The following is a 288,358-nucleotide window of genomic DNA, read 5'->3' on the forward strand; positions in this document are numbered from 1 at the left end:
TGGTGGTGGTGATGACGGTGATGGTAATGATGATTATGCTGCTGCTGCTGCTGCTGGTAATGAGCATGGTAGTGGTGGTGATGCTGGTGATGGTGATGATGGTGATAATGGTGATGAAGGTAGCACTAATATTTGCTGAACATTTTTGTGCTACAAATTTTTTGTTCAATATTTATTGAACAGTACCAGGCACTGTTTTAAGAACTTCACAAGTATTAATGCATTTAATTCTCACAAGAATCCTCTGAAGTAGATTCTATTATCCCTATTTTACAGAAAAGAAAACCAAAACACATAGAGGTTAAATAATCTGCTCAGAGTTTTACAGCTACCAAACGAGAGTGGGGCCTTGAATTCAAACCCTGAGTCTCACTGCAGAGCCTACCTCTTCCCCGTCACTCAGTTCACCTCTCAGGGGCCTGGCACCGTGACCTTTGAAACTTTGCTTAATCTGGGATAGCATTTGTTGTTGTTGTTTAGTCGTTAAGTCATATCCAACTCTTTTGTGACCCCGTGGACTATAGCCCACCAGGTTTCTCTATCCATGGGGTTTTACAGGCAAGAATATTGAAGTAGGTTGCCTTTTCCTTCTCCCTGGGACCTTCTCGACTCAGGGATCAAACCTGCATCTCCTGCATTGGCAGGCGAATTCTTTACCAGTGTACCAACTGGGAAGTCTATGGGATATCATAGACTCTTAAAATTTCAAAAATATTTTGGGAGAACTTGTATAAGGTTGCCATTTAATATTTTTGCTAACTGTCATATATTTTTACAGTCATATCATGAAAGAAAGGACCATATTAACACTGCCAGCAAAGTAAGGACACGATCTCAGTTTAAAGGACAGTCCTTTCATTTACTGAAACATACACTGAGTTGTTCATCTGACAAATCTGCCTGGAGTACCTCTTCTGGGTGAGGGGCAGGATTTGAAAAGCTGGCCTAGTTCCCACCCATGTGGAACTTCTGTTGTTCGGGTAGGGGAGTTAGTCATTGTAAAAGTAAACAAAAAAAATTACATAATCCAGCAATTATGAATTTGTTCAGCTCTAGAAGGATGTGAGCACAGCTCAGGGACAGAGAATAAAATGCAAGATGTGCACTGTCAAGGAAGACCTCTTCCAGAAGATGAGGAGACAGCATGGGGGAGGCGGAGTGGCAAATACCAGGCAGAAGGACCAGCAGGTGTTAAGTCTTAGCGCTGGAAAGCGCCTAGAGTGGAAGGAAGGAGAGGGAGCCTTGTGGCTGCTCAGGGTCCATGAGGAGGCTGCAAAGAACAGCCTGGGTCTGGTGTGCCCTCCGAAGTCAGGGGAAGAACTTTGATTCCACTGGGGGCTACAGTGGAAATCACTATTTGCAGGTGTATGGCATGATTTGATTTATATTTCATGGATAACTCGGCCTGCTCCAGGGGAGAAAGTTGAGGAGGGGCCAGGAGGAAAGCTGGGAGCCTGTTCAGGAGGCTTTTGTAGCCATCCAGCCTGAAGAGGCCGGGGCTGGAATAAGGGTAGATGGGGGCCTGGAGGGGGGTCCCATTTAGGTGGGAACAGGAAACAGCCTTCTCATAGGAGGACAGTTCAGGAAGGACCATCTACAAAGGCAAGGCTGTGGAGGGACCACAGGGATGATGCTGGGCTGGTAGGATGGAGCTGTTACTGTGGAGGCCTGAAGGACCAGGGAGAGGGGGAAGTTACTGGAACCCTGAAAGAGGGGCTGCCTTGAAGGAAGCAGTGGCCGTCAGGGGAAGGTCAAGCCAAGCCAGTGTCTGACTCTCTCCCTCGCAGGCAGGGAGATGGGGAATTAATCCACTGACCTCCCTCCACCTCCTGTGATCTCCTGTGGGGCCTCCCACTGGCTGTGAGCCAGACTGCAGAGGCTGCCCATTGATGCAGTCCTCCACGTCAGCCCATGGGCCGAGAGCAGAGAAGGTGGAGGGCAGATCTGGTGAGAAGCAGGATGTAGCCAGCACCAAGACAACTCCCAGACCTATGTTTGAACAGCCAGGTGGAGGGAAGGCCTTCTCCTGCAGTGGAAAGACTGGGAAAGGCAGTCAGGGAGAGGAGTCAAGGTGTCCTGTCCCCGTGGAGGGCTGAATCCCTCCAGGGCTCTGAGCTCTCCTCTGTTAAAGCGGTCACTGGACTGAATGACCTGGACAGTCCTTCCAGCTGTCTTCTTAGAGGACCCTACAAGGCCTGTCTGAGCGTTTCTCATAGGGAGTCCCTCTGAGTCTCCAGAATCCAGTCCTCCTTGCCCTCTACCCATCACCCAGAGAAAGGTCAGGGAGGACAGTGATGAGGAGTCTGGGCCTGGCTCTCTGTCAGAGCAGAGGAGCATTTGGCAGCAGCCTCACTCGGGAAGCCTCATGTCAAGTCTGTTGCTGTGCGTGGCCATCCTGCTCGTAGAAACCACATCTCTGAGGCTCTGCGTGGTCAATGCAACAAGCCAAGAAAGAGAAAGACTTTTGTCTTTATAGATTATGTGCAAGTCAGCCAAGCCTAACTCAGGCAGAATTCTCTGAGTAAGAGGGAATTAGTGGGAAATCTTCCACCTTTATTTTGCTTTCCAAATGAACAGCCCATGAAATCCATGCAGGTACTGGGTTAGCCAAAAATTTTGTTTGGGTTTTTCCATGACATCTTACATGGGCTTCCCTGGTGGCTCAGTGGTCAAGAATCTGCCTGCATTGTAGGAGACCCAGTTTCAATCCCTGGATTGGGAAGATCCCCTGGAGGAGAGCATGACACCCCACTCCAGTATTCTTGCCTGGAGAATCCCATGGACAGAGGAGCCTGGTGGGCTCGAGTCTGTAGGATCGCAAAGAGTTGGACAAAACTGAAGCGAGGACAGCACAGCATATTCTCTTCCATTATACACACACATTCTCTTCCATTATAGGTTATTACAGGACATTAAGCATTGTTCCCTGTGCTATGTATTAGGTTCTTGTTGGTTATTTATTTTAGATATAGTAGTGTGTATATTTCAATACCAAACTCCTAATTTATCCTTCTCCTGCATCTCCTTTGGTAATCACAAGTTTATTTTCTTTGTGATTCTCTTTCTATTTTGTAAATAAGTTCATTTGTATCCTTTTTTAGATTCCACTTATAAGTAATATTTTATGATATTTGTCTTTCCTTTGTCTGTTTTACTTCACTTAGTATGACAATCTTTAGATCTATTTATGTTGCTGCAAATGGCATTATTTCATTCTTTTTTATGGCCAAGTAATATTCCATTGTATGTATGTCGCTTACTTTCTTTATCCATTCCTCTGTTGATGGGGACATTTAGGTTGCTCCTGGTCTTGGCTGTTGTAAACAGTGCTGCAATGAACATTGGGATGCATATATCTTTTCAAATTATGTTTTTCTTTGGGTATATTTGGCTCCCTTTTAAAAACACAGAGCAGAAGATGAAAATTGCAAATAGGTACTTTGCAGTCTGCTCATTTCAGGGACAAGGGAATTTTAAGGCACCTTAACTACATTTCTGGTTACTTAGCAAGGCAAGAAAGAACAGCTTCCGTGAAGCCAGTGGGAGTCTGCCATACAAATAGTTGTTACAGGCTCAGGAGGTGGTGAATTGAGACAGGGATAGGAGAAGGCAGGGGAGGATGGGAATGGGGTTCTTGACCCCAGCACAAGGCCAATATGAGGTCCCTAGAGCCAGCATCCTGAGAAGCTTCTTTACATTCCAAGGGGTCTTTGTTCCCCTTGGACCCGCAATTTGATCTCTTTGATCCCTGAGTATCCTGACTTTTTAAGCTTCAAAGCTCCAAGATTCCCTGCCTTTGGGGAATTACAACCCACCCCCTTATCATTTTCTCTTCTTTCTTCCTTTCTGAAGGTGATGGGAATTCTGGTAGGATTTTAAGGGGAGTTTATTATCTCTTAGAAAACAAGATAAAGCCTGTGTGAAAAATATATGTCAGTGAACAAATAGAAAACCTACAGTTATCAAATTTCAGTTTGGTGTCTTGGGAAGTTATCTTGTATAGAAGAATGAATGCCTCTGAAATAATAAAAACAGGCACCTGATTGTTAACATATAGGTTTTTGTAGTTCAGATGCAATTTTTGTAACATGACATTAAATGAGACATTTCCTGGCCTGACTAGGGATGTAGTTGTTGGGATCCCCTGTGTTCTCAAGAACATGCTAGGTTGTGGGCAGGCCTCACTGACAGGTGGCCCATGCTGGATCCTGTCAGGCAGAGGGAAATGCTGGAGTCCCCACTGTGAGCTTTGCCTGGCGCTTCTCAAGGGGGAGAAGTGGGGGAATAACCCTTCCATATGCTTTACACTAACAAGAGGGCTCCATAGCCTGTTGCCGTTACAGCAGTGGAGCCGGGTAGGAGTTCCTGGGTGAGCCGGTCTGATGGCCCCTCCAAGTCCTGACGCTCCTAGAAGACTCTGTCAGGGACATACCAATCAGGACTTCCCCCGAAGACAGAGTGAAGAGACAACACTGAGGGGGACCACACATCCATTGAAGGTGGGGCAAAAGTAGCCATTAGCCTGGGATGAAGTGGGCACAAGGGAGGTGGCCAGTAGAGCTGTCCAGAGAAGACCCTACCAGCTCCCCCAGCAAAGCAGCTGAATATGTTTTTGAATGCTCTTCTTGGCCTTCCCTACTCTAGATTCCTCTCTTATTTTCTGTGTCCAACTATTTGTGACCCCATGAACTGTAGCCTGCCAGGCTCCTCTTTCTATGGAATTCTCCAGGCAAGAGTGGGTAGCCAGTCCCTTCTCCAAAATCTCTTTAATTAGAGCTTTAAGAGTGAATCTATTGATGATTTCTGTTACTCAGGATAAGTTTGGCATTTTCCTATGAAGTTAAACAGCTAACAGCACATGACCCAGCAATTTTTCACCTAGGTATTTACTCAAGAGAAATTTATGTTGGCAAAAAGACTGGTACATGGATGTTCATAATAGTTTTATTCACAATAATCCAAAATTTGGAAGTAATCTAAACCCAAACACCCATCAACTAGAGAAATGTATAAGCAACTTACTATACACTCACATGCAGGAATCCAATTCAGTAATAAAAGGAATAAACTGTGGATACAGGCAAGGACAGACATGAGTTTTCTTTTTGTTTAAAGAGCTGATATAAAAGAGTGTATATTGATAACTCTACTTATATGAAATCTTATAATAGTCAAAACTACTCTGTGAGGGGAAAGTGGAAGAATGGTTGTCCTGATGTAGGGTGGGGGAGATAGGACTAGGGGCTCACCAGGAAGGGGTATCAGGGAATTTTCTGGGATTATGGAAACTGCTGTATCTTGATTGCAGACAATAGTTTCCCAAGTATATGCATTTGTCAAAAACATCCAGCTGTTCACTTAAAATATATAGATTGTATTATGTGGAAGTTATACCTCAGTAAAGTTGATTGTTATGAAAGGACCCCATAAGTATAATATAAAAGTTTTCTTTAGAAGTTATTTAGTATATAGAGATTTGCTTGTTGACAGTCTGGCTTCACTGATTTGCCTGGGTTTTGCCATATTAGCAGTTGAGGATTTTGAGCTTCTTGACTTTGAGTCTCGCCTGTCTGTTCACAATATTTTCTATCAACTCATTGAAGGTGTTCTGAAATCATTGATATGACTATTATTTTATTGCTTGAGTTGTCAGATAAAGCACAGATCACTGAAAGCTGGTTATTTCAGCAAGTGAGACTGATGCTGTCCTCTGTGGGATTATGTTCATCATTGGATTCATTATCAAGGGGATTCTGCATTCACTTTTCTGTCGTCCACTAACGTCTGAAGATCTCAGAGATAATTACGGTTAGTTAGCTTCAGTTTCATCAAGCAGCTCTTCCTCACTACTGCATTTTGTTCTCCTGGGAGTGTGCGTGTGTGTGTGTATCTATACACACGCCCACATATACATATACGGTGAACAATAAGATGTATAGACTTTGGAAGGTACACAGTTTTTGCAGCCTTAAATAGTGTTCATTATAAATTAACACAGTGAGCATTTTCTATACTTTAAACATATGCCTGTCATTGTACTGGGCACCTTGGGATGTGCGAAATAAAATCTTAGACTCTAGGTCTAGAAACACCTTGAGGGGCTCTTTGGCTCAGCTCTCATTTTAGATGGGCACAGCATTCTTAGGGTTTCCCCAACAGCTCAGTAGGTAAAGAATCTGCCCACAGGTGACATGGTTTCAATCCCTGGGTTGGGGAGATCCCCTGGAGGAGGAAATGGTGACCTGCTCCAGTATTCTTGCCTGAAAAATCCCACGAACAGAGGAACCTGGTGGGCCACAATCCAAAGGGTCTCAAAGAGTGGGGCATGGCTGAGTGACTAACACACACAAACACACACATGGCATTCTCACCATTTCAGCTGTTATGGATTAGATTATGCCCTCCTCCCAAGTTCGTGTGCTGAAGCCTTAGCCTCTGGGCGACTGTATTTGGATATAGGGCCTTGAAAGAGGTAATTAAGGTCAAATTAGGTCACGAGGGGGCAGGGACTAGTCCAATAGGATTGGTGTTCTTAAGAGGAAGGGACAGCAGGGCTGCAGCCCTCAAAGGAAAGGCCACACGAGGACACAGCAAGAAGGTGGCTGCCTGCAAGCTGAGGAGAGAGGCTTCAGAACAAATCACACCTGCTTGCACCTTGATCTTGGACTTCCAGCTTCCAGACCTGTGAGAAAATGAACACCTGTTGTTTAAGCCACTCAGTCTGTGGTATTTCATTATGATAGCTTGACTATGACTGCAACTGAGGCTGAAAAGCTGGAGTAAATAAACCATCACTTGCCCTTGACTTACTTAATTTAAGTAATAAGGTATCTTGGAGATTTGTTCGGAGTGGTTTGCAGACTTAATGAAAGCACATCAAACTCGTTGGTTTTAACCTACCTTTCTGCTCATTCTTCAAAAGCATAAAAATAACCAACATTGTGTGTACTTAGCCTGTGCAAGGCACTGTTCTAAGCAGTTCATATGTTCAAACTCATTTCATTATTAATTCAGTTATCTATAGATAATATTCTTATTATTTCCAATTTTCAGTTTGAAAACTGGAAGACAGAGAGGTTCCATAGCTTGCCAAGAGTCATACAGCTAGTCAGTGGTGGGGTCAAGGCCCTGTCCCAGGCAATCTGGCTCTTCCCACCTTCCCCTTAACCACTACTCTTCACTACCTCTGCCAATCCCGGGAGAACACCTACAGTCCTGTTCTCTAGTCTTTCCCATGGGGCTGCCTTTCAGGGAAAATAACCTTCTGCCAGTTGCTATAGCGCCTATTGTTTTCCTTTATTCCTAAATTTATACATAAATTAACCTCCTTTAGTAGATTTAAACGTCCTGCAAAAGCAGTTCTAAGGGGGAGGTTTATAGCAATACAAACTTACCTCAAGAAATGAAGAAAAACATTAAATAAACAACCTAACCTTACACCTACAACAACTAGAAAAATAACAAAAAAAAAAAAACAAAGTTAGTAGAAAGAAAGAAATTGTAAAGATAAGAGCAGAAATAAATGAAACAGAAATGCAGGAAACAATAGAAAAGACCAATAAAACTAAAAGCTGATTCTTTGAGAAGATAAACAAAATTGACAGACCACTAGCCAGAATCATCAAGAAAAAAAGGTAGAAGACTCAAATCAATAAAATTATAAGTGAAAATGAAGAAGTTACAACAGATAACACAGAAATACAAAGGATCATAAGAGACTACTATGAGCAACTCTATACCAATAAAATGGACAACCTGGAAGCAATGGACAAGTTTTTAGAAAAGTGCAACCTTCCAAAACTGAACCAAGAAGAAACTGAAATCATGAACAAACAGCAAAATTGAAACCGTGATAAAAAATATTCCAAGAAATGAAAGCCCAGGGCCAGATGGCTTCACAGATGAATTCTATCAAATGTTTAGAGAAGAACTAATACCTATCCTCAAACTCTTCTAAAAAAATTGCAGAGGGAGGAACACTCCCAAACTCATTCTATGAGGCCACTATTATCTGATAGCAAAATCAGACAAAGATATCACAAAAAAGAAAATTACAGGCCAATATCACTGATGAATATAGACGCAAAAATCCTCAACAAAATACTGGTAAACAGAATCCAACAACACATTAAAAGGATCACACACCATCATCAAGTGGAGTTTATCCTTGGGATGCAAAGGTTCTTCAACACGCACAAATCAATGTGATATCCCATATAAACAAATTAAAAGATAAAAACCAAATGATAATCTCAGTAGATGCAGAAAACGGTTTTGCCAAAATTCAACACTGATTCATGATAAAAGCTCTCCAGAAAATGGTCATAGATGGAGCCTACCTCAACATAATAAAGGTCATATATGACAAATCCACAGCAAATATTCTCAATGGTGAAAAACTGAAAGCCATATATGAAAAATCCACAGCAAACATTATTCTCAATGGTGAAAAACTGAAAGCCTTTCCTCTCAGTTCAGGAATAAGACAAGGGTGCCCACTCTCACTGGTACTATTCAACATCATTTTGGAAGTCCTAGCCACAACAGAGAAGAAAAAGAAATAAAATGAATCCATATGGGGAAAGAAGCAGTAAAATTCTCACTGTTTGCAGATGACTTGATACTATACGTAGAAAATCCTAAAGATGCCACCAGAAAATTACTAGAGTTAATCAATGAATTTAGTAAAGTTTCAGGATAAAAAATTAATACACAGAAATCCCTGGCATCCCTATACACTACCAATGAAAAATCTGAAAGAGAAATTAAGGAAACAATCCCATTCACCATTGCAACAAAAAGAATAAAATACCTAGGTATAAACCCAAGGAGACAAAAGACCTGTATACAGAAAACTATAAGACACTAATGAAGGAAATTAAAGACAACACAAACAGACGGAGAGATGTATCATGTTCTTGGATTGGCAGAATCAATATTGTGAAAATGACTATACTACCCAAAGCAATCTACAGTTTCAATGTAATCCCCATCAAATTACCAATGGTATTTTTATAGAATTATAAAACAATAGAATTAAAAACAATTTCACAATCTGTATGGAAACATAAAAGAGCCGAAATAGCCAAAGGAATCTTGAGAAAGAAAAATGGAGTTAGAGGAGTCAACTTTCCTTACTTCAGACTACTACAAAATTACAGTAATCAAGACAGTATGGTACTGGCACAAAGCCAGAAATATAGATCAATGGAGCAGGAATGAAAGTCCAGTGATAAACTCATGCACCTGTGGGCACCTTATCTTTGACAAAGGAGGCAAAAATATGCAATGGAGAAAAGACTGCCTCTTCAGTAAGTAGTGCTGAGAAACCAGACAGCTATATGTAAAAGAATGAAATTAAAACACTTCCTAACACCATATACTGGAGAAGGCAATGGCACCCCACTCCAGTACTCCTGCCTGGAAAATCTCATGGATGGAGGAGCCTGGTGCACTGCAGTCCACGGGGTTGCTAAGAGTTGGACACGATTGAGCGACTTCACTTTCACTTTTCACTTTCATGTATTGGAGAAGGAAATGGCAACCCACTCCAGTGTTCTTGCCTGGAGAATCCCAGGGACGGTGGAGCCTGGTGGGCTGCATAGTCCAATCTATGGGGTCGCATAGAGGCGGACACGACTGAAGCGACTTAGCAGCAGCAGCAACACCATATACAAAGATAAAGTCAAAATTAATTAAAGACCTAAATGTAAGGCCATAAACTATAAAACTCTTAAGAGGAAAACAGACAAAAACAGTCTTTGACATAAATCACAGCAATATCCTCTTCAACCCACCTCCTAGAGTAATGGAAATAAAAACAAAAATAAGAAAGTGGGATTTAATTAAACTGAAAAGCTTTTGCAGAGCAAAGGAAACTATAAACTAGATGAAAAAACAACCCTCAGAATGGGAGAAAATAATTGTAAATGAAACAACTGACAAAGGAGTAATCTCCAAAATATGTAAGCAGCTCATGGAGCTCAATACCATAAAAACAAACAACCCAATCAAAAAGTGGGAGAAGACCAAACAGACATTTCTACAAAGAAGACATACAGATGGCCAACACACATGTGAAAAGATGCTCAACAGCACTCATTATTAAAAAAGTAGAAAGTATTAGTCACTCAGTCATGTCCAACTCTTTGGACACCAGGCTTCTCTGTCCATGGGATTCTCCAGGTAAGAATACTGGAGTGGGTTACCATGAACTTCTCCAGGGGATCTTCCTGACCCATGGATTGAACCCGGGTCTCCCACACTGCAGATGGATTCTTTACCATCTGAGCCACCAGGGAAATCCATTCATTATTAGAGAAATGTGAATCAAAACTACAATGAGCTATTACCTCACTCCGGTCAGAATGGCTATTGTCAAAAAATGTATAAACAATAAATGCTGGAAATGATATAGAAAAAGGGGAAGCCTCTTGTACTGTTGGTGGAAATGCAAATTGATACAGCCACTATGGAGAACAGTATGGAGAGTCCTTAAACAATTAGGAATAAAACTACCATGTGACCCAGCAATCTCACAAACGGGGATATACCCTGAGAAAACCATAACTGAAAAAGACGCATGTACCCCAATGTTCATAGCAGCGCTATTTACAATAGCTAGGGCACAGAAGCAACCCAGATGTATATCAACAGATGAATGAATAAAGAAACTGTGGTACATACATACAATGGAATATTACCCAGCCATAAAAAGGAACTTTCTGCATTTGAGTTGGTTCTAGTGAAGCGCATGAGCATAGAGCCTATTATACAGAATGAAGTAGGTCAGAAAGAGAAAACCAAATTTCATATATAAAAGCATATATATATGAAATCTAGAAAATGGTAGTGATTAACCCATTGGCAGGGCAGGAATAGAGACACAGACATAGAGAATAAACTTTGGATACAACAGGGGAAGGAGAGACTGGGAGGACTTGAGAGAGTAACATTGAAACATATACATTACCATATGTAAAATAGAGAGCTAATGGGAAGTTGCTGTATAACACAAGGAGCTCAACCCAGTGCTCTCTGACAACCTAGAGGGGTGATATGGGGTGGGGGCGGGGGTGGTAGGGAGGAGGATCAAGAGGGAGGGGACATATGTACACTTGTGGCTGACTCATGTTGTGGTATGGCAGAGGCCAACATGATATTGTAAAGCAATTATCCTCAAGTTAAAAATAAAGAAAATTCCCATTGATTACATTATCAGTTATAGCTGTGTAAGGCAGACAGCAGGATGCATTTTGGTTTGGGCATAGGAAGGGGAGTTTTTGAATGCTTTGACTCATTTATACATTCATGTGATGAATGCTTATAGAATGCCTACTCTGTTCCAGGCACTGTGCCAGGTGCTGGGGATGAAATTTGGGAGCTGAGAATCTAGTGTAAGGGAGAGCAAGTAAATTGGAGGGTTGTGCATGAAATTATTTAATTGTAAAGTTGAAAGTAGAGAGTAATAAGGAGACTCTGACCCATCGTAGGTGCTCAGTAATTATTTGTTGAATGAGTGGGGCAATGAATGAATGACCTGATCTAGTGTTGGGAGGCTTCTTTGAAGAAGGGGTGTTTTGGCAAAGGTCTGAGGCATGGGTGGGGTCAGTGGGGTGGGGATTGTGGGGTGGAGAGTGGTATTAGGAGAGCAGCATCTTCCTTCTTGGAGGAGTAGGGACAGTGCTTTTGGACAGCAAGACCCTCAGGTCTTGGACTTTCGACTCACATCTTAAGCAAAGCTTTCTTGTCTTACTGTCACCCATACTCATGTTCTGCTTCTTTTCGAAGCTGTTTAGATGTTGTTTGGGCTGTCTCCTCATTATTTGTTCTCTAAATTTCTTACCTAAAATGTCTATTCCTTAATAATTTGCGTTTTCATAGTTTCTGAGGCCAATTGTCTTTTTCTCCAGAAGGAACACGTTTTCAAATTTATGATGATGGTGCTAGTACAGTATAAAAATTTACTTTATAGGTAGGATTGTTGAATTTTTTCCAGTGGTCATGTATGGATGTGAGAGTTGGACTATAAAGAAAGCTGAGAACCAAAGAATTGAAGCTTTTGAACTGTGGTGTTGGAGAAGACTCTTGAGAGTCCCTTGGACTGCAAGGAGATCCAACCAGTCCATGCTAAAGAAGATCAGTCCTGGGTGTTCATTGGAAGGACTAATGCTGAAGCTGAAGCTCCAGTACTTTGGGTACCTGGTGCAAAGAACTGACTCACTGGAAAAGACCCTGATGCTGGGAAGGCAAAAGGAGAAGGGAGTAACAGAGGATGAGATGGTTAGATAGCGTTACTGACTCAATGGACGTGAGTTTGAGCAAATTCCAGGAGACAGTGGAGGACAAAAGAGCCTGGCATGCCACAGTCCATGGGGTTGCAAAGATTTAGACATGACTTATCAACTGAACAGTGGTAACAACAATATCTCCATTTAACAGATGAGGAAAGTGAGGCCTGGAGAGCTTGGAACTGCATCCAGATCAGACTACTTGTCCAGGCAACTCTAGGATTTGAAATCTAACCTACCACCAAAACCGGAGCTCCCCTTGCTCTTTCTGGGCCTGTCGTATGGTCGTGGTGGATGAGGAAGAGCCACGAGCACGTGTGTTCTAAACCTTGAAGCAATCATTTATTTTTTCCTGTGGATAGTTGGTTAGTTTGGCTGAAATCTGAGTTTATTGCTGCTTTAGGATTGAATATAAACAGTTTGAGACTGCTGGCTCCAGGGGTGGATCTGTTTTCATTGTTTTGTCCTCAGGGGGCTTCAGAGCCAGATGCTTCTTTGCATGAAGGTATCCAAGTGCGGCTGAATGCGTGGTGTCACGGCTGCCATCTCTCCCCCATCAGCAGGGGACCTGTCCCCGTGCGTGCTACAGATATTTGTGTATTTGTGGAGCCCCTACTCTGTGGTGAGCACTTTGCCCTAGGGTACCACATTGTAGAAGTTTAACCTTTCGCTGATGGAGCTTATATTCTAGTGAGAAAAGCAAAAAGTAAGACCAAAGAGGGAAAAAAACATGAAAAATTATGTGAATGGTTGGTGATCACTGCTAAGAGGAAAAAGAAAACCTGGGTAAGGAAGGAGGCCAGCGCAGTTAGAGTTGGCATTAGCCAGGAGGAGATGGGAGGTGAGGCCAGGCAGCTAGCCATGCAGACCCAGGGGACTTAGTGGGCCAGTGGAAGGGCCTTGACGTTGGGTTTATTTTCACTGTTCCTGTGTGTGTGCTAAGCTGCTTCAGTCGTGTCCGACTCTTTGCGACCCTGTGGACTGTAGCCCACCAGGCTCCTCTGTCCTTGGGATTCTCCAGGCAAGAATACTGGAGTGGGCTGCCATGCCCTCCTCCAGGGGATGTTCCGGACCCAAGGATTGAACTCACATCTCTTATGTCTCCTGCATTGGCAAGCAGGTTGTTTACCACTAGCGCCACCTGGGAAGCACCTTCATTGTTCGTAGGCATCGACTTTTTCTCTGAATGAGATGGGAAACCCTTGAAGGCTTTAAGAAAGGGGGAGGGTGAAGGGCAGGGATGGAAGGAGTGGGCTTAGATGGAAGCCTGGCAGTGGTCCGGGGAGAAGTGGCATGGCCTAGATGACAGCAGTGGACACGTGGAAAGTGATGGGTCCTGACCATGCTCCAGGACGGAACTGGTGGGATTTGCCATGCTCTGGGTCTGCCTGTCCTGTGCTATATAGGAGGTAGAATAGAACGAACCCAAGTTAAGTTGTTTACTAAATGGCACCACCATGGCAGGGAGATGGATGAACATGGGTGATCAGGTGAGACTGCACAGTGCAGGATGGGGCTGCCTGGGCCTTCAGCATCTTGGTGTTAACCACACAGAGGACAGGATAGCTTACCATCTCATCTGTACAATGTGCTTTCTCAGTGAAGTGCGTGCTGCAGAGAAGCTACCCTCAGTCTGAGCACAGATGCCAGGTGCAGCTGGAGCAGTGTCAGGGCTAGTCCCTCGGCTTGCGGGAGGGTCTCGAGACATCCGGGCAGGGAGGGCAGGTGGCAAGGGGCTGCTGGGTGGAGACCAGTGAAAAAGTGTTCCAGCTTCTTCCTGTTTGCCAGGGGTCTACAAACTTCAGCCTGTCTGTGGGCCAAATCTGCCTACTGCCTGTGTTTGCTCAGTCCCTCAAGCTAAGAATGGTCCTAAGAGTTGTTTTATTAAAGAAAAAAGACCCTGAAGGAATAGAGTATGCAGCAGAAGTGGCATATGACCCTGCCAAGTCTAAAATATTTCCTATGGGCCCCTCATAGGAAAAGCTTGTTGTAGGCAGATGATGGCTTGGAGAAACTGGGGTCAAGACAGGAATGCCCCATCCATTCCACTTCTTGCAGCTTCTAGGAAGATGGTGTTCCAGGATGCTGGGGGCTCATCTGGTCCAAGAATACCCAATACAGAACAGTGTGCTCCCCAGTGTCTCTGCTGAACACCCCTCTCTAAGAGGGAATCTTCAGTAGCATTTAAAGACTGAATGATTGAGACTTCCCTGGTGGTCCAGTGATTAAAAATCCACCTGGCAATGCAGGGCACACAGGTTTCATCTGTGGTCCGGGAAGATCCCATATACCACGGGGCAACTAAGCACATGTGCCCCAACTTCTGAAGCCTGTGTCCTAGAGACTGTGCTCCACAACAAGAGAAACCACCTCAACGAAAACCCCGAGCCCCTCAATGAGGAGTAGTCCCCAGCTGCAACTAGAGGAAGCCCATGAGCAGCAAGCCATACATCCAAAAATACATACATACATACATACATACATAAAAAGACCGATTAGAAAGACCCATCCTCACTCTCCGTCAGGTTGGCTGTGAGGAATAGAATCTGGGGGGAGATGGTGTTGGAGAAACTCTGCAGGTCATAGTTTGGCCCACTGTGTTTGAAAATACTCAGAGGCTGCCCTTCCTGTCATAGGTCTCCTAGCAGTGATCACCCTTGAGAGAGAGTCTGCCTTTAAGGCAGGACATAGATGGTGAGCCAGGACTTTTAGAGTCTTGTCCAGCTCTTCAAGTGACCTCTGAACGAACCGTAAGACATCAGGAACTCACTGTGCTGCTGACTGTTCAGGGGTGGTTAGTCAGCTGGGGGAAAAGACCAGCCTCCTGCCTCTCAGAGTGCCTTATGGATCAGCTGTGTTCCTCCAATAAATACCCAGCACCCGAGAGGTCAGTCAAAGTCAGAGAGAAACTGATCGAAAGGCTGATTTGGAGCTGAAAAGGCAGTGGGGGAGGGAAAAATTAGGGGACAGGGGCTACTTGTAGAGGGTCCAGACCCAGTGAACCCCACAAGGAGCAGCCAAGCTCGCTGTGACTTCTTGGCAAGTAGCCTGCCATTGGGACCAGCCGTGCTTCAGAGGCCAGGAGGCAGGCCAGGCACTCTGGGTTGGCCCCAGAGCTGCAGATCAGCCTGACCTCTCTGGTGTCCAGCTCAGGATCGAGAAGGGAGGGTCTTTTGCACCTACTACTGCTGAGGCAGTGGCACCAGTGGTTTCTATTTATTTGTTTTTATTGGAGTATAATTGCTTTACAAGGTTACGTTAGTTTCTGTTGTACAGTGAAGTGAATTGGCTCTATGTGTACCTATGTTCCCTCCCTCTGAGCCTCCATCCCAACCTCCCATCCCAGCCCTCTAGGTCATCACAGAGCAAGAACTGATCTTGCTGTGCTATTCAGCAGGTTCTCACTAGCTATCTATTTTACACACGCTTGTGTATATATGTTAATCCTAATCTCCCAGTTTGTCCCACCCTCCCCTTCCCCGCCCCGCGTCCACATATACATTCTCTACGTCCACATCTCCATTCCTGCTCTGCAGGTAGGTTCATCTGTACCATTTTTTTAGCTTCCATGTATTTGTTGTGTTAATATACGATACTTGTTTTTCTCTTTCTGACTTACGTCACTCTGTAGGACGGACTCTAGGTCCATTCACATCTCTACAAATGACCCAATTTCATTCTTTTTCATGGTTGGATGTACCACACCTCCCTTATCCATTCCTCTGCCGATGGACATTTAGTTTGCTTCCATGTCCTGGATATTGTAAATAGTGCTGCAATGAGCATTGGGATACGTGTGTCTTTTTGAATTATGGTTTTCTCAGGGTGTATGCCCACGACCCCCAGCCCTGGGGACTGGCCAGAAAACAAGCTTCTGAAGAGCAGTGGCCTAGATGGAAGGGCTGGGATCTTCATCCCCTCCCCTGACCAAGGCACGTTCCTCCCCCATCCTCCCAGTTCATGGTCCACAGACTTAGGGCATCTGCACCCCATACTCTGAGAACGGTCGGTGTTAGAGGGACTGAAGATTCCTAGACAGTTGGCCTTGTGTCTTCCTCTGATGGTGAACTTTGACTCAGCTGGGTAGTTATCCATCTTCCTGCCTGTTCACAGGCAGCAGGGCTGAGATGCCAGCTGCAGTCACAGCAGGGAGGAGGGCAGGCACAGAGGGGCTCAGATTTTGACTGTCTTTTCTACCACAGAAGCCTTTGTTAGTTGACTTGTCAGCTCCTTCAGACCTGTTTGTGAGCCCAGAGTTCTGTGTTATGTTTTCTCCCACATCCTGAAGTGACGTGTGACAGACAGATATTGTCAGCATCGGCACTCACCATAGTAGAAGCTGCTGCCCCTGCTCATCCACCTCCTTCTTGCCCCAGCTGTAACTTTTCATTTTTAAGACTGTTTTCTCCTAGCAAACATAAGGTTCTACCAACCACTCAAGACGGATTTTCCTCCTGTCTACTTATCCACAAGGGTCTCCCAGGAGGCGCAGTGGTGAAGAATCTGCCTGCAATGCAGGAGATACAGGAACGTGGGATCAATCCCTGGGTCAGGAAGATCCCCTGGAGTAGGAAGCAGCAACCCACTCCAGTATTCTTGCCTGGAAAATTCCATAGACAGGGGAGCTTGGCAGGCTACAGTCCATGGGGTTGCAGTCAGACGACTGACGCGACGGAGCACACGTACAATAATTTACAAACTGGATTCGAGTCTAAAGTTTCCTGGTCATGTCTTACTCTGCTTTAAAATAACTCCCATCTCTCCAGAGTACAATCCAGAAAATGTTCCTGCATCATTTCTAACAGGGAACACAGCACCCAGAGTCGCCCTGTTTTAAAGGCAATTGGAGGAGACAGTGGCAATGCCCAGAGCAGACCATCCCTGCAGTTTGGGGTGTGGCAACTCTGCAGAGCATCCTCTGAGGGCAGGGCCTGGGTGACCGGTGCTGGCTGCACTTCTGTAAGGCCATGGGGTTCTGGGTTCCAGCCCCAGCGTCCCTACTACCACCACCTAAGAGGGCATAGCCAGAGAGCTTTTGGCGGGAGGGTCGCAAGGTGGGTCTGACTCATTGGCTGTGCCTTTGGTCCCAGCAGATCTCTTCTCTGTCGCTGTCCTTCCTACCCTCTTGCCTCCTAATCTTTGTTTAGCTCCAGATGCTGTTATGGCTCTGCACTAAAACCTGGTGTCCAGGAGGGTATGAGCCAGCGCTTTAATTTCCCTGGATACCAAGGAAAAAGTGGATTAAAAAAAAAATAGATCCAAGTGTTTAAATGGAAAAGATACTTGAGCTCACCTCTTGTGGAGTCAAGTCCAGAGATAAGAAAGTTTGTGCACCTATGACACATCCTTTCCCTTCTGCTGTTTAACTGCCCCAGCCTCCAGAGCTGGCAGGAGGCACCCTGCTTTCATTAATCTCTGCAAGACTTCTCTGGGAACCCAGATTAAGTATCTCTGTGAAGGGAATCTACTTATCAAAATACTGATGAATGGTCTGGGTCAAGGGTGAGAGTCAGAGGCAGCCAGCACTGAAGCATAAACCCCTTGGATTAGTGTGAGTTGCTCTATCTTTATGCCTGTTTTAGCTGCTAAAGCAATTTGCAATCTGGATCTGATGCTCCTTTGATAGGTTTTCTTATACGGAGTTTTTCCAGGGATCAGCTGCCACTCAGCTATGTCTGAGAGTAGCTGCTATCAAGACATCTTCTGGGAATTCTTTTCCATCCTGACAGAAGCCGTTGCTCCATCCTGTATATCTGAGCTCTCTTCAAAGTCCTTCTGAGAAGAGAATCAGGTGAGCTGCATAATCACCTGGATATGCTTCAGTGCCTAGTCATGGTTGATCCAGTCCCTTTATCCAGAGGTCACCCATTTGTGGAGTAAGAGATTCAACTCACTGTGAGAAGACCAGCCTGAAGTTAGCCAGAGCCCGCTTCATTGTTCTGTTCTTTGCGGGGGCTTTAGAAATGGTAAGAAGTGATACCACTTTTCTGAGTCTTCATTTTCTTATCTATAAGAATGGTGATAGGGATATTGGCTGGCTGGTTCTCACATCCTCAAAGTCCTTGCAACCATCCAGCTCTCTCTGGATGGTGTCTGCACCCAAGCATGAATCGTTTTTCTCCTCCCCTCCTGGGACGAGCCCTGCTGCAGGCACCTGGACATCACAAACCCAGAGGGAGTTAGGAAGCAATGGAAGAGAACTGTGTGCCCCAATCTTGAGGCCACTAGGGAATTTCAGGAGGAAGAGGTTAAGAGAGCCTGTAGGGGCAGGTGATACTACAAAAGGAGTGATTGTTGGCCTCTTTCCTTGATGGGGCCTCTGTCCTTGGACCTCCTCTTTCCTTGGACCTCTATCCACATTTGGTTCCAGGATGGATGATTTTGGAGTTTTCTGCAGGCAGTAAATCTCATTCATAAATGCTTCCTAGCTTGGATCGATGATCGTCGTGCTTCTTAATCTGAATGTACTGCACATTTCCTGCCACAACCAGCTCTTACAATTATAAATTTTACAGCCATGTGGCACCTAGAGGCTGGCTTCTTAGTTTCAATTTGACAGATGGGGAACTTTGGACCACAGAAGGTTAAATGACTCATCCAAGGTCACATAATCAGTTAATTGGGAGAGCCAGATTTACTGGTATCTAAGGAATGTAAAAAAGACCCTGATGCTGGGAAAGATTGAAGGCAGGAGGAGAAGGGGATGACAGAGGACGAGATGGTTGGATGGCATCACCGACTCAATGGACATGAGTTTGAGCAAGCTCTGGGAGATGGTGAAGAACAGGGAGGGAAGCCCGGCATGCTGCAGTCCACGGGGTTGCAGAGTCAGACATGACTGAGCAACGGAACAACAATGACACGGAATGTACAGTGAAATGTACAGATCAGTTTTGACAAATCCATGCACCTGTGTAATCTACACCCTCAGCAGCAAACTAGAATTAGAATCATTCTGTTGGCCACAAATGCAAGAATACTGAAAGCATGAAGCTAATGGGAATTCAGTTTCCCTTTAGGAAAGCCGCCCTCTCTCTGCTTGTCCTCATTCCCTGAAGTGGCACGTGGCATCATCTCCTTGCCCTTCCTATTTTGTCCCGTTCCCAGGACCTGTATTATTTTCCAAGCAGGAGTTCCAATTTCTACCTGGTTTAGGCAGAGTTGTCTTGGAAACTAGAAATAACAGCAGGTTCCAGGCTGTGCAGTTCGAGTGATGCTCGGCTCCTTCAGAACAGCGTCAGACCAGCCTTCTCTGCTTTTTCTACTGCGCTCAGCTCACCTGCCCTCAGGTCCCTAGAATCATCCCCACGTGGCCTAGTTTGTTTTCAACTCCCCAGCGGCCGTGGATCTGTCCCTTCAGCTTAATTTATAAGGAGGCGGTGGCTGGTAGCTCTAGATGCTGGGTGACATGGGGACGGATGAGTCTGTGTCTGGGAATGTGTGTGACGAGCGGAGGAGGAAAGCCTGTGAAATTAAGCTTCTGCTTGACTCATCTTTGTTTTCCAGGAACTGGAGGAGGTGTGCGTTTCAGACTGTTCACATCCATTCCACCTTAAGCATTGCCCTTTTTTTTGCATTCATTGTTTCCTTCCCTCCCGGTGTCATTCAGAGCGACTGCAGCTGTGAGCACTGCACTTGGGGTTACCTCCCTGAAAGGGAGCTGCTTATCACCCATCTGTATCTGTGGAGTGAGAAAACTTGTCTACGTCAGCAGAGCTGGGGAATCATGAGCCCCCTGGTCCCTAAGGATCTTTATCTGATTCCCTTGCTTGACTCCCCAAACTCAAGTCTCCTGACTTGTCTCAATGCTCTTTTCACAACAAGCTGCCTGTCTTTGTTGAAATCTGTGGTTCTCTGTCCTGTCGAATCTGGAGTTCATCTCCTACTAGACTCCCAGCAGTTCTAAAGAAGAAGACAAGCTTGGAGGGAATGAGGGCTGCACTGGGTCACACAGCAATGTGATGGAGAAAACCATGTGCAGTGGTTTAGGGGGTGGAGGATGAGGTGGTGGTACTGGTGGGAGGGGAAGAGGGAGCCGAGCGGGGAAGGGAAAAGGAAGAAGTGACTCAGTACTTACACACTGAACTGAAAGCATGGGCCTAAGGGTGAAAATATGGCATGTCCTCATCTACTGGAGGCATAGCCTGAACTTTTGTTTCTGATGTAATGTGGGCATCCTTATGCAGAGGCTCCTGGTGGAAGTTTAGGTATTAAATCTATCCTGGGAAAGCATGGGGACCACTGATCTCAGAGGGGTTTGTCAGCAGAAAAGAGGATTAGAAATCTGGATTTCTGCATTTTCTTGGTCCTGTTCTCTATGGCCGATCACTGCTTCTAGTCTGAGAAACTGTCTGGGGAGGCTTGCGGGCAGGGGAGGCAGAAAGAGTGTGCAGAACCCACACTAACTGGTTATTTGTTTGGACAGACAGCTGTTTCATTGACACTGGATAAAACTTCAATCATATTTTTAATTCCCTTGAACAGAAATTACAAAAATCTGTGGCCTCCTGCTTCCGTTTTGCTGCCTGTCTTTTGGATGTTTGGACCTTTTTAAGTTCTTGTAAGACGGCTGTTACTCTCCAGAGCTGAGCCCATCCATGACTTCTTACCTCCTCGGCTGCAACCTGTTTCTTTGCCTTTGACAAGGCCACCTCTACTTCACAGCTACCAAGTTGCAAAATTCACAACTGCCTCTGACTCATCCTTAAGCCATCTTGCCAGACTCTTCTCCCTTAGAGATTTGCTTTGTCGTACCTTTCAGATCTCTTTCTCTCCCATGGTCCAGCTCGATCACTGTGAAAAAATTTCTAGCATACTCCTTACCCTAGCCTGTTCTGCAGCCCCACAGAAAGCTTGAAGCCTTTAAGATTCTCCTCTAAGTGTGTTAATCTGCTATTCACATGTCTCCAACTGCTCCCTACTGCTTACTGGATAAAACCCAGACTTCTCTGTGTGGATTCAGGCCTCTCTGAAATCTGGCCTCCTCCCTCCCTGTGTCTGCCTTGCAGGAACCCTCCTCCAAGGGCCGAGAATGCAGGCAGCTTGTGCCCTGCTCAGCTGCTCTCCCCGTCTGCGCTCTCCCCCACAAACCAGCTCACTTCTTATCAGCTGGCCTGAACTCCACCCCGCCTGCACTCTAAGGTGAAAGCACCCGCTTTCCCAGAAAGGCCAGGCAGCCTCCTCCTGAGTCTGCCAGCTTCCCTCAGGGGTGTTTAGTGGTACCCACTGCTGGGATCTCTTTCTGGCACCTGACTTGCGAGCTACTATTATGAACATCATCTCCCTGGTGAAATCACAAGCCCTTAGAGCAACTTGATTTCTTATCAGCCCCAGTGCTTGGCCCAGTGTAGCACATTCGCCGCCAGATACGGCTTTGGTGGATTAGCATGCACTGCTCAAGCAAGCTACCAAGTGACTCTATCCTCTGCTACAATGTGATCCCAGACTGAGGATGGAGAAGGGTCTTCTTTGGGGTCATCAGCCAGTCTGCCCATCTCTGAGGGTCACATGCACAGCACCCAGCTGCCCCCACCCTGTCCCCCTCCATGGGGTGTGCTAAGTAAGAGGCTGGCAAGAAGCACTCCCCTCCAAGTTTGGGGTTTCACTCATGTTGCCAAGAACCTAGTCCTGGCTTTGCCTCCATCTGATTCCACCTCTCTCCTGGAAGATGGTCTTCTTTTTGCTTTATTTTGGCTGCTGATTTTACTACTCTGCAGCTTTCAGGTCTGCGGGCTTACCATGTGCCCGCAGGAAAATTCGCCAGGGTTTTCACCCCACACATGACTCCTTCCGCAGAGCAGTCATTTAAGAGATGTGAGTGTTCTGCTTCCAACTGCCGTTAGGCCGGTGGGGCCAAAACCAGCAAGAAGCTCCAACTGTGACAGCAGAAATGAGGGAGGTTTTAGAGGAGGAAAGTCCCCTTTGTGAAAATGAAGATGGTCCTCTGAAAACAGTACAGAATTCTGGCTGGAGGAGTCAGATACTTTCAGGCCCATTTCTAATCCAAGAACAGTAGTGCTCTAAGAGCAGACAACTAGCCAATCTGGGTCCAGGTGTCTGCTTACTGCAAACACAGTAGACTCTCCAAGTCTGGTGGATTTTTGGCCAGCTTAGGAGAAAATTGCTGTGTAAATATTAATACCTGTCGGGGGGTGAGATACGGAGGAGGTTATATGTCAAATTATTGTCCCAAAGCCAATGCAGAGCAACAAGGAAAATTATACAGATATGGCTTGAGATAAGCAGGCCACAGCCACACTGTGGAAATCTCGTGTTCCATCACCCGGGACTGTGAAGGTGTGTGTTGTAGCAAGGTTTGGTCTGTGGCCCTCCAAGGTTTCCATCTTGGCAAGAGGGAGAGTTAGGGAGTTTCCCCCGTTGTGGCGTGTCCTCATCTACTCGAGGCATAGCCTCATCACCTGAACTTTTCTTTCTGATGTAATGTGAGCATCTTTATGCAGAGGCTCCTGGTGGAAGTTTAGCTATTAAATCTATCCTGGGAAAACATGGGGACTACTGGTCTCAGAGGGGCCTAGAGTCCAGCTGTTGATTTGCAGGGACTTTTTTCCTATCAGGTTTGGTGACTCCCCTTGCTGGTCTGAACCAGAGTTAAATCTCAGGGTTAAGGGAGGACTGTGGAGCTCACCTAGTTCGACTCTCCACAAGATAAAGAGATGTGAAAGTTCCATAGCATGCAACCACCTGGCTCAGTGTGACTGTTCCCCGTAGCAGGGAATTCACTTTAAGCCGCCTGTTCTGCTGCTGCTAATGACTAGAATGGACTTCCATTGTAGACATTAGCAGGCAGTTCACAAGAGAAGCACCACAAATGGAAACTGTTCCACATCCCTGGTAATTTAAAAAAAGGCAAATTAAAACAATAAAATATCCTTCTTCCCCCCAACAAATTGGCACAGATTTTCTTAAAGTTTAGTACTAAGCATAGATGAAAATTTGAGGAAATGGATCCATACTTGTATTTTGAGGACAATCTGTATAACCTTTGATTTGGCAATGCCATTTCTAGTGCTTTCTCTTGAGGAGAGAAATCCTGTTTATGTTACAAGAGTTTAGCTATAAGGATATTTCTAGTGTGATGTTTATTATAAAACCTGAGAAGTAGTCATGCCTCTAACGAAAGGGGACTGGTTAAGTCAGTGGTGCCACAGTCCAAGAAGTACTTAGGCATTTTGTATCAACTCAGTTTTCATGATACTACTACAAGGTTGGCCTGTTAGGTTTTACAGATAAGGTTTTGCAGATAAAAATAACTGAGCCATGAAGAGGGCAAGTAACTTCAGTGAAATGATATAGATGGCCGATGATGGGGCCAGGATGTACATCCCAGCAGTCTCTCTAGAGCCCACACATTCTTAACCCATATGATCCACTACCTCTCATATCACATATGAAGCAGAAAATACGTCTTAAGTGGTGTGTAGAATATGCTTCTATATTGGTTTCAAATATCATAGACTCACAGAATATACATGACATTATTTTTATAATTAGAAAAAAGTTTAGTTAAAACCAAATCTGCCTTTTGTATTCAGCCAAGGTCTGATATTCTATAGCCTTTTCCCATTTTTCAACTCATTCATTTACTAGATTTCATTGAGCTCTTTCAATTGGCAAAGCATGATGACAGCTGCTATGGATCAGCAGAGTAGAAGACTGGCTGTGCCCAGCTGGTACAGAACTTCCATGCTATGGGGAGATCAATGTTACAGAAGTGAACAGATACCAAAGGCTGCCATTTATTGACGTAAACTGTGTGCTGTGCATGCTTCTGATTAATACTGACGCTTCATATGTTTATTCTTTTCATCTTGTACCTGTGTGTATTAGCCATTCAATCATGTCTGACTCTTAGCAACTCATGGACTGTGGCCCGCCAGGCTCCTCTGTCCATGGAGTTTTTCAGGCAAGAATACTGGAGTGGGTAGCCATTCCCTTCTCTAGAGGCTGTTCCTGACCCAGGGGTTGATTGAGCCCGGGTCTCTTGTATTGCAGGCAGATTCTTGATGGTCTGAGCCTCCAGGGAGGCCTATCTTTTACAGAAGTCCTTTCATAACCCTGAGCAGCATGTGCATTCATCTCTAAGCTCACCCAGTTAGTAGGCACCGTGGCTAGGATTTGTCTCTGGCAGGGACTTTCTACCCTTAGCTTCTAACTTCTCCAGCCTCTCTTACTACAAACTCATTGTAGTCCAGCCACACTGGCCTCCTCTCCTGCCCTAGGACCTTGCACTTGACATTCTCTCTGCCCCGGGCACTTACTCTCCAAGTAGACCTTAGCATGGTGGCCTCCTCATCATGCAACTCGCAGAGACCTTCCTTGAGGTCCCTATATGTCTTTCCTCTCATTCCCATAGTCATTCACTATCGTTTTCTATCACAACAGCTTGTTTTATTTACTTTGTGGCAATTATCACTAGCTGACATTATCTGACATTGTTTCATGGACTGCACTGTAAGCTCCATGGAAAACAGGATCCTTGTCCTTTTTTTTTTTTAATATGAGAGGTCTCATTTTATTTATTTATTAATATTTATTTATCAATGTTATGTATTTAATACAATATATTATGATATAGTACATGGCAACCCACTCTAGTATTTTTGCCTGGGAAATCCTGTGGACAGAGGAGCCTGGTGGGCTATAGTCCATGGGGTCACCAAAAGGGTCAGTCACAACTTAGCAACTAAACAACAACATGGTGTTATTATTGTTCCTGACAGTGTGAGCATGGAGCGTTGCCACGGCAACATATAGAAGGCTACCTAACTTGTTTTGGGGGATTGAATAATTGTGAATACTTACATTTTCATATTAATATTCATGTTAATATTAGTAATGATTGTTTTTAAGTCTTTATTGAATTTGTTAGAGTATTGCTTCTTTTTTATGTTGGTATTTTGGCCATAAGGCATGTGGTATCTTAGCTCCCCAACCAGGGGTTGAATTCACACCCCCTGCATTGGAAGGTGAAGTCTTAACTACTCGACCACTGAGGAAGTCTCAGTAATGATTGTTTCTAAAATTATTCAAGAATACACAAGCTCTTATTACTAGACCATTAAAGCAACATTGTCGCAAAGAGTCGGACAAGACTGAGTGAGTAAACAGCAGCAGAGCAACCTGCGGCCACGGCGCTTATGGTCATTTTCCTAACAGATGGTGGAAGAGTGACCGCCGAGGAGTTCACAGTCGACTAGCCAGAGAGAGTAGTTTCCAAGGAGTTTAAATATAGCTGTTAATGAGTGTGGTTAGATATCCAGGTTGTCCTTGCTTTCTGAGCTGCAAAATTAACCTGAAGAATAGGAAAATAAACATGTCTTCAGACTCTGGTCTCCCAGCTAGAGAGGCAATGGGGCACTGCAGTGGAAGAACGTGGGCTTTGGAGTCTGGCAAACTTGGGTCTCCCTGAATATCAGTTCCTTCCTAGCTCCTCTGTTTAAAGAGAAAGCGCCATGCACTTAGAAAGGACTTTTCCATCCTTCCAAACACCACCAAGAACATACTTTTTTCTTTTTGTACTTGATTAAACTGAGTCATGCTTGAATAGGTTCTTCTTTAAATAATTGAAGTTGACTTCATGTAAGCCACAGCCATCCTTCCTGAGGCTGTATTGACCTTTGATATTTTGCTGGTGATGCTATCAGGCTAACCTTCTTTTCCTTCCTGGGATGAAGTTTGGCTGCTGCGGCAGCTGGCCTTCTGTACGACAAATAACTCCCGTCTTCTGAGCATGGAGGACTGCTGTTGGCTTGAAGCAGAGTAAATAGAGAGAAGCTGGGACCTTGGCTGGGGAACCACCTGTGTCCAGGCAGCAAGGCCCCTTGTGGAGTGGGGGTGGGGGTTGAGTGGCCTGTTTGGAGGAGAGGAGTTGGATCAGGAAGGGGAGGATTGAGTCGGGCAGAACTCAGCAGATTCCTTGGCATGCACTGCAGAAGGATTCCCTGAAGGGCTGCACAGAAAAGAAATGTGCTGTGTGTTTGGCAGGCCAGAAACCACAGAGAAACTGGCAGTGCTTCTGGAGGATTTGGGAGCAGAGAAGCAGCCTCCCTGGGCGGTTATTTATAGAGCCGACAGCAGTAATGATCGGTTAGAAGAAATAAATTATAACTCAGTTGAACCTGAAATAACTTTTCTTTTGCAACCCCAGGCATTCCACCCGGGCAGCTTGCACACCACTCCCTCCTGACAGAGTTCCTGGAGGCTGAGGGTCCACGCCAGGCTCACTCATGGCCACCCCCACCTGAGACTTCAGTGCGGTCCACAGGCGGCAGAGAAGGAGTTTTCTAGCTATAGGCAGAATTCTGGCTGGATGACTCTTTTCTTTCCGCCTTGCTGCCCTCAAATCGCAAAATCTCTTCTTTCTTCTCTTGGCAGAAGGTGGACGTCTCTGGGAGTGTGGAATCTGTGCCATGCCTGAGCCTCCACTTTTGCACACCTTGTACAAGTGAGTGTGTGCACACCAGTTTGTTTGCTGTGTCTGTTTTGGCTGCAGTGAGAGTGTCTTAATGTAGTGCCATCTGAGAACTGGATGCTGACTCTGAGTTCACAGGGTCCAAGTCTCTCATCCCTGCCCCCCCCAACCCCAGTCAGCCAGCAAGACCACCATGATGTTCACACTGACAGCTTGGCACTGGGGTCACCTTGAGCTGCCCAACCTGCCACTTGGCATCTTGACTCTTGGGCATCCATCCTGTTTCCCCTCTCAGCCATCTGCTCCTTCCTTTCTAGTCATTCATTCATTTGCTCATTTGCGTTTCAATCAACAAGCATTTATTGAGCGTCTACAATGTGCCAGGCACTGGCAGTGTGCAGAAAATCTAGAGGCTGCAAATGGGTGGCACTCAAGTCAGCCTGGCCTGCAGATGCATTCATTCGGCTCACAACATGGTGTCTTAAATTTGAATTTACTGCTGACACTAAAAATGTGGTGATTTCACATGAGAATGCTGACACCTTCTCCCTGAAAATCTGAAGTTCTGGCAATATACACCCACACTCCCACATGGTAGTATTTTCAACAAGAGCAGTTACCCCTTAAGATGAGGCAGGTCCCCTCCCCCATTCATCACAGATCCTGAGACTCCCAATTTTCTGGCCCACACCAGGATGAATACCATCCTGGCCCCATAAATGAACTGCATCACCCATTTATGGGATCCGCCTGGCTGCCTGTGCACTTGAATCTGATGTGAACCTTCATCTGAGGGATTTTCTGGTCCCGTGGGGGAGATAGACAGATCCACAAGTAATTTTAGGAGATGAAGAGTGTTACAAGAACTGTGTCCTTTGGGAGAATGTGAAAAGGAAAGATTGTTATTGATGAAAAGAGTCAGGGACTTGATGGGGAAAGTGAGTTTAGACCCTGACTTCGGGCTTCCCTTGTAAAGAATCTGCCCGAAGTACAGGAGACCTGGGTTCAATCCCTGGGTCAGGAAGATCCCCTAGAGGAGGAAATGGCAACCCATTCCAGTGTTCTTGCCTGGAGAATCCCATGGACAGAGCATGGCAGGCTACTGTCCATGGGGTCACAAAGAGTCAGACATGAGTGAGCGACTTTCACTTTGAAAATACCATACGAGTATGCCAAGATATAGCTGTGAAGGGCACCCCTGACACAAGGCTCGGTCTCTATAGCAGCTCAGAGAACGTAGAAGTCCAGTGGGATGCTCCTTAGCCAACCCTGCCTAACCCCAAACCAGAGACCCCAGGACCCTTCACACTGACTAGCAGACATCCCTCCCCCAGCACCTGTCCCAGATAGCTGGGTGGCCTGTGAGCAGGTCCCAACCTGCCCACCAAAATTTGGAGTAGCAGAGTCCTGCTGTTTCTCTCCGCCCCAGACCAGAGCTCAGGGAGGGGAGGGAGAGAAGGAGAGAACAAGGCAGGCCTGTCTCCACCCCCAGGGGCAGTAGATGGCCCTGGGTACAGGCCCAGGAAGTGGACAGACTGAATAAGCCTCCATGGTCCCCTCCCTTTTCTTCTCACCCCTTGAAAGCCAGAGACCTCAACATGTGCATTCCCTTGGTCCTCCCTTGGCACTCCCACATTCATCATCACTTAGAGTAGTCTGGTGTCTCCCCAGGTGGCATCCTCAACCTAGAGTGGGGAGGGGTGGGGGAGACTTGTATCAATAGCTTCGGTATGATTGTCCTTAGAGCGTTCATAAGAGCCTCCCATTCTACTAGCTCTCATCCCTCCACATCCCAGTCCTGACTTTGCCCTGGGCACACTCTTCACCCCATCTTTGCTTTGCTCACCTCCCTCTGCCTGGACCTCCCTTTCTCGCCCTTTTGACTTGTTGAAATCTTTCCTTCTTTAAGCCCCTTGATGTATGATGCCTCCCTGAACATCTCTGATTTGAGATCCACCAGCATCAATCACTTCATAACATTGCCAGAAATAAAAGAATTCACCTGTGATCCAGATGACCCAATCAATGCAGCATTTCAGAGACAAAAGAGAACTCAGCCACTGAAGATGACCCCTTGGCTTTATTCCCCACCCTGTGTGGTTTTCTCCTGGTGATGAACATAGTGGTTCACAGTGAGGGTAATGAATTCTGTGCCTGCAACCAGGTCATGTAGTGCTCCAAGGTGGGAGCTGGCTGTTGTGTGTGTTTTCCTGAAGATGTACTGACTGCTGTGTGACAAATAAGCCCAGTTGTATGTGGTTGGTAGCCAGTTGCCCCATGAATTGAATTCTTGGTAGAAGGGATGAGAAATTACTCTTTGCCTGCAGATTTGTCATTAAGGTAATCACTGGAGGATGAATGATTAATGATTTGGGAGTGACTGGGTCAGAGAAGGTGACACTTGCAATGTGAGGGCACATTGTGACCAAGAACTTCTTTGCCTGCAGTGTGAAAATTTGACCTATATGGGAAAATAATCTAGGAAAAAAGTGGATATACATGTATGTATAACTGATTCAATCTGCTATACACTTGAAACTAACACAACATTGTAAATCAACTACATTCCAATAAATTTTTTTAAAAAAATTGGCTAATGGGAAATTGGTTCATGCAGCACCCAGGTTAATATAGGGTTGGGGAAAGGAAGAAGTGTAGACCCTGCACCACCCCCCATTCCACCCCCCACCAAGGATGTCGAGAAGTCAGTGTGATAAGAGGGAATCTTGGCTACTCTGAAGTCACCATCTATGGGACTCTAGGTTATCCAGAGATTTTTGGCCAGGGATCTCAGACTATTTTCTACCACTTGCCCTGGTTCAGTTCCACTGACGGTTTCCCCAGGCTCCTCTGCGGCTTCCCACAGTGGTCTTCTCCTGGGCCTCCTTCTGGCCACACCATCTGTGGCTGCGATGCTGTGCCAGCACCCCAAGATGGCTACTGTTGGGCCAGGGTTTCCACCCAGCAGCCTGAGACCTGGAGGCGCTGGGGAGAACTATGAGGGGACAGAGCAGGAACCAGTGGACATTCCTGCCCTGATACGTTTCATCAGCTCGGATCCCTCCAGAGACTACCTGGTCTTATTATTGATCAGCGAATTGCAAGTTATAGTGTTTTACTGTTTACAGAGAGTTTCTATTTAGGCTAATTTCCTTGAAACTCACAAGTACCCGTGTCTTGGGTATTTTTAAAATCTATTTATTAAAAAATTTGAAAAAAAAATTGGCCATACCATGCAACATGTGGGATCTTAGTTCACCAACCAGGGATCGAACCTGCACCCCTGCATTGGAAGCACAAAATCTTAACCACTGGACCACAAGAGAAGTCCTGTCGGGTATTTTTACTATTCCTATTTAACAGATGAAGAAACTAATGAAGCTCAGAGATTGAAATGATTTGCTTCTGGCTGGAGCCCAAAGTCCTTGACTCCAATGCATCTCATCCTTCCATTTGCCTCCCAAATCCTGTGCCCAGACAGACTCACCAGCATCCTTTCCATGTGAAGGGGCACCGGCGCTGGGAAGTGATTCAGCACCAGCCCCGATCCCTGGAATTTCCTGTCTTTTTGCTCTTGTCACTGAGGACACCAGCCTAAGGGAACATTTTCTCCCTCCGCATCCTGTTGAAGCACAAGGGGTCCAACTCCTACTGTGCAAAGGGAGAGAAAAGGAAAATCTCAGATTCCAACTTTGGGAACCACTTGGGAAGAAGATGCTCCTAGTGCTTTAGGGTCTTTTGTTCTCTGTGCACTTATTTATTTAACAGATATGTATAAAGAACTGGCTGTGTGCCTGGCACAGTTGCAGGTGCTGGGATCACAGTGGTGAATGAGACAGGCCAAGTCCCCACCCGCTTGGAGCTCACGTGCTAGTGAATGATGAATACAGTGTTTCACACCATGCTGGGGCCTGTAAAGAAAATCGAGAAGGTGATGGGATAGGAAGAGGGGGAGTGAGATCTGCCTGGATTAGTTTTTCAGGAGTGACTCTTGAAGAAGAAACATATAAGCTGAGACTTGGGTGACAGAAGGAGCCTGGCATGAGAAAAGTGGGTCAGGAAGACGGACCAGGAAGGGCAAAGGCCCACGTGGGAGCTCAGAAAGAGATTTTAAGAAAATCATATTCTTCATGGTGTTAGATCACTGTGGTTCAGTAATACAGTGCCTACTGGGAGGAGTTATCCCCAGGCCCTACGCATATAATAAGGAGATTTCTGTGAGAAAACCAGTCTAAGTGCCAGACAGTGGACTCATGGTTGACCTTGGAGACCCAGGAACTGCTTCTGTCATGGGTTTTCCAAGAAATGACCATAGCATGGAATGAGCGCTTTGTTGGGGAGGACAGGAAAAAAAGCCCAAATTCAGCGATTGTAGAAACTCTTGATCCCTGCAGTCCAGGTTTTCTGAGACTCCATGTTTATGATTTGACCTTGTGCTGCGGGGGTTTCAAGTTTGGGTTCTGCTTTCGATTATCTGTGTTTTATTGTTTTTTGGGTGAGTCATTTAATCTCCGTAAACTTAGAACTATTAAATGAAGTGAAGGAGAGAGATGAAATGAACTCTAAGGTACTTCTTTCCCTTTTGCTGCCTTAAAATGAATGCACTGACCAGCAGTAGCTTTCTCTGTCTCAGGCTTTTCGGTGCCTCTGCTTTGAGTGAGGTTAGAGTACTAAGTCTGAGTCATTTGTGATGGTAGTGATTCCTTAACGTAAGCCAGGTGCTACTGTTGACTTCTCTTGGTGTAGACCAGTGGCTCCCAAAATGTAGTCCCTGGAGCAGCGGCCCCTGGGAATTTGTTAGAAATACAGATTCTCAGCCTCCGCTCCAGACCTACTGAATCAGAAACCGTGGGTGTGTCACCCCAACATCTAGATTAAACAAGGCCTCCAGTTGATTCTGATGTATGGTAAAGTCTGGTATAAAGTGTGTATTCTAAGATATGGGGGCTACCAGTGATGGATTCTTACATTTCAGTCATTCTGTTGGCCACAGGAAATGCTTGCATTTCTAAGATGTTTATCCAACTTGGCTTAGCAAACAGTCCTGTGGCTGAAAGGCAGAAGGAAAGCTCATGGCTTTTGCTGGGATTGGGTCCAAGGTCTTCTGTTGGCATTGTGTCCTGTCCACTACTCCAGGCAAGGGCCTGCTAAGAGGAGGGTGTTGGCAAGGGGGCATGCTCATCCTAGAGGAAGCCTTGGCAGAGAGACTGCTGGACCTGCTTCCATGCAGGCTGATTCAAATTGAGCTGGTTGTTGATTACATTAGTGTTCGCATGGTTTTAAAGCATGAAACTGTCCTGCTTGCACCTGTGAAGATCCATGGTGATGAAAGGTCTTGGGTGCAAAGTAAAAAGTAATCTGGTGACCCTATACACTGGATCTAGAATTCTGGTCCCCCCTTAGTCTCCTTGTCTAAATGTTCACTCATAAAACTAGAATGAGGTGACCAGATGGTCCAGATCACCCAGGACTGTCCCATGTTTCCCCTTCCTGTCCTCTCAGTCTGGTGTCTCGGATTTGACCCCGCGTTGCCCACTCCTGCTGGATCTTGTCCTGTCGAGGGACAGTACGTGCTGACGCCCTCCTGAAGAATGGGAAGAGAGGAGATTTTGAAAGCACATATTACAATACTCTGCCAGAGGCCAAGGAAACCGATGCCTGGAGGGATTGCCTCCACACCAAGAGGAGCATCAAGGATACTGGAGTTGGAGGCACACAGGCCCAAGAAGGGCAGAAGTAAGTTTATTTTCCCGGTAGGGCATAGAGGAGGGTTAGTACTAGGTAGGGGTTGGGAGTGGGGCTGGGATGGCCTCTGCTGACCAGAAGGCAAGGCATGGGAGGCAGATGGGCAAAGCAGGAGGTGGCAAGGGCATGGCAAGGAGTGTGATGAGACTTCCAGCCCAAGCTGGCCTTGCCTCTCTCCTCCTGCCTTCTGCCCCTCTCCTTGATCCTCCAGCCTTCTGCCCTTCTTCCCGAATTCTTTCCTCTCTGACCATGTCATTCCATCCTGGGGTCCTTCCTTCCTCCTGCCATCCTGGCAGCCCTGACACTCTTGTTAACCTCTTGCCTGGCTCCCTCCCCAGGCTCCTGCTGTTCCCTGCCCACTGCCCACTCCATCCTCCTCGTCCGTGCCTGTGCACCATTGACATGATGGAAATGGCAGAATGGTAGAGTCCCATCGTGATAAGCACTCTCCCTGTTCACAGATGCCAGCAATGACCAAGGGCCACCCATAACAGTTCCCTGGCTGTCTACCCAGGACCCACCGAATGGAGGTCACATACATGTACTCACCAGCAACCACAAAAGCTGGAACAGGCCAGAGAAGCCGAAGCAGCAGCAGGAGTCCAGTAGCTTTCAGAATAACCCTGAGAAAAGTATCTATTGACTTACAACCAGTTGTGTGGGTGGATAGTACGAGAAGACATCTTCCCTCCACCACTGGGTTCCACCCTACCTGGATGCCCTTCCTTATGGACTTTGATCTCCTGTCTACCTTGAAGCATATGGTTCCTGCTTCAGCCGTGGTAGTTCTGGTTAACCATCTCTATGAGAAAATGTTAATTTTTTCCCGTCCCTCCACATTCTGGATTGAACTGTCTTCTTACCTGCTGCTGCTGCTGCTAAGTCACTTCAGTCGTGTCTGACTCTGTGTGACTCCATAGACGGCAGCCCACCAGGCTCCCCCGTCCCTGGGATTCTCCAGGCAAGAACACTGGAGTGGGTTGCCATTTCCTTCTCCAATGCATGAAAGTGAAAAGTGAAAGTGAAGTCGCTCACTCATGTCTGACTCCTAGTGACCCCATGGACTGCAGCCCACCAGGCTCCATGGGATTTCCAGGCAAGAGTACTGGAGTGGGTTGCTGTTGCCTTCTCCACTTCTTACCTGCAACTGGGTTATTTTAGGCTAGAAGCACCTCTGGACATTCCTGTTTCTCAGAAGTTGCCATGGGCATGTCACAGTTGTTTCATTTGTGAACAGGGGTCCCTTTCTGACAGATACTGCCTGGTCTGGGCAACGTGTCTCCTGCCAGCTCCCTGGTACCTTTCTCCCCTCCCCCACCCTGTCCCAAGGGAGACTCAGTAGTGATCCTGCCACTCCTGGTGAGGACCACATGTGTGGTAGATGTGCATTGACTTGAGGTGTGAGGGCAAGTGTTGTCTGGTGGAACGGATATCTTTGTAAATTTGGAGCTGACTGGAGCAGGCCTTTATCTCTGGGAGAAGGCAGCTTCAGCGAGGCTGGCTCTTATTTCCATGTTCCTCTTAACTCTTACTCTCACCTTTTAGTGTCTTTCTTAACCCAGGGTAGTCGTTCTTTTCTTTTTTCAATTAGAAGTCACTTTGGTTGTTATTTTTCATCTCAGATCACAGCCTAGGGAAGGTCAGTGATGAATAACATATATTAACTCCACAGTATACTCTTCCCAGGGAAGCTTAAATGGTGAAGAGTCTGCTTGCAGGGTGGGAGACGTGGGTTCAATCTTGGGTCGGGAAGATCCCCTGAAGAAGGACATGGCAACCCTCTCCAGTAATCTTGCCCAGTTTATTCCATGGATAGAGGAGCCTGGTGGGCTACCATCCATGGTACCCGCAAAGAGTTGGCCACAACTGAGGGACTAACACTTTGACTCCACAGTATAGCAAGGGAGAAGAGTTGTTAAGTTCAGTTGTACATCTCAGGACAGAACATTTGGAACAATTTGAAAATCCCAAAGGGAAAACATGAAAATTGCACATCATCCACTGGCCTGTTCATGACAGCTGTCCTTTGCAAGTGTGTCCTTTGAGTCTTGCTTGCTTGTGATTGTCCTCACTGGGTGAAACCTCCATGAAGGCATTGTCTGTTCTTCATCTGCACTTCCAGAGACTCTGGCACCATCTTAGAGAGCTTATTCAGAAATCTGTTCTATGTGAAATCCAAATGGGAGGAAACAAAATTAAAGGTAAAGGGATTCATGAATTGAAACAGAGTCTCAATGTTTTATGTATGCAGAGAAATTTGCATTAATTCATATCCTTCTGTTGATGAAAACTTTTTCAAATATTTCATTATGAAAGTAACAATCTCATTTAAGAAAATATGGGAACTAGAGAAAAGGACCACTTTCCACCCTGTCTCACCATCCTAACCCATGGCTGGTGGTGTTTCGGTCAGCTTCACCCAGAAAAATATGTATTAAGATGATACTGAGGATAAGAGTGGAGGAATATGTGAGGTGTTTTTTTTTTTTTTTAATTTTAATTTTTAATTTAACATGTTTAAAAGTTAATTATATTCATGTAGTTTAAAGTTCAAATAGTACTGAAGTATAGAGAATGAAAAGTCTATGCCCCAGCCACCTAGGTTCCTGGAGAGACCCCAGAGTATCAGTTTCTTACATATCCTTCTAGAGTTTTTTCATGCATACAAAACCGTGTGTATGTGTGTGCTCAGTTGCTCAGATATGTCTGACTCTGCGACTTTATGGACTGTAGCCTGCCAGGCTCTTCTGTCCATGGGATTTTCTCAGCAAGGATACTGGAGTGGGTTGCCCTTTACTCCTCCAGGGGGATCTTCCCAACCCCGGGATTAAACCCACATTTCCTGCATTACGGATTCCTTACCACTGAGCCAATGGGAAGTCCATACAAAACCATATATGCATATAAAATATGAATTTCTAATGGAGGACTTGGTAATATCAGTATCTTTACTGACTGTTGTAAGTTTAGTCTAAACTATCCTGTGGCTCTTAGTGGCAGGCCTGAGATACAGCTGGCAAAGAAGAGAAAGGGGTGGACTGGGTTATGTGTGTGTATGTGTATGTGAGTGTGTGTGTGTGTGTGTGTGTGTGAGAGAGAGAGAGAGAGAGAGGGTGTGAGGGGAGTAGGTAGTTGTTGCTAAAGGAGAAAGGGAAGGAACAAGGAGCAGAGGGAAAGAGTAAGCATTCTTTCATTTATTCAACTAGTATTTATTGAGCATCTATTATATGCCAGATACTATTCTAGACCCAGGGGAATCAGGAGTGAACCAAAAGACAAAATTCCTCTTCCTCATGCATATTTATTAAAAATGGAAGGTGGTAGATAATAAATATAATAAATACGTAAATTGTATAGCTGGTTAGAATGTGAAATTACTATGGGAAAAATTAAGTAGGGTTCAGAAGACTGGGAGTATCAGGGAACAATTTAAAAGTGAGTGGTCAGGGTGGGCTTGAGAAGATAGCGTTTGAGTGCAGACTTGAAGGAGGCAAGAGAGTGAGCCCTGTGGATATCCAGGGAAGGAGCACCTGTAGAGGGAAGAGGCAGTGCAAAGGCCCCGAGGCAGAAGAGTGAGTCCTGGCGGTTGTCAGCAGCATGTGCTCCCAGGCTGTTCCTGGAGACCTCTGCCCTGACGCTGGGTTCCCTCAGGTCCTGAAGAAGCAAAGGTCAGGCTGGTGGGTTCTGTCTGCAGTGCTGAGATTATTGTACACTGGATGTTAACTTTTCCTTTATCTAAATTCTGATCCTAATGTTTAATTTTACTCCTTTCATGATAATTCTGTGGTTTGGGTGTTAATTTAGTCCAAATAAAGAAAGAAGGGGAATAGCATCATTGCAGTAGAAAAAGCAAGGTTAAGACTCCCAGGGTCCTGGGTTATATAAACAGATCCTGCCACATAGTTTAAAGCCTTTGGGACACACTTCTCTATCTCTCTGATCCTCGGTTTCCTCATTTAGAAATTGCAGGGGGCATACTTAGATGGCTCTGGGGCTGTCCTCAGACTCTGTAACCAGTTAAGATAGGGAGTGGTGTTGGGTGATGTCTAGTGATACTGCAGGAGGGGCGGTGGGGGCTTCTGCCTGCGGAGGACTCTGTGCACGTGCTAATGTGTGCTGCCACCGATTTTCCATCTTGGACTAGAGGAGCTTAACTTCACCCTTAAAATAGAATATTTCATCTGAGCAAGTCCAGAATCCCTGATGATAACAGGGGAGATACAGCAACGCTGCTAATTGCATTCTCTCCTGGTTTCCTCTGCGCCCTTGAAGGGTTGGTGTTCCCCGCGCCCCTGAGCTGCACTGGTTCTTCGTCTGCAGTGGACGTGACCAGGGCAGGGTCCGGGGCTCCTTCTTTCATTCTTTCTCACCTCAGAGGCCCTCTCCCCATCTCACTCTCATCAGTTTGGATGCTTGGAGTCTTTCGTCTGTGCTGCTGAATTAGGCGGTGGGGAGGAGAGGGAGTGTGTCGTTGACATCACCGTTGTTCTATGTGGAGCAAAATCGCTGTGAATTTCAAAGTGGGAATGTGTGTTAAAGGTTGTGGGGGCAGAGCTAGAGTCTTTAGCAATCTTAAGGAGCAATCTTTCCTCCTCACTTAGGAGGAAAAATGTTTAACATGAATAGGAGCCTTTTCTCTTTCACTCTTAAAATGTGAGTCACCTTGGTTATCGTTCCTTCCTTGCTTATTCCTCAGTGCTTCCTGTGATTTTTCGTGAACTACCCATCTTTATTAGCACCCTTGGCTGCTGTTAAGCAGGGCTTTTTGGAAGAGCGGCTTCCAAAACCGGGTTTCTCTTGTGTGTGTGTGCTGAGTATCTTCGGTTGTGTCCAATTCTTTGTGACCCTATGAACTGTAGCCCACCAGGCTCCTATGTCCATGGGATTCTCTAATTAAGGATATTAGAGTGGGTTGTCATTCCCTCCTCCAGGGGATCTTCCTGACCCAAGGATTGAGCCCGCATTTCTTATTGGCAGGTGGGTTCTTTACTAGTGCCACCTGGATTTTTTTTTTTAATGACGGAGGACCATCTTCCCTCAGCATTGTGTGAGAAATGTACACACCCACGTGCCTTTCATTGAGGATGGATTCTGAGATTGTTTAATTTGTTGAACTTCGGATTTATGCTATTTTCCCAATGCCTGTTTAAGATATGTATGTATGCATGTATGTATACACATACACACATATAAATACAAAAATCCCTCTGTCACTTCTTACATTTCCTGTGATGCCCTTTGTCTCTATCAACTGTCGTGCAGAGAAATGTTATTTGGAATATTCATAGCAAGTCTATCGCTAATTATCACTTTAACAATGTGTTATGGAGTGTATCCATGCAGTCATCTGGAAAGGCACATATGCCATGAAATTTGGGATTTGCTGTGCAGGGCGTGTGCCCACTCTAGTGCCTCACCAGCTCTTTGGTCTGGGAGGAAGTCGAGGTGCTTTGTGAGTGAGAATGGAGTTCTGACTTTGTAGCTGAATGCACGCATCCTTCCTTCCTGTTCTCATAGCAACAATTTCCAGGGTGAATCGTTCTCCAGTGTAAGAAAAGCCTTAACTTTCTCGCCCCTAAGTCCCATTCTGGAGAGCCACAGAGATTGGGTCTGAGGTCACCACGCAGGATCAACGCCAGGCGGACAGATCCCAGCTGTAGTTCCTATTGCAGGTGAAGGAGAGGTTACTGGCCTTAATACCTTCTTGATGCTCTGGCAAGAAGGATGGTGCCAAAATCCCCATCCAGTTAGCAGACCTCAGAAGCAAATGCAAAGGAACGGTACCCTCTCAGGAGAGGACAAGAATGAATGCTCCTCTTTTTTTCTCTCTTTCCTCTTGGGAAGAATGAACTCACGCTGGGTTGCTTCTTCAGGATCCTCAGTGGGTCTGCGCCTTGGGAATCAAGAATTATATGATCATGGGGGCGCACAGAACTCTTCCCACCAAGACTTCCTGATGGAAGTGGATGAAGCCCCAGAGGCTGCCTGCAAACGAGGCTGAGAGTAATGGAGCATAATGGAGCTGAGCTCCTGGTCGAAGAACTCAGTCCTAGTGTGGTCATAAATCAAATGGCCTGTATGAAGGGCCGGTAATGTGACGGTAGGGAGCGATCTGCCAAACCTGGCTCCCTGGGACTCTGTGGATCTTTGTGGGTCCTGCTTTTAACATGAGTGGGCGATTCAGTCTCAGTCTTTTTGGGGGTGTTCTTGGAACGTTTTTAGGGATGTAATTTAGATGGATGTTGAGTTGAATCTGTTATAATGAGATTTTATTGCACTTGGAGCCTGGTTTTGCTAGATGTTACTTTAGAAATAATAACAGTAATTATTGTTTTTGCTGAGTACTTACTGTATGCTGGGCACATTATTCATCAAAATCATTAACAAGCAACATTAATGGAGCAACATTAATGGAACATTAATACAGCAAACTTAGGCACTTTAGATACTTACCTTCCTAGGTATTCCTAGCAGGAAGGTCCCATTGGAATCATCATTTACATGGGAAGAATTTGAGGCACCAAGCATTTGATCAGCTATCCAGAGCAGCAGTGCTAGTAAGCTCCAGGAAGGAAAACAGTGGTTCCAGGCCTGTCTGTTCAGAGTGGAGCCCTTCTTTTCCATTTTAAAGCAGTGGGAAAAAGCGCTCCAGAGAATAGCCACAGGAAGGTAGGGCGAGGGGCAGAAAGAGCCAGGGGTGTTTTCTGGCCCTGTGTGGTCAGAGGGCGATGCTGGATCAGGGCTCAGCTTATCCATGCTGCCTAGCATTGGGCTCTGGGGGCCTTGCACCTATTTACAATGTGTTGTAAAAACTTAGGGCTGGCTGCTTCCTTAAAGGATGAATTCAATAAACCCTGGATTTCTGGATGATTGGTTGCTTTGTGTTTGTTTGGGGTCGTGGAAGAGTTGGGTGGGAGTGTATTTGAGAGCGATAATTTTGGGTGTATTTCAAAAGCAAGCCAAGGCAAACAGAGTCTGCTGCAGCCTTCATCCACAGGCAGGGGACTGCGGCAGGTGGAGGTAGGTGGAAATGCAGGCCAGCTTTGTTGTGGTCCGGCCAGGTCACATCCATTAACCACGCCAACCCCACGCTAATAGGTGGGTGATTCAGCTCCTTCCTGACTTTTATTACCGGACAGAGACTGTAACAGCCCTTTGATTTAGCAAGTTAATAAAGTAAGCTCTCAGGCTCCACTGTTTAACCACCGACTGGATCGCCTGGGGCTTTTTGCTTTCTGGGAACCTTGTGATATTGTTTTAGAATGGAAAAGAGTGAGCATGTGGGATTTGCAGGCTCTACAGGAGTCTCCTGGCTCCTTCATGGGCAGCCCCTGCCAGTCCCACCAGCCCGCGCCCCTCCAGTGCCAGCCTTCCTTACCTTGTGCAGTGACTGGCTGGCTGGCGTGGTTGAGGAAATGTTTGACTCTGTGGGTGTCATGTCTAGTGGTTAATATCTGAAGGAGCCAGTGGTCTGAGATGTCTGGGAAGGAGGGAGAGTTGTATGAGAATGTGGAGGTCTCCAGGGAGAGTCCTGTGTTAGTTTCCTGTGCCTGCTGTAATAAATTACTGCAAACTGGGTGGCTTTAAACAACGAGTTTATTCTCTCACAGTTCTGGAGGCTGAAAGTCCAAGGTCGAGGGTATCAGGAGAAGCAGTCTCTTCCTAGCTTCTGGTGGCTGCAGGCGATGCTTGGCTTTCCTTGTAGATATCCTCCAGGTTCTGCCTCTGTCACCACATGGCCTTCTCCTGCTCTGTGTCACTTCTTATAAATCCTCTTGGATTTGGGCCCCGTTCTAATCCACTGTGACCTCATCTCAACTGGTTACATCTGCAAAGACCCTCTTCCAGAATAAGGTCATAGTTTGGGTGAACATGAATTTAGAGGGGCGCCATTCACCCCAGTCCAAGCCTTTTACGAATGAGTGGTAAAGATGTGGGGACCATGGTGTTGACGGATTCATAGGAGGAAATTTGGAGAAGGCTGAGCTCAGGCAGCACTGTCCAGATGAACTTAGGGTGATGATGGAAATGTTCTATAACTGTCTACTAGAGTAGCCACAATTGAAATAGGCCTAATGCAACTGGGGGACTGGATTTTAAATTGTATTTAATTTAAATTTAATTTAAAATGACAAGTGGCTACCCTAACAGACATGGGCAGTCATTTGCGTCGATGATGATTACCAAGTGTTTACAAAGTTGAACAAGATGGACTGTTACGTCCTTGCCCTCCTGGATTAGGAAAGGATGTCACACAAAGTCTTCGGCAGTGACTATGTCACAAAGTAAGCCATGATACAATTCACGTGGGATCCTCCCACCCCCAGTGGTGCCCATTAGTCGGAGCTGGGTCAGCCCCTCACGGGTATTCACACACACACAGAGAGCATCCCCATCACCTTGCTGTTGAGGTGCTCAGGCTCTGGACCTTGAGATTCCTTAGTTCTACCCCTAGAATGCTCCGGTGGGCAAGTTATTGCCATGCATGTGGCCACAGGTGACCCTACCTTTATCTGCAGAGTCAGAGAGGTTCTCCTGGAAGACTTGGTGCTGAAGCTGAGACCTGTTTCTTCTTCAGAGAACCCTGTGCTTGTTCGCAAGAGCAAGTGCTCAGGATCACACGCCTTTAGAGCTAGAAGCAGTGTTAGTGTTAGGCACTCAGTCGTGTCTAACTCTTTGCAACCCCATGGACTATAGCCTGCTAGGCTCCCCTGTCCATGGAATTCTCCAGGCAAGAATACTGGCATGGGTAGCTGTTCCCTTCTAGGGAATAGAAAGGGCTCTTCCCAACCCAGGGATTGAATTCAGGTCTTCTGTATTGCAGGCAGATTTCTTTACTGTCTCAGCTACCAGGGAAGCCCAGATAGAGAAACTTCTGCAATTATCAGGATGTGGTCTCAAAAGTTCTTAAACCACCAAAGCTTTTTCAAAGGAAAGCTCTCCTGGAGTCTTTTTTTTTTTAAGTAAAGAAATGTTTATTTTGATATTATGAATGATGGAAAAAATTAGAATCCAGCATTACAGACTGAGTTAATAATGTGACATCAACACAATGATACATTATAAGCTATAACTACAGTTTTTCTATAGGAAAATCTAAAATATTTATGATGAAACATTAAATGAAATCACAAAGAAACTTTAAGTATGTATAATATGGATAAAATTATGACAAAATATATATGAGTTTCAAATTATTTGTACTAATGTAATGGATTTTCTTTCCTTTTTAAAAAAATTAATTTATTTTTTTATTGAAGGATAATTGCTTTACAGAATTTTGCTGTTTTCTGTCAAACCTCAACATGAATCAGCCATAGGTATACATGTATCCCCTCCCTTTTGAAACTCTCTCCCATCTCCCTCCCCATCTCACCCCTCTAAGTTGATACAGAGCCCCTGTTTGAGTTTTCTGAGCCATACAGCAAATTCCCCTTGGCTATCTATTTTACATATGGTAATATAAATTTCCATGTTACTCTTTCCATACATCTCACCCTCTCCTCCCCTGTCCCTATGTCCATAAGTCTATTCTTTATGTCTGCTTCTCCATTGGTGCCCTGTAAATAAATTATTCAGTACCATTTTTCTAGACTCCGTATATGTGCGTTAGAATACAATATTTATCTTGCTCTTTCTAACTCACTTCACTCTTCATGATAGGTTCTAGGTTCATCCACCTCGTTAGAACTGACTCAAATGTGTTCCTTTTAATGGCTGAGTAATACAGATGACACCACCCTTATGGCAGAAAGTAAAGAAGAACTAAAGAGCCTCTTGATGAAAGTGAAAGAGGAGAGTGAAAACGTTGGATTAAAGCTCAACATTCAGAAAACTATGATCATGGCATCTGGTCCCATCACTTCATGGCAAATAGATGGGGAAACAGTGGAAACAGTGGCAGACTTTATTTCTGGGGGCTCCAAAATCACTGCAGATGGTGACTGCAGCCATGAAATTAAAAGACGCTTACTCCTTGGAAGGAAAGTTATGACCAACTTAGACAACATATTAAAAAGCAGAGACATTACTTTGCCAACAAAGGTCCATCTAGTCAAGGTTATGGTTTTTCCAGTAGTCATGTATAGATGTGAGAGTTGGACTATAAAGAAAGCTGAGTGCCAAAGAATTGATGCTTTTGAACTGTGGTGTTGGAAAAGACTCTTGAGAGTCCCTTGGACTGCAAGGAGATCCAGCCAGTCCATCCTAAAGGAGATTAGTCCTGAGTGTTCATTGGAAGGACTGATGTTGAAGCTGAAGCTCCAATACTTTGGCCACCTGATGTGAAGAGCTGACTCATTTGAAAAGACCCTGATGCTGGGAATGATTGAAGGCAGGAGGAGAAGGGGACGACAGAGGATGAGGTGGTTGGATGGCATTACCGACTCAATGGACATGAGTTCGGGTAAACTCCGGGAGCTGGCGATGGACAGGGAGGCCTGGCGTACTGCAGTCCATGGGGTCGCAAAAAGTTGGACACGACTGAGCGACTGAACTGAACTGAATATTCCATTGTGTATACATATCACAACTTCTTTATCCATTTATCTGTTGGTGGACATCTAGGTTGCTTCTATGTTCTAGCTATTATAAATAGTGCTGCAGTGAACGGTGGGATACATGTGTTTCTATCAGTTTTAGCTTCCTCAGGTTATATGTTTAGGAGTGGGATTGCTGAGTCATATGGTGGTTTTATTTCTAGTTTTTTAAGGAATCTCCATACCTTTTCCCATAGTAGCTGTATCAATTTACATTCCCACCAACAGTGCAAGAGTGTTCCCTTTTCTCCATATCCTTTCCAGCAATTATTGTTTGTAGACTTTTTGATGAGGGCCATTCTGACCGGTGTGAAGTGATATATCATTGTAGTTTTGATTTGCATTTCTCTACTAATGAGCAGTGTTGAGCATTTTTCATGTGTTTGTTAGCCATCTGTATCTCTTCTTTGGAGAAATGTCTGTTTAGGTCTTTTTCCCACTTTTTGATTGGGTTGTTTGTTTTTCTGGTATTCAGTTGTATGAGACGCTTAAATATTTTAGAAATTAATCCTTTGTCAATTGTTTCATCTGCTATTATTTTCTCCCATTCTGAGGGTTGTCTTTCACCTTGCTTATAGTTTCCTTTGCTGTGCAAAAGCTTTTAAGTTTAATCAGCTCCCACTTGTTTACTTTTGTTTTTATTTCTGTTACTCGAGGAGGTGGGTCATAGAGGATCTTGCTTTGATTTATGTCATGGAGTGTTCTGCCTATGTTTTCCTCTAAGAGCTTTATAGTTTCTGGTCTTACATTTAGGTCTTTAATCCATTTTGAGTTTATCTTTGTGATGGTGTTAGGAAGCGTTCTAATTTCATTCTTTTACATGCAGCTGTCCAGTTTTCCCAGCACCATTTTTTGAAGAGGCTGTCTTTGCCCCATTGTATATTCTTGCCTCCTTTGTAAAAAAATAAGGTACCCATAGGTGCATGGGTTTATTTCTGGGCTTTCTATCTTGTTCTGTTTGTCTGTATTTCTGTTTTTTGTGCCAGTACCATACTGTCTTGATGACTGTAGCTTTGTAGTATAACATGAAGTCCGGAAGGTTGCTTCCTCCAGCTCCATTCTTCTTTCTCAAGACTGATTTGGCTATTAGGGGTCTTTTGTGTTTCCATATGAATTGTGAAATTTTTTGTTCTAGTTCTGTGAAAAATGCCATTGGTAATTTGATAGGGATCACATTAAATCTGTAGATTGCATTTGGTAGTATAGTCATTTTTGTAATATTGATTCTTCCTGCCCAGGAATTGGAATATCTCTCCATCTGTTTATGTCGTCTTTAATTTCTTTTATTAGTGTCTTATAATTTTCTGTATACAGTTTTTTCTTCTCCTTAGGTAAGTTTATTCCTAGATATTTAATTCTTTTTGTTGTAATGGTAAATGGGATTGATTCCTTAATTGCTCTTTCTGATTTTTCATTGTTAGTATATAGAAATGCAAGTGATTTCTGTGTATTGATTTTGTATCCTGCAACTTTGCATAATGTCACTGATTAGCTCTAGTAATTTTCTGATACTATCTTTGGGGTTTTCTATGTACAGAATCATATCATCTGCAAACAGTGAGAACTTTACTTCTTCTTTTCCAGTCTGGATTCCTTTTATTTCTTTTTCTTTTATGATTGCTGTAGCTAGGACTTCCAGAACTGTGTTGAATAATACTGATGAAAGTGGATACCCTTGTCTTGTTCCTGATCTTAGGGGAAAAGCTTTCAGTTTTTCACCACTGAAAATAATGTTTGCTGTAGGCTTATCATATATGGCCTTTACTATGTTGAGGTAGGTTCCTTCTATGCCCATTTTTTGAAGAGTTTTAATCATAAATGGGTGCTGAATTTTGTCAAAGGCTTTTCCTGCATCTATTGAGATGATCATATGATTTTTTATCTTTCAATTTGTTAATATGGTGTATCACATTGATTGATTTGCATATATTGAAGAATACTTGCATCCCTGGAATAAACCCGACTTGATCATGATGTATGAGCTTTTTGATGTGTTGCTGAATTCTGTTTGCTAATATTTTGTTGAGGATTTTTGCATCTATGTTCATCAGTGATATTTGCCTGTAGTTTTCTTTTTTGTGTGTTTTGTTTGTCTGATTTTGGTATCAGGGTGATGGTGGCCCTGTAGAATGAGTTTGGAAGTGTTCCTTCCTTTGCAAATTTTTAAAAGAGTTTTAGAAGGAAAGGCATTAGCTCTTCTCTAAATGTTTGATAGATATCTCCTGTGAAGCCATCTGGTCCTGGGCTTTTGTTTTTTGGGAGATTTTTGATCACAGCTTCAATTTCAGTGCTAGTAATTGAGTTGTTCTTAATTTCTATTTCTTCCTGGTTCAGACTTGGAAGATTGAACTTTTCTAAGAACCTGTCCATTTCTTCCAGGTTATCTATGTTATTGCCATATAGTTGTTCATAATAATCTCTTATAATCCTTTCTATTTCTGCATTGTCTGTTGTAACCTCCCCTTTTTCATTTCTGATTTTGTTGATTTGATTCTTCTCTTTTTCTTGATGAGTCTGGCTAAGGGTTTGTCAATTTTGTTTCTCTTCTCAAAGAATCAGCTTTTAGTTTTATTAGTCTTTACTATTGTTTCTTTCATTTCTTTTAAATTTATTTCTGCTTGGATATTTATGATTTCTTTCCTTCTACTAATTTTGGGTTTTTTTTCTTTCTTCTTTTTCCAGTTGCTTTCGGTGTAAAGTTAGGTTGTCTGTTCAATGTTTTTCTTGTTTCTTGAGGTAGGATTGTATTGCTATAAAATTCCCTCTTAGAACTGCCTTTTGTTACATCCCATAGGTTTTAAGTTGTCTTGTTTTCATTGTCATTTGTTTCTAGAAATTTTTTGATTTCCCTTTTGATTTCTTCAGTAACCTGTTGATTATTTAGAAACATGTTGTTTAATCTCCACGTGTCTGTGTTTCTTACAGTTTTTTTCTTGTAGTTGATATGTAGTCTCATAGCATTGTGGTTGGAGAAGATGCTTGATATGACTTCAGTTTTCTTAAATTTACTGAGGTTTGATTTGTGACCCAAGATGTGGTCTATCCTAGAGAATGTTCCATGTGCACTTGAAAAGAAGATATTCTTCTGCATTTGGATGGAATGTCCTGAAGATATCAATGGGATCCATCTCATCTAATGTATCACTTTTGACTTGTGTTTCCTTATTAATTTTCTGTTTTGATGATCTGTCCATTGGTGTGAGTGAGATGTTAAAGTCTCCTACTATTATTGTGTTACTGTCAGTTTCTCCTTTTATGTCTGTTAGTGTTTGTCTTATGTATTGAGGTGCTTCTGTGTTGGGTGCATAGATATTTGCAATTGTTATGTCTTCCTCTTGGATTGATCCCTTGATCATTATGTAGTGTCCTTCCTTATCTCTTGTAATCTTCTTTATTTTAAGGTCTATTTCGCCTGATATGAGAATTGCTACTCCAGTTTTCTTTTGCTTCCCATTTGCATGGAATATATTTTTCCATCCTCTTACTTTCAGTCTATATGTGTCTTGAGGTCTGAAGTGGGTTTCTTGTAGACAGCATATATATGGGTCTTGTTTTTGTATACATTCAGCCAGTCTGTGTCTTTTGGTTGGAGCATTTAATCCATTTACATTTAAAGTAATTATTGATATATATGTTCCTGTTGCCATTTTCTAAGTGTTTGGGGTTGATTTTATAGATCTTTTTCTTCTGTTGTGTTTGTTGACTATATAAGTCCATTTAAAATTTGTTGTAAAGCTGGTTTGGTGGTGCTTAATTCTCTTAACTTTTGCTTGTCTGAAAAGCTTTTTATTTCTCCATCAATTTTGAATAAGATTCTTGCTGGGTACAGTAATCTTGGTTGTAGATTTTTTCCCTTTCAGTGCTTTAAATATATCCTGCCATTCCCTTCCAGCCTGCACAGTTTCTGCTGAAAGATCATCTGTTAAGCTTATGGGGTTTCCCTTGCATGTTACTTGTTGCTTCTCCTTTGCTGCTTTTAATATTCTTTCTTTGTGTTTAGTCTTTGTTAGTTTGATTAGTATGTGTCTTGGCGCATTTCTCCTTGGGTTTATCCTGTATGGGACTCTTTGTGCCTCTTGGACTTGATTGACTATTTCCTTTCCCGTGTTGGGGAAATTTTCAACTGTAATCGCTTCAAAAAATTTCTCATACCCTTTCTTTTTCTCTTCTTCTGGGATCCTTATAATTCGAACGTTGGTGCGTTTTATATGGTCCCAGAGATCTCTGAGACTGTCCTAAACTCTTTTCATTCTTTTTACTTTATTCTGCTCTTCAGAAGTTATTTCCACCATTTTACCTTCCAGCTCACTGATTCGTTCTGCTTCAGATATTCTGCTATTGATTCCTTCTAGAGTATTTTTAACTCAGTAATTGTGTTGTTTGTCTCTGTCTGCTTATTCTTTAATTCTTCTAGGTCTTTGTTAATTGATCCTTGCATTTCCTCCATTTTGTTTTCAAGGTTTTGATCATCTTTACTATCATTAATCTGAATTCTTTTTCAGGTAATTTTCCTATTTCCTCTATATTTATTTGGACTTCTGTGTTTCTCGTTTGCTCCTTCATTTGTGTAGTATTTCTCTGCCTTTTTTTTTTTTTTAAGTTATTGTGTTTGAGGTCTCCTTTTCCCAGGCTTCAAGGAAAGTTGAATTCTTTTTTCCTTTTGGTTTCTGCCCTCCTAATGTTGGTCCAGTGGTTTGTGTGAGCTTTGTACAGGGTGAGATTTGTGCTGAGACTTTGTTTGTTTGTTTGTTTTCTCTCTGATGGGCAAGGCTGAGTGAGGTGGTACTTCTGTCTGCTGATGATTGGGTTGGTATTTTTGTTTTGTTTGTTGTTTAGATGAGGTGTCCTGCCCAGGGTGCTATTGGTGGTTGGGTGATGCCGGGTCTTGTATTAAAGTGGTTTCCTTTGTGTGAGTTCTCACTATTTGATACTCCCTAGGGTTAGTTCTCTGGCAGTCTAGGGTCTTGGAGTCAGTGCTCCCACTCCAAAGGCTCAGGGTTTGATCTCTGGTCAGGAATGAAGATTCTACAGGTGATTCGTTATGGCATTGAGGGAGAGTAAAACAAATATCCAAAAATAAGAAACCAAAGATGAACCCCAGGCCAATGGCAGTTACAAAATCAGGCAAATAATAATTAAAATAATGGAATATACACATATACATATACGCCCATGAGCAAAGTGAAAACACTCCAACAAAAATAAAGTACAGTAGATTGATCTGGCAAACAAAGGAAACAAAAAATTGTATTTACCAGTTAAGATCAAAACTAACTTAAGCACAAACTGGAAAACAAAACTAAGGCAAGGTGCCAAGTGGGGAAAAGAGCAATGAAAACAAAACTAACAAATATGTTGAGAGGAAAGGAAAGAAAGAAAGAAAGAATAGATAGGGAGAGTTAAATAGAAGTAGATGAAGAAGATTTATATACATTAAAGATTAACTGCAAGGAGAAAAGAACAGTAGGAAAGGCAAACGAAGGGTATAGAAAAAATATAATAGGTTTTAAAAATTAAAAAGAGAAAAAAACAGAAGAAGAAAGAAAAAAGGGGGGTGGAACTCCACAGAACTGCAAAAGCCCAATGTAGATGCAGAGGTTTATAACAATAGAAAGTGTGACTGAATATAGACATGTACATATACACTCCTAAGCAAAATCAAAACAGTCCAGCAAAAATTACGTACAATAGATCGACCTGGCGAACAAAGGAAGCTAAAAATTATATCTACCAGAATAAAACTAATTAAAGCACAAACTGGAAAACAAAACTAAACCAAGGTGCCAATTGGTGAATAACGCAATGAAAATAAAGCTAATGAATATGTTGAGAGGAAAAGAGAGGAAGAAAAGAAAGAAAGAATAGATATGCAGAGTTAAATAGAGGTAGATAAAGGAGATTTATATACGTTAAAGATTAACTGCAAGGAGAAAAGAACAGTAGGAAAGGCACACAAAGGAATAAATGTAGAAAAAATAATAATAGGTTTAAAAAATTAAAAATTAGAATTAAAACAAGAGGAAAACTCCGCAGAACTAACACATAGGATCAGTAATAGAAGGCTGCTTTGGGTTGGTGGGTGAGGGGAGCAGGAGGCCAGAGTTCTTTGTAGGACACTGCCTTGCCCTCCCCTGTGGAGTCTGAAGCACAGGTTGAGGAAACCACTGGTCAAGGCTGGCTTCCCCTGTGGCAGACCAAGAAGTGGAGGTTCAGAAAAGTAGAGAAACTTGACAAGGGCACACAGCAAGTGTGTGTGTGATGAATGTTATTTATCGGTGGATTTCTAATAATCTATTTCTTTCCAAAATCTTGGATACCCTTTTTGAGAGAAGATAATTTAGCCCAGTTTTCAGCTACGGTGTTTAAACTGTAGGAATTGTGCACCAGGACGATCCTTTCTGACTTTAATCCCATAGGAAATGGCGTTTTGTTTAGTTGCTATTTTTATTTTGCAGACTGGCTGAGATTTGTAAGTGTAATTTATAAATTACATACCGCTGTCCCTCCCACCTACCAGGCATTAAATGCCCACTGTGTGCTAGGTAACGGGAAGTTCCTTCCTTATGTCCTTTAATCTCCATGGTTCAAGGAGGTTGGTATTACTGACCCCATTGTGCAGATGAGGAAACTGAGGCTGAAAGGAGTGGAGACAGTATTCAAAGCTCCTGCTTTTTGTACAGAGATATACTATCCACCCAGAAAGATGGAGATACATGTCAAATACCCTGAATACAGTAGAAAGAAGTTGCTTAAAAAAATCAGAGTGCCATTTAAGGGTGAAGATTGGACAGCGTGACTCAGGAGGAAGAGGGGGCCAGACCTGAGGCTGACCACAAGCGGATGCGAGACAGCCAACATCCAGCAGCAATGACGTGGGGTCTGAAAGTGTGGTAAGAACACCAGGAGTGAAATGACAAAATTATAAAAAAGGGGTCTTTGGTGGTTGTCAGAGTCGGAGAGGGCAGTGGTTGTGTTCTGAAAGGGCCACCTGAGTGATTGTGTGGTGACAGAAAGGCTCTGTATTGTGCAGTATTGATGACAATATCCAGACACTGAGATATTATGACTTAGTTTTGCAGGGTGTTGCCACTGGGAGAAACTGGGTGAAGCGGATGTGGGATCTCTTCGTGTTATTTCTTTAAGCTCCCTGTAAATCTACGATGATCTCAACAAGTTTAATTAAAAATGAGTCTACTCAATACTCTGTGATGACATACATGGGGAAAGAATCTAAAAAAGAGTGGGTATATGTATATGTATAAATGATTCACTTTGTTGTACACCTGAAACTAACACAATATTGTAAATCAATTATATGCCAATAAAATTTTTTTTAATGTATATAAATCCTGAAACAAAGAAAGCAAGGAGTTCATGGGGCCATCTGTGTCAAAGGAGCTGAATCCTGATGGCCTTTCATTCCCTGGAAGCAAAACCTGATCATTTTGTTCTTCAGCAATCTGTACCAGAGGCATTAAGGCTTGGTTTGGGTGCTGCAGAGCCAATGGAGCCACCCCTGAGTGGAAGCTGTCATGACCCAGAGAAGTGAATAAGACAGAGTGATGAAGGCCACTCATAACCCCCAGAGGTGGTGAGATGTTTGGTCAATACCAGTAAGGCAGTAACAAACCCTCACTGAGTACCTTCTGAGGCATCAGGCCCTGTTCCAGGGCCGGTGACTCAGCAGTAAGAAAACCAGCATGCCTCTCTGTAATTCTTATATTGTAGAATGGGAGACAGGCACTAAACACAGAAAAAGTGAATCTGGCTTGTCAGCTGCTGACAGGTGCTTTGAGGAAGATGGAAAAGCGAAGTGTGACTAAGTGACTGAGGGGCTGCTTTAGCTAGAGTGGTCAGGGCAGGCTCCTCGGAGGAGGGGACATTTGAGGGAAGACCTGAATGAAGAGGTCAAAGAGATGGGCAAGGGTGAGATCCTGAGGTTCTTGTAGGCTGGGCTAAGGAGTTGGTATTGGGAAGTCCCTGGAAGTTTCTAAGTAGATGAGGGACATGATCTGCCACGTGGGGATGGATTTCAGAGGAGCAAGAGTAGAAAAAAGGAGAACATGCCATGCTACTGGAGTAGTCCAGGCAAGGTGGTGACTGCGTGATAGGGCTTTGGCAGTGGGAATGGAAAGAGGTGTCAGTTTGAGGATAATTTGGAAGTAAGGCCATCAGGGCTTTCCTGGTAGTCTGCACATGGGTGGAGTGGAAATGAAAGAAGCCAGGGTGACCTCCTAGGAGTGTCAGTCACATCCTACCACAGCTCACCCCAGGGATCTGGTCACATTCTTCTGGATCTTACGAGTTGCCATCAGGGCACAGCACAGGAGGAAGGCGAGGATCAGCTGAGACTCAGTAAGTTTGCAGTGGTGTGGGAATCTATGCCACCAGTTTCACTGGTCTTGGTTCTTAGGCTCATTCTTGCTGCAGAGAACAGAGAACACACTCAGATTGTCTTGTTGATGGGGTTAGTTGTAACGACGGTGAAAGATGAACGTGAAGTCGCTCATTCGTGTCCAGCTCTTTGTGACCCCATGGATTGTAGCCTGTCAGGCTCCTCTGTCCATGGGATTTTCTAGGCAAGAGTGCTGGAGTGGATTGCCATTTCCTTCTCCAGGGGATCTTCCCGACTCAGGAATCGAACCTGGGTCTTCCGCCTTGCAGGCAGACACTTTACCGTCTGAGCCACCAGGGAAGCCTCATGATGGTGAGGTTTACTGAAAACATCCTGGCAGCTGCCCCTTGAGCACCAAGGAGAATTACAGCACGTTCCTCATCACCCAGGGCCATCAGCAGCTCTCCAAACCAGTACATCTCTACATGATGGCTCCTGGGACCATCTACTTGGATTGGCTGGTGTACCATAGGGCATGTCTGCAGGGCAGAGGGCTCAGGCAGCTGGAGTCCTTGAATTTCTCCTGAAGGTCATTGTCTATAGCTTCTCCACATATTCTTGGCCTAGTCCTGGGGAGAGGATTATGGTACATGAAACATGGCAGCAGAGATGCCAAGGTCCAGCTATGGCCCTGTGAGGACATGTAGGCACTAGTGTTTGTAGACTCACTGGTTCATGGATTATCCTATATACAAACATCATGCAATCTAGAGAGACAAGTGTCAGGTGGATGAGGAGCAGTTAACATGGCAGGTTAGGTTAAAGCATTTTTGTTGAAAGTATGAGGGACACAAAATCACCTTTTATTTGCATACTCTGTCTCTAGGGACTTGGAATTAACTTTATTATTGGTGCTGCTTCTTAGCGTGGCCCAGGGAGAGTTGTCGTCATCCACCATCCATCAGTCCATTGAGGATGCTTGTTAACATGTACTTTCCCTGGGCCCCGTCTGTGCTTCTGAATTAGAACCACCCCAAGGTAGAGAACTGCTGCCCTAGGGTTACTGCAGAGATCTGCTTCCTTTCTCTCTGTATTTGGCTGACTCTGACTTTAGCATTGATTTTCTCCATCAGCTCTTCTGAAGCTAACCATGAAGGAGCAGAAAGGGTTTTTTTCCCTCTAGTTCTTTAGGAGTACAGTTACCACGGGCTGAACTGTGTACTCCTCAGCTCCCATTGTGACTGTATTGGAAATAGGATCTTTAGGAGGTAATTATGGTTAAATGAGGTCCGAAGGGTGGGGCCCTGATCTGATAGGATTAGCATCCTTGAGAAATACCAGAGAGGTTGCTTTCCCTCTCGCTCACCCCCTGGAGTGCATGCACTGAGGACAGGCTGTGTGAGGACACTGTGAGAAGGTCACCATCTGCTCTCACCAGAAACAAAATTGGCTGGCACCTTGATCTTGGACCTTCCCACATCCAGAACCATGAAAAATTAATTTCTGTTGTTTAAGCCACCTAGTCTGTCATGTTTTGTTATGACAGCCTAAGCAGACTGTGACAATTTATTTTCAAAACAAATTGCTTTCTGTACGAGGGTTCCTCTAATGTCTCTAGATGTCCTTGGAGCTCACACAGGAGATCAGTTATTCTGGTCCCCAAACCATGTGGATCGGATAGCATCAATGCTGTGCTCAGGGTTCTCCAGTATCTCCCATGGTGCTTAGAGTAAAATCCAGAGATCTTACTAGGGAAAGTATAATCCTGCATGTTGCACCAGCTTCACTTCCCAGCCCTTCAACTTTTATCACTGCTTTCTGGTTCCAAGAGCATTCTCAGCTCAGGGCCCTTTGCACTTGCTATTCTCTCTGTCTGGAAGACCTTCTCTGGCCATCCTACTTCAAATAGCATTCCTTAAAACTCTTTATTCTCATGTGTGCATAGTCACTCAGTAGTGTCTGATGCTTTGCAACCCCATGGACTGAAGCCCGCCAGGTTCCTCTGTCCATGGGGATTCTCCAGGCAAGAACACTAGAGTGGGTTGCCATGCCCTCCTCCAGGGGATCTTCCCGACCCAGGGACTGAACCCTGGTTTCCTGCATTGCAAATGGATTCCTTACCATCTGAGCCACAATGTCACTTTATTACCATTATTACCTTCCCTTATTATTTTTTTAGAGCATTCGTCACTACCTGACACTATATAACATCTTTGTCTATCTCTTCTGCTGGAATGTAAGGGCCGTGAAGACGAGGACTAGTGTCTGTTTTGTAGGTTGCACATCCCCACGTAATGCCTGCTCATAGCAGATGATCAGTAAGTACTTAATGGATCGGTGCACGCCCCCAGTAGAATTCTAGCCTGGCTTTGTGAAGGAGCTCCAGCATCATTGTCTCGTGCTGATAAGACTGGAGAACTGTTTCTTCCCCAGAGTTCTGCTGAGTCAGACTCTTCACACTGTTGCTGTCATTGAGCCAGCATTTACTGAGCGCTTGTTGTGCCAGAGAATGAGTACACTAGGTGCTGATGAAAGCTGCATTTCGTTCTCTGTATTTAATAGGTAAATGGGTAAGGGGCAGCCAGACAGAGCCCACAGAACAAAGCAGTGACAAGGCGCCCTGGGAAAGGGGCCAGGGAGCTGTCGGCTCCGAGCAGGGCGGTGGGGGTGTTGGTGAAGAGTCCCCATCTCTGCCGAGAGCTGAGCAAGGAGCAGTTGGTTCTAGGTAGAACAAGAGAGGTTCTGATAATATTAGAAGGCTGACAGGGCTCCCAGATGGCCACCACTCAGCCTGTCCTCAATGGCTTCAGGCTTTTCCGACCCATTTATGAGGAGGGTTAAATGAGGGGACGTGTTATGTAAGGTCCTAGGGCTCAGCTGATAAAGAATCAGCCTGCAATGCAGGAGACCCTGGTTCAATTCCTGGATCCAGAAGATCCCCTGGAGAAGGGATAGGCTACCCACTCCAGTATTCTTGGGCTTCCCTGGTGGCTCAGATGATAAAGAATCTGTCAGCAGTGTGGGAGACCTGGGTTTGATCCCTGGATTGGGAAGAAGATCGCATGAAGAAGGGAATGGCTATCCACTCCAGTATTCTGGCCTGGAGAATACCATGGACAGAGAAGCCTGGTGGGCTACCTTCCATGGGGTTACAAAGAGTTGGCACGACTGAGCAACTTTCACCTTTCACTCCATGTGAGGCCCAGAGGAGCAGGGTCAGCTGGTCTCGTGACCTTCCAGCCTCTTGACCTTTCTTATTCTGTGACTGTGCCGGGCCTGCTGGCCACACCTCTGCCACAGAGGACAGCAGCCCCCTGGGATCAGGGTTCTTTCTGGGTGAGAACGCCGCTTCCCGCTCCTGATGTCATGTCCCCAGCTGGGGCTTGCTGCCCCACTGGTGCGTGCGCTGGAGGCTCCCACGCTGAATGGGTTCGGCAGCGTCTCCTCTGAAGTGGTTTCCTCTGAGGGTTCCTCGGGTCTTGGACTGCTCTCTGCGGCCAGCTTGGGTTTAGTCATTGTCCGTAGGCGCTGGGGGCCCCAGCAGAAGGAGTCATGGGAGCGGAAGCAGCTTTTCACTGCGGCCGCAGGCGAGGCACTGGTCACCATTATGCTTGAAGCCCACCGTGTTTGGGGGAGCCTCTAGAGCCCCGCCCAGCTCCTTCCTGGGCTCCGGGGTCTTACTGCCCTTTTACAGATAGAGAGAGACAGAGGAAAGGACATAGGCTTTGGAGTCATGTGGCCCTGGATTCAAGTCTCATCTCTGCCATTCATCCCTTTGTGCCTTGGACTAAACTCCTTGGCCTCTCCGAGCATCCATTCCCTGCCTCTAAGATAAGGATGGGAATGGCTGCCCACTCCAGTATTCTTGCCTGGAGATTTCCATAGACAGATGAGCCTGGTGAGCTCCAGTCTTTGGGGTCACAAAGTCGGACATGACTGAATGACTTTCACTTTCACACACACACAAAATAAGGATAATGTCATCCTCTCATATTACTTTCTTCCTCCCTTAAGCCGCTGGGCCTCAAATATATTTGGTTAGTGGATGATTGGCCTCAAAACCAGCCTCCCTTGTGGCATTGTCTTGTGTGGGAAGCTGGACTCAGCAACCTCTTCATTTCCTGCCAGGGCCAGAGCTTTATATCAGTGTCGAAGACAAATATTGTGGACAGTGGGGCCATTGGGAGACCCTGATGGACCCCACTTTAAGAACAACTGTTTCAAACATTTGCTCCTTTTAACCTTTTAACTTGTTAAACTCTCACAGTCTGGACGTTGGCTTTTGGGGTCCCTGATAATAAGAAGCCTTTGACTTGGTTTCTCATTGCAGAATACTTAAAGAGTTTATTTTAACCAGATAATTGTTCCATGCCTTCTCCAACCCCTAAAATGAAAAGCCTCGACTTGTATTTGTAGGATCTGTCCCCAGGCCAGAGCCCACCGTTTCGGGTCCTCGTTTGTTCTACGGGACCAAGTGACTTAGACGGCAGAAGTAAAATCTGACTGACTTAGGTGCAGAAGTAAAATCTGGGTCCATTGGGAGAGCTCAGCCAAGCCTCTCAGCTAAAGGAGTAATAGGAGTGAGGGTGTAAACAGCCTTGGTATAGGAACCAGGCAGACCTCAGTTTGAATCCAGGATTCAGCATTTGATAGCATGGATGGTTTGGGGTATAGTCAGTAATGTCTGTTTCCTTATCTGTAAAATGGGCATCAAAGATGGCTGGGGAGATTAAATTAGATAATCTCTTAAAGCGCTTGGCTCTCTGATTGAACACTAATTGCATACTATGTGCCAGGCACTCTGCTGGTGACCCCTCAAGGACCTGTGTCCTAGGGGACTAGAGACTAGCAGACAAGCACATTCCTGCCCCCAGCTTATTCTTATGAGTTTTCTGGTTTATGATGTGCTTACACACACACGCACACACCCTATGCTTTGGGCACCAGGAGCATCTTGGGCTGTGCGTGCAAAGGTGAGTTCATCTCTACATTGTAGGCAACGATTCTGAGTCCCAGAGAGGTGAGGTGCTTCCTGGCTCTGGTCTCATCACCAGGGTTTGCCCGGGCTGGGCCAGCAGCTAGTCTCTGACTTTTGGAAGGAGTTCCTTCTTCTACACCTTTGCTACTCAAAGTCTGGTGGCAGTGGCATGAGGGGCACCTGGAAACAGTTAGGAATGCAGGTCTCAGTCCCCAAATCTTCTGAGTCGGAACCTTCCTTTTGAGAAGATCACTTAGCTGATTCGTGTGCACATAAACGCTTGAGAAAGTTGTCTCTAGGACAGACCCATTACCCCTAGTTGAGAGTCAGGTAGTAGCTTATCCCCAGGCCAGGATTCCCGTCTTTAAAAAAAGAGAATAAGCCTCCTGTGGCTGACAACATTGTTCTGGGGCTAAATGGCAAAGCTCTGGACCAGAGTGTCCAGGTTCAAACCCTGACTCCACTGCTTATAGGCTGTATGACATGGATGACTGTGCTTCAGTCTCTGCAACTCCAGGATGCCTAATAAGAGTCCCTGCCTCAAAATGACTGTTGTTTGCCTTCAAAGAACTAGCCTTTCAGAGCCAGCATCCCTTGAGGGCTTGCTCCAGGCCAGGCGCTACTCCTAGGGCCTCATGTGAGCACAGATTCCCACTGGCTCCCAGGCAGCCTCCTGCACTGCTTTCTTTTTGCCGTTACCTCATAGGACTTGAAAAAGAGACTTCACACTTCTCTCCTGGTGTTTATGGAAAGAGGAAAATAGTTATTTCCTGGTGTTTAATGCTTTGTTGACCCGTATGTTAAGTATATTGTTTAATGCAGGGTCTCCCATGGAAGTTTCTCTAGCACTTATAAAATCATGAAATTGGCATTTGAAAGCACAGGAAATGGCAACCCACTCCAGTGTTCTTGCCTGGAGAATCCCAGGGATGGCAGAGCCTGGTGGGCTGCCGTCTATGGGGTCGCACAGAGTCAGACACAACTGAAGCGATTTAGCAGCAGCAGCAGCAGCAGCAGCAGTCATCGGATATGGTGAAATGCTCTGGGAAGCTCCTTTCCAGCTAAAACATTCTATGATTTCCATGTAGTTTATAGACAGAGTAATTCCAAGTTGCATAATCATATAAAATTATAGCATGCTAGAGCTGCCAGAACCACTAGTGATTACCACATTCGGCCAGCTCATTCTACAGATGAGACTGTTGGGTTTCAGAGAGGTCAAGGCACTTGACTGAAGTCACACACGTGGTTAATGGCAGAAGCAGAGCTAGAGGTAAGGGCTGCTCACTCTCAGCCCAGTGCTTTCCACTGTGAATGTGTATACATCTTCTCATTCATTCATTCATTCACGCAGCAAATATTTATTAAGCATTTATATTGTGCTGGGTATAGTTTAGAAGCTGGGCATGTACTGGTGAGCAGCCTAGCAAGGTTTCTGTCTTCTGGAGCTTACATCTGGCAGGAAAGCAGGGGGAAACACCATGATCAAGTAAGAAAGCAAAGAGTAAGAACAAGGCAGTTTCAGATGTGGTGACTGTAGAGGAGATAAAGTGGGATAATGTGCTAACAATTGATACAGGTGGGGAAGCATTAGACAGGATGTTAGTGAAGTCTTCCTGAGGTGGTGCATCTGAGATGAGCCATGAATAAAGTGAGGCAGTCAGTCGTGAGAGTATGGGGATGAGAAACTTCCTGGAAGAGCCAGCCTGCTCCCACCTCCGAGCTCTTAACCCTGGTACCAGCTGTCACAGGCCATGCTCCCCAGGAAACAGACTTGGAGATGGAGATCTGTGTGCAGAAGGCTTGCTAGGAGGGAGGGAGCAGGGTTAGGCCAAGGGAAAAGTTAGACTGTGATGCAGTTGCAACAAAGGTCACTTCTATACAGTTCGTTCTGGAGCTGAAACGGAACTTCACAGAGTTGGTCCGTGTGGAGGCCAAGGGGCCAGGCTTTGTCCCTGTGCAACTGACCGGTTGTTGGATTCAGGCTGCTCGTGGGGAGGGTTGTGGTGGGTCATTTTAGGTAATGCAGTTCCCTTTAGTAAAGGCAGTTCCTAGGGAGGGATTCAACTGTGAGCTGTCAGCTGGCAACACTCCTGGCATCTGGGAGAATGAGTACCTTTATCTTTAAGGGGCATCTGAGCAGTGTCACAGCCTGTCACTCAGGCGCCAAGACTTACTGCTGGCAAGACTGTCCCACAAACCAAAATAAAGAATCTTTATCTTGGTTTATATCTGCCTTGTCTGAATATTCGTTTCTGTATCTCAACATTGGTGATGTTTACTGACTTCCAACTATGGGGCTGGATACTGAAGGTGCAGAAAGGAATAAGGCACATTTCCCATCCTGGAGTTTATAGGCCTTTGTGGGGAGAAAGAAAAGTAGACAGAGAGAGAGTTAAACAAGTATCTCCATGTAGCTCTTCCAACCAGTGAATTGTACACAAATGCTTCTTCTGTAATAGACACTATAGTCACTTAAAAGTTTAAATCTGTGGGTTCAACAAGAACTTTGCCCAAAGTGTGCCCCATGGGAACATGTTCGCCCTTACTTAACGGGCAGAAGTCATGGGCATTCCATAGACCCGTTTGATTAGCTTCTTTTGGGCAAAGGAAGGAGAAAAGGGAGAGCTATGCTGCCTTAGCTACCTGAATAATGATAATAATTGCAGATATTAGTTGAGTCCTTTACTTTGTCCTTGTGCTCTTCTCAGTGTTGCATACGCATTAACTCTTTCAGTTCTCTCAATATTTCTGCACAACAGATACCATTGTTATTCCATTTTACATGGGAGAAAATTGCAAGAAATTTAGGGATTCTTGAGTCACTTAAAAAAAAATAGGAACATAAAGGCAACATTTTTGAAAGAGGCTAATTAACCAATCTAAAATTATGTGGATCCCTCAAATTTCCTTCTGACTTTTGTCGAATGTATACGAACATGTTTCATAGTTTCTATCTGTATGTGTGAGATTACATGCTGCCCCTTGATATCCTTATTATATGTTGGAATCACATTTTCTCTTTTAATTCTGCATCTCTGAGGATTATTCTGAGAAGCAATAGGACCAATGCTTCCTATGCTCATGGGTTTCTGTTCTGTCTAGTGGCCACTGATCTGGATTTACATCCAGACCGTTTTCAGGACATGGTTAAGCAACAGAGTTAGATGGAGACAGAGAGGGAAGGATTTTTGTAACTCAAGGAAGTTAAGGTGCATGAAAGTAGTTTGAGAATGATAAAACACTCTGTCATTGTGGTATTTTCCTTCTGTCATTATAATCTGAATTTCTGTGTATCGGGTCTCATTCCCATTTATTTAGGTAAAAGCAAAGACTGATTTTTCCTGAAATCATGAGATATCTAAGATATCTTCCCATTTTGTGAAGCGTCACCTCTATTCATGATATAAAGCAGAGGTCACAAAAGTGGATGTGACGTGAACAGACATGTATGTCAAATCAGCGGCCATACAGGATGGGGAGAGGGTAGCCTTCAGAGAGCCTGAAGGGGGGCTGTCCAAGGAGGGGACCAGCAAGCCAGCAACAGGTGAGCTCTGCCTTGTGGGGGTGCTGCATAGTGGTGGCCCCAAATCCAGAGTTTTAATGTAAAATTTTTTTTCTGAGCCAATGAATTCAGACTTTTATAAAAGCCTGTGAATGTCAAATAAAACAGATGCACAGACTGGATTGCCTGGGTGCACTGGACGTACACTCTGGTACTGTGGCTGGGATCCTGGTTGGGGATTAGGAGATTGACCAGGGCACAGGTGCTCAACAAATACCCCTGAAGGAGCCTTAACTGGCACTTTTAGCTCTGAGACCTTGGGCAAGTCATCTATTCTTGATCAGCTTCTACAATGAGGGCTTTGCAAATTTACAAAATTCATGACATTCAAATAGCCATCTAACACCACCAGAGTGGGGAACCCAGCTTGTGTGTTTACAGTCCCAGTGCTAAGCAGTGGTTCCCCAACTTGGCTACACATTAGAATCACGTGGGGAGTAAAAATACTTCAATCACTCTGTGCCCCAGACTTCCTACACCAGAGTCTCTGGGAGTAAGATTTTGGATCTGTATTTCTTTTTTTTTTTAGTCTTCCCAGTTGGTCCAGTGCTGGACAAGGTGGAGGAGAATCACTGCCTTAATTACCTCCCAGAAATGCCTTCAGAGTCTATGGTCCTTTCCTTGGATTCCCCAGGGAAGGCCATTCTATATCTTTTAAGTAATGGTCACGTTTTGGAAATGGTTGAAAGGCAAAAGTCCATCAAATTGGTAAAGCTCTTTGGATTGTTTCAAAATATGAGTTAGGAATTCTTCTAAATAAGGAGAGTCAGTCCCTGTTGTGGTTAAGAATTAGCTCTGATGAAGGCAATTCCTTCCAGAGACCTTTGTGAGCATCTGTGGATTGCAGGCCTGATGGAACATTAATGAGGGGCCTTGAGGAGTCCCCCAGTCCAGTGAGGGGCATGGTCTATGCCCACCCAGTGGGTTCCCTGACCTCCAGAGAAACCTCTGAGCTCCAGAACATGCCAGCTGCCTTTATCAGAGTCCAGAGTGCACTTCAAAAAATTAAAAGCATTCTTTCCTGCTATGTACAGTGGGGTGAGAGGTCTGGGATATAGAGGAATTCCGGGAAGTGGAAAGAGCTTTATGAAAAGGGAGTGTGATCTCAAGGAGGGCATTATGTGGACAGGGTGAGTTTTGGGTAGAGATCGCCCCCGTGCCTTCACTTGCTCCCCCTTCCCATTCTTTCTCACTAGCTTTACAGCCTGGGACTTCTGCCCCTCTTGGGTCTCAGCAGTCTTGCCAGATGGTTGGGTTGGGCCAGGCAGGTTCACCTGTTAGTGAGGACTCCCTCTTCAGAACTGCTGTCTGGATGGAGCTGCCCGGTTTCCCCTGCACTTCCAGTCAACACAACTGCCGAGAGGACCATATAGGCCAGTAGTGTTTCTGAGACACACAAACTGGCTGGACGGGAGTGGCTGAAGAACTGTGGATCTGGAGAATGCTGTTCCTGCGGTTTAGTCACGAAGCCGTGTCTGACTCATTACGGCCCTGTGGACTGTAGCCTGCCAGAGGCTTCTGTCCATGGGATTCTCCAGGCAAGAATACTGGAGTGGTTGCCACTTCCTTCTCCAGGGGATCTTCCCGACCCAGGGGTCTCCTGCATTGCAGGCAGTCTCTTGTATTATACGAGGATTCTCTACTAATTGAACCACAAGGGAAGCCCTGTTCCTGTGGGAATCACTTTCTTTTCTTTTTTTTTTTTTTTTGAGCAGCTCCTGTTATTGCTCTTTTTTTTTTTTTTTTAGTTTTGCCCATTTTAAGCTTTATTTTTCTTTTTATTATTGATTTGTAAGAGTTCTCATTCAGGGACCACTTTTTAAATTTTATTTCAATGTGGTGAGAACATTTAACATGAGGTCTACCCTTTTAACACTTTTTTTGGTGTCCTATAGAGTATTGTTTACTATAGATACAGTGTTCTGTAGCAGATCCCTAGAGCTTACTCATCTTAACTGAAGCTTTGTACCTATTGAACCACAACTCCCTGTAGCCCGCTCCCAGGTTCCTGGCAACCAACATTCCATTCTTTGAATCTGTGAGTTTGACTGCTTTAGATATCCCATATAAGTGGAACATGTAGTGTTTGTCCTTCTGTGACTGGCTTATTGCCCCTTAGCATAATGTCCTCAAGGTCCACCCATGTTGCCACATAGGGGAGGGTTTTCTTTTTTTAAGGCTAACTAGTAGTCCACTGTATGTATATATCACATTGTGCTTATCTATTCATCCACGGATGGACATGTAGGTTCTTTCTGCCTCTTGGCTATTGTGGATAATGCTACAATGAATACGAGTATGTGTATATCTCTTTGAGATCCCATTTTCAATTCTTTAGGATAGATATCCAGAAGTAGGATCACTGGATCATATGATAGTTATATTTTTAATTTTTTTGAGGAAACTACATACTGTTTTCCTTAGCAGCCATACCACTTTGCATTCCCACTGATGGCATGCAGGCTTCTGATTTTACGTGGGTTACTTCTAATTGCTCCACCAACTTCCTCCTCCCTCTTCTGGTGACAGTCTGCCTGTGCTGGGAGAGCTGGAGGGTCATTAGCTAGAATACTCTCTCACTCTTTTGTGAGTACAGTCACAGGGTCAGGCATTACTTGAGGGGCTGCCCATGTATATATTCAATCCATTCATTCATGCAACGACATGTATGGAGCACCTACGAGGTGCCAGTTCCTGTTGCATGACATCCCTGCCTTCTTGTGAGGGAAAACAGCCAATGAAGAAATAAGATAATATATCATCTGTCAGTTGGTGATGGGTGCTGTGGAGATAAATAAAGGTAAAGAGGCCAGTCAGTCCCCCCAACCACCCTCTGATGGGTGCATTATACCCATTTTATAGGTAATGGAACTGAGGCTCTGGGGGGTTAAGCAACATTCTAAGGTCCTGCACCTAATGAGTAACTGAGCCCATACTCAAACCCGGGATTGTCTGACTCTGCAAGAAAGCTGTATGGCCAGGTGTCAGGCCTGGATCTGGGCTTGGAGTGCAGAGATGACAAGGAGGACTCATGCTCTCAAGGAGACTTCAGTCTAGCATGGAGAACAAGCAGAGGGTCATCCAGCTAATTCGCAACTGTGACCATTTCCACTGGGGTTTGCACAGGGAGCTGGCCCCCACGGAGCTGGGGATGGGGGTTGGGGGTAGGATCTGAGCCAGGTGAGGTCTGAGCAGTTTACTGGCTGAACCAGTGCAGAAAGGACTTTCAAGGCAGAGGAAATAGCACCTACAAAGGCAGAGAGGTCAGAGTCATGGCTTTTTAAGAAATTGCAAATAAAAGTTATGGACCTTCTTAAAAGTGCTCTTTGGTATCAGTGTTTGAAGAAGCTCTCCTAGGCCCCTGACTTCCCTCCTGTCCCCTCCCTCTTTTCTCCTCTCTCCTTCCTGGTCCTCTCCACTCTCCCCCTCGTTTTACTCACCTGCCATCCCCCGTGGGCTTCCCAGGTGGCACAGCGGTAAAGAAGCCACCTGCTAGTGCAGGAGGTGTGGACAATGTGGATTCAGTCCCTGGGTTGGGAAGATCCCCCAGAGGAGGAAATGGCAGCCCACTCCAGTATTTTGCTTGGAAAATTCCACAGACAGAGGAGCCTAGCGGGCTACAGTCCATGGTGTCCCAAAGAATCAGACGTGACTGAACGACTGAGCATGCACGCACACACCCATCCCTCTACCCCACACACACTTTCCCCAATAAGCCTTTAGAAAAAGTAGGCCTTGCTGTCATTGTCCAGTGAATTAGAATCAGTGAGGTTTAAGTGCAGCCTTGAAAAGAACCATCCTTATGTTCTGTACTGTGATGTAGTTTTACAGGAATAGTTCAATTACTGGAGTGTTTACTGATCTATTAATCATCCAGACCTGCATGTAGCCTCCAATCACTCTCAGGTCCCTTTTGCAAACAAAGTCCAGTATTCACCCAAAGATGGATAATGGCTGCTCTGCTTGGGTCGGGGAGGGGAGAGCAGGCTCAGGCTAGCCCTTGTGTCACTGTCTCCAGCTCATACCTTCCCAGTGGTGTCTTGGACATCCTATGTGGAACCTGTATGGTACCCTGAAACAATGCAAAAAAAAAAAGCTTATCTAGGATTAGGCAAAAGCGGGAATTCATTTGCAGGTGATGGTAGATTGGTAAAGTTGGCAACAGCAACGAGGAAGAGGTGTCACAAAGCCAGCCAAGAGGGAAAGGCATGGACACTGATTCAGAAGAAAAAAAAAATCCAGTTGTTCTTAGGTTTTAGGTGTTGTCAGTGAGGACATGCAGTGAAGTGCTCCTGGTCAAAAAGCTAGTGGGGGACTTCCCTCGCGGTCCAGTGGTTAAGACCACACTCCCAACGCAGGGAGCCTGGGTTTAATCCCTGGTCATGGAGCTAGATGCCACAACTAAGAGTTTGCATGTGCAACTGAAAAGACCCCATGTGCTGCAATGAAGATTAGAGACCACATGTGGCAACTAAGACCTGTGGTAGCCAAATAAATAATAAAGAAAATACTTTTTAAAAAAGCTGGTGGAAAAGCTGAATGTCCTGTGGACTTTGTCGGAGACAAGAAAGCACTTCTCCATCCATCCGGGCTTATGTCTCTTGCCTATTTCAGGAAGAATTCCCTAATCAGTTGTCAGCAACACCTGAGCTTTGGGGCACCTTCACTGGTGACACTTCTCCTTGCTAAAGTGATACGTATTCACTATAGAATACTTGAAAAGGATACACATGAATACAGAAGAAAAATTTCCCCATTGTCTTACCACCTAGTGACAGCTGCTATTAATGTTTTGGTGCATTTCTTTCTACTGTTTCTGGTGTGTATCCACACATATACTTTTAAATAACTTTTTACTATATATAGTTTTAGATTCTTGTATCACAAACATTTTCCCATGTCACAATCATCTTGAAAATCTGAGTATTAGTGACCGCATGATATCCTATTATTTGGATCCACCATAATTTACTTGGCCATTTCCCCAGTGGTCATTTAAGATGTTCCTTATTTTTTGCCATTCTCAATTATAGTTAATAACAATATCAATGATTAATGTTGTAATGAATTTCCCTCTACATATTTAGGCCAGTCTCATTATTTTATTGGAGTAAATTGCAAGGAGTATATTACTGCATCAAAAGGAAAGTATGACTCCTGCTATTTGTTGCCAAACAGAAAGGTTGTATCAGTTCACACCTCTGAGCTGGGTTTTGAAGGATAAGCCATTTTTGAAGTTACGTTTCCTCCTCTGTAAAATGTAGACAGTGGTATGAACTAGGCAGTGTTTTCTTTGGTGTTGAATGGTTTTGAATGTCACATGAATAGTGAAGTCCCTCTCCTTGTACCCTTCTCCCTTTATCTTCTCTAATGCTCAGCCTAATTATTGTGTGAGATAAATCATAGTGTAATTCCATGTTCCTTAAAAGTCTAGGACATCTCATACCCTTGCACACATACTGAATAAGCGTTGCTACACATCCAAGGCCATGTACTCTGTTTAGAATCTCCTATTTTCTCAAGTCCCTAAATTCCTCATTCATTCTTTCCCAGGGGGAGTGTACCCTCGTTGCTGTGATGGTGACTCCTGGGAAAGCAACTGCAAAAGAGAAATAAAGCTTTTACAAAATATTTATTAATGAATGATAAAATATGCAGATGGCTCACAGACTGGGAAAGAAGGGAAGCAGCCTTATTTGTGAGAGAGAAGGCCTACAGTAAGCCCTATACCAGAGCAAGGAGGGTAACAGTGGCATAGGCCAGCAGGGCGATCGTGTTCAGTTGTACAGGCTGTGCACTGCATGACAAGGGTGAATCATTCACATTACAGTCCATCACTCTTTTAGGGTTTCAGGAAGGTGAAACCGCAATGGGACCAAGGGGTCTCTGGAGGTCACATCAAAAGTAGTGAGATTTAAATGTTATTACATGTCAAGCATTTGAAACAGGGGACACAGAATCTGGTGATCACCAATACATGTTAACTCGAGTTACTGTTCCTCATGTTCATGAGAAGGACTAGCTTGTCACAAACAATATAGACTGGTGCAGAAGGTCTTTTCTAGTTGGTTAGGTGTGAATGGACTTCCCTGGTGGTTAAGTGTCTGCCTACAATGCGGGAGACCTGGGGTCAATCCCTAGGTGGGGAAGATCTCCTGGAGAAGGAAATGGCAACCCGCTTCAGTATTCTTGCCTGAAAAAATTCCTTGGACGGAGGAGCCTGGTAGGTTACAGTCTATGGGGTCGCAAAGAGTTGGACATGATTGAGCGACTTCGCTCAGGTATGAGAGGGTTTTTAATGAAGGTTTGGGGTTGTTGAGGTTAATTGGAAGGTGGGTTGTGTGGATTGCGTGGAAAAATGGCAGGACTGGAGTCTAGGCCACTTATAACATTAGCTGTGTGATCCTGACCTCAACTGAAAAGGGGTGTTACTTTTCCTTTATTGACTATGCCAGAGCCTTTGACTGTGTGGGTCACAACAAACTGGAAAATTCTTCAAGAGATGGGAATACTAGACAACCTTACCTGGCTCCTGAGAAATCTGTATGCACATCAAGTTTTAATTGTTAATTAAAACTGGACATGGAACAATGAACTGGTTCCAAATTGGGAAAGGAATAGGTCAAGGCTATATATTGTCATCCTGCTTATTTAACTTATAATGCACAGTACATCATGCAAAATGTCAGTCTGAATGAAGCCTAAGCTGGAACCAAGATTGCCAGGAGAAATACCAATGACCTCAGATATACAGATACCACCACCCTTATGGCAGAAAGTAAAGAGGATTTGAGGAGCCTCTTGATGAAAGTAAAAGAGGAGAGTGAAAAATCTGGTGTAAAACTCAACATTCAAAAAAGCTAACATCATGGCATCCGATCCCATCACTTCATAGCAAATAGATGGGGAAACAATGGAAACATTGACAGACTATTTTCTTGGGCTCCAAAATCACTGCAGATGGTGAATGCAGCCATGAAATTAAAAGATAGTTCCTCTGCTCCTTGGAAAAAAAAGCTATGGCCACCCTAGACAGCATATTAAAAAGCAGAGACATCACTTTGCTGACAAGGCTTCCATCTAGTCAGGAAACAGGTGATGACCATCTCGATGTTAGAGCCTTCTGAGATAGAAAGAGTGTTGCACTCTGAATGAGAGGCTCTGGGGTGGATTCTTGGTGCTTTCTTGGGCTATTAATAGCGTCTTACTTCCTATGTATTCATTTCCTTACCTATGAAATGGGGATCATAATACTCAAATACTCACCCTACTCATGCCTGATGGGAGCATAAAGCTCAATTGGTATAAACATGCCCCGAATACTGAAAAGTCTTATACAATGGTGGTTTTTACTGAAGATTAAATCTGTCACTAGAGCTCACAAACCAGCTTCTTTGCTTCTGCTGCCTACTTTGAAATAGCAAGTAACCAGACTTTTATGTGCCAAGAGAGAAATAAATGGATTTTAAAAATATTTGGTTTCAGGGCTTTTGAATCACTGACATGAGTGTGTATGCTGATGTCCTAGCGCCCTCTTGGAATGACCAGGACCTAGAAAGAAGCTGTGTGTGTACTTCCCCAGAAGGGAAGACAAAAGCCGCTGTCTCCCCGCCCACTTACATACTCCGTGCTAATTGGGCTTCTTTGTTGCCCTCCCCAAAGGCTGGGAAGGAATGTGCAGCCCAAGCAGAATTCCTCTTCTCTCTGTCCCCCCAAGGTCAGTACTCTGGGATGGCCTGTGCCTAAGAAGAGGGTAGAATGCAGCAGAGGGCAGGGCCAGAAGCAACCAGCCTCCAGCCACACAAGTCCAGGACTCCACCTCCTTCCCTAAACTACAAGTTACCAGGAGAGGCACTGGAGGCAAAAAGGTGATGCTTGAGTCTTGGGACCAGGCATTCTGGGTTCTGATCTGTCACTCATCGGGTGACCTTGGTCAACTTACAGTAGTTAAAACAGGTCTCATTTCTCATCTGTGAGATGTGATACCTGTCTTGTCGGATCCCTGTGAGGAGATTTAAGCCACTGATGCAGTGTTGTAGCCTGCTCAAGCTGACTTAATAAAATACCACAGACTGGGTGGCTTAAACAGCAGACATTTTTTCCCTAAAAATTAGGGAGGCTGAAAGATCTCTTTCACCTCCTCTTCTAGGAATACCACCAGTCCTATTGGATTAGGGCCCCACCCTTCTGACCTGGGTTTCCCTGGTGGCTCAGATGGTAAAGAATCCACCTGCAACATGGAGACCTGGTTTCGATCCCTGAGTTGTGAAGATCTCCTGGAAGAGGGCATGGCAACCCACTCCAGTATTCTTGCCTGGAGAATCCCTGTGGACAGAAGAGCCTGGCGGGCTACAGTTCATGTGTTGCGAAGAGTCTGACACAACTGAACGACTAAGGATGGCACTTCTGACCTCATTTAACCTTAATTACTTCCTAAAGACCCTATCTCCATGTACGGGCCCATTGGGGGTTAGGATTGTTTTTATTTTTTATGAGTTGTGTGTGTGTGTTGGGGGGGGGACCATTTTATTAAGTCTTTATTGAATTTGTTACAATATTGCTTCTGTTTTATGTTTTGTTTTTTTGGCCACAAGGTATGTGGGATCTTGGTTCCCCAACCAGGGATTGAAACTTCACCCCTTGCACTGAAAGATGAAGTCTTAACCACTGGACCACCAGGGAAGTCCCAGTGGTTAGAGTTTTAACACATTGATTTGGGGGACATAAATCAGTCCTTAGCATCAGGGAAAGTGAAACTGGACAAGAGCATCAAAATACGTGAAAATGGCAAAGAAGAGAATATAAATGCTTGAACTAAGGGCAAGTCTCTACTGCATTCTGCAAACATTAGCAGACCTCTTTCAGGCTCAGAGCAGTTGTGGACCAAACGGTAGGAAGATGCTTGGGTTGATGGAGAGCTTTCTCTTCCACAAAAAGCAGTTTTGTGTGATGAGAAGTAAGTGCAGGAAATTTTGAGAAAACCCCACTGTTAGTCCCAAATATGGGGACTCTGGTGGTGTAGCTGAACTGGGAAAAATGCAGAGCAGCCTTCTTGGAGCCCCTCCTCCAGTTAATATTAACATCCTAAGGCCTAGGCCAGGTGAACCTCTAACCACACCATTATTTTCTTTGTCCCGTGCAAAGGACGGGAAGTAATCTCTAAGGAATTAGCAAGAAGTATGAGCAGAAGGCCAGCACTAATTCTAGCTGGCTGTCCACACTTCCTCCCAGCCCCCTGTGTACCCACTGTTCCTCCCATCCAGAAGCCAGTCCTATGAATCTGGACTGGCCTTTTGACTTGCTTTGCTCAATTGGATGCGGTAGAAGTGAGGCCTGGCAACTTCTACCTTTGTTTTCTCAGAACTCAACCACAAGGTGAAGAAATCCAGGCTCTTTTGCTAGAGAGAAAGGGCCTGGAGGAAAAGAAGCCCCATAGAGAGAGAGGCCACGCAGAGGAGAACCCCGGGGCCCACGGTGTGTGGAAAGGGCTCATCAACAGGAAATGCTGCTGCTTGCCCTGCTGCGGCTGCTGCTCAGTTGCTCCATTGTATCCGACTCTTTGCGACCCCATGGACCCCAGCAGGCTCCTCTGTCCGTGGAATTTTACCTGCAAGAAGAATACTGGAGTGGGTTGCCATTTCCTCCTCCAGGGGATTGAACCCACATCTCTTGCTCTCCTGCATTGAAAGCGGATTCTGTACCACTGAGCCACCAGGAAAGGCAATAGGAAATGAGAAACTTAATTCCATCCATCAAGTATGTATGGAGCTCCAAGCACTGTGTGGGGCTCGGGGGATACCAAGAAAAATGATTTGGAGCCAGAGCCTGTCTTCATGAATTGTGTTGATATTAAACATGATTATAGTACCCACTGAGTGTTACTGTGGGAAATGGACAAGGTGCTCTGGAAACACATTGTAGGGAGAGATTGGGGAGATGGTCAAGTCTCCAGGTCAGGGAGCATTTCCTCCCTACCCCGCCCCCTTGAACACCCCTCCTGTCCATTTGTGGTTCATCTTTGTTCCTACCCCCAGCCCTCGGCAACCACTAACCTACTTTCTGGCTCTATAAATCTGCCTATATGGGTATTGTGTTTAAATGGGTGCATACAGTACATGCTGTCTGGGCTGGCTTCTTTTACTTAACATAGCTTGTTTGGGTAATTTCCATTCTAAAAGGATATTTTCACTTGATACAGAGTTCTGAGTTTAATTTTTTTTTTTTTTTTTTTTTTAGTATTTTAAGGATGCTGTTCCATTATCTGGCTGCCATTTCACTTTTTTCTAATGAACAGTTACCTGGAATTTGAAGTGTGACCCTCTGTATGAGATGTGCCATTTTTTCTCTGGCTCCTTTTAAGATTTTCTATCTTTGGTTTTCAGCAGTTGTTCTATGACACAACGAGGCATCATTTTCTTCATATTCTACCTACCTGGAGTTCTGCCTGAGGTTCTTAAGTCTAAAATGTTGTCTTTTACAAAATTTGGGAACGTTTAAGCCAATATTTTTTCAAACTGTTTTTCCCACCCTGATTATTTCACTTCTATCCTTCCTGGACTCCAAATACATATACATAAATCTATTCATATTGTTCCTCTAGCCCCTGAGGCTCTCCTTTTTTGGCATTTCTTTTATTAAACTTTTTTTTAAATTTCAGCTGACCATGGCTGGAATTTTTTAGCTGATATAGTTAACATATAATATTATATTTGTTTTAGGCCTACAAAACAAATGTTGTATGTATACACTGTGAAGTAATTATCACAATAAGTTTAGACAGCAGTTAGTTACAATTTTTTCCCTTGTGTGGAGAACCTTTAAGTCTACTCTCTGCAACTTTCAAATAAACAATAGAGTATTGTTAACTGTAGTCACCAGGCTGTACATTGCATTCTCAGGATTTATTCATCTCATAATTGGAAGTTTGTATTTTTTTGACCACCTTCATTCATTTCATTACCACCACCATCACACCCCCGACCCCCACCCTATGGGAACCAATCGATTCTATCTGTTTGATTTTTTTTTTTAGGTTCCACATATAAGTGATGTCATACAGTATTTGTCTTTCTAAATCTGACTTATTTCCCTTAACATAATGCCTTCCATTTTTATCCATGTTGTGGTGAATGGCAGGATTTCCATCTTTTCTATGACTGAATTATATCCCACTGTATATATTCACCACATTTTCTTTATCCATTCATTCTTTAATGAACACTTAGGTTGCTTCCATGTCCTGGCTATTGTAAATAATGCTGCAATGAACATGGTATACAGATGTCTTTTTAAGACAGTGCTTCCATTGCCTTTGGATAAATACCCAGAAGTAAAAGTGCTGGATCATATGACAGTTTTATTTTTAATTTTTTGAGGGAACTCCATACTGTTTTCCATAGTGGCTGTACCAGTTTGCATCCTCACCAACAGTGCACAGAGTCTGCCTTGTCTCCACATCTTTACCAACACTTGTTATGTCTTAATGTTTTGATAACGGTTTGATTAGCATTTCCCTAATGATTAGTGATGCTGCACACCTTTTCATGCACCTGTTGGCCACTTGTATGTCTTTATTATAGAAATGTCTATTCAGATCCTCTACTTATTTTTAATCAAATTTTTTAGTTTTGCTATTGTGTTATATGACTTCTTTTTATATTTTAGATATTAACCTCTTATCAGATATATGACTTGCAAATATTTTCTTCCACTAAGTAGGTTACCTTTTCACTTTGCTGATGATTTTTTTTCCCCTACAGAAAACAAACAAACAAACAAACAAAACCTTGTTTAGTTTTGCTTCCGTTTTTGGTATCAAATACAAAAAATAATTATGGCCAAGTCTGATGTCAAGGAACTTTCCCACTAAATTTTCTTGGAGTTTTATGGTTTCAAGTCTTATATTCAAGTCTTTAATCCATTTTCATTTGATTTTTGTGTATAATGTAAGAGAGTAGCCCAGATGAATTCTTTTGCACGTAGCTGTCCAGATTTCCCATTGCTGCTGCTGCTGCTAAGTTACTTCAGTGGTGTCTGACTCTGTGCGACCCCATAGACGGCAGCCCACCAGGCTCCCCGGTCCCTGGGATTCTCTAGGCAAGAACACTGGAGTGGGTTGCCATTTCCTTCTCCAACGCAGGAAAGTGAAAAGTGAGAGTGAAGTCGCTCAGTCGTGTCTGACTCTTAGCGACCCCATGGACTGCAGCCCACCAGGCTTCTCCACCCATGGGATTTTCCAGGCAAGAGTTTGTATTAAAGATACTATCCTTTCCCCTAGTGTATATTTTTGGCTCTTGTGTCATAAGTTAATTGACCATATGTACATGAGTTTATTTCTGAGATCCCTAATCAATCTTTGTGTCTGTTTGATTGTTGCATCAGTTTTGATGCCAATACCATACTGTTTTGATTATTATAGCTTTGTAATATAGTTTGAAAGCAGGTAGTATGGTGCCTCCAGCTTTATTGTTTTTTCTAAGACTGCACTGGCTATTCAAAGTCTTCTGTGATTCCATACAGATATTAGGATTATTTTTTCTATTTCTGTGAAAAATGTCACTGGAATTTTGATAAGGATTGTATTGCAGATTGCTTTAGGTAGTATGGATATTAATTCTCCCAATTCATGGGCATGACTATCTTTCCATTTCTTTGAACCTTCATTTTCTTTTATCAGTGTCTTAGAGTTTTCAGGTATTTCTGCTCCTTGGTCAAATTTATTCCTAGATATTTTATTCATTTTTGATGCAATTGTAAGTGGATTGCTCCTTAAATTTTTCTTTCTGATAGTTTGGTAGTAATGTATAAATGCACATCTGATTTTTGTATATTGAATTTTTAATCTTACAACTTTACCAAATTCATTTATCAGTTCACTCTGTTCATTTAAAAAAATCTTTTTCTCTTTATTCTTGAGATTTGAATATTTTCTGTTGATCTATCTTTGAATTCACTGTCTCTTCTGTCATCTCCATAAGCTGCCAAGTTTAGCAATGAATTTTTATTGCAGATATTGGGTTTTACAGTTCTAGAGTTTTCATTTTGTCCTTCTTTTACAGCTCATGTTTCTTCAGTGATGTTTCCTATCTTCTTCGCTGTGATTGCATTTTCTTTTACGTTATCAAATGTACTTATAAAAGCTGCTTTAAAATTCTTGTCTGCTGGTTCCAGCATCTTGCTTATCTTGATGTTGATCTTGTTGATTGCCTTTTCTCTTGAAAATGGATCATTTTTTTTCCCTGCTTTCATATATTAGGTAATTCTGAACAAGTATCAAGAACCCTAGACATTGTTAATGTTTTACAGACTTGGCCCTTCCGTATTCTTCTAAAAATTGTGTCAATTTTATTTGTTTGTTGGGCGGTTTTAGCAGGCAATTAGCTTGGTTGCCTCCAAGCTGAAAACTTAATCTCTTGGGTTGCAGTTTAAATATCCATCTAGTGAATATCTGGCAGAAGAATAGAGCTAACTTAAGTCTTTTTGTGCATAAGAAAATCTTAATTTATTATGAGGCACTTATAAGTCATAGGTCAAATTCATAGACTCAGAAAATACTTTGGTAGATGCCAGGGGCTGGTATGGCAGGATGAGGGTGGGTGGGATGGGGACTTAGAGTTGAATGGGGGCAGAGTTTCAGTTTAGGAATGTGAAAAATTGGGGAGATGGATGATGGTGAGGGCTGCACAACAATGCAACCACTAAAATGTACAGTTAAATATGGTTAAGATAGTATGTCTTATATTATGTGACTTTTACCACAATAAAAAACATTTAAAAAATCTTAAGATAAACAATAAAAAAAAAGGCATTAGGAAATACAACTCAAATAGGATGTTAAATGGAAGTTTTGACAGAGGCACCAAGAAGTAATAATATGCTCCTTTCAAAACAAGGTGCTTGAGCAAGATGCAGAATTTCCAATGGAAATGTTGGTCCCCCACTCCACGACTCTGCGACCCAAGAACAAGACCCAGGATTCACCCAGAGGGTGAGGATTTAGGAGTGGGCATCTTGTGAGATGGCTTTGAAGTCCATCCCCTAAGGATCAATTCAACCTGAGTATCTATGGTGCTGGAATGGGGGTAGGGTGGAGACTTCAACCAGACAACTCAGAGAGCCTGACTTTTTCTCCTGCAGGTGGGAGGCACCTGCTCTGATGTCTGACATTGGGCTGAGACATCAAAGTGGAGTTTGGCGAGGAAGAGAGTGTAGGGGATTGTGTTTGGGAAGTACCTAAGACACTACTACAGGGCTGAGGATGGCTTCCATGGACGAGATATAGATCATGCAGAGAGAGTCGGATGGGAGTCTTAACATTTAAGACCCGCTGGAAAAGACAGAGTGAGATTCTGTGATATGGACCTCTGGAGACCTGGGGGCAGAGGGGTGGGGCAGTCAGAGGGATGGGATGCAGGCCCCACCTCAGGGGACTTGCAGCCAGAGGAACCCAGCTATAACTTCTGCTTGGCTCAGAGAGTGAGTTTCTCGGACCACCTAGTAGCCAAGTAAGACAGTCACTGCCCCTGCTTCTCCCCTCGGCACCCCACTCCTTGTGAGGCTTAGAGCCCTGCTTAATAGGCTAGGGGCAAGAGGGTGAGGGGAAAAAGAGGCTCATCATACTTTCCTTCTCTGATCCCGTATTCCCACCTGTCACAGGCCCTGTTTAGGGAAGGGAGAAATCACCTTTAACCAGCCAATCTGGGGACAGAAGAGCTCTTACTTTGAAATGGAGATTCAAAAGTTCAGTCTTGAAATAAATATGTATTGAGTGCCTATTCTATGCCAGGTATTGCTCAACACTGGGGATTTCTTAGTGAACAAGATACATAAAAATATCTTCCTTCATGGAGCTAACAATTTAATGGATTAATATCTAGGACTAGACATTTTAAAGTTGATATTTTGTGTTGTGATTTAAAGTGACCACAAAACTGTCTGTTACCTAAAACAACATAGAAATTTGAGGGGGTAAGTAAATATAAAATAAACATTTGAATTTTAATGGATGGTTGTTTACCACACGAATACTGCCAAAAGAAAGTATATTATGATCAGAAAACAGTCTGTTGTTAAGGACTTTTAAAAAGAGTTCATGAAGCTATAACAATTCTAAACTTGTTTCTACCTAATAACATAACTTCAGCAAACATAAAGCAAAAATTTGCAGAATGACAAGGAGAAATGAACAGATCCAGTATAATAAAGGGGTATTTAAACATCACTCATAACTCTGTAACTGACAGAGTAAATAGACAAAGAATTTAGTAAGGTTGGTTACAGAATATTTTAACACACATCTGACAAGCTTGGTCTAAAGTAAAGATTGACGTATTATGACCTGTGGGCAAATTTCAGCCCATTGCCTGTTTCTATAAATAAAGTTTTATTGGAAGAAGCCTTGTTCATCTATTTAGTATTGACAACAGCTGCTTTTGTGCTACAATGGCAGCGTCAAATAGCTGTGACAGACAGTATTTGCAAAACTGAAAATATTTACTAGCTGGCCCTTTACTGGACATTTCTTGACCTCTGATAGAAAGCATTTAACAAAATCTTGCCTCTAACAATTGAAGAATACATGTTCTTTTCAAGCATGCATGAACATTTGTAAAAATTGATAAGGTAGCGAATATTGACTAATTAAAAAAAAGTGGCATATATATCTCTAACCACAGGAAAAAAGCCAGTATCGTATAATCTCTGATTACAAAGCAATTAAATCTGATAATGAAAAGATAACCAACCCTGTCAAGTTAGAAATTTTCAAAAATTTTCTAAATAGTAAATCAAAGAAGAAATCAGAATAGAAATTATATATTTAAACTGAATGAGAGTGAAAATGCTATGTTTCAAACTTAAGTGGGAAACGGCTGAAACAATTCTGAGAGGAAAAGGTAGAACTATCATTATTTATATTTGAAAAGAAGAATCCAAGTCCAAAAGTAAGGGAAAGAACACAAGAGCAAACTCAGAGAAAGAGGAAAGGAAATGTTAAAGACTGAATTAGTAAAATAGAAAATAAAGAACCAATAGAAAAGATCCAGTAAATCAGAAAACAAAAGAGAAAGAATCCTTCAGTAAGACAGACCAAGGGGGGAAAAAGACAAGAACAAATAAACACTATCGAGAATGAAACGCTTTGTAGTCAAATGGCTGTGGACTGGATAAACCCGGGAGACAGGCACAATGTATTCTTTTTATTAGTCTCTGTACATTTCTGTATGTTTGAGAGATTTCCTTATACACATGCGCACACATAAAATGTGTAAACAAAGAGAGTGCAAGCTCTGGATTCAAACTGCCCGAGCTTTGAGACCAGTTCTAGAATTTGATAGTGAGTGCCTTGGGGCAAGTTTCTTAAATCCTTTCCATCCCCTCCTGTTTCCTGTCTGTAAAATGGTGATAATCCCAACATCTGCTCACATGCCCTCCTTGAGATGCTGGGCTTTCATGCCAAGGTTTCACTGACATTGATTTTCAAAACTCTTTCTCTAGTCTTAAGCTTGCCCAAGAATCACTTAACCCATCTCCCTCACCTTGAGACAGAATGTTTAAACTACTCTGGAGACTTTAGGAAGTTCTCTTGTTGCGCTAGACCTGACCTGGGAGGAAGGGGAGGGCTTGTCAAGGGAGGTTGTAGAAGGAGAACCAGAGCTGGGAAGTTGCCAAGAGCTTAGCTGCTTAGTTGTGTCCAACTTTTTGTGACCCCATGAACTGTAGCTTGCCAGGCTTCTCTGACCATGGGATTCTGTGGGCAAGAATACTGTGGGTTGCCATGCCCTCCTCCAGGGGATCTTCCTAATCCAAGGATCGAATCCAGGTCTCCCACGTTGCAGGCGAATTCTTTACCATCTGAGCCACCAAGGAAGTCCAAGAACACTGGAGTGGGTAGCCTGTTCCTTCTCCAGGGGAACTTCCTGACCCAGGAATTGGACCGTGGTCTCCTGCATTGCAGGCGGATTCTTTACCAGTTGAGCTACCAGAATAGTCCAGGTAAAGAACCAGTATTTACTAAATCCCCACGGTGCATCAGCTGGTGTGCTAGATGTGAACACCTGCTTCCTCCTATGAAAGGTGATAACTGTTATCTACCACTGGCTGTATTTGTTTTCACTGGCATTACTCATCAAGTTATCTCTGTGCAGCCATGCATCCAGTTAGGGCCTCTAATGACTGTGCGATACTTTAGTGGTGAGCCAGATTCTGCCACAACCTCTTCCTACCCTTTCCCCTAGTCTCAGGAATCTAGATTGCCTTTAATTCCTGGCCACAAGAAACAATACTTGGGAATTTCTTCATAGGTGACCTCTCATGGAACCTCTTACGTGAACATTTCTCTGGGATCGATAGCTGGGGGTGAACCCTCTGGGTCACAAGGAAGATGAACACTGACTTACATGAAGAATTTTCATGTTGTTTTCCAGAATGTCAGCAGGGGACTCGAGCACCTGCAGATATGGGTATCCTCAGGGTGTCCTGCAACCAAGACCCCGCAGATACTGAGGGGCGATATTGCGTTGCCAACAAGTGCTGTAGGGATGGATGTTGTTAGTTGTTATTTGACTAAAAATTTGCCTCTGGGGTTTTTCTGAAGTAAGAGAAATGCTGGACTCCTGTCTCACCAGGTTTGGGTGGCCTGCTTTCACGTACCCACCCCAACTGTACATAAGGAATGTGCTACATAAGACTACACTTTGGATTCAGTGTTGTGATTCCTTTTTCCATATTATCTTTATGTGTGTTCCACGTCTGAACTTTACATGGGAGCCTGGAGCAAAGAAAGACTCAAGATTTTGGAGTCAGGCTGATGGGAGCTCAAATGATGGGTGTGCCACTTTCTATTAAACTTACCAGTTCTGACTCTGCCTCCAAGGCCACCTTGATTAGTTTGGGGTGCTTTGCAGCTTTTTGGGTACTCCAGGAACCAACAGGTGGCTGGTTACATCAATTGTGTGTAGGTTTTATGGTTTAATTCTGAAGATGGTTTTATTCCTTAATTCTGGGTGCACATGCTACGTTTAACTAAGAAGAAACGCCAAGCCTCTTCCCTTGGCCCAGAGTCTTATGTGAATGAGCCTACCTCAGCTTCCACTGCTTTCTCTGAGCTCTCCAAGTCCCATTAACACTGGCCAAGATCATTGCTGCCTCAGGGATTTTGTGCTTACTGTTCCTTCTGCCTACAACTTTCTCTCACCTGATTTTTATAGGGTTTGCTTCGTCTTCATTATCAGTTCAAATGTTATCTCTTGCTGCCCCGCTGGTCACCTGTTTTTATTGTAGCACTTATTACCTGAAATCATCTTATTTATTTATTCACTTGTCTCCTCTGCTAGAATGTAAGTTCTGCCTAAGCAGGGATCTTATCTGTCTTGATCACTATTATATCCCCAGAACAGTGCTGTATACACACTATTTACTCAATAAATGTATAAAATTTGAATGCATGGGAGATGAAGTACATAGACTTGCTATAAGAAGAAGCAACTGTCCATTTGAAAAATATGGAAACTAACTTCTTCGGTGCCTATCAGTATCTGTGGAATTGAAACATAAATATTTGTGGAACTGAAACACATTAATGCTTAATAAAGCTTTTGGTTGAGCGCACCATGGAAAGTGATCATAAATGAGTAATAATTACCAGATTAGCATGCTGTGGGAGGCACTGGGGATTGAGCCTAGCATGTTTTAGGACAACTCTTGATTCTGAAATAGAGTTTGAGAAAGTGTTTCATGCAGGTTATATGAGCTCCGTGGCTGTAATGTGGTGGGAGGCACTGGCCTTAGAGAAGAAGGCCCAAGTTGAAGTTCTGCTTCCGTATCTTCTTAGTTGTATGGCTTTGAGCATTTCCCTTCAGCTTTGGGGGCCTGTATTTTCTCATCTGCGAAATGGGAGCATTCTAATTTGAATTTCTGCCAAATTCAGAATTTGACATCCTGAGAAAAGTGATGGATATGGTGCATGTGAAACAAACATCGAGAGGGAGCAGGGATTGTGATCACATGACCCTGCTCTGGGCAGCTCTGGCCCTGGCAGTGTGAGCTCAGAGGTCATGCCAGGTAAGTGTCTGCTGAGTGCTGGCTGAGGGCATTCTTCTCCACCCTCCGAGGTCCGAAGCCAGCTTTCCACAACTTCATAGACATGACATCTTGGGGCTTGAATTTTATTCATGGCTGAAAAGACAATCCAGGTCAAGAAGGCTCTTGCTGTGTCTTCTGGGGATTTTTCTTAGAACAAGGTTGTCAAGAAATGAAGCGCCCCACCATGGGAGGATGAGCTGAGTGGGGGGTCAGCAGGCAGCTGCCATGGGTTACTGCAGGCAGGCACAGAAGTCCCAAACATCCCTTATGTGGGAAGGCCCAGGTCGCCATCCAAATTGTTAAGGAATCTGGGAGACAGATACTGATGGTTCTTTTCTATTTGTGCCTCTTTTGGGGGACAAAGGTAGGGGCTGACTAGGAAAGACCCCATGTGCAGACCTGCTGCTCTGACCTAGAATTAAAGGGAAGGTGTTAAGTGGCCTGATGTCAGCTTTCCAGTTTTAATATCATCTTCATGTGTGAGAATTACTTGTTGGACATCATGCAGAGTTGGAGGGCACTTGCTGACTTCTGACAGCCATTCCTATTTGATGGCTCTGTAACTCTAAGCCATCTCCTTTCGGCCTAGAAGATACGTTCTTTATGGTCAGCAGCAAAGAAGAGATTTCCATAGCAGTTTCCGTTGACCGTGGTCCTGGGGAGAGAAATAGCACCTCGGTTCATGGCGAGAGGGAGATAGGTGGGAGAGAGCATCTCTGAAGCTCCCTCTGGGTCATCGAGTCTTGCCCGTGGTGCTCGGGAGGAGGAGCAGCTGGCAGTGACTGCCCGGCACACGTGTGAGTCACTGTTTGGGGGCTGCCGTGGCAGTGCTGCTTCTGGGTCACCAGAGAGACAAGATGTGCTTGACATATAGTGGCTGCCCGTGCCGGTAGAGGCTGCATGCCACAAGTTAAGAAAGTGCTAGATGGGGGTCTCAATGACTGGATTCCAGGCCCACTTCTGTCTCTTATTGGCTGTGGGGTCTGGGACCTCAGAGTCCTCATCTCTAGAATAAGGACGTTGGACCAGGACCTGGAGACCCTGAAGGCTTGTGGTTCCTCTAACAGCCTCCGAGGCCCTGCAGAACACGGGCTCATGGGCATGGCCAGGCTGACCCAGGTCCAGAAAACTGCTGCTGGGGACACCTTCCCTCCTCCGCTCCCATCCTAACAGGCTGCATCTGTACTGCAGAGAGCCTTGTTCTGTCTCACCTGTCTGAGGTTGGGGGTGGGGCGGGGCGCGGGGGGTGGTGGGGGCGGGCAGGGATGCTTCTCATTCTCAGATGGGGACCATTGGTTTGCCTTTGCTGAGCTGAGGAACCACAAGTCCTCCCAGCAGCCCTGGTATTTGCTAATTTCCCTTCCTGGGGACACTCATCACTATCACTCCTGAAATGAGGTGTCCAGATGGGAACACAATACAGATGTGACCCAGCTATTACAGAGGGGATGCTCGAAAGCTGCTGAGCAGTGTCTGGAATTGAGACATTTCCCCAGCTGTACTTATCCTCAGATTGTGCCAAATCCAGGGCATCCTATTAGACATCTGCCCATTTCAGGCTGAGACAGTTCTCCGTTTGTTTCTTATGTTTGTAAGTGTGTGTGAAGGCTCCATTTAGAGACAAGGACCGACTCTGGCTCCCCCTGGAGGACAGCTGGCTGCGATTAGGATAGGTAGCCTCACACACTGCCTTGGCCCTGCACTGCTGTCTGTCCTAAGGCAGCAGATATTTTTATGACCTGGGTTGTTTTGTTTATTAAAATATCATCTTGGGGGTTCTTTATACCCTCATAAGGCAGGTTTGACTGAGTATCTATCTCTCTTCTTAAGCAGGTGCCTCTGGGTATTTCTCTTTGTAACTTGGCACTTGGGAGCTTCTCTGGGCCTCTGCTTACCCAGCTTTAAAATAAGGCAATTTGTCTAGCTCTAAATTATATGACACTTGGGGAGTTAGATAGGATCTGCCTTTATAACTACAGTAGCTGCTATTTTTTTGGAGTATTACTTCTATTGCTAGAATTTACTGTGACCCTAAGAAAAAGGAAAAGGCTTCTCTGGTGGCTCAGATGGTAAAGAATTTGCCTGCAATGGAGGAAAACTGGGTTCAATCCCCAGATTGGGAAGACACCCTGGAGAAGGGTATGGCTACCCACTCCAGTATTCTTGCCTGGAAAATCCATGTACAAAGGAGTGTGGAGGGCTACAGTCCATGGGGTCCCAAAGAGTTAGACACGACTGAGCAGCTAACACTAAGAACTCATCCTTTCCCTAACCTTCTACCTGTTTATCACCTCCTGCTGATGCTTTGCCACTTCCCACTCCCCTAACCTGAAGATGCTCTGAGTTCAGCAGGAAGAGCAGCGTAGCACAGTGGTTAAGGACAGTGTCTCTGGAGGGGTCCAGCCTGGATGTATGGTCTGGGTCCATCACTGACCCTCTGGGTGACCTGGGGTGCATCACATAATCTTTCTGTGTCTACTCTATTATCTTTTTTTAAAAAGCGGCGTGGGTGGGGGCTGTGGGTAATGCCAGTGCCTTATACACAAACGCGTGTAAAGTGCTTAGAATAGCGTTCCAAAGATACATTTGTTGTGATTCTGTCCTGGCTGCTTTCTTATGGGGTGAAACGGGAAGTGTAACCCCGGTCACTATCAGACTCTTTTCATCTGGAATATACAACAAACAAACAAGCAAATGAACAGAAAACATGGACCCTCAGGTTGCCAGCGATGCCTGTTCTGAGTGCAAGACCAATACAGGCCGCTGTCCCCACCATCAGGAGAGCCCAGCTGTCTGGTCGGCAGAATGGGCCACAGAGAGCAGGTCAAGACAAGGGTTTAAGAGATGGGGTCACAGTCAGGAGGTTATTCATTATCTGTCTATAAGGCAGTGAACACTAACTGAGGATCCTGAGGACCACTCCGGACAGTGGGGATGAATATGCATCTGGTCATGGAAAGACGCAAACCAGTGGAAGAGATAAATGGAGTGCCCTTTAAGGGCTAAAAGCAGCATCCTAGAAATTTGGAGTTCCCAGAGAGGGGGTGCAAAGTATCTAAGGCCAAGATAATAGAACAGGCAAGATCCAAGACAGTGAAAACTTGGTTAAATCAAAGGTTCAAGGCAATTGTAGGCAAACCCAGGCGCACATGCCACACCGGCCTCCTGGTTTCAAAAAAAGACTCACACTATAAATGGAAGATAAAAAATTAGAAAGTTACTTCTCAAAGTGATAAGAACATACCTTTTATTCCCACTATAAGACACACAGGGCTTCCCTGGTTGCTCAGGTGGTAAAGAATTTGCCTGCAATGCAGGAGACCCCAGTTTGATTCCTGGGTTTGGAAGAGCCACTGGAGAAGGGATAGGCTATACACATGTGGGTGCCCAGTTGTGCCCAACTCTTCATGACCCCATGGACTGTAGCATGCCAGACTCCTCTGTCCATGGAATTTTCCAGGCAAGAATACAGAGTGGTTGCCCTTTCCTCCTCCAGGGGATCTTCCTGACGCAGGGCTCAAACCTGCATCTCTTACGTCTCCTGCATTGGCAGGTGGATTCTTTACCACAGTGCCACCTGGGAAGCCCATGAGACACAAATAGGACAGCAATGAAGCTAAATTTATCTTAAATTGATTCCTTTTTAGAATAATGTAATCATTTAATTGTACTTCACCTTAATGCATTTAGCAGATTCTGTGATTTTTACAAATTGAAAAGGTATGGCAACCCTGGATTGTCAGATGATGGTTAGCATTTTTTAGCAATAGTAATTTTTAATTAAGGTATATACTTTTTTAAGACATAATCTTATTTCACACTCAACAGATTACATAACTCAACAGTGTAAACATAACTTTTATATGTAGCGGGAAAACAAAAGTTCACGTCCCTTGCTTTACTGAAATATTTGCTTTACTTCAGTGATCTATAACCAACCCCACAGTATATTCACAGTGTGCCTGTATAGTGCATAAACTCTGAACAACCACTGTTCACCAGGGCACGGTTTTTAGGGGCCCAGCCAGGAATGAGGGTCAGTACCTTGGAGAGTTCCAAGGGGTTCCAAATAGCTGAGGAAGACAACTTAGTTGAACTTAGTTCAGCGTGAGGCAGAACCCTGCTGTTGGACCACCAAGGTACTGTAGGCATTGATTTGTGAAGGCTGGTGCTTCTCTAGATGGAGACCCCAGAGCCGGGATGATGACAGATGGGGAGCAAGATGGAGTTTGGGCATCTGCCCTCTCCCTTGTTGCAGTCTTCCTGATACCCAGGAGAGATCATTGCCCTGATCCTGGGGTCAGCTGTTAGTTCCTGACACTAGGATGTTTGTGGCATTTTGCTGGCTTCAAGGCGGTTGGTAGCATTTCTCCTCTAATGGAGGTGACTTAGTTATTTGAAATAAGAAATTGAAAGGATTGTTGCTGCCTGAAGGCAGAACCAAAGAACTGGGACAAGCTCAGTGGCAGTTGTGCTGTTTCAGTCTCATGGATATGTGGATTTCTCCAGTGAATCCATTCACTTCTTGTGGGTGGCTGGGGACTATCTGCGAGATGCAGGGTGAAGCTAGGCTTTCGCACATTGTGATTGACTGCTGGCCCTGAACAGTGGACCCCGATTAAGTTTGGTGTAAAGTTGGTTGACTGCAGTTTGGGAAGATGCGCCCACACGCATCTGTTGTGTGTGTGCAGATGGGCGTGCGGTTTGGATATTTTTCTTCTGAAACAAGGCATTAAAATATAATTTATAGGCTCAGTCCACAGCCAGGTGCTGACCCTGGTGAGATGGTGATGTCCACGGATTTTATCCTCACTGCTCCTCCACTTCCTCATCTCAGTTGGTTTCCCCTTCACTTTTCCCTGGGCATTTATTGTCTTCTCTGCACAAGGCTGAGAGGTATGCACCCGTGGTCACCCGTGGCAACCATATGACCTAGATTCTCAGGGACATTGCTGGTTATGGGTACTTTCATTCTGTTCGTTAAAAGTGATTTGCTAAGTGTATAACTGAATGTGATTTCATTTTATGCTTTTATAAAACATAAATGACTTAACAAATCAGGAAAATAACCTTCAGTCAAACCATGCATCCGAATTTTGCATGTAGGAAATATGGTCACCATATGTCTTGAAAATAAGTTTCATCTCCTGGGTCAGTTCAATCCACTGGAGAAATCACCTGTGTTGAGGAGCCTGAAGCTCTACTGGGAAAGAGGGTCATGACTGATTAGTGATGTCTACATCATATGGCTTCTGCTGTTGTCTTGGGAAAGAGGGTCATGATTGATTAGTGATGTCTACGTCATATGGCTTCTGCTGTTGTCTTGGGAAAGAGGGTCATGATTGATTAGTGATGTCTACGTCATATGGCTTCTGCTGTTGTCTTGGGAAAGAGGGTCATGATTGATTAGTGATGTCTACGTCATATGGCTTCTGGTATTGTCTTTGGCACCAGGCATTTGTGTTCCAAGGTCCTCCTGCTCTCAGGCTGTTTCAAGTCTCTCTTGTCAACAGAAAAAAGCTGGCTTAGTCATCAGAGGTGAGGAATTATTACCTTAATGTGTAACCACAGCCAGAGGATGGAAGAGACTCATGTCTCAACTGAGCCTCCAGAGATAGGCTTGGAGAATGGGATACTTTGTAGCTTCTCAGCAGTCATTGTCAAACACATAGCCAGCCCTGGTTCTGAATCCTAAAATGAGTTCTTACCTTGAGACCACTTAGTTGGGAAGCACACAGACTTGGCTGTAGATCTTGAATGTTCCAGGTATGTTGTATGACCCTAAAAAGATTACTTAACTTTTCTGGGGCCTTCTCAGGTGGTGCAGTGGCAAAGAATCTGCCTGCCAATGCAGGAGACACAAGAGATGCATGTTCAATCCCTGGGTCGGGAAGATCCTCTGGAGAAGGAAATGGCACCCCACTCCAGTATTCTTGCCTGGAAAATCCCATGGACAGAGGAGCCTGGCCGGCTACAGTCTATGGGATCGCAAGGAGCCGGACAGGACTGAGCACGCGCGCACACACACCACTTTTCTGGTTTTCAGTTTATTCTTCTCAAAGAAGGAAATAATCTGAGAAGCTCTATACAGTCAACAAAAACAAGACCAGGAGCTGACTGTGGCTCAGATCATGAACTCCTTATTACCAAATTCAGACTTAAATTGAAGAAAGTAGGGAAAACCGCTAGACCCTTTAGGTATGACCTAAATCAAGTCCCTTATGATTATACAGTGGAAGTGAGAAATAGATTTAAGGGCCTAGATCTGATAGATAGAGTGCCTGATGAACTATGGAATGAGGTTCGTGACATTGTACAGGAGACAGGGATCAAGACCATCCCCATGGAAAAGAAATGCAAAAAAGCAAAATGGCTGTCTGGGGGAGCCTTACAAATAGCTGTGAAAAGAAGAGAGGTGAAAAGCCAAGGAGAAAAGGAAAGATACAAGCATCTGAATGCAGAGTTCCAAAGAATAGCAAGAAGAGATAAGAAAGCCTTCTTCAGTGATCAATGCAAAGAAATAGAGGAAAAGAACAGAACGGGAAAGACTAGAGATCTCTTCAAGAAAATTAGAGATACCAAGGGAACATTTCATGTAAAGATGGGCTCGATAAAGGACAGAAATGGTCTGGACCTAACAGAAGCAGAAGATACTAAGAAGAGGTGGCAAGAATACACAGAAGAACTGTACAAAAAAGATCTTCACGACCCAGATAATCATGATGATGTGATCACTAGTCTAGAGCCAGACATCTTGGAATGTGAAGTCAAGTGGGCCTTAGAAAGCATCACTACGAACAAAGCTAGTGGAGGTGATGGAATTCCAGTGGAGCTGTTTCAAATCCTGAAAGATGCTGCTGTGAAAGGGCTGCACTCAATATGCCAGCAAATTTGGAAAACTCAGCAGTGGCCACAGGACTGGAAAAGGTCAGTTTTCATTCCAATTCCAAAGAAAGGCAATGCCAAAGAATGCTCAAACTACCACACAGTTGCACTCATCTCACATGCTAGTAAAGTAATGCTCAAAATTCTCCAAGCCAGGCTTCAGCAATACGTGAACCGTGAACTTCCTGATGTTCAAGCTGGTTTTAGAAAAGGCACAGGAATCAGAGATCAAATTGCCAACATCTGCTGGATCATGGAAAAAGCAAGAGAGTTCCAGAAAAACATCTATTTCTGCCTTATTGAGCTTTAGCCTTTGACTGTGTGGATCACAATAAACTGTGGAAAATTCTGAAAGAGATGGGAATACCAGACCACCTGACCTGCCTCTTGAGAAATCTGTTTGCAGGTCAGGAAGCAACAGTTAGAACTGGACATGGAACAACAGACTGGTTCCAAACAGGAAAAGGAGTACGTCAAGGCTGTATATTGTCACCCTGCTTATTTAACTTCTATGCAGAGTACATCATGAGAAACGCTGGACTGGAAGAAACACAAGCTGGAATCAAGATTGCCGGGAGAAATATCAATCACCTCAGATATGCAGATGACACCACCCTTATGGCAGAAAGTGAAGAGGAGCTAAAAAACCTCTTGATGAAAGCGAAAGAGGAGAGTGAAAAAGTTGGCTTAAAACTCAACATTCAGAAAACAAAGATCATGGCATCCGGTCCCATAACTCCATGGGAAATAGATGGGGAAACAGTAGAAACAGTGTCAGACTTTATTTTCTTGGGCTCCAAAATCACTGCAGACGGTAACTGCAGCCATGAAATTAAAAGATGCTTACTCCTTGGAAGGAAAGTTATGACCAACCTAGATAGTATATTCAAAAGCAGAGACATTACTTTGCCGACTAAGGTCTGTCTAGTCAAGGCTGTGGTTTTTCCTGTGGTAACGTATGGATGTGAGAATTGAACTGTGAAGAAGGCTGAGCGCCGAAGAATTGATGCTTTTGAACTGTGGTGATGGAGAAGACTCTTGAGGGTCCCTTGGACTGCAAGGAGATCCAACCAGTCCATTCTGAAGGAGATCAGCCCTGGGATTTCTTTGGAAGGAATGATGCTAAAGCTGAAGCTCCAGTACTTTGGCCACCTCATGCAAAGAGTTGATTCATTGGAAAAGACTCTGATGCTGGGAGGAATTGAGGGCAGGAGGAGAAGGGGATGACAGAAGATGAGATGGCTGGATGGCATCACGGACTTGATGGACATGAGTCTGAGTGAACTCCGGGAGATGGTGATGGACAGGGAGGCCTGGCGTGCTGCGATTCATGGGGTCACAAAGAGTTGGACACGACTGAGCAACTGAACTGAAGTGATGATCTTATGATTATAAGAATTAAATCATATAACATATTTAAAGCACCTATAGTGGTTCCTGGCACAGAGTAGGTACTCCTTAAATAGGAGCCCTTCTAACAAATTGTAAAAACCCTGGACTATATCATTTGCTCCTGATTGGCTATTTGGATAAACCTATTTTAATTAATGGATGTCACTTGTACTTTGGGCAGTAATTTCATCTCACTGCTACTCCCAAATCTGAAAAATAAATAAAGGAAATGACCTTTACTAAGTGATTTGGAATTTCAGCGGAAGGTTCTATAATTGCTAGTTAACAGGCCCGGGAAACCGGCTTTTGCGCAGTAATTGGAGGTGTGCAGGTTGGGACATTTAATTACGGCCTGGCCTCCTGGAATAGAAACTTTGCCACCATGACAACACCTTTCTGCATCTGCCTGATTAAGTCAACAAATTGTTGGTTCCCAGCCCCAACCAGACAGCGACAAGGGCTTTCTGCTGCTGGAATCTTCAGGTCCGGACATGCCAGTCAAATTCCTTTAGGAAGACCAAGCGCAGTGTCAGGGGAGACAGCCAGGAGGAGGAGGAGGAGACACAGCGCCTGCTGCAGAGGTGCCTGCAGCCTGGGTGGATGAGACTAGCAGAGAAGGACCTGCCGGGGAGAGGGAAGGCAGGGCTGGACTGTGGAGGCAGCAAAGCAGCGTGGTCCACAGAGCTGCCTGCAGGACCCTGCTGGTCAGTTCAAATCCAGCCCCACCACTCACAGGGGCACATGCCTTGGACCTTACTTAGCCTCTTTGGCTCAATTCCTTTTTTTAAAAAAAAAAAAACTCATTTTAATTTATTTGTTCAGCTGCTCCGGGTCTTAGCTGCAGCATGCAGGTGGGGGATGCAGATCTTTAGTTGCAGTATGTGAATTCTTAGTGGCAGCATGTGGGATCTAGTTCCCTCACCAGGGATGGAACCTGACCCCTGCACTGGGAGCTTGAAGTCCTAGCCACTGGACCATCAGGGGAGTCTCAGGGCCCAGTTTTTTTAACCTGTAAAGTGGGGCTAATCATCACACTTACCTCTTTGAGTTACTGTGAGAATTAAACAGGATGGTGTTGATCAAGTGCTGAAGACCATGTCTAGCAGATGGTGTACATATTTGATATTATTATTACTGGAGTTATAGCTCTAATTATCTGAAAACAGAATGACTTCTGGGGTCCAGGTGAGCAGGGAAGACAGCAGGGAATGCTGGAGGCCTCCTCCACCACCTTGCCCTGGGCTGCAGCCCCTACTACTGGACACCTCTGGGCCTTTGCCTCTGCTGTTTGCCCTCTTGATCTCCTAACCTTTTCCCAGGCATGCAGCCTTCAAGACCCAGACCAAACATCAGGACTGTCATGAAATCCTTCGGGTCCTCCGTCTCCCCCCATAGGGCTTGTCGGCCTACCTCCAAGCTCTCTGAGCACCTTTCACCTGTACTGTGAGCCCTTTCACTCCTGCCCCAGTGATCTGGCTCCTCGTGTGTATCCATCAGCCACTACATTGGAGGCAGCAGACCTGGATGTGCATTCTGACTCCCAGCTCGTTAGGGGTGAGACACTGGGCAACCACCTACCCCTTCCCCCCGGTGTCTTTGCAGGTGGGCGCAGCCACCTGGCAGGGTGTGTAGAGACTGTGTCTGAACCATCACTGAGCCTCTTCCCTCCCTCCCTTCTCACCTCGGTCTCCCTGATCTAGCAAGAGCCCACACACGCTGGCTTCTAAGCATCCTTCCTCTGTATCCTGTGGGCTCCTGGGATCCATCTGAAGGTCTCAAGCATGAGGGGTCAACTATCTTTGTATTTTTTTCCCTTCTTCCCCCATTTCACGTCTTCATGCTCTTGTATGTGTGTGCTCAGTCCTCAGTTGTGTCTGACTCTTTGCAGCCCCATGGACTGTAGCTGAATTTCCCAGGCAAGAAAACTGGATCGGGTTGCCATCTCCTATTCCAGGGGATCTTCCTGACCCAGGCATCAAACCCGTGTCTCTTGAGCCTCCTGCTTTGGCAGGCAGATGCTTTACCACTGTGCCACCTGGGAAGCCCTCGTTCTCTAGCACAGGGCTATCAAATAGTGGGGAGGGGTCCCTCAGTGTGAAGCTGAGGAGTGGGGGGAACAGAGGCCAAGCAGCAGGGAGAGAGTCCTGGGAGCCAGGCCCGGACCCTGTGCTTGGCTGAGCCTTGGTCTACAGTTCTGAATGCCCTCTACTTTTAATTTGGAAGCATTTCAATGGGCACGATCCCCCCACATCCGAGAACACAGGGAAGGGACGGGATGAGGGTGGGCGGGGGGCTGGGGGATCCGGTGCATCCGGAGGGAAGGAGGAAACTGAGCCCCAGTAGCCTGAGCTGCTGGCTCAGTGACCAGGTGACCCGGGGCTGACTCATCCTGAGCTCTTGGGGGTGTAGGGGGTGTGGGGGTGGGAGTCGGGTTGAGAGTGGGGGTGGTGAGCATGTCACAGTCTAGATTCTGTCGGGTTGACCTTTCCTGGGAAAAGTAGCAAAGGCACTCAGCTGGGAGTCCCCCACCCCTGGATTCCCCTCGAGATGCTCCTTCCCTCCAGCGTCTGAGTCAGGCCTGAGCCACCCTGCTGGCCCTGTCCCTGCGCCTTCTTCAGAAGGGAAGCCCAGACATGTCCCTTCCTGCTCAGCTTTTACTCAGAACCATGCTGTGACGGAAGCCGCCACCCCTCACTGGCCTTGGCTGTGTGCCAGGTGCAGCGTAAGCATTTCACTTTCTCACCACAACCCTTGGGGGCAGGGGCCCTCCAGCCCCACCTAACGTATGAGGAAACAGAGGTTCACGGAGGTGAACTCACTTGACCAAGTTCTGAAAGGGCCTTGACATAGCGGGGACTCATTCCTGAGTCTGTGGGCCCCCAACACAGTTAATCGCCATGGCACTCTCTCTGAAACTGATGGGGTGGGGCAGTGATGAGGGGAGCAGAGGAAGGGGTGCACCAGGAAGACCATCTGTCCCCCCATGCGGTCAGGTTGGTCACCACGGCTGGGTTTCCTGAGGGGATGGCACCCAAGGCTGTCAGTAAGAACTGGGGAGACCTGAGTGGGGCAGATCAGTCCTGAATTGGAAGGACTGATGCTGAAGCTGAAACTCCAGTCCTTTGGCCACCTGATGCAAAGAGCTGACTCATTTGAAAAGACCCTGATGCTGGGAAGGATTGACGGTGGGAGGAGAAGGGGACGACAGAGGATGAGATGGCTGGATGGCATCACGACTCAATGGGCATGAGTTTGAGTAAACTCCAGGAGCTGGTGATGGACAGGGAGGCCTGGCATGCTGCAGTCCATGGGGTCGCAAAGTGGATGTGACTGAGCGACTGAACTGAACTGAACTGAACTGAGTGGGGCAGATGTGGGAGGTGCAGCTGATCTGGGCTGAGAAACAACTGTGGGGCAGTGAGGAAGCTGGCCCAGAAAGCAGAGGGCAGCGGCCCGAGGCCCCAGAACCTTCAGGAAGGGAGGGAGTGGGCAGGTGCCCAGGCCCTATCTGGTAGGGAGGACAGAGAACTGACATCTATTGAAGATGCCTGCCATGTGCCGAGTTATGTGCTGGGAGCCGGGCACCCAGATCAGGATGTGTTTCAGCCTGAGGAAGCCCCGTGGAGTGGGGGAGGCAGGCGAGGGTCCATAGCATCAGGGCAATACAAGACGCACTGCCGGAGACAGACGTGTATAAGATGGACTGGTAGCGCAGAGGGGTGGTGGGCGTGGGCTGGGAAGGATGTGGGAATGACTAAGAAGAGTTCCTGTTTGAGCTGAATCTTGAATGGCGAGCAGTAGTTCACCAGGCAGCGTGGAGAAGCTGTTGGGAGGTGGGGACAGCACCTGGGCGAAGGCAGGGAGGAGGAGGACAGACGGGCTGGGCCTCTGGAAGCAGCAGCAGAGGGTTAGGGTTAGAGTGAACCCGGTGGGGAATGACCACAGGGTCCATCCCGTGGCTCACGAGTCAGTGGAGTGTGAAGCTGAGGAGTGACTGAGATAAGCCCTTGATATGTATCAGAGAAATGACTCTGGCAGTCAGTCTGGGAGATGGGCAAGTGTGGGGGCTGGGACTGATGGGGAGGCTGGGAGATCCTTTCTTGAGGATGACAGATGGGGAGTCCTGCTAACAGTTACACCTGATGCCCATCCCACCACGTTGAACCTGGGCATGTCAAATGGGGCAGGTGTGCACCCTGGCTCCCTGCTCCTGGGTGCTGACCAAGGAAAAGGTGAAGCTGGGTGGCCCAGGATGCTGCAGATGGAGGCAGGAGGACACAGGCCAGAATGAACTTGTCAAGGGCCTGCTTTGTGCCAGACCCTAGGCTGGGCGCTTTGCCTGCCAGGCAGATGTCTTATGCTCACGCTTAAGATGAAAAGCTGGAGGGTCAGAGAGAGTGAGTAAGCTACCCCCAGGGCACCTGGCTGATGAGCTGGAACTGCACGCTGAGCCCCTCTGACCTTAGAGCTTTTGGACTCTGCCAGGCTTGTGGTTTCCCCCAGCTCTGAGATAGCTGCTGCTCTCAGCAAATAATGATCTCAATTGCATGCCAGATGCTGGGGGTGGGGGTGGGAGGATCTGGGTGAATTAGGCACGGCAGCTGGGTGCACAGAGTCCACAGTTCCACATAGGAGAGGCACTACACACACACACACACACACACACACACACACACACAAGATATAAAATGGCCCAAGGGAAAAACAAACATAACCCTTGGAAGAGACAGTCTCCACTGGGACTTGGAATGCTCCTACAGAGGTGGCTCAGAAACCCTTTTCCTCCCTGTCTACGCACATCTTATGCCGTATTCCGTTTTCTTTTCAACTTTGCTCACTTTAAAACAAGGGAACACAGGGTCTGAAAAGAGGCTCCCCATTCTTGCTTGCATATGCTTTGCCTGGAATCCAGTGATAATTCCCTGCTGTGCTAGCATATCCTCTCTTTGGCCCTGAGAGGCAATACTTTTCTCATTCCCTTGAAAGTGACAGTGTTAGTAGCTCAGTCATGTCCAACTCTGTGACCCCACGGATTGTAGCCTGCCAGCTCCTTTGTCCATGAAATTCTCAGGGCAAGAATACTGGAGTGGGTTGCCATTCCCTCTCTAAGGGATCTTCCCAACCCGAGGATCGAACTTGGGTTCTCTGATATGGCAGGCATATTTTTTACCATCTGAGCCTGAGGCTTAGAGGGAGGGACCTGGACTTGTACAGGTTCACTTGGACCCAGATCCAGGCAGCCTTCTGCGGTTTTGCCTCCCAAGTTGAATGAAAATGCACTAGTCTATGTAGTAGGAATTTTAATTTAAAAGCATCAGACCAATTAGGTTCCCAACTGGAACATTAAATATTTAAAATTCTTTCATAGAGTTTAGTTACAGTCTGGCCACTGTAGAGCTGAGGAGTGAATGGCCTCATGGTTCACGTGCCCCTACTCATCAGGACAGTTGACCTTACTGTCTTCTGGAAGCTTCTTGCAGAATTAGCTCTTGCTTCTGGTTTCATTTTATTCTGTAACCACTTCCCAGAATTTAAAAATGTGTGTGTATGTTTTGAGGGGTGTAGTGAGGATAGGGATACTCGGAAACAGTCAAGCATGTGATTAAATTCTCTAATCTATTTGTTCTAAGCAGCCTATGGGAGGGTAAGCATGAGGGAACCACAATTAAATGTGTGTAAAATTTTCCAGACAGTTGTAAAGAATGGATTTTTATAATCCAAGCCATATTTTAAATGGTTCAAGTGGTGTGGAGGAGTTTGGAGTCCATAGTAAATTATTTAATAATCTAAGGAAATCTAATTTCCTTCCGTCTTTCTCCCTTTTCTCTCTCTCTCTTATTTTCTTTTATGTAAAGTTCTTTTTCATATGTTGGGTCAACTTGGGGAAATGAACTCAAGACAAGGTTAGAACACCGAGGCTTGGTGTCAGTTCTGCCCTCAGTGGCCCCGTCTAAGCATCTTGTCTTGCTGACCCTTGGTTTGTCTTTGCTGACCCTTGCTTGGTTGTAGAATGGGCACAACCTTCCCTATCTGGCAGGTTTGTCTTAGGGAGTAAACAAGCTGATGTATATGGAGCACTGGGTACCAGTTTTGGCAGAGGGTATGTGCTCAGGTTTTACATCCAAGAACCTTCTAATCTGATGGTGGTGAGAATGGGGCAAAGAGGAAGTACAGAGCTGTGGCTGAATGCCAGTCCAGGGAAGTCCACACAGGGACTATGGGGCCCATGGGGAGGGGAGCCCCGCTTTCATGGAGTGGTTAGGGAGAAGTCAGAGTTAGGGACCTTCTAGGTGGGTTTTGCAAAGTAACTAGGAGCTGTTTAACTGGTTATGTATATATCCTCTACCTTATTCCAGTGCTTCCCTGGTGGCTCAGCAGTAAAGAATCTGCCTGTAAAGCAGACGACTCAAGAGACCCAGGTTTGATCCCTGGGTCGGGAAGATCCCCTGGAGGAGGGCATGGCAACCCACTGCAGTATTCTTGCCTGGAGAATCTGATAGACAGAGGAGCCTGGCGGGATACAGTCCATGGGTTCACAAAGAGTCGGACATGACTGAGCGACTGAGCATGCATGCACACACATCTTATTCCGCATAAAGGTTTTAAATGATGTACAGATATTCTACGTGAGAGTAAAATAAGGTAAACGAGGAAATAAGGAGAAAGAACTAAAATAAAACCATGGGGCAGGTTAAGACATGAAACTTGTGGAGGTGATTAACACATTTGTCACTAAGCTTCTTAGCCATGAAAACAGAAAAGGAACATGATCAAGTTGGCAATTGTTAATCACTGTGTTCACAGGATAGAAACAGATCAAGAGCCCAGGATATGCACAGCTTTCCGGAGGCCAAGAACTGAGACACCTTTCCTTCGGGACCGCTGGATAAGGGAACTCTGTGTGATACAAGGTTGTTGTCGTTTAGTCACTAAGTCGTGTCTGACTCTTTGTGACCCCAGGGACTGTGGCCTGCCTCTGTCCATGGGATTCTCCAGGCAAGAATACTGGAGCCCTTCCCTTCTCCGGGGGATCTTCCTGACCCAGGGATTGAACCCAAGTCTCCTGTGTTGGCAGGCAGATTCTTACTGCTGAGCCATCTGGGAAGCCCTGTCCTTAGTGATATCACTGCAGTAATCGAGTCATCATTCCAGTGTGAATGTCTCTGAGGGGGAGTGTATCAGGCAGGGAACAGTGTTCTTGGCAGAGGGAACAGTGTGAGCTCAGCTCCATGGCTTTATGGTTCTTTGGAGGGAATGTCTGCTGGCCAGTTCTCAGCGTGGTTCTCAGATAGGGTGACCCAGTGGGGCCTCCGGGTACCTGTGGAAGAAGTGGGTGGATGGGATTCCATGGGAAACTGCACAGGAAGGGCATTGCTGGAGTGTGGAGACTGCTTGGACAAGACAGGGATCTGGGCTTTTCTGGCCCTGTGGTCTGACCATTTACAATCATATTGGAGACTCGGAAGGCGGGGCCTTGGCGATGGCGCAAGAAGCCTGATTGCCTGGGCTGCCTCCTGGCTTGGGTGCCCAGAGGCTAGCTGCCTTTATAAAGACATTGCAAGACTTTTCTCGGGTGAAATTTAAAAAAAAAAGAAAAAAAAAAAAACACATTCTGCAGGCTGTCAGGAAGCAGTGTGAGAAACCTGAGCTGCCCCACTGTCAGAGCCTCATATTTTGGGGTTTTTGTCTGTTCTATTTTTGAGGCTGGTAAACTGGTTTCCTGTTTGTTGCAAAATGGGTGGTTGTCACTGTCTGTGCCTGGCCTGGAGGGAGGTGGCCTCACCCACTGAGGCCCTTCGTTCTCCCTTGAGCCAGTTACCTTCTGAGCAGGAGCCAAAGAGGAACCCAGGATTGTGGGGGCAAGGGGCCGGGGCACCCTGCCAGCGACTTCCTGGGACACCCAGAGGTTTGAAGTCACCACGCTCAGTTCTGCAGTGCCCCTCTCTGGGAAGACTAGCTCTGTGTTACAAAAAGGGGACAGTTCATTCTCAAGGGTCAAATGAGAGACTCAGAAAGAGCATGAGGGTGGGACTTGGAAGAAAGAGCAGCTATCCCTAGAAGGATCAGGGAAGAAGAGAGAAAACCTAACGTTAATTGTAAGAGGCTGTCATTTCCACAACTCCTCTCTCACTTGTTACATATGATTCCCATTTGTAGATAAGAAGACTGAGACTCAGAAATGTTCTGTTGACTAGAGTCACTTACTCAGGCGCTGGCAGTCTGACCTCCCTTGGGAAGCAAGCTCAATATTCCTCACTGATTCCACCTGCCCCTATCCCTTCTTAGTGAAATTTCAAGGAAAAAAAAAAAAAAACTCATAGAAACTCACATAGCTAGTTAGTAGCAGAATCATAAAGTTAATTCATGATTTCTAGACTACTAGTTTTCTAGACTGCCCAGGCTCCTCTGTTCATGGGATTCTCCAGGCAAGAATACTGGAGTGGATAGCCGCTGTTTCCTTCTCCAGGGAATCTTCCTCACCCAGGGATCAGAGCCAGGTCTCCTGCATTGCAGGCAGATTCTTTACCTGTTGAGCAACCAGGGAATTCCTCTGAAAGTGTAGGTCTGTTTCATTTGCTGGCTATTTTCCTTTTACAGTTTTTTTTTTTTTTTTCCCAACCTCCCTCTTGACTCCTGGGGGCATTATTGTAAAGACGATTGAAATCTATTTTCACAGGTAGATTTTCTCAAGCAACAGATGCTAACAGTTACCACTGATTTCTTGCAGGAATTCTTAAATTCCCAAAGCTAGAACCAGTACCTGGAGGCATTCTCAGATGCTTCTCAAACGCTTAGTTTTCCCGATGAACTCAGCCCAGAGCTGGGCACAGGTTTTCCCGATGAACTCAGCCCAGAGCTGGGCACAGGGTGGGGTAGAGGCAGAGTACAATCCATCATCCAAGAGGGCATTGCCTTGAGGGGTGCTGGAGAGGGAAGAAGGGAGACTAGCTTGGGGGGAAGAATGGCCTGGGGGGTGCTTTTGCTTCCTGACAGGGTCCCCTACTTTTCTGCCTTTTTCCCACTCTCTCTGCCTTGGATAATGTCCTGTCTCTGAGACCGTGTAACTCAGGTTGGGACTTGAACCTAGAGACTTTTAACTTGAGATCACACACCTGGTCTCAGGAAGCTCAGATTCTTGATGATTCATCCCAGAAAGAATTCAGTGAGAGACAAAGGGATAGGCAAGAAGTGGATTTATTTAAAGAGAAGCACACCCCCATCGGGGCTTCCCTGGTAGCTCAGAAGGTAAAGAATCTGCCCGCAACGCAGGAGACCTGGGTTTGATCCTTGAGTTGGGAAGATCCTCTGGAGAAGGGAATGCAACCCACTCCAGTATTCTTGCCTGGCGAATTCCATGGACGGAGGAGATGGGTGGGCTAGAGTCCATGGGGTCACAAAAATTTGAACACGACTAGATGACAAACATTTTCACTTTCACACTCCACAGTCTGAGTGTGGGCCATGTCAGGAGGCAAAAGTGGCACAAGGGTGTGGGGTTGTCAGTTTTTATAGGGCTAGGTAATTTCATAGAGTTCCCTGGTGGCTCAGAGGATAAAGCATCTGCCTGCCATGCGGGAGACCCGGGTTCGATCCCTGGGTTGGGAAGATCCCCTGGAGAAGGAAATGGCTACCCACTCCAATATTCTTGCCTGGGGATTCCCATGGACAGAGGAGCCTGGCGGGCTACAGTCCATGGGGTCGCAAAGAGCTGGACACGACTGAGCGAGTTCACTTTTGAGTGGGAGAAGTATTCCAGCTGTCTGGGGAAGGGACTGGGCCACCGCCCACTTTTTGAGCTGCATTTTCAGCCTTGGAACTGTCTTAGCTCCTGTAGCTGTGTCATGTAGCTTGCAATGTGCTGTTCGTTGTTCAGTCACTAAGCCCTGTCTGACTCTGTGCGACCCCATAAACTGCAGCACACCAGACTTCCTTGTCCTTCACTGTCTCCCAGAGTTTGCTCAGATTCATGTCCATTGAGTTAATGATGCCATCCAACCATCTCATCCTCTGTCGCCCCCTTCTCCTCCTGTCCTCCGTCTTCAAGGGCTTTTCCAAGGAGTCGGCTCTTTGCATCAGATGGCCAAAGCATTGGAGCTTCAGCTTCAGCATCAGTCCTTCCAATGAATATTCAGCACTGATTTCCTTTGGGATTGACTGGTTTCATCTCCTTGCTGTTCCAGGGGACTCTCGCGAGTCTTCTCCAGCATATACTGAGGCTCAAAATCTAGTGGAAGGTGACTCGTCCTACATCTTGGACCTGTTTGGTTCTAATAAGTTTATGTCGTGTCCTCCGGCTCTTTTAAAGGTCATGCCCTGCCACCTTCCCTCCTGTTTTATCTGCATCTCTTCCTGCTGAGTTTTCCCTTCCTTCCATGCTTAGAACAGAGGGAAGATGCCTTGTATCTTCTCTTTCCTCCAAATCCTGCTAAACCTTTGGTTATAATGCCTCTCTTCTGACCTGCCTTCACTGTATTTGCTTTTAAGTTATTTGTGACTTTAACTCCACTTGGCAATTGTAGCTCCTTGCATGTAAAGGTGTTCTAATTAGAGTTTATTCTCTCCACATCATGGTTCAGACCCTGAGAATGTAGAAAAAAGGGAGGCAGGGCAGTTAGGCAGGTAGGTTGTTCATTCCTTCCTTTGCCTCAGGGTAAACTCTTGCTGGAACATTATGGGAGAGGCAGAGACAGACAGCCCCAGGTCAAGCCCTGCTTCCACATCTGGGCCTGTCATCTTTCTGTTTGGGGAGGCAGTCTTGTCATTTGGGTTTCTGATATCTCAATTCTGTGGAGATTTTGTGGAAAAGGCACACCTACCTTGCTTTTGCATCTTCTCTGCATGGTTGGCCACATTTGTGCTCTATCCTTCATCCGGAACCTTCCTTCCATTTTTTTGCTATCTATTGCTGCATAACAAACTACCCAAAAACTTAGTAGCTTGGGCAGTGATTTCTTATTTCTCACAGTTGTGGGTGGGCAGTTCTCCCCTGGGCTTGACGGGGCTCACCCTTGTAGCTGCACTCAGCTCATGGTGGGGCAGGGAGGTCCGAGAGAGCCTCACCCCCATGCTTAGGGTCTCGGGGCTGGCAGTTCTCCTCCATGTGGCCTCTCATCCTCCAGGAGGCCAGATCCAGCTTCTTCGCAGTGTGATGGTCTCAGGGTTCCCAGAGTTGTGAAGGCAAAGCTGCTAGGCTTCTGAAGGCCTAGGCCAAAACTGACACAACAGCACTTCTGCCACATTCTTTGGGTTAAAGCAAAAATCAAGGGTGGCCATATTCAAGGGGAGGGGAAATAGACCCACCGTTTGCTGAAAGGAGCAGCAAAATCACATTGCAAAGGCTCAGGGAGTGTTTAGCAATGATCCGCTGCACCCCACTTTGTTTGCTTTGAAAGGTAAAACCCCTTTTTTGGAAACCTTTGTGAAATGGTTTCTAGGGAAGCATTCTGAATATGGCATGGTCAGGTTCAGGAACTGATGCTGGTCTCTGCCTGCCCCAGAGCTCTGGAAGAGTCTATTTGCATAGTGGAGCTGGGGATGGCTGCTTCTAAGGAACGTGGGCACCTACCCTCGTGATTAACAGGAGCAGCACCTTAGGGCACATCCCCCCCTACTCCCAACCAGCACTGGACAAAGGGCTTTCTCAGGATAAGAGTCACAGTGGGGACCTCGGTCACCACTCAGACCATGCTAAACTTTCCCTGGAGTCCTGTGAGCGTTAATCCCCCCGTGAAAATAGACCTGAATTATTATTATTATTATTTTTTGCCATTTTCAATATCTGTTTCTTGAGCTCAATATATTGTAAAACTCTTCTTCCTGGATATATAAGTTAGTTTTGCTTTTTTGTTTGTTTTTTGTTTTTACATCATAAGCAACAGAAACTAATTCTCACTAACTTGAAAAAAAGGAGTGTATTAAAGTGGAATGGGGTCTCATGGAATTGAAGGGAAGGTGAAGAATTGGGCCAGGAGAGAGCAAGAAGCAAAGCAGAGGACTGATAGGTTCAGTTCAGTCACTCACTCATTTCCAACTCTTTGTGACCCCGTGGACTGCAGTACGCCACGCCTCCCTGTCCATCACCAACTCCCGGAGCTTGCTCAAACTCATGTCCATCGAGTCGGTGATGCCATCCAACCATCTTATCCTCTGTCGTCCCCTTCTCCACCTGCCTTCAATCTTTCCCAGCATCAGGGTCTTTTCCAGTGAGTCAGTTTGGAAATATACATTTACAGTCTGAGGGCATGCTCACAGGGGGCAGGCAGAGAGCTGCTGGAGCATCAGGGCTGGTATGTCTCTATCAGCCTGAGGGACCTGAGGGCATTTCACAGAATAAGCAGCGTCAACCTCAGAGGACAAGCAAGGAAAAGCATTTCAGGCTGGTGGAACAGCATATGCAAAGGCAGTGAACCTTGAAGCAAGGTGATCTTGTCTAGGGACTTGCAGGTGAGTGGCAGGGAAAGTATAGGAGAGAGACAGAGGATGAGCCTGGAATGGGAGGTACTCACCAGACAAGGGAAGGCCTTTAGTGACTATTAAGGAACTGGTATTGTATCCTGTAGGCCAGAGTTTTCCACACTGGGTTTCTGGAACCATAGTGACGGTGACCTGAGAGATGCTAGTAGACGCTCCTTGAAGAAAGGATTCCATGAGCACATAAGGTTGGGAGATCTGCATATTATTATAAGGTTGGGAAATCTGTAGATTATTATGTGTTAATATTTCTCTCTTGGCTTGATCATCAAGATACGAAAGGCTCTGAGAAGTTCTGTAGTAAAAAAACAAAAACGAAAACACAGGAGGAGGCCAACTGAGAGGCTGAAGTGGTGTTCCAGGTGAGAATTGCCAAGTGTTCTCTGTCCACAAGCTAGAAAGGAGGCCTTCTTCCCTCCCTACCTGTTCTATGGGATGGTACAAGAGCAAAACACCTTAATTCTTTTGAAAATGGAAGAGGCAGCAGAGAGGAACTTGGTTGTAAATCCATTCGAAAGGGATGAAGCTCATGTGGAGTGTGAGCCCTCTGAAAAATCGCTATTTTTTTTTTTTAACAAACTCGGTATTTCCAGATTTATTTTCATGACAAGCCTTCAGTTCCCTTTGGCTTCTGCTGAAAATGATGCATTTTCTCCGACTTGCAACCTTTGCTGGTTGAACATCTCTGCGTTCTCGGTTCTAAAAATTAAGAATATTCCCTCTCCTTTTGAGTGGTTCTCTTTCATTTTTTTTTAAATTGAAAAAGGTATAGAAATTAAAATGCTCTTTCTTCCTTCCTCTTGGAAGAAAGGAAGGGAAAATTTCGCAGAAGAACTCATCGAGGGTAGAAAAAGAAATAAGGACTCTCTTTAAGCCAGGACTGCTGGATGGTGACACGTCACCCGAGGGTTGGGTGCTTTGCTGGGTTTGCTCAGAGGCTGCAAACCCTGTGACCCGTGGCCTTCCAGTGCTGACTCAGGAGAGTGATGGCAGCTGAGCTCTGGTTGCAGATGAACAGAGGAGCCTGGCGTTTTAACTGGGGCCTCATGCTGGGCTGGGAGACACCCAGGCATGGACCTTGGGAGTGGGCCCTCCTTGTCCTTAAGAATATTCCTACCAGAGACCTCCACCGTGGGAGTACACTGATAGGATTCCACGTGACGAAGAAAGGGGCTCCTTTGATGAGGACTTTTTGCTATGGTCATCCCTGCTCAAACCCGGAGGAAAAAGGAGAGGAAGACTTTTTTCATCCATTTCACACATAGCATCTGGAAGGCTCAGTAAAAGATAAGAAAGAAAATGGCAGCCAACACCTATTAAATGTCTACTTTATGCCAAGAACTTGCGGCTCGTGTGTGTCTTCATCCACACACACATTCTGTCCTTAGAGTGTCGTTCAGAGTGCAAGCCTCTGAAAAGTTTATTAATATTAATTGTAGGGAAAGTGTGAGAGATGCTATTTGGTTGTTTTTTAAATTGTTTTCTCTTATTGTTTATAAAACATGTTTGTTTTAGGCAATTTAGAATTAACAGGAAGGAAACAGCAAGTGCTGAGACCTGGAAAGAGTATTTCACCTGCCCATGTGAGTAAGTGATGGAGTGTGGATTTGAACCAGAGAGAAGCCACAGCATGTGCCCAAACCCACTCATTCACTCAACTGCCAGTGATTAAGCACTTTCTGTGTATCATAGAAAACATTATCTAATTTAATTTCACAAGAAAAGAATCTGTCAGGAGATGAAATTAATGGAAGGGCTGGGTTTTTTTTTTTAAGCGTAAGTACTTAGTCGTGTCTGACTCTTTGCGACCCCATGGACTGTATAGCCCACCAGGCTTCTCTGTCCATGGGATTTCCCAGGCAAGACCACTGGAGTGGGTTACCACTTCCTACTCCAGGGGATCTTCTTGACTGAGGGATCACGTCTCCTGTGTCTCCCTCATTGGCAGGCAAATTCTTTATCACTGTGCCACCTGGGACATATTTTTAATGTAGAAAGCTGAGTGCTGAAGAATTGATGCTTTCAAACTGTGGTGCTGGAGAAGGCCCTTGAGAGTCCCTTGGACAGCAAGGAAATCAAACCAGTCAATCCTAAAAGAAATCAGTCCTGAATATTCATTGGAAAGACTGATTGAAGAGCCCACTCATTGGAAAAGCCCTTGATGCTGGGAAGGATTAAAGGCAAAAGGAGAAAGGGGCAGCAAAGGATGAGATGGTTAGATGGCATCACCGACTCAATGGACATGAGTTTGAGCAAAGTCTGGGAGATAGTGAAGGACAGTGAAGCCTGGCATAGTGTAGTCCATGGAGTCGCAAAGAATCGGACATGACTTAGTGACTGAACAACAACAAAATACAGAAATAAATAGAGATGTGTGCTTATGCTTGGGTTAGGACACACATTTTTTTTTTCCCTAGCTTTGACTGTTAGTAATGATACTCCAGTTAGAAATGAGCACACTCCAGTAACAGATCCTAGTTTCTGAGTACCATTCCCCAGTGAAAGGAGCCAGAGCTCTTTGGAGAAATGGCTGATTCTGGAGTTGGGCAGGGAAAATACACAAGCCTGAAACATCTTATAGCTCTGGAAAGTAAGACAGTGCTTAAAACCAAAACCAAACCAAACAAAAAATACAAGTATGTCTGAAGGACTTACAGGCCAACTGGAAAGAACTCTCAATGACCAAAACCAAGCGATTGAAGAAATAAAATAAATGATAATATTATTGAATTATAACCGAAAGAATCCTGGAATCCATGTATTACAAATAAACAAGTGAATAAATAAATAAATAAGTAGGGAAGAAAGCGCATATCTTCTTTTTGAGAATTTCAATTAATTCATGCTACTCCCCTTCCAGTAGATGGAGCTTAATTCCTTTCCCCTTGTGGGTAAGCTAGACTTAGTGACTCATTTCCAAAGAATAGATTGTGGAGAGAGAAAATAGTAACTCAGAATTGATGAGCCTGGCAGACACCACCCTACCCAAGTGACTGAGGTTAGCATCCTCAGTTCTAAGTCATGTTGCTATCATGTGACCCCAGAGCTGATGTAAGGAGGAGGGCACATCGCCTCTGGGGTATTCCTCTCAAAGGCTTATAACCCAAATCCAGCCATGAGGAAACATCAGAGACCCACACTGAGGGACATTCTACAAAATACTATACCCGTGCTCTTCAAAAATATCATGGTCACGAAAAGCAAGGAAAGCTGAAAACCTGTCACAGAGTTTGTCACATGAGTGGGGAGGTATGACAGCTATATTATAATATAGGATTCTGTATCAGATATTGAAACAGAAAAAGGACATTAGTGGAAAAAAACTGGTCAAATCCAAACAGACTCTGGAGTTCAGTAGATAGCATTGTATTGAAGTTAATTTTTCAGTGTTGACAACATATAGCTATGGAAGATGTTAACATTAATGAGAGCTGGGTGAAGGGTGTAGGGGAACGTTCTGTACCATCTTTGCAATTTTCCTGTAAATCTAAGATTATTTCAAAATAAGTTTTGAAAATTCTTCCCTTATAAAATAGGTGGTGCACAAAAGAAATATAAAAGCCCAATAAACATAGAAAAAGTTGAGTTTGCCTAATAATAAAAAAGGTGCAAGTTACAATAATGAGAGATAGATTTTATCTGTCACTTTGGCCAACTTTTTAATTACAAATCCTAAACATTCATAGTGCTGTGTAGGGTACGAGGTACCTGGGCATTGCCGCCAACCACTTGTAAGGGTACAAACTTTCACAAGCCCACAGCTGATATCATACTCAGTGGTGAAAAATTGAAAGTGCTTCCTCTAAGATCAGGAAAGAGACAAAGATGCCAACTCTTGCCACTTTTATTCAACATAGTAATTGAAAGTCCGAGTCAGACCAGTTAAGCGAGAACCAGAGATAAAAGATCAAATTGGAAAAGAAGAAGTAAAACTCTCTCTTTGCAAATGACATGATATTATATATAAAAAGCCCTAAAGACGCCACCAAAAAAAAAAAAAAAAAGAAAATAATAATGTTAGAAGTAATGAACAGATTCAGTAAAGTTGCAGGATACAAAACCAATATAAAATGTCTGTTGCTTTTCCGTGCCCCTGGGCAGTAGGTGGCCCCAAGAGGGTAGATTTCAAGAATCTGGGTGTTTTCCCCTTTACTTCTTGAGCCTCCTGCCTTGGAGGGTGAGTGCCTGCAGCAGAGTAGGAACAGGGGAGGGGCAGATGGTGACAGGCAGGGCCACCATGGACAGAAGTCAGAGCTCTAGACAAAGTTTCTGTGAGCACCAGAGAAGCTGGGAGGGAGGTTGAGCTGCAAATTCATTCATCCTCTCAGCACACATTTCTGGGGTCTTGTGCCCGAGACCAGGCCCTATTGCCCAGCGGGAACCCCCACTCTCCCCCAAGGACACAGCTCTGCCCCTAAGCCCACCTCTCAGCCTTGAAAAGATGAATCCTGTCTTGGAGAACATTCCTTGAACAACTTCATTTATGCCTGGTGTTGTCAGGTCCTGGGCTAGATGCCAGAGACAAAGATAGATGATGTGGCTCCTGCTTCGAGCAATCCAGGACCTGGGATGGACAAGACAATGATGACCTGGCAGAGGTACCATAGTGGTGGTTTGGGAGCATACAGACAGGGGGAGTGCTTACTCCCGCCCAGCTAGCAAGCTTTTCTCGACAGGCTTCCTGGAGGAGGTGTCCCTCGAGCTGGGTCTGGAAAGCTGAGAGACAGGTAGCTGGAGGAGGGGCACTGAAGAAAGGGCAGAGGGTGTGATACCTGAGAAAAGCATGATGCTTGAGGAAACTGAAAATGAATAAGTAGGTTTGCAGCAGGGAAGGGAAATGTGTGTCTGGAGAAAGGGGCTTCCTGGAGAGAGGAATAGGAGCCAAATCAGGAAATGGCTTGTATGGCTGTTGTATTGAATAGGATTAGATTTTCTGCATATAAACCAATGACAAGAAACTAAAATGACAGTGGTTTAAGCACATAGGGTTTATTTTTCCAAAGGTAGCCAGCCTAGGCTTCCTGTATGGTGATTCCACAATATAAACAGAACCCAAACTCCTCTCTTTCAGGCTTTCCATCCACAGAGCCTGGCTTTCATGGTGAAGGCCACCTCATGTTCTAAGATGGCTGCTGAAGTACCAGCCATCACATCCATTTTCTATAAAGGAGCAAGAGAAAGGCAGAAGGGATGCAAAGTCCTCTGTGCTCCTTTCAAAGAACCTTCCTGGGATTTCCCCCTCAGCGATTGGCACCTACATCTTATTGGTCAGGGGTTAGTTACCTAGCTGCAAGAAATGAGGGAAGGTGGGAGTTTGTAGAACAGAAAGCTTCATTTCAGCAAGGTGTTCAAAGGGCCGTAGGAATTTGCCCATCAGAGAAAGGCAATAGGGTGTTCCAGGAAGAAGCAGCAGCAGGTGCAAAGATGTGCACATATAAAGGAGCATATGCTTTTGGAGACAGCGAATGGGTGTGACTGGCTTGAGGGTGGACTGTGTGTGTGTGTGTTTGTGTGTACACAAAATGTGTATGTACACATGTGCCTGTACATATGTGTGTCATATATGCGGGGAAGGATTAGGAGGGGTTCTGAGAGGGAGGATGGGGCAAGTATGAGGGGCTGGAGGGAGTTTGGACTTGATTCTGCAGGAAAGGGCAAATCATACAGACTTTCAGAGGGCATGTTAACTAGATATCCAGACATGGGTTTTAGGAAGGTCAGTGTGAGTGCTCAGGACAGGGAGAGAAGGCGGGGGCTGGGGGTACTGGTGTCAGAATGCATGCATCTTATTCATGGGGCGGCGAGGGAGTGTGCGACAAACTAGGATGGGTGCTGGGGTCAGGGAATGACGCTGGCTTGGAGGGAAGGGCCCGTGCTGTTGAGCACAGAGACCTGCTGTGGTGAGAAACAGGGAGCCCCTACAGGTTTGGGAGGAGGATTTTCTCACAACTAGCGGGGACACGTCTTCAGCAGGGGTGCTCACTCTGGCTTTTGGAGGAAAGAAAAAAGGAAACTACCTTTTTTTTTACTGAGTACTGTGTCTCCTGGGCTTCCCTGGTGGCTCAGTGGTAAAGAATCCACCTGCCAACGCAGGAGACATAAGTTGGATCGCTGTGTCAGGAAGAGCCCCTGGAGTAGGAAATGGCAACTCACTGTAGTATTCTTGCCTGGGAAATCCCATGGACAGAGGAGCCTGAAGGGCTACAGTCTATGGGGTCTCGAAAGAGTCAGACATGACTGAGTGACTAAGCAACTCTCTCTACTAGGCTTACTGCCTCTTATCTCCTTTTGCAGATCTTCGAATGAAAACACAGAGAGGTTAAGCAACAAGCCCATAGTCACACAGCTAGGAAGTGGCAGAACCAGAGAAGCCAGTTCTACAGTTACCTCTGACCCTGGAGGAACACCTGACTCTGTGTCGTAGACTGGTGGCTCTTACTCTGCAGGGTTATTTTGTTTTACATGACATGGGATTTGACCCACATGTCATGTGTGATCCAATCTGGTGACAAGCCTTGTATTCAGAGCTTCTTTTACATATACTTACTCAAGTGAACACAGATGAGTCTCTTGCTGAGGCAGCGTGACCTGGAAGACAGGGGAGGACAGTCTGGTCCCAGCCGGTGACTACATGCATGGCCTAGGAGCCAGGTTCCTGTTCAGAGTTTCCTTTTTGGTAAACTAGAGGGTTCAGACTAGAAGAGTATTTCCCAAATTGTCTGTGTTTTCCACCATCACAATTCATATCACGTTAGCTTGTCCCCTACACTGTTTTTTAAATTCTTCTTTGAATATATTTACATTGATTTTTTTTTTTTCACCCAGTTTTGACCTAAACATGGGTCTGTAAAGGGCTTCCCTGGTGGCTCAGACAGTGAAGCATCTGCCTGCAATGTGGAAGACCTGGGTGCGATCCCTGGGTCGGGAAGATGCCCTGGAGAAGGAAATGGAAACTGTAGTACTTTTGCCTGGAAAATTCCATGGACGGAGGATCCCGGTAGGCTACAGTCCATGGGGTTGCAAAGAGTTGGACATGATTGAGCGACTTCACTTTCTTTCTTTTCTTTTGGGTCTGTAAAATCATGGGTTTATTTTTATTTGATTTTCTCTGAGTAACATTAAAATAAACTCATAACTATAAATAAAATACAAAAGTTTGTCTTCCTAACAATCTGACTCTTTGCAACCCCATGGACTGTAGCCCTCAAGAGTCCTCTGTCCATGGAATTTTCCAAGCAAGAATACTGGAGTGGGTAGCCATTCCCTTCTCCAGGGGTTCTTCCCTACCCAGAGATCGAACCTGGGTGTCCCGCATTACGAGCAGATTCTTTACCATCTGAGTCACCAGGGAAGCCCAATAGTAATAATAACAGCTAAGAAAAGTTGAACTGCACTTGCCTAAGCAGAGTAATACATGAGCTCAGTTCGTCTTCAGTTCATCTTCAAAATAACTCTGTGAGGTCAGTAACTTTATTAGTCCCATTTCACAGGTGAGGAAACTGATACACAGAGTGACTGTGCAATGTGCCCAAGATCACACAGTTAGATCAACCTCACATACTTTTCTAAGTGGCCAGTGGTGCCTGTTCCCCATCTTAGGAAGCTCAAGGCAAGGCCTGGCTCCGTCTCAGGAGCTGCAATACTCCAGTGGATTTTGCTGCAGTGGGGTTGGTGATGCGCGTGTGAAGTGAGCTAGCCCTCTGTGACCACAGTCCAGGGAAGGAGGTGGTACCTGAATAGGCAAGGAGTGGAAGGATGACAAGGGACAGGGAGCAGAGAGCTGCGGTGGCTCCGGGGTTTTGCTCCGGTGTCCCTGGAGCTGGAGGGACGCCTGAGAGGAAAAGGCTGGATTGGCAGAGGATAGGGGATTCTGCTGACGTGAGAGGAAGGCTGGGCTCAGCTGCTGAGCGAGTTGAGATGCAGGACAAAGAAGCAGCTGATGGACATGCCCTCCTTCCCACGGGCAAGTTTATAGGCACTTACTTGGAGTTTTCCTTATGCCATTAGCCATCCATTTCTAGCAGAATGATTTACACCATTCCCAGCTTTCTTCAAATGTCACTTCCCTGGATGAGATATGATATGGAGAAACCCTTGTGCCCAGGGCGCTAATTACCTGGACCACATCCCAGGACGCCGTTGCTAGCAGGAGGCCTGGTGACTCACCTGTGCTTCCCTGTAACAAATGGACCTGGCCGGGCCCCAGAGTGCATCAGAGCTGTGGGATCCACTGTGCTTTGTTCCCAACTGGGAAGGAGAACCACCTGGCCACACCCTCCCGCTCAGGCTTCTCTCCCTCTTCCCCATGGGGTCGCTGGTTCCTGACCTGTGAGGGGTCATTGGCTGGGTTACTTTGCCACTCGGGGTCAGTGCTCATCTGGTTGCAGCCCAAACAGTCTCCTAGTGATTTTGAGGCGTTCTCCAAGGGGTCTCCCATATACCCACCACCCTGCTCATCAGCTGTGGTCCCTACAGGCACCTGTTCCCTTCCTCTCTTCCTGCTTCAGCTTCCATTTATGCACATCTACCCACCTTGAAGCTGCTCAGAGACACTTCATTCTTGCCTCCACCTAGCAGATGGTGGCCACACGTTGCCAGGGGGCTTGGTCTGAACAATCCCAAGGGCTCCGGTCCTCAGACACAGGACAGTCCAGACATTGGACAGAGATGAGAGGCTAGGTAGCGAGAGAGGCGGCACTTTTTCCCCTGAGTCCCAAAGTATTGTTGCTTGGGCCCAAAGTCACAGGAAGCCTCTCTCGAGTAGTTCTTTTGGCTTCTGTCTCTGACCTCTGTCTCTGCAGGAGCTAAGAACTGGCCAGAGGACTGAGGGGTATCTACTCTGCCCCTTATTTCTCTCACTACCTCTGCTCCGATCCTCACCCCAAATTCTCCTTTCCAGCTTGAAAATCCCCTTGCATATGGGTGGAACCACACACGAAGTGATGTGCTGTTTCTGCGGAAGGGTCGTAAGCATAAGTGGGGAGGGGTTATTTTCCAGGTCTGTGCTGTCCAGTGTGGTGATCCCTTGAAATGTAACTAGTGCAACTGTGGGACTGGGTTTTTTTAAGTTTTTATTTACATTTGAATTTAGAAAATAAAGCAGCAAAGGGACTTCCCTGGTGGTCTGGTGGTTAAGAATCTGCCTTCCAGTGCAGTGGATGCTGGTGTGATTCTGGTTGGGAAACTAAGCTGCCACATGCCAAGGGGCAGCTAAGCCCACGAGCTGCAGCAGAGAGCCTGTGTGCCGCAACTGAGGCCCAATGTAGCCGAAAATACATAAATAAGTGAATATTTGAGAAGGAAAAGGAGAAAAGAAAGCAGCATAGCACACTTTCTCGTGAAATACAGCTTTATTGTTTTCGAAGTATTACAGTGCACTTTTTAACCTCCGTAAGATGTTACTCAGAGAAGGCAATGGCAACCCACTCCAGTACTCTTGCCTGGAAAATCCCATGGATGGAGGAGCCTGGTAGGCTGCAGTCCATGGGGTCACTAGGAGTTGGAGGCGACTGAGTGACTTTACTTTCACTTTTCACTTTCATGCATTGGAGAAGGAAATGGCAACCCACTCCAGTATTCTTGCCTGGAGAATCCCAGGGACAAGGGAGCCTGGTGGGCTGCCGTCTATGGGGTTGCACAGAGTCGGACACGACTGAAGCGACTTAGCAGCAGTAGCAGCAGCGGCAAGATGTTACTATTGTGTACAGTGTGTATGTCAGATGCCAGCATTGCTTCTAGTACCTCATTAATCATTTTTTTTCTCAATGAAATATTTTGAATATGTGAGTTCAGTGAAATATGTCACTAACATTAGCTTCACCTTGTTTCTTTTCCCTTTTTTAATGTGTCTATGAGACATTTACTTGTATCACTCATATTGTATTTTTATTGGACAGTGTGGATCTAGAGCAGAAATTGGCACACTTTTCCCATAAAAGGCCAGATAATAAATATTTTGGGCTTTGTGGGACATCTGGTCTTTGGCACAATTGCTCAGCTCTGCCGTTGTAATGCTAAAGCAGCCATAAACAATACAGAAGTGAATGAGTGAGCTGTGTTCCAATAAAGCTTTATTTATAAAAGCAGGTGGCGGGTTGAATTTTACCTGGAGGCTCTCATCTGCAGACAGCAGCTCTAGAGTCATAGTAGGCAATAAGAAGTGACATGGAAATGTGAAACTGGAACTGGTGAGGGTTAAAGGAGCATCCAAAAGAATGGGCTGAGAAGGAGGGACAGGCCCTGAGCAGAGGCTGGAGTGAGAAAAGTCCTCCTGAAAGGTAATACGGGAAAGGAAACTCACAGCTGCTGAGTGCCGAGCGTGTGCGGGGCATTTTTCACATATTTGATTGTATTGACTACGTTAATCCTCTCAACAAAACTGGAGGGTGGATTGTTATTGTTTTCAGTTGCTAAGCCTTGTCCAACCCTTTGTGACCCCATGGACTGTCTCCTCTGTCCTCCACTGTCTTCCATAGTTTGATCAAATTCATGTCCATCGAGTTAGTAATGCTATCTAACCATCTTATCCTCTGCTTCCCCCTTCTCCTTTTGCCTTCAGTCTTTTTCAACATCAAGGTCTTTTTCAATGACTCAACTCTTCACATCAGGTGGCCAAAGTATTGGGGCTTCAGCTTCAGCATCAGTCCTTCCAATGAATATTCAGGATTGATTTCCTTTAGGATAGACTGGTTGATCTCCTTGCTGTCCAAGACTCTCAAGAATCTTCTCCAACACCACAGTTCAAAAACATCAGTTCTTTGGCACTTAGCCTTCTTTATGGCCCAACTCTCACATCTGTACTTGACTACTGAAAAAATCATAACTTTGACTCCTCAGACCTTTGTGAGCAAAGTGATGTCTCTGCTTTTAAATATGCTGTCTAGGTTTGTCATAGCTTTCCTTCCAAAGAATAAGCATTTTTAAATTTTACTCACCATCTTCAGTGATTTTGGAGCCCAAGAAAATAAAATTTGTCACTGCTTCCACTTTTTCCCCTTCTCTTTGCCATGAAGTGATGGGACTAGATGCCATAATCTCAGTTTTTTTAATGTTAAGTTTCTAGTCAGCTTTTTCACTCTCCTCTTACACTCTCATCAAGAGGCTCTTCAGTTCAGTTCAGTTCAGTTCAGTTGCTCAGTCATGTCCGACTGTTTGCCACCCCATGAACTGCAGCACGCCAGGCCTCCCTGTCCATCACCAACTCCCGGAGTTTACTCAAACTCATGTCCATAGAGTCGGTGATGCCATCTAGCCATCTCACCTTCTGTCATACCCTCCTCCTCCTGCCCCCAATTCCTCCCAGCATCTGGGTCTTTTCCAATGAGTCAACTCTTCGCATGAGGTGGCCAAAGTATTGGAGTTTCAGCTTCAGCATCAGTACTTCCAGTGAACACCCAGGACTGATCTCCTTTAGAATGGACTGGTTGGATCTCCTTGCCGTCCAAGGGACTCTCAAGAGTCTTCTCCAACACCACAGTTCAAAAGCATCAATTCTTCAGCCCTCAGCTTTCTTCACAGACCAACTCTCACATCCGTACAGAGGCTCTTACCAGTACCATAATTAGTTTTCTAGGTGAGGCACCAGGATGCATGCCCAGGAAGCCTGGCTCAGAGCCTGTGCTCTCTCCTGCTTCTTATGTGCTGTGTCCTTTCCTCATTGCATCTCCCAACATTCTTTTTCTTTTTCTTTTAAATTATTTATTTATTTTGGCTGCATTGGGTCTTCGTTGCTTTGCGTGGGCTTTCTCTAGTTACGGTGAGCAGGGGCAGCTCTTTCTTGGGGTGCATGGACTTCTCACTGTGGTGATTTCCCTTGTTGTGGAGCGCAGCCTCTAGGCATGCAGGCGTTGGTGGCTGCAGCATTCAGGCTCAGTAGTCGTGGCTCACAGGCTCTAGGGTGCAGCCTCAGCTGTTGTGAAGCACAGACTTAGTTGCTCTGTAGCATGTGGGATCTTCCCAGACCAGGGATGGATCCTGTGTGCCGTGCACTGGCAGGCAGATTCTTATTCCTTGTGTCACCAGGGAAGTCCTTCCCAACACTCTTATGAGGTGGGTGTTAGTAACCTAATTTTAGATGAGCACCTGCGGCTGAGTGGGGACCAGAACTTGCCTGACCTCCACATCTGTACCTGAGTCTACCCTTGGTCCTAGGTCACCTGCCTTCCAGGTGTCCATACTCCTTCTAATGTGTGTCTCCTTGCAAGGAATGCTCTTCTCTGTGAAGCCAGGTCTTCATGCCTCCTTGTTCAGGGCGTTGAATTCCTGGCCCATGTGGTGAAGGTGATGTCTTTGGGTGGGGGTCATGCTCTTCCTGCTCCTCCTGGATGCTGGTGGGAGCCCCTGGGGGATTGGGAGCTGGCTGGGCTCTGTGTCACCTCCTGTCCTCATCATGGGCCAAAGAAAGGAAGGTTACACCTTGATAACCCACTTGAAAAAGTCCCTTGACTTCATTCTTTTCAGTTACTTTCTCCTGGATTCTTAAACTGATTCAAAGAAGCCACAAAGAGCCTGGAATACGTGACACCAGAGAAGCATTTTTCAATATACAAATGTAAGTGAAACCAAATTGGTATCGCAGTTTGTATACAGCTTTATATTCTAGTTTTTGGTCTCATTTAATGTTATCAGGGGCAGTTTCCCACACCAATAAATATTTTCAATAACAGAAGTTTTTGCATCCTCCCAATATTCCAGTTTGTAGAGTTTTTAATCATTTACTTAACCACAACTCCTTGGTGGATATTTAGGTTGTTTCCAGTTTTTTTGCTGTTATAAACAATCCTGCGGTCCCCGCCTTTGAACCTGAATCATTGATCTCTTCTGCTGTTGATCCATTTTAGATTCCTAGGAATGGAATTGCCCAAAGGTTGTAAAATTCTGCATGTGGAGCCCCGTCTCCTCACTCACTCCTTACTTCCTCAGCCAGTCGTAGGGCCCCTTGGGCTGATCAGATAATGGCAGATGACATACCGGAGAAGAGAAAGCAGCAGAAGGAGCTGAACTGATCTTTATGCAGAAGGGTCTGGAGGTACAGCAAGAAGAGAGAGGTCCCAGAGGAAAGACGAGCTGAGAAGAGCTTGACTAGAAGGAGGGGGACTGAAGAAGGGAGTTGGCAGGTGTAAGAGACAGAAGGGAGCCACCTGAGCAGCTGCCCCATGGAGTGATCCTTGCACACGAGAGGCTGCAGGTGCTGAAGAAACTTGGCTGTGACTCATGCTGGGTAATTTCCATTTGCTACTTTCTTGGGAGAGCTCAGTCAGGAATGAAGAATACTTTTCCAAACTTGGGGAGCTCAGTTTGCGCTTCTTTTGGATGGAATGCCATGCCAAGATGGGCTTTCAGATACAGTTTTATTTAAGTTACAGGGCTTTGATAGAGATTATTAATTTACCAGCTCTCCCCCCAAAATTGTAAAAACTTGAGCTCTAATCAGGAGCCTGTTTCATGATACCCTCCCTAAAATGACTAATAATTTCTCAAGAGCAGTTTCTATGTAAACTAGGATGTGATGGTAAGAAGACTACATTAGAATTCATGAAGCTTAATTGTAAGCCCAGATCTGATTAATGTGCTTGGGCAAGTCATGGAATCACTCAGATCTCTGTCCCATTATTTATGTCAGCAGCTGGCCTAACCTAGCCTTTCTCAGTGTGGGGTGCTGCTACTGCACCCCTCAACATCCCCAGATTGCCCCCACCCAGCCAGCGTTAAGAGCAGTAGGTCTGGAGTGATCTCTCTGCCTATTCTGTGTCCAAGAATTCTTCCAGAGTGGCACCTACTGATGGAAACATGATGTGAGCCCCCAGTGGGAATCATATATATCATTTAAAACTTTCTGGTCACCACATTAAAAAAAAGTAAAAGGAAACAGTTGAAATCAATTTTAATAATACATTTTCTTTAACACAGCATATCCAAAATGGTATCATTTCAACATCATCAATATTAAAGAATTAATATGCTATTTGACATTCTTTTTTTTTTTTAATACTATGTCTTCAGATGCCAGTGTGTTTTTTACCTTTAGAGCAAATTGCAGTGTGGACCAGCCATGTTTCAATAGCCACAGGTGGTTTGTGGCTTCCATATCAGGCAACATAGCCCTACAGCCTGGAGTTCACCCTTCGCAGTAACAACCCAAGGTGGGCGGGGCAGGCAGGGGTTTGAGGGGGGTAGGATCGGGGCTTCCTGATAGAATGATGCTCTCCAGAAGCACAGCTGCCTCTGCAGGCTCCAGGTTGCCCGGGGCAACTCGGCCTGATTTGATCATGTGTCTCTCTGCCCCTCTGCAGACCCAGAGTCCCCATCCTTCCTCTGCAGGAACATGCAGACCCAGGCAGCTTTTCACTTTTAAGCCCTGGAAGCCAAAGGATCAGATTCTGTGCCCTTCCCCAGGTAATGGGCTACTTGCCCCATCCTGCACCTCTGTTTGCAAAGAGCTTCCTTCCATAATTCTGGCCACGACCATTTACCTGATTGACAAATGCAAGGACAGTGACCTTCATCAATTCTGGAGGGCCTTCCATCCCCTCACCCCCATTTTAAAGGGATCTCTGTCCTCAGTGGATGATTTTCATTAAAAAAAATTGTATGTATTTATTGGCTGCTCTGGGTTTTTGTTGCTGTGCTCAGGCTTTCTCTAGTTTTCGAGAGAGGTGGTTGCTCTCTAGCTGTGGTGAGCAGGCTTCTCTTGTTGTGGAGCACAGGCTCTAGATGGGCAGGCTCAATAATCGTGGCTCTAGAGGAGTAGAACCCAGTGGCTCGTTGCTCCGAGGCACATGGGATCTTCTCGGACCAGGGATAGAACTGGTGTCCCTGGCATTGCAAGAATAATTCTTAATCGCTGGACCACCCGAGAAGCCCTCAGTGGATGATTTTCTGGTCCTGTCATTCTGAAGAACGACCGTAAATGCCATCTCCAGCAAGGCAGCCTGCTACATTTACAAAGCAGGGCTGACGCCCATGACCTTGAGGGTCTCCTCCATCCCCAGCCATCCTTATGCTGTTATTCTCGTGACCCCCATGCTCTCAGGAAGCTTGGGGGAAAGACGATCCTGTATTTTTTTTTCCCTTTGCGTTAAAGAACTGGAGAGTGTCCTGAACGTGCCTGGTGGCTGCAGGATTGCTTCCCCCACCCCGCCCGCCATCACCATATATTGCTCTGCAAGCCCCTCGCCCTGCAGTGCCCAGCCGCCCTCCTTCCCACTCTCCTTTTGTCATGTGGCACACGGAGATATTATTTATTGTAGCATTCTGACAAATAAAAGCCATTCTTCTGATTTACAACCCTGCAGCCTCCTCTCTTTGAGTCAGTGTGTGATTCATCTCTTTAATGCGATACTTCCGAAGCGTGCGGCTCACCCCGGGGCTGAGTGTGGAGTGAGCCCTTCCTGCCAGCAGCCTGCCCCCTCAGGCTCCTCTCCACTCTCCTGACCCCAGCACCCACGCCACACAAACACCCAGCCTGGGGCAGCCGCTGCCAAAGCGCTGAAGTTTCCCTCCCTTGATTCTGCGCTGTGTGTTTTTCTATGCTGGGTCCTTGGAGGATGTGGCAAGTCCCTGAGAACAAACACTGATTCACATCCAGCTGCAGCCCCAAAAGTTCAACTTGGTTTGGGAAGTCTAGGTTTGAAAACCATGTCCTGGGCCCTGGGAAGACCCCTTGCTGGAAGGGACAGTGTTAGAGAGGGAGGCCGCCCTTGTCTCCCACCAATGTCTAGGCTTTTCATTCTGACCTAGTTACATAATCCCCTAAGTGCTTTGTGGGGGCTCCAATGATTTCCCTTGGTTAATTACTCATCCTCTCACTGATTCACTCAATAAACAGTCATTAAATTTCTCTCTGTGCTCACATCGCTCTTTTTTTAAAATGGTGATAAAATATATACAGCCTAAAATGTACCCTTCTAACCACATTGAGGTGTACAGAGTAGCGGCATTAACTAGATTCCCACTGATGGACAGCCACACTACTGTTCATCTCCGGAACGGTTTCCATCTTGCGTAACCAACCTCTGTCCCCTGAAGAACTGCCTCTCCCTCCCCCACCTCCCTGCAGTCCCTGGCATCCGCCATCCTACTTTCTGCCTCTTTGTAGGACTTTAGGTGTCTCACATAAGTGGAATCACACTGTGTCTGTCGTTCGTGACTGACTTATTTCACTTAGCACAGTGGCCTTGTGGTTTATCCATGTTGTAGCAGGTGTCAGAATTTCCTTCCTTTTTAAGGCTGCATACTAGTCCATCGTATGGCTCTACCACATTTTGTTTATCTAGTCACCCATCAATGGACACTTGGGTTGCTTGCACCTTTTTGCTATTGTGTCACACTGTTCTTGATACTGGGTGTATCTAGGTGCACAGATATTCTTTGCCCTTGAGGGGTTTCCAGGGTAGGGGAGGAAGGCTGAACACTCATAGAACAGGACATGGCTGCAGCAGAGAACATCATGGGGCCAGAGGAGAGGGCTGAGCTAAGACACAGCAGGAAAAGACCAGAGAACTGAGACTTAAAGGGGGGTGGTCACAGAAGGACATCGCAGCCAAAGGAAGAGCACGTGCAAATGTTCAGAAGGAAGAAAGTCTTGATTTCTTCCAGACTTGCCAGTAGTGGGGCCTGGCTTCAGGCAAGGAGGTATGGGGAGCAGCAGAGGAGACTGGGGTTGTGGGAGGAAGAGGAGCCCATCACTAGGGCGCTGGCACACCTTCCTGTGTCCCATTGACCTTGAGGAACCACTGGAGGATTGTCAGGAGCCCTCGGAGCGCGAAGTGCCTGCCCTGCGGCTGGTGGAAGATGGCTTTAGTGTGAAAAAGACATCAGAGGCTGGAGGAAAAATTACTACCATAGTCTGGTGAGAAAAAAAAGAGTGTTGAATGGAAGCAGTTGAGTGGGGAGGATGAGGCAGGTTTTCTTTAGGAGGAAGAAGAGGTGGAAACAGGAGTCGTTGGATGGGTTCTCCTTTCGTGTCAACAGCATTCATTGGGCTGGGTGAAGTGGCATTTATGGCTTACTGTGGAATGGGCAGGAGAGTGGAACTGAGAGTGACTTGGTATCTGACTTGGATCATCCCTTGTCATGAGGGTAACGCTCCCTGCCTGGTTGCAGGGACTCCCTGGCTATCTGGGACCTTAGGCATGGTCTGGCTCACGTTCTGATTTTATAATAAAGAGAACCGCTCAGAGAGGTGTCTGATCTACCCAAATGCACACAGCCAGCCCATCTCCTCCCTCAGGTTAGCTCTAAAGCCACATGAAATGGCTCTCTCCACTACATACCCCTTCTGTTTTAAGAGCTTTTTATTACCAGTCACCCCTGGGAGATCCAAAGTCTTTAGCAAAATTACAAACAATGGGGAAGCAAGAACTTGTAATTAAAATTCTCAGTTTTGTTATCCTTGCTCTTCATTAAACCTTGGTGGAGCTCAGCCAGCCAGCACACTTTTCTTGCACAGGCACTTGCCTTGGTCATCTCTGGGGAGAAGGCCCCTGCTTCTGTCTTGAGAATCAACCCAATGCTATCTTTTTCCGCCTTTCTTAACCCAGAGCTGCTCCTGGCTCATGGGAAGCCCTCGGTGTGTGTTCTGGCACTGTGGTTGCTGATCCAGGCTGTTCAGACCCCAGGGACCCAGCAGAATCTGATTGACCTCTCTGGAGTCAAGTGGCACCTCCAGCTCTTTTTCTTTTTATTATTATTGTTTTTGTTTATTTTAAAATTTTATTGAAGTATAGCTGATTTACACCCTGGAGGAGGGCATGGCAACTCACTCCAGTATTCTTGCCTGGAGAATCCCCATGGACAGAGGAGCCTGACGTGCTACAGTCCATGGGGTCGCAGAGACAGACACGACCGAGTGACTAAGCATAGCCCAGCTGATTTACAATGTATTAGCCTCAGGTATACAGCATTGTTGTTGTTGTTCAGTTGCTCAGTTGTGTCTGACTCTTTGTAACCACATGGACTGCAGCACGCCGGGCTTCCCTGTCCTTCAGCATCTCCCGGCGCTTGCTCAAACTCACATCCATTGAGTCGGTGATGCCATTCAACCATCTCGTCCTCTGTCATCCGCTTCTCCTCCTTTTCCTTCTCTATACAGCATAGTGGTTCAGTTATGTTGTTGTTGAGTCACCAAGTCGTGTCTAACTCTTTGTGACCCCATGGACTGTAGCCTGCCAGGCTCTTCCATCCATGGGATTTCCCAGGCAAGAATACTGGAGTGAGTTGCCATTTCCTTCTCAAAGGGATCTTCCTGACCCAGGGATCCAGCTTGTTTCTCCTGCATTGGTAGGTGGATTCTTTATTGCTGAGCCACCAAGGAATGGAGTCAGGTATATAGTCACATATATTCATTCTTTTTCAGATTCTTTTCCCATGTAGGAATTCAGCTCCTTTCTGCATCTGCTCCTGCTTTCTGTTCTGGAGGACGATCTCTATACTTCCCCCAGCACTTCCCAGGGTTATCTAAGGGACCTGCTTTGATACACACTGTTAGACTATTATATTGACCCCTGACTTGGCCACTTTAAGAAAGACGCAGCACAGCCCCAGAGTCAGTCTCAGACCTGCCCTGGCCCCCTGGCCCTCACCTGATTTGACTCTCACCTGGCTAAGTTGTGGCTTGTTTGGGTCCCACCGTGGGTGCCCTGACTGTTTCCTGGGATTCCTAGTGGCCGCCGCTCCCCCTTGGCATTGGCCTTTGGCACCTGGTCCTTTTGGCACATGCCTCCACTTGGCAGACGGTGACCTGGCCGAGCCTCATCCACCTCCCCATCACCCCAGGTCCTGTGACTGGTCCGGCTCTGCCGCTCGGGGGAGCCTCTCTGCACAATGTGAGCTGGCTGCCATCTCCTTGGGCCCCTCCACTGAGTCTCAGAGCAGCTGCTTCTCTTTTTGTTTCTGCAGTCTGGTTCTCTCTGTGCTGAAGGTTCTGAAACCTTGTCACTAGCTCCAGAGTCAGGTTGGTTCTCCATCAGGAAACTGTCCTGTGTGTGTCTCCGGGCCTGCTATGTCATTTCACGTACTCTTTTCCAAGCCTGTGAGGGGCAAACCACTATCTCCATATTAACATGAGGAAAAAGATTCAGAGAGGTTGTGTCATTTGCCCAAGAACACCAGAAGGGGCTCAAACCTACAGCTGTCTGACCCCAAACCTGGGCCATTTTCATTTCCTCTCCAAGCAGCAATCAGAGGAGAAAGTAGGAGAAAAGACTTCCTTACCTTAATAATTTTCCACTGCTACTTGCTGAGCATTACTCCATGTGCTCTTTGCACATGTAATTCATTTGCTGTCCCAGCAGCCCCTGTATCTCCATTTCCCAGTTAAAGACACCAAGTCACAAAGAGCCATTTGCCCAGGCTTCCCAGGTAGGAAATGATGGAGCTAAAATTCAAACCCAAGCAGTCTGACTCCAAAGCCAGCAAGCCCCTCTCCTTGGCACTAGGAGGACATGGGGATGTGGGGAAGAGTCAGATGCATCTGGGCAACCCATGCCCTTCGGGAAGATCCCAGCAGGTAGGGGTGGGAGGAAGGCAAGCCAGGCAGCAGGGTCTGGGCTGTGACTGGAGTGACCCGGGCATGTGGGCATCCTCTGGTGTTGGAGAGGCTGAAGCAGGGTGCAGAGACCCAGGCACAGAGACGCAGGAGGGAGTTGACGGGCTCAGCTGTCAATATGGGTGTATTCCTCACATACGCCAAGCACCCTCTGCCTCGGGGCCACGTGCATGCCCGTTCCTTCTCCTGTGATGCTCTTCCCCCAGACGCATACCTGGCCTGCTCCCTCTTACCCTTTCGGCATCTTCTCAGGTGTCTCCTTCTCCAAGAGGTCTTTCTTACCACACTAACATGGGGCTTCCATCACGTTCCATCCCCTTTCGTGTTGTATTTGTTGTCTCATCACTTACCACCTGTTGACATTTATTCATTTGTCTCTTTCACTAGAATATAAACTCTCTAAGGGCAGGGACCTATTTTTGCTCCCTAGCATATGCCCAGTCCCTAGAGTAGTGCCCAGCTCCTGTTCCTGCTTAGGCAATATTTCTTTTTTTGAAGTCACAAAGAGCCATTTGCCAGGCTTCTTCCCATGTAAGAAATGAGGTCCTCCCTTGACCTCTGGCCCTGATTTACAATATTGTGTTAGTTTCAGGTGTACAGCAAGCTACGTATGTATATGTCTATATTCTTTCTTTCAGATTCTTTTCCGTTATAGTTTATCACAAGATATTGAATATAGTTCCCTCTGCTGCACAGTAAATTGGGCAATATTTCTTGTATGAGTGAATGAATGAATGAGTGAATGAGACAAGTCCCTAGAACTGAGATCGAGTGTCGGAGCAGGACCTGCTGTCAGCTGACCTGCCCCGCCCCAAGCAATGTGATTAGATTCCTGAGCCTGGAGCAAGGCTGAGCCCATATCTGGGGTTCAGGGGGGCCCAGCTATACTGTCAGGCATTCACTGTCACTTCAGGTGTTCTCACCAGCGACCCTCAGCAGCCAGGCCAGCGTGAGCTCAAGAGGCTGTTGTGGTGGGCGTCTGGGACTTCCCCCAGGGCCTGCCAGGCCGCCTGCGCTGCACTGCGTATCTGGAACAGTGCAAAAGGGAAGTGCGTCCTCCTCTCTTGCAGGCTGAGAATGGCCACTCAGGAGGAGCCCTGGTCACTACGGGGGCGGAATAGCCCCAGTCCGCTCAAACTCCAGGGAATGACACGTACCCCCTTGGCTCGGCTCCCCTACTGTACTAGTTATGGAAGATGAGGGAAAAGTCATCTTTTGTGTCGCTGCCTGACAGCATCATCTGCCATCTCTGAGCATTTCCTGAATGTTCTAGAATGTAAGCTTTAGGGGGATAGGGATTCTGTGGGCTGTGTACAGTGACTGACATGCAGTGACTGCTCTGGAACCACCTGTTGAATGAACGGGTTGTTAAACTATGATGTGGTCCTCAGTGAGGCTCTCAGTAACCCTGGTGCCCACTGCTTTTGTGGGGCTACTTTCTACCCATGCCCAGCATCTCTGGGTTCTTCACAGAGGGTAAGGGAAGATGCACGTGGTGTGTAGTACAATGTTTGACATGGAGGGGTCCTCAGCAGACATTAACTAATGAGCTACTGCTCACATTTGGAGGATAATGACATTGAACTTGGTGAGGTCTGGTAAGTGACCTGCATTGACCTCCACCCCGAAGCTCTTTCCCCTGCATGTCCAGAAAATGCACACATTTGAGTGGTGACCTGTCATTTGGGCTTACTTGATCAGTCCCCAGTGGAATTTTCGGCTACAAAATATTAATAGTGAACTATTAGGGACCAGGGATCCGGCTTCCCTGGGTGATGGGTTTGGGGATTAACAAGCAGTCTTGTGGCTTTGTTGGCCCCTCCCACTGGGCCTGGAGCCGGGAGTGAGGGGCCAGAGAGAGTCCTGGGCACACAGCCGCGATTCTGCGAGCAGACAAACACCCAGTGTTCCTGCAGACAGGCCACAGAGATGGAGCTGCGTGGCCAGAACAGCTGGGCGGAGGCTGGTGGCAGGAGGCAGTGTGAGGCCCCGCTTTGTTCCTGAATGGTCATGGGGACTATCAGAAGCATAGAGAAGCCCCTTTCCTTTCCCTCTGGGCCACAGCCCAGGATTCAGAGCTTCCTGCTCGCTGGCCAAGGAGAGCCACCGGGAGAGCCCAGCTCAGCTTCTGCACCAAGATTGGCAGGCGACCAGCAGCCCAGACTGCCCAGCCTGAGTCAGGGCCTCTTCTCTCCCACAGCCCTCCGGCAGGCTCAGGGGTGGGTGCAGGGCAGAGAACCCGAACCAGGAGTCTGAGTCCCCAGCTATGGTCCTTGTGCCGCTGCTCAATGTCGTGTGGCCTTGGGTGGGTCGCCTCTCTCCTGCCCCCTGGGTGTCCTCCCAGAGCTGCCCTGGAGCTCAGGAAAGGACTTAGTTACACATCTGCCGCCTAGTGTATGTGCCACACACAATTAGGTTTCGGGTTAAGAAAGGAAGGGGGGCACGAATAGCATACACTCCCTAATTATGTGAAGCAGCTGGGGTGATTTCCAGAAAGATGGCAGAGTGAGTGCCTGATGGTCTCTGAATGAACAAGAGTCAGAAATGGAGACGGAAACACCTTCTTTAATGCAAGCAGATGACAGCCTCATGCCCCAACCCTAGAGGCTGTCTTGAAGCAATGGAATTTGGGTGAAGTGGCAAGGGCACCGAAAAGCCAGCACCAACCTGGATGACTGTCACAGCCTCACCTGCACCCTCATCTTCCTCAGCTGCTAAGGACAGGTCACCTTTCAGAAACACACAGGCAGAAAGACTCAGAGACAGACCCCAATCCCCCAGGGCCAGCAGTGGGAGGAGACTACTTCTGGTCCAAATCAGCCTGGCCTGTCCCCCAGCATGTGCTCACACACCCACGTGGGCACACCCATTGCCCTGAACTCCGGCTCAAGTGGGGACACAGCCCAGTGTTGCCCAGCACAAAGGGCTTGCTCAGGAAATGTCCGTGCACCTGAGCTGATCACCTCTCAAGGCTCTGACCTTTTCTCCATGGACACGTGGCAGGTGTTCTGAGTCCCCAGCATCAATGGCAGGACAATTCTTGTCCTTGGGAAACTCTAGAGTCCATTAGATTTTTCTTTTGTGAACCAGGTGGGCAGAGCCTGATTGGGCAGCCTCTTTTCTTTTGTCCACATTCTGACTGAAGACTGTGTTTAAATGCCAAGGGGCTCATCCCTTTATCATTGTTGTTATTGCAACTGCAAGAAGCCTAAACATGTAGATTTCCCCCTTGCACCACATCCTCTGTGATCTATTCATTGCTGACAATGAGCACTTGGCACCGGGTGCAGGACACATGGGACCCATGTAACTGTGTCCCCATGCAACTCCTGGGACAGTTCCAGGAACTCTCCAAAACCAGGCGGGCAGAGTCTGGGGATGTCAGGTTATTTGTAGAGTAACCTGCTGGTCCTTCTGGTGGTTTGACGTCAGGAGCAGTGTGGCTTATTTTGCCACACAGCGGACCCATGAAATCGTGAAATGTCCATGTTGGATGCTCAGGTATCAAAATTGCTCCTTCCATTCCCCTGGAGTCCTCAGGTGATCTGAAAGAATGCCAGCTTCTGGTCACTTAGATTCTGAAGCCAACAACTCTGCCTGAAAGAACAATATAATGTCTAAAGCTCCTCACATGGGATCTGTCCTAACTCAGATTTATATGCTCCACAGAAATTTCTTCTCCTACAATGACAACTAAGAGGGGGTTTTGATGTTTGTTTTGTATCAAGAACACGATGGTTGGCTGGCTGTCTAGCTGACGGGGTGGGTGGGTGGATGGATATATAGAGAGAAAAGCAGTGAGTGAGTTTGTTTCAAAGTTTTCATGCTTCCACACCTGAAAACAGAATGTGCTTTAGTTATTCTATTTAACAAAAATAAGTAATTGTGAAACTTAACTATGGGAAGATTCACACATGATCTGAGTTGGATGCAGTGCTCCTAAGATCCCATCTCCAAAATGTATTCTTTTATCATTCTCTGAATTGAATCATTTCTTTTATTAGGCAAGAAGTGTTCCCCCCCCCATTTCTGAATAATCTACCCAGAAACTCTGGAGTTCCATAAAATATACAGTCCATGGTTTATCAATTATAAGACTTTTTGAAAACTTTACATAAAAATATTTCTGGACAATCCAAATAGCTGCTAAGTACGTGTCCACTGTGTGCCTAAATTCTCTCTCAGAAACGGTGTTTAACTGGAAGTAACAGAGCTTTAAAATCTAAGACTCAATTCATTTTTATTCTTAAAATTTTCAAAGCATTCTTTTCTCCTAGTGCATCAGTCAGCTTATACTGCAGTGACAAACATCCCAATATATTGACATACAAAAAGAAACATTCATTTCTTGTTTCCTTTACGTGAAGACTGTGGCACCTCTGGGCCCTGAGGCCCTTCAGGGCTGTCTTTCTATCCTGGGACCCAAGCTGAAGGAACAGCAGAACCTGAGACATCCTGATTTCCTCCTGCAGAGGGCAGAGAGGCCTGCTCATTCGAAAAGCTTCTCCTTAGTCCCAGAAAACATCACATTCCCAATCATCTCAGAGACAAATCATGTCTCAGTGACAAATCATGATAAATCAGGACCAAGCCAATGAGGCAGAAACATATGTTTCTAGAACACTCAGGCAGGTCACATGACAACTGGCAGAGATGTGGAACCCGGAGGGAGTACATTGTGGGGAATATTAGTTGCATCCACTACAGTTGCTTGTGTGTGTGATATGTTCTTGATCTTTCAATTAAGTCTCAGACTTAATGAAGCTTTGCCAATAGCACTGAATTTATTAACTAACAAGTCTCTTTCAAAAAGATTCATCCCTAATCTGTGACATTTTCTAATTTAATCTATTTTTTTAAAATTAACGCTACATAGTGTAAAATTTTCTAGTTGAGTGACTAAAGGCCATATAATACAGAAAAAACTTGACCAGGAGTCCAAGGATTTAGGCTTAGATGCAGCTCAACTCTCAACGAGCCAGGCAGCCTTCTCTGGGCCTTAGGTTTCTCATCTCTGTACATTAATGACCACAAAAGTGTTTAGGACAGAAAAGAGCATCAAAGAAGCAATTAGACACAACTTAGTGACTAGAACTGTAAGCCAAGAAGAGAGGCACCATCAGCTCCCTAGAGCATGGGACAAGAAACCTTTCCTGCCCCTTACCTTGTCCATCAACCCCCACCCAGACCAAGAAGGGGCCAGAGACACAGCAAGAAGGGAAAATAGACACGCTGGCCAGGGAGGAAAGCAGGTGACAACCAAATGCTTTCCTGTCACCCCTGGCTATCTCGAAGCAGGCCTGAACTGGGGAGAGGAGAAACTCCAATTTGGTTAAAAACTATTTATTTTATTATTATTGGCTTTATTAATTACCTAATTGAAACTGTTTTATGTATACAAGTGACCAGAGGATGGATAGATTATCTATCTATCTATCTATCTATTGTGGTAAGGACCTCACAGACCTACTATTAGTAACATTTAAGAAATATTTCGACATACTCTTCTATTTATGGAAGAGTTGCAAAGATAGTACCTCTAGAGTAGAATTTATCAACCTCCTTTTTCTTCTTTTAAAAGATTTTGAATTGAGGTACAATTAATGTATAGCATTATGTTAGTTTCAGGTGTACAACATAATGGTTCAATACTTGTGCATATATTGTGAAATGATCACCACCGTAAGTCTGGTTAACATCCATCACGGTACGGAGTTACAGTTTTTTTTTCTTGTCATGAGAACTTTTAAGCTTCAACCTCTTTCTTCGTTATCACCCTACCCCACCCCAGGAGCCTTTGTAGATCTTCGTCTCTGTAATTGTTCCCTCATGAAGTTTGAATACCACAGGTGTGTTGTGTATCTATGTATGTGCTGTGCCTTTTAGAGGGCCACCAACCATGGTAATAGCTAAGTTTTTTTTTCTGTACAACAAGCAATTTTCACCCTTCGAGAGCACTCCTTCCATTGCAAATGTATGCTCTGGAGAGTTTCAGCACACTCTTCACCCAACACCCCTGATGTTAGTATGTTACATAACTGTAGTATGTTTGTCAAACCTGCAAAACTAGCATTGGTGCAACAGCATTAACTAAACTACAGAGTATATCTTGATTTCTCCAGTTTTCACCAAAGTCCTTTTTCTGATCAAAGATCCCGTCCAGGATCCCATATTGCATTTTGCCATTGTGTCTCCTTCAGTTGCCTCCATTCTCAAGCTTTTCTAGACAATATCTCAAGCTCTTCTTGTCTTTCATGACCTTAACATTTTTGAACATTAGTACTGATCTGGTATACTGTTGAATTTCCTCAATTTGGGTTTGTCTAAGGTTTTCTCATGATTAGATTGCGGTTATGGATTTTTTGGGAAATACCATATGTGGGGGGGGGAATGCCCCCTTCTCGTTTCATCATATCGGGGATACATGACACCAGCATAGCTTATTGCTTGTTATGTTAACCTCAGTCACTTGGCTAAGGTGGTGTCTGACAACTTTCTCCACTGTGAGCTTATCTTTCCTTTTCCATACTCTCTTGATGAGAAGCAAGTCTCTGAATCCAGCTCAAACTCAAGGAGAGGGGATGTAAGCCCCAGCTTAAAGGAAGGAGGAATATCAAAGAATCTGTGGACCTCTTTTAAAGTCACCACAGTAATTTAAAAATAACTGGGGGGAGATGCTTTGAGGCTATGCCGATGTCCTGCTTCTCCTTTGAGTTTTACTCACCAGTTTTAGCATTCATAAGGTGGATCTTGCCTGCAGCAATTATTACTGTGGTGTCTAATAGTGATTTTTATTTTTCTCATTTGTTCATTTGTTATTTGGAATCCTTTTGTAAGAAAGAGATAGCCCTTCTATTTGTTTATTCAGTAAGTTATTTATATTAGCATGGGTTCCTGGATATTTTTTTTTTGAGTTTTAATATAATACTGTCATTATTTGTTTTGTTATTCATATTGTTCCAGCTTTGGTGATCGGAAGCTTTTTCATATTGGCTCCTCTGTCCTTCTGACATGCCTCCAATCCTTCCTTTCTTCCCCTTCCTTTTTTCTTTCTTTTAAAAATCACTTTCTTACTTTCTGGCTCCGCAAAATGTTGCAAGCTCAACTTGTATTTTCTATACCCCAGCCCTGGCCTCAGACATTTCTCCAAGGAATCCTGGTTCTTAGAAACTTTTTAAAAAATATATTTATTATTTCTTTATTTACTTGGCTGTGTCAGGTCTTAGTTGCGGCACGTGGGATCTTTCACTGGGGAGCACAGACTCTCTAGTTGTGGCCCGTGGACTTCAGTAGTTGTGGTTCCGGGGTCCAGTTGCTCCGCAGCATGTAGGATCTTAGCTCCCTGGTCAGGAATCGAATCCATGTCCCCTGCGTTGCAGGGCAGATTCCTAACCACTGGAACATTAAGAAAGTCCTCCTAGAAACTTTTAATTACCCAAGAGTGACCAGAAAAATCATGGAATATACTCTAGGTTTCTTTCAAAGGTCAAAGAATAACCAGCTCTTCAGGACAGGTTTGATAGGACAGTGGGAGATAAAAATGAAGTTGCTTCTTAATTGTATGCTGCATACCCCCTTGCCCAATTTAACAGTAACCCTGAGTCACTGTCCCTCCTAGGGTTGACCAGTTGGACTGATGGATGTGGCATCCTTTGGAGAGTGGACAACACTTAACGAGTGCAAAAGCTGAGACATGTGGTCAGCTTTGGATACTCCGTTGTTTCAGGGCCTGAGGTCTCTGAATATCAAGAAGAAATGACTCTTGCCACAAAAGGGAACCACTTGCTGTGTTATTTGGCCTCTTGGGGTCATGGTGCTGAGAGGTACTAACCAGAAAGGGCTGGCATTGCAACACCCTGGCCAAGTGCTTCGGCAGCAGAATGGACATGAGGTCAGCGGGACTTCCTAACATCACGAGACTGCTCTTCATCTAAGAGCCGGAACAAGGAGTCTCTAGGGGAGATCTGGTGGACACCTGGCCGTGACACTGGCCCATAGCCCTAAGGAAAAGCCCTGCACTCAGACGTCAAGTTTCACTGGAACCTCTCTGGTCAGGCCCAGCAAAGCCAATGGGAGAGGTTTTAGACTTCCAGTGAACTAAGTTATGTTTGTAATGGCACAAACAGAACTGCCACCCCCACCCCGCTTCCTCTCTGATGACCAGAAGCAGCAGCTCTTTGTCTGAGATGAGACAAAGACAGTTCCCTCTTCTGAACTGGTGGGTTTCCTCCTGGCCCCTCAGAGGAGTTCCTCTCACCCCCGAGAAGAGGATTTTTCACTTCACAAGAAGGGAAGCTGATTAACAAGCGTCTGTACCTCAAAGAAGACAGATGATTTGACTGTGAAGAGTAATTCCAGCACCCATGTTTTGTGATTCTGCCAATGTACAGATTGGTAGCATTGCCCAGTTGGTCTCCGTGGGAAGTTTGCATAAGGCAAAATCAATGTGAGAGGACAGAGAGAAGCATGGCTCAGCGTCGGGCCTAGTGGGCAGGTTGTTTTAGCCTTTTGACCTCAGTGTCTCTATCTTCAAAGTGAGAATGAGTGGAGTGGTGTTTGCTGTTTTCTACTTGCCTTACCCTCGTGAGGATGAAAGATTATAATCAAGAACATATATTGAACTAAGAAGAAGTAATAATGAATCCTGAGCAAACTCAGCCTGAAGCTTCCTGCTTATTGCCTGACAAACATAATTTAGTGAAAATAGACTTCACTAAGGTTGGGAAAATTGAGACTGGATGAACATAAGTCTTACTAGCTCAGAGCATCTGTGATCCTGGCTATTCTTGGGTTCCTGACACACACCAGGCACTCAATGAAGATGTGTCAGCTGAATGAAGGAAGTGAGAGGGGAGCCAGTAACGCAGTATTTGAAAGGGGGATTCCTTCAGTTCTGGGAAGGTCAGCAGACAACACTGGCTGAGATGCCACAGGTCCTGAGGCAGAGTCTGGGGGCAGCCAGGCTCACCGGACAAAAGCCAGGGAAACAGAGCCTGGAATGGAATTCTGGAATATCAGAACTAGTAGGTCCACATCCCAATTCTTCACAGTTTGGGGAAAAATGTAAAGTGTCCCCCCTCTGGGAAGCCTGTCCTATGCACAGACCCACACTGCTCTCTGCGCCCATCCCCGAGGAGGGCAGGGAAGGGCTCACAGTTCCCTAGTCCCTGTGTTGCCTCTTGTGTGTGTGCATGGGGTGGGGGTGGGATATCTCTGCTTTGTCTCCGTGTCCTCTTCAACTCTCAGCACACAACTTCCTTCCTAGTGAAGGCTCAGTAGAGCTTTGTGGAGCTGAGCATAAAATCCGGAAGGAAATTGAGTCTGGAGGAAAGAGCATAAAAAGGAGAGGGATCAGGGTGTATAAGGATGCCCTGGTGATGCACTTAATATCATGCGGGTGTCAGGCCAGAGGTCGAGGGGATTGAATGAGAGCCATCATGGACCCCAGATGGCTGGTGTGGAGGAGGTGGGATCTGGAGCTGAGTGGGACCAAGGCTGGGAGCTCAGCCAGTTGTCAAAGCTGCAGCCACACTTAAAGCTGGTGGGTGGGTTGGTACAGAGTGTCCATTGGCAGAATGATTTGGGGGAGCCTTTTATATCTGGGGGGTTGGTTGAGGGCAAAACTTGGCGGCAGGAGGGAAACCACAGGTAACCCAAAGTCAGCAGATGGGAGCTCCATAACGATTCCAAGAGACTGTTCATCCTGACATGGCCTCAGCAAGGCTGAAGGTCTATGGAGATTCCTCAGAGTCAATTAAGCAGATCTGGCAGGACTTCAGAGGATGGAGTTCTGGGCAGGAAAACCAGAGTAAATGTCCTTCTGGACACTAGTCTGAGCCAATACAATGGGGAAGGAGTTGGGAGCACCAAGGTACAAATGTTCCAGGTATGCCCAGGTTGGCACTTAAGAGCATGACCAGTTCAAATCCTGGCTCCACCGTTTACTAGCTGGGCATTGCTGTGCAAGTGACTTCACCTTAGGTGTCTCTGTTTCCTCATCTATGCAACAGGAAACGACCGAGCCTGTAACCTGATGGTGGTGAGTGTAAATGAGAAAGTGCATGTAAAGCGCTTAGCACAGCCCCTAACACGCAGTACGTGCTCAATGAATGTCACTGACCACAGTTTCTCAACCTTGCACTATTGACATGCTAGGCAGGATAATTCTTTGGTGTGGGGGATGTCCAATGCATTGTAAGATGTTTAGCAGTATCCCTGGCCTCTACCCACTAGATACCAGTAGCAAATTTCAGTTATGAAAATCAAAAAGGTCTCCAGACATTATCAGGTTCGCTGATGTCTGGAGCAAAAAAAAAAAAAAAAAAAAAAATCCCTGGTTTGGAACTACTGCGCAAACTCTGGGCCTGCCAGGTGCTGGTCTTCAGATAGTATTTTTCTGATGGGGCTGCAGTAGTGAGTATACACCACGCATGTCCTGGTCAAGATTGCTCAGGTCCTAGGGTCTCCTTGATCTGGCTGAGGGACGCATCACAGGAGGCCACTGTAGGAAGCTGAGGCAGAGTGCAGCAGCGGCCGAGCCCCACTAGCGGTACATGTAGAAGCGAACTGTCAGCAGTCCAGGAGCTGTATCCCAGCTCCCGCGGATCAGTGCAGGCTCAGAAAGACACCTGGGAAGAAAGAAGCAAGAGGCACTGCCCAGGCAAGGGCATTCCCCCGAAGGCGAAGCCATGGCATGGGTCCTCACTGCCAAACAGGTTGGGAAAGGCAATGGGATGGAAAGAGGGAAGGAGTTGTCATTATGGGCACCCACTGTATTCCAGGCATTGTACCAGGCATTATCTCACTGACTTTTCAGATAGCCCCATAACACCCATTGATTTATTCAGTCACCAATGTTTACTGAATGGCTATGACACACAGGGAACTGTCCGAGGTTCTGAGGATACTGCAGGAAACAAACTCCCTGCCCTCATGCAGCCTACATTCTAGGGAGAGAAACTGACAACACTAGGAAGAAAATGAGTCTGGTGCACAGCCTGCCATATGTGATAAGAACCATAGGGAAGATGGGAAAGGGAACTGGGGAGCTGTGGGGTTGTGATAGTATATACGGTGGTCAGCAAGAGCCTTGAGATCTAGTGCTAAAAGTTCAATGTCAGTTTGCTCATTGCTCAAAATTTACTGGCATAGCATTTGAGACTCAATAACAAAATGAATCAACACTAACTGTTAACTCCTCAGCAAACAATCTGGTGGAGAACCGTATTGTTCTTAAGGGTACTGAGGCTCAGAGACCCGCCCAAAGATTCTCAGCTACCAGGTGGAGAAGCCAGGTGTTGACCAATTTCCAACTGACTCAGAAGCTTAGGCCCTTCCCACAGGGCTAAGTTTCAGGACTTGTCAGAGTTTAAGCAACATGGGATGACCCAGGGGTTGGATGGTGGGGATCTCCCTCTCTGGGGAGAACTTACAGCAGGAGAACTCCAGAGTGAGAAAGGAACAGAGATGTAGACTGGGGAAAGAAGAGTTTATAAATATCTGGGAGGATGAGGAAGGCTGGGAAAAATAAAAAAGAAAGAAGGCTGTTGGGACCAAGGAGGGAAAGTAATCAATTCATTAAAGCAAGCTGAATGGCTCAGACATACTTGTTCACTCCTTAGAAGCCTGGGATCTTCCTTCCTTGAAATTTCGAGGCACTCCCGAATCCAGAAACGAACAAAGGGATGTCCAAGAAGCCTGAGAGGCAAGAGCGGAGGAGGATTGTAAAATCCAAAAGCCGTGGCACTGCACGCTCTGAGGCTGGCTTTCTTGGCAGAGGGTGACACAGTTGACATCACGCAAGGTCATGGGCACCCAGCACCCATGCCAACTCAGTCACTGTCCCCTGCCAGCCACACCTGTGATGACGGTCTAAAAACTGGTCATGATGATGACCCTGAGTCATGAAGAAAGGCTGAGGATGCTCTCAGGACATGACTGTCTACTGAGCCAAACACCAGTGTGAAAGGCCACCTCTGTACAAACTCTTCTGGCTTCATGTTAGAGCCCTCAGCCAACAGCTTGTCAAAGACTTCTTCATGTGGTTGTCTCCCTACGGAGCTGGGGATCTTTGAGGACAGGAACAGAATTTCTGCTTCCTCTCTGTCCTTCCTGCCCAGCACAGGGTCGTTCCCGTAGGAGGGATGCAAAGGTGTTTGTAGAATGAAGATGGAAACGTAGTCCCATCAAAAAGGTGCGTATGAAAGCTTTAGCCCTTGTAGAATTCATCTTCTGTATACAGACCACCAACTCAGACCCTGTAACCTGAGAATCGTCCTTCCAGACAACAGAGGCTATCCTGCACCTGAATTTTCTCTCAAGGGCACCCCCTGCTGTCATCCCTCTGGTTTACACTGCACTGAATGTTGAGTCGTCTCTTGCCTTTCCTGTGCTCACTTCACTCCCACCTTGCTATGTGTTCAGTTGAATTGGCTTCTCTGATATCTCTGACACCTGCCTCCTCCTTCCCTTTCTCTATTCTCCTGACTTAGCTCAGGCCCTCTAGGTCGGGTGTGATGCTCACTTTACATCTTCCAGTTGTTATCTAGTCTCCTCAAAATCTTTACATTCCCCTTCCATTCAAATTCCAAAGCCCAGTAGGATCACATCTCTTCCCTTCTTGGAGCCTCCATGGGTTCCCTCCTGTTGTCCCCGTTTCAGTACATTCCCCATAATCCCTGCACATCCCTCCTGTTCAGAGCTCCTTCTCTGTCATCTATCCCCAGCCCACCCTCCGTCTTGTCTCCTCCTGATTTTCCGCTGTGTCCCTGGACCCTGAGGTCTGGGCACAGCGCCCACTCTGTGCTTTCCAACTCCTGGGCCTCTGTTCCTGCAGTGTCCTCCGCTGGGGAAGCCCTTCCTTCCTATGGCCACAGGTCTCATCCTATCCTTCAACACTCAGCCCCCGAGCCACCCCTCCTAAGAAGCCCTCCTGATTCTCTGCCTGCCTTCTTTTGGTAGTGATCACATCCCTCCTGAATGTCCACAACATCTAACTTTCACCCTTGTTGTGACACTGGTCACCAGACACCAAATTATAGCTGTTGTTGTTCAGTGGCTAAGTTGTGTCTGACTCTTTGTGATCCCATGGACTGCAGCACACCAGGCTTCTCTGTTCTTCACCATCTCCCAGAAATTTCTCAAACTCATCTCCATTGAGTCAGTAATACCCTCCAACCATCTCATCCTCTGTTGTCCCCTTTTCCTCCTGCCTTCAATCTTTCCCAGCATCAGGGTCTTTTCTAATGAGTCAGCTCTTCGCATCAGGTGGCTGAAGTATTGGAGCTTCAGCTTCAGCATCTGTCCTTCCAATGAGTATTCAGTGTTGATATCATTGTGTATATCATTGTGTATTCAGTGTTGATATCATTGTGTCCCTCCCCTAAAGTAGTCTCCAAACTTTATTGATTTTCTTACTCCACTAGTAAAAGTTTGAGAATGCACACCAACATGTACATTCTTTATTTACTTATAAATTGGACCATTGTACTAATATATTTTGTACAACCCGAAACACAATAAGAATAGGAATTTATGGAAGGGTGTGATTAAGAATAGTTGATAGAGAAGCCTGGTGTCTTCTACCTGTGCCCCCAGAATTCTGGTGTGTGCTGCACTTTGGAGACCACCGGTCTGGTGGGGAGGGACTCAGACTGCAGAGGCATGACGTTGAGGCTACTCATGGGGTGAAGCATCCAGTGGGGAGGAGAAGCAGGTGGGAGAGCCAAGCAGTTCTGGGAGAGGAGGGGTGCTCTCTGGATGGCTGCTCCTGCCCACTGGCTCCAGGAAAAGGCTCAGCAAAGCGTGGCAACCCAACCAAGCGTGGCAGTTGGAAGCAGATGAAGAGGATCCCTGGGCAGGAGAGGAACAGCAGCTGGGCAAAGTGGCTGCCTGGGAATTCCAGGCCCTCTTTAGATGCCAGGCCATGTCCTTGGGGAACAGAGGCCTCAGGGGAATGGGGTGGGCTGTCAGCACTATGTCCCCTTGAAACTTGCATCTCAACCAACAATGGCAGCTCTAAGCAGAGATGCTAACACAATGTGACTCCCACGGTATTTGATGGACAGGAAACTGGAGCCCAAGGGAAGGTGCCCAAGGTGACCGTGGCGCTGATGATGTGTGAACTGTCTTCACACTTGGCCTCTAGTTTGTGTGTTAGCGCTCACACTCTCGGGGAGGCACCCCTGTCACCATCGACAGGCCTGCAGCCCCAGCTGCTCAGACCAAGCTGCTTCTGCAAAATGGAGCTGGTTGGGCTCTGAGAACAAGAGGCAGCTTCTGCTAATGCCCTGGCCCCAAACACACGCATGCTCACACTCATACACACGCACTAACTCTCTCTGTTAGTACACCTTCAGCAATGTTTTTTTTCCCTATAATGCCCCCTGCCCCGTCCCTGCCCCCATCAGAGTGGTTTTAGGGCCTCTATGTCTGGTATGTAGACAGCCTCTCAGAGCATGTTTTATCTTCAACAAAAAGCATGACCTTCCCTCTCAAACGGAGGTAACTTGGAGACAGATGGGGCAGGGTTGAGGATGGGGAAGGAGGGCCCCTGCCTGCTCCTCACCATCTTCTGAGCCACAGAAGAGCTAAGGAAGGTTGGGGGGAAAGTTGGCTCGGCCTTGTCACTGCTCTGCTCTGCGTGTCCTCCGTCCATGACTTTGACTATGCTGTTCGCCAGGTTGCGAGACTGGGGAGAGGCCTTGTGGGAGGATTCTGGTGCATTCCTGGTCCAGCTGTGGAAGAGAACCCCCAAGCCTCAGGTCCCCTTGCCATGATCAGCCCCTGGGGCAATGCCCCAATGGAAAGGAAATCCATTCTTTCCTTTATTCAATCAACAAGCATATGATACGTACCTACCGTATAATAAGCCCTTGAGAAGATGCACAGAAAGAATAAGCTAGAGTCTGCGCTCACATTGAATGTAGCAACGTTTGTTAGGGGGAGGATTAATCTAGGATTAATTAATCTATGTGCACCACCCTGTCCATTGGGAGAGAAGGGCCCCAGCAGAGATGCCTAGAGAGAGAAGAAAAGGGAAGGAAGGGAGAGAATGAACGGGGTTCAGACAGAGAAAGTGAGTGCACGCCCCTCACTACCAGTATTGCTAAGCGGTGGCAGCATTTTATCACAGCAGCTAAACTGGTATGGCTTTGTAGTTAATGTTTTACGTGGATTGATTAATTTAATACAAAAATCCTGTGAGAAAGGTACTCTTATTCACTTGCCCCATTTTTTGGATGGTGAGACTGAGGCTCAGAGGGGCTAAGTAGATCCTGCTAAGGATCTACGATCACTGAGTGACAGGGCCAGGTAACTCTCACCTCCACTGCTCTGACACATTGCCTCATTGCCTCTCCTCTCATCTGCAGTCTCAGTAAATGTCTGACAGCCTGTTCAGAGCACCCTATGAGACTGTACACAAAGAAGTGGATGACCAGCACGGAGTCTCACAGCTCTTAGGGGGTCACAGTCTGACCTACACCCAGGTCTCCTGATTCCCCCACGTATTTTTAAATTCTGACACAGTCTCCCAGGTTGCCAGGGCACAGACTAGGATGCCAGGTGCCTTATAAGAGAGAGTAAGGGTGGAAAAGAGTTTGGAGGTTCATGAATACATTAAACATAGAATTATCATGTGGTCTAGCATTTCCCCTCCTAGACATAGACCCCAAATATTGGAAAACAGGTGTTCAAACAAAAATGTGTACATCAGTGTTCATAGCAGCTGGAAGACAGAAACAGCCCAAATAGCTATTAACAGATGAGCAGATAAACAAAAAGCGGTATACAATGGAATATTCATCAGCCATAAAAAGGGATGGGATTCTGACACATGCTACAACATGGATGACCCTTGAATACATGATACTCAGTGAAAGAAGCGAGACATCAAAAAGTTATATATTGTATGATTCCATTGATATGAAATATCCTGAATAGGTAAATCCGTAGAGATAGAAAGCAGACAGGTGGTTAACAGGGACTGGGCACAGGGGTGAATAGGGTGTGACTGCTAATGGTTACAGGCAACTCAATTGCGGTGATGGTTGCTCAGCACTATGAATGTACTTAACTTTAACATGGTTAAAGCTTGTATGTTGTGTGTGTTTTACCACAATAAATAAAAAAGGGGTTCTTAGCATCACCAGGGACTTCTTTCTGAGACAGCAGAGGGTCACAGGACAACAAAGAGGAGCAATGGAGACAGTAGCTCAGGTCCTCTTAAAGGAGAGGTGTCTACAATTCAGGGAATGTCCTTGAAATTCCCTGAACTCTTTAGAGAAAAGGCTTCTTACAAATCAGGAGTCATTAGGTCCCAGGTCACTTCATCACAGATGGCATTACAACTAACCATTTGTCCAGTGTGATTCTGTTTTGGATTTCTGCCCCCGGCCTGGAGTTTCCCAGACTCCACTGTGCATCACAATCACTACGGAAATTTTGTGAAATGACAGATTCCTGGGCCTCATTCCCAAAGACTCGGGTTCCGCGGGCTGAGGTCAGGGAACTATGTTTTACGAAGCTTCCTGGACATTGTGGTGCAGCCTGTTTTCAGTGGGTATTTGAGACCCACCGTCCTGGCCCACTGAAGTGCACAACGCCATGCCTGAACAAGACCCTGCTGGAGAGCTGTGTTCTCAGGTTGCCATCCTGCATCCATCCGCCCTCAGCCTTCTGGCGAGCAGACTTGCCCGTGGACCCCATATCCGGCACTGGTCCTGTTTCGAACGTCATCCCAGCAACTCTCTGGCTCTTAGGGCCCTCCCTGGAGTTCAAATGTCTTATGATGGTCCTCACTTTAAACACAGTATCCCCCCAGTCCTTGGGAGTGGTCCTGGGGCCTCATATAGCCTGTGCATTCTTGGGCAGGCAGCCCTGGCTGGAGGTGACCCAGTTGTATCAACACTTGGTTTATCCACTTCAGACTGGAGGGCCTCACAGGACATTCTACACTTTGTTTACTTTAAAAAATAGTATTTCATGAACAATACATGACTGTTATTAAAGAGAAAAATATATAAATAGGCAAAAGGGGATTTAATTAGTTATTCCTAATATTGGAGAAGGCAATGGCACCCCACTCCAGTACTCTTGCCTGGAAAATCCCGTGGACGGAGGAGCCTCGTTGGCTGCAGTCCATGGGGTCGCTAAGAGTCAGACACGACTGAGCGACTTCACTCACTTAATCCCTCTATGCCCATTATTAGTATCTTCTTGTATAACTTTCTAAACTTTTTCCTATACAAATGTGTGTGTCTGTGTGTGGGTCTCTGTGTGCTTTATGTGTTTATTCAACTAATATTTATGGATTGCCTACTCTGTCAGATACTGTACTGGGAGCTAAGAATAGTGGTCAAATGATACACACAAGTCCATTCTAACGGAGAGCAGTCCTGAGTGTTCTTTGGAAGGAATGATGCTAAAGCTGAAACTCCAATACTTTGGTCAGCTCATGCGAAGAGTTGACTCATTGGTACTCCCTCCCAGACTCTGATGCTGGGAGGGATTGTGGGCAGGAGGAGAAGGGGACGACAGAGGATGAGATGGCTGGATGGCATCACTGACTCGATGGACGTGAGTCTGAGTGAACTCCGGGAGTTGGTGATGGACAGGGAGGCCTGGTGTGCTGCGATTCATGGGGTCGCGAAGAGTCGGACACAACTGAGCGACTGAACTGAGCTGAACTGATACACACAAAAATCCCTGTCCTTAAGGAGCTTGCAGTGTATACATTTGTTTAAACTTAAAAAAGAAAAAAGAACTGTATGCAACTTTTAAGGGATCTTTTTTCCCTTAATAGTATATTGCAAATGTCTTTCCATGTTTTATCAATGAATGTAGATTGATATCATCATTGTAATGATCACACACGATTTCATTGGCTATATTTATAATATTTAACCAATTATACATAAAGTGACTTGGTCTAGTTTCTCACTGTTATAAACAATTTTGAGATGATCATGTTTGTCTAATGATCTTTGATGCCTTTAGACACTATTAGATATTACTATTTACTTAGCATAAATTCATAAAAATGGAATTTTGAGGTCAAATGGCATGTACTTCTTTTTCTGTTTTCAGGAAAGTTGTTAAGACTTTTCATTTTGGAATATAAATACAGATTCACAGGAAGCTGCAAAGATAGTGCAGAGAGGTTCCATGTACCACTCACCCAGTTTTCCCCAGTGGTTACATCTTACATAACTATAGTGCAATGTTAAAACCAGAAATTTCCACAGTGACAACGTGTGCAGTATTGTTCTATGTGATTTTTATTACACATAGATTCCTGTAACCACCACCAAATCACCAGACAGACTGTTCCATCACCCAAAGTCCTTCCTCCTGCTAATCCTTTACAGTCATTCTCATCCCTCTGTCTTCAACCTTCCCAGATGCTGACAACCACTAATTTGTTCTCCATCTCTGATTCAGTCATTGTGAGAATGTTTTGCAAGTTGAATCATGCATTATGTGATCCTTTGAGAAGCTTTTTCCTCAGCGCAGTGCCCTTGAGAGCCATACACGCTGTTATGTGTGCCAGTAGTCTCCTTTTCATTGCTGAGTAGTGTTCTGTGGTTGGATGTACCGCTGTTTTAGCCTTCACCTATTGAAAAGCACTTGTTGGGTGTTTTAAAAAATAAAGCTGCTGCGAATATTTGCCTACAGGTTATGTGGGCAAAAGTTTGCATTTCTCTGAGATAAATGCCCAGGAATACTATTGTTGGATCCTATGTTAAGTGTATCTTTAGTTTTTAGAAACTGCCAAACTTCTTGGAAGGAAAATTATGACTAACCTAGATAGCATATTCGGAGAAGGCAATGGCACCCCACTCCAGTACTCTTGCCTGGAAAATCCCACTGATGGAGGAGCCTGGTGGGCTACAGTCCATGGGGTCGCTAAGAGTCAGACACGACTGAGCAACTTCCCTTTCACTTTTCACTGTCATGCATCGGAGAAGGAAATGGCAACCCCCTCCAGTGTTCTTGCCTGGAGAATCCCAGGGACGGCGGAGCCTGGTGGGCTGCCGTCTATGGGGTCGCACAGAATCGGACACGACTGAATCAACTTAGCAGCAGCAGCAGCAGATAGCATATTCAAAAGCAGAGACATTACTTTGCCAACAAAGGTCCGTCTAGTCAAGGCTATGGTTTTTCCAGTGGTCATGTATGGATGTGAGAGTTGGACTGTGAATAAAGCTGAGCACTGAAGAATTGATGCTTTTGAACTGTGGTGTTGGAGAAGACTCTTGAGAGTCCCTTGGACTGCAAGGAGATCCAACCCATCCATTCTAAAGGAGATCAGCCCTGGGTGTTCTTTTGAAGGAATGATGCTAAAGCTGAAACTCCAGTACTTTGGCCACCTCACATGAAGAGTTGACTCATTGGAAAAGACTCTGATGCTGGGAGGAATTGGGGGCAGGAGAAGGGGACAACAGAGGATGAGATGGCTGGATGGCATCACTGACTCAATGGACGTTGAGTCTGAGTGAGCTCCGAGAGTTGGTGATGGACAGGGAGGCCTGGCGTGTTGCGATTCATGGGGTCGCAAAGAGTCAGACACGACTGAGCAACTAAACTGAACTGAAACTTTTTCAGTGAGTCTTCCATTTTACTTTCCTACCAGCAATGCCTGAAAGACCAGTTTCTCCACATCCTCGCCAGCATTTGGCATTATCACTATTTGTTATTTTAACTGTCTCGGTTGTTGTGTAGGGATATTTCAGTGAGGTTCTACTTTGCATCTGGATGATGGATAATGATATTGAGTATCTTTTCATGTGCTTGTGTGCCTTCTGTATATCCTCTTTGGTGAAATGTCTGTTCATATCTTTTACCTATTTTTAATTGGATTGTTTATTTATTTATTTTTACTGCTGGATTTTGAGAGTTCTTTATATGTTTTCTAGTCCTTTGTCAAATATGTGGTTTGCGAATATTTCCTCCTGGTCTGTAGCTTGTCTCCTCATCTTCCTAATAGAGTCTCTTGCAGAGGATAAGGTTTTCATTTTGAAGAAGTCCAGTGTATTGATTTTTATTTTTATTTTTTTTATGGATCATGCTTTTGATGTTATATCTAAGAACTCTTCGCTGAGCTCTAGGTTTTGAAGATTTTTCTCCTATGCCATCTCTAAAAGATTTATAGTTTTACAATTTATTTTTAAATCTGTGACCCATTTGGGGTCAAATTTTGTATAACATGTATGGTTTGTGTTGAGTTCCACAGTTTTTGCCTGTGGCTAGTCAATTGTTCCAGCATCACTTTCTGAAAAGACTGTCCTCTCTTCATTGAATTGCATTTTATCCTTCGTCAAAGGTCTGTTCTTGTGTGGAACTATTTCTGGGCTTGCTCCTCCGTTCCAGTGATGTGTGTTCTGCCAATATCACACAGTCTTAATGACTCTGATTATATAATAAGCCTTAAAATCAGGTAGAGTGATTTCTCACACCATAATTTTTTCTCAAAATTGTTTTAGCTGTTCTAGTCCCTTTGGTGTGTACTTTTGAAGACCCTTGATAACATATTGCCCAAGTGCCCCCAAAAGGTGGTGCTAATTTAAACTTCCGCTAGCAGTGTGGGGAGGTGCTGTTTCCATACACCCACACCAGCCCTGGCTGTTATCATTCTTTTTAAATCTTGGCCTATCTGATAACTGAAAAATTATATCACATCCTTATTTTCAATTGCATTTCTTTGGTTACCTTTCAATCTAGGAAGGCAGCCAGGGCCTCCAGATCTTAGGTATAAAAGTTTGGTATCCTTGTGACATGAAGCTTCACATGGAAGATTTCAGAAATGTCCATCAGAGAAAGCAGACGGGTTTGTGTGGCATCCATTGGCGATGAAGGCATTTCACACCCTCTTCCTAGTTTGTTCTCGTTCTTCTGGCTTCTGGAGAGGAAATCATCTGTTTAGCAACCATACATGTTCCTCTTCAGGCAGGCTTCCCTCCACTGAAAAGCCCAAATGTCCCTTCAAACCATAGTCAGAAATTGACCATGTATTGCTGTAGAGCAGAAGCTGACAACATTGTAAAGCAACTATGCCCCAGTAAAAATCAATCAGCCAATGAATAAATAGATAATAAAATAAACACCCCCCCACCCCGCAAAAAAAAGAATTTGACCACGTCTCACCTCTGTCATTCCTGCTGGGGTTCATATGCTGCCATCTCTAGCATGGATGATTGCCAGTAGTCTTCCAACCATGTCCTGACTTCTACACTTGTCCCCCAGCATCTGTTCTCAACCCCAGAGCCAGAGGCTTGTCTAAAATACAGACCTCTCCTATGCTAAACCCTCTCTTCTCCCCCAGGGTGAAGCCAAAGTTCCCAGACGACCTGCCCCCTCACCGTGCCCCACCCCCTCCAGGACCTCTGCTTGGTCCCTCTGCTTTAACCACCGTGGTGTCCCTGCTGTTTCTCAAACACACAAACATGCTCATACGCAGTCATGATTATTTCCTCAGGATTAATTTCGAAAATCCAATTGCTGAGTTGGAGGATGTACATTTGTAAAAGCTTTTGGCAGTTGCGTTTCTGCAGGGAGGCAGGATCCATTTGCACACTTACCAGCAGTGTGTGAGTGTGCCTCTTCCCCTACTCACCCCCACGGGGTGTTGTCATTTTTAGAAAGCCTTTGCCAAGCTGTTTCTTGCTACTGTATTCTCCATGTGAGATTTAAAGAAAGAGTTTTGTGTGACTGGATCAAAATCCGTCCTTTTACAGCATTTCAGAGACAGTCTTTATATGGATGTTTCTTGTAACCATCCCTGGTATCAGCCAAGGGCAAGAGCCTAGAGATGTAACCAGTGGAAGCGTGACAAGCTGTCCAGAAACAGAGCTTTGCAGGTGTCTGACACATTGTAAAGGCGCACCTAGGGGTCTGGGTGAGAGGATGGGTGGCATATGTTTTATGTGCCATTTTTCTGAATTGTGGCTTTTCCCAGCCAAGCTCTGGACAGGACCTAGAGAGCTGACATTTCAAACTTCGGCTGTTCTTCCAAAGGCCTGCCTCAGACCAGTGGTTCTGAAACTGAGACAGTCTCAGAATCACCTGCACCAAACAGAGACCACCGATTTAATACGTCTGAGATGAGGCCCAAGAACTTGCATTTCTAACAAGTCCCAGATGATGTTGATGCTGCCAGTCCAGGAACCATACTTTGAGAATTGCTGGCCTAGAGTTTATTTTATATTTTTCTGTTGGTTCTTTTCCCTTCAGGCTAGGTAACCACCAGCCCCATGGAACCTCCATTATGGCATAGACCACATTATAAGGCTATGCAGTCTTTCCTGAGTCTTTCTCCCCTACTTAGAGATGGACCCTAGAATGGGGGTCATATTTTATCTCAGCCCCTCCAGGGCCTGTTGAACTTCTCAGCACAGAGGCCTCATTGAAATTTTCCCAGGAGAATGAAGAGGGACCGAGTGATCTCTGCAGGTGATTATGTAAAAATCGTGCGCGCTGGTCAGAAAAGAGGTGAAGGGTGGAGGTCCCCCTGTGGTGCGAAAGTTGGAGAATTATCCCAGGATTCAGTCTCACTTCCTCTAACAGTCAGATTCTGATGTCATCAAGAAGATACTCAGACATGAAACAGAAAACAAGGACAGTGGACTTGTTTTACAGGTGAGGTCTTGAAGACCCCAAGAGGGGAGTGACTAACTCAAGGTCACAATCCTGAGTGATGACACAGGTGAGACTTGAACCTCTGACTTCCCTGACAGCCCCGTGTAGAGGAGGTAGGGTGGGAAGGGAAGGGTGGTCTGAACTCAGAGAGTGAACTTAGAAACTGGCCAGGGTTCTCCATCCATCACAGGCCTCTTACACCTCCCTGCAGCCCTTTGGGCCTCAACTTGCTCCTCTGTAGCCTGAGTATGAGGCCAACCCAGTGATGCCTTGGGGTGAACTGAACTTGGCCGACTGTTGTGAATGGACCTAGCACTGTACCTGCCACATGGAGGGCGTTTGAGACTTCCCTGCCTCAAGTAACTTCTGCTGGACTTTCCAGGGGCCCCCCACCCTCACTCAGTGCCGTGATTCTAAAGGGCGGTGTGGCCTCTGGCTGCACTTTGACCCTGTGAGTCTTCTGCTCCGTGAAGGTGACGGGGGAGAAGCTGAAGAACCTTTCCAGTTTCTTCCAGGAAGAACTCACACCTGAAGGTGCAGATGGGACCTCATGTGATGTCAGCCCCCGGTCACATTTTGTCAACTTCCCTTCCCGCCTCACCACATCCTCCTGGGGTTTTCGGTGTCAGAGCTCAAGTGGAAGGTGCAGGCAGAAGTTAAATATAGAAAGGCACCTACTCATGGTGAAATGCGTGGGCTGAGCCTCGGGTGAGGGGGCGTAAGCACATGCTAAATTTAGCGGCCTGACTTCCTCTTCTGGCCCCTTACAAGCCATTATGCAAACACCGATGCTTGTCAGTTTCCCGCTGAGGAGGACTTCAAGGGCTGAAGACGAGAACTTGGCAATGAAGCCTGCCAGTTAATCATGGCCCTCCGCCCCTCGATGGTCCCATCTGTTATCACTTTTTACCCTCCCGGCAGTCATGAGAGCTGGGCACGGAGGGTGTTGCTGATCTCAGTTCACAAATGAACAGGCTGGGGGACTTGCCCAACATCATCGCCCGGCAGAGCCCAGACGTAAACTCAGGGTTTCGCCCTGACTCCCCTCTCAGTTCCTGAAAACCTAGCACAAAAGTGCTCTGGGCTTGGTGGTCCAGTGGCTGATAAATAGCACCCCAGTCTGCAGATGTTCCCCAGGGCTCTGAGCAGTTTGGTAACTACAGGTGGAAAGCCGGCACACTAAAGAGTATGACCAGGGATAGACCAAAGCCTTGCTACTCAAAGTCTGGCCTGCAGCCCAGCAGTGTTGGCCTCACCTAGGAGCTCAGAAATGTCAGTGCCCAGCCAGACCCCAGACCTGCTGAATCAGAGTCTGTTTTTAATACGGTTCCCAGGGGACTCGTGTACATATTTAGGTTGATGAAGCTCTAGCCTAGTGCTCTGAGTGGTGCCCACTTAAAGAATCAATTCATGGGATTTTCAGACTCTAGAAATGTGTTCTTTTACTGTCTCATTTATTCAGCTGCCATCTATTGATTAAATTCCACATTTGAGGCCTTGTGTTAGAATCTGGGGGCTTCCCTGGTAGCTCAGAGGATAAAGAATCTGCTGCTAACCCTTATGATTACTTGCTGTGCGTTTGGAGAGCTGTTTTGATTTTTTTGTTTTTAATTGAGATATAATTGACACATAACATTGTATTAGTTTCAGCCATAAGACATGATTCAATATTTGTATATGTTGCAAAATGATCACCACAGTAAGTCTAGTTAACATCCATTGCCACACATGGTTACAATTTTTTTTTCTTGTGATGAAAACGTCTAACAACTTACTGACCAGAGATATATTAATACATCTTATGTTACCTGAACATTATTGACCAGAGACGTATCAATATTCACTTACATAACAAATTGCCAGCCACAGGCGTTAGTTTCTGCAAAAATCATTAATATCTTAAGATCTACTCTCTTAGCAACTTTCAAGAATACAATATAGTATCATTAACTATAGTCACTTTGCTGTACATTATATCCTCAGGACTTATTTATTTTACAGCTGGATGTTTGTATCTTTTGACCACTTTCACCCATTTTGCCTGTCCCTCTGTCACCTGCCTCTGATAACCACCAATCTGCTTTCTGTATATATTAGTACCATTTGAGTTGTTTTCTGTCTTTTTGATTCCACATGTAAGTGAGATCATATGGTATTTGTATTTCTCTGCCTGGATTATTTCACTTTGCATAATGCTCTCAAGGTCCATCCCTGCCGTTGAAAATGGCATCATTTCCTTCTCTTTGAAATATTCTGAATGATATTGTATATATCACACTTTTTTTATCCATTTATTTATTGATGTATGCTTAGATTGCTCCCCTGTCTTGTCTGTTTTGAATAATGCTGCAGTGAACATGGGGGCGCATTATCTTTTCGAGTTATTTTCATTTCCTTTGAATAAATACTCAGAAATGGAGTTGCTAGATCATACGAAGGGTCTATTTTTAATATTTTGAGGCACCTCCATACTGTTTTCCATAGTGGCTGCACTAATTTACATCCCCACCAACAGTGCATAAGGGTTTCCTTTTCTCTACATCCTCATCAACACTTGTTATCTCTGGTATGAGTTTATTTAATCATCACAGTGGCCTATGAGGTAGGTGTGTACAGTTCGTAGATGGGCGGCAGGAGACTTTAGGCAACATGCTTGAGGTCATGGTGCTTAGTAGGTAGCAGAGCCAGTATCCACTTGGGCATCTGGCTCTTAACCCAGAGGCCTCTCCACATCTGTGGATTAAAGAAGAATCAGAGCAACATGGCCCAGCCAGAGCCCAGACTCAGTCAGGAAGGACCTGAGCAATCCATTGTGCTGGGGCTTTCATTGAATTTTGGCTTTAGAGCCAGTTACTTGAGTAACATCTCCTGCAGGTTCTATGAGAGATGGAGCTGCTCTGATTGGGTGGAGGTGGCCCCCGGGTCGTACCTCTCTTGCCCCCAGGCCACCACCTTTGCCTGTGCCCTCTGGAGTGCCACAGAGCGCAGGGTGAAAGCTGCTCACCGGCCAACTTCTTCACTTTGTAGATGCAGGAACAGGAGCGAGAGAGACAAGATGCCTTGTCCAAGATCACATAGCTAATGGAGACAAAGTGAGCCAGGGCCTTGTGGGGTAAAGGTGAGCTCTGTTCCACACAAGGGCCAATCTCTTTCAGAGAGCACGTGGCTGACTTCTGTTGGAGCATTTCTGAATTGCATGAGAAATTAAGGAACCCTAACAAGATCATGTTGACTACTACAGGCTCTTCCCCCAGAATTATTCTGTCTGTCTGTCTCTCTCTCTCACACACACACACATAAGATATTTCTTAACAGTAAGAATGTTCAGAGAGCTCCTGAAGCCCAGAAGCAACCCAGAACTCTAGGGTCAAGAATATTTATCTGAGATTTTTGTCTTCGCTGAAACCCATGCAGAGGGACATGAGAGGGGCTCAAACAGGCACTGGGTGAAGGGCCACCCGCGGAGCCCGGAGGGCAGCTAACACCCCAACCACCTAATAGTGCCAAGTGGAAAGTCACATTTCAAACAAACTTCTTTTTGCACTCACACCTCCCAGATGATGCCATTCCCTGCCTTGGACTTGTTGGAAGGTTGAAAGGGGAGCCCCTGCGGGCCTGAAAATAGAACCCTCATTCCATCTCTGGCCTGAGTGGAGGAGAGAAGGGCCACGTGTGTTGACCAGAGCACATCACCTTTGCACGAACATCAGGTTTTGCTAAAGCAGGCAGCCTCTTTACTGCTCCCATCACAGGTTCTCTCCCGGGAGAAGAACCACTACTCTGGGCAGGTTGAGGGCTAAGCAGTGATCCCCCTACCCTGGCCTGGGATGCTCCTATGCACATCAGTCCACAGAGAGTCCTCACCAATCAGTATCTATGAATTACAGATAGAGAAACTTAAGTCTCAAAGAGGCTGAATTAGCAGCCCAGAGGAGCCAGCTGGTAGATGGCAGAGGGCATGTGGCATTCGGATTAGTGGCCCTGGCGAACACTGGGTGTAGACCCCGGTGATGCAGCCAACCAGCTGTTGGGCCAGCTGTGTGACATCTCGATTCATGTCTTCATCATCCATGCCATGTAATAGCATCGATGCCAGAGAGCTAGCATGAAGATTAACATAACCAAAGCACTTAGAATAGTACCTGGTGGGCAACGAAAATGTTAACAGCCTTTATTAAGGTTGCTGTGGCGATGAGGCTGATTCTGTTACCTTAAAGTCTATATAGGTGGTCCCTGAGTTAGGATGGTTCAACTTAATGATATTTTGGCTTTACAGTGATACAAAGAAATATTCAATAGAAGCTGTTTTTCTCATTTTGAATTTTGATCTTTTCCCAGGCTAGCATACATAGCGCATGCTCTCTCATGATGCTGGGCAGGGACAACCGCAGCTCCTAGTCAGCCATGTGATCACCACGACAAACAACAGATACACTGCAGATGACCATTCTGTTTTTCACTTTCAATACAGTATTCAGTAAATTACATGAGATATTAAACATTTTATAATAATGGGCTTTGTGTTACGTGACTTTATTCAACTGTACGCTCATGTAAGTGTTCTGAGTATGTCTTAGGTAGGCTAGGCTATGGAATGAGGTTCAGTAGAATAGGCTTATTAAATGCATTTCAATTTACAGTATTTTCAGTTTACAATGGGTTTATGAAGACATGATCCCATCATAAGTTGAGAAAGCGCTGTCTTCAAATGTTACCTCCCTGATGGCTTTTTGTAGGTAGGTGGACCACAGTTTCCCATGCAGCAGTTGAAGGAAGTGGGGCAGGGAGAGGGAGAATGACTTCTCAACGATCAGGGACAAAACAAAGAAGCATTTGGTTTTACTGAGTCATGTTTCCATAAAGCCAGGGCTTCTGGTCATCTGCCTGGCCCCCAGACCCTTTACTGCTCTCCTTGAGACTAAAGGCCGCTTGGGACCTTAGACCAGTATGTCTTGGTCTTGCTGTTATGCCAACTTTTGCAAAGACGCACACTTTTAACTAGGTGCCTCCCTTGCATTTGAAACCAATCTCACACTTCATTCCGAATCCATTAAGTGCCAACTCCATGCCAGGCACACCAGACAAAAATACACATGATATTTGCACAGAAGCCCTGTTCCTACTCTGGCCCCATCCTCAAGAATGGTATATCCTTTCATTGCTGCATTGCTCCCCGTCTTGATAATGTGCCTGGTTTTCCAGATCTTCTGGGTTCTCCATGCCAGCAGCCTTCTCTCATCTGATTACTTCCTTAGGATGAGCAAACACTTCGAGTGGATCACTGGATCAAAGGAAATAATATCTTTTTGAGAGTTTTGATCCACGTTCTTCATTGGCCCCAGAAAGACACCATCTTAAAGATGTTTGTTCCAGTGTTGTTTACTGTACACCCAGCAATAGTCTATCAGGAACGGGTTATTTGCTTTAAATGTGATCAATCTACACAACACAGTACCACACAGCTACTGAAGGGGGTGGACATGCTGAAGACACATGTGGACATTCCATGATTTGAGAAGGCACGGACATGGATAAATGAAAAACACGGTAAATCGAATAGACAAAAAGTAAACCCAAACTGCACCGGGCCTAGAAAAGAGTATATCAAGAAGGACACCAAGTGAGAACCATGGTGATCAGATCTCTGGGGTAGGATTATAAGTCATTTTAGCCTTCTCTTTATACTTTCTGAAATACAATGTGTACTGTTTTTATAATTAAGAAACAATGGATTCCATCCCTTTTCCTCATCCCCTTGCCATTTCTATGTGGGTGGGAGTTGCCAGTGGCCTTGGTGGCAGGCAGCTGCCTGATGAGTCTTTGGTAAGCGGCACTGACGTGGGTACTTGGTGGAAGCTAGTGAGTTCAGGCTGGGGTTGGGGGTGCCTTGCACAGTGCCCTCTGGGTCCCAGCTGGCCCTGTGTGTCCTCAGAATCAAACGTCTTGCCTGCTCAGGGTTTCCTCCCAGTAACTGGCCCTGATTCTCGTGAGCAGGGCTTTACTGCTCAGGAGCTGTGAAAGGTCCTCCTCCTCGTTTTATCTTTCCTCCTCCTCCTAACCCTGAGGTCTGCACTCTGCCTTTTACTGTTCATCCTGGTCTGTGTTGCCCCTGGCCCATGGTTGTCCCATTGCCCCAGGTCGCAGGCTGGCCCTGGCTGACTTTCTCATTACCTGGTATGAGTGTCTGTGAGAGAGCCAGGGTATTTATATCCTGCACCCATCAGCCAGTAGATAGAAGCTGGCCCTTGGGTGGGAACGCACCAGCTCCCAGGCCCTTTCAGCCCTCAGTGCAGGCGGGAAAGTGAGTTCCAGAGACTGAGGTGCAGTGCCGGCTGCGGAGGTCAGGCTGGTGTGCAAAGAAATGACCAGGGGGCCAAGTAGGATGGACAGAGCCCCGACAGCATCTGCTGCTGGTGGGCTTAACCCAATGCCATCACCCCAATGGAACATGGCCCCCCTGCGTGAGATTTCCTGGGTTACAGCAACCTAGGGACAGGTACCCTGAGTCTGGAGCCAGTGCAGCCCAACTAGGACCTGCCACCTCCATGCATAGCTTCCTTGGACAGCTTTTGTGCCCCATGCTCATGGGCTTAAATAGTACTAAGTCCCTTAGACTCTTCTCCTCAGGAGGACCATGGCCAGGAGGTTGGAATGGGAAGGGGAGCCAGTTCCACCGCCTGGCTTCCCACCGAGGACAGACGGAGGTCTTCACGGCCAGTTCAGGGCCCTGTTTCCTCAGCAAACATGCCACCTTGTGAAGTCCCTGATTTCTAACCCCCAAATGGTGTTGATGATAGGTTGGTGTGAAAAATAACTGGATAATGGATGTGAGGAGATTAGCAGAGGCCCAGGCATTTGGTACCTATTATTACTGTTGTTTTTATGGAAGGTGATTTTTGTCTAAATATAATTAGTGGTTTATAATCTATTGCTCTTTTTACTGCATTAGCCACAGAGAGAAACCATGGGGCCGGCAGGCAGTACATCAAATTACTTATTTAGAGTGGGGACAGGAGAGGTGGTATGGCCACCTCAAATACGCTATTTAGAGCCAGAAAGGATTGGCATCATCTAGGCTGGCGGGAGTCACTAGTTCTCTGTGATGTAGCTATTTATTCACTCATTCACCATTCATTCATCCATCCATTTAACAAGTGTTGATTAAGGATTATTACGTGCAAGGACTGTGCTAGGTACCAGATCTCCTAGAAGCTACTGGCAGTTGTTGATCCCCAGCCAGGCGGCCTTTGACACAGGTTCTACATCCCCCTTCTTAGGGGATTTGCTATATTCCTTCCGTTGGAGAGGGGAGAGCCTCTGGCTAGAACATTCTTCCCAGATCCCCACTCTTGCACCCACACCTCTAGCTCAGGTTTTTGGTCATCTGCCTCGTGCTTCCCTCCACTGGGATCCTTGGAGTCACGAGCTGCCTAGAAAGGTGGAACCAAGAGGCACAACAGCCCCTCTCTGTGTTCAAGCAACGACACACAGTGTGTCCACAGCAAGTGATGATTAGAACCCAAGGCCCGGGTTCCTCTGCTTTGTGCGTCTCAATTCTGGGTGCCCATGTCCCTGGAGTCCATGCAGGATGCCAGAGGCCTGGGGAATCACATGTAAACTTAGCTCATCTTTCAGGGGAATGATTAAGTGCAGGCATATTTCATCACATGGAGAGTCACATGCATAGATCATGAAGTAGAATCGTATATGTGCATTTACAGATAAACAAGAGACTAAGGGCATTTTGACTTGTGGGACCTGCTTTGGCCCATGTTGCCAGACCTCCCCAAAGGAGACCTGCTGGTGTCCTCCCTTCTTAGGGTTTCCTTAATGGAAAGATTTGGGAACTTCATCAGGGTGATATTCAGGTGATGGTGACCCTGTGTTCCACCTCCTTGTTGGGGTGAGCATGGAAGGAGAGTGCCAGACTTGTGGAAGGAAATCACTGTTTAGGGCTCATTTGGGCTGAAAGTACACAGAGAGGAGACACAGGAAAAATATCCATCTTCTTCTTTGGTGGTGAGGCTTCCCAGGTGGCGCTAGAGGTAAAGAACCCTCCTGCCGATGCAGAAGATGTGAGAAACACAGGTTCGATCCCTGGGTTGGAAAGATCCCCTGGAGAAGAACATGGTAACCCACTCCAGTATTCTTGCCTGGAGAGTCTCATGGGCAGAGGAGCCTAATGGGCTATGGTTCATGGAGTTGCAAAAGGTTGGACATGACAAAAGCAACTTAACATGTAGCATGCATACATGGAGCTCCTAGCTTTTGACCAGAGCCCAGCGCTTCCCAGAACTAGGACTAATGAGACTCTGGCTGACGTTGAAGCTCTTCTGAGATCTATGCTGCTGGCTCCTTCTCTTCCTTCAGGCCCCTGCTCACATGGCACCTGATCAGAGAGAGCCTCCCTGGCCACCCTTCCCCCTTCCCCCTGCCCCCCCACCCCCCGCCATCTGCCCCATTATCCTCAAACAGAGCTGGCCTGCTTCTGGCACTTGGCAGGACCTGACAGGTTAGGTAGGTGTGTGTTGGGATTTGAGCTCTGGAGGGCATGGACTATCTTCTTGTTCACTCACTGAATGAAGATACCATATAAAACCAGGATTAGCGAGGATCTTACTGATCAATACCATCTATTAAACAGAATTTGCAGAAAACCAAAATCAAAATGAACAAGAAAAATACAACTAAATGCAAAGACTTAAGTTCCTATTAAACTTTCTACCCCTAAAACCTACCTTCCGAGGAGTTTCAGGGACTCAGCCCCCATTTGACATAATCTCTCAGAGCTTCTCCATCCTGCCTGTCTGGCCAGCACATTCAGATCATGGCTTTCTTGGCATCTGGCTGTCTCCCCAAAGACTGGGAACCTACAATAGCAGGGACCTCTTTCCACTGCATCAACAGGCACTTAGCAAAAGCTCAGTGGCCTCTGAGTTCCACACGATAGGGAAGGACTCTATTTGTTACCAAGGAGGAGAGGGGACTAAGGATGGAAAAATGATGGGAGTTTTCTGGCTAATCCATTTCTGCTTAGAATATTCAGGGGCTCCCTCCTCTCATCTCTACCCTTTCCATTTCCTAAGGACGTGACTTGATCAGGTGCGTCCACATTAACGTGATGGTGCCTGACTGCACACATGCAGGGAAGAGAAGGAAAATGCAACTGCTCAGATGTCTGCCAAGCCTTACTTAGGGTTAGGTCCTCTGTGTCCAGGAACAGAGAGGGAAGCAAGGAGGGCCTTATTGCACATTGTGGTTGGGGAGAAGTCAGGAGCCTTTATGAGCAGACAGTATTCACTGGTGAAAGGCAGCTGCCAGCCCCACAGGGACCATCTCCAGCAGGCTCAGGCCTCAAAGGAGGCTGGGAGAAGACGTGCAGGAGGGGGCAGCTGTTCCTCCACCACCTCCCCTTTTCCTGTGGTCTGGAGCTACTCTGAAAACACAAATTGTGATTGGAATTGATGTTTCACCAACTGGCCACCCACCAGTTATTGACTGAACGCATACCATTCCTTCACTCGTTCATCCAGTGTCTGCCATATGTTGGGCCCTGTCCTAAGTGCTGAAATTTGGCAACACGGAAGGAGACAGACCAGGGCCTTTCCTGCTCTCACGGAGCTTCCATGGCAGGGCACAGTAAACAAGTCACAGCTCCCATCGTGGTGACGTCTACCATACACTTTCCATACAGAGTTTCTCGGGGGGTGGGGTGCAGCTGGCACTTTTCAGGGCAGTTGTTTGTTTGTTCAGGCTGACTAGCATGTTGCAAGATTTAGTATTTCTTGTTCTGCGCCCTGTTGTCAGTGACACTCTTCCCCGTGCCCCACTCCAGTCATCGGAACACGCAAGTACCCACTCACGATTAAATATGCCTTATCAGGATGTGATCCTGCCCCCCAGTGGAAATATGACATGATCTCATTTCATCCTCCCAACAACCTCATGAAAGCGCTGTTACTGATGCCCATTTTTACAGGTAGTGAGGCTGAGGCACAGGGATGCTCAGCAGCTTCTTCAGGGTCACACAGTTGGAGGGATGGATTTGAGCCCCAGGAGCCTGGCTTCAGAACTGTACTCTTGACTACTCTATCACATAGCCTCTCAAATAAGCACAGAAACTGGAGATTCTAAGCTGGGAGGGAGGCTATGCTGAAAATAAATGAAGATGATATAATAGCAGGATGGAGTGTTTCCTCTGTGAAGCATTATTTTAGCCCAGCGGGGCTATAAGGAGGGGTAATGAGAACCAGCAGCGGGCCCCTGGCTGTGCTTTGCATACAGGTACTCTGGACATGCCACTGAAAATTGGGAGCTGGTAGGTTTATGTGGTGTGTGTGTGCATACATAGTGATGTTTACTTCAGTGAAACCCTCTCCCTTACAGGGAATATCCTGCTCACTGAGAAATAATTATTCACGTGAAAGACACTTACCAGGAGACTCACATGTGGAACAGAAGGAAGGCCATGTCGAGCAAGCCAGATTCTGGGAAGGGAGGCAGTCCTTTTCCTGTCTCCATATCCAACCAGTGGAAAAGTAATTGACTGTCCTATGGTGTGGGTCTGAGCCAACAGTAATGGGGAAGCTTTGGAAGCTCCTTTTTGTTTATAGCCTCCACTGTGACTGGCGTGTAGTAGGTATTCAAATGTTGGGTGGTTGGATGGGTGGACAAACAGATGGAAAGATGGATGGACAAATAAATGGGTAGATGTAAGAATGGGTAAGTGGGCGGATGTGTGGACAGGTAGATAGATTGATGGTCAGAGACTGGACAGATGAAATTTGGTGCCTATACAGAACTTCTGATTTCAGAGGCCAGATGTGTTCAGGGACCAGTTCAAGATGATTTAGAATTAAGGGCTAAATTACAAATCAAGATCAGTTCTAAAAAGCGCTTGTTTATCTTTTCTCAAATAAAATCAGGCAAAAGGAGAGCATTTTCTATCACTTTTCTTGGATGGCCAACGTAAATGAATGCCTAGACCCCTCAGTCCTCTTAGGACATCTCAGGCAGTTGAAGGAAAGATGTGAGACTTGCTGAGAACCTGCTATGTGTCTGTCATTTAACAGACATCGTGGCTTTTGGTTTTCCAAGTAGCCCTGCATTTGGCACACCAGGAGTTTGAGGCTGCTCAGATAACCCAAGCAATGGACGCAAGGTCACATCATCAACGGCTGAGCTGCAAGTCAAAGCCAGGGTGGTCCATTTCTACAGCCCCACCCCCTCCCCCAGCGTGCACAGGAAAGCAGACAAATAAGGCAACGTTTCTTCAAGCAGCAGATGCGTGTGGTGTGGTTGCAGCCTCTTGTGACTCACCTGTTTTGTGGGTTATCTCCCAGCGCAATGTAGGGCCTTGCCAGAGACCCAAGGTCAAGGAGATGGGGGTGACAATTAAAGAGAAAGGAAGGAGCTTGGGTTTGTTTCCACTGGGGAGCCCAGAGAGGGTGGCTTTGTCAGCCCCAGGGCTGGTTAGTCATTGAGGCAGGGGTGGGTGGAAGTTTGGGGGGAGGGGTCAGGGTTGTAGGGGTGAGCAGACTCCCACCACGGAGAGCCAGTCGGGGACCCAGATTCTACTTGGAGAGTGCAGGGGTGGGGGATAGTGGGTTCCCTTCGGGTTACTCCACTGCTCCTCCAGTTCCGTCTAACACAGTTAAGCTTTAGAGAGGGAAGAGGGGGAGGGCTGGGGGACAAGGAAGAAGGAAAGAGAAGAGGCGGCTTACTTTCTTTCTTTGAAGGCGAACAGACTTGTGTTCCTACTGCAGCCCCTCCCTGTCCTAGCTGTGTGATCTGGGGCAAGTCACTTTCCTTCTCTGATCCTCAGTTTGGGTCTCCCTGGGTTATCTTAGAAACTAGACAAGATACTCTGTGAAAATGCTTGGCTAGGGCTAACCCAGGGTAGTCCCAGAAGTTCGTTCCTCTTTCTCCTCTCCCTGGCTGAGTCTGATGGAGAGAGAAAAGTGCCCATCTTTGGCTGGGCTCAGGGAGAATGAGCCCTCTCTCTGGCCAGCTGCCCCTACTGCTTCTTTTGTTCTCATGGGCCTGGCTGTCCTCACCAAGGATGCTTCTGCCCACCCAAAGGCAGAGACCACGAATCATGACAGGTGACGTCTGAGAAGGGGCTACTTCATGCACTCTGAAAGTGAACCTTCCAGAAGCCTCAGAGATGAGCCCATGGCCCCATGAGGGCACAAGATTTACAAGGATCACACAGCAAGCAATGAGTGGCAGAGCCAGGCCAGCCCCAGGACCACAGACTCCTCCCTCCTGCAGCATCGCTTCCCAAGTTATCCCACCTCTCTGCCTTCTCAGCATCTGTGTGGTGAAAGGCTTCCTTGGTGCTGCTTGTAGGAATCAGTGAAAGAGGAAATGTGAGAGCTCCTACTCAGGGTGTTTATTAATATTTGTAGAATAAATGAATGAATGAAAAGGATACCTCATCCAGAGCTGAGCTCTCTGTCCAGGTCAGTTTTCTCCTTCCCCACTCCCTGCCCCCTAAAATGCCGTTGGCGTGTCACCCTGCCGGGAATGGAGAGACAAGTGGGCAGTGTCACTCCAGAACCTTGTTGAATGTCCAAAAGTCTCTTTCCGGTTCTCCGAGTGTGGCTACGTGTGGGCAATGGCCAAGCTGCAGAGGGCAGGGAGTGTTGTCGATGGTCCTGCCCACCTGAGTGCCCTTGCAGGCTTCCTGCTTGCCCTGCCCCCAGCAGATCTTGCAAAGGCTGCTTTCTGGTGGCCTTGGGGATAGTGGCTCAGGGCCATGGGGCCTGGGAGAACAGGGGACTGGGGCCACCCTGTCACCAGGGTCCATATCTTCATCCCCCTAGTATGAAGATGGCCAGGAGTATGGTTTGGTGAACAGAGATGGGGGAGCTGGACGCTGTAGGTTTGAGTCCTCGTTGTTGTTCACTTGCTAAGTTGTGTCTGACTCTGCAACCTCGTGAACTGCAGCCAGCCAGGCTTCCCTGTCCTTCACCATCTGCTTGACTTTGCTCAACTTCATGTTCATTGAGTCAGTGATGCCATCCAGCCATCACATCCTCTGTCACCGCCCTCTCCTTCTGCCCACAATCTTTCCCAGCATCCCAATGAGTCGGCTCTTCACAGCAGGTGGCCAAAGTATTGCAGCTTCAGCATTAGTCCTTCCAGTGAATATTCAGGGTTGATTTCCTTTAGAACTGACTGGTTTGATCTCCTTGCAGTCTTGAGTCTTGTCCAGGGACTCTCAAGAGTCTTGCCCAGCACCACAATTCTGAAGCATCAGTTCTCAAGCACTCAGCCTTCTTTATGATCCAGCTCTCACATCCATACATGACTACAGGAAAAACCATAGCTTTGACTTTACAGACTTTTGTTGGCAAAGTGACGTCTCTGCTTTTTAATATGCTGTCTGGATTTGTCATAGCTTTTCTTTCAAGGAACAAGTGCCTTTTAACTTTATGGCTGCAGTCGCCATCTGCAGTGATTTTGGAGCCCAAAAAACCCAGACCTATCGCTTTTTAGCCGTGTGACCTTAGGGAAGTCATTGTAACTCTCTGATCCTTTTTGTCATCTTTAATATGGGAACAGACAATTTCCCACTTCCATGGGGACTGTGGGTCAGAAGGGGCTGTCCATGACTGGATGTTGGGGTGGCTGTGAAAACACTTTGGAGACGTTTGAGTCACGGTCATGTGGGAATGTGGCTTTGCTGCCCTTGTGCTGGTGGCCCCTCTTCCGAAGTGAGCTGGGTGGCTGGATTAGAGAGCCCGAACTTGAATCTTGGCCTTAAGCGAGCCACAGAGTCTCTGAGAGCCTCAGGTTTTCTCATCTGTCAAGTGGACATGACAACCCTGTCTGCCTTTCCAGGGTCATCTGTAACCATGTGAGATAAGATTGGGCATCTGGGGTTGAGAAGTACTTTTTAAAATAGTAGCTGGATTTGGGCCCAGTTGTGGAAGGGTCTGAAGAAGCCCGGGCTTCCTTCTGAGAAAGGCAGATGGAGGAAGGGGGAACCCTGACTCTTTCTCTCACGAGCTGCTTATCTCCCAAGGTTCTACTACTCACGCACCCCGAGCCTCCCTGTCCCCATCTGACAAGACTTACAGGTGCCCAGGGCTTGGGAGGGTGGTCTCTAGGACAGCCTGTCATGCTCGCCCCTGCTCCTGGAAGAACTGGCTGGCTGGCCCGGGGCTGACCCCTCTGGTCACCACAGACAGCAGAGCTTTTCTGACCTCACTCAGCTCTTGCTAAAGTGCGCCCCCAGCCTGCTTTCCTGGAGTTCCCTGGTCACTACCGATGTTCTGCTCATGTGATCTCCAGCTCAAGATGTCGAAACCCTACTCCAGGCTCCCCGGAAACCCCCTGTCGGCCAGGCCAATGGCACTGGGGCAGTGAACACTCCTTGGGTATTGCCACATGGGACGTCTATGCGGATGCTGTTGTCAGAAGTTCCTGTTTCCCCCGCCAGGAGAAGCGGGCGGACGGCTGAGGGGACTCAGGTTTCCGGTGGCTCTGAGATTATTCCGAGCACAGTATCATCCTAGGGAGGCTGGATCTGGGGGCCCACACGGAAGGCTGTGGTGTGATGGTGCCATGGTCCATTACAAGCGGAGGCAGGATGCCGGAATCCCCCTTCTTGGGGATCTGAGTGCTGATGCCTGCACTTTTCTGCTCACACGTTTCTTTACACTGTTCACAGGGACAAAGGAGGGCGGGGAGGCTGGCTGTTTGAAGCGAGACTATGAATCCTTACAGTGTTGGTACATATGCCACTGAGACTGTGGCCCCACTTTTCTGATGAGGAGACTGAGGCATGGGGGAGAGAATTGACCAACCCCAGGCAGGACAGTTCATAAGCAGCATTACCTTACCTGGAATCCAGCCACAGATCCACTGGGCTCAGTGGGGACTTGCTGGACAACCAGGGCTCATCCAGGTCCTGGGAGAGAACTGCTGTGTGACCTTGAGCCCGTCACCTGACATCTCTGGGCTCCAGTTTCTTTCTCTGTCTCATGTGAAGATTGGAGTAGCTCAGTATTTCTCAAGCTTTTCCACAGAGAAGGTTAAAATGAATTTCCTGAAAGTTTTGTGTTTTCCCGTAAGCATGCTCATGTTTTGTGTTCTTCGCCACGACTTTATGAGTTTGTTTTAATTTTTTAAGACCTTGTGTTTGTTTCTTCGCTAAATGTCCATGTCGACATGGTGCTCTGAGATGCGTCATATGCTCCAGGCACAACGCCAAGGTTCCCTTTGAGGTTGACCAGCTCCTCCTTCCTAGAGGGAAAGGCCTGGGGCAGGTCTGCTGCACTGGGCATCCATCCCAGCCAGCAGCAGTGCGAGACTCAGGCCTGGGCCAGAGTGGGATGGGAGAGGACTCCCTCAAGGGTGGCCAGCACCAAATATGAGTCTCAGTGTTCCTAGCCGTGTAGTAGCAGTAGTGTTCACTGCTCAGTCGTGACCGACTCTTTGTGACCCCATAGACTGTAGCCTAGAAGGCTCCTCTGTCCGTGGAAGTCTCGAGGCAAGAATACTGGAGTGGGTAGCCTTTTCCTTCTCCAGGGGATCTTCTCGACCCAGGGATCGAACCCGGCTCTCCTGCACTGCAGGCAGATTCTTTACCGTCTGAGCCACCAGCTATGACCTTGGGCAAATCACATGCACAAACTTCCTGGTCCTCTGTAGATATGAACATGGATCCAGATCCTTCATCATAGGATTATGGTGGCACGAAAGAGGGCAGAGGTGTGAGAGGTCCCATCACAGCCTGGCATGAAGGATGTGCCAGGACAGGTTAGGATGCCTGTTATATTTTAGGACGGCAGAGTCCCACAAATCTGTAAACCCTTTGCCCATAAAAAGCCCCTTTTCCAAAAACATCTCCCTCCCCAGTTTTGTCACCAGTCTGGGATTCTCAGGGTCACCGAGGCCTTGGGTTAAGGCCTGGACAGCTCTTGTTAAAATGCAATTGTGACAAAGAAATGCTGGGGCCAAGTTCCACGCCCCACCATCCCTGTGATTAACCACGTGACCTCGGCAGGTCATTCACTCCTCTGAGCCTCTGCCTCTTCATTCATAAGCCAAAGGTTCTAGAGCTAACGAGTCACTATAAACTAGGCTCTTTCCAAGATGCCCAAGATTAGGGACCAGTGGATGAGTCAAGGGGCTGCTGCAGCCCGGGACAGGAACTCCAATGACAGGAAGCCCAGGGGTATGTCATGGGCCCTTTGGAGACAAAGAGATGTACCAACCAGGCTTGTAGAGTCAGAGACCTTTCAGAGCTGAGATGGGGTCTCCTCTGAGATGGGTAGGATGGCAGGAGAAAGCCAACCAAAACAGGGCTTTGGGACATGGCAGACAGTGGACACAGAGGAAGTTGAGGCGCCGTGCTAAGCTCTACCCTGTGTGCAGAGCGTCTTAATTAAGGCTGCACACAACCCACCAGTAGTTATTTGCAGATGAAAAAACTGGGCTGAGAGCCATTAAGCAGCTTGCTGGAGGCCAGCTAGCCTGTGAGCGGCTCCAATGGGCTTCAGAGCAGACCACTGAGATCCCAGATGCTCCAGAGTGGGGGGCTCCTGTGAGCTGGGAACAAGGGACTGGGGTTTCTCAGCAGATAAAGGAGAACATGAAGAAGGCCTCACTCGGTGCTTGGTGCTGGGAGTGGGGAGAGTGCCTGAGGTCTGAGAAGCAGAGGGTGGCTGGAGTCTGGAGGGGCTGGCCCTGGGGACACAGAGGGCCTCAGGCAGCCATATTGGCCTCTCTGTGGAGAGAAAGAACCAGAACTCCTTCTGGCCCTTCACTGCTCCCCTCAAGGCCTCACCTCTGACGGGCTGTTGTGTCTGAACTGCTGAAGTCCACACGTACGGTCACCTCCGTGTCTTACCCCTGGGCCTCCAGGGTAGTCAATGAATGTTTGTTGAAGGAAGCCGCAGGTGTATGCAGTGGTTTCCAGCACTGCCTTTGCCTGTTGTGAATGCTCACAAAATCGGGGGATGCGGTGTGGCAGGGCATGGAAGGATGGCATGTCTGTAGTTCATCCCTTTCCTTTCACAGGTGAGAAAGCTGGGGTCCAGAGAGATGAATGTTTGTTCCCGGGATTGCCCTGCTTCCCTGAGGGGAGAAGGAGCTGGGTGAGCAGTGGGACCACCTTCTTCCTCGCCAAGCCAGGATGCCTTGTCATCCCAGGACCCCACCCCTTCCAGGAGGAGCTGAGCATCTGGCACTTTGCCCAGGGAGCTTGGCCTGGTTTCATCTGTGGGAGATGCACCTCCCAAGGTGCTATAGGAGAGCAAGGCTCTGGGTACCATGGGGGGGTGGGGGCAGCCCAGAACTGAACAGTTCTTAGGCATTAAGCCCAGGAGCTCCTTACTTCTAAGCAAGATGGGATCAGAATGGGGGAACCCTCGGTTTGCCCCCTGTATGGGAGTATGAGGGCTGGTGTGATAACCACGGGCTCCCAGACACTCTGGGCAGGCACTGGCTCTGATGCTGCCTCACTGAACAGGGAGACGTAGGTCCTCGGAGGCAGCATCTCCCCCGCACAACCTACAAATCATTTTTAATGAGTTGTCACTTGGACAATGGGGCTGAGTCTTGGCCCTGATTCAGTGTTGTTGCCTTTTTCTCCCGCCTCCCTTCTAGATTTTTTTTTTTTCTTCTTCCTCCTTCTCCTGCTTGCTTTCTTCTCTCTCCAGCCTCCACTTACTGGAAATGAAATCTCTCAGCGCCTGAATGGCAGGGAGGGAGGGAGGCGCCAGGACAAAGAGAAGGCTTTGTCTGGCAGTGAATTTAGATAGCACGTGGGTGGCGGGGAGCATGCAGACTTCCTTCATCCGCCTGTCACGGAGCTTGCCTAGTGTTGGTGGAGAAGGGGAGATGCGCTTGATCCTCTGGTGAAGCCTGGGTCCCAGGTATGGGGCTGGGAAGAGAGGGCCCCAGCAGGCAGCCCCTGGTGGGAGCAGGGCACAGCAGGAGCAGGCTGCTGGTTGTGGGGAGGGATGCTCCTATTTTAGAGCAAGGAGCAAGCCCCAAAGATGATGCTGGTCTGTGCAATCTGAGCTCACCTCCTCATGACCCACGATCTCACCTGCCTTTGCTGCTCTTTCCTCAGTTAGGGGACCCTAACCCTTCTCCCTCACAGGATTAAATCAAATAGAAGAAGAGAATTCTCAGCTCTCCCCCATCAGCACGGTCATCTTCTTCACCATCGTCATCCCCAACATAGCAAGCACTTATAGATCACCTACTATGTGCCAGGCACTGTTAAAGTCCTTATAAAATGAAAGGATTTCCTACACAGTAGGTGCTCAGTAACAATTATTTGTAACTGACTCCAGTTTTCTGCTTGGTCGGTAACTTATTGGGCAAGATCACATCACCTCTCTGGGCCTTGATTTCTCATCTGTCAAATGGAGATAATAATAGTGCTTTTGGCAAAGAGTTATTAGAGGTTTAAATGTGTTGAAACACATAGAATGGTTGAAAGAAGTCAGAGAGCTGGCGAACTACTCACTAGTGTTAGAGCATATTGGTGAGGCAGTCACTTGATACTGGAGAAGGAATGCAGGATTTAGTGTCACAAACTTTGTGCCTGCAGGCCAAAACTCACCCTGGACACCCTAGGAACATCCTGTTAACACCCCCAATGCCAAACACACCATTGCATCATTTTTGCTGCCCATAGGCCTCAATTTGCTTTTCTTCTACATTCTGCATCTCACCTGGCAGTATCTGCAGCCACCCATGTCGAAGGATATTCTCTTCTCTGCTTCCCCCACCCCATCCAGACCAAGGGGCCCAGGTACCGTTGCCTGCAATGTGGGAGGCCCAGGTTTGATCCCTGGGTCAGGAAGATCTCCTGGAGAAGGAAATGACAACCCACTCCAGTATTCTTGCCTGGAGAATCCCATGGACAGAGGAACCTGACGGTCTAGGGTTCATAGGGTCACGAAGAGTCAGACACAGCAACTTTGCATGCACGCATGATCAGCTGCCAGGCAGGGAGGAGTGGGGGTGAAGGCGTGAGCTGAGAGGAGGGGGCAGGTGTAGATTCTGTACCCACCAAGAGCCAGGGTCAGGATGGAGGGGACAGTTGGAGATGATGAGGATAAGTGTACTTGTGGGACACCCGCTTGGTGGCCAAGTAGGATATGACAGGACACCCTTCTCCACTTCTGTGTCCTCTCTGAAGCATCCCTCACAGGCACTGTCCTTCTTCTTTCATCGGCTGCACAAACTCACCTCTTGGAGAGTTGCTCAATCGCTCAACCGTGTCTGACTCTTTGCGACCCCATGGACTGCAGCACACCATGTTTCCCTGTCCTTCACCAACTCCCAGAGCTTGCTCACACTCATGTCCATCGAGTCAGTGATGCCATCCAACCATCTCATCCTCTGTCGTCCCCTTCTTCTCTTGCCTTCAGTCTTTCCCAGCATCAGGGTCTTTTCCAATGCGTTGGCTCTTTCAATCAGGTGTCCCAAGCTGCGGCTGCTGCTGCTGCTAAGTCGCTTCAGTCGTGTCTGACTCTGTGCGACCCCATAGACGGCAGCCCACCAGGCTCCCCCGTCCCTAGGATTCTCCAGGCAAGAACACTGAAGTGGGTTGCCATTTCCTTCTCCAATGCATGAAAGTGAACAGTGAAAGTGAAGTCACTCAGTCGTGTCCGACTCTTTGCGACCCCATGGACTGCAGCCCACCAGGCTCCTCCGTCCATGGGATTTTCCAGGCAAGAGTACCGGAGTGGGGTGCCATTGCCTTCTCCGAGGTGTCCCAAGTATTGGGGCTTTAACCTTCTCTGCAAGCACAATCTGCCCTGTATCATTTACCCCACAGTGGCCAGACTCTCTGGGCACAGGCTTGCCTCCCCACCAGGGCTGAGGCCAAGTCATAGGTCCCAGTTCCTGGCTCCATCTATGTTTGCTGGGTGGTGAACAGGAGACAGGAGTTCCAGCTTCCACATCTGGCTCCATCACCAATTCTCACATGACCTTGAGGAGCCTCTGCCCTGGCGGGGCCTCAGTTTCCTCTTGAGTACAGGGAAAGGTGGCCCCAGAGGGCCCTTCCCACAAGCACGAGGCCTGTGATGTGAAACAGGGGGTGGGGGACATGGAGTAAGGCATTCTGCTCCACTCTTCACTGTCCTGGCTTTTTACAGTAGTTACCACTTAGTACCTTGGTGTCAGGCAACTGGCTGTCAGCACTGGGGGTTCAGAATCAAAGGATATCCCATCCCTTGGCTCCTCCTTGGCTGTGTTCTCATCCTCCACATTCCCACCCCAACCACTTGCTCTCAGCACAGCCCATATGGCCTGTTGGCCATGCAGCCAGGAAGATACCAGTGGCCCCTGGGGGAGATGACAGAAGAGACTTGGATTGCCAGGGGTCAACATGAAAATTCATTGCCACGGCATTTCCTCCCTGTGATTTCCCAGAATGCTCCGAACACTTGAACTTGGCCGGCTGGAGCCCTCTCACTTTCTATGGGGGCTGGAAACCTGGATGTCCTGTGCTCTCCTGCCCATCCCAGGACCTAGCTACATCTAACCCGCCAGCAGGGGCTCTTTGGTGAAGACAGGGCTCTGGACAGTGTCTCTGGCTTTGTATGCTTGTGGTGCTGTTGAGGGGCAACCAGGCCTGAACTGGGGGTCAGTCCTAGAGGGTGGAGCTTCCTGGTCCAGGAGCTGAATGATGGGGAGTGGGCGGAGCGTGAAGAGATTTGTTCAGCCTGGGCATAAAGCTCCGTAGGAATAAATGGTGGACATCCTGCTGAGAAGTGGCACTCAGCCCGCAGGTGAGGTTGTGCTTGGGGACAAGCCCACCCAGCCCTCAGTTCCTCACCCATCTGCTCATGGCTGCAGAGCTCACAGGGGCTCATGGGGCCCTGCGTGGGCTCAGAGCTTCTGGTAGGGATTTAGCCACTAGGGTAGGCCAGAAAACTGGCCAGGTTGGTGGCTGGAATTACTTGAGGACAAAGAGGACCCTCAGGAATAGGACTCAGGACCTCTGTCTCTCTTGTCAGCTCTTATCCAGCTTCCTGACTCATTCAATCAATATTTAGTGGCACTTGCGCTCTGGACTGAAATGTACGGCTGTCTCTGTTTCCACAGTCAGACCTGCTCAGAGATAGGCTGTGTGTCATTCTTGGAGGTAGTGAGTGTCCTGGGCCTAGGGGTATGCAAGCACTGGCTGCAGAGCTACTGGGCAGAGGGGCCAACACGGAGAGATTCTGACTGGGCTTCTCTCAGCCCTGATCTCTAAGACTCCTCCCTTTCTTTGTGACCTGTGCACAGAGGTTGGGGTCCTTCCTCCTCTTCATCAACAGCCCCCTGTGGAAAGCTTCAGCTCACCCCATTTGATCTTCTGAATGGAGCTATGGGCTGTGGAAGCTGCCCTCTTACACCCCCTGCCTCCCACCTGTAGGATCTAAGTGCCCGGAATCCTGGCTTCCCGCCCATACTGCCCACATTCCACTTGGGAGCCTTCACCACATAATCAGGACCATTAGGAGCCTCCTAATGCCACCTGACCTCAGGCCTGTGATGGACCCACGCCGGCTGTGCGTGCATTATTAATGTGGAGAGAGCAGAGAGAACCACGTGGATGTATTACACCCTGGCGTCCCCAGTACATTAGTTTGCAGCCTTGGTAGCGTCCTTTTGGTGGTCCAGTAATGCCCCCTTCCTAGACTGGCCCCAGGAGTGAGTGCTGATGGGGGAACTAGCTTTCTGGGTACCCAGTACCTGCAGCAGCAGGAGCTGGGAGCATTGACTGACACCAGGGATTGCAGCCTGGGCAGGCCTGGCACATCTGGGTCAGCAAGGGGAGCAGGTTGAAGGGTCAGCTCATCTACTCTTCACCTCTGCAGGGAAGGAGGGCAGAGGCTCCAGGAGGGAAGCAGCCTGTCCAAGGTCATGGCAAGGTGGGGTAGAAGCCAGCTTCCTGGCGCTTTGCCCACACTGAGCCTTCCTTGAGCAGAGCCTTGTCAACTTCTGAGCCTTAGACCAGGCCTCCTCGAGTGGACAGAGGGGAATTTTGGGCAGGTGGGGGCTTCCTCCTTTCCACATGAAGAGGTAAGATGAAAGCACCCTACTCTGCCATTGGATTTTCTAAGGTTTAAACCAACTGGCTGTAGGACCTTGGCCTAATCACTCTCCCTCTCTTGGCCTTAGTGTCCTCATCTGGAAGATGGGCCCAATAATTCCTGCCTCCCTCCTTGGGCTGGTGTGAGGTTCAGGAGTGGTGAGACTGGAGACTCATGTAACATACGATTGCACATCGAAAGCAAGAACACATCTTCTCTTTCTTGGTCTCCAGCACCTCGTACCTTTCAATGCAGAATCAACTGTTGGGCTACTTGGCTTATAGTTGCGCTGAAATGACAAGAGGAGTGAGCACAGTGGCTGTGAGTCTACAAGGACTGTAACATTCGTGAGGCCTTGGTCTCAAGGGCAGACCTGCTATTTACAAGCCACCGACCCCAGTCACAGCCTTTTCTCTCCCCCTCTTCTCAGTTTCTCCTTCTGTAAAATGAGTCTGGAGTTGGGAGTGGGGCGAGATTAGAGTCCTTCTAAAAACTATTCCAATTTAAAAGGTACCAGAGGCTTATTTAGACTAAAAGGTAAATGACTAACATTAGGTCCTTTTCTAACAGCAAGTTTGGGAAGGGGGATCAGTCCTGGGAAGCACCCGGTTCCTGTAGAAGGAGGGCTTGAGGGGATGAGCTTTCCAACTGTCTATTTTTGCCTGAGGAACAGTGCCTCTGTTTCTTCTCTACTTTGCGGGTGAACAAACTGATATATAGATAGTGGATATACACTTGCCTCGAGTCACAGAGTTGGAGCGAGGGAGAGAATGGGCCTGGGTCTGGCCAGTCCCTCGAATGTGGTGGAGGAAGTAGATGGGTGAGAAAGGGAGGGGGCCCCCGATGACTGATCCCCTCTCTGGGTTCTCTGCAAAGTGCATTTCCTTCAGGACCTCTTTTCATTCCTACAACCCTCCTGGGAGGTAGGTCTGGTTATTATCTCCATCTCACAGATGGAGACCCTGATGCTTGGGCAAGTGAGCAGAAGGGTGAAGAGCCAGTGGTCTGGTTTCTGGTTGTTCCTGGATGGCTGTTTGGAAGGCCACATGGCCAAGGCAGCCTGAATAACCCCCAGGCCTTCAGTGGGGGCTGTGACTGAGAGTGAGAACGTAGCTATATGGAGGCAGGTGATGTGGCCCCAGAGGGGCAGCTGTCCTCTATGCAAACAAGGCCTGGAGCACGGAGCAAAAGCATGGCTGAGAAAGCCCCTCTGTCTGCCCCCCATGACCCCAGCCGTGTGACACCTTCACCACAGCAGCTGCCCTCATTCTTGGCCTTGAATCTCAGGCCAGACCAGTTCACAAGAGCCATGTGCACCCCCTGGGGAATTCCCTGGGTCCATCTGGAGGCAGTCACCGCCTGAGCAAACGTCTGGCTGAATGAACCAGCCCTAGAAGCCTCTCTGACCAGAGCATCCCCAGCTGCATGTCTGTTTCACTTCTGGGGCCGGTCTGGGCACTGTTGGAGATCCTTGGACTAGAGAGCTTCTCACCCTGGGCAAACCCAGCCTCATCCATCACCGCTGCACCCAAACGCCTCACCCTCTGCCTGGCCTCCAGGCCTTTGCTTCCGCTCTTCCCTTTGCTGGACGCTTTCGCCCAGCCAGCTCCATCTCCTTTCTGTCCATTCTGACACCTTGGCAGAGCCAGCCCTGCCTCCCTGCAGAGCCCTGAGTGCTCCAGCCCTCGGTGGTACCTGCCATTACAGAACTGCCCGTGTCCCTGTAGAGCACCCAGCTTCCCACCGGGCTGGGCACTGCCCCACTGAGGCTGATGGATTTGTGGCTGGCTCTGGACTGAGTGTTTTCTGCACAGTCTCACTGAATCCTCACCACCTAGGAGGTAGGTAGGCTTCTTGTTCTCGCTTTACAGATGAGGAGGGATGCTCAGAGAGGTCAAGTCACTTGCCCGAGGTAGCACAGCTAACAAGTGGAAGAGTCGGGAGGAGCTGGGAGTCCCTCTGCAGGGCCTGTACTGGGGATAGACTCACCCTTCTCAGCCTTTTACTTCCAGGGCCAACAGCGCATAGAGAGATTAAGGACCCATAGGCGTCCAATAGATACATGTTCAAGAATGAGAGGATGGGTCCTCCCTCCACAGCGCCCCCTCCGCGCGCGCCTCCCAGGAGTGCCGATGCACATCCTGCCACCCGCTCGTCTCCTGCGTGCCATTCTCTTTGCTCCGGGCTGTGGCTCAGTGAGCCCTCCTGGCTGTGCTGTGAGCTTGGGAGGCTGTACCCACTTTATAGAGAGGACACAGGCCCAGTGAGGTCGAATCAATGTCCCAGAGTGGCCAACAGGACGTGGTCAGCCCAGCCTCCGCCTGGGGTTCTGGGCTCGGTGTCGCTGCTCGTCTCTGGGCTGGCGGGAGGAGGCCTTCCTTTCCAAAGCTGCCTGGCAGCCTCTGACCCAAGGTGTCGCGGTAGACGGCGCCGTTGGTCAGCGCCCCCCCTACCCCCGGTCTCTGAGAAGAGAGGAAACACCAGGCAGTGGGGGATTCCTCTGGCGGCGCCACGCCCCCTGGCCACTTCCTCTGGACACTCTCGTTTTCTTTGTCACTTGTTTTAGTTTCTGCTTTTCTTCCCTCCTTCCTTTTTTTCGAGGCCACTTTCATTTCCGTCTGGCAGTGTCTCCCCAGCCCACCCCCACCCATCCTTTCTACTCGGCTGCCCGCCACCCCCCACCCCCAACCCTCCTGCCCCCTCGGGATCCCCAGTGGCCCCAAGCCTGCCTGGGCCTCTGTTCCCACAGAGGGAACACCAAGATGGCTCTCAGGCGCCCTGGGCCCCCCGGGCTCTCTGCCTAGCCTCCCTGGGCCTCAGGCTCCTCTCCTGTGTGATGAGAGTAAGAATACCAACCTCAGAAGATGTGAGGGGAGAAGAATGTGACACAGGCAACACGCAGATAACTAGCACTTAGAAAAACTCAGTAAATGCCCGTTCTGTGTCTCCAGGGTCTGCTTCTGAGTTCTCTTCCCTGTGTCTGTGGTCATCTCTCCCACAAACACGACTTCATTGGGGCCCCACATCTGGCCGGAGGCAGAAATTACCATCTCTGCCTTCTGTACGAGCCACTGAGGCCTGCACAGAGGGACAGTCTGGGAAAGGAAGAGGGTATTATCAGTTTTGACCTCTAAGTACAGCCCTCTTTCCAGTTCAGGAATTCCCTCCACCCTGCGCAGCACACAGGCCTCCTTCCTTGCCAACTGCCTATGGCAAGGAGCTTGGTCTTGCCCAGGACAGCCCGTCACTGCCAGATAGCTCTGCTTGTTAGAAAGTTCTTCCTTCCAGGGAGCAGAGACCTGCCCGTCTTTACTTCAATCTCCAATTTTGGCCATCCCCACGGGACCACTCCCTCCTGCCCTCACTGTTCCAGATGTTTGAATGTTGCCCTTGGACTGCTCCAGTCTTGCCCTCAAATCCCTCTGCCCTAGTCTGAGATGCAGTGTGGTGGAATAGTTCAGATCTTGAACTCTAGAGCGTGGCTCTCCCAGTTCAGATCCCAGCATAGCCCCTTGCTACCTATGTGCCATTGTGAATTTCTACACTTCAAAGAGACAGCTGTGAGACTCCTTCTGGTCATCGTCTCCCATCTGCAGAGTGACTGTTCTTCAATGGACAGTTTTATTCCCTTTGTGTGTTAGTCATTCAGTCATGTCCAACTCCTTGCGACCCCATGGACTGTAGCACACCAGGTTCCTCTACCCATGGAATTCTCCAGGCAAGAAAGCTGGAGTGGGTTGCCATTCCCTTCTCCTGGGAATCTTCCCCACCCAGGGATCGCTGGGTCTCCTGCATTGCAGGAAGATTTTGAGCCACCGAGGAAGCCCTTATTTACTTTAGTTGGCAGCAATTATACCTCATAAAGGAAAAGAGCCCATTCTTTTGTTCATTCAGCCCTAGACCTTACATGTGAAGGCCGCCTCTTTCTCCCAGGGGGAACCAGTCTCCCCCTGCCCCAGCAGCTGTTCTCAGAGGAAGATCTTGCAAGCAGTGTTCTGGTGGAAGTGAGAGCATATTGATTTATCTTCAAGCTGAATTTGCAGAGTCAGCATACTTTTTAACCTATATTTTGTGTTTGTTCTATAGGTTGAATGTGTTCCCCCAAATTCGTAAGTTGAAACCTAATGAATGTGATGGTATTAGGAGGTGGGGCCTTTGGGAGGTGCTAAAGTCATAAGGGTAGAACCCTCATGAGCAGGATTGTTATTGTTCAGTTGCTAAGTCACGTCTGACTCTGCAATCCCATGGGCTGTAGGCCCTCCAGGCTCCTCTGTCCATGGGATTTCCCAGGCAAGAATACTGGGGTAGGTTGCCATTTCTTTCTCCAGGGGATCTTCCCAACCCAGGGATCGAACCTGGGTCTCCTGCACTGCAGGCAGATTCTTTACCAAAAGAACTCTTGTCCCTTTCGCCATGTGAGGACGCAGCAAGAAGACTGCTGTCTGTGAATCAAGAAGTAGGTCCCCACCGAACACTGAGTCTGCAAGCCCCTCCATCTTGGCCTTCCCAGTCTCCAGAACTATGAGAAATAAATTTCTGTTGTTTATATGCCACCTGGTCTATAGATTTCTGTTATAATGGTCTGGATGAACTGAGACAGTTTGCTTTCTTGGAGTGGCTTTGGAAGATGACAGTGGCGATGGCATGGAAGCCAAAGTCCACCCCAAGACACTGTTTGATGCTACCCCTGCAAACATGGAGAGGAAGGTTCATGTTAGGGCTCCCTGAGACTGCTGTAATCCCAGGTGAAACTAAAGGCTGTGTTCTCTGGGTGGACAGGCCGATGATGGCATTTGAAGAAGTAGAGAAAGCTACTTGCCCTCCATCCCTTAACCAAGCTGCTAGTACCTCCAGGAGGGGCCCAGGTACCCTGCTGGTAATTCATTCTTTGGCATGAACTACTTAATCAGATTGCTGTCCAATGATGACTGGGAGAAACCTATAGGAGGGCTTCACCTCACACTCTGAAAACTGTGCTGAGATGTCCCACTACTAAACTAAATTGTTATCTATCTCTTCCCAGTTTGCATTAAAGAACAAAATGACTACTTAGAATTATCTCAACTTTTCGGTTTTCTCCTGTTGGTTTTTCTTAAGCTCCTGGCACCTGCTTGATGGCTAATGAGTGCTCCCGGGAAGTAAAATGAAATGTACAAGTCACAAACAAATATTAATGAGAACTATCGGAGTCAGCCAGTTCTGCTGAGTTTCACAGCATATTTTTAGGGTGTATGTGCACATGCAGGTTATGATTTAACAGTGTGGGTACGTTTTCTGCTGGTAAAATTGTTTCCAGTTCACGGGATGGAGCTCATGTTTGGTATTGTGTGGAGTTCCCCCAAGAATTCCATGACTTCTGGTTTGGGCAACGGGTTGAGGATGGACATAGTGGCAAAGAGAAGATGGGGCCCCCAGGAGGCATGGGGTGCCCCAGACTCAGGACTTCACCCGACACACCCTCCACCCCATCCGAGGCTGTCAGGTCCTGGTGGCTCGAGATCTTTCAGGTCTGCCCCTCCCTCTCCTGCTTCTCACAGCCTTGTCTCACCGAGATTTCTGTAGCTGTTTCTGTCACCACCACTGTGGCCCTCCAGTCTTTTCTCCACAGCGCACCAGGGGAATCTTTCAAAAACACCAGTCTGGTTACATTGTCCCTTGTAAACAATCTTTTAATTTAATTTTTATTTTATCTTGTAATATAGTTGATTAATAATGTTGTGTTAGTTTTGAGTATACAGCAAAGTGATTCTGTTGCAAAATAGAAACAGATTCACAAACTATGAAAACAAAGTTATGGTTCCCAAAGGGTAAAGGAAGGGGAGGGAGATAAATTTAAAAAAATAATAATAAATGAATCAGAGATAAGTATTTGCAAATGAGGTAAAAGAAAAAAGGTATGTCTGAAAACTCCAAACTTCCTTGCTAAGAAACCACTCAGTTCTAGTTTAATTCTTGAGGATTGGTTAATGCTTGTAAACTACAGGGGCAGTTCTCTGATGCACCATTTCAACATAATTTTTAAAGATTCTCTGTTTCCAAATCAAATATTTATTTTAAATGAAAAAAAAAAAACTATGTAAAAGGAGAACTCTTCATTCACTTTTCAATAAATACACAATCTAATATTCAAACAACAACAACAAAAGAGTTTGGGATTAACATATACATACTGCAATGTGTAAAATAGATCATCAGCAAGGGCCTACTGTATAGCACAGGGAACTCTGCTCAGGACTCTGTAACTGCCTATAGGGGAAAAGAATCTGAAAAAGAATGGATACACGCATAAAGTCTTCTAGTAGCTCCCTGTGGCCTCCAGGGATAAACACCAGATTCCTTTTCAGTGTGATTTGCAAGGGCCCTTGGGATCTTATCCCACTGTTTCCCTCTCCCTTTCCACCTCTGTGCTATACCTACCCCAAAATGTGATCCAACTCTGTGTCTCAGGGCTTTTGCAAATATGATTCCCTCTTCCTGGAAATTTCTGGACTTAACCACTCCCCTTATCTGGCAGGCAATGCCACACACACAGACATACACACACGCACACACACACATACATGCACGCACACACGCACATACACAAGCACTTAGACTAATTCCTGTAGATCTCAGTTTAGATGCCCAGTGACTTGACTGCCTCCCAACACCTGACATTGCCCACCCAGTGTCCTCCTATGCCCCCTGGACTCACTCATGCCAGGACTAGTCACATTACCATCATCTTTTTGCTGGTCTCTCTCCTCCACTGGACTGTGAGTACCTGGAGAATAGGATTGTCCTGCCATATCCCAGCTGCTTCATGTAGTGGATACTCAGCAAATACCTCTTGAAATGAAGGAAGAAAGAGGAATTCAACTTTATTTGGCTAATCTCAGTCCAGACAGGGCCAGCCTGGTCACTTGTAAGAAATTCATGTCAGTTCAACTTATAGCTCACAAGCACAGCTACACCCCAGGTCTGCGCTGGGTGCTGGAGGAGGGAGAAGGGGGTGGGACAAGGGGTCTGCTCTGGAGGGATTTGAGACGAGCCTATAGGTACAGCAAAGCAGACTGTGTCCATGCTGCAAACTATGCACACCAAGAGCCCTGGGAACTTGCATCTGGAGGAAGGCGACCCAACATCAGGGTGGGGAAGGTGGGGATCGAGGGAGCGGAGACTCCTCTTGCGTTCATGTGTCTCTGCTGGCTCCATTAGTCTTCAGAGGCGATGTGTTTCTGTTGAGAGTCGAGGTCAGGCATCACTCCCTGGATGGAATCATTCATGCATGTCTCTATACTGCCCAATGCACAGCCCTATTTGGGAATATAATCCCATTTACCAAGCCACTGCCCCATGTAGGGCTGGGAGCATGACCTTGGAGTCGACTGCTTGGGTTCCAATCCCAGCTCTGCACCTGTAAGCAGAGTAACTGTGATGGTGGGCGAGTTCCTCAACCTCTCAATGCCTCAGTTTCCTCATCTGTACAATAGAGATGATAGTAATCCATTTTTCATAGTATCATTGCCAGTGTTAAATGAATTAATACAGTTAACAACTCAGAACTATGCCTGGCACAGGATACAGATTGTATAAATCTTTCCACCAGCATTATTAATTAGCCTGTGTGCCTATGAATCTCTTGTTCTAGTTTACGAGCTTTGTTTTTCACTGTCGTAGAGCTCTGTGCACATAAGCTCAGTCACTCAGTCTGACTCTGTGGGACCCCATGGACTGTAGTCCACCAGCTCCTCTGTCCATGGGCTTTTCCAGGCAAGAATACAGGAGTGGGTTGCCATTTCCTCTTCTAGGGGATCTTTACGGCCCAGGGATTGACCCCACGTCTCTTGTGTCCCTTACATTGGAGTTGGATTCTTTACCATGCACCATCTGGGAAGTCCTCATAAGAGCATTTAGTACACTTAACACAATCTTATGCCTACAGCACATTATCATTTACTACAGGCATGATGTTGTCCAACAGATCCCTAGAGCTTATTCACCTTGTTGAACTGAAACTTTATACTTGTTGAACGGCAGCTCCCCACTTCTCCCCTCCCCCTCCCCCCAGCAACCACCATTCTGTTCTCTGCTTCTGAGTCTGACTATTTTAGTACCTCGTGGAAGTGGAATCCTAAATATTTGTCCATTTGTGACTGGCTGTTTTCACTCAGCATAATGTCCTGCATGTTCACCCATGTTGTTGCATACGGCAGGATTTCCTTTCTTTTTAGGGCTGAATACTATTCTATCGTGTGTTGCTGCTGCTGCTAAGTCACTTCAATCATGTCCGACTCTGTGTGACCCCATAGATGGCAGCCCACCAGGCTCCCCCGTCCCTGGGATTCTCCAGGCAAGAACACTGGAGTGGGTTGCCATTTCCTTCCCCAGTGTGTGAAAGTGAAAAGTGAAAGTGAAGTCGCTCAGTCGTGTCCGACCCTCAGCGACCCCATGGACTGCAGCCTTCCAGGTTCCTCCATCCATGGGATTTTCCAGGCAAGAGGACTGGAGTGGGGTGCCATGTGTAGACACCACCTATTTGTTATCCATTCACCTGTCTGTGGACCCCTAGTTGTTTCTACCTCTTGGCTATTGTGAGTAATGCTGCAATGAACATGAGAGTGAGATGCCACTTTGAGATCCTGATTTCAGTGTTCTTGGGATAAATGCTCACGTGGAATTGCTGGATCATATGGTAGTTATTTTTATTTTTTTCATAAACTGCCATACTGTCTTCTGTAGTGGCCAGGCTGTTTCACATTCCTACCACCAGGGGACAAGGGTTCCAGTTTCCTTACTTATGAGCTTCTTGGCATCAGAGCCTGATTCTGGTTCTGTAGGCAGGTCCCTCAACACCTGGCATAGGAATTGCACATCATATGCTTTGGAAAGGTGGATTAGTAATAATAATTCAGTGCTTGAATTGGGTGAGCCAGGACTGAATGAACACAGTTTTTCTAGATGGATTCAAAGCTATTCTGTGTGTGTCCAAATGGAATCAACCTATGAACGAACCATCCTATTTGTGGGATGGTCCCAGTGAAGAAAACTACAGCATCTCCCTTCCTCTTGGCCTTCAAGAGTTCCTTTCTGGAACCTGGAAGCAGCCCCAGGGGACTGCACAGAGGTGGTGTTGCGAGCCCATGGGGTTTAGCAAGCTGCTCTGGGAAGGGAATTTACTGGCTTCTCTGGAGACTTTTCAGCATCTGGGCCATAGAGGAAGGTCTGGGAGGATGAATGAGTGTGGACAGGGGCAGCACAGGAGGGTCCATGGTGGCTTGGAAAGGACACTTGACTGAAAGCAGGGCCAGAGTCTGCCGTCTCAGAGAGGCTGGGCCTCCAGCATGGCAGGTGTGGCTGGGCCCCAGTCGGCCTGCAAAGTCCCAGTCCTGTGTGACTCAGAATAAATTGCTTCCTGTCTTAGCTTCTCCTCTAAGGGATGCTTGGGTATAGATATGAGGCTACTCTGCCTGTACGTGGTGGGTGCCCCCAGCCTGGGCAGCTTAAGGCAAGAGACAGCCTGACATGATGGAAAGGACTTGGGGGCTGGGAGTCACATTGTCCTGGATTCGGATCCTGACTCCGCTACTGACCTGGGTGGAAGACCCGGGCGAGACATGGAGCTCCTCAAAGATTCCATTCCCCAGTGTGGTACAAATGTGAGTTGTTGTCCCAACTGGGGCTGCATGAGGTTGAGATGAAGCTTAGGAAGGATGCTGTGTCCCTCTGAGTCCGAGCACTGCCTCATCCTGCTCTGATATTGTGGCTTTTGCTCCAGGAAGATGGATGTCCCAGCTAATCCAGGGCTTTCAGATGGGCTAAGACTTCCAGCAGGGACTCTGCTGCAGGCCTCCTGAGCAGCGCGGGCCAGTGAGGTCCGTCCTTTGGTCAGGAACAAGTGCCCTGGGGCAGTCTCCCTCCCAGGACAAGGACGCGCCCATTTGGGAGATGGAAACACTGAGGCACAGGAAGGAAAAATGACTCACTTAGACTGCCTCAACTCTGTCTAGGTAGGTGAGTTACTCACACGAATGAACGAACCACTGTTCACTCAAGGTAAACGTGAAAATTAGAGGCAAAGTTTCTTGCTCACCTTCCCCCTCAAGTTTTCCTTCCGACTTAGAAAAAGTCTAGGTCGTCAGTGGAGCCTCGCTGCTGTTCTTCTCTGCCCTGGAAGTTCCAGCCTCTGTGCGCCTCTACTTTTGTCTCGTTTCATTTTGTTTTCTTCTTGTGTCACTGTTTTCCATATTGAGCAATGAAGTCTGTTTAGCCAAATCCTCCCCATTCTTTAAAGCTCAAATGAAACGTCTCCTTTTCCTCCTCCTCCTCGAGGAAGTCCTCTGGGTTTAGTTAGGCCTGGTTGCCCAGGGACGGGGGAGCCTGGTGGGCTGCCGTCTATGGGGTCGCACAGAGTCGGACACGACGGAAGCGACTTAGCAGCAGCAGCAGCAGCAGCCCTTGTGCAGCTGCTTTCCACGGCTGCTGCAGCGCATTCTGAGCCCTCTGCTCAGCTGTCTGGCCTTGGTCTCTCACCATGCCAAGGGTGTGCTTCTTATCAGTTCACTTAGTTATGCTCTCTTGCTCTCCCAATCTTCGGGTAGGTCCTGGTACCATCAAGGCTAGTTTCAGCACAGTCAAGAGGGAGAGTTGGAACACGCACCTAGATCCCTGACTAGAATCCGCTGGAAGCTTGTTTGCTTCCCTTTGGTCTCAGCTCCCACTGCCCTAGGGTGGGTCAAGGTCTATGGTTATAATTGCAGCACATGCCTCTGTGTGTTGAGGGGTGAGGGGGGGAGTGGAGGGGAGAAAGAGATACAGAGAAACACAGAGACAGAGAGTGAGTGGGAAGGGAGGGGGGCGGCTGGAGCAGGGAGCAGGCTCCTGCCAGGCCACACAGGCCATGTTTCTGTTTCGAGGTGAGAGTGAAGCAATCCTTCTTCTCCATCAGCTAACACGCCCCACAGATCCTCTGTGGGATGCTAAGTCTGCGAGCTAGAGCAGGCCAGCCATTCTGATTCCAGCAGGGTCCAATCTCTGTCACCTATAAAGACAAATACCAGTGTCCTTAAAGGTTCACTAATAATTATAACAACAGCTGCAGGCATCTAGGGCATTTACCATGCTAAGCACTTTACATGTGTTATTTTAATTTTTCCAAGATCTATTTGAGGTAGATGCCTTGTTAGTCTGATTTTTCAGATGAGGAAGTCAGGGTTCAGAAAGATTCCATGCCACAGCCAGCAAAGGGTGCAGACCCGCAGCAGTCTGTCTGCCCCCCAAACCCATGCTCATCTCCATTGCCCAGAAGAATCCTATGGCTCAGGAGCCTGGACTCCTAGGTGTAAGGTCCTGGCTTTCCCGCTAGTCTCCATCTGTGGGACATTCACTGCACCAGGCCTCAGTTTCTCCCTCCTTAAAATGAACTAAATGCTGCTGAAGGGCCCCGCCAACTGTCACATGCTGAGAAGCTGATTCTGAATTCTTGACGCTAAGCTGCAGTCATTTTCATTCTGTGATTCCTGGATTCTGGCCATAGACTTTAAGATCCTGGAATCCTGTGATCCCTGTACCCTTCAATGTTCATTAGAATATAGGTTCCATGAGGACATTAACTTCTGTCCATCCACACATGCCCTGCTACAAGTCAGGGCCCAGCACAGCCAGCACTTGACATCAGTCAGTATTTGTTGGCTGAATGACTGACCCACCCCCACTTCTGCCTCCCGCTACGGTCAGTAGTCCGTGCCCACACTCTGGCTGGAGCCTATGTCCTGAAATGTGGCCAGTTAGCCAGTGATGCACTAGCTCTGGGCCAGCAGGCAACAAATTTGCCCTCCAGCCCTGCTTGGCCGCTAACCAGCAACATGACTCCAGGCAAGTCACCTAACCTGTCTAAGCATCTCTTTCCCCCATGAAGACTAGACGAAGAGTCAGAGCGATGCCAAGCTCCTTCCTGCCTCAGGGCCTTTGCACATACCACTCCCTCTGCCTGAAATACTCTTCCCCATATTCATTTACTGTTGTCTGTTTCCCCTGTTGGAATTTGGACTCTAAGAGGGGCTTCGTTTACCTGATTCAGTGCCTAGAAGAGGGCCTAGAAGACACATAATAGGTGCTCAATAATATTTGTTGAGGGAAGGAGAAAAGGCAGAGATCAAGATTTGTGGAGTTGCCCTGGCCCTGAGACCTCTGCCCAAGTTCTGGTCCCCAGATACTGAGCCGCTTGGGACAGCTCTCTGCCCAGGGGCTAACTTAGCCTGAACTCCCATGAGGCCCAGATGGAAAATATACCCATTTTTATGGTGTGTAGCTTGAGGTCTGGTGTCTGTTGCTGTCACTCACACAGCCAGAGAAGGAGGAGGATCCTATATTTGAGAGTCAGGAGAGTAAGGAGGAATAAGATATCTGACCCTGTTGGGCTTCCTGTAACTGCTTTACTCCCGTCTTCTCATCCTTCCCCAACTCTTCTCAGCTCCATGCAAGTCTTCACTGCCCATAGGAGAATGCAGACTCTCAACCTGGAATTCATGAAAACCTAGCCCTGCCACGATCGCCAATCTGTTTTTTCCCAGCTCTCCTAGCAGAGGTCTCAGCTGCAGTGGGGTCCCAGAGCTACTTTCCCCAATGCACTAGACCAGTCCTCTCGCCAAACTCTACTTATTTATGCCATATTGTCTGCCCAGAATGCTCTCCACTGCTCCTCCTCCAAGAAGCCCTCCCTGACCACACCCACCCAGAGACCTATCCCTTGTCTGGGCTTCTCCAGCTCTCCTGGACTTGCTTGCTTCTAGAGGATGCTTGAGAGTCAATATGTAGCTATTCCCTACATGGTGGGTGCCCCTCCCCTGTGGGAAGCCCCATAGGCAGGAAGGGGAAAGGACTTGCTCCCTCTGTCCATCCTGGGCTTGATCAAATGAGGTCATGGGTGCGCCTTGTAAACTGTAAAGTCCTGTCCCACCTTGGCCCAGGCCCCTTTATCTCTTGCCTTAACTCTTCCACCGGCATCTCTGGGCCTCCCTGCCTCCAGTCACCTGGCCCATTTAGCATCCCTGCTGAGCTAGACACGGGGCCCTTCTGAAACACCAATCTGATCATTTCCCTCCTCTAGTGACACTCCTTGCCAGTAGCTTCCGGCCCCATGAGCTTGTCCCCTGCTCTTAGACCCTCCTCCTTGCCTTTGTTCAAGTCATCCCTCTGCCCAGAATGTCTTTCCTTCTCCCTCTCCTCCTTGTTCTATGAGACCATCCCCTTCCTCCAGAATTTCCTGACCCTCCAGGCACATCCAGCCACCCTGAGGGCCTCTGTGACCATCTCTGTGTGATGGCACCTCCCCAGCTGTGCCTCATTCCTCATTCATTCGCACAGATGTTTCCATGGTCTTCAGAGTTGGCTTGAAGGGAGAAGTGCTAAAGTAAGAGTTTCTCCTGGTGGGAGGTGAGATCCACTGAAGATATTCTGTGAGCCAGGCCTACTGCTGTATAACCTCCAGTTTACTTAGGCCTACCTGCTGTCCTGAGAAAAAAAAAAAAATCACTGTCTTTTTACCTATGGCAGGACTGAGGTCCAGAGATGCTGAGGGCCTGGCTCGAGGTCATGCCGCAGATGTGGCACAGGGATCCTGGCTGACTGATTTCACAGTTCCCTCCAAAGTACATGGTCGTGGCAGAGGTAAAAATAATAGATCTCTTTCCAAAACGTGACTGCTAATGAACTACCTGGGGATTTGGGCTGTCTAGTCCCTCCGTGTCTCCCATGGGCGCATCCGTCTCAGCCCTGACAAGCATCTGGCTGATGTACAAGGGGCCACAGTCCCCATCCACCTTCCTGTCCTTGGTCAGGCTTGCTCTGGGATCCTCCAGGTCACCTGGGCCCAGGCTCCAGACCAAGGTTAGACCTAGGGTTTCTCTGCAGGACTCCTCAGAGAGCCAGGGCCACCCTGTGCCCACGTGTGCCCAAGCCTGACATCCACGTTGCAGATCAATAAATCCGTCTCTTGCTCTTCTCTCCCGACCATCTGTTCTCCCTGGTGGTCCCCAGGGAGTCTGCCAGGCTGGCTGCTATCTCCCAGGTTGGAGGGAAGAAGCTATTTTGGGGCCATCTGTTTGAGAGGTGCCTCCGGCTGGGGTTCCACAGCTGAGGGAAGCTGCCCAGGCAGTGGGGGGCTGTCAGGAGGGGACAGCAATCTGGGAATGAGAACCACCTTTATCTTTAGGCTCAGGGCCAGGCCATGCCAGCTCTCCCTTGACTCGGGCAGACCTGTGAGATCCCAGGCCTGGCTGCATCTTGGACATAACAGGGGGGCAGCTGGTGCCAGAGGGAGTGGCGAGGACGGTCTAAATGCTGTCTCCCCTCTCCTCCCCACCCCCTCCCTCTTTTAAAACACATACACACACCCTTAAAATTGGGTTGCCAGTGACAACCTGGCATATCATCTTCTTTTTATATTATTCTTAGCCCCTCTGTTGCCATAGCAACCGAACAATGCTTTTAAATATAGCAGTTAATTTTTTCAGCTCCAGAAACAAAGTTCTGGTGCTGTCCAGAAGGCCGACGACTGGTTTCTCTCCTTGGGACAGAGTCCTCCAGACTCATCTCACCGGATATCAGCCCCAGAGTAAAGCTGGGGCTGACTGTCCTCCAACTGGCAGGGACCCTCTCTGTGCTCCCTCACCTGGTGGCACTCCAGAGCCAAGGTGTAGCAGACAGGACCCAGATTCTTTCTATAGCCCCTCAACCCCTGAGACCCTCACTTTTCCTCTTTATGCCTCAGTTTCTTGGGCTGGGTGATGGGGGGGATGGTATATGCTTCCCAGATTTCAGCGGGGCTTCGAAGGTGCTAAAGGAGGTGGAAATGGCACTGGGAGACACTCAGTAAATCATCTGTGCTTCTTTTCCTTTCTCCTTCCCTTCCCCCATCCCTTTTCTTCCTTTCTCTGTTTCTGTCCTTACCTCCCTCTCTCTTTTACATTTTTCTCAGCCCCTACTCTCCATTGCTTTGAATTATTGATGTTAAATTCCCAGCCAGTAACATCAGAGGGTTAAAATCCATAACCAGCCTGCCTCTGGCCTCCCCTCGATCGACCCTCCCTCCGTGGGCTGATGAGCTCATCAGAGTCATTAATCATGCATCATGGCTGGAGAACCCAGGACCCTGTGGTCCAGCTGCTGAGCAATCCCAGGCAGAAGGCAGCCCAGGCAGGACGTCTTATGGAAGGGCCGGGCTGGCTCTGAAGCCTTGGGCAGAGTAAGACACCATTAGTGGGAGGTTACCTGGGAAGCGGAGCTGACCTCCGGTGGAGGGGCTACATGAGAGAGTGCTCCCTGGCCCAGTAGCAGGAAATGTTATTTCCAGGTGCCCTTGACTCCTGACTCACTCCCACCATCATCTCAAACCTCTCCCCAGACCCTCCCCCAGGCTTGCTCACCACCCACTCACCTCTCTGTATTCCAGAGCTCAGCATGACAAGGCTTCGAAAAACAGGCATCAATGTTTCTGATGCTCAGAAGCAGTCAAAATATGGTAGGGACTGCCCATCAGGGAGTAAGTTTCCCATCATTGGAGAGGTCAACTAGAAGAGGTTGCCCAGGGGTCAGGACATTGTGGAAAGGATTGTAGTACTAGGTTACAAGTAGAATAAACTCTGGCCTCAACCTATGATCCTATAATGAAAACAATAATATTAAAATCACCATATAATTTTGCAGAACCTTTGCACTGATTATTATCCTCATTCATTAAAAAAAAAAAAAAAAAAATGTTAACTCGCCCAGTGTCATTAGGCTGATAAGAAGCTGACTCTGAATCTGCCTGTCTATCTTCCTCATGATTCTTCAAGTTCAGTTTTCCGTGCTGGAAGCTGCATGGTGGGGGGTGTTTATGGAGCAGTGCTGAGTGTGGCTTTAAGCTGAGTCTGCAGCCAGTGGCTTGGAGACATGCAGGAGCCAGAGGCTGCTCCAGGTGCTGGAGATCTTTCTCTCCAGGTGGGACCAACAGCAGACACAGGAAGAGACCATGAGCGCTTTCAGGGTTGTGGGAGCCTTGAGGAGGGAGAGATGCTCTGGGATACAGCCCAGGTACAGGTTGTGAGGGGGCAAATGTAGGAAGGGAAGGTGGCCGCCCTCTCTAGGCCCCTGTGGGCCACAGATTCCTGTGGACGTTTAGCACCTCACTTTATTTAATCCCCCTCTGCTCTGTGAGTGCAGTACAACAGATGCTGTGCTGAGTTTGTCAAGGTCATACAACTCAGAAGTGCAGGCACCATGTGCGTCTGACACCAAGGCACCACGGACACCAGTGACAGGGGGAGGGACAAGCCTACGGTGTCTGGATGGCCCAGGGTCTGGCTGTCAGCCTTCGTTGTCTCAGATGTGGCGACTGGTGAGCCAGGAGGTGGTGACTGAAGGGGCCTGGTCCCCACCCAGCAGAGCTGCATGGCGCTTTCCCCAACCCTGGGGGAGGACAGAGGTGGGGAAAGAGGTTGTGGGCACAGAGGGCGTGCCATGCCCTGGAGGGGAGACCTGGGGCAGTTTCTGAGTCCATGGCTGGTCCTCTGTGACCCCTGAGGCAGGTTATTTCCGGGGCTTGGTTCCCCTCTTCACTCCGAAGGCAAAGTATTCACTACCCTGTGTATTTCTTGCGGTCAAGTTCATTTTTCATGGTTGGCATCAATCTGACTGTCTCTACCTGAAACATCAGCCAGCAGCAAGTGCCTACTGTTCCCTTATCCTGCGGTTGTTTTCTCTGTAGCACCCTGACATTCTATCATATTCCTCTTCATTTATCTGTGACTACCTTTCTCTGGGACTGAGGGCTGGGACTGAACTTTATTCAGGGCTGTGTCTCCAGCACCTAAGCAGCGCCTGGTACAGACAAGCCCCAGGCACACAGTGAATGAATGAACGAACGCTTGACCACGTGATCGGGGTGGCGTCCCTCCTTCCTGCCTCGCCGGCTCTGTCCGTGCCTCCTCCTGGCAGCTGTCACAAGGCACTGGGTTTGCATGTATGCCTTCTGTCTCCCCTACGCTGTCAGCTTCCTGGGTCTGAGCACAGAGTCAAGCCTAAAAGAGGTGTTTGATGAGTGTTCGTGGAAGCGGTGAATGGAAGCCTTCCCCCCGGCCCAGGCGTCAGTTTCCCTATTTGTAGACTGTGAGAATGCTCAGAGGCCTTTTAAGCGCCCTCCCTTGGTGACAGTCTGGGATTTGTCACCTGTTGGCTGGCATTTCTGCACCTGCCCCTGGGTGTGTGTGATGCCCCAGTGCTTGTCCTAACCCCCCAGGGTTGGTCAACGGCCAGAGCCTGACTTCCCCCTGATGAGCAATTAAAACCCCAGAATAGCCCTTTGTTCAGAAACAGGTGCCTGGACCCTGTATTTATCTCCAGCATGCATGCCCAGTGTTCTCAGGGCGCTGCCAGCCATGTGGCGGGCATCACTGGGACCGCGCGGACTTCTCAGCCCCGAGAGGCCACCCCTGGCATCAGCAGACAGCCAGGGCCAAGAGGAGCGGGCACCTCTGACAGCCAGGCGCTTGTGGAAGGCATCTCACGTCTCTCAGGAAGGCTTTGCAAGGTTGGTGTCATCAGCCTCATGTCACAGATGGGGCTTGGACGCTGAGAGAGGCACCCTCCCTGTGGGCGTGCCTCAAGCTCACAGAACACAAAGGGGCAGGACTGGGGTCCGAACACAGGGTCATCAAGCTTTTTCGCTGTCCTGCTCGGCTTTCCCTGGTTGGTGGGTGCCATCAACACCCTGAAGCTCTAGCCCAGTGACCGTGGGTGAGTGGGTAAAAGAGGGGACCAACTCATGGATATACTCGTGGGGTCTACATTTGCAAGTAACCAGACTTGATTTTTGGTCTCACCTCTCGCCCTACCTCCATGCCCTCTGTGTGTTCTTCCAGGTCCTGTGAAATCTCACGTCCTCTCTGAAGGACATGACAGCAATCTAAAATGCTGGGGAGAGAAAGGCCTGGGACTTGAGATCAACCACGCCCATGGGGCTGGGCAGGCACTCAAGGCCAGCCCAGGGGTTGGCAGAGGGAAAACCCATTCCAGGCCTGCAGCAGGGACCAGAGAAACCACCAACGCGGACTGTCAGGGGGACATCAGGGCACTGCCACTTACCAGCCAGGTGACCTTTGGTAAGCTGGCCTTCAGCTCCCTTTTCTATAAAATGGGAGGAATGATAGCAACTGCCAGACGTGGCCCTCTTTGGGGATTTGTTAAAGTGATCCCTGCAAAATGCTCATATGGGCACCTGGCAGGAAGCACGTGCTTTACCGGCACTGCCGGCCACTGCCATCTCACCACCCTTCTGAGCAGTCTCAGCACCAGGCTCGTGGGGCTGCACTGGGAGCTGAGCCAAGGCTGAGAAATAAGGTGTGTCAGGTCTTGGGAGCAAGGCGGAGACAGTTTCAGAAATACAGCACAGTGTTAGGGCAGGAAAGTCTGAGCCAGGGTTTCCTTAGATGATACTCATGATGGGGTGGAACAAGGGGTGGGACTAAGCTTTCAGATGTTGAAGGGGACCCAGCTGTTGGAGGAGGAGAGATGAGGGGGAGGAGAGTCAGCCTTCACTTTGGGCTGAGGTAGGGGCCATTCCATCTGGCTCTGAAGAGTTAATTTACCATTTCACACATGCTTGTCCTTTTGAAGCTGAACCATGGAACACGCAAGCTGGCAATATCATTGACCACCCAGGGTCACACAGCAGGTTAAGAGCATGCCCCTCTTCTCTGTGCTTCTGTTTCCCCTTTGGCACTCCAGATGACCTTTTTAAGATCTTTGCAGCCAGGAAAATGGCCCCTAAAGACTTTCTGTGGTTTGTTCAGTGCTGGGTCAGGATGGTGGGAGCTCCGAAGACGCAGATGAGGATACAACAGGAGGAAGCGCCTGATCCCTGGCTGATGCATAAAGAACAGGATGGCGGGAGGAGCGTGGTCCAGCTGCTGGGCCTTTAGACTAGAACAGGATTGGGTCTCCAAGGCACGAGGTTGCTTACACACTGTCAGAAGCAGAGTGGCATAAGCTGGAGGTCTCACCGGGGATCTCCCAGCTCCTGATGGAAGTTGCTTCCTGAACTCAGCCTCTGTTAGTCCCTGCCTTCCCTGCTTCTCTTAGGCGCCATCCGTCCAAGGTGCCAGTCCAATGCCTGAGCCAAAGCCAGTAGGAGTGCCCAGGGGGCTGGCCTGGAATTGGCATGGTTGCCCTGAGCTCTGCATCTGGCATTCCTGTGGGTGGAGGTGGTGAAAGGGGAGTATGTATGGAGTTTCAGCCTCCACTAAACCCTGCCCTGCTGGTGACTCTACATAACTGGGTATGCTTCTATCTGCCTCTGCTTCCCTGTCTTAACCTTCAATTCCCTGCAAGGGTCAAAGCCCCATTTGAACTTCATACCATGAGATTCTGGCTAGTTCTTACTATTCCACCCAAACCATACGTTGGGTTGGACCTTATTCATTATGCCCTCAAGCTTCTGGCTGGGTTCTTGCCCCCAAACTAAGAAGATGGTCGGGAAACGGCATGGCCATTCTTCTAACTTCAGAGACTGTCACTGCCAGAGGCTACCCATAACTGCCCATGAGTAGCCCTCCTTGGACCTACCCACCTTCTGGATACTCCCTTCCCCAGGCTTCCTCCTGCCACTGGCCCTTGATGCTATCACCCCAGCCCTCTGATAGGTACATGCTCCCAGATCTGAAGTTCTAGCTGGGTACAAGTGTGCTCTGGGCTGCAGATAACAGAAACCCAACTGCAGGTGGCTACCAGGGAAGCCCCAGCTTGATAAAAGGGGTTTATTAACTCCAGAAGCCTAGAGATATGGGCAGTTCCAGATCTGAATAACCCAGCAGCCCAGTGATGACAAGGACCCATCCCTTCCCTGCTTTTCCTGCTCTGCCCACCTTCCCACCGACTCAGCATTCTCTCACCCAGGTCATAAGATGGTCCCATGGCCGTTTGCAGGCACGATGGTGGATGGTGCAGAAAAGAATCATCTTTTCCAAAATCTCTTTCTTATCCCAGAGATCCTTCTTTTAGCTATAACATGGGAATAAAAGGCCCCAATAGCCAGAACTGAGTCATATGCCTACGCCCGAACCACTCACGAGAAAGTGAAATGAAACTACCGTTACAGAATTGGACTGATGGCTTACCCTGTGGGCATGGGGAAGGGCTGGCCCCAACAAAGAAAGGCTTCTGGATTCCACTTGAACTTTTCCTGTTTGCATTTGGGGTGCCAGAGCCCCTGGTCACAGTCCTTTGTAGCCAGGGAAGCCATTTGACTTCTCCCTCTCTGCATCTGTTAGGGCTGTTAGGTGTAAGTGACAGAAGCTGACTAGATACCTCAAGTGAAAAAGGATTAAGTTGGAAGGATAATGAGACTCTCACAGAATTTGTAGGAAGGCTGGAGAACCAGGCTCAGAAAAGGATCCAGGGCCCCTTGGAGGCGCAGAAAACAGGAACGAATCACTGGCAGTCCTGTCCTGGCTGCAGAGATGGAGGATTCAGAGGCATGGGAGGAGCAAACAAAATACCTAGCTCAGCCTCACGTCATCCCTTGGGCTGCAGGGAGCCTTGCCTAACTGTCCATCCAGAGCGGGAGAGCTCATTCCTCCAAAATGAAAGCACAGTGCTATTGCAGAAGTAGGGAGTGGGGGAGTTGAGTGGCCAAAACCCAGCAAATGTCCACAGTAGCCCGTGATGCCTGACCCAAAGCCAAAGCAGAGATGGCACGCTTCATGTCCATCACGTGGAGGAAAAGCTGCAAGACCTTAACTGCATGGGGATGGCCATTCGGAGCAGGAGACACATGAGCACCCTGTCATGACCCCACAAAGGCAGCCCCCTCTGACGTCACCCTGACAAGCAGAGGATTCTGTCAAGTCATTCTAGAGGCAACCTGAGACATTCACCTGAAGGATGGCTGCTCTGGCTCCTCTCATCTGCTCTCCACATTCTTCTACTCATCAATTACAGGGAACTGGTGACAGCCCCAGAACATCCCTGAGGCTTTCCTCAAGACTGCATGAATCAGAGTCCATGCCCAGGTTAACCAAACTCCAGGAAGGATGGGTTACAGGCTTGACCAGGTCCCTTGGGCCAAATAGCAAACCATGACGGAGCATCTACTATGGGGCAGGTAAGGCGGTAAGCGCTTGGCAGACACTATTTCATTTAATCCTTCCAACTGTTCTCTCATATGGCTACCATTTTCCTTTTCTACAGGTGAGGGAACTGAGACTTGGGAAGAGTTAATGATTTCCCCATGGGCAAGTCAGTGGCAGAGGAGGATTCAAATCTGATCCAGAGCCCCGTCTTAACCACTTCACTGTACTGTCCCACATCCTGTTGCTAACTATGTTTTGTTCTTCAGGGTGCAAACAGAAATGAGATTGTAGCCTTGGTTCATGTATTTGTCCTCTAGGCTTATCCACCCGCCAAAGACCCTCCTCCTCTGGGGCATCAGCCTGCCGCCTGTCAGAGCCTCAGATGGCTCCAGAACTGCCATTGCAGAATGCCGAGCCCTTTCCTACCCAACCCAACGCCCTTCATGAAAGCGCAGTTTTGACTTGCACTTTTTAACACCCACAGTGAAGCCTTGTCTTTGCGCTCATAGTTGTGTCTTCCGCAGGACATGGCACTGCCTTCTGTGAGCACAGAGCATCCTTTCTGGGGCTCTCACCAGTGCCCTCAACCTGGCAAAGGACCAGGGGCTCTACAGGTCTCCAGGGGGTGGTCAAATGGAGCCGTTGCCAGCTGGGCTCCAAGAACGCCGAGGGGTGACACAGAGCCCCATTTGGGGCAGTCTTGGAGAAAGCTGTGAGGGTGACCTGAAACATGCCCCGCTCAACTTCTGCCGGCGCCTCATCTTTATCTAGTTTAGACACTGGTCTTCAATGTAAGTTTTGTTTTCCGAGAAAAAACTTCTCTGCAGGAAGTGTATGGGTTTATTGGATCCATTGATGCTTTTCCCCACAAGTTTTTCCCTGAGCTATAAACAATTATATCACCCTGGCCACTAGAATTGTCTTATGGAATCATAGCTTAACATTTTCTCTTTGACATCATTTGAAGGTCAGTACTTGAAGAATAGTGATAAATGCATGGAATACCTTAGTACATTAGCAAAGAATAAAGCTGTGCCCTGTGCTTTTTGATACCCCTGAAGCAAAGACCCTGGTGACCAAGTCTTTCAGAAATCTGGGCCAGGGGGATTGTATTTCTGTCATTCTCTGGCTCCTTCTTAACCACTGACGATAAAACCCATCTTGTTTCACTCCTTACCTTGGCTACTAGGTTGCCCAGAGCTGAGATGTGCAACTATGCATCTCTCTTTTTAAAACGTGATTTTTCCATTGTATGATACTTGTGTGTTTCCTAAGAATTAGAAAGTAAACACAAGTACAAGGAAATGAAAAGCATAAATCACTTACTGTGTTTCTGTCCCCCCCAAACTGTTAATACTTTCATCCATTTTTCTGAGTTTTTTATGTTCAGTTTTCATGTGGTTTTGTTATATAGGGATCTTTTTACATAGGCAAAATCATCCTGTATATAAAACTTTGTAGCTTGCTTTTATCAACCTGAAATCTAAAGATAATCATGTTTTTAAAGGATGCAGAATAGTTCATCAAGTAGGTCAGTCAGTCAGTTCAGTTCCTCAGTAGCATCCAGCTCTTTATGACCCCATGGACTGCAGCACACCAGGCTTCCCTGTCCATCACCAACTCTTGGAGCTTGCTCAAACTCATGTCCATCAAGTCGGTGATGCCATCCAACCATCTCAGCCTCTGTTGTCCCTGTCTCCTCCTGTCTTCAATCTTTCCCAGCGTTAGGCTGTTTTCCAGTGAGTCAGTTCTTTGCATCAGGTGGCCCACATATTGGAGCTTCAGCTTTAGCGTCAGTCCTTCCAATGAATATTCAGGACTGATTTTCTTTAAGATTGACTGGTTTTCTCTCCTAGCAGTCCAAGGGACTCTCAAGAGTCTTCTCCAACACCACAGCTCAAAAGCATAAGTTCTTCAGCATTCAGCTTTATAGCCCAACTCTCACATCCATACATGACTACTGGAAAAACCATAGCTTTGACAAATGGACATTTATTGGCAAAGTAACATCTCTGCTTTTTAATATGCTGTCTAGGTTGATCATAGCTTTTCTTCCAAAGAACAAGCATCTTTTAATTTCATGACTGCAGTCACCATCTGCAGTGATTTTGAAGCCCAAGAAAATAAAGTCTCTCATGATTTCCATTGTTACCCCATCTATTTGTCATGAATTGATGGGAAGGGATGCATTGATCTTAGTTTTTTGAATGTTGAGATTTGAGCCAGCTTTTTCACTCTCCTCTTTCACGTTCATCAAGAGGCTCTTTAGTTCTTCTTTGCTTTCTGCTGTAAGTGTGGTGTCATCTGCATATCTGATGTTATTGATATTTCTCCCAGCAATCTTGAATCCAGCTTGTGCTTCATCCAGCCCAACATTTTACATGATGTACTCTGCATATAAGTTGAATAAGCAGGGTGACAGTATACAGCCTCGATGTACTTCTTTTCCAATCTGGAACTAGTCTATTGTTCCTTCTCCAGTTCTAACTGTTGCTTCTTGACCTGCATTCAGATTTCTCAGGCAGCAAGTAAGGTGGTCTGGCATTCCCATCTCTTTAAGAATTTTCCAGTTTGTTGTGATCCACACACTCAAAGGCTTTGGCATAGTCAATAAAGCAGAAATAGATGTTTTTCTGGAACTCTCTTGCTTTCTCGATGATCCAGCAGATGTTGGCAATTTGATCTCTGGTTCCTCTGCTTTTTCTAAATCCAGCTTGAGCATCTGGAAGTTCTCAGTTCACGTACTATTGAAGCCTAGCTTGGAGAATTTTGAGCATTATCTTGCTAGTGTGTGAGATGAGTGCAGTTGTGTGATAGTCTGAACATTCTTTTGTATTGCCTTTCTTTGGGATTGGAATGAAAACTGACCTTTTCCAGTCCTGTGGCCACTGCTGAGTTTTCCAAATTTTCTTGCATATTGAGTGCAGTGCTTTCACAGCATCATCTTTTAGGATTTTAAATAACTCAGCTGGAGTTCCATCACCTCCACTAGCTTTGTTTGTTGTGATGTTTCCTAAGGCCCACTTCCCTTTGCATTCCAGGATGTCTGGCTCTAGGTGAATGATCACACCATCATGGTTATCTGGGCTTGAAGATCTTATTTATATAGTTCTTCTGTGTATTCTTGCCACCTTCCCTTAATATCTTCTGCTTCTGTTAGGTCCATACCATTTCTGTCCTTTATTGTGTCCATCTTTGCATGAAATGTTCCCTTGGTATCTCTAATTTTCTTGAAGAAATCTCTGGTCTTTCCCATTATGTTATTTTCCTCTATTTCTTTGCATCGATCACTGAGAAAGGCTTTCTCCTTGCTATTCTTTGGAGCTCTGCATTCAAACGGGTATATCTTTCCTTTTCTCCTTTGCCTTTAGCTTCTCTTCTTTTCTCAGCTCTTTTTAAGGCCTCCTCAGACAACCATTTTGATTTTTTGCATTTCTTTTTCTTGGGGATGGTCTTGATCACTGCCCATTGTACAATGTCACAAACCTCCGTCTGTAGTTCTTCAGGCACTCTGTCTATCAGATCTAATCCCTTGAATCTATTTGTCACTTCCACTGTATAATCATAAGGGATTTGATTTAGGTCATATCTGAATGGTCTAGTGATTTCCCCTACTCTCTTCAATTTAAGTCTGAATTTGGCAATAAGGAGTTCGTGATCTGAGCCACAGTCAGCTCCTGGTCTTGTTTTTGCTGACTGTATAGAGCTTCTCCATCTTTGGCTGCAAAGAATATAATCAATCTGATTTCAGTATTGACCATCTGGTAATGTCCATGTGCAGAGTCTTCTCTTGTGTTGTTGGAAGAGCATGTTTGCTATGACCAGTGTGTTCTCTTGGCAAAACTCTGTTAGCCTTTGACCTGCTTCATTTTGTACTCCAAGGCCAAATTTGCCTGTTACTCCAAGTATTTCTTGACTTTCTACTTCTGTATTCCAGTCTCCTATAATGAAAAAGACGTCTTTTGTGGTGTTAGTTCTAGAAGGTCTTGTAGGTCTTCATAGAACCATTTAACTTCAGCTTCCTTGACATTAGTGGGCATAGACTTGGATTACTGTGATATTGAATGGTTTGCCTCAGAAACAGAGATCACTCTGTTGTTTTTGAGATTGCACCCAAGTACTGCATTTTGGACTCTTTTGTTGACTGTGATGGCTACTCCATTTCTTCCAAGGGATTCCTGCCCACAGTAGTGTATATAATGGTCATCTGAGTTAGATTCACCTGTTCCAGTCCATTTTAGTTCACTGATTCCTAAAATGTCGATGTTCACTCTTGCCATCTCCCGTTTGACTGCTTTTAATTTGCCTTGAATCGTGGACCTAACATTCCAGGTTCCTATGTAATATTGCTCTTTATAGCATCAGATTTTACTTCCATTACCAGTCACATCCACAAATGGGTGTTGTTTTTGCTTTGGCTCCATCTCTTCATTCTTTCTGGAGTTATTTCTCCACTGATCTCCCTTGGCATACTGGGCACCTACCCACCTGGGGAGTTCATCTTTTAGTGTCCTATGTTTTTGCCGTTTCATACTGTTCATGGGGTTCTCAAGGCAAGAATACTGAAGTGGTTTGCCATTCCCTTCTCCGGTGGACCCCATTCTGTTGTAACTCTCCACTGTGACCCGGCCACCTTGGGTGGCCCCGCACAACATGGCTCACAGTTCCGTTGAGTTAGACCAGGCTGTGGCCCATGCTGCCTGCTTCTGTTGGGTCCATACTATTTTTGTCCTTTATTGTGCCCATCTTTGCATGAAATCGTTCCCTTGGTATTGCTAATCTTCTTGAAGAGATCTCTAGTCTTTCCCTTTCCATTGTTTTCCTCTATTTCTTTGCATTGTCACTTAGGAAGGCTTTCTTATCTCTCCTAGCTCTTCTTTGAAACTCTGCATTCAGATGGATATATCTTTCCTTTTCTCCTTTTCCTTTCATTTCTCTTCTTTTCTCAGCTATTTTTAAGGCCTCCTCAGAGAACCATTTTGCCCTTTTGCATTTCTTTTTCTTGGGGATAATTTTGATCAGTGCCTCCTGTACAATGTCATGAACCTCTGTCCACAGTTCTTCAGGCACTCTATCAGATCTAATCCCTTGAATCTGTTTGTCGCTTCAAGTAGATCAGGGGTCAGCAAACTTGTTTTATAAAGGGCCAGATAGTAAACAAGTTAGTCTTTTGGGCTTATACTGTTTCTGTCCCAGTGCATCTTGAATATTTTTTTATTTTAGTCAGACTCCAAATGGTTCTATTTTATTATTTATTTCTAAACATATCTAAAAAAGAAATAAAGAATAACAAATATATAAGCAAAAACTTTATTAGAACCTGTCAATACAATTTTATTCAAAGATAAAAAATATATTGACTTCTGTTAAGTCACTGTGGTTTTAGAAACTTAAAAATGCAGTTTCAGTATAATACCATAAAACCATCTATGAATGTTTTTTTAAAAGAGAGGGAGTTTGGATCTAGTACGCAGTACCGGGTGGGCCTTCAAAACAGAATTGATGATGAGTGAATGGATGGAGCTGTGAAGTCATCACTTGTTAGTTATATGACCTTGGGCAGAGCACCTCCCTCCCCACAGTGCTTCAGCATCCTTCTCTGCAAAATAGGTTTACTGAATAAGGATACTTACCTAGTGCTCACAGGTGAGAAAACGGAGGCATGGGCAACTGAGTAGTTTGTTCAGGGTCTTGTAGCTGGTCCACGGAGACCTCCGGGTACCCACCTGCAGGCTTGCTGTGAGGATTACATGAAATCAAGATTGTAAAGTTTCTGGCTCAACAATGTCCATTCCTTCCCATAAGCAGGCCAACTGGTGAGTCTGGGGGTCTTGAACAGGGACACCGAGCACAGCAGCGTCTGCACCCCCCATAGGGACTGGGACTGCCCTGGAGGCCCCTGCATGGTGACTGTGAGATGCTTGCACTGGTGCTTGGGAGGGATGCCCCAGGTGGATTCTTTGGAGACCACCTTTCCCAGGGGACCATTTCCCAAGGAGCTATGTCACCTCCATGGAGTCCAATCTGTGCTGGGACCAAATAGAGAATTTGCCTTTTCTCAGCAGCCTTTTGGCCAAGGCTGCAGCTTAAGCATTTCTAGCATGTCACAGCCGTAGCAGAGGAATGCAAAGGCCACAAGAGGGACAGCATGGTAGGAACAGCACTTGGCACAGGATGAACTGGCCCTTGGGACGAATGCCATCATGGTCAGCTGCTGTTGACCTTGTTAGGCTCATCATCAGTATTTCTATGAACCAGGGCTGGGTATAGGAGGCTTTACCTCCTCCGTAGGATATCTGATCAACCCAACATTCCATCAAGGTAGGTATCCTCAGGAAGTAAGTACACAACTAGCAGTAACAGAGTGAGAGTGAGGACTTGAATTTAAGTGACTCTAGAGCCCGTATTCTTAACTATTATTAGTCATATTTACTGCTCTTCATAAGAGATCCCCTGGTGGTGCAGTGGTAAAGAATCCACCCGCCAATGCATGAGTCTCCAGTTCAACCCCTGGGTCGGAAAGATCCCCTGGAGGAGGAAATGGCAACCCACTGCAGTATTCTTGCCTGAAAAATCCCATGGACAGAGGAGCCTGGTGGCCTACAGTCCATGGAGTCGCAAAGAGTCGGACACGACCGAGCAGCTGAGCACACGGCGCATGCACAGCCTGACGTGCATTGGACATAAAGCCTCCTGAACCAATCTCCTTCCTCCTGGTTTTGTCTGACCTAGGAACTCGGGGACCCTAGGTTCTCTGAGGCTGGAACTCCAGCTCCCTTTGTGACTGACTTATCCATCCTGGAGGCACAGCTACCGACCTCTTTCCAGGGAGTCTTTCATGCATTAAACCATCCAACAAATGTTTTTTAGGGATCTTCTCTGTGCCAGGCCTTGTTCGAGGTACAGAGCATGCATCACAAATAATAATGATTACAGGACTTCCCTGGTGATACGGTAAAGAGTCCACCTGCCAATGCAGGGGACATGGGTTCGATCCTTGGTCTGGGAAGATGACACATGCTGTGAGGCAACTAAGCCCACATGCAGCAGCTACTGAAGCCCACACACCTAGAGCCTGTGTCCTGCCACAAGAGAAGCCACTGCGATGAGGAGCCTGCGCCCTGCAACTAGAGAGCGGCCCCCACTCACCACAGCTGGAGAAAGCTCGTGCACAGCAAGACTCAGTACCGTCATACATCAACAACGAAATAATTTAAAATATTAAGATAGAAGCTGTATAACATAAAAAGTATTAAAAAATAATGACTGCAACTAACCCTTTCTATGTACCAGGTACTGTTCTAGATACTGCACACAAATTAGTTCGTTTAACCGTCACAGTCCCGCAGAGAGCTGGAGTGAGTCTTCCTTATAGATGAAGAAATCAAGGCACAGAGAGCTTAAGTGCTCTGTCCCGTGTCCCACAGCTAATGAATGTCAGAGTCAGGATTTGAACCCAGGCCATCTGGGGTCAGCACCTGTACATTTCATTGCCCCTATACTGTTGTGGCTCTCATAGTCCCTGACTCACGGAACTGCTCGTCTTTCTTTTCCAACAGGCATGTTAAAATAGCACCAAAATAACTTAATTCAGGTTTGTTTGCTGAGAAGCAAAGTGGGCAGTGAGAATGAGCGATTCCGGGTTTGTAGAGTGCTTGACGTCATGGGGCCAGTGGGAAGAAGTCAGTGTCGTGAATGGGACCCTGGTCTACTTTCCACCATGTCCCTGACTGTCGTGTGCCCTTTGGCAAGTCTCATCGCCTCTCTGAGTCTCCAGTTCTTTATTTACAAAATGGATTGTTCCTACCTGTTCTAACTGCCTCCAAGCATTTCTGTGAAGACCAACTGGTGTGCCAGATGGAAGCAAGATTTTAAACAGGGGGGAAAAGGCACTGGGCAAGGATTTGTTATTGAACCAAATGAGATTTTGGTCAGCTTGATGAATGAATGAATGGCTGAAGGTCCTAGCAGGTCTGCAGACTGGCTCCCCGGGTAACAAATGGCTCCCTTCAGGAGATCTGTTGGAAGTTTTCAGAGTCTCATCGGGGCTCTATCCTTCTCTCTCCTTGACCATATTCCATGTCCTGGCCCTTGAGTTATTTTACATCTCATTTTGTGTAGGCCTCCAAGACTGTTTTAGCAAACATTCATTAATGTCTGTTGGGAGAAAAGCCTTGTGCTAGGCTCTGTGGGGAGACTGAGATGAATTTGGCATGGTCTCTGCTCGCAGGGGCTCAGAGGCTAGGAGGAGAAGTGTAATAATAACAGTAATAATGACCAGCAATTATTAAGCATTTACCAAATCCCAGAGAGTGTGTTGAGTTTTTATATGCATTTACATTGCAGCAATTCCATGAGTTACTAAAATGTGTCCCATTTTTACATGCAGAAACAGATTTAGACAGGTTAAGTACCTTACCGAGCTTCACACAGCTCTGAAATTATAGAGCAGCACATGACTTTGAGAAAGAAAATGTGCATACACACCTCTCTATTATAAGGTGGAGACTACAGTGTATCCTACTGGAGGGGCAAGGACAGGCCTCTTGGGGCTCAGCAGGAGATGGAAAGGATGATGTGGTGGTGGCAGCGGTGGAGGTCTGACGATGAGGATATTCACAGCCATGGTGGTGGTGGTGATAATAAAGGCAATGATGATGATGAGGCTGACGGTCGATGATGATGCAAATCCTCTGGCGCCCATTTGTTGAGCTTCTGCTTTATGCCAGGCCCTGACCTGGGTGCTTTCTACCTCACTTCATCCTATTATGACTTTCCAGGGTCAGGGTGATCATCTCCACTTTACTCATAAGGACTTTGGGCTAGAGACAGGCCACGTGGCCTGCTGAGGGCTCGTGTCCAGTCTGTGCTGGGTTGGAGCTTAAGCACCCCACCATGCAGAGCCACTGCTCTTTCCCCTCCTGGACCCCTAAGTGTGGCCCCGGAGCCAGGCATCCCAGAGATGCCCCTTAAATACCCAATGAACAAATATTGAATGAATGGATCTCCAAGGGGTCAAAGCCTTAAACATGGAAGACAGAAATAACATGTGTCGAGTGTGTATAACCATTATTTAACTAGATGTAGTGGTGCTGTGATCACTAAAATACAAGTTAATTGTAAGGTGTTATGTTCTTGTAGGGCTTTCCAGGTGGCGCCAGTGGTAAAAACCCACCTGCCAACGCAGGAGACGTAAGAGACGCAGGTTCGATCCCTGGGTTGGGAAGATCCCCTGGAGGATGACATGTCAACCCACTCCAATATTCTTGCCTGGAGAATCCCATGGACAGAGAAGCCTGGCCAGCTACAGTCCATAGGGTCTCAAAGAATCAGACATGACTGGAAGGACTTAGAACATTCCTGTAGCTTTTGTATTTTTTTCAAAGAAAAGATACTAAGTGCACAGTGAAGGAGTGGGGAATTTTGAGGAATACTTGCGCATGAAAAGGAGTCCTCATGCTAAAATTGATGGGAAGCATCCTGTGGTCCTGCGTGGAGTGTAAGGGCTCTGCCCAATGTCTAGCACAGGATGACTCAGAGAGGGGAGCCCACCAGGCTGGGGATTGGGAGCTGTGGCATTTGCACTGGGTATACAAGTGACTTACCAGACCTGAGCTGTCCCTTTCCGTGACTGCTTCCATAAGACCTCACAGCAACACTAAGAGCTTCCCCAAGTGGCTAGGGAGTGCTGGCATGACTGAATGGATAATGGAAGAAAGAATGAGTGAATTACAACGATTGGTGCTCTGGGAGCCCGTGAGGGGAGGTTTTTCTCAAGGAGTGCTTGAAAGCGAGAGTTCCTCCACTGGGAAGCAGAAATAGAACACAGATGCGCCAGCGGGGGCTGTTGACTCCAGACTTCCAGCTCTGGGAGCGGGGTCAGGAGGCTACGATGGCAGCCCCGGGGAGTCTGATCTTGACCCTGGGATGACCCTGTTGGAGAAGGGGTGGTGGCTGGAGCTCAGCTGTGAAGCTCTTCTCAGCAAGGCTGTGCTCACCATGTGGGGATGCATTTTTCAAACTCAAGTGCAAGTTGACAGATGGCGGTGGTATAATATTCTCACATTCTCTGCTTCCCACAGGCCTCCCTCCAGCACAGCCCTGCACGCTCTTAAAAAACTCTGACATATCTCGACCATGAGACCACGGCTGGCCCTTAGCAGGTAAGCTCCCCATCACTCCCTCCCACCATGGGACGTGGAGCCATTTCAGCACAACCCTAAGACCATGGGCATGTGTGTGGCCAGGAGGGAGGTGGTGCTGCCTCCAGCCTTGGCAGGAGAATGGAGCCCCGCACTCTACCAAGACTTCAGGAAAACACTGCCAAATGTCCAGAGTCCTGCAGCTGGCATTTCTACCCATGGCAGCATATGGCGCTAGGAACGTGTCCTGGGAGAGGAGCCAGGGAACTGGTTCTGACACCATGTCAGCCTTCACTACTCAGGAAAATCTCAGACAGGAACCTGTCTTTCTTTGTTTCTGTTTTTCTGTGTGAATGTGAGGGAATAGGATTCAGTGAATGGGGCAGGCCAGAAGTCAGCTCTTCCAGGCTCTGATCAAGGCCTTAGGCTGGGAGGAGGGACCAAGGGCACAGCAGTTGTCTGCCACTGCCCTAGGGCTCACCTCCTATTTGATTGTTCCGTGGACCTCCCGTCCACGGGGAGCCTGGGTTGGGCTTCGCGTGTGCCCTATGTATGCATGTGTGCTTTGGGGGCCAGGACCTTCCAGCGAACTGTGCTTGAAGTCAGATTCAAACATGGACAGTCACCACCCTTGCATGGGCCCTGTCACGGCTGCAGAGCACATCATGGTCACTGTAGACTGCAGTGCCCAGACGGGAAGGGCGAAGGCGGCCCACACATGCGGAGAGCGTGGGCAGGCCCGCAGCAGAGTGTGGGTGTGAAGATCAAGCTGGGTGAAAGGCAACAAAGGGTGGGAGAGCAGGTTAACCTAAGAGCAGGGCCTTCCTTTGTGTGGGAGTGAGTGCAAGGCCAAAGCTTATCGGCTGATCTGCGAGGAAGCCCAGGAGAGCTGCCCAGGAGATAAGACCAGAGGGCACTGAGGCTCAGAGAAGAATAAAGCACATCATTGCTCTGAAAAAGCTTCCCGTCTGAAGGAGGAGACAATGTGTAAATAGCCACTGTAGAGGAAACCTGTGAAGGCGGGAGGGGTCCGTTCTGTCTGGGTTTGGTTGTGGGGGTGGTTCAGGGAGGACTATTGGAAGGTGAAACTTGAACTGGGCTTTGAGGGATGAGTAGGAGTTCACCAGGCAAAACAGGAAGAAGGGCCTTCCAGGGTAAGAAGACAATGCATGCAAAGGTGGAATAACTGGGATTAGTAGGCGCAGAGAAAGAGTGGGGAGAAGTGAGCCTGGGAGAAGCAGGTGGGCCTTTGAATGCCAGGTTAAGGAGCTCAGGTTGGGCCCTATATGATTGAGGAAGGAAAGCAGATGGTCAGTCTGGGGTGCCAGGAGAAGACTCTGGGTCCCTGGGAGAGGCTGAGAGCAGCAAGGAGATGCTTGTGTCAGAACCTTGAACATCAGCCATGGGAGGCCCAGTGCAGGAACCTCTCATTGAGCTGTCTGTGCCCCATTGGGGCCTTTCAGATCTCCTAGTGAAGAGCAACCTCTCTAGTGGAGGGATACTGAACTTCATCAGAACCTCTCTTCCCACCCGACCTGGTTCCCCTCCTCCCCCGCCCCTGAAGAATGCTGGGCCGCCTCCCCCCAGACAGCAGTCCTGTAAGAATGCAGTGTCGGGCTTCCTTGGTGGCCCAATGGTTAAGATTCCCTAATTCCAATCCAAGGGGTGCTGGCTCGATCCCTGGTTGGGGAACTAAGATCCCACATGCCATGCAATGCGGCCAAAAATATTAAAAGCAAAAATTTTTAAAATGCAAAAAAAAGAACTGTTTGTTTAAAAAGAGAATTCAGGGACTTCCCTGGCGGTCTAGTGGTTAAGAATCTGCTTTGCAGTGCAGGGGACGTGGATTTGATCCCCGGTCCAGGCAGTAAGATCCCGCAGGCCGTGGGCCAACCAAGCCCACATGCCACACCTAGAGAGTCCATGTGCCAAAGCAAAAAACCCCACGCAGCCAAATAAATGAATAAATATTTAAAAGAAAGGAAGAGAGAAAGAATGCAGTACTGTTACTAAAGCCCTTCTTCCTCAGCCCTCCCCCCTCCACTACATACCCAGGTGGCTCCCGCCCTAGAGTCGTCTTCTGTGTGGCGGGTAACACTCTGCAATTGTGTAGTTCTGCAGTTTCCTCTCTTGGCAGGACTCGAAACGCCTTCACATCTGTTGTCTCCTGGGAGAGACGGAAGAGTTGGCTCTGGGGGCCAGAGCACTGGGCTCCAGCCCTGTCTTGTCACTCCCCTGGGGAGCAGTGTAACCGCCTGTGCCTGGGGGTCTTCATCTCCCACATACCCACCTCCAACCAACTTCTCGGTTGGAGTGGAGGGCATGTGTTACCCACCAACTTGACAGTAGTCCTGGAGACACTGTTGCTGTATTTGTGCCAGGGCCTGGGATAGAGATGAGTAAATATGGTCCCTGCACCACGTACAGGAATATGAGGATGCATCGTCCTCAAAGGCCCGTATCAGAGCGCTACTGATGCTCTAAGGGGCTGTAGAGGAGACGCAGCTAGACGGCAGGAGCCGGGGCCATCATAAGGAGGGAACCTGAGAAATATGCTAGTAATAAGAAGAAAAATTATAATAACAAATGATTATTGGGCACTTGCTATGTGCCAGGCACTGCTCTAAGAATATTTTTAAGAGGAAATCCTTTATTTTTTATATTAATTAATTTATTTTAATTGGAAGATAATTACACTACAATATTGTGGTGGTTTTTGCCATACATTGACATGAATCAGCCATGAGTGCACATGTCCCCCCATCCTGAGCCCCCCTCCCCCGTCCCTCCCCATCCCACCCCACTGGGTTGTCCCAGAGCACCAGCTTTGAGTGCCCTGTTTCATGCATCGAACTTGCGCTGGTCATTTATTTCACATATGGTAATACACACATTTCAGTGGTATTCTCTCAAATCACCCCACCCTCGCCTTCTCCCACAGAGTCCAAAAGGCTGTTCTTTACATCTGTGTCTCCTTTGCTGCCTTGCATATAGAACTGTTGTTACCATCTTTCTAAATTCCATATACATGCGTTAATATACAGTATTGGTGTTTCTCTTTCTGACTTACTTCACTCTGTATAATAGGCTCCAAGAATTTTATATAGATTTACACTCTACCTGTACAACAGTGCTATGAGGCAGGTAGTTATCATCCTCTTTTACAGACGAGGAGAACTGATGCAGAGAGGCCGAGTGACTGTCTTGGGCACACGCAGCTGGGAAGTGGCCAAGCCAGGCTAAACCTGGGCAGTCTGACCTCAGAGCCCTCACTTGAATGACCTGGTGCAGCCTGAACACTGAGCCTTCTCTAAGAACTCAGGGCACCGGCAGGGCTGGGACTGTGTCTTGCTCTAATGCATAGTGTCAGTGCTGGTCACTCCGTTGTGTCCGACTCTTTGCCCCATGGATAGTAGCCCACCAGCATCCCCTGTCCTTGAAATTCTCCAGGCAAGAATACTGGAGTGGGTTGCCATTTCCAGTAGGCACTCAGTGAAATGTGTTTGCTAAGAAGCATGCATAAACGCAGGGATGTGCCGAGCCCTGAAAGAGCAGGGACAGTAGATGGAGACAGGGACAGGCACTGCAGACAGACGTAGCTGGAGCAGAAGCCTCAGATACCAGCACGTGAAGTGGCTTCAAGGCATTTCCAGAGCCGGAACACTGGAAAGCTGGAGGGGGCCAGTGAAGGGATGCAGAGCTTGAGGGTCAGCTTCCCCGTTCGGAAGACCTGGCACCTGCCTGCCTTCCCCTGCAAACCTTCCCCACCCAACCTGACCCACGTGGAGAAAGCAGGGGCACCGTGACCTTTGTGTCCCCACACCACTCTGTGCACTTGTTTCTTCAAAGGCTCCAGAGGCTGGGGAGGCCTGCACCACCCAAAGGTCTCAGGAAAGATGGTCAAAACATGTTCCTGTGTGGGATGGCTTACTGAATGCTTGAGGCTTCAGGGAGCTAGTGGTTTTTCTTTTTTTGCTTTTTAATTTTTACTGGAGTCTAGTTGCTTTACAGTGTTGTGTTGGCTTCTACTGTACAGCAAAGTGAATCAACTATATGTACACAGATATCCCCTCTTTCTGGACCCTAAATCCTTCCCATTCAGGTCACCACAGAGCACTGGAGTTCCCCGTGCTCTACAGTAGGTTCTCATTAGTTACCTATTTTATCCATAGTAGTGTATATAGGTCAAACCCAATCCCCCAATTCATCCCACCCTCCCCCTTTGCCCCCTTGGCATCCATACATTTGTTCTCTACTTCTGTGTCTCTTTTTCTTGCTTTGCAGATATGTTTATCTGTGTCATTTTTCTAGATTCCACATAGTTGTGTTAATATACCATATTTATTTTTCTCCTTCTGACTTACTTCACTCTGTATGACAGGCTCTGGGTCCATCCACATCTTGGCAAATGGCATAATGCCATTCCTTTATATGGTTGAGTAGTATTCCATTGTATATATGGACCACATCTTCCTCTGATGATGGACATAAAGCTTGTTTCCATGTCCTTACCAGTCAGAATGGCCATCAACAATAAATCTGCAAACAATAAATGCTGGAGAGGGTGTGGAGAAAAGGGAACCCTCTTACACTGTTGGTGAGAATGTAGATTGGTTCAGCCACTATGGAGAACAGTATGGAGATTCTTTAAAAAACTAAAAATATGGAGAAACAGGCATAGAGAATAGACTTATGGACATGGGGAGACAGGAGGAGAGGGAAGAGAGAGGTATGGAAAGAGCAACATGGAACCTTAATTACCATATGTAAAAAGATAGCCAATAAGAATTTGCTGTATGGCTCAGAAAACTCAAACAGGAGCTCTGTATTAATCTAGAGGGGTGGGATGGGGTGGGAGATGGGAGGGAGGTTCAAAAGGGAGGGGATATATATGTATACGTATATTGCTGATTCATGTCGAGGTTTGACAGAAAACAAAAAAATTCTTTAAAGTAATTATCCTTTAATAAAAAAAAATTTTTAAGAAAAACTAAAAATAGAGCTACCATATGACCTAGCAATCTTAATCCTGGGAGGAAATCATAATTCCAAAAGACACATGCACCCCAGCGTTCACTGAAGCTCTACTTACAATAGGGAGCCAGTGTTTTCCACAGGTCCTTCCTCCCAGCTCCATGGGCTCTGGATAGAAAAGCAGGGCTGGGATTTTGCTCTGTGGCTTCCTAGCTGGGTGCTGTGGGGTGAATCAATTCTGTGCCTCAGTTTCTATCTCCATAAAGTGGGAGTGAAAACAACCACAGAATTAAAGTGGGCAAGATTTGGGGAAACTCCTGTCAGAATGAAGATCAGTGAAAAGTAGTTTCTCAGCATCCTGCTTTGCTTCTGCAACCTCAGTTTATTCCATGAAAGAAGACTTGGAGAACGTTTCTCTTTAATGCCAGTCAGGCTTGAGATTCTGGAATTCAAAGCGATGAGCATCAGTGGACTGGATATCTAAACACATTTACATACACATGTGCTATATGACTCTGTGTGTGTGTGTGTGTGTGTGTGTTAGTCACTCAATCATGTCTGACTCTTTGCAACCCATAGACTGTAGCCCACCAGGCTCCTCTGTCCATGGGATTCTCCAGGCAAGAATACTAGAGTGGGTTGCCATGCCCTTCTCCAGGGGGATCTTTCTGACCCAGGGATTGAACCCTGGTCTCCTTCATTACAGGTAGATTCTTGATAGTCTGAGCCACCAGGGAAGCCCTTGCTATATGACTTAAAAATGTATACAATTTAATCACTTTTATAAATTTAAGATATATGCAAAAATATATTTAATATAAACGTATAATGGATGACATCTTTTGTTGTGTTTTCTTCTTTTTTAAAAAAAATTATGTATGTATTTATTTATTTATTTTGGCTGCACTGAGTCATCATTGCTGTGCGTGGGCTTTCTCTAGTTGTGACAAGTGGGGGCTACTCTCTAGTTGTGGGGGCTTCTCATTGCAGAGGCTCCTCTTGCTGCCGAGCATGAGCTCTAGGGTGCACAGGCTTCAGTAGTTGCTCTGCGGCGTGTGGAGTCTTCCTGGATCAGGGATCAAACCTGTGTCCCCTGCATTGGCAGGTGGATTGCTAACCACTGGACCACCAGGGTAGTTCAATTGTGTTTTCTTGTGATTGAAAAAGTAGTATGTATTTGTTGAGAATGTTTTGGAAAGTACAGGAAAAGAAAAAAAATTCAGCCACTATTCCATATTTAATACTGCCTCTTGGATATTTAGTGAATTCCTCTCCCACCTTTTTTTTTCCTATGAATGTACACAGATTTTTTGAAAAACATGTTTGGGGTTGTACTCTCCATCCTATTTTTCAACTCAAGCTGAGCTGTGGAAGCAGGACTCTGGGCAGGACTGTCGTCCCCATGCCTGAGAGGAAGCGGAGGCCAATGCTGCCACAGCTGTTCTGTGCCCGCTCCCGGCTCCTGCCCGGGTGGCTGGCTGCAGGCATCTGACCTTCGGATGTTCTGTGTCTCTGGCGGGAGCGCATTTTTACACTAATTTTAGCCTAGCCTCAGGCCCACTGGCCTTAGGGGCAGCGCATAATGGATGCCTTATGTAGACAGCTGCCAACGGTGCAGGAGGAAGCGTCCCACCTTAAAATGTTCCTCCTCGCCGGCCCGTCTTCTGCTCTCGGAGAACAAGCCGGCTCCCTGTTCCTTCTCTCACCAGGAAGGGGCCGATGTTGACGTTCCCAGCCCAGTAGGCTGGACCTGGCGGGCAGGTGGCCCAGCGAACGCATGAACGATTGCTTCTCTGGACAGGGCCACGTTTTCACAGGACAGGCTTGAGTTTGAGCTGAAACAGCTGAGAGAGAGACTTCTCAAGAGATGGATGGGTGGTGAGTTTGCAGCAGGGTATCTGAAACATCTGTGGGCATGTAGAGAGAGCCTTCCAGACCCTCACATCACTGTTTTACCTTTGTCAAATGTGTACAAACGTACAGTGTCCTCTGACACCCCATTTTGTCCTGATGGCAGCCCTTATGAGGTAAGAGAATCCCCATTTTACAGGCAAAGGAACTGAGGTTGAGATGGGGAAGTACTTTGGTCAAAGTAATCCAGCATGTCAGCGGCAGGAACTTGACTGTGAACCATAAGTCTAGGGTTCTTTCCATTCCCAGGCACCATATGGGTCAGCAGTTCATCTGGGTTCATATCCATCTGCTCTGTGTTCTCTTAGGTTTGGTATTATTTTTGCAAAATGGAGATGCTTTAATTTTCACCTTAAAAACTATACATGTTTATTGAAAATAAAGATCAAGTGTAGAAGCATGTACAAAAATCCAGCTTTCTTTTAAGACATTACCAAAATATAAAATAATATATAAATATAAAATAATGCCACTCTCTAAAGTTTTGTTGGAAAATATAATTGTTTTAATTTAAAATAGGTAATTTATGTTAAGATGAAATACACACACACACACACACACACACACACATATATACACACACACATATCAGGTTGGTGTGTTTCTGAAGCACAAACCTGTTTGTGGGAGGCTCTTGCTTCAAAACATGGGACAGCTCCCTTTGTCCACAAAGTAAAGTCCATGTGCCATAGCCTGACATCTAACCTCCACAGCTTGGTGCCTGCTGAATCGTCTCCCCACTTTCTCCCCATCTAGACTCCCCCAGCATTTAGATATCTCTACCATGGCACCAAGGTTGGGCTAGAAACTTTCCGCACACTCTGCCTCCTGAGCAGAATGGAGCCACAAGGGAGGAAGCCAGTGGCTTACTCATCTCCACGTCCCTGAGGCCCACATGGGGTCAGACACAGTGCCAAGACAGTTGAATGTATCGATCCCCAACCCACAGTCCTTCATAAGAAACTGGAGCTTTGATCCAGGCTTAGAAGTGAGCCGAGACTGGCCCAGCAGCTGCCAGCCCCATAAGGAAGTGGCTGCTTGGCCGGACTCCCAGGAGGGGCCTGCAGGGCCAAGTTGAGAAACGTCAACCCTGGGCAGACTGGGAGGAGGAAAACGGAAGGGCGTCCCCAGATGTGTGCTGGAGACCAGCCCCTTCCCCCATGGCAAATCTTCCACCTCCACCCCAGATCCCCTCCCCAGTCCCAGGGTGACAGCGTGACCAGTGGAACACATCCCCAGCCTGGACACTGGCTCTTAGACTGGAGTTCAGTGCTCTTCAGGCACAGCCCATAGGCATCACTGTTGCTCTGGAGGAAAAAAGTTCTTAAGGGACTATCTTGGCCAGTGAAGGCAGTACCCTTTCTCTCCAACGCCATGTGAGACTCTTCTCTGGGCCTCTTAGCCTCCCAGACTCTGGGCTCTGGATATTATTGTGGGAGAGGCCAGGCCCTTAGAGTTCCACAGCTTCAGCTCTTGCCAGTCTTGTCAAGTTACTAGATCAAGGCTCCATCTCTCTGAGCCTCAGTTTCTCCATCCACAAAATGGGACTAGTGATACCAACCTTCCAGAAGTTTTGTACCTTCCAGAAAAGTGCAAGCAGGCACTGCATGAACACCTGTGCTCCTCCTTCTGGAAAGTCCACAAGGCCTTGAGAGCCTCCCTGAGAAGTGCCTAGGCTGCTCGGCAAGGGTGGAAGTCTCTGGGGAGAGGTGCTGGGGCAGGCTGCACTTGGCACATCACCCTAGCCACCACCACTTCTCTGATTCTGGTGTGGTCTCAGGAATTTAGCTGAAGACAAAGCTTTTGTTTTCTAATGAAAGGCTATGGAAAAGTAGAGGTGTTTTTTTTTTTTTTTTTTTTTTTGATAGAAAATTTACTTCACTTTCAGTTTTCTAGAAATATGTCTTTCCTTCATTTTTTTAAAAAATAATTTTGTTTATTTATATTTGGCTGCATGGGGTCTTCATTGCTTTGTGTGGGCTTTTCTCTAGGTGGGGTGAGTGGGGTCTACTCTCTAGTTGCCATGCACAGGCTTCTCATTATGGTGGCTTCTCTTTACGGCGGCTTCTGTTGCTGCAGAGCAAAAGCTGTAGATGCACCATAGGTGCAGTGCACAGGCTCAGTAGTTGTGACATGTGGGCTTAGCTGCTCTCCAGCATATAGAATCTTCCTGGGCCAGGGATCAAACTGGTGTTCCCTGCATTGGCAGGTAGACTCCTCTCCACTGCACCACCAGGGGAGTCCTCATTCACTTCTTGATTCATTCATTTATTCATTCTGCAAATATCTCCATGGCCTTGACCATCTACCAACATATGGTGATAGGTGCACAAACAGACCATGCAGGGACCCTGCCTTCCGAGAGCCCGCTCTCTCACTAATAACTGTCATTTGGGGTGAAAATGTAAGAATGACATGGGAAGTGTTGGGGGAGAGAGTGGTTGCTTCCTGCAGGGTCGGCTGGAACAGGGTCCTCGAAGAAGGTGGCATCAGAATGAGCCAGCTGGGAAAAGCATAGAGGGAAAAGACTCCAATCTCCAAAGATGCAGAATTCCAGGAATAAACTTGGGAAGGCATCGTGAATTAGTCTATAAGTTAAATGAAATTCCAATTACGATTCCAATAAAGTATTTCCATTAAATAATTAAAAAGTATATCTGGAAGGATAAACTTGGAATAATAGCCTAGAAAAAAATATCAGTGTTGGTAAAGAAATAGGCTTGTGGATCGATGGACAAGAACAGAGCACCCAAAAGTAGGTGGAAGTGAGCACGGTGTTTAAAATTAGAGACAGAAAGGCAAATGATCCCTAACATACTATAAGACAGCAAGTTAGCTGTTTTAGGAGAAAAATAAAAGGATGAAACTAGATCCAAATCTCAGTCCTTGCATCAAAGTACTTCCAGGCTAAAGGAAAAGCATGAAACCAGAAAGGCATTAGAAGAAAAATAGTGAGGGAATATTTATACCCTGTTGGGATGGAGAATGCCTCCTTAAATAGAAAACTAAATCCAGAAATCATGCAATAAAATATCAATAACTAAAGACCCATGGGCAAAAAAAGGTCCCACAATAATCAGGGTTAAGGAATAATAAGGAACTAAGAAAAGTATGGATGATGGGTGAACATGTGTCTGATGGGTAAAGGGTTTGTAGCACTAAGACAGAAGAGCTCACAAATCAGGGAAAGACAGATCAGTGGGAAAATGGGCAGAGCATGTGGATAAGCAGTTTGCAAAAGACAAAACACGGGCCATGGCAAGCATATGGAGGGTAGCTACCTGTAGTCAAAGGATGTGCATTAAAGAGTCAAGATGTACTTCTGGTTGCCTATTTCAAAGTGTGAGAATACCTAGGGGAGTGAGGAGTACGACACGGGCACTGGAGGACTGTTGGTGGATTGTGAACTGAATTTAACAATCAGTTCAGTTCAGTTGCTCAGTCGTGTCTGACTCTTTGCGACCCCATGAATTGCAGCATGCCAGGCCTCCCTGTCCATCACCATCTCCCGGAGTTCACTCAGACTCATGTCCATCAAGTCCGTGATGCCATCCAGCCATCTCATCCTCTGTCGTCCCCTTCTCCTCCTGCCCCCAATCCCTCCCAGGATCAGTGTCTTTTCCAATGAGTCAACTCTTTGCATGAGGTGGCCAAAGTACTGGAGCTTCAGCTTTAGCATCATTCCTTCCAAAGAAATCCCAGGGCTGATCTCCTTCAGAATGGACTAGTTGGATCTCCCTGCAGTCCAAGGGACTCTCAAGAGTCTTCTCCAACACCACAGTTCAAAAGCATCAATTCTTCGGCGCTCAGCCTTCTTCACAGTTCAACTCTCACATCCATACGTGACCACAGGAAAAACCACAGCCTTGACTAGACAGACCTTAGTCGGCAAAGTAATGTCTCTGCTTTTGAATATACTATCCAGGTTGGTCATAACTTTCCTTCCAAGGAGTAAGCGTCTTTTAATTTCATGGCTGCAGTCACCATCTGCAGTGATTTTGGAGCCCCCCAAAATAAAGTCTGACACTGTTTCTACTGTTTCCCCATCTATTTCCCATGAAGTGATGGGACCGGATGCCATGATCTTCGTTTTCTGAATGCTGAGCTTTAAGCCAACTTTTTTGCTCTCCTCTTTTGCTTTCATCAAGAAGCTTTTTAGCTCCTCTTCACTTTCTGCCTTAAGGGTGGTGTCATCTGCATATCTGAGGTGATCGATATTTCTCCCGGCAATCTTGATTCCAGCTTGTGTTTCTTCCAGTCCAGCGTTTCTCATGATTTACTCTGCATATAAGTTAAATAAGCAGGGTGACAGTATACAGCCTTGACCTACTCTTTTTCCTATTTGCAACCAGTCTGTTGTTCCGTGTCCAGTTCTAACTGTTGCTTCCTGACCTGCATACAGATTTCTCAAGAGGCAGGTTAGGTGGTTTGGTATCCCATCTCTTTCAGAATTTTCCAGTTTATTGTGATCCACACAGTCAAAGGCTTTGGCATACTCAATAAAGCAGAAATAGATGTTTTTCTGGAACTCTCTTGCTTTTTCCATGATCCAGCGGATGTTGGCAATTTGATCTCTGGTTCCTCTGCCTTTTCTAAAACCAGCTTGAACATCAGGGAGTTCACAGTTGACATATTGCTGAAGCCTGGCTTGGAGAATTTTGAGCATTACTTTACTAGCATGAGTGCAATTGTGCGGTAGTTTGAGCATTCTTTGGCATTGCCTTTCTTTGGAATTGGAATAAAAACTGATCTTTTCCAGTCCTGTGGCACTGCTGAGTTTTCCAAATTTGCTGGCATATTGAGTGCAACACTTTCACAGCATCATCTTTCAGGATTTGAAACAGCTCAACTGGAATTCCATCACCTCCACTAGCTTTGTTTGTCGTGATGCTTCCTAAGGCCCACTTGACTTCACATTCCAAGATGTCTGGCTCTAGATGAGTGATCACATTATCATGATTATCTGGGTCATGAAGATCTTTTTTGTACAGTTCTTCCATGTATTCTTGCCACGTCTTCTTAATATCTTCTGCTTCTGTTAGGTCCATACTATTTCTGTCCTTTATCAAGCCCCTCTGTGCATGAAATGTTCCCTTGGTATCTCTAATTTTCTTGAAAAGATCTCTAGTCTTTCCCATTCTGTTGTTTTCTTCTATTTCTTTGCATTGATCGCTGAAGAAGGCTTTCTTATCTCTTCTTCCTATTCTTTGGAACTCTGCATTCGGATGCTTATATCTTTCCTTTTCTCCTTTGCTTTTCACCTCTCTGCTTTTCACAGCTATTTGTAAGGCCTCCCCAGAAAGCCATTTTGCTTTTTTGCATTTCTTTTCCATGGGGATGGTCTTGATCCCTGTCTCCTGTACAGTGTCACGAACCTCATTCCATAGTTCATCAGGCACTCTATCTATCAGATCTAGGCCCTTAAATCTATTTCTCACTTCCACTGTATAATCATAAGGGATTTGATTTAGGTCATACCTGAATGGTCTAGCGGTTTTCCCTATTTTCTTCAATTTGAGTCTGAATTTGGTAATAAGGAGTTCATGATCTGAGCCACAGTCAGCTCCTGGTCTTATTTTTGTTGACTGTATAGAGCTTCTCCATCTTTGGCTACAAAGAATATAATCAATCTGATTTCGGTGTTGACCATCTGGTGATGTCCACGTGTAGAGTCTTCTCTTGTGTTGTTGGAAGAGGGTGTTTGCTATGACCAGTGCATTTTCTTGGCAAAACTCTATTAGTCTTTGCCCTGCTTCATTCCACATTCCAAGGCGAAATTTGCCTGTTACTCCAGGTGTTTCTTGACTTCCTACTTTTGCATTCCAGTCCCTTATAATGAAAAGGACATCTTTTGGGGGTGTTAGTTCTAAAAGGTCTTGTAGGTCTTCATAAAACCGTTCAACTTCTGTTTCTTCAGCGTTACTGGTTGGGGCATAGACTTGTATAACTGTGATATTGAATGGTTTGCCTTGGAGATGAACAGAGATCATTCTGTCGTTTTTGAGATTGCATCCAAGTACTGCATTTTGGACTCTTTTGTTGACCATGATGGCTACTCCATTTCTTCTGAAGGATTCCTGCCCACAGTAGTAGATATAATGGTCATCTGAGTTAAATTCACCCATTCCAGTCCATTTTAGTTTGCTGATTCCTAGAATGTCGACGTTCCCCCTTGCCATCTCTTATTTGACCACTTCTAATTTGCCTTGATTCGTGGACCTGACATTCCAGATTCCTATGCAATATTGCTGTTTACAGCATCGGACCTTGCTTCTATCACCAGTCACATCCACAGCTGGGTATTGTTTTTGCTTTGGCTCCATCCCTTCATTCTTTCTGGAGTTATTTCTCCACTGATCTCCAGTAGCATATTGGGTACCTAATGACCTGGGGAGTTCCTCTTTGGGTATCCTATCATTTTGCCTTTTCATACTGTTCATGGGGTTCTCAAGGCAAGAATACTGAAGTGGCTTGCCATTCCCTTCTCCAGTGGACCACATTCTGTCAGGCCTCTCCACCATGACCCGCCTGTCTTGGGTTGCCCCGTGGGCATGGCTTGGTTTCATTGAGTTAGACAAGGCTATGGTCCTAGTGTGATTAGATTGACTAGTTTTCTGTGAGTATGGTTTCAGTGTGTCTGCCCTCTGATGCCCTCTTGCAACACCTACCATTTTACCTGGCTTTCTCTTACCTTGGGCGTGGGGTATCTCTTCACGGCTGCTCCAGCAAAGCACAGCCGCTGCTCCTTACCTTGGACGAGGGGTATCTCCTTACCGCCGTTCAATATGTATCAACATTTTCAAATGTGCATAGCCTTCAACTCATCAGCCCACTTCTAAACAGATATCCTAAGGAAATAGCCAAAAGTGCCTGGAATCGTATGTATAAGAAGGAAGCAGAGCATACTGGTTAGAAAGAGGCATCAGAGGTCGGAGAGACCTGGTTTTACGCCCTGTGATCCTGTAAAGTTACTGAACTTCTCTAAGCATCAGATCCCTTGTCTGTAAAGTGGTTATAATAATAATAATACCACCTTCATAGGCTTGTTGTGAGATAATATTCAATGAGATAATATTTATAAAAACCATAGATATAATATATATACATATAAATTTACATGTATACTTATTATAAATAAAGTTCAATGACATAATACTTATAAAACTCATAGCAGAGTGCTGGGTAAGCACTGAATACCAGAGTGCATACCAGAGTAAGCACTGAATAAATGTCCAATAAGACTGTTTATCATAGTGTTATTTATAATAGTGAATAATCAGAAGCAATCAATTCATCCATCAGTAGGTTAATAAGTAAAGGAATGGCCATGGAAATGCAGCCATCTAGAGACCTGTATGTATTTATGGGTCCAGAAAGCTGCTTTTCACATGATAGGATATGGTTTTTAAATTTTATGTATTTATTTTTGGCTGTGCTGGGTGCTCACTGCCGCAGGCAGCCCTTCTCTAGTTGCGTCAGGTGGGGGCTGCTCTCTGTGCAGTGCATGGCTTCTCACTGGGGTGGCTTCTCTTGTTATGGAGCACAGGCTCTAGAGCATACAGGCTTCGACCGTTGCGGTGTGTGGGCTCAGTAGTTGCATCTCGAGGCCTTAGTTGCCCTGCAGCATGTGGAATCTTCCCAGACCAGGAATCGAACCTGTGTCCCCTGCATTAGCAGTTTGATTCTTAACCACTGGATCACCAGGGATGTCCTGATTACTTTTTTTTTTTTTTCAGATTGTCAAAATAATGTGGAAAGTATGGTCCAAATGGTATACATCTGTGTATCTAGAAAAGTTCTGTTGATTCTTGTTATTCACAGTTGTGAAGTTCTATAAAGTTTCACAGACACTGACTCAGTGAGTACTGAACCATTGCTCCTAGGGGAAATATATCATTAGGTGCCTGGGAGCCTCTGGACATTTTTGTCAACCTGTCAATACATAACCTTGTTTTATGTGTGTTTCTATCAAATACACTTTACTGAATATATATTTTTGAACTCTCTCTCTCTCTATATATATATATAAATATTAAGACATTGAACTCATGGTGAATGGCCCTTGCCTGGAGGAAGCTTATCTAACACACGTGTTGTCTCTGTGAGGCACATCACAGTGAGATCACTGACAAAAAGCACAAAGATGGCACTAAATAGACTGTAGAAAGGATACTTGTTGACACAGGGGAGCTGAAACAGGCGGTGTCACCTTTTCGACCTCAGCTGGGAACATGCACGTGGCGAGACTCAAATCTTTCGCTCTGTGTGTGTCTGCAAGCGCACAAAGGCACGGTGAATGTTGATTTCGAGATTATAAATCAACTTTAGTGAGTCAGTGAATTTGCAGACGTCCTTGAATAATGACAGTCAACTGTCTCTAAAAAAGTTAGTCATGTTTTAAGAAAATATTCATTTATTTATTTGGCTGTGTCAGGTCTTAGGTGCGGCATGTGGGATCTTTTGTTTCCGTATGTGGGAATCTTTCGTTGTGGTACTCAGGCTTTATCTAGTTGTGCCAAGTGGTTTAGTTGCCCTGAGGCATGTAGATCTTAGTTCCCCTATCAGGGATCAAACCGGAGTCCCCTACATTGGAAGGTGGATTCTCAACCACTGGACCACCAGGGAAGTCCCTAGATAGTCATGTTAATGATAGTTATCTGCAGGTCAGCGTGAAAGATAGTTTCCCTCTTTCTACCTTGTACTTATAACGCTTCAGCTTTTATGGTAGACATGTGTAAGTAAAATCAGGCAAAGCAGTAAACTTATTTTTATTTTGGAAAGAAAATAAAAATGGCATTCCTGATGGCATTCCATTGTCAAGATAAAAGCCAGATTTGGTAGAATAATAAAAACAGCTAATAATTTTAGATGTTTCTTACCAGGCACCCCATAGACTTCTAAGCCCTTTACATATATTAATTCATGTACTTCTCACCAAAAGAGATAGGTACTATTATTATCCTCATTTTAAGGTGAGAAAACTGAGGCAAAGAGAGGCAGATAACATGCCCAAGGTCAGAGCTAGTGAGAAGCAGAGTTCAGATCAGAACCCAGGCAGTCTGGTTCCAGAATCCACGCTTTCAACCAAAATTCTGAGCATCTGCTCAATGCCTAGCCTGGCTCTGGGTTGCATAGATGCCAAGGAGAATCTGACCAAGGGACTTCCGGTCTGGACTGACCACAGCAACAAGGGTGCAACAGCCCCATTGACTTAGAATGGAGCCTTCCTGGCCCAGCCCGGGGGCTCAGAGAAACTGGCATGCTCTAGCTTAGCACTCCATTCCCCCACAGTCTGGCTCCCCTTTCTTTCTCACCTTCTTACAGGCACACCCTCCCTCCCAACAGGGCATCCCACCCTGAGCCATATCTAACCATCCCCCTCTCTCTCAAGCCATCAGGAAGAACCGAGGGCTCCTTCTTCGGGTCACCCCTCTACTTAGGAACCACAAGGCCGTCGTCCCCACTCACCTGTCCATCTACCCCCTCAAATGAACTTGTCTCATTTCATCTATCCATAAAAGTGTGTTAAAGGAATAAATGAACAAATGTAGGCCAACTGGATTGTAGCACGGTTGTGGTTGAAGGCTGCCAAGGCTCTGGAGGATCTGGAGGGCTGAGCTGTCTGGCCTGGAGCCTCTGTGACCGCAGGATCAGGAGGCAGAGCTGCTAGACCAACATTAGCCCAGGTGTTGTTTCTGCGGCCTCTGAAAAACCCCCACCCCAGTGGGGAAGACTAAGAAAGGTCCCATTCAGCTCCTCTTGGCATTTCCGAGGGAAAGGATGGGGTTGGGATTGGCTGGGCTGGGCACATCTTTTCTAAAATAGCTTCATGCATATTCAACTGCTCCCTGAAATAGTCGGGTGGCTATTTTAAGCGGCTTCTACTCAGATGCCCACACATAATGGCATCTACCTTGAGCGTGTAAACCAGCAAGAAGCAAAGAAAAGGGTATGAGAGGACAATGCTAGGACGCCTTTGATGGACTCCTACCACTCCTCCCCCACCCCTTGGTGTGTTTTCCTCTCAGGGACTCGCTTGCATGAAATTGAAAGTCATGGTTACTATGACAACTGACTGGAGGAGTTTTCCCATCCAGTGACCTCACCCACTGGATCTCAGAAGGCACAACTACACCAGAATGGCCATCATTTAAGGTGCAATAACCTAAGTTCATAACAGAAGTCCGTCAGTTTCCTCCTAAGAGCATCCCTTAGTGCCTGTTTCCTCATGGTTTGCACACAGTTCTAACAAGTTCCCAGCAGAATGGAAGTGGAGGCGGTGGGAGGGCAGGGGGTTGAGATGACAACAGACAGCCCGGCTCTTAGGGTGAAGGGAGAACAGCTCTACAAAGGACACATTTATTAACAAATATGTACTGAAGCATCAGTGTGTACCCTGTGCTGTTTGCTGGGGAAATAAAGATAAATAAGACACAGGTCACGGGATGAACAGGTAAACAGTTGTGTTTATCTAAGCTCTACCTTTGTTTCTCCTGAAAAAGTTTCAAAAAAGAGGTTGGAAATGCATTGTTAGAAGCGCCGAGTTCAGAAATACAATGTCATAGGTGCCACGGTTGAGGAAAGGACCCTGGATTTGCAAAGGAAGGAAACAGATCTTCTGAGGAGGTTGGGAAGGTGAGGCTTGCGCAGAAGGACTGGAGCTCTTGGAAGGCAAGCAGGTGGTGGCCTCTGTGTGAGGTGGCAGGCACAGCACGTGCAAAGGAAGAGAGCTGGGAAACAGCGGGTTTGTTTGGGGACTTCCCAGCTTCAGGCGGCCAGAGCCTGGTGCTGAGGGGTGGGGTGGGGCGGGGGCAGAGAGGGAGACCGTTGAGAGAAGTGGGAGGCGCCTCAGAGCCTTGTCCCTGGGGCCTTGGAGACTGCTCTAGCAGAACTCTCTGGGGCTGTTGCATGTTTGGGCAGAGATCCCCACTCACTCCAGTCACATCTGAAGGTCTCCTTCTGTCATAACATAGTACAGTGATTGGAAGGAAATGAGATTATGTTAAAAGCCTCACAGGGAGAGATGCAGCTATTAAGAGTGAGTTGAAAGTTCATTCCAGCATTTCAGGACACGTATCAGAATAATAAAATGAAGAGGGAGGCTGGAAGCCTGGGTCCCAGCAGGAGGGTGATGATCCGGAAGGACTGACTTGGGGCTCCAGGTCTCAGCTGGCTCAGCTGTATGTCAGGAAGAAGAAATGGCTTACCTATACATGTCTGAATTTATGCTTACCGTGTTGCTCTGTAGTTACCCAGAAAAGATTCTGCTTTGTGTAGGGCACCCTGGGAATGGCAGGAAAGTGTGTGATACCTTTGAGAAAGATGGTCACTCGGAAGGGCTGGACGAGAGTGATAGATAAAATTGAAGGAAAAGAGTCCATGCTGCAGTCCATGGGGTTGCAAAGAGTCAGACAACACGACTTAGCAACTTAGCAACAACAAAGGAAATGAGGTGCTCTCTCTGGAGGACACCTATCCAGTAAATATTTGCCACATGCTATTAGTACATCTCAGTTGGCTTCTTTGAAGCCTACAGGAGCTATCAGCAAGAATCCAGGTGTCCAGAGGTGCTGCATGTCTGTCCTCGTCCTGCCTTGAGTGCCCCCAAGCATGCAACTTCTTTATTCCTCACTTGTCCAGTCATTGCCTCATTCATTCATTCCCTTGGCACTACAGACTGAGAAATTGTCAGCATAGACATTAGTTTCATTGCTGAATTTTCAGGGACCTGTGAAAGCCCTGAAGTTAAAAGAGAATGAATGTTATGTTCTGTGTTCATTTTTTGAAGAGACAGTGCCTAGCTTTGAGCAGATTCTCAAAGGGGCAGGTGACCCACAAAAGGTTAAGAACCACTGATAGAGATGGGAATTGTTTCATTTTATTTGTTTTCACCTTTTGGTAAACAAACAGGGCAAGGAAGTAGTAAATGAAATTCCTAGTTTTGTGCCGAGCTGTCTCAGATGATGAAGTGACAATGGGGACTCCGCCAGTGTCCCCGGCATCAGTGGGCACCCAGTGTGTGTGCTTACTGAAGCCGAACCAGGCCCAGAGGCCTTCCAAGCACCGAAGGAGAGCAGGATCCCCTGCTGAAGGCTTCTCTCTGTTTCTCTCTCTTTCCAACCACAGTGTCCCTGCAAGGCCCCTTTCCAGCCCACATTTGGCAGAACGAGCAGAGGTCCTCCTGGTTTGGGTCGATTTAGAAAACTGGAAGAATGTAAGAAAGGAGAAAGCCTATGAGCTGGAGTGGTAGAGGTCTGAGTATTGAATAAGACTTTGAAGGGAAGGTGCGGCAGAAAGGTATTGATCAGTTATAATAGTCAGGTTATGTCAACCTGGAAAGCCTCCAGTGATTTCCTGTCTCTGAGTAAAAGCCAGAGGTCTTATACATGGCTCCACAGCCCCAGTGATGCAGCCACCAATAACTTCTAATACCCCGTGTCCTCTGGCCCCTATACTGTTCTTCAGAGTGGCCTCAGGGCCTTTGTACTTGCTGTTTCCTCTTCTGGGAAAAATGTTCACAAGGTTCATGCCCTCATTTCCTTCAGGGCTTTACTGATATGTAAAGAAGTCTTGGTAAAGACTTCTCTGGCCTCTATTTAAAATGGCCATGCCTCCTGCTGCCGCCATCCTATTCCCCGCTTTGTTTGTCTTAATGCACTCACACGCCATTGTCTGTATACTGTTTCTGGTGCCAGGAGCACCACTTGGCCCATGCATGCATGCTAAGTTGCTTCAGCCCTGTCTGACTCTTTGCTACCCCGTGGACTGTAGCCCGCTAGGCTCCTCTGTCCATGGGATTCTCCAGGCAAGAATACTGGAGTGGATTGCCATGCCCTCCTCCAGGGGATCTTCCCGACCCAGGGATCAAACCTGCATCTCCTCCTCCTGCATTGGCAAGCAGGTTCTTTACCACTAGTGCCACCTGGAAAGCCCACCTGGCCCATAGTGGATGCTAAATTAATGTTTGTGGAATGACTAAATTGATGCTTACTGTGCTCTGAGCTAGTTGTTTGAAAATCCTATCATCTCATACTGGTCCTGTAGGAACTCTGCAGGGAGGGTTTGAGTCTCCCTCTTCCCAGGTGACAACCAGAGACTCATAGAAGCTTGGAACCACTTCCTGGCTCTGGGGTCTAAGAAACTCCTGCTCTCTGCTTGCTCTCCCCAACCCCCACCCCTGGAAGCCTTTGATACTGCTTTTCCCAGGGTTCCTTGAGTCAGACAAGAGGTGGGGTCTGTGCATGGTACAGTCAGTAGTTAAAAGGCCACAGCAAACTCTCACAATCCAGCTGTATGCAGGTCAGACAGTGTTTGGTATGTCCCAGAAGTGGCCAGTCATTCTTCTCAGGAGCAAAGTAAAAGAGAAAAGAAAACTTTATAGGGCTTTTGATGAATCCCTACTCCTTGTTGTTTCATTGCTAACTCGTGACTGACTCTTTTGTGATCCCATGGGCTGTAGCCCACCAGGCTCCTCTGTCCATGGGATTCTCCAGGCAAGAATACTGGAATGGGTTGCCATTTCCTTCTCTGGGTATCTTCCTGACCCAAGGACTGAACATGCATCTCCTGCATTGGCAAGCATATCCTTTACCACTAAGCCATCAGGGAAGCCCCTGCTCCTTATTGCCATCCCACAATGGATCCTCAATATCAGCTCACTTTTCTGCAAAAGATTACTTAAACAAGGACTTTGCTCTTTGAAAATACAGCCCAGATCCCAAAAGTAAGCCCAGAATGTGTCAAGATAGATATATATAAACCAGCTCATTCGCTAGCAGTGGAATCTATCAGTATCTGTTTTATTCATCACTCTGATACATGCACAGCCTGTGGGAGTTGGGGGTATGGGAAGATGGTGAAACAGGACCCCGGCTGCGTGGATGGAAGGAGAACCACACCACCAACCCCCACAGGCACCCTGTGCTGGTCTTTGAGAATTATAAATATGACACAGAATGACCCTTCAAGGGACTTGCAATCCAGCAAGAGACACAGATGGAAAACAATTAAGCTTAAGTGTATTTATTTATTCAAATCCTCCCCTTGCTCCAACAAGAAGTCTAGGTTGAAACAGGACATATGGTATGATAATATGCTGCAGTTGAGGTGGGGATGGGCACTCACAAAGGAGGGGATGCTATCTTCTCCCTGAGGAGTCAGGGGATCCTAGAGGTGGTGGTGATGGTCTGCTTGGTGATGCAGCAGATGGCCCATGTGGCCGGAGCTTGGGGGCAGACTGTCCTGCATCCAACATCCAAGGCCTGTGCTGTGAGCTGGTCCTGCCCCTTGGGGAACTTCTAGTCCAGTGAAGCAGAGAGGCTTGTGATGCATTTACAGTCGGTTCCTCCTTGTTCTCGGAGGCCTGTTCTCAGCATATGGAAAGCCCCCAGGCTAAAGAAGCTGTGGCATTTTCTGTTGGTGACCAAGATAGACTCTCCTCGAGGCTTGGTCTTCCTGAACCCCGAGCTTCAGGCTGCACTGATCACAGTTCCAGTAGTTGTTCTGGTTGCAGGAAAAACACTGTGAGTTCAGACAGCATGGTTTGCAAGCTTGGGGCATTTCATTTCCTCCTGTGTGAAGAGGGCCAGGAGAGAGCCAATTTCCAGGCAGTGGATGGGACCATAGAGGCTCGGAGACCCCCCCGTCTCACTCTTAGAAAGTGGCAGAGCCAAGACTCTAGTCCTGGGGGAGGGGACAGAGGCCCTGCCCACGCAAGCCTGTAGCCAGGAGTGCAAACACCAGCAAAGGACACCTAACATCAAGAGAAGGTGCTGTAACTCATGAGGAAATACTTGGGCCCTGGAATCAGACTGCACCAGATTCAAATTCTATCTCCACCACCCATGAGGTAGGTGCCCACTCCTCCCTGAGCTTTGGGTGTCTCTCCAGTTAAGTGAGAATGATTGATCTACTTCTCAGGCTTGCCATGAGGATTAAATGAGATGATGTGTGGCAATCTACCTAGCAAAGGCAGCAATGACAGGGGCTACCATGAATGGCTTAGTTTATGGGAGGCTTCATATGTAAGATCTTAGCTCATCCTCCAAGCAACTGACAAAGTAGGTGGGATCACTTTTTCTTAACAGATTTACAAAGAAACTGAGTTAACCAAAGCACCCAGAGACAGCAACCGATGCGCCCAGGATACTGGCTCCAGAGCTCCAGTTACGAAACATGAGGCTGTAATTCCTCCTGGTTTCATTTCATTCATTAGCCTTTGACCCACACAGGCTCGGCCACTCGCCAAGTCTGTGGAAGTGACCCCCTGACCTAGCAGAGGGAAGCACCACGGGAGTCCCTGGAGACCCCAGAGAGGTCAAGTGAGTCTCACCCTGGAGGAAATGGTCAGCAGCTGTGGCCTTGGGAAGGAAGGGCTAAAAGGCCACGGACACCAGGCAGAGCCGCAAGGCCAAGGTGGTTGGTGGCTTTGGACGAACAGAGTGGTGACCTGGAATCCAGCGGGCTGGGCTTCCCTTCCCCACTTCCTTCCTGTGCCGACTGTCTTGCTGAGTCACCTCCAGGAAGTCGGGTGGTGAGGTGGAGAGTGAGGAGCCCTGGGTCCTCCTGCACCCTCACAGTCGCCTCTCCGCGTGACCCTTAGGCAACCACTTCCCCTTGCCTGGGCTCAGTTTCCACCTCTGTCACACAGGAGGCCTCACTGCATCTCCCGAGTCAGGAAAAGGGCTGTTTCCGAGGGCATTGCCTCCTGGAAGACGTTTCAGGACAAAGGGTCACTCAGCTGGTGATCAGTTAAGGATTGGGTAGGGACTGGATAATCACTATGTGATTTAAAAATATATGTGTGTGTATAACTGAATCACTTCGCTGCATGCCTGAAACTAACACAACGTTGTAAATCAGCTATACTTCAGTTTTTAAAAAAGAAGAACTTCCCTGGTGGTCCAGTGGTTAAGACTTCACCTTTCAAGCCAGAGGTGCAAGTTCAAGCCTTGGTCGAGGAGGTAAGATCCCACATGCCTCATGGCCAAAAAAAGCCAAAACATGAAACGGAAGTGATATTGTAACAAATTCAGTATAGACTTTTTAACAATAACCAACATTAAAGGTAAGTAAATAAAATAGAAAAAGGGGCCATGGGGCCTCATGGAAATAGCCCTTGGTTCCCATACAACTCGCTGGGTTCTGCCATGGAGCCCACGTGTCACCCTCAGGTGCTGGGGCCAAGAGGGCAGTAGTGGGCAGACCCTCCAAACGCTGGCATGGTGATAGCCACACGGGCTACCAGCCACAAAGCTACCGAAGCCTCTTCTTCCTTAGCTCCATCCCTTGTCAGCCTTCTGTGGTTAATGCTTCTGAGTTTTTCTGAGTCTTGGAGCCTGGTGAAGGTCCAAGTAGTTCCTCCAGGATTCTTGTGTAGGTACAGTCTTGTAGGGAAATGCGCGGCCAGAGTGGGTCTTCTCTCAGCTCCAAACAGAATCCCCTTGGAGCCCTGGGCCATGCAATAACCCTTTCATTCACTCAGACTCAAGAGAAGCTGCTTTGGCTAAAGTTCCAAACCTGTTGATGAGGCTTATCCCTAGCCTTCCCTGGTGGCTCAGATGGTAAAGAATCTACCTGCAATGCAGGAGACCTGGGTTCAACCCCTGGGTTGGGAAGATCCCCTGGAGAAGAGAATGGCTAACCACTCCAGTATTCTTGCCTGGAGAATCCCAGGGACAGGGGAGCCTGGCAGGCTTATTCCTAAGAACACCATGTTCTGAAATCAACTCATTTCTGCTAGTAGCAATTCTTAGCATAGCACAGCTCCTCCAGCATCTAAGATGCAAAGCTCTCTGTGGCCAAGAAGAGGGCCTATGAGTTGAGAAGAGCTTATTCCAGGGTGGGAAATTAAAAGACGCTTACTCCTTGGAAGGAAAGTTATGACCAACCTAGATAGCATATTGAAAAGCAGAGACACTACTTTGCCAACAAAGGTCCATCTAGTCAAGGCTATGGTTTTTCCAGTGGTCATGTATGGATGCGAGAGTTGGACTGTGAAGAAAGCTGAGCCCCAAAGAATTGATGCTTTTGAACTGTGGTGTTGGAGAAGACTCTTGAGAGTCACTTGGACTGCAAGGAGATCCAACCAGTCCATTCTGAAGGAGATCAGCCCTGGGATTTCTTTGGAAGGAATAATGCTAAAGCTGAAACTCCAGTACTTTGGCTACCTCATGCGAAGAGTTGACTCAATGAAAAAGACTCTGATGCTGGGAGGAATTGGGGGCAGGAGGAGAAGGGGACGACAGAGGATGAGATGGCTGGATGGCATCACTGACTCGATGGACGTGAGTCTGAGTGAACTCCGGGAGATGGTGATAGACAGGGAGGCCTGGCGTGCTGCGATTCATGGGGTCGCAAAAAGTCGGACACGACTGAGCGACTGAACTGAACTGAACTGAACTGAGGGACTGCCTGGGTAAATGGCCGAGTAAGGTTATAGCATCCTACCTCACTGGAGATGGTGGAAGGACAAAGGAAGGGGGATTGTGGGGTGTATGAACTCCAGAGATAAGGTTTTTTACCTGCAAACTGGAGTCCAGTTGGATGAGCATGGCTTTCGAGCCCCTTCATGATATGGCCTTGACCCCTGTGCCAGCCTCCGAGTGCAGGCTCCCTCTGTACTGAGGGGTTCAGCCTCACCACTGGGCTTGGGCAGTTCCCCATCCTGCTGTATCATTTCACATTTCTGTATCTTTGCACATGTCTCTTTCACTGGACCACCACTTCCTCTCCTCTCTCTCATCTCCAGCTGAGTCCTCCTCGTAAATTCTCATTTAAAACTCAGATTGGATGTCACTCCTTCCAAGATGTCTCTCCTTCCAAGATGTCTCTCCTGACCTCTTGCATCCCCCTGGGTGATCCCTCTGTATGAATTTCTGTTGCTTCCTTTTCACCCTGCTTTGTAGCTCTTTAGGTATATGTCTGCACAGCAACTTGAACACCAGACTGGGACTTGGTGGCGTTTGTGTCCCAGGTTGAGCCCAGGATGGTGGCTTTACTACTGAGGAAATGAATCCCCCAGAGCCTGTTATCAAGGTTCAGGGGCAGCATGGTAGTACGGAGAGGCCTGGGGGGAGCTGGGACGAGTCCCTGGCTCTGCCACGAACAGGTGGCACCCTTAGCCACCACCTGTCCCCAGCTGGGCTTCAGTTTCTGCCCTGAAAAGTGGATTGATTTCTCAGTCTCTCTAGAGCTGATGTTATATGGTGCTTCTGGGAAGTCTGTAAGGCTGCTTTTACACTGCTCCCCAGGTCACCTATTACAGGGCATCCTTCTCGTCATTCACTGAGCCCCTCGTCCACTTTCCCAGTGCCCACTCAGGACCAGACGGATTCAGGTGCTGGGGGCACAGGGAGGAATCTGACTTGGTCCCTTCCCTGGAGAGGTCATAGCCTCCTTAGGCAGACAGATGCAGCCACGGGGAGCACACAGGGCTGTGGGAGCCAGGAGGAGACCAGCCATGAGCCAGTGGTCAGAGAGGACTTCCTGGTGCGAGTGGGCCTGAATGACCCAGCGCATCATATTTCACCGTGAGCACAAAGCATGTAAGCTACCGGGCATGGCCGATTGCGTGGACAGAAGATGTGGCCTCAGCTGCTCCAGGGTGCCTGGGTGTGTCTGTGTGTGAGAGAGAAAGAGAGACCACAGTGCGGGTTGAGATGTAGGAAGGCCTGGGCTGGCACAAGTTTACCCAACGCCCTTGGGAAAGAGCTTTCCAATTAAAGACCTGGTGGGTGGGGGCTGGGCTCCCCTGATTATGCAATAGCTCGGGAAATAGTGTCTGGGAGAGCCTGAGAGGGAAAACTGATGTGTCTGAGCAGGGCTCCACCATTCCCAGAGGTGAGCTGGGAGCAGATTCGTAAATGAGCCGGATTTGCAGATAGTCCGAATATGCAAGCTGGGGCAGCCAGACCATGTCAAGAGGAGCGTACACATCAGCCGCAGGTTGTGACAATGGGATTCGCATGGACTGAGACACAGGATCTCTCTCCTGGCTCGTCGTCTCTCAGATGCCCCAGCCAGCTGGAGCCTCTGCCCATCCCATTAGGGTGGTCTCTGGGAACAGAGGGTGGGGAGAGGCCAGCTCAGCACCAGGCTGGCCCAGAAGATGTGTGCTGAGCGAGCTGTGTCCGTGGCCGAAGGCAGTGTGAGGACTCCTGTCTCCCGAGGCTCCTAACCTGAGCCCAGGGTCAGGTGGGCAGGCGGCCTGAAGCAGGTACGTGCCGGCTGAGCACTTCTGCTTTGCTTGCTGGGGGAGGGCATGTCACGATTTAGCATCATCACTTTGAATCACCACCCGGTTCCCAAGAAACAGCTCCCAAAGGCCATTGATAAAACACACAGGTCAGTGCTCAGCTATTGGGGGATGGGCAGGACTTCAGAGTTTTAAATATGGACTCTGAGCTTTGTTTTCCTCACCTGTAAAGTGGGAATAATGTTAGTACTGCTTCCTGGGGTGATTACTGTGAGGATTTAATACAGGTGAAATTTTCGCGTGGAGCTTGGCACATAGTAAGCGCTCCATAATTGGTGCAGTGATTATTTCCATAAAAGACAAGCCCATGAAGGGTTTGTCCTTTTTGACTTATACTCTGCATACTGACATACTGTTTTAAAAGATTGGGGTGAGGGTAAGTAACCAATGTAAGAATGAGGTGGCACAAAGCCATTTCTGGGCAGAAAGGCAAGTTGTACCTCCTGGACCAGCAGAAAAGACATCCCTTCTCTCCAGGCTGGGACTCAGACAGCCTGGCAGTCAAAGAGAAATAAGATGGAACATGGCCTTGGTCTATAGGCTGAGCCAGACCAGGTGACTAGGCTGAGACCCTGTACACATTACATGCCTGGGTGTAGCTTAGTGCCCCGCTGTTCCCGCCGTGTTGGCACTCTGAGTGACACCCTGCTGCAGTTAGAGTTTGGAAGATGGGAATTAGAGCACGGGGCCAAGGCCAAGGCCAGAGTGACCCCTTTGTCACTGTGGACCTGTTCAATACTGAGGAGACCCGGTGGGTAGGGGGGTCTCCCCCTCCCCAGGCCAGAGAGGCATGGCCTGGTCTCTGGCCTGCTCTCCAAGGTGGCCTGCAGAGAAATGCTGGTGTCAGAGCCGTGGCTGTCCAGGCCTGTGTGTGTGCTTTAAGTGTGACAGTCGATGCCTGTTAGAAGGGGACTCAGCAGTCCTGGCCCCTCTCCCTTCACGGCAGCATCCAGACCTCATCGCCATGAGTATGAGGCCCAGGTGCCAGCCTCTCCGTGAAGTGAGCTGGACTCAAGTCGTGATGAGGGCAGCAGGACCAGCCTCAGGTCAGACCCCCAGGGAGATGCTCTGCCCCTGCCCCCCAAGGCACTAAAATAAGACTGTGACAGGTGAGCCGAGGCAAGCCCAGGACACCCACAGGGCATGTGGCTTATGGTGAGAAAATTAATTCTAGCCCTGGGTGGAACTGGGTTTCCCACATCCTCCCAGAGTGGGGCAGGATGAGCTCGGCGAGGGGCGGGGTTAGACCTTCAGGTGCTGAGCCCAGAGCCTGGGGCTGAGTGGCGCTGGTGGGGAAGGAGGGGCACCCTGGTCTGCAGAGTGCCAGCAGAACATCAGTGCCATGTGGGCTGGTCAGCTCCCTGCCGCTCCAGGGGTGCAGACTGCCCCCCGCCCCCACCAGTCCCCTTCCTAAATGCCTGCAACTGGTCTCCGGACCACTAGGAGAAGGTGGGGAGAGACCAGCAACTTTCACTGCAAGTACAGGCCCAAGAGTCCCAAGGCACCCAGCTGGGGAGGCAGACTCTGTCTTTTCTCTGTTTGACAGCAGCCACGGTGCCACGGCAGGAGTCCTGGTCTAGGGGTTCTGATACATGAGTCCAAATCCAGGTTCTGCCTCATCCTACTCTGGGACCCGGGGTGTAAACTTTGGTTTCCGAAGCTTCAGCTTCTCACCCACAAAATGAGGTGGAGTTCTAAGAGGTCCATATCACGGTAACTCTTGGACCGTCCAGAAATGGATGCATGTCAAAGGAACTGGGGAGCGGCTTTGGAGAGGTGAAAAAATTAGTGGGAGAAAAAACAATGTCCACCCAGCCTCAAGGATGCCTCCCCTACAAGGATCTTTAACGTTCCAAATGCCTAGTCATGACATGAGGTCCCCTAACCAAGATCCTTACGATCCATCCCTGGTGAAGCATCTTCTTCCTGGGTCCCATACTACAAACACCTTACTTCATGCCCGGAAATGTCCTTTCCCCCCACTTTTGTTGTTTCTCTCTTTTGATTGCCAGACCCTGATCCCACGAATTCCTCTCTGCCCAGAAATCCAGCCCCTGCAGGAGCAGGGGGCAGGCCCTAGGGTGAGCGGGCACAGAAGCGGGCCTGATGCCTCCACTTTTACCTACCTCCTCTTTGCAATTAGAGATGACCTCTTGGCTGGAGGACTTCATGATCTGAGCGGGCACAAACACCGGGCATGCAGGGTCTTCGCAGCCCTAGGAACCTGGCCTCGGAGGGGTAGGATAGTTGTCACAGTCACTGTATCCAAGAGACATGGTATGTTCTGGCCCCTTGGGGATGGGTTTTCTCTCAAGAGGGCTCGGACTGGTGGGGGATGGGTGGGAGACAGTGGCCTTGCTCAGACTGCACGGTGCCTGCTCTGTGGTTGTGGCTCCAGGGAAGAGGTGAGTGGGAGGAGAGGAGCAGGAGCAGGAGGCCACCCTGGGAAGAGGAAACGGACAAGGCCACATCTCTAGGCCCGCAGGAATTCCAAGCCCCTGGCCCAGAGCAGCTCAGCTAATTACAGTTTCCCCCTAGTTGGTGGGAACGAGGCTCCTAGGAGAGCACCAGCCTTGGCCAGCACTGGCAAAGGAGGGCAAGGTGGAACCGGAAGGTGGGGAGGGTCTGGTGGCTGGTGCCTAGGGCATCTTTGTAATCTGACCCCCAGGAAGGACCAGCCAATACAGCCTCTGTGAGGAGGAGTATCCAGGTCCCAGCGGCCCAGGAGTGCAGCAGACACAGCTGCTTGCCAGGAACCAGCCGTGGGGATCTTGGGGAGTAAACAACCGAAGAGAATTGCCTTGCAAACCACATTCAATGGAAATCTCCCCCACAGTCACATCGCAAAATGCAACCAAAATATTTATTCGGAGCAGCAGTTTTCAGAATTGTTCTTTGGAAGGAGACACAGATTGTCCAGCTTCCCAGACAGCCCAGCCCAAAGGGGCATACCCTACCCTCACTCCAATAAAGCCGACAACCCATTAGATGGGGAATCAGGGTCAATTCAGCCTTTGCAGAGCCCTGGACCATCGTTTCGCACCATCCAGAGTGACTGGAAGCAGCTTAGACCCATGTGGAAGCCATAACCAGGCTCCTTGCCTTGGTGACCTGTCACCACTCAGCTGGAGCTGCCACCGCTATGGACACGTCTGAGTGCCCAGCATGTGAGGAAGGAGACCCATCAGCCAACCTTGTGTCCCCAACAGTTGGCAGCCAGTGGCCAACGTCAGACGTTCACCAGATATTGAACTCTAGCTGGGAGGGTCTCACACATGCCTCTCCTCTTTTACCCATGACCAACACTACTTCTTATAAGTGAGACATATAGAGCTATCCTTCTAGAAACGACTTCTGGATGTGCCAGGTTCCGCTGATGTGTGTGAAGGCTCTCCCAGTCAGAAACGCTGTCTATTTGTCTTGTGTCTCACCATTCCTCATGGCAGCTTTCCACACAGGCATCGTTACCCATAGGGGAGGAAAGGTAAACTCCGAGAGCTTAAGAAACCAGCTCAGGATCACAGTTAGTGCACGCCAAAGCCGAGGTTAGAGCTGAGGTCTTTAACACCCTGTTCCAGGGTCCCTAATGCCCACTGCACCATGGTGCCTCTCTGTTACTGTGTAGGCTTGTTGTGAAGATTGGACAAGACGGCACACGTGAGCCATGTTAGAGTGGTACAGAGTTCTTAATGCATGCTCGTCTTCACTACTGCTATCCTTATCGGAGACTGTTCGTTTGGTACTATGGGATGACTTTGGACCTGGGTGTATTAGGCAGCGTTCTTTCAAACGCAATAGATACAGAATTCCATCTGCCTTAAAAGATAGAGAGTTGGGAGAGAGGAGGAAAGAGATTGGGTATTGCCTGACCGTCTCATTTTACTGGATGGATGAGTGGGTGGACATCAGGCATGGCTAGATCCAGGAAGTGATACAATGTCATCAGGTCATCAGACTCCTATTTTCCCTATGTTTCCCGTATTTACTCCTCCTCGTGCTGACCTCAATCGTATCTGTTGCCTCTGGGCTTCTTGCTCCACATAGCATGACACAGTGGGAGGCTTCTGGCCTTCACTATCCCAGCTGGTGACTCCAGCTAGAAACATAACCTTTCCTCCAAGCAGTTACAGGGGGAGGAATCCCAGGGAGGTGCTCTGACTGGCCCTGCTTGGGTCATCTGACTACTCTTGGTCCAGCAGACAACAGTGTTTGGCCAAGTAGGTAGGCTGCTGCCTGCCATGGACAGGGTGGTGGGGTCCTGTGATGTGGACCCCTGCCAGAATCACGACTGAAGTTGAGGAGGACAGTTCCCTGAGGAGCTCTTACCAGGAGAAAGGGAAGAAAGGATACCAGACAGACACCCAGCAGTGGTGCCTCTTTCCCTGGGATTGGAAGAAAGAGCTGAGTTAATAATGTGATACAAAAATGGGAGTCATTCCGCATTGGCACATCCTTTGAATCTTGCCGATTAGGAAACAGGCTCAGAAGCATTCTGTAACCTTGTCACTCTCTCACGGTGAATTTCTGAAACAGCCAAGGCTGGAGTCTGGGTCCCCTATTCTTCCACCTCACCCGGCACGGGGAGGAGACTGAGGTCACTGTGACCCTCTCACCATCCCCTGCTGCCCTCAGGCCATGCTGGGAAAACCTGTAGGCCAGCAGCTACCGTGGCAGGTTCTGGGGATTTAGTGGTGAGCAGAGTACACCCATCACCCAAATCATGGCACTTATATTTCGGAGAGGGAACTGTCATCAGACAAAAAGAAGTTACAAATGTTGATACTTGCTGGGCTCTGAAGAGGAAGCATGTGATGCTGAGCAAGCGTATGCAGGGTATGAGAGTACACAGGTGTACTGGATGGACAAGTGGGTGAACATTAGGCATGGCTAGATCCAGGCAGTGATAGCATGTAGAGAGGGTGTATACTTGAACATAGGGTCAGGGAGAGCTTCCCTGCAGAGCTGATGTGCAAGGTGAAATTGGAAGTTTGGAGAGGAGTTAACTGGTGAAGAAGGGATGTTCAGGAAGGACATCCCAGGCAATGGACATGACATGTGCAAAGGCCTTGAGGCAGAGGAGACTGAAAGAATACCCCTATGCCTTGCGCAAAGTAAGGGGGAGATGAGGCAACAAGGGCAGGCAGGGTCCCTGAAGGAAGAAACGTGGTCTTGGTCTCAAGAGCAAAAGGAAGCCACTGAGAAGATTTAAGCAGGTCAGGTCTGGGGCCCATGAGGGATGTGGATTAAAACCTGGAAGAGAGAACATTCGGCGTTTTGGTGGGAGAACAGGGATGCCCATGGGAAGATGGATCTCAGAGGGGCCTTCTAGGCAACTCGTGCCCAGAATTGCAAGAACCCTGTGTGCTTAAAAATCAGGTGCAGAGGATGGAACCTCTGGTGGGGAGAAGAGGAATCTTTGTTCTTTTCTAATAAGAGTAGATTAAAGATGAGCTGTTTTCTTTACTGGCTCCCTTCTGCATTTTCATCTGTCAGTGGGTGTACGCTGGGAATCTCTAGGAGGTCTGTGTAATAATCAGTTTTATCATGTTTCCCCAACATATTTGACCATGAGAAGGGCTGAGGGCAAAGACAGTCCCTAGAGGTACTTGGAAAGTGACTGATCTGATCCCAAGAGGAGGACACAGCCCTTGTGGCCTGTGGGCATGTCAGCCTGGGATGAGACAAGTTATAAAGATACCTGGTATCAGGCCATTATAAGAAACCCATCAATAAACAGACCTTTCTGCAGACTTCCCGGAGAGTGCTGGGTATAGGAGAGTGAGGAAGCTCCAGAGTGGAGAGTCATACCCTCTCTGCCTCATACATGAGCCCTTTCTCCTTTTCTCCCTGGTTCCCGCCCTGAGAATTTATTCCACATCCTTAGAATATCCTAAGCCTAAAATCAGCACCCCTAGAGCTCTGGACAGGATGTAAGTATGTGTCCCACTGAAGAGGCTAAAGTGTCAGCTAAATAAATACATCAGCGTGGAGGCCTTCACCTACATCCACATAACAATGGTGTGAGTGAGGGATGGAGAAAAGAGAAGGGGTGAGGATGCCCCCTTCCTCTCTGCCCACTGATATGTTTAATGCTCATTTAACAAGCATTTGAAGTGAGACTGGACACAAGGGACCTGGCCGTGCACGAGACAGACTCGGTGCCAGCCCTCTTGATGCTGGGCCGGGCTTGTGTCTGTGTAGCATTTGATTCTCCTGACAAGCCTGCCTCTGGTTAAGCCCTGGCTGGTTTGGGGGAGGTCAGAGTAAGAGTTTAGGACGAGGGCATTGGCCTACTGTCGGAGGGGCCTGGTTTAGGAATGCAGCAGTGCACTCTTGGGAGCCTTACCTCGACTCTGCACTTGGGTGTCCTTCTCTGGGGAAGAAAATCAACTCTGCCTTCCAGACAGGGTGAGGCTCCAGGGAGGTGCCACGCTCCTGGCATCCACCACGGTGTGCAGTGGCTTTCCTTTTCATCCTCGCTCTTCTCCCCTAGAACCAGACCTGGCAATTTCTGATGGTCTAATTTTTCCCCTTGAGCATCACAGACCCTCTCCCCCCAGCTCAACACCACGTGCAATTTACAGTCACAACCAAACCTGATATATTTGTATCTGGGGAGTCCCCCAAAACACCCTTCAACTTTAAGCAGCTGACACAATCAGGATTTGCTTTGTGTTTTTTTAACTTGCAGAGTTAAACTGGACCCAGGCGCCCGTTTTTGGTTTGCTTCAAGCAGCGAGGTACAGTGGGACCAGCCCTGGGCGTGTGACAAGGAAATCCAGGCTGCGGTCTGGTTTCCTGCCTGCCAGCTGTGTGGGGCACCCAGCCCTTCTGAGCCTCAGTTTCCCCTCCTGTGAAGTGGGGGTGGGAGAATTGAGTGAGGTACAGAAGCATTTATGAACGGAAACCTCACCTCAGAGTGCCTGTCTCCCCGGCACTTCACAGCGTCTTCTCAGAAAGCACTTACAGTTTTCCCTCTTGGGAAACTGGCAACCCCTCTGCCTCCTGCCACCTGTGACCACCCATCTGGTCTCTGGGAGACCCCAGCCACTCCCGGCCCAGCTGTTTGGCACTAACTGTCCTGTGGTTAGAGCAACAGGCCGGCCATTCTGGGAAGCCTCTTTCTCAGGCTGGGACCCTAGGGCAGGACTGAGCCCTGTTTGGTGGTGGGAAAGACAGAAGCTGGGGAGGGCAGAGGGGAGGGCCAGCTGCGGAGCTGTTAGGTGAGCGCTGTTTCATGGTTTTCAAACATCTCCAGGTCCACAAAGCTAAACATGTGGTCTGGCCTTACATATTGTGTGTGTGTGTGTGTGTGTGTGTTCCTAGTACATTTCCTTCTAATTTTTTAAAACCATACGTAACGTCAGGGACATTTAATCCATATGGTTCTGATTCCTTAACACTTAAATCATCCAAATGTTGTTTTGTAGATTCTATTTGCAAATGTCTTTACATAAGCTCTTAACTCCTTCTTTCTCAAGGGCATCAAGGTAGGATCTCTGAGAGAGGCTTCCTTTAATGCCAGCTTTCCGTTCTCCACCCAAGTTGGCCAGAGGTCTTGTGACCGCCTATGCTCTGGGCACTGACTGCCCAGGTCCTGCCCTCAGGGCTGGGAGGATGCTGGTGGGAAAGGAAGAAGGACAGACTGGGATCCGTCCCCACCTCCGCCACTTCCTGGCTATGTGATCAGCTGCTAGTTCACCTCGTCAAAGCTTTTTTTCCTCACCTGCAAAAAGGGATACGTAATAAACATCTGAAAAGGTTGTTAGAGAACTTAGACAAGGAAACATACAATGCCCGAAGCCTGGAGAGCATGGTTTGCCATCCCGTGTACCACATTGCATTACTGAGGTTAGAGCAGGCCATGTCAGACCGCAGGGTCCTTCTGTAGGAATCTCAGATGGCAGCACTGGGTGGCAAAGCTGAGTCCAGAGAAACCAAGGGGGAACCTGCCCACGGGACTCAGGGGTTGAGGCAAGGATGGAACAATGACCATAGTGGCCGGAGAGTGGAGGCGGTAAGTGATGCCGTGAGATGCTCAGCCCAGCGCTCAGGTGGGAGTCTGGGAGGGCGTAGGCACGCCCTGCATTCCCTGCACTTGGTGTGTGAGGGGGAGGTCGTAGAGGAGGACCCTACAGGCCATAACAAAAGGGGACAAGGAAGGTGACCCTCCCAGATTCGAAGGCCCTGGGTTTTTCCCCTGAAGGCTACCACACTCATCTGTTGGAGCCCAGGCTCCAGAGGCCCCTTCCAAGTCTCCTCCACATGCTCCACATGCAGGCACCAGCCCAGTTCCTCAGCCTGGAGTTCAGTCCAGGGTCCCCAACACGCCCGAAATCCCCACTTTCCCCTCCCTCTCTCCCTTGGGTCATTCCCAAACATTCAATGCTCTTTTGAGCTTTTGTTTCTTCACCTGTTTCCCCTGTCATGGTGGCCTTTTCCCCTGATAAATACCTACTCATTCTTCAAAGTCCAACTTAAAAATCACCTCCTCTGAGAAGCCTTTCTGGGAAGATTTGCAAAACAATAGCGCCTTCCTTAGTGCTTTTCCTGGTCTTGGTCTTTCTAGTCTGTATGTACTTGGGCTGAACCCTTGAGGGCCTAAGCTGGGAGCTGTGGGTGGAGGATGGCCAGGAAGCCTCAGGAGGTCGGCAGACCCACACTTGATGCACCTGCTGGGAGGCAGCCTGGAAATCCAAGATGGCATCACAGGACCCCACGGCTGTTGGTGTGTGACGTGAGACCAGCAGGAGGACACAGACGCCCTGGTGTGGCATAGCTCCTGGGGCCTCCCCATGGCAAGGGCCCATTGGCCAGCTCTGATCTGGATACCACCCATGTCTGTACCTATAGAACAGAATTTGTTTCTCTGGCAATTCCAGACGGAGTGAATCCCAGACAGAGCTGAGTCTCCGGGACAGAAGAGCAGATGCTCCATCTAAAATTAGGCTGCTGACTGCGACTCCCATCTAGGCTGCGTGCATGGATCTGCTTCTTACATCTGTCATTGTGTAGTGGAGGCAAAGCGGAGCCCCTGCCTCCCCGTCGAGGCTGAGTGGCGACGTGACAGGCAGCCGGGGCCAGCACCGTACAGTCTGCCTGGAGTGCTTCCCGCCCCTTCGCTGGTTGATTCCTCCCACATCCTCTGAGAGGGCTGTGTCCCCTCGCACACAGCCCTCAGGAGCTGGGTCTCTCTGACTTTGGTTCTGAATGCTTCCCCTAGGAGGTTAACCTGTCCAGGACCATCCCCACCAGGGAGAGTCCAAGCTGCTCTGGAACCCAAAACCAAATTCCAGCAGCAAGAAGACAGGCCTATACCTATGCAGGTAAAGTCACCAGCTGTCTGGCTGAAGCCGAGGAAGGTGATAATCAAGGAAAACCTCTTTGGGCCTCTTCTTTGTTGTTCCCTCCTCCTTACAGACATCCTCAAACTCTTTCATTGCCATCCCAAGCTGGGTCCTGCTCTCTGGGAAGAGGGGTAACCATGGGAAACCTGCTGAGGGGGCCCGGCCCCCAGCCGTAGCCTTTATTTCTCCAAAAGCTACAGTTCTCACAGTGGCCTACGAGGCCCCGTATATGCCTGACGCTCTCTCACCTCAGAGTCTGCTTTGGCTGTCCTCTTTGCCTGTAAAGATCTTCCCCCAGTATCTACAGGACTCAGCCTTCACCTGCTTCAAGTCATTGCTCCAAACGCCACCGTCTCAATGAGGCTTACTCGAACTACTCTATTTAAATTCATGGCCCATCTCCCACCCCTGCATTCCTGATTCCCTAACTCTGTTCTTCCTTGTACTTTCCATAGTGTATGCTTCCTGCTAGCATGTTATATGACTCACTTATTTATTCAGTTTCTTTATTGTCTGGCTCTTCCTTCTAGAATGTAAGCTCTACAGAGCAGGGCTGTTTGTCTGTTTTGTTCACCAAGGTACTTATTCTTAAGTCCCCAGAATAGGGCCTAGCCTGTATTAGGTGTTCACTGAGCATCTATTAGAGGCTGCATGTGTTCAGATGAGGCAGTGGCACCTGGACCCAGGGCTGCATCCTTCCTTGGCCCTCTGCTGCTGGGGTACCTCTAGGCCCTCTTTGGGCCTCCATTTGCTCATCCAGCAACAGGGGTTGATGGTCCCTCTCCTGCCTCTTGTAGAGCCTTGGCCATGACATAAAGGACCAGGTGTGATTGTGCCCAAATCTATCAAAAGTTACCCAGCAGACCCTGATCCTTGGAAAGATGGAAGGCAGGAGGAGAAGGGGACAACAGAAGATGAGATGGTTGGATGGCATCACAACTCGATGGACATGAGTTTGAGCCAGCTCTGGGAGTTGGTGATGGACAGGGAAGCCTGACATGCAGCAGTCCATGGGGTCACAAAGAGTCGGACATGATTGAGTGACTGAACTGACCTGACCAAAATCAGTGTAAGGTGTCTGTTTTGTTCGGCTAGTACACGGAGAACCCACTGGGCTCTAGGCCCGTACTGAGTGCTGGGAGTCCCCAGAGGAGTGCCAGCTTGTGTCCCCAGCTGCAAAGAAGCTCTCCTAGGCTAATGAGGCCAACTCCAACGTGAAGAAGGCAGGAAATGCCCATTATTAGAGAGTTGTTGGATAAAGAGAAGCAAATGTGGGACCCTCCTGAGATTTGGGAAATTTATACCTTCACCTTCTGTGGTAGTTAGAGTTCTCTAGAGAATCAGAAAATAAGATATACACACACATATACACATATATATATATCAGAAATAGTGTGGCTCAAAGGGTAAAGAATCTGCCTGCAATGCAGGAGACCAGGTTCAATCCCTGGGTCAGGAAGATTGCCTGGAGAAGGAAATGGCAATCCACTCCAGTACTTTTGCCTGGAGAATTCCATGGACAGAGGAGCCTGGCAGGCTGCAGTCCATGGGATCGCAGAGCCGGACACAAATGACTGAGGGAACAACTTTCTTTCATATAAAGTTCAGACACACAAGAGAGAGACTGAGACTTATTATAAGGATTGACTATGTGATTATGAACACTGAGGAGTCCCGAGATCTGCTGTTGGCAACTTGGAGACCCAGGAGAGCTGCTGGTATAAGTTTCAGTCTGAAAGCCTCTAGGCTGGAGACTCAAAAAGAGCTGATGTTTCAGTCTAAGTCCAAATGCTGGAGGAAACCAGTGTCCCATTTCAATCAGTCAGGCAGCCAAGGAGTTCCCTCTTCCTCAGCCTTTTTGTTCTATTCAGATTTTCAATGGATTGAATGAGGCCCCCCACATTGGAGAGGACAACCTGCTCCACCCAGTCTGTTGAGTTGAATGTTAATCTCATCCAGAAAGAGCCTTATAGAAACACCCTGATGTTCGGCCAAATTCTGGGCACCCCAGAATTTGATGGCCCAGCCAATCTAACACATAAAATTAACCATCCCATCATCCTCCCCACTTCCAGATTGCTGTTGACCATTCACCCCAAGCTCAGAACCAGCCACCAAATCCACGTGCCCACCTTTCCTTCCCCAGGTCCCCAGCTCTTCCGGTCTGCCGCCCTTGAAGACACTGCCTCTGCTCCCACACTCCCCTGACTCAGCTCCTTCTATGTGGCACCCACCAGCTGCCCCAGGATACTTGCTGGGATTCTCATCCAGTCAGATTCAGGGTAGGGTTGAGAGTGGACTGCACAAAGCCAACAGGAAGTCCTGGGGGGACAGTCCTCAGAGGGCTCGTTTTCAGGCTAGAAGGAGCATGGCTGATTGCTTTAAAAGTCTGGAGCTCCCAAGGGATCAACAGGGCTCCGTCCACACACCCAGGCAGAACAGAAGATGCTGCCATGTTCCCCAGTTCTGGGAGGTAGGGAAGGAAGCCATGCAGGTGCTGTATGTCAAGCACTGCCAGGCATAGACCCCTGGAGCTCTTCCAACCTGGCTGGGGCATGAGGCACAAATGCTTTGTTATTATGTGATAGATGCTCTGATGATGCATGCAAAGCAAGTTACAGGAACATTGAGGGAGGTGGTCTTTTAATTCTACTGAAGGTAGGAGCTGGTCAGAAAAAAAAATTAAAAAATAGAACATTTGAAGGAAGCCTTATAGGAGGAGTTCACTAAACAGTCAAGGAGAGTTAAGAGAACAGCTGGAGGGGAAGGGTGGCTGGCAGTCTAGGGGAGGAAGGAAGGGCATTCCAGATGGAGGGAACAGTATGGGCCAAGGCATGGGATGTGAAAATTCCTGTTGCGTCTACAGAACTGGTGAATGACCTAGACCAGGACAGGCTCTCCTTGCAGAAGGGCTCCAAGACCAAAGGATGGAGGTTTGGGGTTCTCACCACCTGCCCTGAGAGATCAGAAAGACCACAGTGGGAGGGAGCCTGAACAGGGGTGAAGTGAGACCATTTCTAGATTTCTTTATAGTTGTTAGTGGAGGCTTTCATCTAACAAAAATTAGCTTTCAGGACAGGCCCCACTCTTTCTTATACGCATCTCTCTTTCCCATCCCTTCTGCACCATCCATTGCTTTTATTCACTGTTATTGCAATTATTTTCTGAGTGTGCAAGTCCTCTCGGGAACCAGACTGGCAGAGGCGGAGGCCCCATCAGACCTCACTGGTCCTGCCTCGGGGGTCCTTCTTGACCACCCCCTGCCCATCCTCAGGCTCTCAGACTCTGCTGGCCATATAGGCCATTCACACAAGGGGAGATGTTTTTATGGCAATCCCAGAACTTCCCTTTTCTTCTTGCTGCTCCTGGAACTTTTTCTTGTCAGATCTGTTACAGTTTATCTTGTCTTAATGTTTATGGGGCCTGATTAAATTCTCATTTCCTCCCTTCCCTCACTTTATGAGCTACTGTCAATGACTGAGTCTCATGCATCAGGATACCCTCCAAAGAGCTTGAATGGAGGTGGTGGGAGGGGCTTCCTTTACTGAGCATCTACTACAGCCAGCTGCTTGGTACTCAGAATGCACTGACTCCTTTAATTTCATCAGCTCTCATTTGCTCTTCATTATCCTTCCCTGAGATGCGTTATCCTTCCCATTTTACAGCTGTGAAAACTGAGACTCAGGGGAGTTAAGCAGCTAGTAAGTGTCAGAGCCAGGACCTGCACATAGGCTGTCTTAATCCAAGCCTCAGAAGCTGATGCTCTCTTGATGTACCTCCCACTGGCAGACATGAAGCCATACTCAGAGTAAACAGTGCCTCTTATTGATGATCTCGCAAGTCGGCCCCTAGGCTTGGGGAAAACCTGTTCTCACAGCTGCCAGGGGGAGTGACTAATCTGATTTCCTGGAACCAAAGGCCCCACCCTCCCCACCTGGGATTCAATGGGCCCGGCGGGAGTCCCCAGAAATGCTGGTGGAAAGCCAGAATGAGGCAGACCTGGGGTTCAGATTGAGCCAAAGCCTCAGTCTGAAGTGTAGGAAAAGAGGACATTTTTGTCATCTGGGGGAGACTGGTCAGTGACCTGGAGGCCATGTGGCCTCTTGTAGTTGCCTACTGGACAGGATGGCCAGTGGCACAGAAGTCTATCCTGGGCGTGCTCTGCATACCTGTGACATTCCTAACACCGAATAAGACGTGGTTATGCATGGAGTTGCAGAAACTAAAGGGGCAACAGATACATCATTGAAATGACTGCACATAATGGGGCACAAGCCAGAACATCTGTTCCAAATGTTGGAGATTCATGGAGAAGGAAGCAGCCAATGCCACCTGGAGGACCCAGGAGGCTTTCACAAGGGAAGTGGCCTCTGAGCTGACCTGGAAGGCTGGATGGGAGCCAGCCAGGCAATATGAATGAGGGGAACAGTACTGAGGACTGAATGCACAAAATGCACTCGGCAGGTTCAGAAACAGTAAGCAGTTCTGTATGATGGGAGCACGGGGGTTGTGCAGAGAGAGGGAGGCTTGGGCAGGTGAACTGAAGCTGTTAAAAGAGGTGCTAATAGACAGGGTAAGTTAGCTGAACAGGTACCCACTTGAATTTGTCTTAGAGAGTTCTGCCTATGTGGAGACGGATGCAGAGGGCAGGGGGAGGGCAGGAGATGGGCAGGGGGACCGGGCAGAAGGCTGTTGTAACTGGGAGGTGATGGTGGCCTGGACTGGGGCAGCAAGAATGGAGAAGGGATTCTGGTTCAGGCTTGGGATGATGGGTGTCCCCACTGGTGAAGATAAACAATATGAGAGGAGCAGGATTCTGGGTCACAATATAAAGCAATCGTTACTTCCATTTATTAAGCACCTGCTAGGTGCTGGGTACTCCATCAAGAGCTCCATTGAGGTTTCTTGTCACATCTTCACAGCAGTTCTTTAGGATAAGCAAGTCAAAATCAGTAACATCATGTAACATGCCCAAGATCGCACAGTGAGTGTGGCTGGGAGCTGAAGCCAGATCCATGTGGCTCTGAGGCCCATGCTGTTACCCACAGCATCAGATGAAGGATGAAATGAATGCCTGACTGAGACAGGAAGCCAGAAACACAGCTCTCAGGCTGGGAAGGGAGGTTGGGGCTGAGTCCTCTGGGACCCCTGGAGGTGATCTCCGTAAACTGCAAGAGTCCCTCAGCCTCTGTCCCAGGAGAGAGATGGCTACCTCTGTGAGAAGTGAGGACTGATGTAACAGATCTATCAAGAGAGCACCCGGCAAACACACACACACACCCCAACAAACAGTAAAAGGACACAAAGCATGCGAGTCCAGGGACTCAGAGCCATGGAGGAAAGGAGGTGGAGAAGGGGTGGCTGGTAAGTAAGTACAAAACCCAAACATAAAGTACCTGGAGAGCCTACTGGGCAGGTTGCTTAGCTCCACCTTGAAAGCTCTCCCAAGACCATGGCAGTCCCCAACCTTTTGGAATCGTGGTGTGTTCCAAAACTGTATCTGTAATTTGGTTGTTAGAGTTGGAAGGAAAATTTCACAGAGACAGCCTCTTAGATGACAGATCCGATGCCAACCATCTCCTCTGCTCCAATCTCTTTTAGTCTATAAATTCTCTACAGCATGATATTGGCTTCACAGCAGAACCAAGCCCAGTGTGTGTGTGTGTGTGTGTGTGTGTGTGTGTGTGTGTAGTGTACTGTTTCTATGGAAACAAGCATTCAGCAATCTAGCCTGGGACACCTGGACCACAATCTCCCTGAATTGTAGCCCCAGAAGTAGAATAAATCTTATCTCTCACCTCATATGCCCCTGCTCTGCCCCAGGCTTGGCAAACAGTGCTGTAGCATTTAGCAAGTTGCACTGGGATGATCTGTTTACCTGCTAGTCTCCATCCTTGGATGGAGCTCCTAGCACACAGGTTTGTGTGAGTGTTGCACGTTCCCAGAACAGAGAAGGAGCCTGATTCATGTTTGAGGAATGAAGGAATGTAGGAAAGCCCCCAGGGCCAAGCTCTGGGGATTTCTCAAGACCTGGCCCAGCTATATGCAGGGGAAGGGCTGACGGGAAGGAACTGGCACCTGGCACCACCTGCCTTCTCACCTGGGGCCCATCCAGCTGCAAGGTGGGAAAGGTGCCTGGGGCCCCAGGGTAGGGGTGATGGCTCACAGAGCAGAGTTGGGCTCAGGCTTCTTGCCTTGAAGCAGCGCTGCCTGCCTGCATCCCATATCCCTGAGCTCTGAGGCTAGAGCCTCGAAGGCCTTCTGGCCTTTGGTGAGAACTGGCACCGAACTGGGATGGAGGCTGAATCTCAAGACAGGAGATTGGGAGCTTTGGATGAAGGAGAAGCTGAGTGAGGGCTTCTGGGTCGACACTCCTGGCTTGGAGGATGGCTACCAGCTGGGAAGTGTGACCTAGGGGATAAAAAGCAGGGTCTTTGGGGGGAGTTCCAGAAAATCCAGAGTGACTGTGTCTGGCACAACGAAAGGACTCAATAAAACACTTTTCTCATGCCTTCCTTTCTATTTTGCTATAGCCAGTCTGGACTGTATGTTTGAAGGTTGGGATGGGAATGTCCCAGCCTGCCTCGATGGGGCGGCGCAGAAGTTTACTGAGAGAAGGGTGGGGAAGACAAATCCTAAGCCACGGAAAGTTGGAACAAAGGAGCAGTCCAAGGAAAGGGCCTTGGCAGGGCAGCCTCTGCAGGGCTGGCATACCAGCCCACTTCCTAAGCATCCAGTCCAGTCTGAGGACCCACCTAGCCAGGACGCTAGCCAGGGCCCCTGAACCTCAGTTGCAGCTCTGAATTGGATCATTCTGCCGCTCCTATGGTTAGTTTATCTTTCCATTTGCTTCCCTCCACCCCCCAGGATCATTCATTCACTTAACAAACGTTTGTAGACCTCTTAGTCTTGGCAGGAGAGAAGAACCAAGATGGAAAGTTCTTGGCAGCTTCCAGACTGGAAAGAGAGAAGCTCTCTCTCAGCTGACTGCAGCTTGGGGTGATGGGCACATCTTTAGAGGCAGGAAGCATTGAGCTGCCAGTGGCAACAAAGGAGGGTGACTAAATCCACTGGGAGTTTGCGGTGGGGTCAGGGCCACCCCTCAAAGGTGGAGAGGGTACTCATCCTGGTGTAGGAACAAGCCTGTCACCTGAGCCTTTCTGCCTATGACAAAATGTCACCCCTCCAAGCATATGGATTATAACAAGACACCCACTTGCTCCCACCTGGAGTTGCTCCCAGCCAGAGACAGTAAGCTGGGCAGAGAGGGAAGGACAGGAGTGGAGTGAGGGGGAAAGGTCTTATTCCACGGGGTATCCTGTCTCACTTGCCCTAATTAAGAGGAAGACTATATCAAAGGCAGGCTTGATTTGGGGTGTAAAGGACACAGGACTGATAGAGAGGGCATTTCAGACAGAGGAAAATCTATGCAAAGACCTCCCCAAAAGTGAATGCTGGTGGAAGTTTGAAGAGAGTGTTGGAAAAGGACGTGGAGGGTTGAACCACGGGAGGTGCAGCTGGTTGAGGGGCCTTGCGTGCCAGATCAGAGAGTGTGGTCCTTCCCTTTGGAGCTTTGTCAGAAAGAGGATGACCCAATTGGAGTTGAGATGGAGCTCTGGGCGCTACTGGAAGGTGGGGGGTGGGGCACTGAAGTGGCGGTGATCAACAGAACAGCTGGGAGCCTTGGCAACAGGCCAGCGGGTGTGCAGTTGTATGCATGAGTGCGCAGGCACAGTGAATGTCCAGCTGTGATCACACCTCCCTCCACCCCCTGCAAGCCATGGCCTTGTGGTTTCCCTCTGCAGGCACCTAGGAGCGAGGTTCCCCTGTGGAAGCTGCCATCCCTCTACTAAAGCTGGTGGTCTAGGAGGGGCTTGTTTGCTCTACCCTGGCTTTGGAGGGAGGGAAGAGGCTCTGCTGAAAGCTGCTGTATGAGGAAGGCACAGAAATCCCCAGAGCCACTAGCTTGTCCCCTGGGCCTAGAGGAAGCCCACTCCCTGTGACAGGCAGGGCCTTGAATTTAGGCCATCACTTCAGAGCCAGAGGAAGCCTGGAGCCTCCAAGGCCTTTTTGGAAGCCCTGATCAGCTTCACCCAGGTCAGCTTGTCAGTCACCCTGTGGGTCCTTGAACTTCTGTGACCTGGAGAGGGAGTGCCTCTTCAGCTGGCACTCCAGGCACTCAGTTTGCCTGACTCTTGTCCTGACTTTGGTCCCAGGCACCACAACGTATTCCCAGGCAGCAGAGGCCAGCCCTGGAGCCAGTCAAGCCCCGGGTCAGCCCAGGTTCAGCAGAGTTGACCTCGGGCAAGTCACCTGACAAGTCAGAACCTCAGTGTGCCGCGTCTATAAAATACAGATCCTGGTGGCCAGTTTTGCTCCCTCGGGAAGCAGGCCAGTGGGGGCCCTGCTGGGCGCCGGTGCAAAGGTAGACCAGAGCGACTCAGGTCCCAAGCCTTGGAATCCGATAGCTTCTGCCAAGTCAGGCCACTGGGAAGCCCCGGGGAGCCCCCATCCCCACCCCCACCCCCAGGCTGGAGCCCAGGGAGCCCGGCCAGGCCCGCCCCGCCCAGCACTCGCGAAGGCATGTTCCCGCCTTGGGAGGCACGGGCTTCCCGGAGCGGGGCTGGCACTTTGGGGACGGCGATGGACCCCCGCCGGGCCGGGTGCAGCCGAGACGGGGCCCCGAGGGGCACGGCCCCGGCGGCGGCGACGACCGGGGTTCCCTGACTGCCCTTCCCGGAGGGCCCGGGAGGAAATGACAGCGCGGGAGCCGGGGCGGGCGCGGAGGGAGGGGCGGCGCCCGGAGTGACACGGCCTGTCACCGCGGAGGCCGCTGCACAGACCCTCCCCGCGGCCGCCGGGAGCCGGGGATTCCCCAGACGCAGACCCTCCCGGGCAGCAGCCTGCCCGACCGCCCTCCTGGACCCGGCCGCGCCGGGACCCCCAAGCGGCCGACAGTGAAGCCGGGTACGCCAGGGCCGAGCCGGCCGGAGAGGCGCCCGCTGCGGGCGCCGGGGTCCCCCGGGCTCGGCGACAGGAAACTCTGGGGAGTGAATGGAAAGAAGTGGGTGGTCCGGCCCCTGCGACTTCCCCTGACATCACTGCCCAAATAAGGAGCTTCCAAGCGGCCGCGGGGCGGCCCAGAGCCGCGCCCGCCGCCGGCGCCCGCCCGCCAGCCCGCCCCGCGCCCACCCCGCGCCGCGTGGGCCGCCAGCGAGAGCCCCGGGCACCGCCGGGCGGAGCCGAGCCGGGCGGAGCCGAGCGAGCGGGCGCTGCCGAGCCGCGCGGAGGCCGGGCGCGCAGCCCAGCGCAGCCCAGACCAGCCCAGCGCAGCGCAGCCCGGAGCCGCGGAGTCGCGGCCGCCCGCAGGTAAGCAGCGAGCGCCCGCGCCCCCCATCCCGCCGCGGCCTGGCAGCCGGGAGCCGGGCACCGCCAAGCGCGTCAGCAGCCCAACCGGCCCGCAGCGGGGCCACCCTCGGGAGCGGAGCGGGTGAGAGAGGGCTGGGCGCGGGCGCGTGCAGGAGCGCGTCGGGCCAACTCCCCGGACCTCCGGGACTCCTCCGCAGCCTGGGGTTGCCTGGTGCACGCGCTCTTCGCCTGCGTTTCCCAGACGCGACTTCTGTCATCAACCCGGGGTGACACCAGCGTTCCCGCGTTCACACTTCTCGCGCACACCAGCGCCTGGCACAGCCTCACTCGGCCCCTGTGCCCAGAGCAGCCCCGCAGCCTGCCCCGCCTCTCGGGCCTCTCACTGCCGGACAAGGCGGGACAAGGCACCCCGGTGTGAACCGCTGAATGGCTTTGGCCGTCCTGGCCACGCTTCCCCCTGGAGGCGCTGGCAGTTTCAGACTGTCAGAGCAGATCGGACTTGGGCTCCTCCGGCTTATGGGAGTGAGTGAAATTAGCATTGATCTGGCTCTTCTTGCCCTCTTGCAGAGTGGCACCTGGCGCGGGGGGGTACAGCCCTAAGGGGAATGTACCTGGCATGGTGGGGAGGGTGTGGCCACCGGCAGGGAGTGACTCCCGGCCTCCCAGCCTGGATGTTTCCAGAGAGGCTCTCATTCCTTGGGCTTTTCTGTGAGCGTCCTGCCCACCCCTCTCAACCAGGGCCCGCTGCTGGGGATCCTGGACAGCAGTGGTGGCTGCTGCAGAACAGGTGCAGGGGCGTCAGCCTCGGCTCTGGCAGGGGCTCTGCAAAGTGGCTACAATTGCTTACCTATAAAATGTAGGACGTATTTATTGACAGCTTGATTAAGGTCATAGGGAAAAATGATAAAGGCAAGTACTGGGTCCATCATTTAGTGGCTCTGGGCAGATTCCTTAATCTCTTTCGGGCTGCATTGTATCTTCTGAAAGATGGGGATGAAGGTCCTCAGTGTAATGTTGTCAGGGAAGACTGAGATCGTATAAGTGGAAATGTTCTGTAGATATAAAGCCTGTGTACAAGCCAGTTGCTGTGGTTTGGATGATTCTGGGCTGATATTTGCCACAGCTGTGCTCTCTGATTTAGGGAGACCGAACACCATTTCTGTTGTGTCATCTGCAAGAAAGGGGGCATTTGAGAAATGTCCTATGTGCCTGCTAGCAGATCCCCCAAAGTAGGTTCTGTGGAACATTAGTTCTAAAAGTTGTGCCACGAGTTAGGGTTCCCCGTGCTAGTAAGTCTGGCAAATTCTGCAAGCTCTCTATAACCCTGCTAGCCAGTCACAATCCATACTGGCAAGTTAAAGGCTCTGAGAAGTGCTGCAATAAAAGAACCTGTTTAGCTTTGTCAGACCCAGCATTCCTCTGGTTGATCCTGTTGCTCTTTTCGGGTCACACGTGCTCTCCCAGGAAACAGTGCTGCTGTAGCTACCCGTAGATATGATGTGTTTTCATCCAGTCGCTGAGGTCTACTTGCCTTCTGGAGTGAAGAGTAAACAGAGGCACAGAGGAGCTGAGTGCCTTACCTGAGATCACAGCCAAACAGTGACCCAAGATTACCCAGTAATCTAGCAGTAGAGCAAGGCAACAGAACCCAGACTCCTCATCCGATGCTCTCATTCCATTCAGTTACGGCCAGGAGCTGACTATTCTCTTCTGAAACCAGTCTTGCTGCTTGATGTGGACCCTCTGTGGAATATATTTGGCAAACGTAGAGACTTAAATGGATTTGATGATGATCGGGTCCCTACTATGCATCATTTGCAGGGTGGAGGGGGGGATCGTGAGCAGGTAAAGTTCTACCAGATGTGGAAGGTGTGCTGAAGAGTAATGGTACCAGAGTAAACACACACACACACACACACACACACACACACACACACGCGCGTGTATACTCTCACATACTCAACCCATCCACACACTTACATACTTGACCCCATATACTATGACAACCCACTCCAGTACGCTTGCCTAGAAAATCCCATGGATGGAGTAGCCTGGTGCAGGCTACTCTGTCCATGGGGTCACAAAGAGTCGGACACGACTGAGCGACTTCACTTCACTCACTCACTCACACATGTGCCACTGCACATGAATACACACTCCTGCACATGCATACACACCGTCACTCACCGGTCTCACCTCCCTCACATCCACTCCTGTCCATGCTGTCACGTGTAGCCATCCTGCTGTGCTCCAGGCTGCAGCCAGGAGGCACTTGTGGCAATGGGCATGTGCCCTTGTCCTCATGGCCCCAAAGCTGGGGTGGTGGGGGCTTGCCTGGCACCAGCTCCCCAAGATGAGTACTGTATTGAGCACGTGGGAGGCCCTGGCAAGGCCAGTCTATTTGCATTTCCCCAGTGTTTTCTCATTTCTCCTGTTTTCTGCCATACTCCCCCCCCCCCCCCACTTTCCTTCGGTCAGCTATTGTCTGGTCACACATGATGTGACCGAAACAGCTCTGGCTTCTATTGTGTCGATTGTTTTAATCAACTGTCAAAGCTTGATTAGGGCAAGGGCTTTGTCTCAGCTGGATTGGAATCCCCAGCTCCTAGGAGAATGCCTGGCACGGAGGAGACGTTCAATAAGCATTTATTGAATGAGTGAGTGAGTGAGTGAGCAAGCGAGTGAAGGACTGCTGGCTGCTAGAATGCCGGTGACCCAGGCGGATGTCCAGGGGGACTCGCTGAGCATGTTTGCTAAGTGCCTGCTGGGACCTAGGCACCATTCTGGGGACTAAGACGCTGGGACCTAGGCACCATTCTGGGGACTAAGACAATGAAAGTGAGTGAATCCTCTGTTTGTGGAGCTTGCATTCCAGTGGGAAGAGAGAATGAATAGTCATGGACAAGATAATACACACCGTGAAGACACGGTGAAGACAAGGCTGTGTGATGGGGAGTGTCAGGGAGGAACTGGGAAAGCCAAAGCTGGGGTCTAGGGCGTCCTCTCTGAGGAGCTGACCTGAGACCTGAATCATGAACGTGTGATGTCATGTCAAGATCTGGGGAAAGAGTACTCCAAGCAGAGGAACAACAGGTACAAAGGCCCTGCAGTTGGGTTGAGGGTCGATGGAGAGGCCGCAGTTACAGCCACTGCTGATTCGCTTACCAGCACCCTTCGGGGTGGGCAAGTGCTGGTGTCGGGTTATCTGGGTGGTTCAGTCACAGAAGCCAAACTCGAAACACCCGGGGCTTTGGGATGCAGGGCTGCGTCTGCTGTCTCAGAGGGCTGCCCTCCCATCTTACCCACTCCCCACCCCTATAAATGAGGAAAGGATTGGACTCCTAAGACCCCTCCCAGCTCTGCCATGACAGAATCTGATGCTCTGTGTGCAGGAGGCTTGCAGCAACTCAGGTGGTCCCTCTGCAGGGATGGCGAATTTGTTGTGCCACTTCCATTATTAATAACCATGATGTCATACATCTGTGCGGTTCCTGATGGACTGCAGAGCATTCTCTCCTGTTATCCACTCACTCTGTGAACTCATCTGCCAAGTGGAAAATGGGTAAGAGGGGGGCGGTGGTGGCGGTGGGCAGAGAGACCACAGATAGCGCCACAGATGCTGCTGTAGGCTCACCCCAAGCCACTTCACCCGTGAATCCCTGCTTCCTCACCTACAGAGCAGGACACAGGACAGCCTGCTTCCTGAGGCCCTGGGGCTGTGAGTGAGAACCCATTGGCATGTGGGGGCCTGCACGCTGTCATATACACTTGGTAGCTGTTGGTTCCCATTTTACAGATGAGGAGCTCAGAGCTGAGAGCATTGTGTCTTTTGTGGCCCACTCCTGTGTCTTCATTCTTTCAGCCCAGAGCGCTGAATAACTATTTTGTTGAACTGATTTGCCTAAGGCTGCATGGGTAATAAAGGGCAGAGCTAGGACTCAAACCCAAGGCTCTGGGCTCCCAAGTCCTTTTTGTCAGCATCACAGTCTTTGGGAATAATTGTCATGGTTAACAAAGATCTTCACACCCCATCTGTGGATGATCAGAATTATTTGTTGCTTTGTTGAGAATTCAAGAATTGTAAGGTCTTGGGCTCTGAGGCGTGATATCCTTTGTAAATAATGCAATGAACATCTTAAGAAACATATTGGAACCTTCTGGAAGAGTGTGTAGATGTGAAAGCATGACCCCCTGAGAATTGAAAGCAGTGGTTTAACCATGGGTGTCTTTTCCTGTCACCTGAGGGCTTGTAACATAAGAATTCCTAGCTATACCCGCACTGTCTGATTGAGAGGTTCTAGGGATGGTTTCTGGGCATATGCAGAAGCCCCCTGGTGCTAGAAGTTCAGCCTGGGGATGAGAAGCCCGGCCAGCTGTGTGTGTGGGCACCCTGGCAGGCCCTGCATCTGCCTCCCCAGCTATGGCTCTCACCCCCCAGTCCCCAGCTCACATCAGCCACGTGGCAGGAGCACTGCTATGGAGCCCCACAGACCTGAGTTTGCATCTCCTGTTTTATGTACCTTGGCCAAGTTCCTTTGCCTCTCCCAAGCTTCAGTGTCCTCATCTATAATATGGGAATCCTCACTCTTCCCTACAGGGTGGCTGAATGGGTTACAGGAGACCGTTTACATCAGATATCTTATGAGAGATCTGTGCCTGGCACATAGTAGGTGAACAGGAAACGATAGTTTTGGTTATTATTATGATAAATGAATTACAGTAATAAAACCAATTGCAGTATTTGTGAATTGGTTGCTACTAAAGGGTTCACTGAACTTCCCTGGTGGCTTGGTGGTAAAGAACCCACCTGCCAAGGAGACACAGGGTCCATTCCTAGGTTGGAAAGATCCTCTGGAGAAGGATGTGGCAACCCACTCCAGTATTCTTGCCTGGGAAATCCTATGGACAGAGGAGCCCAGTGGGCTACAGTCCATGGGGTCACAAAAAGAGTCAGACATGACTCAGCGACTAAACACCAGCAGAAAGTTTCACTAAAATTAGACCGATTTGCTGCAAATACCAGACTTTTGAGAAGAGGGTCCAGTCCACATTGTAAACATCAGTGCTTAGGCCAAAGAATGACCAGTTCAGCTGTCTTCCCGCCCCTCTTTATGGCCCGGTTCCAGTTCTGGTGGGGAGCCGCAGGCTGCATGGGGACCAGAGCCAGCATCACTAACCGTGCTTCTGGTAGATGCGTGGGTCCAGACAGTGGTACGTGGGGTTTGAAAGTCATTGTTGAGTTCAGGTGGTGCCTGCCTACATCAGCCTGGTCTTGAGTTCCTGAGGTCACAGTTGAGGGGCAAGCACATGGCATGTGGGAGTCACAGGATACTATACCAACTCTGTCATTCATTCATGTATTCACAGACTGTGGGTGGAGTCCTTCCGTGGGCTCAGCGCAGGCCTAAGCTCTAGGAGTGTGCCTGCGTCCTCCCGAAACTCGGAGTCTAGCTGATCCAACCACTCCCTAGCCACGTGGCCACAGACAAGTTGCATTTCCTCTCCAGATGTCAATTTCCTCATCTCCAGAATGGGATTGTTCTGGCTCCTTCACCAGGGGCATAGTTTGGTATTTTGAGGCCCTGGCCCTCACTGGAGTGCTGTTGAGGTTTCAGGGTCCCTCCTAGAGCTGGCGGGTGAAGGCCAGGGCTTCGGAACCAGGAAGACCTCCCCTCTGCTTCTGGTTCTGCCATGTGCTTGCTGTGCAGTTTGCGGCATTGTTCAGTTTCTCTGTGCTTCCTTTTCCCTGCTTATCTCATGTGGTTATGACACTTATGTCGCAGGGCACTGTGAGAATGAGGTGAGACGATGATAAAGAGAACCTGGCTCTCAGCAAATGTGACCCCCATTTCCTTTCTGTCTGGCTGTTGACTGTCCTGTGCTTTGCTGCTTCTGGAACAAGACCTCCACCCACTGCTGCCCATGCTCATCAGGTCCCCAGGGTCAGGCAGGGGCAGGTAGACAGCCAGCCTGGTGCTCAAGGAAATAAGCACCTGCCCCTCGTGGTGACTGGGGAGGTGGTTCCAGCCCAAGAGGAAGCAGGACCAGGATGCAAAGTCAGGAGTCCTGGCTTCTGTCTGGAACCTGCCACGAGGTCACTGTGGGTCAATTTCCAGTTCCCCCTCCTCGCTGAATCTCATTGTCCTCACTAAGGCCAGTCTTCCAGATCCCCTGGCATCTCTCTGCCCTGACAAGCCTGTGGGCCTTTGATGTACATGCTGAACAGCCTCAATAATGGAGCACCACAGCGGGCTATGGGGGTTTCACCAGCTTCTTCCAGCCTGGGCTCCACAGGAATTGATTGTGTGGAGAAGCCAGCAGACAGACTCTGGACAAGGAAGAGACTGTGGTTTCTAATTGGCAGAACTGCTCATGGGAGGGGAGGTAGGTGAAGGGACATTAATGGCATGAAGTTATATTAAAGGAAGGGTATTACTCCTTTCCCCCCCGCCCTTAAAGAAGACCCAGAAGGCTCTAAGCCACCTGCTTCCCAAATAGCTTTTTCCCATTTGAATTCAACAGTATGTTTGGATGGGGACCAGTTTGTTTACAGATGATTGGGATGGAGGCAAAATGTTGCAGGGGAACCCTGGAGATCCAGTCATTTACTGAATATCTGTCGAATGCTTCCCAAGTCCTCAGACCAGGGATGAAGCAGTGATCAAAACAGATGACGGTCAGTGCTCTCCTGGAGCTTATAGACTAGCAGAGGGGGGCACACCATGAACAAAGGAGTGCACGAATGTGTAATATGTCAAATGGGATAAGTACCGTGAAGGAGAAACCAATAGGCTAAGAAGTAAGAGAATGCCAGGGGAAGGATACCAGGATGTATGTAGGATGGTTGGAGAAGTTATCGCTATGGTGACATTTGAGCACAGCCATCCAGTACTCTTGCCTGGAAAATCCCATGGACGGAGGAGCCTGGTGGGCTGCAGTCCATGGGGTCGCACAGAGTCGGACACGACTGAGAGACTTCGCTTTTCACTTTCATGTGTTGGAGAAAGCAATGGCAACCCACTCCAATGTTCTTGCCTGGAGAATCCCAGGGACAGCAGAGCCTGGTAGGCTGCCATCTGTGGGATCGCACAGAGTCGGACACTACTGAAGTGACTTAGCAGCAACAGCAGCAGCATGAAGGAAGTATAGAAATGAATAGACTAATTTAAGCAGAATTGTCTTTCTTTATGGTATACCTGAGAGCCTATGGAAAGATCTCATTTGCGGCTGAAATGGTCAGCTCAGCCAGGGAGCTCAGACTCTGGACCCTGCTTTAGATACAGGATACCAAACCTAATTCATGATCCCCCTGTCATAACAGTAGGCTGGATAGAACTCTAAGTTAATTGGGCTTTAAACCTTCAAAACGCCTGTCCGCACAGACTGTCAGCCTTCTAACAAGGAAAAGGTACCGTCTCCACCTTGCAGCTGTGGTTCAAGAACTCTGTATATGGAGTGACAAGACCAGGACCATTCCCCAGGTGAGGGATAAAGTGGGCACTCAAATCCAGACATTGCTGCCCAGCAGATCTGTGTTTCTCCTGACAAGGCATTTGGGTACCCAGTATACCACCTTGCGTGCAGTAGAGGATGATATTTATTTTTTTGAAAACGAAAGCAAATCCATAGACTAAGAAGATATGATTACCAAATGCAATATGGGATCCTGAATTGGACCCTGGGACAGAAAAAGAAGATTAGCCGAAAAACTGGTAAAATATGAATAAAGTCTGTAGTTGAGTTAATAGTAACTTACAAGTGTCAATTTCCACTCAACAAATCTGCATTGGTTATGTAAGATGTGAATGTTCAAGGAAGCTGGGTGAAGGGTGTATGGGGACTCTCTCTGTCTTTGCAATTTTTCTGTTAATATAGAATTATCCCAAAGTGAAAATTTTATGGAAAAACAAATGAGTAAATCCACATACACTCCAACTAGCTGGCCTCCTCGAGGTTAATGAGGAGAGTCATAAAGGGTCATCAGGTAATTGAATCCCTAAGGCTACTGTCACCCCTAGAGTTGCCTGTGTGAGAAGGAGCAAAATTATAAACCAATGCGTCGGAGAAGGCAGTGGCACCCCACTCCAGCACTCTTGCCTGGAAAATCCCATGGGCGGAGGAGCCTGGTGGGCTGCAGTCCATGGGGTCGCGAAGAGTCGGACATGACTGAGCGACTTCACTTTCACTTTTCACTTTCATGCGTTGGAGAAGGAAATGGCAACCCACTCCAGTGTTCTTGCCTGGAGAATCCCAGGGACCAGGCCACCAGGAGGAGCCTGGTGGGCTGCCATCTATGGGGTTGCACAGAGTCAGACACGACTGAAGTGACTTAGCAGCAGCAGCACATAACCATGATGAAGGAGGAATGTTCCCTGGGAGGTATCTCCCCCGGAGACTGCTCCCAGGTGAATGTCTCCCGTACCACATAACATGTATTTTAGGCTATACCAAGTATGCCCTTTACATGTGATGAAAGTTCACTAACTCATTTTCAACTGATGCTGTCGCAGACAGATGGAAACCTAGTTTTATTTGTAGGGGCTACCTCATGTGATTATATGAATCGGAGTGACTAATTGAAGGAGTGGTGTGAGACAGTGAAAATAGAATCAGAGAGGGAAGGTGTAATCCTAAGCTAGTTTTCTCTCACAGTAAAAACCATCAGGGTTAGGGAACAGTGTCTTTTGGAATGAAGGAAAGAGACCAGGGTCAAGAGCTTCCTTTCAGTGATTTTGCACTCACAAAGCAAGCAACCTAACTTAGATGAGTCTCCAGCTGAAAACCACTGAGTCCAGAGCAAGTGACTGGTCCAGCTTCTCTGTGCAACTGCTTAGGAGACACAGCTTAACCTATCTGGGTGACCTGATCTCCTTACAGTTTCCAGAAGGCCTGTGCCTTGGCATGTGGGATTTGGTGTCACCCTGAAATATAGGAAAGGCAGAAGATGCTCAAATGAACAGGAAACCATCACCATGAGTCTGTTAGAAAGTATCTAATGTTCAAAAGAGTAGGGCAGTCCCTCCAAGATAGACTATTTTAAAGCAGGCTCTGATCTTGTGAAATAAAGTCTGGAGTTTCCTGTAGTGTGTTTTCTAGAACACAAGTGCCATGGATGGGAAGAAATAAAAGTGCAATAGCCAAATCAATAGACCCTTATACACTGCAGGACTTCTGAGTCTTTAATATGTGACAGAGCATTGAAAATCTCCCAGAAAGTGTGTGTGTGTGTGTGTGTGTGTGTGTGTGTTTGTAGAGGTAGATATTGTGTGCAGTTTTCCAAGCTTGATTAATCGAAGAACTCATATATATACGAGTACGTGTGTACATGTTCAGTCACACCTGACTGACCCCATGGACAGTAGCCCGCCAGGCTCCTCTGTCTGTGGAATTTTCCAGGCAAGAATACTGGAGTGGTTGCCCTTTCCTACTCCAGGGGATCTTCCCAACCCAGGGATTGGACCCATGTCCCTTGTATCTCCTGCACCGGCAGGTGGATTCTTTACCACTGCACCACCTGGGAAGCCCATACATATGAGTGTATATGTGGTTTTTTTATATCTGCATATATCTGTACATTTAAGGAATAGATTTTATATGTTTGTGCGTATATAAGGAAGATGTACACATATATAAGATTGCTGAGCTCGAGTTCTATACAAAAATATTTTGGGAATGATAAAGTTATCTGAGGTCAAAGCTGAACAACAGTAACAACAACAACAAAAAAAGAATGCTAATTTGTGCCTCTAAAACTTGTGTCTGCATGTTAGTTTTAGCAAGTCAGTTTCCCACATTTTTTCCTATTTTGTTAACTTAATTTCTCTTTTCTCAGAAGAAAAATGGCAAATGGCATGCAAATGATCTTTCTCTCTCCACTGTGTGTTGTATCCAAGGAAGTCAAAAGTATTGCATGTGTTCCCTGAGATGGGGGTAGCCAAGCCATGTGACAGCTTGGTGGTAGGTCTCTAACCCAGAAACCCATATGCAACATTGGTATTTGGGGAGTTAAAAAAGAGCCTCATTAAAAGTGCCACTAAAACCCAAATGTCTGCCTCTGTCAAGTGTGGACTTCACACAAGGGATCCCCAGCACTTCCACATACACAGGTATGTCTGTCACTCTGAAATATGAGCAGCTTTACTGTTCCTAGTGCCGGGTCACTGGATGTGCTGGGCTAGGTGAGATCACCCTTTGATTAGGTGATGAGTTCTAGCTAAGCTAATCTTCACCCTATTCCCTGGTCCCAGACTTTTTCACCCCATGTTGCCCCTGGGGGAGAGTCCTGGAAACTGCCTGCCTGCCCTTTGGAGCCTTTCACAGAAGGGGGTCCTGCCTCAGCCTCCACGTCCCATGACACTTACCCCTATGCATAAATCCTGCCCCCACCCAAATCCTGCTCCTCACTTCAGGCTTGTTCTCAACGTTTCCCTGTCCCGCCTAAGGTACATGGTCCAATTCCATGTTGTTATTGCCTCTGTTAGAAATGGAACTTCAGTTTCCTACCTGGAATAGTAAACCAATATGCACTTAGATTCTACAGATAAAGTGAAGAACAAATAACAGAAAGAGGGAAAATTTAAAGAGGGAATTTTCTTTCTCTGTAGGTTAGGGAGCGGCTTTTCAAATATCTCTTTTGAGGATGAAATGGTTGGTTCTGCTAGTTCCTCAGACTGGCCTGTTCCTCACTGGACGTGCATGACCTCAGACGTCATTTGAAGTCTCCGAGCCTCTCTTTCCCCCACCGTAAACATGGACTGACACTACCACTTCCCTATTGGAGTTTTGATTCACTGCTGTGCAGCTTGCAGAAAGCCTAGACCAGCGCTGGATGCATAGAAAGTGTTAGTTGTTATTCTTATGATGAAAATTCCATCAATCAACTAAAAATACAGCCAAGTTTAAAAAAAAAAACATGCAAAGATGTAAACAGGTAGTTCAGAGAAGTGAAAACAGCTCATAAACGTATGATTGATACTCTACCTACTAAAAACCAAAGGATTATAAATTAAAACGGTTAGAGATGGCAAAAATGTGAAAAAATAGAGACAAGCTAGTGCTGGCAATGGTCAAGGGCACTTTGAGCTTAATTTGGTGTCAGTGAAAATGATAAAGGCACGTATTCAGGTTTGATCCCTGGGTTGGGAAGTTCCCCTGGAGAAGGAAAATGGTAACCCACTCCAGTCTTCTTGCCTGGAAAATCCCATGGACAGAGGAGTCTGGTGGGCTATGGTCCATCGGGTCACAAAGAGGCAGACACAACTGGGCACACAGGCACAAATGTGTATATGTGTATATGTGTGTACACACACACACACACACACACACACACACACACACATAAAGGGTGTTCCCTTGCACATTGTTTGCAATAGAGAGAACTTGGAAATGACCTCAGTGTCCAGCATTGGCAATGCTAAAGAAAATTATGGTGAATTTGCACCACGGAATACTTTTTGGCCATTTAAAAAGAAAGCAGTGAATCTGTAGGTCCTGACACGGGAGGATGTTTACAACATATTCTTAACTGGAAAAAAGGTTTTCTGTGTGATATGTGTTACCTGATCCCATTTTTATGCAGAAATTGCTAAACAGTTGTATATGTGTGTGCATGTGTAGATGAGATTCTGTGTTCATGGAAACAACATGGGAAAATACCAGGGAACTCTTAGCGGTACTTTTATCTGGGGAGGAGAAATTGGGAGGGTAAAAGGTGACTGGTCCACGTTTTACTTGATGTACTTCAGTATTTTTTTTAAAAGTTATTTTTGAACAAAGAGAGCAAAAAAGAAAGCCCAGGAAAATAAAGAGCAAAGACTAATCTTTATAGCACAGGATTATTGAGAAGATGAAATGAGGTCATGCTTGGCAAACATCTAACATGGTGTCCGATGCTTACTAAGTACCCAACCAATGCTTCTATCCCTGCATAGACTCTGTGCCACCCCTGGCCCTCCAAGTCCATCCTGGTGTTTTCTGCAAACCATGAGCTCAGTTAACACACAATGGGGATCACAGGTTGCACAGCACACAGGGCGCTGTGTGCACCACCCCGGGACCCCTGGTCTGGGGACCCCAGCCTGTCTCGTTTCCTAGCCATCCCCTGGGTCCTTTCTTCTTGGTCTTCTTGTGAAAGGCTGCTTTCTGTCACTGGTTGCTACCGGCCATACCTCCTGTCTCCTGGAAGGAGCTTCTCACCGCCTCGCAGCATGGGGCTGGCTTTGTCACCAAGCACATCCCAAGGGTGAATCTAGTCACCTGAGTCAGGTCTGCTCACAGGCTTGTTTCTTCTCTGTCTCCTCTCACGGCCAGGCTTTCCCACCCTGAGGCGGGTGTGCGGGCTTTCCTGGGTCCCTTCCCCCACTAGCTTCCACCTGGCTCTGATGAATTCCATCATGTCTGCTTAAAATCATTTTACTTCCAATTTGCTAATTTAATTCTAGTCTTACAGAATTTTGGCAACCCTGCCAAATTGGGTGCCAGATGCAGATTTAATGAGCATATTTTCAGTTCTTTCTTTCCTGTCTGCATGAAGATGCTGAAGAGACCAGGCTGTGGAATGAGTCCTTTGGGGGCCCCCGGGATCACCCCTCCCTACCTTTGACCCTGAGCACCCTCCCACCCCCGGCCTACCCCTACTCCACCCCAGCCTGACTCTCCAGCCGGGTCTCTCCCGTCTGACAGGAAGCACTCAAGTCTGCTCCTCGGGGAAGGGAGTTATTACGTCATCTTCTCAGTCCTAGAATCCTCAACCTAGTTCCCATCATTTGGGCTTCACAGGAAGTGTATTTGGAGAAAATTACTTATTTCCTCCAGCCCATGTCTTCCAGCAGCCATGTGCAGCTCAACAGATGTTCACAGATCCCTGTCTTCTACAAACACACATTGAGCACTTTCTAGACCGATTTCTCCAAGCGTGGTCTGTAGATTACCTGCAGTGGAATTACCGTAGGGGTGGAGGGGGCGGGGAAATGCATATTCCTGGGTCCTGCCCCACAGCTGTAGCATCACCGGCCTGCATTCCACCACTGAGGGAATGCTCGTGTCCCCAGCATTACCACGTGCTGTCTCATTTCAAACTCCTACCGACCCCTTACCTAGACACTGTAGTCTCCAAGAGCTAAGACTCAGAAAAGTCCATCTTCTCTGTGTGGGTGGTTCAGTATCCACAGTGGCGAGTATCAAAGCGGGATGTGACTTGGCTTGAGGCTTTTGGTTCAAAGTGAAGGACTCTTGCCATCTTGGGTAGCGGTGTCTCAGGGCCAAAAGCTGTCATTCTCCACCATGACGGGTTCACCGCAGGCCTGTCCCTGCCCCCGTGCTTCCACGTATGCCCTGCTTCACAGAATAGGGAACGGAGACCGCGATCTCACCACCCAGCCAGCAAGTCTGCCACGTTGTCAAAGCAGGGGCCACAACCCACAGCACATCTGACTGTAAATTCTGTGCCAGGAGGGCAGGGGGCTGAGGGGAAGAAAAGGGATGATCCCCCCCAGGACTAGGAGAAACGTGGACCTCTCTGGTTTCAGCCCGGAGGCCTGCCCTGCTTCTGGGCAAGTCGCCTCTATTCCTGAGCCTTGGGCTAGTCATCAATATGGGACAGGGTTGGCTGCAGTCAGTGATTTCCAGTGGCACCTCCCTCACCCTCACTTCTTCATGGCCCCAATAAAATCTTATTTAATATGTACAGAGAGACAAAACTGGAGGTGCCAGGAGTGGCTCAGAGCTTTCTAGGAGGCAGCCTGGGACATCTCATGTCACATTAGCACGCATCATCTGGGTGCTTCCTCTGCTCACCCCACCCCTAGACGTGACAGGTGGCTACAGCCTAGGTTTGAGGTCTGGCACCTTGGGCTCAGACTGGGCCCCACCACTTTCCAGCTTTGTGACCCTGGCAAATTGTTCCCCTTCTTTGAGTCTCAGTTTCTTCTCTGCAAAGTGGGGGGGGAATAGTACTTGAGTTGAGGTGAGGATAAAATGAACTGGTGCACACAGATTGCTTAGCACCATGCCTTGCAGGTAGAAGATGTGAGTTTTGTTTTCCTTTGACAGGATAAGAGAGGTCCACATGAGAAATTAACCAGCATGGCCGAGACTTCCCAGGGCCCTAAAAATACCGTGTGAATGAGTGAGTGGTGTGGACGCAGAGGCCTGCATATTTGCAGGTCTATGTATTTCAGCAAAATGTGGAGCCCATGAAGGGGGTGAGCTCTTCTAAGAGGGGAAACTCCCTGGGGGGTGAGGGCAGGGTTTCGATCAAGATTCCCAAGTGGGAGTCACGGGGCAGGAACGCAGAGCAGCCTGGCGGGGCTCACCCCAGAGCAGAGGCCGGGCTGGTGTGAGTAGCCACTTGCCTCTGTGGACCCGGCTATCTTGGGGCAGGGCCCAGCCCCATACCAGAGGCCTGAGGATGGGGCCAGATCGGAGCAGTGGGCTTCAGGCCCAAGGGGGTGCCTAGTGGCTCGTGGCAAGAGGTCAGGGAAGGAAAGATTGGGACACTGCAGGGAGGGGCCTGCTGGAACCTCCTGTGCCCACGGTGCCACGGGGTGGGGACTGTGAGTATGAGAGAGTGAGTGGCTCTGAGGAGGGGATGTTTTCCATCTCAGTGGGGCTATTTCTGGCTCTGCTTCTGCAGTCACTGTGGAAACTGCACGTGCCCAGTTCAGTGCAGAAACATGACGAGTTTTTCAAGGGTGATGTGCACTAACCAGCCGGCCAGGAAGCTGCCACCACCGCTGGCAGGGTGTGTGTGTCTGCCCGCCTCTCCCCTCCCCATCTTCTTCTCTCTTGGCCTGGGCCGCCTTTCTCCTGGAGCTGTATTCAGGGGAGATGTGTTCCTTGCAGCGTGATAGGTAGACAGAATAAGGAACTTCAGAGAATGTCCGTCTCATCTCTGTGCATGCGTGTGTGCTCAGTCGTGTCCGACTCTTTGCAACCCCGCGGACTCTAGCCCAGCAGGCTCCTCTGTCCATGGGATTCTTCAGGCAAGAATACTGGAGGGGGTACTGGAGTGGGTTGCCATTTCCTCTTGGATCGGAACCACGTTTCCTGCAGCTCCTGCATTGTCAGGTGGATTCTTTACCACTGAGCCACCCTGGGAAGCCCGTCCTCATCCTAGAACCTGTGGATACATCACTCTACCTGGCAAAGAGGAATTAAGATTTCACAGGGAAATATAACTGCTAATTAGCTGCATTTTGGGTAGGGAGATTATCCTGGCTTCCCTGGTGGCTAAGACAGTAAAGAATCTGCCTGCAATGTGGGAGAACCCAGGTTCGATCCTTGGGTCAGAAAGATCCCCTGGAGAAGGGAAATGCTGCCCACTCCACTATTCTTGCCTGGAAAATTTCATGGGCAGAGGAGCCTGGTGGGCACAGTCCATGGGGTTGCAGAGAGTCGGACACGACTGAGTGACTAACACACACACTCCACCTGAGCCCAGTGCTATCACAAGGGGATTTAAGTGTGGAAAGGGAAACCAGAGACTCAGTGTCAGGGATGTGATGGGAGGAAGGCTCCACTGCCCTGGCTGGCTTTGAGGATGGAGGAGGGGGCTGTGATACCAGGAGTATAGGCAGACCCCAGAAGCTGGAAAGGGTGAGCAAGTGGACTCTCCCAAGAAGCTCCAAAAGAAACAGAGCCTGCTAGCACCTTGACTGTAGCCCAGTGGTCCATTTTGGGCTTGTGACCTCCAGAACTGGAAGAGTATACATTTGCGCTTTTTAAGCCACTGATGGGTGCGTGTTACAGTGGCCGCAGGCAGTGACCCGGGAGGCTGACGGAGCCTATCATGGGGAAAGGTCCTCAGAGAGGAAAGCTGCAGGCATGATCTTTTGTTTTCTTGGGGTCTGATCATTGCCTGTTGCCTCACTCTGGACACAGGTCCCCTCTGACTAGCTTGCTCTCTGAGGGGAAAGTGACTGTCCCCTCAGTAAGCACCCAGCTCTTCAGACCCCAGAGTAAGGTGTCCTGCAACTGGCCTGTGCAGATGCCCATCTGTTCAGTCCGGAATGCCACCCCCATGTCCCTCCATAAGCCCTCCAGTTCCTGAAGGCCCCCTATCCTGTCTTCTCTAACTGACTTCTCCTTCCTTTGACATTAGTGCCACTCATGGGGCTTTCCTGGTGGCTCAGATGGTAAAGAATCCGTATGCAATGCAGGAAACCCAAGTTCGATCCCTGGGTCGGGAAGATCCCCTGGAGATGGAAATGGCAACCCACTCCAGTATTCTTGCCTAGAGAATTCCAAGGACAGAGGGGCCTGGCAGGCTACAGTCCATGGGGTCGCAAAGAGTCAGACACAGCTGAGCAACTAACACACTTTAGAATTATGTCACTCACTTGAGGACCTTGCATTGTCTGTTTTAACCACCAGCAGGCTGGTGCCCCTCCCACACTCTACCCTCCCTTCTCCCCGCCACCCGCCACACTCCCCAACAGCCACAGGCCTAGGGCATTGCCAGAACCTAGGTGAAGAATAAGTGACTTCTAGCCTAGTTTCATTGTTATGTGGCAGCTTGGATGGGAGGGGAGTTTGGGGGAGAATGGATCCATGTGTTTGTGTGGCTGAGACCTTTTGCTATTTACCTGAAACTATCAGAAACTATCACAGCAGTGTTCATCAGCTATACTCCAATACAAAATAAAAAGTTTTGAAAAAAAAAGAGAATGAGTGACTTCTGCCTGTTGAAATCAGTTGTGCCCCCTACTAGTAGAAGCTGTGTTCTGTGCCGTGTGCTGAAAGGGCCCAGACTTGAACACAGGATGCCCGGGGTTCGGTCCTGGTTGTGGTGCCCGGGACCTTCAGCCCTGGCCAGATCACTTCCCTCCTTCCTCACAGATGGGCTGCAGGTAAACAGGGCTGGTGTGAAAGCCTCTGACAACACTGCTGTCTCGGTGAGTGTGGCGATCAGTGTTGCTTTTCTGTCCCGGGCAGAATCCAGCAGGTATAGCTCCCCTCCCCATTGTGGCATCTGTCTCCACCCTGCCTGGAGCCCTTCCCCACTAGATTTAGACACTTCCTGCACTCCTGGCCCTGGGGGAGCCCACACAAAACATAGAGAACCAGGGTCAGGATGTAGGTGAGGCGAGTGAGGTGCCCTGGGTGCAAAATTTCCAGAGATCCTCACCTTCAGCATCAGGCGAATGAGGCAGGGACAGCTAACCCTATCCTCCCTTAACAGACAAGGAAACTGAGGCCTCGCTCCAGGGCACATGGGGGCTGGTGGTAGAGCTGGGACCAGAACGGAAGTCTCTCATTTTCAGCTCCAGGGCAGGTCCACTCTGCTTCCAATTAAATGCACCAGCGAGTGGCTGAATGACTTTATTACTCCAACACCTATCTATGGAAAACTTATTTTGTGTTAATAGGATGCTAGGGTCTGGGCTTCAGCTTGGGACCAAGACAAACAGAGTCTGGTCCTTCCGTGAGAATGTATATTCTGTGAGGAAAGAATAATAAGTTAGGTCTTTAATTACCATGGTGATGAATGCTGTGCAGGGACTGAGCGGAAGTTGTGAGGTGTGGATGGTTGTGCAGATTGCGTACTGCACAACTGCACATAGCGGTCCTTCCATGGGGCCTCCAATAGGGAGTTTACAGTATAATTTGGAAGACCGGACCAGTGCTTAAAGCACCAGTACAAGATCATGGATGACGAATGGGAACAGCAGGCTGGAAGCAGGGACCAGAAGTGCAGCACTTGTTCCTTCTTCCCCAGGGCTCTGGGCCTTTTCTCCCACCTTGTTTGATAATCAGATCACATGCAGTCAAGCCCTCACTGGGAGTCTCAGGGGAGGAGCCCTGCATCCAGAGGGCCTGGAAGACCAGGAGGATTGAGGCATTGCCCGATCTTGGGGGGCAGAGATTCTGTTGTCCTGGACAGGGTTCAAAGGCATGGAGGCCTGTGATAGCAGGTGGGAAATAAAGGTTTCTCTGCTTGGAAGAGTTGCCTGTCCAGCCCTCAGCATCATCTGTTTTCTAGCATAGTGGGCCTGGAAGGGGCCTGGCTTCTAGAAATTCGGCATCTCTCTCCCACCAGCGTCCTGCGTGGCCTTGTACTCCACACATCCTTTGGATGTGTCCACATGTGTGAAGGAAGCACGCAGAAGAGCATGCAGCTGGGTGTTGCTTTTCTAAGCTGTCCTGGCTGTCTGTCGGGCAAGGCCAGCTCCCTGGCAGCCGTGCTGTGACATCCTAGGGGCCAGTGCCACTCCTTCCCCACACGAGCTGGGAAACTTTAACCATCTCCTCACCTCTCTGAGCCTCACTTTTTCTGTTAGATGAGAGTGAGAAAGACCCATCTCACCAAACTGTCAAATTCAAAAGGAAGAACCGATGTGTACAAGGGTCCATATAAATCCCTGGTTTATATGGACACAGAAATTGCCACCCAGTGAGGCCTGCCTTCAAGAATCAGAGGACCATATAATGTATTTCCAGAGTGAGAGATTCATCCTGCCTTACAGGACACTGAGAAAGGCACATGGTTTTCTCTGCTTGTTTTTCTTTAACTGGGAAGAGTTATTCTGACTAGTAAATAAATCAACTCCTTGGTAGGGAGTTGAAACAGAAGGGGACCTCAGAGGCGGGCCTGTTCTAATCTTTGACAGAGGGGAAACTGGGGGCTTGGGGGGAACATGGCTTCTCCTTGGTCACATGGCCAGTTAAAGGCAGAGCTGAGGTCCTGCCCACCTCCTGTGCGCCCCACACCCTCCCCTATATTCTGTGAGTTTAGCTGTTTAAAGAATGGGTAGGTAGACTCAGCCTGGCAGGGAAACAAGAGGGTGGCCCCCGTGAGGAGCAAGAGGACTAGAAAGTGGGCACAGTCTGGACAGGAGTGCTCAGGCTGGGCAGGAGGGAGGCAACAGCATGGACAGTCTCGGTTCTGAGTAGCCAGAGGCGGAACACCCTTTAGAGTCTCCTCCTCCTGGAAGCGCCCCAAAGCCTCAGCCCAACTCCAGGTTCCCAGGATGTGCAGCCGCCACAAAGGCAAGCCTTAGGCTGTCCAGGTCTGGGGCTGCAGCATAGATGGAGGTATTGGGGACCCTGGGAAAGCCCTTTGGTCTCGGTGGACCCTGGGCCTGCTGGTTTGGCAGAGTCACCTGTTGCTTGTCCTGGAAAGTGAGTTCCTGAATGTGATGATGTCAGGGGCAACACCCTGGAAGGCAGGACAGTAGGGGTTGTTTACTGGCTGTTTCTCATCACTCATTCACTCTGCACACCGAGCGCTGTGCTAACAAGCACGGAGGTACACAGGTGGTACACGTTGTTCTTGCCCTAAAGGCACTCGCTGTCTGCGGGGAAGACGGACTTACGGGAAGATAATATCACAGCGTAATGGGATCAGTGTTGCACCACAGCTCTGGGTGGAGAGTCAGTGGCAAGAGAGGAAGAGGTTCCAGCCCAGTGCCTGGTTGTTGGAAGGGCTAAGGGAAAAGGAGGCATTGCCAGGGCTGAGCTTTCAAAGGATGGGTGGGAGTGTGCCTGGCGGAGAGGGGAGGGAGGACCTTCCTGAACAGAATTTGGAACCTGGGTAGAAGGTGGCATGTCCAGGTATTAGGTAGCTGAAGGGTAAGGAGTGAGCAAGAGTGTCATGTGATGAGTGAGGCTGGAAGGTCATGGTCACTGTGGAGAAGAGGGTCCGACACTTTCTTAAGGAATCTGGGTTTCTAAGGGTGGTCAGCAAGCATCAGAAGTGGTTACGGCACACCGTGATACCCACTCACTCTGCAAGGTGGGAACACCACTCTGCATGGCATGGAGAGTAGAGCAGGGGCAGTGGGTGTGCAGGAGCCCAGGGCCTTGAGAGACTCTTACAAAGCGAATTCACTGGGAACCTGGGGGAAATCGGGGGGGTGGCAAAGGAAGACGTCAGCCATGGCTCCTGGACTTCTCAGGATGCCTCGTGGGGTCCCTGTGCTGAGGTTCAGGGTCCCGTCCAGGGCGATGGACCGCTTACCTGGGACTCAGCAGTGGAACTAGGGCTGGGCTGGAGCTGTGAGCCCATGGAGGTCCTGACTGACGGCTTGTCCGCTGGTTGCCTCAAGAAGAACATGTGGATGCTGTGGAGTTGTTGATTCATCTTCACCAGCACACCTACACCCAGGGGCGGTCAAGTGAGAGAACTCAGAGTATATCTTCTCATTCATTCTCATGAATGATGCTCAAAGCTCTGTGTGTGATACAAAGATGAATCACACACATTCTAGTCCTGTCCCCAAAGGTCGTGTGGTTTGTGTGTGATGCTGACAAGCATTTGTATCAGTATTAATATTCCACAAACACAGGGGAGAAAAGGGAAAGGCTACAGGAAAGGGACCACGTGCTGTAAATGAGAAGTCATTTCTGGCTGGAGGAGGTGGCATATGAGCTAGGCTCACTTGGGTGATTGTGGTTGAATTTGGCCACAGTGAAATGGAGAAGAGCATTTCACACAGACAGAGCTGTACAGAAACAGACAAACTGTGAGCATAATAGTTTGGCTGGAGCAGGGGTTGTCTAGGAGAGCACTGATGTCAGGGGCAGCTAGGCTATTAGTGGAGGAGATCCCAAGTATAGACTTTATAGGAAGAACCACTGAGAACTTTGGGACAGGAAAGGGCATGGTAAGAGCTGAGTGTTGGGACAATTTATGACCTTATGGAGAGGGTGACAGTTCAGAAGCTGCAATGTATTGGTCCAGAGGAGGGGATGACCACTGAGGTCTTTACAGGGTGATGGAAAAAGAGGACTCTATCCATATTTATTGACTTTCACTGAGGCTTTAGGCTGGGCATTGTTCTAAGCACTTTATGTGGATAAACTGAGCCTCCCCTTAGTCCAGCAGGTGCTACAGTTTTTCGTGTTTTACGCATTAGTTCACTGAGACTCAGAGATGTTAGGTAAGTAACCTATCCCTAGGAAGATCACACAGCGAGGATGTGGAGGAGACAGAGATTCGAACTTGGGGCCTGTCCTCTTAAATTCCACCTTAGAAATAGCTTCCCAAGGGGACGGAGCCAATGAAAGGTGGCCCAGCTGGGGCTGAGACAGGTCCTCCCACCTGTCACACCCCCAGCCAGGTGGGGGTCTCTGGCTCTGAGGGCTGACCCTGGCGCTCCCCATCCCTCTGTTGGGGGCAGGGCAGAGCCTGGGCTTTGGTGTTGTTTGGTTCACCGATTCGAAACAGCCTACGTATATAGGTGGTGACAATGTAAATAACTGATGCAATGGAAACTTTCTATGGAAAAAGGTACCCGCTCTAACAGCCACAAAGTCCAAAAAAAGGAAGAACAGCAGAGCAGACCCAGAGGGCTCTGTAGCAAACAGCTTCCTTTGGCACAGCCTTTCTGTTGGCCTGAGCTCCTGAGCTGGTGGGGGGAGGGGATCAGCAGCACTGGGCTGATGGAGAGCTAGACCAGAAGCTCGGCCCCATCCCTGGAGGGTCTGGGGTCATCAGGCTTCCCCTCTTAGCTCAGTGGGCAGCCATGTGAATGCAGAAAGCAATAATTCCTCCAAACACACACCCTGCTTTTCATTCTGCCCCGAGGGCCTTGATTGTGATGCCTCCCCACTGTGGGCCCGTGGTTGGGGTGTCACAGTCCCCAGGTCTCCCAGGGCCTCAACCTGCTTTTTTTTTTTTATTCCCTCCTGTGCCATCCCTGTCAATAAGTTGCCATAGTCTTGGAATCTGAAATCATCTTAACTTAGCACACAAAATCACTGTCAATATAAGTAAAGCTAAAAGATCGGTAATAACCGAAAGAGGAAGAAGAGAAGGTCACTTTTTGGAAAGTTTATTTAGTTCTTACACCCACCCGGGCTATGCACTATTGCTCCCATTTTAGAGATGAGAAGACTAAGACTTGAAATGTTAAATGACCTGCCTGAAGCCACACAGCAACAGAGACCAGTGGTGCCTTGTTCTAGTCTAACACCAAAGCCTAGGGCTCTCTTTCAGCTGTACAGGACTGTCCACATGCCTGCCTGTGTTTCCTTGGCTGTCAGATGGTAGCATCAGTGTGACAGTAAGGTGATAGGACTAACGCTGGCCCATGGTAGGCATTTAACAAATGCGAGTTTCCTTCCCTCTCCCTTTTTTCTGTCTCTGCAGACTAGAGGTATGTGATGAGCCTTCCAGGTGGGGAGAAGGCGGGAAACAGCCCAAGTTTGGGGCTCCTTGGGAGAAAGGGTGGTCATCACTGATTTTCTGGCCCAGCTTCCCTACTAGTTGGAGAATACCCTGTGGCAGGGGCCAGTCCTTCACCTTTGCACCCTAGGGTCTAGTCCAGTGACAGGGAATGTTTTATCCAAGGTGGCTGGATGCAGTTGGCCCTCGAGTGTGGACCAGTCCAATGGGCTGTCTATTGTACCCAGCTGCAGGAGACTTCCGGTGAAAGAGGGCCTCCACTAGGTGTGGCCTGGTATGGCAGGAAACGAGCCCTTTACCCCTCTACCCCTGGCAGCTCTCAACACCCCAACCTCACGTGCAGTCCCTGGGGTTTCATCTGCACCTCCTCTTCCTGCCACACTTTGTTCTCCTAGACTCCTGGCTGAGGGTCCTCCACATGCATTCAGTGTCTCTCTCTCCCCATTCCCTGCAGTGTCTGAAAACCCTGAGTGTTTCTCCTGCCTAATCCCCGTATAGTTTGTGGGACTAGATAGTCTCACCTATCACTAAACGGACTCCATTACCCTGCACTTGAAGTTCCTCTTTTTCTATCCCCAATACAAGTGGAAATATATCACCATCCTCTATTTTTATAAACTCTGCTTTTACTGGAAAACATTTCCCAGGTCTTCTCAAAGTATGTCCTGTCTATCTCAAAGGCTCTGAGCTCCCCTGCCTTTCTTTCTGCTCATTTTCCTTGTTTGGGGTCACCTCATTACTTCATGAGAGAGAGAATCTGCTTCTTGTCTGGAGAATGGGGTCAGGAGCCAGGAAGGATCCAGGGGTGGGCCAGTGTATGTGGCATTGTTCTCAGACTGGAAAGCACGCATTTGAAGCAAAGGTGTGCATCTCAGCAAAGGGAGCTGCGCCTGAAGTCTGTCAGCCTAAAGCCTGAAGCCTGACCACAGGGAAGGAGGCAGGAAACCTTGCGGAGCCGATCTCAAAACGGGATCCAGAACGAGGAAAGGTGGCCAACAGGGAGGATGGCTTGGAAGGTCTCCCACTGTAACTGAAGAAGAGCACAGGCGTTAACCGAGTGCCTCTCGTAAGCTGGGTCCACGCTAGATCTCTCACACTTTGTCTCATCCAGTCCTCAACAAACATTGGGAGGGGTGATGCTCTTCACTTTTTCACTCACGAGGAAAGAGGCTCAGAGAGGTTAAGTACTTTAGCCGAGGTTGCACAGCTATTAGTGAGTGAAACCAGGGTCTGTCTGAAACCAAGCTCCTCTGAGATTTTCCTGTGCCACTTCTCTGATGTTAGGTGAATGAGGCAGTAATTCTCTCCATTTCCCCTCCCAATTGCTAAGTAGCCCCTCATGATCTCCCAAGATTATTCTACGGGATTCTGCATGTGTGTCCCAGTGTCCTGGATTTTGGGGTTTTCTTATTGATTTACAGACCACCATAACAGAAATAAAAATAACAACGATCCATCCCGCAGTTCCCTGCCCCAAGCAGATCAGACTCAGCTTATCCATGTGCCGGCCCTGTCTGCAGATTCACAGTGGAGGACAGGCTGTGTGTCAGGAGGGCAGCCGTGGCCTCAGAGCTGGCCTTGTCCACTTCCTCTGGGATCGGGGTGTGAGGCCCCTTGCTGGAATCCCAGGCCCCCAGGCTTTCCTGCCAGCCCTTAGAAAGTGGCTTTGTTGTGCTCTAGTGAGGCTGGCCCCTGTGGGCATCTGGGGTTTTTCTTTAACTCTTCATCAGCTGAACTTCCCCTGCAGGGACGCACCTCCAGTGCCCAGGCCGGATGTGGGGCACCTTCCACCTGCCAGCAGAGGCTATGCTCTGATGCTTTGGTTCCACAAGGAGGGTGGGGAGGGGAGAGGATGGGCCTCCCTCCTTGTGGTTTTGGGTGGGGCTGGCAGAAGAGCTGGCCCTGGTCGTTCCTGCCCTGGGTGGATGCCACCTTGCAGATGGGCCCCTCTTGCCCTAGGAAGACCTGCCCTGTTCAGCTGCTTTCTAAAAGGAAGACAGTTTTATATCATCTTAAAATTACAATTTTTTAAATTCTAAAAGCCATATGTGATTTAAAAAAAAAAAAAAGGAAAAGAGTATAGGAATGTGTAAGGAAGAAAATGCATGGTCTGAGCCCCATTCATGCAGTCTCACCCCTAGGATGTGCTGACACCTTCATCCTGCAGGCCCTCTGTAGCATGAACAGCTACACAGATATACTTGTGTCTGTGATGCTGCTTTGGTGCAGTCATAAAGAATCTGCCTGACGATGCAGGAGACACAGGAGATGCAGGTTCAGTCCCTGGGTAGGGAAGATGCCCTGGAGTGGGAAACGGCAACCAGCTCCAGTGTTCCCATCTGGAAAATTCAATGGACAAAGGAGCCTGGCAAACTGCAGTCCATGGGGTCGCAAAGAGTCAGACACGACTGAGCACGCACACACACACGCATTGAGGGAAAGTGTGTGTCGCAGCTAAGTGTGTAGGCTCTGGAGTGAGACAGGAACCAAGGTTCACGACCTGTCAGGTCTCTTTTCCTCATTAAGTGTCACATGGAAAGTGGGACCAGCGATAGTGCCTTCCATCCAGCAGGCCGTGACAAGTAAGGGAGGTCACCCAATACTCAACACATAAAGTCATGATGAATTTCTGTTATCAGTCAGAGTGTGTATTTATTTTTAATTAAGAAAAAATATCGCCCCATTATTATACCATTGGGTGGATTCATCATTTACTTAGACCAACTCCTTGCTGACGGATATTAAGGTCGTCTCCATACTCACCGATAAAAATGCCACCATTGTGTGTGCATCTCTGTCAGATGATTTGTGTGTGTTTGTGTGCATGCACTTGTGAAGCTGCTGGATCAACACAAATTGTGATCACTGCTTTTCTCCAACATTGGGTGGTAGCAGTCATTTTCCTCTTTGCCAGTCAAATGGGCAAAAGGTGATATTGACTTTTAATGTATATCTTTAGATTATTAATGAGGCCAAGCATCGTTGCATATACTTATTACACATTTTAATTTCTTGAATAATGATCTGTTTCTTTCCTCTCTCCATTTCATTAGCTGTTCATCTTATTGTTTTATGGGTGCTTTTTACATATTATAGATATTGACCCTGTTTTATGTATGTTGCAGACATTTATCTGTCATTTACTTGGTAACCGTCAGCAGCGTCCTCTGTTATATGTAGTGCTTAATGTTTGTGTATGTAGTCAGTTTTGTTAATCTCTTCCTTTAAGAGCACTGAGATCTGCTTAGGCTTTGAATGTTATTCTCCAGCACTAAATTATACAAATATTCTAATAGTTCTGGTGTTTTCATGGATTTGCTTATATATTTTGTTTCTGTCTTTAATTCTGTCGTAACTGTGGTGCATGTACTCTATTTAAAATAGAATCCTCCATCCTCCCTCAGCTGTATCCCACTTTATCGTCACACCTTTTATTTTGCCTGCATGTTTCTTTCCTGCTCATCTGCCCTGGCCAGACCCTCAGCGCCTCCCAAGGCAGAGACCTTTTCTGTTTCGTTCACTGCTGCATATGCAGTGCCAGAATGGTGCCTAACACAAAGTAGGCACTAAGTAAATGTTTGTCAAACGAATAGACAACCAGCCAGTTGTCACCATTATCTTATTTAAATACTCCATTCTTTTTCACTAATTTGGAATTCCGTCTTTGGTAGCCTTTCCTGTTTCTGGAGGGAGGTGGGAGGGGGGGTTCATGTTTGGGAACACATGTAAGAATTAAAGATTTTAAAATTTAAAAAAAAATAAAAAATAAAAACACTAAAAAAAAAATAAAAAGGCATCAGTTTTCAAATTCATGGACATCAAATTATGCATTGAAACTTAAAATAATTTCTCTTAAATTCCCTTAGATTTAAAGCCATATTAATATACGTGTCAATAATGTCTTTCTCAGTGCCTATTTGTGATTTTACTGTTCACTGCTAGTCAGATCAGCCTGTGGTTTGTCCGTGTTGTTTGTCTCGGAGAACCAGTTTCTTTCATTGTGGTTGCTGTACTTTTCTCATTCATTCGTTTTTGCTTTCAACTTTATTCATTTCTTCCTTCTAGGTTATTTTGCTTTATTTTATTATTTTTCAGCTTCTTGGATTAGATGCTTGATTCCTTCTGTTTCAGTCTTCCTTCTATCGTGAAAGCATTTAAGGTTTAAATGCAGCTTTGGTTACATTCCACAGGTTTTTTAAGTAGGATCCTCAATCTTGTGTGTTTATAAATATTCTGCGCTTTCAGTTTTGCTCTCCTCTTTGACTCAGATTTAGTTAGCAAAGCGCTGTGAAGTTGTCCTGTGTAATTTGGTTTTTTATTTGCTACTTGTTAGCTTCTCATTCTATGGTATTGAGAACTGACTTTGTGATACCTATGTTGGAATTTGAGATTTTCTTGTAGTCTAGTACGAGAACATTGAAGAAAACGATGTTTTGCTTCTTGAGTATATATGAAGCTAAGCTTACTATCTGCTAATCCTCTGTATTTTTCTTATATAAGGTTACTTGTACCATCAAATCTTGAGTCATGAGCTTGTTTTGCTTTGGTTTTGTTCTGCCTTCTCTTTGTAGTGCTAAGAACGTGTTATTTTATATACTTTGTGGTTCTGTTATCCAGGGTGAAGGTAAAGGTTCAGGAGTTTTGTTTCTTCTTGGAGAAAGACTCATTAGTAATATAAAATGCCCCATTTTATTCTAACATATTTGCATTTTTGTCAGATATCAATACTGACTTACCTGCATTCTTTTTGTTACTATTTTGCCTATTGATGTCTTTTTTGCTGTTTCTTTGATTTCAATCTTTATTAATTTGTATAAATAGCATATGGCCAGATTTTTTTTCCCCTACATAATCTCTTGTCTTAAAGTAATTTAATTTGTTTACATTCTTGTATTTATGATGTTTCTTCCTACTTTATATCTTTTGTTTATTATACTTTTCCTTTCTTGTTTTCTTTTCCCTTTACCAACTCTTGCTGGATTAATTGAATTTATCCCCCCTCCCCCACAGTGGTTTAAAAAGGTCTGTATCTTACCTTCCTTCTAGAAATGGTTCAGTTCAATTCAGTTCAGTTCAGTCGCTCAGTCGTGTCCGACTCTCTGCGACCCCATGAATCACAGCACTCCAGGCCTCCCTGTCCATCACCAACTCCCGGAATTCACTCAGACTCGCATCCATCAAGTTGGTGATGCCATCCAGCCATCTCATCCTCTGTCGTCCCCTTCTTCTCCTGCCCCCAATCCCTCCCAGGTTACCCTTAAATAAAAAACTAAAACCCGTGTTTCTATGTCAATGTCAGGAATTCAGTGTTGTCTAGTTTCCAACAAGATGAGACCAGTATTACCCACATTTGTTTAGATTCGACCGTACATTTTTCTACTCTTGCTGTTCATCATTGTTTCCTGCATATCCTGCCTTGACCTTTCTTGAATCACTTATTCTGATACAGTTTTTATTTTGTTGGAGTAATTCCTTGAGTAATTTTTTTTAAAGAAAAGATAAGTGGGTGGCATGCTATTTTTAGTGCTTCTCTGTTTGGCTTTGAGACTCGGCTGAGAAACAGTTCTCAGGGTTGTAACTGCTTCCCCTCGATCTCTGTAGTCTTGGCTCTGTTGCCCTCTAGCAGTTAATGATGTAGATGTCAAGGCCAAAGTCAAGTTGATTCTCAAAAACTTTGTATAGACGCTGTTGGAGAGGAAGCTGAGTTCATCACTCACTGGGTAAGGGGGAACTTCTCTTCTATAGCGTCTTGGCATGTCTGGAGGAAAGAGGCAAGGTCGGGATTTGTTGACGGTTGGAAGTCTCTAAAACAGGTATGTCAACGTAGGGCTTGGCTAGGATCGTGTAAGGAGTACACTACAGCAGTCTCAGACCGGTGGAAACAGTGAGGAGGAATGTTGAGATGAGGCAAGAGAATCAGAGAAGAGCTGATGGAGCCTTCAGCACGTTTCTGTAATGAACAGTCAGTCCATCTGCCAGGGTTGGAGTCTCGTGGAAGTAAATCATGCTCACGAAGGCAGTAAGGTGTCTGGGCTTGTGGTTTCTGTCCCCTGCCCTGTGCCCCAACTTTGGTGTTTCTGGCAACTGGAAGCATTCACTCACTATCGTTGGCTCTCAGGAATCCCATCCTTCCCGCCCTGCCCTGGCTCTGCTGCCTCTGTGCCAGTTTCCTGGGTGTTCGGCAGGGGGGCCTTCCCTTGTCCATGCTGGGTGAGACCGCCTGAGCTCTGATTAGATTCTCTGTCCTTCCTGCTCATCCGCTTGTCCAAAGCCTTGCTGGCCAGCTGATGCTGCCATGGATCTGCTCTTTCTTGTACATGTCTCTCTTCATTTCAGTGGTGTTTGGGGGAGAGGAGGTGGATGGATGAGCCGGGTCTGCGCTACAGAACCTCAGGTGTGTGTAACATTCCCGGTGACCCCGATGCAGGTGCGTCCACCTCTTCCACGGGTCACCAGAGGCCAGACTGGCATTGAGGCGATGCTGAATGAGACAGAGGAGAGCTGTGGCTCAGCCCTCCCACCTCACCCCATCTTCTCCTCCAGCCACACCCTTGGGCCTGACCGCATTACCTCACTGACTAAAACGGTTCAGTGACCTCACTCCCCTACAAGATCAAGGCCAGACTCTCACCTATACCAAGGTCTTTCCCTCCCAACTCTCCCCTCATGAGTTATCACTGCCCCTCACCTCTAACCAGAGGGACAGAGTGCAATTTCTTGAACGTTCGGTCAGTTTGGGGGCGCGCCCTTTGTTTGAAACGCCCTCTCTCTCCCACATTCCACGTCGTCAGAACTGACTGCTCCTTCTTGTACACCTTTGCTGCGTAGCAGCTTAGAACCAGGGATGCTATAATGCGTCCCTTTGACTTCTTGCCCCTCCCACGTCCTTACCCCCAGCTGTGATCCCCTTGAAGGGAGGGACCGAATCTTTTCTGTCTTTAATCTCCAGGATCTGCTACCCAGTCTGGCCCCAAATAGGCGCTGAATGCACATCAGTTAAATGAATGAACAGCCAAATTAGGTTCTAAAGAGAGCTGTTCTTTGCTGACTGTGTGTGACACACCATGCCAGCTCCAGGGGTAGGGGAATGAGTCAGATGGCCCGTCCCAGGTGTATGCTGTGTGTGTGTGTGTGTGTGTTTACACACGCATTCACGCTCAGTTGCTCAGTACTGTCCCACTCTTTGACTCCATGGACTATAGTCTGCCAAGCTCCTCTGTTCATGGGATTTTTCAGGCAAGAATACTGGAGTGGGTTGGCATGCCACCCTCCAGGGGGTCTTCCTGACCCAGGGATTGAAGCTACATCTCCTGTGACTCCTGCATTGGCAGGCAGGTTCTTTACCACTGTGCTATCTGGGAAGCCCTACCAAGGCTTTTTAAGACTCCTGGAATCTGTGGGCATAGAGGGTGCCGTTACATATTCCGAGAGGCCAGCAAATGTGCTGTGGGTATTCTGGGGAGGCAGGGCTTGAGTCCAGTTTGGGGTGAGCTGGCTGAGCTTTCTGAGAAAGGTGGGGAGGATTTGGCCAGGTAGACATGGTTATGGGGAGGAGAGTAGATGTGAGCTGAACCAGGTTCAGAGGTGGGGGAGCCTGGACTGTGTTTACAGGATAACGTGCTCTGAGACCTTGGTGTTTCTATACTGGGAGGGATAGAGCTAGCTCTTTTTATTAATAATTTGAGATCTATTGGAGGGCATGAGGTCGGATCTGGGGATGGTAGAAAAATGTGAAGTCATGAAAAGTTTAGATGACTTGGACAACAGAATCAGGAAAGACTAGACAGGAGCCCCAGCACAAGTTCCATTGCACTTCCGTGTGGCGGTGTGATGCTGCTCTGGAGTGCGGAATGGGGCTGGCTGGATTTGAGAGCAGTGGGTAAAGCAGGGAGGGGACAGCAGAGGGGCTTCGGTTAGCTGTGCTTTCATAGGAATCAGCAGTAGGATGTAGCTGCCAAAGCATGAGCTACCCCAAAGCTGTGTCAATAAAAACATGGTGCCCGAAAGAAGGAAGGTGACAGTGCCCCAGACCTGCATGCAGGTTACCTCAGACCTAGATTACTAGAATAACGAAACAGTATCCATAGTATGACATGGACTGAGCCACGCGCCAGGCATTGGTCCAGACCTTTCAGGTGTATGGAATCATTAAACCCCTGGGAGGCGCTTGTCATTCTTAGCCCCTCTTATCAGGCACAGCAAGGCTCAGCAACGTTGCAAAGCAGAGGTAACGAGGAGAAGGCCTTAAGTAGAACCCAGGTATCCCGGCCCTAGGAGCCAGGGTACCTGTTCTCAGTTGCCAGTCCACATTGCCTCCAGCAGGCACACCGGTGTACAGAGTGGTGACTCTAGGTTCAGCTAGAATGCCTAGGCTTTCTAGATCATGAAACACGTTCCTCTGCATGTTCTTGTTTGATTCTTAAATCAGCCTGGTAAGCTGGTTATTAAAAACTGATGCATAAAAAAATAAATTAAAAAAAAAAAAACTGATGCGGTAAACGTTGCCTCCCTTGGCCCTCAGTGCTCTGTTTTGTTTGGTGATTTGGGGGATACAGTGAGCTCTTATGTCTGTTATTGTGTTTAATTCTCACCCAGGCCCCGCTGTAAGTCACTTTTGCAGGTTGTCTTGGTTTTCTCTTGCTGTGTAACAAATTACCTCCAACCCAGTGGCCAAAGACAAGCCTCCTTTGTAAGCTCGAAGTCCTATCGTTCTGAAGTCCGGCACAGAGTGGCTGGGTTCTCTGCTCAGGGCCGCAGTCAGGGTATTTGTAGCCTGAGTTCTCATCTGGGGGCTCAGAGGGAAATTTCACTTTTCCAGACTCATTCACTTGTTTGAATCCATGTCCTAGGGAGTTGCCGGGGTTCAGCAGGGGGTTGCTCTCAGCTCCAAGAGGCTGCCCTTGGGTCCTTATCAGATGGCCTCCTCCATCTGCAAGTCAGCAAGTGCATGGTGAATCCTTCCCCTGATTCTAAGTGCTATGACTTCCTCTTTTGTGACCAACCAGAGACAACTCTGCTTTTAAAGGATTTTCTCAGTTAGGTCAAGCTCATGGAATAATCTCCCTGTTTTAAGGTCAAGTGTGCTTATAACAGAATGTAACTGTAAGAGTAAGATTGATCATATTCACAGTCCTGAGGATCATGCAGGATGTGTTCCCCAGGGAGATGGGAAACCTAAGCACCATCTTAGAATTCTGCCTGCTTGCTGATGAAGAAATAGAGGCTCAGAGAAGTTCGGTGTCTGATACGAGGTAGAACATGGTAGGCACCGGGGCTAACACCATCTCCCCAGGCCACTTGGGAATCTGTCCCTGCCCCAAGACAAGCAGGCTGGGAGGAGCCGGGGGCCTGGGACATCTGGGACCAGGCGGACATTGTTCTATGTGTAAAGAAGTTGACCGGGCAACTCTTTGATCATGTTTCTTGACCATCCCCTGCAGGATTCGAAACACGAGCCCGGCAGCCTCCAACTAGTTCATGGAGGAGCCTCGAGAGATACTGGCCAGGCGAGCTCTCCCTTGCAGAGGGAAGAACAGAGTGTGAGAGGAGGCAGCTTCCACAGGAGTGGACATGAACGCTGGTTTTCAAAGAGAACAGCGTTTTAGTTGTGGTCATCGCAAGTGGTGCCTTCAACACAGGTAGGAAATGGGTGGTCCTCAAATACCCTTGCTGGGGGCTCCATGTGGTCTTCCTTGCTGAGCTTGCTAGAGTCCTTCCTCTTTATAATGGATGATAGTGATGATGATGGTGGTGACGATGACAAAATGGATGATGGTGGTGATGAGGTTTGATGATGAAGCCTCCCTTGAGCTTCTGTGAAAGCTGGACCTCCTCGGGACTTCCTTGGTCAGGAGTACAGGAGAAACCTTGAAAATCAACACTCTTTTGCTCCACACACTGTCTCCCCTGAGATGCAGTGCTGTCCCTCCAGCCCCTCAGTTTCCAGTCTGTCCTCAGCAACAACTCCTCTTAAGGGACCACAGCCTCCCTATGTACCAGCCTCACTGTATCTCCTGCTGCCAGAGCTCCACCCACTTCTCTGTGCCCCCCACCCCCCGATGGCTCTTGCCTAAAAAACCCCCTGCCTAGTCAGAGGATCACAACAGAGCAGGGTCTTTCAGGGTCCTCCTGGATGTGGAGAAATGAAAGGATATTGGGTTCTCGGTTTGGCCTGCATATGAGAATCACCTGGAGTTTTTAAAGATTCCAATGGCAGGGCCCCACCTTCAGAGAGACTGACTAAATGGCCCTGGGAAAGGTCCCAGCATGGCTAGGCGCTCTCTCTCTCTCTCTCTCTCTCTCTCTCTATCTATATCCATTTAATTCATTTTTAGATCTTCAGGTATGAGTTGTGATTTCAGGTTATAAGTTCAGGCTGTGGTTCAGTTTAGGTGTGTAATGTTAGAAGCTCTTTGGGTCAGGAATATAAATCTTTGGATGTTTTGTCTGGCCGTGGAGTACATCAGAATCATCCAGGGAGAAGAAGAGGGAGGGAGGGAGTGCCTGGGTTTAAAAAAAAAAAAAAAAAAAGGGAAGAAAATAGATTTCTTGGCCCACCCAGACCTGCTCTCTGCATCAGGCTCTTGGGGGCTGGGGACACAGGGATCTGTATTTTTATGTTGGTCTAGCCAAGGTCTGGGTGCTTGGGGCCTCTCTCTGGGGCCCCTGGAGATGTCTGTCCTGTGTTTGGGTCTGTGGGCTCAGCTGTGAGTCCTAGCCGGTGCTTCCCAGCCTGATGTGCCACGAGCGGTGCTCTTTCTCTTCCTCTAGGCAAAAGTTTTCCCACCTGCAGAGAGGAGGATAGGGCCTCTGGCAACCCTCAGAAACAGCTGCCTGAACTGTGAGGGGCCTGGGCCTGGGCCTTTGCATCCGCCTCAGCAGTGCCTCGTGGACCCCCTAGACCCAGACTGTGATCAGGGTTCTCCAACAGAGGTGGAAGAATTATCCTCCGGACTCTAAGGAAGGGTGCCCTGGCATGTGAGCCCCAGTTTGAGGGGATATGTAAATGTGGAACTTGATAGTGAAAGCTCTGGATCTTCCCAAGTTCAATCACAGCTTCAGCGTTTACTGGTTTGGGAGGCAGGTCGCTTAGTTTCTGCCTCGTGTTTCTTGCTTGGAAGATAGGAGAGTCGTGGTCCTTGCCACACAGGGCTGCTGGGGAGGTACTGGTGAGGCCCTGGAATGTTCCCAGATGCCTAGCCAGGGCTCCCCAAGATGGGCAGCCCTCCAGCTCACGCAAGCAGTTTGCTGCCACTGCGCCTTCCTCACTTTAGCCCTATGATGAGTCAGCCAGGCTCTGCCACCTGGCCCCAGTGCCTGAGTTTGAGTCAGGGTGAAATTAAGGGCCAATGCTGCACACAGGACCTGGGCACATCGCAGACAAGATTTAGTCCTGCAGAAACCCCAGCGAGGCTGGTTCTATTGCCTCCTTTGTACAGATAAGGAAACTGAGCACAGAGAGGTCCGGTAATTTAAATCACACATCTAGCAAGGAGCAGAGCCTCTGGCTACAAAAGGTACAGTACTTTCTTCTCCACTAACATGCTTCCTGAAGAATGGCAGTACATTCTTCAAGGCTGACTCCTGCCCCAGGGATATCTGTGTTTTAATAGAAATCAGTAGTACCATAATACATACGAATGGGGCCCCCTCCTTTCTCAGCATCCTGGGACACCTTGTGGTGCCTTGTTTAGCATTTGTCTCCGTTCATATCCATCGCAGTTAGCTGTACATGGTCTGCTCCACTGGCAGTCTCGGGGCAGGGTCTGGATTTAGGCAGCTTGGTGTACAGTAGATATCTAAACTAAGCTGGAAATAGAAACTTCTGAGGGTTGCAGGCAGAGATATGGGGACACTGTCGTGGAGAATGCAGACGGAGAATCCTCCCCAGACCTGGCACTAGCCCTCTCCTACTTTACTCTCACAGACTCTTTTTCTGTCCACGGAGTCCCTGCCAGCTGCATGGAAGAATCTTTAGGAGATGGGACTGACCCAGAGGGAAACGAGCTATCAGTTCCAGCGAGAAATCTGGTCCACCCCTTCCCGTGCTCCCTCTGGGGAATACAAGCATATGTGACTGGCTAATGGGGCACTGACTCAGTGCTTCTGGAGTGTCCAGGCACACAGGGCCCACTGCTGGCACAGCTTCGCCCAGCCACCAGCAGGGAAGCTAGAATGCCTGGCATCTGAGTGAGGTGGAGGGCTCACGCCCAGGCTGGCAGGGGTGCCAGGCAGGAGCCAACCATGTGCCAGCCTTCAGGGGCCTTGCAGAATCCCTCATGCCGGGGGCGGCGGGGGGTGGCGGGGGGCATGGGGGTTGGTAATTAGCACCATTTGAGGCTTGGAAATGAAAATGTTGCATTACATATCTGTGGAGTCGTGGCCCCTCACATTTAGTACAGTCCTGGACTGGGGCTCTCTCCAGAATAAATGTGATTTCTGAATGAGTGATTAGAGGGTGAATCTAATTTGGAAATGGGTATGAAAGCATTTTCTCAGCAGCAAAGCTTTCTGCTAGTAGTTTTCAAGCTTTCAGAGTTTTAGAAGCCATTTAAAAAAGTCAAATCCTGCACGGAATGCCAAGTTAAAGTGGTAGTTTATTAACACCCATTTATTTTCTAAGTTCAGAATTTTAACATCTATTTATTATGAGCATCCATTAACAGAGCAATGATTCAGCTTTGATGCATAAAAACATTAGAAGCTCAGGGTCTAGATCAGGCATCAGCAAACCACAGCCTATGGACGTAACGCAGGCTGCTGCCTGATTTGTGCAAATGAAATCTTTTTGGAACACCGCCATGCCATTCGTTTAAACATCACTTATGGCGACTTTCCCACTCTAATGGCAGAGTTGAAGAGTTGTGACAAAGACTGTCTGTCCTACAAAGCCAAAAATATTTACTCTCTGGCCCTGTATAGAAGAAGTTTTCTGGTGTCTGTTCTAGATGGTCGTTGAATCGGTGTATCAGCTGTAACATCCAGGATCTCTGTGTCGTTTTTTGTTTTGTTTGGCTTGGTTGCATGGTATTAAGAAAGTTCTAAATCATGTCAATAAAACGATGTGAATTGGTAACAGATTTGTAACAGCCGACCGTGCAGCCAGGATGGGCCTTTCGTTTAATGTTATGTGGACATTTGGGGAGGAAGAGACGGGAATTCTGGTTTGCATCACTCACAGTATCAAACATTTGCTTGAATTCCTTCTTCTTACAACACTCAGGAAGCACACAGTCATTTGTGACATCTTCGTGGTAATCCATGTAATCCATTCTCATATCACTGAAAGCTTTAGCATGTACTTGTTTGTGTGGTTTTACAAAGGTGTGTATCATCCTGAATTTCAAAAACAACAACATAAAGATGCCCAGGAAAGAGCTCCAATCTTTCTAGTTGAAGACACATTTCGATCCTGAAGTTCCAGATCCACCAAGATCTGCACAAACCACATTCAGCTGGCCGCACCCGTTGTTAAGTGTGCCACTGAACACCTTTGGATGTGCAGGTCCATTTTCCCTAACAGTTTTAATGGATTCAAACTATATTTTTAGGATAAAATTGTCACATGACATTTGAAGAACCTCTGAAACCCCTCTGCAGAACACAATTTGAAAACTGGTCCTTTGGCAAATATTGGTGGTTCTCTTTTCTGTGCTGAAGGACAATGGTGGAGCCAAGGATGCTGAGGGTTGAGGTTGGGAGGCTGAGGAGAAAGTAGTGAAAGATGGCAGAGGACAGAAGCGAGGTGATGCTGTCAATGGCAGAGAGGCTCATGGGGCAGGGGAGGGGCATCAGTAATGGAAAAAGTACTTAGGAAACACAGAGAAGTCCCAGGAGCCCTTGCTGAAGCTGGGAGGTGTCTCCTAACAATTGATGACCTAAACACAGTTCTCCAGGGCTGCTCGGAAAGCTTCCAGCCATAGGCTTGGAAGAAAAGGTGCAGAAGATTAAAATATGCTCCAAGAAATGTTAGGGGAGGATGTGGAAGGCACATACAAATCACTTCTAATCATCATACTGAGAACCTTTGAGGCCAGTCCGCAGATCAAGACAGGGGAAGGGAGCAAGGGAGATGAAAAGGGGTGACAGAGGGGTCCTCTGGGTCAGCTCACTAAATCAGTTTATGCAGGAGGCAGACAGAGCCTGCTGGGCTGCCGTCCATGGGGTCGCACAGAGTCAGACACGACTGAAGCGACTTAGCAGCAGTAGCAGCAGACACGTGAGCATGGGCGATACTTGCCAGTGACCTGAATGGAGACAGATGTCAAGGCCCCAAGGAGGGGGTGACTGGGGTTGGACAGTGGCTTTGGGCATTCGAGGCAAAGCCCACACAGCCAGGAATAAAACCCAGGAGTCCCAGCTCCCGGGCCCCCTGCCTTCCCTTGGTGGGCGCAGAGAAGGGAGGGGCAGGCTGGTGGCTTTGGGAGGCTGTGGGCTGGAGAAGGCCTCTCAGAGATAAAAAAGCATGAGTTCTTTCTGAGGTTTTGCTGCTCACCCCATAGAAAAAGAACATTTTTAGATTTTAAAAGGATGACCTCATTTTTTTTCTTATTTACATAGCCCTGTTTGTTTATATAGCCCTTTAAAAATAGCCAGCGTGTGCTAAGCTTAGTGCTCTCTCCCACCACCAGCGGCAGAGCCACTGTGTGGGGAGAAACACCTTTTCATCTAAGAGAGGGGCAGCCTTGTTTCCGAGGACAGATGGGAGCAAAACGGGACAGGTAGGAAGTTTCGTGGTTTTTCGTGTCGCTCTTCCAAAATAGCCACACGCCTGCCTCCCACTTCCTGCCTGACTCGACTCAGATCGATTTTCTCCTGCTGAGGACTTGTGTTCCATGAATTCTCAGCTAAGCTTGAAGGGATCCATCAACAAGCAAACAGGCTGGAGCCCAGAGACCTTGAGCTTGGCATTTTGCATCCCAACTCTGCTGCTTCCCAGCCGTGTGACTCTGGGCAAGCCGCTCCACCTCTCTGTGCCCCGTCCGTGAGATGGGGATGGCACTACCTGCAGTGGCTGTGCAGATTAAGTGAGGGAGGGCATGTGAAAGGCTTAGCCTGAGGCGGGCACGCAGCAACTGTTAACAACCCTCCTAATCAACAACAGCAATTGTGATAGCCAGCCCCTCACCTGGACAGTTCGTCACAGCAGCCTCCCAGCTGTCTTCCCCTCCTGTCGGCTTGTCTGCTCCAGCCCATCCCTGTGCTGGCCCAGAGTACCACAAAGATGAAGCACCTATCTGACCATGCTGCCTTTTGCTTAAAATCCACCCACAGTTTTCCACCACTATGGCCGGGATCGGCAGAACTTTCTCAAAATGGCCAAGTGTAAATCTTTTAAGCTCGGCTGCCCGTACAGCCTTTTGCCGCTACTCATCTTCACCACTGCAGCGCGAAAGCAGCCGTGAGCAATGTGTAGAGGAATGGGCGTGCCTGAATTCCAGTAAAACTTCCTGGACAAAAGCAGGCAGCAGGCTGGGTTTGCCAGCCCCTGACCTACAGGACGGGTCTAACTCCTTAGCTCAGCATTCCCAGCCCAGCGGTTCCTGTCTTCTCCATCCCTCTTACTCCTCCTCCCCGGCTCCGGTGGAACTCCTCATGCTTGACCCCTTGCACATTCTTTCTGGACTTTCCTCCTCTGCCTCTAGTGTGACCCTCCCCCCTGGCATTAGGAAGCTTTGCTCTAGGATCCTGTGGTCCCCTGTCTTCACTTCTACTCTGTTTTTACTGTTGGAGAGGGCGTCCCCAGGCAAGGACTCTGCCTTCCTCCTTCCTGTGACACTGCAGTGAAGCTTCGGTCTTTGTAGATGCTCAATAAGCATTTGTGTTTGAACACAAATATCTGTGAGACAGATGGGTACCCTCGGGGAGCTTACGGGCTGCATAGGAAGCTAGAATATGAGCTGGTGAAAAGCCAACCAGGGTACTGATTACAAATCAGAGGAAGGAGAAGGCACTTGAGTCGGACTCTACAGTGTAGACAAAAGACTATCAGAGACAGGGAGGTCAGGAAGGCTTTCTGTGCTGGGGAAATGGCAGGAGAAGATCAGACTCAGTTTTGGGTTCAGGGTGATGAATGGACAGGCCAGTAGGGTGAGGGTCTGATCAGAGGCTGGGGTGGGTCGTGAGGGAGTTTGGACTTTCTCCTGTGAGCCAGAATTTCCCTAAGTGTGATCCACAGCTCTCTCTCTCTACTTGAACAGAATTTCCTGGGCAATTACTTTAAAATGCAGCCTCCGGGATTCTGTCTCAGACTGGAGGCTAGGAGCTGCAGGGGAGTTAGGCCATGGTCTGTAAGAGGCTGCAACACGTTTTGGGGTGAGGGTCATAAACTGATGATCTTCACATGGATATCACCTGCGGGTATCACTGCCAGGCTGAGGAGAGGCCAGCTGGGAACTCTTATCTTCTCCCAAAGCAGAGGAGGACACCCAAGCTCAGAAACAGCTAATGACTTGCCCGAGGTCACACTGCAAATTACTTGCAGATATGGGCCTGACTAGTTTTGGAACATGGCCTGGGGTGATCCTAGAGGTTTCGCAGAGGGAGGAGGACTCATGGGGACTGTCTCCAGTGTCAAGTTAGCGAGAAAGTGAAAGTGTCAGTCACTCAGTTGTGCACCCCTCTATGTGAGCCTGGGCACCAGCCAGGCTCCTCTGTCCATGAAATCCTCCAGGCAAGAATACTGGAGTAGGTACCATTCCCTTCTCTAGAGGATCTTCCTAACGCAGGGATTGAACCTGGGTCTCCTGCACTGGAGGCAAATCCTTTACCATCTGAGCCACCAGGGAAGCCCCCAGATGTTGAACAAATGAGGGAATGGGTGTGGCAGGTGGATGGATGGACAATAAGGGGGCAGAGGAGAATGGAATTCTGAGGTAGTTCTGATGTTGCAAACCTGGAGGTTTAGGAGAATGGTCATACCAGAGGCAGAGGAGGAGAAAAGATGAGTTTGGTGCTAAGTATATTGAGTTTGAGAGGCCAGCAGGAGGCCAAGCGAAGATGCTGGCCGCTGGAAATGCAGGGTTGGGGAATTCCAGGAATAGGGTTGGTGTTCTATGCAGCTAAGGAAGCTGCTGGTGGGATAAGGTGAGAAATGCCGAGAGAGACAAGTAGGGGATTAAGGACCAAAGCTTGAGGACTGAGCACAGGCATCCAGGAAGAAGAGGCTTGGGTGAAAGAGTCAGAGAAGTGCTCAGAGGGCCAGGGGCAGAGTCAGGATGGGCCAGGACAGACAAAGAAAAGAGAGATTTCAACAGTCAGTCACCTGGGTAGCTCAGCTTGGGCCCCTCTTTAGAATGAAACCAGCCAACCTCAGAGAAACTGTGCCATAGGTAAATAAAAATGTCAACCCAAATGAAACCCAAATCACGAGTTTCTGTTTGCTTGGGATTTGTGCTCCCGGCCAGCGGAGCTGCAGGTATGGGCGAGCGAGTGAATCCTGGGCCCGCCTGTCCCACCTGTCAGGACAAGCCTTGCCCTTTGGGCTCTGCCGGTTCTGGTTGGCATGTTTTTGCTGGGGATCCCTTTGTTGCTCGGAGGCTTCACCTTCCTCTCCTATGCCTAACTGTTCCCCTTCCCTTCCACTTTCCTCTTTATTCATTCGACAGATATTTCTTTGGGGGAATAGAGCTCTGTGCAGAGGATCTTAGCTGAGGCCCCCAACCCCAGTAGGGCCTACCACTCACCCACTCGAGAGCTTCAAGAAACAGAAAGATTCCTGGGCTTGCAGATTCAAGTTGCCTCAAAGCAGGGAGGAGCCAGTCGTGCCTGGGCCCTCACACCCCCATCTGGGCAGCCTCTGTGTGGCCGCCTCTGTGAATGAGCCATTCTGGGTCAGCTCTGCCTGGGCCGGGTTGGGGAAGCACTGAGGCCTGGGTGTCTGGGTGTTTCCCCCATAAGTCCCTGTAAGTATAGCATCTGGGCACTCTCCCAGCTGGCCTCCCGGGAGCCTTCAGAGTCTCTCATTTCGCTGATCCTGCATGTGCCCCTAAACTCATCCCCTCCCCCGACTCCTAACACGCACACACACTCACACACACTATGCCACAAGGACACCAGGACCTCCGTCACCGGTATCCACCCTAACAGGGGTGTATCATCCTTAAAACCCACCCTGCCTGGACAGAAGTTGCCACATACTGTTTTAAGAGTCATCAAGTCGTTAAGACACACACAGAGTTGGACATGACTGAGAGACTGAACAAGGACAACAGCAACAACCATTTAAGGTGACAAAACACACAAATGCCTGCCTCTTGCAGGGGGAAAATAGACAAATATGTTGTCACCTTATCACACACTGTTTTATGAGATATTAAGGATACGAATCTATTATCTATAAAAGAAGTGTAAAGATACTATCTTTTACTTATATAAAGTGTGTGGTGACAGTGGCAAGATGGCATCAGGAAAGGAATCAGGTGGTCAGGATGGGCCTGCCTGAGAAGTGGCATCTGAGCAAAGACCTGGGCATGGACAGAGGAGCCTGGCAGGCTACAGTCCCTGGGCTTCCAAAGGAGTTGGACATGACTTAGAGAGTAAATAACAAACAGTAGCGAAGGGGTGAGGGACTGAGCCCTGGGGCATCTGGGGAAGAGTGTTCTGGGCAGAGGTGGGGACCTGCCGGATGGGAACAGCAAGGAGGCCAGTGTGACTGGAGGGGGTAGGGGTGGGCGGAGGAGCAGAGGCTGGAGAGGTGGCAGCAGAGGGTGAACGTGCGCAGATAACTGAGAAGCTACTGGAGGTCCAAGTGCTGGAGTGGCCTGGTCTGCTGAATGTTCTAGAAAGGCCACCTGGCTACGTGTGAAGACCACACTGCAGGAAGCCAGGTTAGCATGGCAGGCTGGTGCTATCATCAAGAGGTGATAGCGTGGCCAGAGTGGCAGCCTTGGGAAGTGATTGGATTCTGCGTGCAGTCTGGAGGCAGAGCCCACATGAACCGCCAACAGATGGGAGGTGTAGTGTGAGAAAAGGAGATTAGGCAGGAGAGCCCTGCTGGTGTTCACATTTGCTCACGTTGCTCTCAGGCTTCTCAGCTTCTCTAAGCCTCAGCTTCCTCATCTGGAAAATGGGGCCATTGAATCGATGACTTCCAGGTCTCTTCTGGCTTGAAAACTCACCATTTCCGCTTAAGTCACTGGTGGCTAGGGTGATCAGGGAAGGCTTTGAGAATGTGAGGTTGGACTTGGGCTTTAAAAGAGGGGCGTAGACCAGACACAACTGATCGAGAAAGAGAAAGGAGAGGGGAGTTCTGGGCAGAGGAAATGGCTGGAACACAGACTAGTAAGCGTGGTCATGAGGCCAGAGAGTGGTGCTGGGGCCCAGGACCACATGAGGAGGATGCCAGGGCTACAGGGATGGGCAAGCTATGCCCTCTGGAATAAACCAGCAGGTTCAGGGCCCGAGCATTTTCTGCAAACACTGAGGCCCTCAATTTTGAGCCTGTTCAGATGGATACACTCAGGCAGGAAGCAACAAGGCTTGGCTGCTGTCCGGGGAGAGTTCACCTCCTGGCCCAGCATTGCATAACCGCAGAGTCTGCTGAGCGCAAGGAGACTCTTCTGTGTGGCAGCCGGAGTGGCAAGCCTGGTGGCTCCGGGCTCTGGCACCGACCCGTAGCGGAACAAACAGCCTCCCTTCCCAGATAATGGCCTTCATTGAGCATTGTGTCTATGGCCAGCACCCAGCGCAGGGCAACTCAGCCTGGGTAAGTTTCCTCTCTTGGCTGCTTAGCAAAATATTTACAGTACGCCTTTCTAGTAAGACGGTTCCTAGGAACCAGCAGGCAGACAAGCTAGAGAAAAGTGCCCCCCAGTGACCTTGCTCCTGGCTCAGAGAGATGCTTTTGCACACCCGGTGTGTGAACCTGGGTTGGTCATTGCCCTCCAGGGCTCTTTCATAAAATAAGGTATTGAGCTGGAAGATATGTGAAGTTCTATCTGGCTCCAAAATTATTGGCATTTTCTCTAAGCGAAGAATAAGTCCATTTTCTCATTGGGTGAGGGTAGAATTGGTCTGTCCTTTAATGTTTCACAAAGGGCCTCTTTCTCAGGAAGGCATGTGTGTGAATTGGGGGAAACTGAAATAAGAACTCTGAACCCCCCCGACTTGGATCTCTCCTCCTGCACTGTTCACACCAGCAAAAATGCTACCCCTCTGTGTTTGTGTGTGTTTCAGTGGGGAGGAGGTCATTCTAGAGGATGCTTCACTTTAAGAGGTATCTGGACCAGCCACAGGGGACAACCAACCATGTGATCAGAGGCAACTGCTGCTAAGCCAGTCATGTCTGACTCTGTGCGACCCCAGGGACAGCAGCCCATCACGCTCCACCATCCCTGGGATTCTCCAGGCAAGAATACTGGAGTGGGTTGCCATTTCCTTCTCCAATGCATGAAACTGAAAAGTGAAAGTGAAGTCAGTCAAGTCTGACTCAGCGACCCCCTGGACTGCAGCCTACCAGGCTGCTCCATCCATGGGCTTTTCCAGGCAAGAGTACTGGAGTGGGTTGCCATTGCCTTCTCCAGTGATCAGAGGGACACTTGGGAAAGGAAAGAGGACGATCATCAACCATCCCAGGGGTCATCTTGGAAAAGAGGGGTCAGAGGTGTGAGGTGGGCACAGAGCATTATATTAGCAGAGAGAAGGCAACATTTGCTATAAGGCACTGCTGCTGCTAAGTCACTTCAGTTGTGTCCGACTCCCTGTGACTCCATGGACCACAGCCCACCAGACTCCTCCATCCATGGGATTCTCCAGGCAAGAATACTGGGGTGGGTTGTCATTTAGTACTGATTTATTCATGTATCAATATTTAACAAATATATTTAATTTTTAAAAAATATTTCAAACAGCAACAAAGCACACAATAATAGGAAAAACAACAGTAAACTCATCATCCCACTTTAAAAAGACTTCAGCAAACATAGCAAAGGTACTGCATGTCTCTTTGCAATTGCAGACCATTCCCTGACCAAACCCCCTAGAGGAGACGATCGTGCAGACCTTGGTGTTAACATCTCAGGGTTGTTCCCTGAGCGCTTACTATGTGCCCAGCAGACTTCACCCTGGGGAACAAAACAGACACGGTTCCCACCCTCACAGGGCTTGCTGTGGAGTTGGGTGAGACCCCGGTCCCTCTTATAGAGGCCTTCAGTGAGCATCAATCTTTTGTTATGTAAATGGTCACCTGTCCATCTGCAGCAATGATAAAGGCGAGGCTGGAAGAAGTCCTGACAACTGCCATCACCAGCCTTGTGATCAGCGGCAACTCTTCTGCTCCCTGGGCCCCTGCATGTCTGTCTGTCACACATGGGCTTATAATAGGATTACACTCTTGGGTCCTTCCAGCTCTGTGATTATGGGATGTGATGGGGGAACCTAAATCACATCTGCCTGAGGACTGGCTCCATCACTCTGGCAGGCAGAGGGGGTAATGGGCAGCTTTGCTTTTCTTGAAAGGGGTGCACCCCAGTGCATTGGGAGTGTAGAGGGAGGAGGGGCTCTTGTGCCGGACACAAATCATTAGTAGAACATGAGGTGGTTTTAGGGAAACACAGGTGGAATCCTTATTTTTGTTTTTTTAATTTTTATTGGAGTAGAGTAGATTTACGGTGTTATGTTAGTTTCTCAGTTCAGTGCAGTTCAGTTGCTCAGTCGTGTCTGACCCTTTGCAACCCCATGGACTGCAGCACACCAGGCTTCCCTGTCCATCACCAACTACCGGAGCTTGCTCAAACTCATGTCCATCGAGTCGGTGATGCCATCCAACCATCTCATCCTCTGTCATCCCCTTCTCCCTCTGCCTTCAATCTTTCCCAGAATCAGGGTCTTTTCCAGTGAGTCAGTTATTCGTGTCAGGTGGCCAAAGTACTGGAGTTTCAGCTTCAACATCAGTGCTTCCAATGAATATTCAGGACTTATTTCCTTTAGGATTGACTGGTTTGATCTTCTTGCAGTCCAAGGGACTCTCAAGAGTCTTCTCCAACACCACATTTCAAAAGCATCAATTCTTCAGCACTCAGCTTTCTTAATAGTCCATCCATACATGACTACTGGAAAAACCATAGCTTTGGCTAGATGGTCCTTTGTTGGCAAAGTAATGTTTCTGCTTTTTAATATGCTGTCTAGGTTAGTCATAGCTTTTCTTCCAAGGAGCAAGTGTCTTTTAATTTCACGGCTGCAGTCACCGTCTGCAGTGATTTTGGATCCCAAGAAAATAAAGTCTCTCACTGTTTCCACTGTTTCCCCATCTATTTGCCATGAAGTAATGGGACTGGATGCCATGATCTTAGTTTTTTGAATGCTGAGTTTTAAGCCAACTTTTTCACTCTCCTCTTTCACTTTCATCAAAAGGCTCTTCAGTTCCTCTTCACTTTCTGCCATAAGGGTGGTGTATGAAACAGTATGAACAGGACTGTTCCTACTGAACAGTATGAAAGGCACAAAGATATGACACTGAAAGATGAACTCCCCAGGTCAGTAGGTGCCCAATATGTTACTGGAGAAGAGTGGAGAAATAACTCCAGAAGGAATGAAGAGACAGAGCAAAAGGAAAAAGAACACCCAGTTGTGGATGTGACTGGTGATGGAAGTAAAGTCCGATGCTATAAAGAGCAATATTGCATAGGAACCTGGAATGTTAGATCCATGAATCAAGGTAAATTAGAAGTGGTCAAACAGGAGATGGCAAGAGTGAACATCGACATTTTAGGAATCAGTGAACTAAAATGGACTGGAATGGGTGAATTTAATGCAGATGACCATTATATCTACTACTGAGGGCAAGAATCTCTTCAAAGAAATTGAGTAGCCCTCAGAGTACTCGTGCCTGGAAAATCCATGGATGGAGGAGCCTGGTAGGCTGTGGTCCATGGGATCGCTAAGAGTCGGACACGACTGAGCGACTTCACTTTCACTTTTTACTTTCATGCATTGGAGAAGGAAATGGCAACCCACTCCAGTGTTCTTGCCTGGAGAATCCCAGGGACGAGGAAGTCTGGTGGGCTGCCGTCTATGGGGTTGCACAGAGTCGGATACGACTAAAGCGACTCAGCAGCAGCAGCAGCAGGATAGTCAACAAAAGAGTCCAAAATGCAGTTCTTAGGTGCAATCTCAAAAATGACAGAATGATCTCTGTTCGTTTCCAAGGCAAACCATTCAATATCACAATGATCCAAGTCTATGCCCCAACCACTAATGCCGAAGAAGCTGAAGTTGAACAGTTCTATGAAGACCAACAAGACTTTCTAGAACTGACAACCAAAAAAGATGTCCTTTTCATCACAGGGGACTGGAATGCAAAAGTAGGAAGTCAAGAAACACGTAGAGTAACAGGCAAATGTGGCCTTGGAGTACAAAATGAAGCAGGGCAAAGGCTAACAGAATTTTGCCAAGAGAATGCACTGGTCATAGCAAACAGTCTCTTTCAACAACACAAGAGAAGACTCTACACAGGGACATCACTAGATGGTCAATACTGAAATCAGATTGATTCTATTCTTTGCAGCCAAAGATGGAAAAGCTCTATACAGTCAGTTTCTGTTAGTTTCTGGTATATAGCAAAGTGAGCCAGTTATACATATGCATATATCCACTCTTATTTTTTTGATTCTTTTCCCATATGGGTTATTGCAGAGTATTGAGTGGAATTCCCTGTGCTATACAGCAGGTCCTTTAGTTATGTATTTTATATATAGTAGTATGTATATATCAGTCCCAATCTTCCAATGTATCCCTCCCCACCATCCTTTGGTAACCATAAGGTTATTTTCTACATCTGTGCCTCTACTTCTGTTTTGTAAATAAGTTCCTTTGTACCCTTTTTTTAAGAGTCCACATATAAGCAGTATCATGTTATTTGTCTTTCTATGTCTGACTTACTTCACTCAATATGACCATCTCTAGGTCCGTGCATGTTGCTGCAAATGGCATTATTTTGTTCTTTTTACTACTAATATTATATATATATATATATATATATACCACATTTTCCTTATTTATTCATCTGTTGATGGACATTTAGGTTTCTTCCGTGTCCTGGTTGTTGTAAATAATGCTTCAGTGAACATCGGGGTGCATGTATCTTTTTGAATTATGGTTTTCTTCAAGTATATACCCAGGAGTGGGATTGCTGGGTCACATGGTAGTTCTCTTTTAAGGTTTTTAAGAAACCTCCGTACTGTTCTCCATAGTGGCTGTACCAATTTACATTCCCACCAACGGTGTAGGAATGTTTCCTTTTCTTCACACCCTTTCCAGCATTTCTTGTCTGTAGATTTTTTTGATGGTGGCCATTCTGACTGGTGTGAGGTGATACCTCATTCTAGTTTTGATTTGTATTTCTCTAATGATTAGTGATATTAAGCATCTTTTCATGTGCTTTTTGTTCATCTGTATGTCTTCTTTGGACAAACTTCTATTTAGATCTTCTGTCCATTTTTTTGATTGGGTTATTTGATTTTTGGATATTGAACTGCATGAGCTGTTTTTATATCTTGGAGATTAATCCCTTTTTGATTGCTTCTTTTGCCAGTACTTTCTCCAGTTCTGAGGGTTGTGTGTTTGTTTATGATTTCCTTTGCTGTGCAAAACTTTTAAGCTTCATTAGATCCCATTTGTCTATTTTTGTTTTTATTTTCATTATTCTAGAGGGTGGAGCAAAAAAGATCTTGCTGTGATTTATGTCAAAGGGTATTCTGCCTAACTAGATCTTTAATCCATTTTGAGTTTATTTTTGTTCATGGTGTTAGAGAGTATTCTAATTTCCTTCTTTTACATGTATTAATACCTTTCCAGTTTTCCCAGCACCTCTTATCGAAGAGGCTATCTTTTCTCCATTTGTCATAGATTAGGTGACCATAGGTGTGTGGGTTTATCTCTATCTATCTTGTTCCATTGATCTATATTTCTGGTTTTGTGCCAGTAACATACTGTTTTGATTACTGTAGCTTTGTAATATAGTCCAAACTTAGTGAGCCTGATTCCTCCAGCTCGATTTTTTCTTTCTCAAGATTGTTGCGGCTATCCAGGGTCTTTTGTGTTTCCATACAGATTGTAAAAATTTTTGTTCTAATACTTTGAAAAATACGACTGGTAATTTGATAAGGATTGCATTGAATCTGTAGATTGCTTTGGGCAGTATAGTCATTTTGATTCTTGCAATATTGATTCTTCCAATATAAGAACATGCTATATCTCTCTATCTGTTTATGTTGTCTTTGAGTTCTTTCATCAGAGTCTTAAAGTTTTCTGTGTATGGTTCTTTTACCTCCTTAGGTAGGTTTATCTATTCCTAGGTATTTTATTCTTTTTGATATAATAGTAAACAAGATTTTTTCCTTAATTTCTCTTTCTGATCATTCATTGTCAGTGTATAGGAATGCCAGGGATCTCTGTGTATTAATTTTGTATCCTGTGAGTTTACCAAATTCATTAATGAGCTCTAGCAGTTTTCTGGTAGCGTTCCTAGGATTTTCTATGTATAGTATCATGTCATCTGTAAACAGTGACAGTTTTACTTCTTTTTCAGTTTAGATTCCTTGTATTTCTTTTTCTTTCTGATTGCTGTGGCCTGACTTCTAAAACCATGTTGGATAATAGTGATGGGAGTGCACATCCTTATCTTGTTCCTGATCTTAGAGGAAGTGCTTTTAGTTTATCACCATTGAGAATGATGTTTCCTGACATTTGTTGAGTATAGCCTGTATTATGTTGAGGTGGGTTTCCTCTATGCCCAGTTTCTGGGGAGGTTTTTTTTTTTTATCATTAATGGGTATAGAATTTTGTCAGAAGCTTTTTCTGCATCTACTGAGATGATCATACAGTTTTTATACAATCTCCCAAGACTGAACCAGAAAGAAATAGAAAAGATGAACTGACCAATAAGCAGTAATGAAATCGAAACTATGATTTTAAAATCTTTCCAAGAAAAATCTTTCAACAAACAAAAGTCCAGGTCCAGATGGCTTCACAGGTGAATTCTATCAAACATTTAGAGAAGAGCGAGTGTCTACTCTTCTCAAACTCTTCAAAAAAAGTTCAGAGGAGGAACACTCCCAAGCTTATCCTATGAGGCCACCACCCTGAAACCAAAACCAAACAAAGATATCACAAAAAAGAAATTGCACTGATGAACACAGATGCAAAAATCCTCAACAAAATACTAGCAAACAGAATCCACCAGCACATTAGACAAATCAT

Source organism: Capricornis sumatraensis, chromosome 2 (assembly GCF_032405125.1).
Source record: "Capricornis sumatraensis isolate serow.1 chromosome 2, serow.2, whole genome shotgun sequence".
Taxonomy (NCBI): Eukaryota; Metazoa; Chordata; class Mammalia; order Artiodactyla; family Bovidae; genus Capricornis; species Capricornis sumatraensis.